Here is a 287,320-nt window from a genome sequence, read left to right as displayed (position 1 = left end):
ATTCTATGAAAATCCCTGTATAAGACAATAGGAACAGGACAGTTGGTATTTCTGGTTGGTTCACACCACTCTGCCCCAGGGCCCTCAAGCAGATCTGTTGCCGCTCACCCTGGAGTCCCCGGCTGCTCTCTGCACATCCAGAGCAGCCACTGAAGTGCAACAGCAGGAGGTGGAATCACGGTCCTGTGAGCTCCTGCTCTGCATTCCTGCTGGAAGGACGAGGCCCAAACATCTCCTGCTGTCCCACAAATGAGCAGAACAAGCTGCTGAGCAGGTTGAATGACTGTAAGCAAAACAAGTTCTCCCTCAACACGTTCAGTCGAGCCTCAGGGTCTTTCTGATGTCCTTGCCAACCTTCCCAGGCACCTCTGAGAGTCTCTGCCCTCCCCTTGACTTCTTGTACTTTCAGGAACAGGCAGCGCTGAGGGCCAGGCTGGGCAGACACAGCGTGTCCAAATGATGGAGATATTGATCCCTAGGGGATGCTGTGGAGTGATGGAAGAGGTTAATCCAGGCTCAGGATGCCAAGGGCCAGCAGAGCCTGGTGGAGCACGGCTTGGCAGAACCAACAGGGCACAGCTTTATCGCAGGCTCTTGTAAAGAAACGAGCAGTACGTTCTTGATTAGAGTTTATTATACAGGAAGAGAACAGGGATCAGATAAAGAGATCAGATAAAGCAGAGAACTTCAACAAGGCCAAGGGCAAGGTCCTGTGCCTGGGTCAGGGCAATCCCAGCACAAACCCAGCCCGTGCGGAGAACGGATTGGGAGCCACCCTGAGGAGAAGGAGTTGGGGTGTTGGGGGATGAGAAGCTCCATGTGAGGCGGCAACGTGTGCTCGCAGCCCAGAAACCAACCGTGTCCTGGGCTGCATCCACAGCAGTGGGACCAGCGGGGACGGAGGAGGAGATTCTGCCCCTCTGCTCTGCTCTGGTGAGACCCACCTGGAGCCCTGAGTCCAGTTCTGGAGACATGAGTGCAAGAAGGACATGGAGCTGTTGGAGTGAGACCAGAGGAGGCCACAGGGATGATCCAAAGGCTGGAGCACCTCCCATATGAGGACAGGCTGAGAGAGTTGGGGATGTTCAGCCTGGAGAAGAGAAGGCTGTAGAGACCTTAGAGCAGCTTACAGTGCTGAAAGGGGCTCCAGGAAAGCTGGGGAAGGGCTCTGGATCAAGGAGTGCAGGGATTGGATGAGGGGAATGGTTTTAAAATGAATGAGGGGCGATTTCAATGAGATCTTAGGAAGAAACGTCTTTCTGTGAGGCTGGGGAGGCCCTGGCCCACGTTGCCCAGAGCAGTGGTGGCTGCCCCATCCCTGGAGGTGTTCCAGGCCAGCTTGGATGGGGCTTGGAGCAACTGGATGCAGTGGAAGCATGGCAGGGGTGGAACTGGATGGGCTTTGAGGTCCCTTCTGGACCAAACCATTCTATGATTCTATTAAAAACAGCAAAGCCACGGTGAGCATCAGCTGGGAGGGGATGGTGACTGGTTCTGTGATCATGGTCCCCGTGAAGGAACCACTCCATAACCCTGTTACTCACTCTCATATTCTTCCAGACTCTCCTACTTCCCAAACCCTGCAGACAAGGTCTTGCTTCAGAAATTTCAGAAACTTTAGGGAAGATGGGAATAGGAGTCAGAAAAATGGGATGTGGCAATTGTACTTGAACAGGGCTCAAGCACCTGGACAGCACAGGGAATGTGGATTCATCGGGGTGTCTGCGCTCTCACCACCTCAGCTATTTAAAGAATCAGCAGAAAAATGTTAGAGAAAAACACCAAAAGGCAGCAAGAATGCAGAAGCCGAGACGATATAAAAAAAACACTGAACCACCTGAAATACAGAGTAAGCGCCAAAGGGTATGAGGTGACTCCTCACCCACTCCAAAATGTTGCTCTGGAGGAAGAGACTTCCCAAAACACACAGAGAAACTCTCCCACTGGTGCAAAACAGCAGAGAAGGAGGGGAAGATGCTAAGCGTTGGCTCTTCTTTTCTGCTCTCAGGAACAAGAAAGCCAAGATCTAGATGAAATAATGAGCGCTTCCCATAGGCTCATGTCTTCTGATTTTAAGGCACCCGGGAAAGCTGGAGGAACAAGTTCCTTGGAATAATGGTCGATGTCCAAATTCTGTGCATGAGACAGAGATCAGGTTGGGTGATCAAGTGCTCGATGTGGCTCCTTCCAGAAGAAAGATGCAGGCTTATATTCACTTAAAATACAGTAAAGCGTCCCCAAGCTGATGCTCTGAGACCACTTTCAACAAACCCAGCAGCAGAAACTAAGAACCATCCATAAGCAAATCACCTTCAGTCACCTTCACATGGAGGTGTTCCAGGCCAGGTTGGATGGGGTTGGAGCAACCGGATCCAGTGGGAGGTGTCCCTGCCCATGACACGGGGGTAGAACTGGATGGGCTTTGAAGCCCCTTCCAACCCCAAAAACACCTTCCACCTTTACAAACCCTCCTAACTGGGGAAAGACGGGCTTGGTTCACAGACCGTGCGTTCTGCTGCACTCGAAGCAACCCTGTGCAAGGGAATTGCTTTTAACTGCTCATCTTTGCTGCGGTAACACTGGCAGGGGGCAGGTTTTGCTACTGGAAATGTGTTCTCTCCCAGGGACTCCAACTCCTGGTTGTAAAGACGTCTTATAGAGAAGATATTGGCAGTGGCACACTTGTAGCCCATTGGCACACGCCTCTCTGGAGTAAGAAGGGTCATCGTCTACATCCAAATCCTTTCTCCGGGTAACAACAGTGGGGAAGCAAAGTCTTCTCTTACCCTCCGTAGCCTCCAGTGTATTTTTCCTTCCTAACAGATTTCCCTTTCCATTCACAGACAGTTTCTGCCTTATTCTCTTACCAGGCCCCGCACGCTTCTGTCCAAAACACACCCCGGCTGCTGGCTCAGCCCTGCAGGAGCGAGCTGCTTGGAGGTGTTTTATGGAACAAGTGGAGCGCCGGAATTATAGGTCTTTATTCTCACATTAATAAAAAGCGCCAAGGCAGACGCCAATGACCACAACCTGGCACCGCGATTTCTGGAGCGTCCTGCCCATAAACATAGGAAAGTGTTCAATTTTAACTGAGCAGCTGTCGATATTCAGAGTACAAAAGGCATTTCAATGGGCTTTAGATTAGAGATTAGGAAGAAATACTTGACGATGAGGGTGGGGAGGCCCTGGCCCAGGTTGCCCAGAGCAGTGGGGGCTGCCCCATCCCTGGAGGGGTTCCAGGCCAGGTTGGATGGGGCTTGGAGCCCCTGATCCAGTGGGAGGTGTCCCTGCCCATGGCAGGGGTGGAACTGGATGGGCTTTGAGGTCCTTTCTGACCCAAACCATTCCATGATTCTCCGACTGTCACCTCCAGACCAGTGGTCCCATTAATTTAACTCACTTGCTGGCTTCACAGACACGATGCAACCTCTGACCCGTGCGCTGCACCGGGTTGGATGGTGGTGTAATCCCGGGCCCGTGTTCCCATGGCATGGATAATGTGAGCTCAGGTTTAAATTACATCGCAGGAAAGGGGTTAAAGTTTAAATGACTGTTTTGTATATGAATTAACGTATGTAGCTTTGGCCAAAATATCTACCATTAATTTTTCCACCTATTTCAGGAGCAGTAAGATACACAAAGTAAAGTTTATTTTGGTACTTGGTATACTTCACTCTCATTAAAAATAAATTAATCAGCAAATTCCTACACAGCTCAGCCTTCTTTTATGTAAATACAGCCCAGCTGTAATGAATTACAAGGTGTTATTATCTCACACACACTGTATAATACTTCACACATAAGAGGTTTCTCTGCTTAGCTCAGCTTTCAACAAAAGCATCTTAAATAAACTGCAAGCAAGTTGTTTGGTCTGTAATGTTTTCACAGAGAAGGGATACACCTCACACAGAGAGGGTTTCTTTACATGACTCATTTTATAACAAGTTAAACTGAGGAAGTTCGCCTTGGAAAAAAATAACAGAATGCCTTTTTTATCCACAGAAAGCTCCCTATGAGTAAAAAAAAACCCTGCAAGCCAGTGTTTAGGAACCGACGTTCTCCATCCCACTGCTCCTTACGTGGGGAAGGGATGTCAGATATGAAGCGAGCAGCTTCAGGAGGAAAAACAGGCACAGCCAGCCACAGGCACACTTTCATCGGATTAAGGATTTACAAATTAAGGATTAATTTCACAAACTGAGGATTATCACCTTCGACCTTTGTTTAATAGTTTTATTAGGACTAAGTCCTGATATTACAGGGCTTAATCTTATCAAAAGCACAGAGAACACACATACATACATTCAGTTTTACCCAGACTGACATTTATTATTGACCAGGATTTGTGACAGGAGAGAAATGAAAACCGATTTTGTCCCTGACGTGGAAACAGGCTGGTGATCCACGCCCCTCGAGCCGCGGCGCACACACAATCCATCCACCCACGCAGCACACCTCAGCCTCGGCTGGTTTCATCCACAGAGCTCTTGCTCCCGTAACTACCGTGCTGGTGTAATTAGCCTGCACAGCCCTATAAAGTTAGGGCTGGGGTTGACAGCTCTTGTTCAAAAACCTCGAACCACTGCTTTGCGGGATGGTGGAGAGCACAGTCCTGCCACGTTAAGAGCCATGGACAGAAACAGAGATGCTCTTTTCATGGAGAAATTCTTAGACCACAACTCTAAAAAGAATATGGAAATATCAGCAAGGCAGACTGAAAACCCAAGTACTCTGAGGCAGCGTTGAGTGAGAGCTCAGCCACGGTTTGGCCTTTCTTCTCATTAAGGTGACCAGAGTCACAGAGGATTCCTGGGACTGTGCAGTACCCGTTGCATCCTCCTACTCTTGTGCAACAGAGCAGAGTTCCTAAAAAGGATTTTCACAGAAAACCCTTCACAATCTGTTAAAAGCAATTCTTAAAGCCACGAAAACAAAAATGGACCGTTCCATCTTGATATCAGGCTTTTAAAATACATCAATTTCTAATCTGCAGAGCTCAGATTTGCATCCACAGCCATTCTTGAGTAGAGGAACGCCGCTGTGTCTCTGTGTAGCAGCTCACAGAAAGAGGCAAAGGACAGAAATGCCTTCTGGAGAGAACTCTAAGCCACGGTGAAACACCTGGTCTCCTAAAGACAGAAGGCAGGTCTTTCCGTTTGTCAGCAAGGACCACTCAGCGCCATAGAAAGGACAGAGATTCTCAAACCAACTAGTGTTTATTTGCGGGTGAATATTCAGAAGAGTCCAATTTGCTACCGAGTCACCACGGATAGCGTGTCTAATTAAATATTTTCTTTTCAACAGCAGATTTTCCGTCCTGACCCCACAGCCTCAGCCCAGTTCAGTTCCAGGCATGCTTCCCGAGCTGATCTGACACACAGATAGCAATGTCGATGCTCTCAGAGTCCTTCGTCATTGTAAACGGGGGAAGGGGGTTTGAGGATGCTGCGGGCGTTGCTCTCCACGAGCGGCCGCCAGCTCACCTCGCCCGTCAGCAGCAGGTCCTCCCCGCTCAGCGTGTCCAGGTGCTGCACCTGCAACGACAGGACATTAGCACAAGTTCCTCAGGTGCTACGCAAGCCAGAAAGAAAGCAGAACAGGGAGATCTCAGCTTTGCCATTTGTTGTGTGACTAAAAAGTTTATGATGGCTTAAGTGTCAAGGGAAGGTTAGGAGATAAGGATCTGCAGATCCACTGGAGTTAACTGCGTAAGGTTGTCTACTAACACCTTAGTTCACCTTTCCTCGGAAAGTCTGGCAACAGGACAAAGAGCCACAGAAAGCTAACATGAGTAATTTTATCTTCCTGGCAGGTAATTCAGATGACACACTGCTACACATTATCTACACGGAGTGCACTCATGAAAGTGGTTTCACATAGACCAAGGCTTTTCACTACAGAAAAAAAAGCCTGGCCAGCAGGCAACACTTGAGATTTAAAATATAAAAGTGTATGAGCTGAGGAGATGAACACAGAATCATAGAACTATTGGTCAACAGTGGCTGAACATGAACCAGCAGTGGCCCAGGGGGCTAAGTAGGCAACTAGCCTCCTGGCTTGGATCAGCCATGGGGTGGCCAGCAGGAGCAGGGAAGAGATCGTGCCCCTGGGCTCAGTGCTGGTGAGGCTGCATCTCGAATCCTGAGTTCAGTTTTGGGCCCCTCAGTCCAGGAAAGACCTTGAGGGGCTGGAGCACATCCAGAGAAGGGAACAGAGCTGGGAAGGGTCTGGAGAACAGGAGTTGTGGGAGCGGCTGAGGGCCCTGGGGCTGTTGAGTCTGGAGAAGAGGAGGCTGAGGGGAGACCTCATCGCTCTCTGCAGCTCCTGGAAAGGAGGTTGGAGTGAGGAGGTTGAGTGATGAGGTCTCCCAGGATTCAAGGTGTGGCCTCACCAGTGCTGAGTACAGGGGGACAACCACTGAATATAAAAATCAGTTGTATTTAGGAGAAGAACTGAGTTACAGACTATGCAAGGAATACGAATAAATATTTAATAGTCTAAACCAGAGACTGAAGAGAAGTCGCACTGTAAGCTGTTGGGTACCTGTTTGCGCACATACTCTACGACTAATTCCAGATGCCGAGGGTCCTCACAGTTCCTGTTAAAAAGGTTTCTCCAAAGAGCTGCTGCCAGAACATGATCATCAGATAAGATTCCCTACAGGAAATACAAGGGGTGATTAAGAACTGCACGTGAAGAGAATCTGAACACAAGACAATCACATTATTTGGTAACGGACACTACTGGTGTCTCAAAGCCCATGGCTGCTGTGGACTGCACATATGAAAAGGCATCATCATTCTTTCCCAGAATGGAAAAACAACCTTGGCCTTCACATTTATTCACAGAGCAGCCTGTAACAAACATTCTGGCAAGCTGATTTGCAAAAGAATTGGGTCAGGGTATTCCTAATGCAGGAGCCAATAATCGCATGTCCGTGTTTGAAAATCTTTACCATAAAAATTGTGGCCTTAACAGAGAAGACGGCAGCAACTCGCAGAACTGCACAGAGCCCTTGACATTTGGAAAAGAAAAAGCTGAAGGAGGTTTAATACAATGTGGCAACAATGTAGTCAGGACTTCACTATTTTGCTTTCTTTTTCTATTTTCATTCTAAATGAACTCCTCAAGAATCATCTAGATCTTTCCAGTGAAGTGTATTATTAACTTTGGCTTAGTCAAGAAGTGCTTTTTGTCTAAATCCTCTCCCACTTTTATTGTCTTTTTGGATTATGTGGTGTTACCATCACAGTCTCGTAACTCCTGTTTCGTGCTTGTACATTTGCCAATGGCAAGAGAGGTCTTTAAAATATTCAGTTAAAAGTCAAACAGTCTTCGATTTAACTAGAGATTTTGTTTCCAAAAAAATACCATGAACAAAAAGGGAAAAGAAGAAGAAAACAAAGTGACAGACAGAGGCAGGCATATCCTGGCTATCCTTAAATCCAGATCAAGGCTTTGCATGCCTAACACCATTCCACAACTCTATGAAGTTTACAAGACACTAATAATGCAAACCATCATGCAAAAAATAACATCACCATGTGAACAGCAAGAGCATCTGAAGAGCGACACTCACTAGAACAAAAGAATAACTACTAAAATAGCTGATGTAATTGTATTTTCTTCCTGAAAGTCCTGCAGACACTTGCGCACTATGGCGCTTTTGACTCTTTATTGCAAACTTTCCATAAATACCCTCTCACGTAAAGTCCTTGTAAATATTCTCTATGCTTTCAAAGTGCAGTGGGATTCAGAGGGAGGAAATGATTTATTGATGGCGAAGCGGTGATGGTGAAGCAGTACAAAGAACACCTCTCCTTCACGGCACAGAATCATAAAATGGCTTGGGTTGGAAAGGACCTTAAAGATCATCCAGCTCCAACCCCTCTGCCATGGGCAGGGACACCTCCCACAGTTTAAATCAATACACTTTGTGCTTTCTTTTTTCTTAAAAACATTTTAATTCAAGGCATAAGATGAACACAATAGCTAAGAAATCTGCTTCCATAACGTAACATTTCTCTAAAGCTATGTACAGAAAGTGTTTCACCCATCTGGAGCATTCTGTGCTCGTGAATTAGATGGTCCAACATCCTTCTTACCTCATCATATCCAAATAGAGCTGCATAGAAGTTTTCTACCATACTTTTCATATCTTCCTTTAGGACAACAGAATTTATCTGAAAAATAAACCAGAAAACCATCTGTATTGGCTTGAAAGGGGAAGTGATGAGAAAATATTATCAGTTCCACTCCGAGTAGGCAATGGCAGCGCCTTAGCCCACATTTGGCTAAGTAACGGTGTTAGCACAGTCCAGCATTTTAGAACAACGTGCAATCCAGCTTTGTTAATTCTCTACACAAACGAAAGGCAGTGTTACTCAGAATGTATGAATGGCAGAAAAATCCTCAGCCAACAGCGCTGACACACGGCTACACGAGCGGAGAGAAAGAGCAGCTGGGGAGAGCGCAGGCAAGGTTGTCCTTTCAGTGGCAGCACAGGCTCGGATAATGAGGCTCCTCTGTGCGTTAACGACTAACCAGGGTTTCCAGACTGATTCATTCACACTGCTCTTTCAGAAACTCAATAGGTTTTTCAGTGCTTTTCCTAAACTGGACACAGTCAGTGCTAACGACAGAGGCATCATCCTCATCGCTGCTCCTTCCTTACTGCTCAACGCAGGCTCTCTCATCCAGGAATCACCTGAATTCTGTTTCTACGATGCCTATGACGCCTATTCTGTTTCTACAACCGTTTTTGACTAAGGTTCTTTCAGAGTTTGTGGTTGCCCAGCTGCTTCCCCCAATGTTGTAACTGTGACTCAGTCCAAGTCGCTTCAATATTTGCCGGTTTGGCCCAAGCCACCTGCTGGTGTCCAGAACTGACCCCATGTGAGCTCAAGTCAGATCCAAAAGAGATTAACTGATCCAGAGTGATGGCTGAAACACGGTGTGTGCACCTCCCTATTACAAATGGTAGGTTCCTTTCACCAGCAGTTTTAACTTCTATTTAGAAACCTATTTAATACATAGTTTCTCTCCCGAGTGCTAAGCTACACTTCAACTTGCAAAGCTGCTTCATGTATTGACTCTCATAAGAGACCGAAGAGATCATAGAATCATAGAATGATTTGGGTTGGAAGGGACCTTAAAGCCCATTCAGTTCCACCCCTGCCATGGGCAGAGACACCTCCCACTAGATCAGGGGCTCCAAGCCCCATCCAACCTCGCCTGGAACAGCTCCAGCCACCCCTGCTCTGGGCAACCTGGGCCAGGGCCTCCTCACCCTCACAGCAAAACATTTCTTCCTAAGATCTCATCTCAATCTCCCCTCTTTCAGCTGAAAACTGTTCCCCTTCATCCTATCCCTGCTCCCCCTGATCCAGAGCCCCTCCCCAGCTTTTCTGGAGCCCCTTTCAGCACTGGAAGCTGCTCTACGGTCTGTCTGGAGCCTTCTCTCCTCCAGGCTGCACAGCCCCAACTCTCTCAGCCTGCCCTCGTACAGGAGGTTCTCCAGCCTTCAGATCATCCTCGTGGCCTCCTCTGGACTCGCTCCAACAGCTCCATGTCATTCCTGAACACTAAGCATTCCTTTTCTACAGATCTCGCACAAAGGACAAGGACTCCTATTTTCATCGCTGCACTGGCAGAACAATTACGTACAAGACTGCATTTGGAGACAGGTTTTACAAAAAAAAGGAAATGCAACCAGGAACGGAGGGCAGGGCACCAGTTCTGCTGCGGAAGAAGCATCACTGGTGATGCACTGTTTATCACAGGACTAAGGGAAAGATGTGTAAACTCACATATCTAACATTTAATACTTAGGACAGCGTGAACCCCATCTCCTAAATGCTTCCTTCGTACCCTCAAGAGTGCTCACCTTGGTAATTATGCCACAGCTTTTCTACCAAAATATGAATTTGGTTTTGCCATGCCAGCAAATCTCCACTGCTCGTGTTCTTCGCTTAAACTACTATCTTTTTTCATCTGTTTATCTTTATAGAAATGCACATAGAACAAACACAAGGAAAATGCCTTTCATGTCAGTTACTCATATTTTCCCATTAATATAAACTATTAAAATCCATGCAGATATTTTACAGGCTCTCAAGATTCGCAGACTGGTTATTACTGAATGTTTAAAAAAAGAACTAAACATAAGAAATCAGAGGGTTAAATGATGACTGCAACTTCTGTAATGACTTAATTAAATTTTTATTGAGTACATAAACTATGATGTCATTTCTACCCAACCATGCTCAAACTTTCTATGCATGTCAGAGATCGTGGTTTTTCTCAATAGAACATACTTCTAAATAAGCTGCACTTCTGCAGCTCTAATAAGGGGGAGCAGGTCTCATGTAACACACTCAATAAATTATCCTTCCATTTTAAACAAACAAATTCCATGAGTTATTATATATTTGCCACGCACTTTTTATGACATAATAAAAATGTTACCTCAAGGATTACTTAACACATACTACAAATGTTACAGCAGGCAACTGCAAGGGGCAAAGAAAACAAATAGTCCCATTACAGAGACAAGTCCTGGACTATATATCCCTCGGGAAGCAGCTTTCTATACTAAAAACAAAGAGCAGCAGCTTTAAGTTAGCAAGAAATGGATTGATGAAGGAGATAACCAAGTTAAACAAATATAGCAATAAATACATCTTAAAAGACAAACAGTTTAAAATATAAAATATGACTTTGGGGATGGAGCAGTATCTTAGGCAATAAAACTACATTTAAAGGTATATTGCACTTGCTGAAGAACACAACTGGCACCGGCTAAGCACAAACACCGTAGGACAAGATCCTTCTTTATAAAACAAGAAAAATCAGTAAAGGCAAATCAACATTTTTTGGAAATGCTTCCTCTTAAGCTTGTTCTTACCACTGGCAAGTTTCATGATCTGGTTGGTCATGATTCTGCTGACTCTTTCACAGTTTGTTATTAAGAAGAAAAACTGCTGGACAATTCCAAGTGAGTAATTGCTAATAACAAGAAAGAAATCAGTAACATCTGGAGCTTTTCTAGGGACTCAGCCCCTCTGCCTTCTTCAGAACAACTGCTGCACAGCTGTCACTAGAATAAATTTATACAACTTTGCCTAAACTGACACAGAGAACTATCTTCAGCTGGAACAAAAATACATTTTTGGTGCACCTCTAACATTTACTAGGCCTTTAAAAAAAGAAATGTACAGCCTCCTACAGGTCACAACTCTTCACTAGAAGACTCCACAATCCCATGTTCTGTCTGCAAGGTGACCGCAGCGTACGACTACTGCACTGTCATTGCTACATCGCAGCAAGAATTCCGATCTTCAGCCTCAAAGGGTTCCATACCCATCACCCAAGAGCCAGCTGGGCAGGCTTATGGCCATATCAGACTACTTACAACTCAAGTCTCAGTTAAGGTTTTGTATATGACTAAATTTTCTAGGCAAGTAAGAGCCCACTGCTTCAGTGTGTATGCTGAATACGTGTGAAAAATCATACAATCATTGATTCATTTAAGGATTGAAAAGAGCTTCAAGATCATCAAGCCCAACCATAAACCTCACACTGTCAACTCCACCACTAAACCAGGTCCCTAAGCACCACAGTCACGTGTCTTTTAAATCTCTCCAGGGAAAGGGACTCAATTGCTTACCTGGGCAGCTTGTTCCAAAATATATTGGGTATGGACACAGCTTTTAAAGTTGAAGCTAATATGGACTAATCCTATAGCAATGTTTTTCACTGGATTGAGAGCTTGCTTTTGTAATGAGTCTCCTCCTCATCCCCACTTACCCCACTTTGGTTTATACTGCAGAGAAGTCTCGGCACACACAAAATGGAAAGGTGTCCCAGTGCGCTCTGCCAGCTCAGAGACACTCAACCAACACATCAGCCCAGAACCAGCACGAGGTATGGATCATCCCCCCAGAGCAGGGACACTGGATTGTGGACTGTTTCACCCAACAAGTGCATTCCTGTCAGACCACGCATAAATGCTCGCATGGACATAGCCATGATGTCCATGGGCTACACCATGTGAAAGCACTTTAACAGGAGTTTCTTTCTGTTACGGCTTTTGCCAGCACGTGTTGCACCCTGAAGCTACTTTAACACATTAATCCACCCATAGACTATAACGCCAGAAGGGACACTTCTAACTGCACCTTGTACGAGCGCTAAGCATTGAATTTCATGCAGCAATTCCTCTCTTTAGGCCATAAGTTATGGTTGAACTAGATTTTTTTATGAAGAGATTTCAGCCAGAAGAAATGATTAGATCATAGAACCTGACCCTCTGCATCTCACAGACCATTACATTTCACCAAGTTCCCTCTGTACTAAGCTCAGTAAGTTGTGTTTGGCTAAAGTCTATCACCCTCACAGTGGAACATGTGTATCTCATTTCAGATTCGAATTTTCTGGCGTAAGTTCCCACCTCTTCATTCTCATTATACCATTCCTGCTAGAATAAAAAGCCTCTTCTGTACAACATGTTTGCTCCTGTACCTGTCCGCAGCAGATGTGTCAACAGAGTCATCTCCTCAAACTCAGACGAGGCTCTGTGATGTTTACGCTAAGTGCACTGATCGACTACCTCATCACCACGCTCCGGGAGTGGTCAAAGTTATGACAGCAAAGTAGAGTTTTTTGCTGATACAGGAAAAACTAATTTACCTCTTGTGCAAAACATGTTACGTGGGTTTGAGTCCATTTCTGCTGTCATGACTGAGTCTGATCTGCGGACTTCTTTCAGTCACAGTGCCATCAACATCGGATGACTCCTACTGACACTTTTGATTACTGGAACATTCAGTATCGGCAGAAGTTCCTGAAGGAGGTATTGGACAAAGCTTTCATGATAAAATATGTCATACCTCAAACATTTAGGCTTTCTTATGCACCGTCTTTCAAGTTGTGTTTGGAAAGAATGACTTAGAATATAGAGTTATAAATAGCAAATAACCACATACAGGCATATATTTTATATATAAAGAATCCTAGAATGGTTTGAGTTGGAAGAGACCTCAAAGCCCATCCAGTTCCACGCCCCGTCATGGGCAGGGACACCTCCCACTGGATCCGGTTGCTCCAAGCTCCATCCAACCTGGCCTGGAACCCCTCCAGGGATGGGGCAGCCACCACTGCTCTGGGCAACCTGGGCCAGGGCCTCCCCACCCTCACAGCAAAACATTTCTTCCTGAGATCTCATCTCAATCTCCCCTCTTTCATCTTAAAACTGTTCCCCCTCATCCTATATATATGTGTGTGTGTGTATATATATATATATGTTCTGGGGAGACCTTATAGCAGCCTTTCAGTATTGAAAGGGGCTCTAGGAAAGCTGGGGAGGGGCTCTTGATCAGGGAGTGCAGGGACAGGACTTCAGAGAACAGTCTTGACAGACTTCTTCACTGTTCAGTGACAAACTACTTAAATACAGTATTAGCCAAGACAGTATCTAAATGGCAGATTGTATCAGAACCAGTTCCTGCCAAAACCTTCAATCCATATAACAATGTGTTAATGGAAAAGGTGAAGTGTTCCAGGCCAGGTTGCATGGGGCTTGGAGCAACTGGATCCAGCGGGAGGTGTCCCTGCCCATGGCACGGGTGGAACTGGATGAGCTTTCAGGTCCCTTCCAACCCAAACCATTCTGTGATTCTATGATTCTAAAAGACTTTTGTATGCTCTGCTACCTTCATAACAACCGCATCAATAACACTCCTTAGAGTTTGTTTATTCCAAATAGACTTAGAAAAGCAAGTTATACAACATTATCTACATATCTCAGCAAAACCAGATGGTCACCCTGAGCTGCAAAGGATCAGGAAAACGAGGAATGTTTCTATCTTGGAGTCTAATAATTTGGAAACTCTGCCATGGTAACAGTTAAAGCAGCAGAGTCGATCACAGTACAATCCCAGCTGTACTAAATATGTGGGGGCTTATTCTGAACTCGTTTTCTCTGTTGTGTGCAGCTGGCAGAGCTCACTGACAGCCCCTCCAGAGAAAGATCAGAGGTCAAATCGCTGTGAGCTCTGTTTTGTCGTGCTGATTCTCCGTAACGGAGAGCAGTTGTTGAGGGTTTTCCTGTAATGTCTCTTCTAAAAACCTAATTGCTAAAAGCCTAAAACCGATCACGAACAACTTTCTGAAGAGAATCAAGAATTCAGTCAGATAAACTGAAAGGAAGTCAGATAACCTAGTTTATGAGAGGCACTTGGAGAAAGCAGTGGTAAAGGTAAATGAATCATTAAGGCAAACATTCACCACAAGCAGTTACAGAGATCTTGTAAAAGGTGATCCCTCTAACGACCCAAACCCCAGCAACTGTTAGAAAGGGTCCTACTCAAGAAATGCTGCACTGGCTCAGACCGAGGGCCCACCTAACACAGTGTCTTGCCAAATATGCTGAGAAAAAAGACTACAAGCTGATATATGCTTTCTCCAAGTATTCTCCCAACTCATTTCAGCTCATGACAATTCTCAGCCCTTGATATCTGTTGATATAGTAACCTTCAAAAGGTCTCCATGCCAAGCGTCTTGTCAATTAAAGTCTCTGCATCCACAACGCGCTCAGTGAGAAGCGTCTGCTCCCTGTGACGAGAACCACCACCTCCCTTTGTCTCTTCCAAAACCAACTCCTGCTGGTTTCATCTGGGGGTTCAGTTCTTTCCCTGGATGAGGCAGTGGATACACAGTGCTCCATCATCTTCTCAGGGCACTCAGGATTCTGTGTCATTCCTATTCCATGAGATATGATCTGCCCATAGAAAAAGACTTCTGATAACTTAAAAAAAGTCACGAGCAACAAAATCCTTGGGATCACAAAGCATTCAACTAAACAAAATGTATTTGACAACTTTTAGTAGTGTGGCAGAGCCAGGGATGGTGTCACCCACTTGCAAAAGTATTTCAGCAGAATCAGAAAAGTACAGATCAGTAGAAAAGACAATAATAAATTAAAATAACCTTCACAGATAATTATGGTCAGTAATATGCAATGCTGATAAAGGTACTTATAGTAGAGGTTTAAAAAAAATCATTAGATTTAAACCATTTGAACATGTTTAGCAGCAACAACTCTGGAAGTAGCTTTTAAAGAGATTTTGTGGAGAAATCTCAAAAAAAAATCAGTTCAATAATTCAATAGTGAAGAAAAAGAGAAATAAATTCTAGGAATTACTATGAAAGGAATACAGAAGAAAAGAGGAACCCTGTTCTGCTATAAATCCATAGTGTGTCCACATACAAAACACTGCACAGATTTATTACCTTTGCATCTCAGAAGAGATCGAAAAGAAACAGAAAACACACAGAAAAGATTAAGGTGATCAGACATACATGGAAACACTACTTATATTCACAAACACACAAGAATGATGATGGGGAGGTAAAATCATAGAAGCATAGAATCCTAGAACGGGTTGGGTTGGAAGGGACCTCAGAGCCCATCCAGTTCCAACACACCTGCCATGGGCAGAAACACCTCCCACTGGATCTGGTTGCTCCAAGCCCCATCCAACCTGGCCTGGAACACCTCCAGGGATGGGGCAGCCACCACTGCTCTGGGCAACCTGTGCCAGGGCCTCCTCATCCTCACAGCACAACATTTCTTGCTCAGATCATATCTCAACCTCCCCTCTTGCAGCTCAAAACCCTTCCTCCTCATCCTGTCCCTGCACTCCCTGATCAAGAGCCACTTCCCAGTTTTCCTGGAGCCCCTTTCAGGACTGCAGCCTTCCCTTCTCTCCTCCAGGCTGAACAACCCCAACTCTCTCAGCCTGTCCTCATACAGGAGGTGCTCCAGCCCTCAGATCATCTCCGTGGCCTCCTCTGGACTCGCTCCAACAGCTCCATGTCCTTTCTATGCTTAGGACTCCAGAACTGGACACAGAGTTCCAGGTGTGTCTCACCAGAGCAGCGCAGAGGGGCAGAATCCCCTCTGGCCCTGCTGCTCACACTGCTTGTGAGCTGCTATGTTCACTGTTTCTCATAAAAAAGGTGTAGAAAAGGAGCTGATGAAATGGCCAAATAATACTTTCAAAGTAAAATAGCTCTTCTGCTGGTATTTCTCGTCCTGCCCGGACTTGCAGCAAGACAGCCACAGCTCGTTAGACACCCTGGATCCCAGTCATCAGGGCCCTTTGCTGACTCCATAGGAATGTCACCTGAAATATGCTGGTGCAATTAAAAACAATTGCTACCCTTACCATAGCTTTTAGTAACCCCATGGGATGAGGCTACATTTTATGCAGAAATGAGAGCAAGAATGATCCTGCTCATACCAAACAGACCATGCTCCTCCAGGGGAAAAAAATAATTAAAATCATTCTTTCTCCAAGAATTTTGGACCATGACAAGTTTCTATTGCAGAGGAGCAGCAAGTCACTCATCTCCTCTCCTGAAGAAATCTTTCTGCAAAAATAGAAGTTTATTTCTTTTCAAAACAGAGTGATGGGTGCTAGAGTCCATGCAATTAGTAAGCATTTAACAGGTCGAGCCCTTGATGCTAACACCTAGTACTGCTACAGCCTTTCTCCGGTGATGGAGGTCAGGACAAATGCAAATGCTCCTTCTTCCTATCCCACTTTCACAAGCATTTTCGTGGTGCCTGGCAGACTGGTTTACTTGTGTTTCCTCCGCCAGCCTTCCCCCTGCTTCCCACGGCAGCCCTCTTCCTACGTGACCTGTTTGACATTCGCCCATCAGTTCCACGTTTGGGTAAGAGTCTAATTTGAAGTCGCGCTGCTTTCACCTTCTACCAATATTCTCCACCTTCTGGTTTCAATCATAAGCTGAGAAAAACGCGATTTCCCCAAGCACTCCTCCTCCCCAGGGCTTCAAACACACGCATGCCACAGAATAGTTAACAGTTAAATATTTTCTTGCCAATATTTTAAGAGTGCAGAAGGTTCCAAATTGCTGGTAAAATAAACAATGCCAGACTGTGAAAACTCCTGCCTGCCATGCACTCTGATGTTAACAAGAGTTTCTTTATTACTGTAACCTTTCAGAAGCGAACAAAAATTATTTCTCTACCCTAGTTCTGCCCTCAAGTAAAAGGCAAAGAAGGAAAGCGAACCATGAAAAAGCAGCATGGTAAGACACTGAGTTTTCCATCTTGCTTCTTTATTTAATTCAGGCTCGATGCTGCTGTGAATAAATAAGCTTCCAAAAGATCCTAAAAGTGTGGGCAAAGATTTTAAGGAACAAAACATTTCCTTATGCACTGTTTCCTGAATAACACAGATAAAACCTGCCTATGGGCCATCTTCCACCCTCCAAGTACATAATAAAACAGGAAACACAAAAGGGGAAATTCAGGATGCTCTCAAGAAGACATGTTATTTTCAAGCTCCTGGATATGTAGCTCTGTCCACTGGGACTTTAGCCATGGACTTCTATCAATCACAGCATCTCTGTCACTTCCTCGCTGTTAAAAAATCACAGAAGCATAGAATTCTAGAATGGTTTGGGTCAGCAAAGACCTTAGAGACCATCCAGTTCCACCCCTCTGTCAGGGGCAGGGACACCTCCCACTGGGTCTGGTTGCTCCAAGCCCCATCCAACCTGGCCTGGAACAGCTTCAGCCACCACTGTTCTGGGCAACCTGGGCCAGGGCCTCCCCACCCTCACAGCAAAACATTTCTCCCCAAGATCTCATTGAAATCTCCCCTCTTTCAGCTGAAAACTGTTCCCCTTCATCCTATCCCTGCTCCCCCTGATCCAGAGCCCCTCCCCAGCTTTTCTGGAGCCCCTTTCAGCACTGGAAGCTGCTCTAAGGTCTCCCTGGAGCCTTCTTTTCTCCAGGCTGAACAGCCCCAACTCTCTCAGCCTGTCCTCATACAGGAGGTTCTCCAGCCCTCGGATCATCTCCGTGGCCTCCTCTGGACTCACTCCAACAGCTCCATGTCCTTCCTGTGCTCAGGACTCCAGAACTGAAGACAGGACTCCAGGTGAGGTCTCACAAGACCAGAGTAGCAGCATCTACAAAGAGCAGGAACTGCCAGCACTTTTAGCACGAACGAGAAATGACTCTACAGTTCAGGTGACACCTCCTAATGCCACTGGTCATTCACAGCCCTGCCAGCCGGCTGTCACCCATCAAATATACTTGCAGTTACGGAATCGGTCCCTTAGCCATCTGAAAAACAATCCAGGTCAGTATTGCTCACTTCACATATACTGAGACTGTACCGACCCCATCTTCCATCCATGATATCCACACCAGGAGCTGAATCTCCCTTTTCACTTGGAGTCATTCTTGTGGCCACAAGGCATTCTGACCAATTTGAAAATCAACATGATGTATGTTTTGGCAGCAAGAGAGATCTCTATATACAGATACACTGCTATTTTGGTGAAATCTTTCAACCTTTTGCATTATTTCTTCCCCTTTGAGCATGGAAACAACACTACTGAAGTTCTAACACAAGTGTAATGATAATTCACTGGTTTGTAACAACAGAGATCCAGCAAGTGCTGTGTATGACCAGAAATAAAAAAGGAAGAGACAAAAACCGAGGACAGACGAGGGAATAGAAAGAATCTGTTGAGATTCCCAAACCAGGATGGAATACACAGTGGTTTTCCCAGGCATGTACAAAAGCAGAATTTGCCATTGCTTATTCTAACGTAGTGAAGGCAACCAAGGAAGCAAGTAAGCATGACAAGAGAGCACTGGAATTATTGAATGGATTGCATTTGCACTTCCTTATCATTATCGTTTACTTTACTATGGGAGTTGCTAGCAAAGCAGTCAAAGATAAGAGCTTCATAGAGCTGACAATTTTGTAAATGGAGAGAAGTCAGAAAAGGAAGTAACATAATGAGTTCTAAAGGGAAAATACAGACATTTTCCATCGCCCTTCCTTAGCCAGGCTACAAGGCACTGCAGTGACAGCACTGTAACCATGAGGACACTGTGTCTGCAGCAGAATTCAAGAGTGGCCTTTGAAGGAGTGCGACAGTGAAAGGGGCACAGAACTGCTTGCAGGAGAAGCTGATCCAGACTGCCAGCCCACTCCTGGGACATCCTGCAGGCTCTGGAAGTGAAAAACACCTGGAGCGGAGACAGTCTGGAGATGTAATGCCACAGAGAGCAACCTGAAAGAGAGACGATCCCTGCAGCAGCTTTCAGAAGACAGAGGAGTGATGTCTAGCTCAGAGAGAGAAAAAGAGGAGGCAGGAGGATACTAGAGGAGGAAAGCAGTGATTATGGCAGATATGGAACTTAGGGTGAGAAAACGTCATTTCCCTGATTCCACCAGCATCTCTATGCTGTCAAAATAAAAACTCTGCAGTTGCGTTGAAAAGTAATTTCACTGCTCAACATTAGAATTCTGGGGACTACACTACATTCTGGAGAGCTTGAGAAGTCAGAGTTTGAGGGCAGCACTTAATGCCTACCAGCACTGCACAGTAAAATCGGGTTTGGCACGAGTCCCACTGGTGCCCAATGTGGGGGACAAGAGGGGTGTTTCTAGAAAAGGTGCTACAAGGCAGCTCCAGAGTACTTCTTGCAGGAACCAGAGGGAGGCACAAAATAGACCACGGGCACCTTACAGTAAAAGGATCCAACACATCTAGGAAATCTAAACTGATTTTCCCCATGCCAGTCTCTATAGAAAACTGGGGCAAGCCGTTTGAAAAGAACCCAGGCATATATTATACCTCGACTTTCACACCAACCATGCCTGGATTTCAGCCAGCCAGCTGCGTTAGTTCTGTGGGCACTAGTTGTAGGACAACTGTATTAAAAACAACATGAAAGAGAGACCCTGATTTCAGAACACCACGACATGGGAAAGCTAAATTTGCATTACCATGCGTGCTGTTTGTTCTAGACCTCATCACAGTCCAGATAGTTTCAAGGTAGCATTCCATACACAGGCATTTTCCTGCAAAGTGAAGTGATTAAGATCCCCAGCATCAAATTTAGTCATTTTACTCTGGCAGCAGCCCCTGATGCTATTATTCATTTGTGAAACAACAAAATACTGGAAACTTGATGTGAACTTTTGAGCTCCTTGAGAAAGGATCCTTGTGTCCCTGCCCATCACAGCAGGGTTGGAACTAGATGACCTTTAAGGTCCCTTCCAACTCAAACTATTCTAGGATTCTACGATCAAGAATTGATGAACTATTTCTTTTGTGATGTTACTAAAACACTCAGTTCAGTTAAATCACACCATACAACGCCTGGTATCCTAGTGAACAAAAGAAGCATCATCTGCCCCCCAACAACTTTGTACCTCACTACTTTGGCAAGTTTGTCTTTTTTTTTAAAAAAAAGCAAACACTAGAAACTGGTAAGATTTGATATTTTATGTTTTCTAAATAGTTATCAAAAAAACTCATAACATTTTTCTCCTTAAAAATGTCCCAGCAAAGCCACACATTTCAAAATCCACACAGACCAGTTGGAACTAACCCTTTTCCTCTTTTCTTTCCTAGTTTTAAAACTTTTTTTTCAACTACACTAAACACTATTCACTATCTCATACCTGAACCGATTTCCTCAAACAAAATCACTACCTGCTCTGTAACGTTTTCCTTCAGCACACCACATCTTGGCTCCCTCTCCACCGCAGCACCCGAATGCCCACGCTTTCTTCCATGACAATGTAGCATCTTCTGTGCATCCCAAATTGACCCCACAACTTCCCACTGGATTTCAGACAGGCCTGAAAAGGATTCCCTGAGTGTTCATGTATCGTAGCATCCCACTGCGGTGAATCAGCTGCAGTAGTTGCATTCATCCATGGATCAGGTTCTACTTTAAACTGCTACCAGTGTTATGCCCTTTCCTCCCATCTTCTGAAGCTACCCTAGAATCTCACTTGTCTCACTCTAAGCCTTCAGTTAGAACTGTCAAACTTTTCGTTCTCCACAGTAAGAATAACTTCAACTTAATATCAAGTTTAGGAAGTTCTGCGGCTACTGTAAGGTAAAATGGCACTTTTAATCACCTGAAGTCTTCTAATTATGAAGAGCACCGAGACAGAAAATGATGTTCAAGTTCACAGAGCTGAATTCTGCTCTTGGTTACAACGACGTGAACCATGTTATTGATTCTGATGGTGTCACTTCAGATGTACAACAGTGTAACTGAGAGTAAATCATGGGTCGCTGTGCAGAAACAGCTCCAGCTACAAGCAAAACAAAGGCTGGATTGTGCTATGCACAGCAGAGCCAATAAACAGATTCAAGAGACACCAAGGTGCGTTCCTGGAAAAAAGGGGGCAGGGGTCTAAGTGGTCTGGTGGGAAAACAGGAAAGTGAGATTAAGATAAATTAAACCAGCTTTGGCACGCTGGGCTGAGCACCCCTCCTGTTCCTATCTCTTCTGCACCTTTTAGAACAGGCATGGTCATAAAATGAATTGTTATCTTGCACTGAAAAAACCTCACTCATTTCAGTAGTGAAAATGCCACCGCAACACACAAGACTAACGCTGTTACTGCAAGCCAACAATAATTGACAAATATTTGAATAAAGCTGGGTGGATCTTCCTAAGGCAAGATGTGATTTGCACCCAGAAGTGTTAGCATGGGGATCCTGGAGGGGGACAGCGGGAAAGGGTGCTGGAGTTTTTTTGATGCGTGGTTTTGTGGGGTTTTTTTTGGGAGGGAGAGTATCTTTTTTTTTATTTAACCTTGTATCTGCTGTCCCATTATCAGCTGAAATCCTGTTCCAGGGAACTCCGGCATCTTCAAGTCCTTCTGATCAACTCAGCAGTTTTACCTAAGTTTACTAAAATGCACTTGAACTTATAACAACTACTTTTATATACACACAGTTACTGAAACACAATACCCAGGTCAGTAAGGTCAACCTTTGAGTTGCTAAAGACCTCTCTTAGAAGACAAATAGCAGCGATTTCTAGAGCTGACTGAGTTCCCCTTACAAACTGATGAGAGAGCTGCCAGCCTGCGTCGCATAAATCTGCCTGCTGCAAGCCACAAGGTGGAGATCTCTGGCAAAGTAGGACCAAAAGGAAGTCTTTTACCCAGCCTAATGTTACTATTAACACTTTGAGCCATTGCACCAAGCCAAATTTTCTGTTTGTTTTTAAAGTTTGATAGAAATGTCACTAGTGGAAAAATTAAGTCAAGAGTACTGGTTAGCCACAGGACTGGACACACCTGGCTGCAAACCCACCAAAAGCAACTGACTTCATTAGTGCTAGGGACAGCGGAGTAAAATTTATATCTGAAATATGCCTGCACCAGTAGAAATTGCTGAGGCCACAGGCTCTCCCTGTGTTTTTACAGCTGTGTCAAGTTTGGGTTTCTGAGTCTCGCCGACATTCAGGAGTGCTGAAGGAGCTCAGGCTAACAGGTCCCAAAACTTTGGAGCTGAGACTTAGATTTCAGCAATTTTAACAACCAGGTTTTGAAATAATACAAAATCCATTTGGAGTTGGAGCTGATGTAAATTAGTAGTTAAAATGTCTTAAAATCTATCACTTTCGGCTCCAATGAATTTATATATTTAAGAGCAGATGGCATATTTTAATAAACCATCAATACCAATTCAGGAATAAAGTATCCATTTTCTGCACCAAGGGCTGGAATTGTTGCTAGATATGGAAACGAGTTGAAGAACTGCGGCGATGTCTGTCAGCAAGTTAAACTAACCGCATCCAACTGGCAATTTCATACAGGTGCTCTGTCACGTATACCAAGCCAGGAACACACCAGTCAGAGCTAAATACTGAGCTTCAATACTTTGCATGAGAGAAAAAGCAGGGAAGAGAATTTTTTCACCTCCTAGGAGCTATGCATATGATAACTTAGTGCCCTAAATGTATTCGATAAAGTTTCTTTTTACTTAACTTCTGACATAGGCTCAGATTCTGAAATCTGAAAGCACCAGCAGAGGAAAACTAATTTTTTTTTTTTTACCTATTATTCTTATCATGATATACTTATTTTGTTTTGAACGTGGAATATACACATATTGTAGGACTAAATTACTTGAAAATAAGTAGCTCTTACACGTATTCCTCAATCAGCTCACACAGCCTTTGTCATCTTCATTTGAAAAGAACCACTAGGGATACATACATCAAGATTAATAAGTGGAATCTAATGCTTAAGGTTTCTGTCCTTTACTTGTTTGTTACTTACAACTCCTTGCAGTTGCTAAAGCTGAGATGTGAGAGAATTCAATCAGGGTAGACCTATGTGAAGGAGAGGAAGGTAGGTGAAGAGGAGTGAACAGACATGGAAGAAAAAGGAAGAGCCCATACAGGGACACAGGGGGAGTTGTATGTTAAGCTGGGATAACTGGCACTGAGGAATTCCAGAATCCCAGAATGGTTTGGGTAGGAAGGGACATTTAAGTCCATCCAGTTCCACCCTCTGCCATGGGCAGGGACACCTCCCACTGGATCCAGTTGCTCCAAGCCCCATCCAACCTTGCCTGGAACACCTCCAGGGACGGGGCAGCCACCACTGCTCTGGGCAACCTTTTCCACTGCCTCACAACCCTCAAAGTAACAAATTTCTTCCTAACATCTAATCTAAGCCTACCCTTCTCAAAGGAAGGAAAAATAAAGCAATGACAAGGAGTAAGGGAACGGCTCAGCTCTTCAAACATCAGTACAAAAATTATTTTCATCTAACACACAATAAATACTACCAGAAGAGACTAAAAAGTTCATTCATCTTGACAAAATAATGAACGGAAGATTAGGAATAGTTAAATAATGAAAGAAAAAAAAAAACTAAAAAATTATGGAAGCCCAATGCCTTCACAAAAGCTGTAGAGAAGAGAATAGTCCTGAGCTTCAAGTTTACAGTCTAGGAGAGTTCACTGCCTTCTTACACACCCTTAGGGCCTGGTCCAGTTTGCCTTTACCTCAAGAGTTCACGTTCTCTCACAAGGAGTCTCATTAAAATCAATGGGGCTCTGTGCAGCTGAACTGTATTAAATATACACACAGATGTAACTGTTTTTGAGATCAAGCCTTTAAATGTGTACATACTTCACTTAAGCATCAGCTATTGCCACATAAAAGCTACATTAACACTAAGTTAGTCAAAAGCGTATTACAGAAATCATATTATTGCAAACTAAGCACACTTGTTATTACACTGCATGATCATTATTACAAACAAAGATTGTGACATTTAAATTCAAGAATAAACACAAAAGATGCTTAACCTGCCAAGGCAGAGAATGAATGGCATTCAAACAACTTCAGATCTCCTTTCAGTTGCACCGTACAGCAGCCATATCACTATAACATGCATGTATTAACCCTGGAGGCTCCAGACTGGATGAAAACCTAAGGACGCTGCTGGGGAATTTTGGAGAGTGATGGAATAGTTTAGTTTGCAGAAATGGAAACCCTGTGCTTCCCTTTACAAAACGCTGACTGTAAGCACTACCTTTCCCCCCCAGTTTAAAGCTTACTGAAGAAAATCTCAAGAGTTCTGATTTGCACCATGCTTCCCTTTTGAGCTCTGTATGCCTATAAGGGCAGTGAACAGCGAGCTCTGCTCCTCTCTGCTGCTTCACACGCTGCAAGGAAGACTACAAGCTGGCATTTGAGGTTAGTTCCAACAAGGCAAAATGAAGGTCAAAAGGAACAGAGAAATAACTTCGCATAAGCAGCAAAGTCTCTGTGCACAGATGGGATCAAAACAACCCTGTAGAGATTGAAAGGACCTTTGAGAGGTGGGGGCTTCGGGGCTTTTTTTTCACTTTTCAAGAAGAGCAGCCTTAAATTACACGCAAAATGAAGATCCGAGCAGTTTTCAGTTCCTACAGAAAGCAGAACTAGCCACTGATACAACATGGAGAGCAATGGATAAGGAAAAAAGTGCCTAAGCTATTTCATTCAGCCTCCTTCTCTGGTACTACGATCTAGCTTGTCCAGGCTCACTCATGCTGCCTTATGGCATCTGACCAGGGAAGGGGAGATTCCCCTGTTGGAATTTATCTAAGTCCATTAATGTAGCAAGAAATTCTAAGATGCCTGAATTTAATTTAATCAAAAGAAGATTAAGAGGATGATTTGTATTTAAAAACAAGCTGTAACGTAGTAAAGCTTTGGAATTCCCAGTAACTAGGAAAAAAAGCCACGCTGATGGCATGACCAAAGTTACACCAGAACTCTAAAGCCACATGCAAAATAAAATATCAGAGAGAAACCTGTTGAAATCCTAACTCAAGGGGGTTGATTCCCTTGTTTGTCACCAGCAAGAACATCCTAGCAGGAACATCTCCCTTGGTTATGTGGCTGACAACCAAGACCTGACAATACGTCATTATTGCTATACGAAAACCATCACTTACTCTAAGTCTAACATATTTTAATCACAGACAAACCTCTGTTTAATCACTGAACAATTCTCTCCCTTTTCCACAGCACAGGAGATCTTTCCCAGCCCTATTCTCCCATGAGAAGTGCTCTGAACACAGGCACCCTCAACTGTATCGGGTCCCCTATCACTACTCTGATACTGTGGTTATGGAAATGATCTCCTCCTTCTGCGCTGCCTTCTCTGAAGGCTTTTACCAACACAGGGCTGGTGAAACCCATTTACAGACTTCAAGGACAGAAATGACCATTAAAACTACCACAACCTTCCTCAGAACAGGCCAAAAAGAGCCAACCTTGTTCTTCCTTCAAACTCACAAATGGAATATCTTTGCAGCCACTCTCTCCTTATAATGTTTCTTTCATGATAAAGACTCAAGAGTTGAAGATTCAAAAGTGAAATCATACAATCACTAGGTTGGAAAAAACCCATCAGACAATTGAGTCCAACCATTCCTATCAATCACTAAACCATGTCCCTCAGCACCTCATCCACCCGTCCCTTAAACCCCTCCAGGGAAGGTGACTCAACCCCCTCCCTGGGCAGCCTCTGCCAGGGACCAATGACCCTTTCCATGAAATTTTTTTTCCTAACGTTCAGCCTGAACCTCCCCTGGCAGAGCTTGAGGCCATTCCCTCTCTTCCTGTCCCCTGTCACTTGGGAGAAGAGCCCAGCACCCTACTCTCCACAACCTCCTTTCAGGTAGTTGTAGAGAGCAATGAGGTCTCCCCTCAGCCTTCTCTTCTCCAGGCTAAACAATCCCAGCTCTTTCAGCCGTTCCTCATAAGGCCTGTTCTCCAGCCCCTTCACCAGCTTAATAGTCATGTACAGGAACTTAAGATACAAACCTTGTGCCTGAACCTTCCTTTTACTCACCATCCTAGATGCAGAAAAAAATCAAAGCTCTGCTGGAGTGACTTAAGTTGTGGTTATACATTTGGCACCACTGATTTTCTCTGTACCTCACTGCTTATTCATGTCCACCTTGCCCACGCTGTTACAGCAGCATCCGTTTCTGCAATCCCAAGGCAAACCATGTGGCAAATTAATGACTTTAAGACAAACCAAGATCTTCAACCAGGCCGTGGTGCAGTTTCAGAAACAAGGTCAGTGGCTCAATAAAAGAAGCTGTACAGATGCAGAGATGAAAGGTCAGAAGCATGGGCTACATAGAAGGCCCAGCATAAAAAACCTGAGATCAATTCTACAGCTTGGGAACCAAGAATGGGAGGGAAAAGAGAGAGTGACGTGTGTCACCTATCACAGGGAGAAAAGGCTCAGCTCGACTGCTTCACTCGGTATGAGTGGAAGACAGACGTTTTCTTACCCTAAGCTGGAAAATGTCGGTGTGCAAGAGACAACAGTGAGTTCACATCGAGTTTCTTGTGAAACTGAAGAAATCCACAATGGTAACTTTTCAATTATTGACTGAGGCTTATGGTGAAAAGATCCCAAAGATCCAGTCAGTGCTCAAAGGAACTCACTTTTGGTTTTGGTAGAAGATCATAGAATGGTTTGGACTGGAAGGGACCATGAAGCCCATCCAGGCCAACCCACCCGCAGCAAGCAGGGACATCTTAAACTAAATGAGGTTGCTTAGAGCCCCATCCAACCTGACCTTGAATGTTCCCAGGGAAGGGGCATCTACCACCTCTCTGGGCAACCTGTGCCAGTGTTTCACAATCCTCAGTGAAAAAAATTTCTTCCTAAGATCTAATCTAAACTTCTCTTTTAGTCTAAAACCATTCCTCCTTGTCCTACCCTCAACTGCCTTTCAGAAAATGATCTGTGGAATTGCTTTGAGCATTGGTAGCACTGTGTGCAGCCATGTGTCAGCTCAGAGGGAACTATTGTGAAGGCGCGCGCAGTTGATTTTCTTAATTTGTTAAATAAAGAGAGTTACTGGCACAGTCTTGGGGTTTTTTTTTCTGCCAGACTGTGTATACCAGCTCAAGCTAACAAAGAAGTAAACAAGCAGCTACAAGGTTGATTCCTAGGCATTCTTCTAAGATACACAAAATTACAAAAGCATTGAAAGACGCAAATCCCATGATTCTCAACACCAGACATCACTTACCCCCATGACCTTACCACGCTGTTCAACGTCCTCCCACATGCAGTGAACTATATAGCGACACATGTATTTTCCGGTGCGACCCTCCTGCTTCATTCGTACCAGGCACATCCTGCAGGAACATAAACACCAAATTCATAGCTTCCAGTTTTACTTCCAATGTGAAGAGTAAATTTAATATATTTCAAGTCATTAAAGATTCTCCTTATAGTATGTGTTTAGTTTGTTTTTAGATAAACTATCACAAACTTTTCTATTCTGTGCTCCAGAACTGGATCTGCTGGATCTTGACCAATGCAGCTGCGGAACAGTGACAGTGGACTTTATTCTGGCTGACAGCACTATGATCTAGTTAAATAGTACTGCAACCTGAATTCCTCGGCCTTACGAACGTATCACCTTCAGAGCAGGAACAAATGCTTTTTTCCAGCCCCAGGCTCCATGCCAGCTGTAATTCAGCCTGGGGAACTAAAGTGCTGCGAGAGTCTGAATCAGCCAAGCTGTGGAAGCTTAAGCAAGTTACAGACTTCACCCAAATTCACATTAGCAATGCCCTAAATTATTTCAGCTACAGGGGTCTTGGGACACATGTCCAACCACTTGGCAAAATCCCTGACCCGCAGTACATGCTAGAACCCACAAGTTTGTAAGTGCATTGTGGGACCTTAATGAGAATACCGGCTTGAGTAGTTTTACATATTTTTTTAAGCATTAAAACCACCTGAACTTCATTGCTGCTGTTCTGCCTAAAAATAGATCACAGAATGGTTTGGGTTGGAAGGGACCATAAAGATCATTCAGTTGCAACCCCCCTGCCCTGGGCAGGGAACAAAATTTCATCAGAACAAAAACTTTATTTTGCCTCTTTCACACCATCCGTAACCAACACGAACTGAAATCCAGGTTAATCCCTCCCGAAGCTACGAGACCGGGCCCATCACCAGTCCCACCTCCCACCTCTCTCTCATCAGCTCTGCTCTGGTGTTCTGAGTCAGGAGTGCTTGTCCAGGACCGATTGAGCTACTGTAGAGGAGGTGATTCTCAAACACCAGCGCTGGCAGGCAGCACCGCTGTGCACAGAGACATTCAGAAACTGCTCAAGAGACGTTCTTCTCACAGCTTGAGTAAAGCAACAGAGCAAGAGCTACTGGAGGCCACACTGACGCAGTTTCATACTACCAGCAATGAATGCACCACAAGAGTTAAGAGGTAAAAATAATGACTTTACTTGTTCATTTCTTCAGTGGACATAAGACCTGTACCTCCCTACAGGCATTAAATGTATTTGATGATCTACGAATGCCAGCTCAGCAGAGGGAAGCACAATCACTTGAAGCTTGTCTGCTGAGCTGGCCTCTTAAAAGAACAGATGCTGATCTCAACAATGGATTCTGTCTTGTCTACTGATTAGTAAAGATATTTCTTAACCTGCAATGGAAGCAAAACTTATTGCCAGCAATGAGTCACAGAGACAAAACAAACTGAAGGTAGCAAAAACGGCATCAGACCTCCATTCATTTTTTCCGATACAGAACATTTAAGTCTCACAGAAAAGCCACTCAACTCCGACACCAAAATGGAAAGAAAAGCCTGCAGAGCAGAATCTGATTTCTTCATGCAGTTTCTGAAAAGGACACTGGCCATACAAGAGACAGCCTGGGCTCCAGCACAAGTGAGGTGGAACAGGGACAAAAGACTGGAGAGAGGGACTGGGGCACGATGGTCTTAGAGGTCTTTTCCAACCTCAATGACTCTATGACAAGTAGACCAATGGTCACCAGGTGGAGAGACTGAGAGTATAGGTTGGGTGGAGAAGAGGAAGGGCAGCAGTCAATGAAGGGAACGCTGGGAAGCCTGTGCCTATTTCTGTCTCAGGAAATGGCTGTGTATGGATTCCCAAGGGATACACTGCAGCAGTGACAACCTGGTATCCGTCCAATAGCACCAGTGCCAGCAAACAAATGCAATTAAGATGGTATAAAGAAATGAATCCTCATCTTGCTTACAGAAAGATGACAAACCCTTCTAAAACAATGGTCTATAACTCAGAGAACAGCTGTCCAGCTACCAGTCCTTCCACAAAACAAACCTACAAAGAGTTTAAAACTTCTGTCTTACCTCAACCTGTTTCAAAGCCTTTGTTCCTCTTGTACGTTTATATAATTGAGCTACATGAAAAAGTTAATCAGTAAGCCTTACTGCACTCAAAGTTTTTACACACTCTTAACAAGTCAAAGAGAAAAAGACTCAGTTTAAAAGACTAATTTAGGGCTAAAAAAAGCATTTTTATATGTCTTTTGCTGAATACGCAAGCTTGGGGCGGGGAGTAACAGTGGCTTGGCAAGAAAACCTCCTCCTGAGCATAAATACTGGTTCCTATCCAGCTTGCCTTCAGTGGTGGGGAAGCAGGAGGAGAGCACAGTGCACAGACCAACACCAACAATCAGTCACTGATGAGCAGGGTTGAAGTGGTGTTCCGAGTAAAACTTGCTACCCATGAAGCCTCAAAGGCGGCTCTGTGTTTGAACGCACAGTGCTGTCACAGAGCTGTTCTGCAGCGCCACAAGTGAGATCATGGAATTCTGCAGTTTATTTGAAAATTTGGCAGTTTGTTACTACACCTGCCATCTGGGGTTTAGAAGACACAGCCTCTTTAAAGGCTATAAACCCTCTAACTAGATCAACACAGCGTGAAACATTTTATCGCTCCACTACAGAATCTGCTCTGTAGTTTAGTCAAACATTGACTCATCTTCGTCGAACCATGAAAGCAAAATTATTCCAAACTCTCTTTAAAAAGCTGCCTACCTGACATCGGTTGGGTGGGGTGACCTATGCTGTATTTAAGTTATGTGAAAAGCTTATGTGAGAAGAAAATTACATGAAAGGATGCCTGAGCCTTTTCAGGCAGGAAAGCACCTGTAAGTCTTTTTCAGAGAGGAGCACCTATCGTTCAACTCACCTTAGATGAGGTGTGGCCATTTCCCACAACAGCCTCAGCTTTGGCTGCTGCTGTCAGCATTCCCACAGAGCCAAAAGACTGGCTGAAACACCAGGAGCAGCAGCTGACACGGCCCTGTCCAACGGGTGTGTGGTGGCTCAGTGCCACACAATCTGGGTGTGAGGATGCCCTTAGGACAGAGCCCACTCAGAGCTCTCAGGTCACTCATTCCTGCTTCCCAAGTTGCTCCAGAGCAACTATTTCTGGGGTGATGTTGTACTTGTTTGGAGAAATCACTCTGGCTTAATGAGACAAGTACCTACAGCGATTTCCCTCCCTGGAGGTGTTCCAGGCCAGGTTGGATGGGGCTTGGAGCAACCGGATCCAGTGGGAGGTGTCCCTGCCCATGGCAGGGGGTTGGACTGGATGAGCTTTGAGGTCCCTTCAAATCCAAACCATTCTAGGATTCTATGATTCTATGAAACTGATGCTGAGCGTCACAGGTTACACTTTCCTGTCAATGCAAAATCAGGATGTTGTGAAAAAAAGTGCGTTCTTCACAGACTCATGTTACTTACCCCTCTTTGTTTCCCCCCGAGACTTACAGTTTGGTTTTGAATATTTAATGCACTAGTTTTCCAAATATCAACATGAATGATCAGCTTATCCATTAAAAAAGCCTTTTTTTCCACAGAGAACAGTCAGACATAAATAAACTGCAAAACTCAGGGTCTTGATTCCACTGATTCCATTAACTGATTATAATTTCAATTGTATTGATAATTTATTCATTCTTTGGTGAAACAAGCTGCCCCATCTTTCAATACGCTGAGGGGGCAGGAAGAGAAGGGGAAAAAAAGAAGGCAAAGCAATAAGGAACCTATGCCTACGTGCAGCTATTTCAGTACAAACTTCCTTTCAGCCTTTGGATCGTGGAGTGTAAGCCCATGGACTTCGGTTTCCTGAAAGATCTGGCACTTCACAAAAATTACTGTAGTCCCTTGTGCATCCCCTGACCTTTATAGGTATGTAACATTAGCTGAAAACTTGATTTTTTTGGCTACTATTTTCCCAAATGAAAAAAGGAAAAAATTCACCATTTAAGGTGTTTAAGTAGTTTTCCACGCAGCCAAGCTGGCATTCACCAACCTGCCCGTACGTTTCAGAGGTGCAAGAATAAATGCCAACCCTATGATTTGTTAAATGCTTCTGACGAGCAGCAACTTCAATCACCACAAATTCTCCCAATTTAAACCACTTATACATAAATTCAAACTGTTCCTAAAACACCCAGGTAAGATTTTTTCCACGTAGGCTGAGCAAGGCTTTTAGAAAACCCATGGCACAGATCATTCCACAGCTGAAGATTTAGAGATGTAAAAGATGTTGCATTCTCTATGGGGTTTTTTTTGCACCTTAGTAGAAAACTGCTAAAATTCAGTAATTAGTAAACTGAATATAACCACTATAGATGGGATGCTGGAGCATGTCCAGAGAAGGACAACAAAACTGGTGAAGAGTTTAGAGCACAAGCCTTCATAGGAGCAGCTGAGGGCCCTGGGGCTGTTTGGTCTGGAGAAAAGGAGTCTGAGGGGAGACCTCATCACTCTCTGAAACTCCTGGAAAGGAGGTTGTGGTGAAGTGGGGGTTGGTCTCTTCTCCCTGGAAGCCAGCGACAGGGCAAGGGGAAGTGGCCTCAAGATGTGCAAGTGGAAATTTAGGTTGGATATTAGGATGAACTTCTTTACAGAGATTGTTGTCAAGCACTGGCAGAGGCTTTTAAACCCCTAGAGGGGTTTAAAAGATGGGTAGATGTCGTACTTGGGGACATGGTCTGGTGGCAGACTTAGCAGGGTTGGATCGATGGTTTGACTTGATGTTCTTAAAGGTCTTTTCCAACTGAAACCTACTTTTTCTCACATTACGGCACAGATCACACTGTTTCCTGAAAACAGTTTTATTACTATTTTACTTTTCACTTACCAGACATGCAGCTGGGCTACTAGAAACCAGGAATTCAAAGTATCAGGCATTTGGCACCCTTGACGAGAGGGGGAAAAACACAAAACCAAAACAAAACATTAATATGAATTTCATCACATTTTGCATCTAACAGATATTCACAACACCAAAATCTAAATAGATGTCAGTGATTTAATTTCTGGCCTGAACAGTACACACATATCAGAAGCAAACATAATTTACTGCCAACCTTGTGCTTAAACCCGAGAACGTGCATCCACAGGGCACTGCAGATTCCAGAAGTTATCATGTGTGAACTCACTTAGATAACATTTGAGGGGGGAAATTCCCACATGTACAATTAGACAAGCATGTAGCTTCTAGCTTAGGAAGTCCCAAAGCAGTAGAGAACAACAGGGAAGTATCAATGGATGCTTTGCTCTGTTCTTGTGCTCTTCTTTCAACATGTGCTGCAGCCTCTTGCCAGGGACAGGACACTGTGAATGGGGTCTTTGCTCCGATGCCGCTGTTCTGATTTACGACGTGGCTGTACAACCCACAGCACTCTCAACGCACCTTGCCTCTCCTTGTTCTATATCAAGATTAAAGCCACCAACAAACCACAGACACAATTTCTGTTTCCAGACTGAGCTCCACTCCACTGTCCAGAGATAGTTTGCCCACATGGACACTCACAGTATGGATCCACATATGCCATTAGGACATGAGGCTGGAGATTTAGGCTATGTGGCACAGAAACCATATTCTTCTACCTTGTGCTTGGAAAGTGTGGACCTGTGGGTTATGTGCACATCCTTCAGTTCTTGGCAATCCTAAAAACTCCTCTAAGGAAGCCACCTCTTCATGTTTCCCAGGGGAGTTTTTAAGAAGAACACCCAGTAAGAGGGGTCTGACACAGCCACCTTGGCCTACCGAGCACTTGGTCCCGTCTTCTGGACTGTTCACATCCAGCCACAAGACAGCCAGAGATTATTCAAAAATGGACTCTGCAGGCAGATGTGCCTCAAGGAAACAAACTGTTGAAACTTCGTGTTGAAAGAAACGGAATCCTTCCCAACTCCTGTACTTCTTGGCTCTCAAGAATTACCAAGGAGGTTCACATGGTCATGAAGCAATACTTTTCTCAGCCTCTTTCTTTTCATATGCCAACTATGGGCAGGCAACCACCAGAAGAACCAAGCAAATCCTCACTATTTCTTCCTCCTCAGAGAGAAGACTCCACCAGTATGAGGAGTCACCAAGCTCCAGCATCACTGCCCATACATCACCACTGCCACCTCTAATGCAGTAATAAAGACACTAACAGTCTATGTTTGCAGACTAAACACAGGTTTCCCGCACCCTTCTCCCTTTTGGGCTCTCTCATTCCTAATACATTAGTTCATGTGCCTAGAAATGACTACTTTGACCTAAAGACATGCCAAAGCACCTCTAACCAGGGCACGAGTACTCAATGCTTGCATTAATCAAACTATTTCAGTAAGCGAAGGTTCCCCAGATCAGATTCCGAGCAGAGCATTTAGTTCAACAGACAGAGGTTTCTGAAGTAGATGTTCCCATGCATCAGTCTCCCACCACAGAAATCACTCTTCAGCAGAAAGCAAAGCTCACACCTTTACTACTGGAAACACGGAAAGTTTTTAAAGACCTATTCAGAACCCAGGAGGGAAGAATTTTTTTTCTACAACTTTCCAAGTGTTGCACTTCTATTTTTATAATTCCTTTTTTAGCTTCTATATTAAGACTGTCTACATCATAAATTTAAAGGAGGGATGGCTCCTTTAAAGCAACAAGCTTGCCCTAAGATGTCAGCTTTATAAAAAGAATGTAACTCTAAAATCTGGGCTTTTGGAACATCTTATTCTGGGAAAATAACTGGGGAGAAGGATCCATCCCAGAATTACACAGATTACTCGTTCAGAATGGAGCCTGATACAGAAAACATCTCTGATGGTAAAGCTACCTATGAAATTAGAGTATCTGCTTTCAGTAAGGGATGGAATGCTCAGGATCATGAGAACATACTTCTTCCCCCAGTCATATTCTGCGTTTAAAATTCATCATGTAAGGGCTGCAGAACTTTAGTGCAGGATTTCTTTCAAGACAGATCACCTTAGCCACTACCATCATTTTGGGAAGGACACAGTGGGATAATATCCCCACATCCTGGAAAAAAACACGTGCACCAAGTCAACATTCCTCTGAGTGCAAAAGAGAGTGGCACATGCCTACACGGTGCTTGACGGGCTAAGAGAAATGGAAGAATCCAGAGTCCTGTAGGCAAGCTCCATCCCTTTTGAGCTTCCTGGCTGCCCCTCTAGGAGCCACCCGAGAGGCTGTTTTGATAGGGCCAGCTCTTTTACTGCTGCAGCTGCCTGACAGCAGAGCAATTAACAGTATGGAATCCTGGAATCCCAGAACAATTTCTGTTGGAAGGGACCTCAAAGCCCACTCAGTTCCAACCCCATGGGCAGGGACACCCTCCAATGCATGAGGTTGCTCAAAGCCTCATCAACTTGGCCTTGTATTAAGAGTTCAAGATGAACACAAGGTAACCCTACACTCTATGTTCATCAAACTTCAGCTGAGCTCTCAGTATCACCTTAAAGCTCTTTTGACTGTTCACGAACAAGGTTAGGCAGGAGATGCTCTCCTGACAGGCAGCTACCTCTTTTGTTTTGTTAGAACTATCGGAGCTGCACAAGCTTTGTCCACAGAAACACTGGCCCCAGCAATCTCTCCATTCCCTCTACTACCTCCCTGTTCTCCTTTGAACAAGAAATAGTCCTAAACCAGCTCCATTTTCTGCAAAAGCAGCACAGTCCAGACATTTGGGACGTAAGCTCTAAATAAGAGTTCCCCAAGTTTTGTCCAGGGATGATCCCAAAACAAAGAGACAACAGGATGGCAGATATAATAACATTAACCGCAGTATAATACTGGAGAGCCTCAATTAAAACACCTCCTTTATATCCTACAGTGGCCTCATGACTTGCATATCCACAGCACATATTTTGGAAACTGCTGCTCTAAGGTATCAAACAGAGAAATGAGGTTCAGAGGGCTCACACCACATAACAGTCTCAGCAATGCCTGTAGGTATCAGCAGAAGTGCACTGGTATAGCAAGGTAGCCTATACAACACGAAACGCGATCACCGTCCTCAACACCGTCCTCTCCAGCCTTTACAGTCCATGTCACCTGTCAGAGAACAACCTGACAAAATCCACACACCAATCCAAGTTCCGTAAGGTCGCACTGCAGTTGCTATCCCTGTCGCATCGCAAAAGCACATCCAGAAACACCAAAGAAGAGAAGGCTCTATGAAGAACTGTTTCTGATCACACAGGGTTAGGAGTCCAAAAATGGTTTTATATGTGCACGGATGTGCACTACCCACGGCCAGAAAAAGCTAACAAGCTCTCCAGACCAGAGGCCAGAGCTGACTCTAGGCAGGTCACCTGGACATCTCAACTCGGGATCATTTAGCTTAGAGAAGAGGGGGCTGAGGTGTGATCTCATTGCTCTCTGCAGCTCCCAGAAAGGAGGTTGTGGTGAGGTGGGTAATGGGCTCCACTCCCAAGTAACAGGAGACAGAAAGAGAGGAAATGACCTCAAGTTGTGCCAGGGGAGATTTAGATTGGATATTACAAAAAATGCCTTTGCAGACAGAGTGGTGAAGCACTGACAGAGGCTGCCCAGGGCAATGTCGGAGTCTTCATCCCTGGAGGGGTTCAAAAGCCATGTGGCTGTGGCACTTCAGGACATGGTTTGGCAGGCATGGTGGGGTTGGTTTGACAGCTAGACTGGATGAGCTTAGAGGTATGTCCAGACTTAATTATGCTACGATTCAACACCATGCAACCAGAGCAGAACTGCTCAGGACAGCAAAGCACACAGTCCTGGCTTAAGCCATGCCCGTCTGTATTTGAAAAAGGAGGAATTGGAACAGAAACAACAGCTTCTGACTGACCTCAGTTGATGAGGACATGATGAATTGAACTGGAAGTTGGATGTCTTGCTTTGTGCCATGTTCCCCTCCTCAACATCCACTTACGCCATGGTTGCTGTTCATCAGACCCTTCCACATGCCACTTGGATTCACGAATACAGTAAAACAATCAGGCAGTGAAAAAAAGGGCTGTTTTCGTGCAGTGACCTGAACAGTTCACCAGAAGAGGACACAATAATTGTCGAGTCCAGCACACATGCAGAGGAGCTGGAGAGGGGAGCCTTTCCCCTTTGGCCATTACTTCAACTCAGCTGCCCATGGAACCGCAGCCTAAAGCTTCTTCTTTGGCAAAATCAATCTGAAAGGTTCCTGCCCATCCCACACAGTCTGTGTTTTAGGGGAACTACTTTGTAAACACAGATCACACATCTGTTAAATTTTAGAGCTAATCCCCCAAACAACTGCAGCTGTAATTATATAGAAGTAACAGAAACTTCTTAAATGTGCTTTCATATGAATGAAATAATTTTTTTGGAACCAGAAGCACAGACCCAAACACTGCTAGGTTCTTCAATAACACCAAGGGGTGCATCGCCATCAATCTCAGCAGAACAAACTAGCTTGTTCCTTACTTAACAAGCGTATCGAGGCAATGCAAATACAGGTTTCTCTGGGTGTAAATTCAGAGATGGACAGGCTACAACTTGTCCCACACAGCAGAAAGACAAAAGGAGCAACAAGGACGTTCTGGAGAAAAAGAGCAAACTTGAAGGAAAGGCTGCCTGCTGTTCATGAGATGTTCAAAGTAAGTGGGAGTGCTGGAATTGCCTCTTTAAAACAGTAAGACAATATCAAGAATACAACTGAAGTCATTTTACTAAGTGTTCAGCCTGAAATCTGAGCTAGTATCTTTTTCACAGATGTGTTCTGAAATCCCTTTAAATTTCAACCTAGGGGAATATTTATAAATCTTTGTACAATTAACCTCTTGTGCAGAGATAGTGAAACACCAGTTAAAAATGGCAAAAAAACCTCTATTTGAGAGGCAAATATGACAAACAGAAGAGAAGTTATCTGAGAGATGCTGAGAGGGCACGCAGCTGGAGAGAGAGGTGTGCTCAGTAAAAATAAGGTTCTAATTTTTTGATCAGTAATGATGAATCCCACTGCTCACAGAGTTCTCACTCCTGCAACCGCCAAAACCACATCACAGTTCTGGAAAACCTTCTGAAACCCACTGGAAAATCCTGCAGCAGCAACGTCAGGTACCAAACCAGCCTCAATAAGCCCTGCACTAGATGAACACACAAAGATGTCCCTTCAGCCGATCTCTCAGGAGGCAGCAGCAGCAGCCCCAACCTGTGCTGGTGCATCATGAAGCCATGTGAGAGCACTTGGTAGCTCAGGAATTCAGGTGACAGGCCAGACCCAGGCCACCAGCTAAATGACACTGACAGAGAATTAATTCTGTAAGAATAAAATATCACTGAAGCTAAGTCTCAAAACCATTTCTTCCCTGTACACCTGCCAGATTTGACACTAATTAAAAGCAGCAAGAGTTTTTTCAGCTTGTTCCTAAAAAACTGTGTGCAACATGGAAAAGCCACCCCAATTCAAGCCAGTATTATTCCTCTACATTCAAAGGAGGGACTTGTGTCTCTGCTCAGGTTGGATTCTTTACCCAGTCAAGAAACATGTCCTGGTTTAATGCTGACACGGTTAGTAAAACAGAAAGTCTCTAAATTCTGACTAAACCTGCCCCAGCCACGAGGAAGAGACACAGAGGCAGGATCCAGTGATCTAACAGACCCTGTATCGCAGAAAAAGTCGTGTATCAGTGGACAGGGATGGTTCTTGCATCCCGGTCACACTGGACCTTCTCAAAACTGGTCATGGGACAGGGTAGGACACAATCTGACCACAGAAAAAGGGAAGATATCTGGATTCTTAGTTTACATTACTTATGGTAATAAAAAATACAAGTGGGGCTATTCTGGGTTTTACCTATCCCACCCTAGTTCTCTTTCTCCATTGCAGCAGGCAAAATGTAACAATCCCAGACTCTGAGTCTGCCTTGAACTCTTGCCAACTCAGAGCTTCAGGGAACGCTGTTGTACAGGCAGCTTCTAGTTGACTGTGCACTGTTAGGGCACGACAAGTTTTTTTTTTTGCTGTCATATTTATTGGTACACATATATCTAGACAGATTTTTCAGCACAAGTTCTCTTACCAGGGCAGGAGTCCAAACACCATCAAGTCCTTTACTTACTGTTAAAAAACTCCTCATAGTCAGTTTTCTCCACACAGCACGTGTACATGCGCAAAGCTGCAACCTTGATTTTCTGAAGAAAAAGAAGAGGCAATACTTAAAGTATTCATCAAAAGAGCTAGCAAGCACTACTGGTTTTATTAAACACATACACTATCATTTTCTGAAAAGACTTCTTTTGAGAAATGCAATCACTTGAGATTTTCAGGAGTGCATTAAACTATCGCATCTCCCAGGAGTGACACAAGTATCACAAAGCTTGCCTTGAGGAAAAAGAAAACGATTAAATGGCTTCTTGGCTACTCTTCCAAACCTAGTTTAATATAATATGGAAAAAGAAATGAAATGGCTCTCCTTACAGAGCCTCCGAAGTTCCCAATTCACAATTACTGCTTTCCTCCTACAACTTTAATTGATGTACATCACTCAAAGTATTTCGTATAATTTAAGTTTTAAATAATAAAGGAATTACATACTAAATGTCCTAAAACCAAAGAAGAGCTGTCAGCCGTTCCTGTTTATTAACATCAAAGGGAAAAAAAGAAAAAGCTGGAAACTCCAGAGCCTGCTCCCCTACCTAAGCCAGGAAGCAGCACTGGGTTCGTTGGTCTGGGGTTGTTTGGGTTTGTTATTTTCTTTCCAGTGCCCTAGAACTGGGACCAACCACCTCAGAGCCCTCAGTAACAGGGATGAGCACTAAACCTGTCAAATGTCACTTCAAACTACCTGAGTCACTATTTGTGTCTCACCAACCAAAGAAAAACAAGGCAGCTGCAACTCATCTGCTGGGGAAACACAGGAGCCATGACTTGTCTTATTCAAGAACCTCAGGCTTCTGTCAAAAATAAAGCAGATATCTAAACTTCTTGCAGTAAAATAATTCACACTGCTTGCTGGAGTTGTGAAGATTTCCTTTCTAAAGGAAATGCTGCCTGGCTGGGGAGCAGGGATCCCCCCCGTGGAAGCTGCTGCCCCAGCCCAGGCATTCCTAGCCATTAAAAACATATTGTAAAGAGCAGGCCCTGCAATCCAGTCCTTAAATAAGGCAGGTAACACAGGAGAAACTGCTGAAATTTAATCATGGAAGCTTTAGGGTATAGGAGAGGTGTAGGGGGAGGGAGAAGAAAATGAGAAAATGCAGAGAAATATTAAGAAGCCTCCCTAAAATCTCCTAGAGAGCACAGGCACGGCCAGGAATGAACTCGGGTCTCTGGGGCCCTAACCACAAAATAACTCTCTCCAAACCCAAATTCCCCAGCCAAAAGCAGGCGGTAAAGACTAGCAATTAAGGAGAACTCTGCATCAACACTTACAGCTAACAAGAATCTTTATTACAACAATATGTACACAGGCACGTGGGAGAGAAACTGCTCCCTTGTGAGATTTAGCATCACCTGATTAAAAGCAACTGATTTTAACCAAAGTACCTAACCCCCTTACGGGTCAGTTATCCGCTCCTTGTAGTTTCTCTCTGAGGAGTGAGGTGCAATCAGCAACAGTTTCAGATGGGTCTTGGAGGAGGCCCACTGACTTGCAGATATTCAAAGCACCTTATAGGTTTTAATTCCTGCACAGCTGGACCTTCCTTTAAGCCACCTTCTCCTCTCATTCCTTTATACCACATCCTAGTGCAGAGCAAAGAAATTATTAATTTCATCTCTTTTTCCTTCTGCATGAGGAACTGAAGGCATCTCTTACAGAACAGCTTTCATTTAGTCATCGAATCCTAGAATGGTTTTGGTCAGAAGGGACCTTACAGACCATTCAGTCCCATTCCTGCCATGGGCAGGAAAACCTCCCACTGCATCCAGTTGCTCCAAGCTCCATCCAAGCTGGCCTGGACCACCTCCAGGGATGGGGCAGCCACCACTGCTCTGGGCAACCTGGGCCAGGGCCTCCCCAACCTCACAGCAAAACATTTCTCACTAGGATCACATCTCAATTTCCCCTCTTGCAGCTTAAAACCCTTCCTCCTCATCCTCTCCCTGCACTTCCTGATCCAGAGCCCCTCCCCAGCTCTCCTGGAGCCTCTTTCAGTCCTGGAAGCTGCTCTAACATCTCTCCAGAGCCTTCTCTTCTCCAGGCTGAACAACCCCAGCTCTCTCAGCCTGTCCTCGTACAGGAGGTGCTCCAGCCCTTGGATAATCTCCGTGACCTCCTCTGGACTTGCCCAACAGATCCATGGCCTTCCTGTGCTGAGGACTCCAGAGCTGGACGGAGGGCCTTCAGTGAGGTCTCACAAGAGCAGAGCAGACAGTCAGAATCCTTTGCCTTGCCCTGCTGGTCACACAACTGCTTTATGAAAGGACTATTTAAAATATACGAAAGCTACTGTTAAACAGTGACTATAACGTATCTCACTACTGCCTGTTCGTGAGACTCTCCTGTCTGAAAGAGGTTCAGAGAAGAGCAACAAAAATCAAAACACGAAAGAGCCTCAATAACAGAAAGAAGTTAGATTAAACCTCCTCAATCCAGAGATGACTAAGACATTATGGAATATATGAGTGTAAAAGCATCAGAAAAAGGGAATGTATGCTCCAAGGAAAGAAGAATCACTGTTTTTTTAAGTAAAAAATTTAAAGGCACCAACTGATTACAAATGTACTTCTTCCCTCAGTGGGTACTCAAGCTATGCATCTCCCTGATATCAAATGCTACGGATGCTAAGAGCCTACAAGAGTTCAAAAAACAACTGGACACATTTATGGAAGAAAAATCCACCAACAAATGTAACAGAAGTCCTGAACCAGAAAGCTGTTGTGGGCTGCAAGAGCAGAGAAGAACCATTGTAAAATGCTTCTCCTGTAATTAAAATCCTTCTAGTAACTGCAAGTGGTTGTTACTAGAGACAAGATGGTGCCCTGTGTGGATGTTTGACTTGGATAGAAAGGTGGCTATTATGTTCTTTGGTGCACAAATGAAGTGAAAAATAAGATGTCTGAAGACATTCAAGAAGGATTAAGACTCTACAACCCAAGTACTATATCCCTACTTGTGCCAATAATGGCAAAGCACAGATCAAGGGAGGTTCAAGCTATGGATTAGTATTCCTCACATCACAGAACAGAAATTTACTCTGGTAACAATCAGATCTTTTCCACTAAGCACTGCTTCTATCACAAGAAAAAAGGGAATGATTTTTTGCTTGCTTTTTAGAACTCTGAATATACCAACCCCCCCCAGGAATTATGAAACGAAAGCCTTACCCATCGGCTGTACTTCAGTGGTCCTGTGAAACCCAGTGATTCTATTATCCTTGTGAACCTACCCACTTTCTCGTCAGGCGGCTGCAAGGAATCTTTTGCAGAAAAATGCTGTAAAAGTGAAATATCACATATTTCAGTCTTAATAATTAAAGCTTTGGTTAGAAAACCTACAAGTTTAAATGAGAATTTTAGAGGGTTTGTTTGCTTTCTTTGTTCAACAAAAATATAGATTTAGGGCTTCTCTGCAAAATACTGCAGTGTTTTTCTGCTGATGAAAGCAAACACTGCATAATTGTTTTGATAAAAGCATCCCATTGGAAGCTCAGACTCAAACAGCTTGAATGGAAACCTGCTGTCGAAAATATTGCTGCCAGCTTACTTCCCCATACAGTTTCTAGATGTGTGCCTTCACTTAGGTTTAAATCTTTTGCAGATAAATTATACGTTACATAAACCAATCCACTCCATCTTAAAACTAATGAGGCTGTAGAAAACCACTATTTCTACTGAAAAGCTCCCACAGATTATCATTCACCTTATAATTCACCTAAACAGCACTTGCAGAAAAACTGGATTGGGAAAGTATTGAGTCCCTGATGCTTTGCAGAGCCTGTAAACATGAATATAAATGTTCTATTCCACATTAACACCACACATGAAACACCATCAAACTGATAAGAAACCTTTGTGGCCTTCTTCCTCTACACACCCAGGCAACAGCAATCACCCACCACTAATTATTGCTTGTAGTCCAACAAATAACTTCTAACAAATGAAGTATGTAGTATAAACATTTTGTTACCAACAAATCACTAGACTTTTAACCCATCTAACCAATATCTAATGCACGTGAGTCTCTTCTGTATACTTGAGGAACACAGCCAAGCGCCAGTAGAATCTGAGAAAGCTCCCTGACCAAAGAAATGTTAAATTATGTCACTGGAATTTTACCCTAAATATTTCCTTGAAAGACACAAACACTTCAGCCAGGACACCATCTCCAACACCACCAGTGCAGGTACTGGGAGGAGCCCCAAGAGCAGAGGAACACAGCGCACACCCCACAGGTTGCTGGGATGAAGCTGCCCAGCCTCCCACAGTCATTCCTGCACCAGAGAACATATCAACGTCTTCACTTTTGAAAGCTATAACTGGATGCACCTTCAGCAGCCTGGCGTTTGAAACTATTTAACCTCCCAACACACAGACCTGTGGCACACAAGTTTCAGTTTAGTTATGTAAAAAAAAAAAAAAATCCCTTGTGCCCGTTTTAAATCCAACCCTGCCATTTCATTGGCTGCTCCCAATTTTCCTAGAAGAAGCCACAAACAACCATCTCCTATTCTCTTTTTCAGCATCTTCTATGACTTTCAAAGGCTGGAATCATACATAAAGCCATCAGTTCTCTCTTCTTAGATTAGGAGGGTTCTAAAATAGCCTTTTCCGATCCAGAAAGCTTTTCACATTTCTGATCATACAGGAATGCAGTTCAGGGCAGTGGTGGAGCACCCATGCCTGGAGGGGTTCAAAAAGTCTGTGGCAGTGGCACTTGGGGACAGGGTTTAGTAGGCACGGTGGGGTTGGGCTGATGGTTGGCCTTAAGAGATTTCTTCCAGCCTTAATGATTCTATGATTTATCCTGCCAATGCTAGGGCTGCATCCAAATGCAATTAAACAGCCCTATAGAAAAACAGATCTAGAAAACATACAGAGAAAAATTCATAAATATGTTTCATAAACCACTCAAACCAAGCTCATCAAGACACTGAAAGTGACATAAGCCCACCTCAGGCTGAATTTCCTGCTCAATACCTGAAATTCAGTGCTCAAAATAAGCAATCCTCCTAATTTTGATACCAAATATAAAAATGAAAGAGTTGGAGCACATTATTAATTCAAAATCAATTCCCTACCAGGAGCGCAGAGTCAAGTTCACATTTCAAAGATATATTTCTCTATTCGAAACAATTAGGTCGCAGCCCAAAAACCCACCTCAGACCTTATGTACACCGCCGTAAGCTGCTTCCTCTGGTCATAAATCCTGCCTGGTGTCTTACACCAAGGCTATTTCAACCAGGAAGTCTCCCAATTCATCTTTCAACCTTTGGATCCCTCCTCTATCCCTTTCCAATACATCAAAAGCACTTCTCTGACCTCTGCCTTGAAGATCTTCACGCCCAGCTTGTCAGCCCTACCCTTTTATCACCCACAGCTCTCTCTGATCTGCTCTGCAAACAACGTTTGTGCCACTGTACGAGGTGGCGGTGTGAGCAGGCACAGGGACACACCGTGTTTGAGAGACTGGGTTCTGCTCTTAGCCCTGGCCATGGCAAATTTTGCAAGCCCCTCTTGTATGCTTCAACCTCTTTGTCTGCAAAACATTTGGTTTACCCCACCAGCTGAAAAGTACTGGAAACTTTGCTAAAAAAGGGAAAACCACTCATTAAGAACTAGACACAAACTGCGGCCAGGGGTTCTTTTCTTCCACACATCTTGCTTTCTTTCATCTTGTCTATCCATGTCAAAGCAACCAATTTAGAATAGTTCTTATTATTTACCTCTAACTCCACACCAGCGAAACGCCATCAGGCAGACAGCAAACTGGGGCTGTTGCTTCTATGCAAGTTTTACCCATCAATCCCTAACTTTCGTTTTCCTTCTCTCCTTTTATTTCTGGTGCACACATTCCATTTCACCATTTTCTTCACATTGCCTTAACAAGAGCAGGAACAGGATATTTATTAGTTGAGAGGCACTGTTTCCCTTGGATTAAGGGCTAAACTAATCTTACGGAGATGATTTGTGCTCCATAAAGCTTCTAATCCAAGACAAAAGCAGTAATAGATGCAGAGGCCACAAATTAAGAACACAGTAGAGATGAACAGTAAATAAATTATTACACAATAATATGCCATTATTAGTAGATTGCATGATGATTTTCAGTGTTTAGCAGACAGCAAAACCGTTGTTACATGTTATTCCCAAGCTAAAGAATCAGGAACTCCCTTGTTACTTCTTATATATATAGGTAACTTCTGTGTTTCCCTCTTTAAAGGCAAGAAAGTAACATCTGCCCCCACTCCAATAACTGCTCTCCTTATCTTGGCTTCTTTCCTCATCAGAAAAAAGCCTCCAGGCTTGTCACTGGAGCCTTCACCCCCGAGAACCCCACGGTATCTGCACACTCCTATGCCAGTGCTTCATCTTCTGGGAAGGAACAGGGAGCACTTCGCAAATGACTGGACCCACCGCTCAGGCTGCACTATAACACTTTACAGAAAAGCTGAATCATCCCCTACATGTTTTGAGAAGCGCTTTGTTACCTGTGTCTGTACAACCCCCAGCACAACATGCCCTCTGATAATGATACATCCAACTCTTCTCACCTTTGTTGTATTGTGGAACCATCTGCTTTGCTGTGTAATGACTCCACTGGCTTTGATCAGCCCAGTGCAGGATTGAGACAGTTGGAACTGGCCAGCCTTGTGCCTCTAGTAAAAACGATAGAAGGAAAGAAAAAAAATTAAGAGATCATTGACCAGTAAACACTTAACTTGACACCAGTTACCCTTAGTTGGCTTCCAAGTCAATTACAGTTCAGTCTAATCCTAAAAAACTTTGTATCACAAAAAGCACACATTTATCATCAAAATTGTTACAAACAAAACAATTGTCCATGCTTAATGCTCCACACCAGTGGAGTGTTTCCCAGTGTTCTGTAAAGGTACTAATGGAACAGACTGGCAGAACACCCCACTCTCGAACACCACAGCCTATCTCCTTTGCTTCTTCTCACACACTACTACTTATGGGTTTTATCTTTTAATAAAGAATAATTATTTTTCCTGACCTTGGAGAGAAACAGAGTTTATGCTATTTCTATCTATACCTTTATAGTCCACTCAATTGTCTTCGTAGACTGGACTTGAGCAAAACAAATTACATGGTAGACGCTCTCACTACAATCACTACGACTTCACAGCACACAATTTGTATTACACAGTCACTGTACAACAAAGAAAACCACCAAGTTGGAGTGAGTGGCATCACCAGGTGAGAAGCTGCTTGCTGAACAGAACACCTATCACAGCCACCCAGCACCTCCAGATTAGCAGTGACTTCTTTACGGATAAATTCAGACAAAGCAAATGTACAAGTTTGTTCAGAGTACTCGTCCCAGAAGCCTTCTGAACCTACTTATGGCTCAGAGTAGCCCCGGTTTTATCAATCCACTTCAAAACTGCTCCCTTCCCTCTCTCCTCCCAACACCGTGTGCTACTTGACTTGGACCAGTGCTTCAATAGCACGGCAGTGTCACAAAAGTACAGGTGATTTTTCCAGGACTGGAAAGTCTTATCCAAGAAAAGACATCCAAGCCAAAGATCTTCCAGGTGAGTTTCTAGTTGTGTAAGTCACAGCTCTATGATACAAGTTGTAACATAAAGAAGGACAAAGAAGGGGCTTAAGCTCCTCTTGTTTCATTGTACACAAGAAGGGTACAACAAAAGATCACTTGGGTCCACTAACAGACTACCTTGCTGGAATGAAGAAAACTGTGTAATAGAGTTGGAGCTCACCTTTTTAGCAGGGAAAAGCTCTCAAGTTGCCTCGATGTTCCAGCAACACACAAACAGTGGAGACATCACTTTTGGAAGCCTCTTTATTACAAAACCATGGCTTTTTCTTACTAATTTAACCATATCCCACTTTTTACACACTTCAACATACTCTGATATCCTACCTGGAAAACACCATGGAGCATCCGCCTACACTGGCCTTGGACTGCAGTTGTCTGTAGTAACCCACTGCATGCTGCTATCCATTGGGTTATTCCAGTTTGGCAGCTCTGGAACAGAGAGATGAGCGATGAGGGGAAGGACCCCAACACCTGGAAACAGTTTAACTGTCCTCCTGCTTCCACAAGTTTTATACAGCAAACCTCAGACAGGATTCTCAGCTTGTGCTTGACAGAAGCGGAAATTTTGATTTTAAGGAAATCTTGCCTTCCAGCCCAAGCATGGAACCTGAGTTTGGTGGCAAAACCAGAAAGGAAACAGGGGGCTGTCTACATCAAAAAGCTACACCACAATTTTTACATCTACACCATAAATTCAAAAGCATTCTTCATTGAGTTATCTCTAACTCTCAGCTTTTATGCGTCTTTGCTTTACTTTACTCAGGCACAGCTAAGAATTTTATATTTCAAAAGCATCTATTGTCCCAGAAAATGTCAGTGACTACAATGATTTGCTCTGCTGAAAATGTCAGGTAACATGGAAAAGGAGTTTTCTTTGCACATCTCATTTTCAGCAATAATCAAATCAGAACAATTATTTGCCTTCTTCATACAAGTTCTACATTAACACGTACATTTTATTGCAATGCATATGTTTTTTTCTAATAAAAATAGCTTCACTTTCACTTGGCTACAAAGAAGATTAAGAGACTGAAGCATCCAGCATACGAGTAGAGGTTTAGCTTTGAGCAGAGACTCCAGGGAAATCTTACCCATTTGTATGAATCCCTGATGGGGGATCCTCTAAAAATAAATTTTCTGGCCAGGCTGAAAAGCCAAACCAGCTTGCTTTGCCATACAAATGCCAGAAGCAGCTGGGAGAGGAGGAGCTGCCCAGGGAGTGGGGAGCCCGAGACAAGTCCTTCACCTACTGCAAGCAGGTTCTCATAGTAAACTGCTCCCTAGGGCTGCAGCTCCATGGGCAGCTGAACCTACCAGGTGACTCAGTGCTGCTCTACCACTCTGCCTGCCTGGCCTCCCTTCCCTTTCTGCTCAGAATTGCCTCTTTAATGCATTAAAACTGCAGAAAGCTACTTTTTTGTTGCCATGGTTCTGCTCCTATAGCATTTGGAGCACAGGGGCCAAGAGAAATGCTGGAGGAGGCAATGGCAGGCCAACCATGCAGAGGTATGAGCATGAGAAAGAGAAGGAATGGGAGGAGCAGCAGGAACTCCAGCTCACCGCATTTTAGCGGCTCTCAGGCAGGTTTGCCTTCAGCTGCCTTCAGTGCTGAAAGGGCAGGGCTCACTGTGCCTGTCAAAACAACACCCTGAGACATCACTTCCAAAACTAAGGGGATTAATGTCAACGGAGGGCACTGCCCTCTGACTGAAGGCCTTTTACCTTGCTGAGGAATCTGTCTCCACCCAGCAGCACGGGACATCCCTGTATTTGTGTTGTGACAGATTATCAGACCCAGGCAGAGATTCCCTTTTCTAGATCACATGCTAAGGAGTGGGGCACTGCTGCAGACTTTAAAGGCTCATAGGAAGGAAAAAAGTACACAAACGTGTGAGAAAGAAGAGGGAATTGCATAATTGGTGTTCCACACTCACTTATACGAGGGAATCCAATCTCTTCCATTAAACACAGACATTAGAATCTTTGTATTAATATTCTGGTGGTTGAACAGCTCTGAACTCTTTGGATGTTTTAAGTAAAGACTTTTAAGCTCTTAGAAATCTTTCAGATGTTCTAAATGTCAGGCCGCAGGAGGCCAATGAAATCACCTGCTTGGACTTCTTTCCACCGGCATCCCAGATCCCTCTGCCTGCAGTTGGGCTTTTCCAAACTGTTCTGACTTACCGCCACTATCTGCTAAAACAGTTTTGCTTCACCAGATAATGTGTTCAGTGAAGGAGTTGTTCTGACGCTGGGCTGGATGTTGAATAATGCAGGGACCTGTGGATCTCTGTCAGGGTTATGCTGCGTTTCACTGTGTTCTTGTGCCTGCAGCTAGTTCGAGGGAGGAAGATTAGAACTACCTCTGCTTCTCTCTACTTGCTTAGCCTTCCTCCGTGGCTCAAAGCAATATTAAACACTGTTCTTAACAGCAAATCTTTGGTAAGATGGAGATGGAGGAGAAGGATTACGCTTTCCTGAAGCCTCCTCTGCACCATTAACCACAGAATCATTAAAGTTGGAAAAGACCTCTAAGCTCATCCAGTCCAATCATAAACATATCACTGCCAAGTCTATCACTAAACCTTGTCCCCAAGAACCACTTCCACATGGATTTTAAATCCCTCCAGGGATGAGGACTCCACCACTGCCCTGAGCAGCCTCTGCCAGCGCTTCACTGCTCGGTCAGTGAAGACGTTTTTCTCAATATGCACTTTAAATCTCTCCTGGCACAACCTGAGGCCGTTTTCTCTCATCCCATCCCTCGTTCCTTGGGAGCAGAGCCCAGCACCCACCTCCCCACAACCTCCTTCCAGGAGCTGCAGACAGCGATGAGGTCTCCCCTCAGCCTCCTCTTCTCCAGGCTAAGCAGCCCCAGGGCCCTCAGCCGCTCCCACAACCCCTGTTCTCCAGACCCTTCCCCAGCTCCGTTCCCTTCTCCAGCCCCTCAAGGTCTTTCCTGCAGTGAGGGGCCCAAAATTAACCCCAGGATTGGAGACCGAGCCCAGGGGGACGATCCCTTCCCTGCTCCTGCTGGCCACCCCATGGCTGATCCAAGCCAGGAGGCTGTTGCCACCCGCACCCCCGGCCGCTCGGAGCCCCCCGGCAGCCCGGCCCGGGCCCCGCAGCCCCGCGGGCATCGAGCGCGACCGCCCGGCGCCGCCACTCACCGCGGCCCGGCCCAGCGCCGCCATCGGCCCCAGCAGCTTCCGCCCGCGCGTGCGCGGCTCGGGGGCGGGGCCGGGGGACACGGGTTCGAGTCCCGGCTCCGGAGGAGTCGTGGGATGGAGGGGGATCTAAGAGCCCATGGAGTTCTACCCCTGCCACGGGCAGGGACACCTCCCACTGGATCCTGTTGCTCCAAGCCCCATCCAACCTGGCCTGGAACACCTCCAGGGATGGGGCAGCCACCCCTGCTCTGGGCAACCTGGGCCAGGGCCTCCCCACCCTCACAGGAAAACATTTCTCCCTAAGATCTCATCTCAATCTCCCCTCTTGCAGCTGAAAACCATTCCCCCTCATCCTATCCCTGCACTCCCTGATCCAGAGCCCCCTCACCAGCTTTCCTGGAGCCCCTTTCAGTCATGGAAGCTGCTCTGAGGTTTCCCTGGGGCCTTCTCATTCCCCGGCTGAACAGCCCCAACTCTCTCAGCCTGTCCTTCCTCCAGCCCTGCTGAGAAGCACTTGGGGTGAAAAGCTGGACATGAGCCGGCAACGTGCACTCACAGCCCAGAAACCAACCGTGTCCTGGGCTGCATCCACAGCAGTGGGACCAGCAGGGAGAGAGGGGGTTCTGCCCCTCTGCTCTGCTCTGGTGAGACCCACCTGGAGCCCTGAGTCCAGTTCTGGAGCACAAGAAGAACAGGGATCTTTTGGGGTGAGTCCAGAGGAGGCCATGGAGATGATCAGAGGGCTGGAGCACCTCTTAGGACAAGCTGAGAGCGTTGGGGTTGTTCAGCCTGGAGAAGAGAAGGCTCTGGGGAGACCTTAGAGCAGCTTCCAGCACTGAAAGGGGCTCCAAGGAAAGCTGGGGAGGGGCTCTGGATCAGGGAGTGCAGGGACAGGTTTAAACTAAAAGGGAGCCAATTGAGACCAGGTTTTATTTTTGCACCAAGGCTGGTGAGGCGCTGCCACAGATTGCTAGATAACTCGTGGCTGCCCCATTCCTAGAAACATCGAAGTCCAGGTTAGATGGGGTTCTGAGCAGCGTGGTGCAGGGGGAGGTGTCCCTTCTCACTGCAGGAGGGTTGGACCCAATGATGTTTAAAGGTCCCTTCCAACCCAAACCATTCTATGGTTCTGTGATTTCGCAGCAGCACTGCAAGGAGAAGGCGGCAGAGCCCTTCATGCTGATGTCATGCTGATGGCTCTGGAGCCAGCACCTTGCTGCCAGGAGCGATCCCACCTGTCCCTGTTGTGTATCCCCCAGTCTTTGCTTCTGCTGGCACCAGCTTTCACGAGGCTGCAGAGTGAACCTGAGCAGCAGCTCTAAGGATTGACACGAGCGGGCTTGTTTTGCCAGGTTGGTCTTAATCTGGATCACATCCACATCACCTCACAAATGCTGGTCCTGGTACACGAGAGGCTGGTGCAGATGTGAGCAAGAACAGCTGGGGAAGAGAGAGGGCTGCTCTTTCAGCAGCAGTGCTGGCTGAAAGGGCTTGGGGAACTATAATATTCTACCCTTCTCTTTTCCAGCATATTTACTGGGATGTCAGCTTCTCAAGAGGGCAGTAGCAGCTGTTTTAATGGCCCTGAAACTCCACAGTAGTCTGTAGAAATCTTTCAGATGTTCTTAAATGTCAGGCCAATGGAATCACCTGCTTGGACTTCTTTCCACAGGCATCCGAGACCCTTCTGCCTGCAGTCAGGCTTTTCTGAACTGCTCTCTGTAAAGAGTGATGAGGTAAGGGGATTCCAGTTTCCATATGAAGCTCCTTCCAATCTTTCGGTGTGAAAGTTTTCTCATACTTAGCATAAAGATGCTCAGTGTGAGCCCAGTTTGTTTCCCTTTGACATCATCTTCCTAAAGATATTGGTTAAAAAATTGAGTTTGGCTGAAAAATCAGCCCTGGGCTGATTAAGGGCTAAACTAATCTTATGGAGATGATTCATGCTCCATAAACTTCTATTCCAAGACAAAAGCCATAATAGATGCCACAAATTAAGAAAACAATACAGATGAACAGTTAATAAATTATTACACAATAATGTGCCATTATTAGTAGATTGCATGATGACTTTTTTAAAAGCAGAGTTTGGCTGAGAAATCAGCCCTGGGCTGTTTGCTGTGAGGAGGTTGTAGGGATGTGGAAGAACTCTTGGTTGGCTGTTGTGGAGATGAGACTTCATATCACAGCTCTGCAGGTTTTTTCTTATATAAGCTTTATCATATTACTTTTTTTTTTTCAGCTTGTTAATGGATTACACAGATTTCCTTGTAACAAAAGCAAATGAAACCATTTTGCTGGGGTTTTTTTAGGTAGCTTTTTGTAGTGCCATCAGGAATCAGAAGCACAAATGGGCATGTGGAGATATGCTGTCAAAAATACGAGGCATAATGCGGTAAGCCAGCAATCCAGGTCCTGTGTAGCCTCTGCTTATCTCTGCCCTGAAGAATGTGTGTGTCTTTCGGAGTGAACCATACAGGACTGAAGAGACAAAGGGGCTGCACCCAAGAATTCATCACAGTAAGAACTGCCTGGTCTGCCAAGATGGAGTCTCCGGGCTACATCTTTCCTAAATTCTTCATGTTTTGGACTTAGGGGACAGGCACCTCTCCTGGTGTTTTTTCCTTGGCACGTTCGCTCCTCTCCAGCAGCGATGATACTCTGTGCAGACCACTCTGCAGTCAGATGTTCTGTGTGTACCTCACCAGGAAACAGATTTTCTGTGTAGTTTTTAGGCTGGGTATTTCTATCCACATTCAAAACACCCTCTAGATACTGCACAGAGGTCCTTGGGCTGTTGCCGTCTTGAGATTCCATATGCATTTAACCTCTCCCCAGCTGGTTCAGTGGTTGTTACTACCATTCTATTTCTCTTCTGACTTCATTAACAAAGAATGATAAATAACTTTTAAACAAGGGCATTTAAAGATATTTGATTTCCTGTCCTCCTCCTTTCCTATCAGCCCATGGTTTTATTTCATAGAATGTGCTTTTTCCATTTGCGCACAGCAAAGCAGACAGATCAGGTTTATGTAGGCCTGTGGGTTTATATTTTACAACATAACTGTGCAGGTTAATGAACCATTTGGAAACATTCTAAATCTATGCAGTCCCGTAACAATATATTGTGGTTTTCACTTCTGAGTGACATGAAGAATCAAAATCAACTTGATGAGGCAATTGTTAGCCTGACATTCACTGGAGAGAGCTCCCTCTTTATGAAAAACAGACTCTGGATGAGGAGAAAAGCACAGATCTTTCAACTTCATCTTTCCTCTGCCCTGTCTAGAATTCCTCTTGAAGTGTGGATTTAAGATTGTATTGATTTTCCTTCTTAACCACCTGCTCCTCTTCTGCAGATGAGAAGTCCAAGGATATCCCGTTATGGTCCTGGGAAACAGGATCTCTCCATGTTACTCGGGACAAGCAGGGCTGGGGCACTCCAGGTTATAAGGGGGAGAATGGTCCATACAGGTATTCCAGGGAGCTCTGGAGATCACAATAAAGAGAAAGGCAATTGCAAAAACTCAGTTCAGGTCCAGCAGGTCTCATTAAATCTGGTTCAGGGCCAGTGCTGCAGGACTGCCAGCTGGCCCTGCAGCTATTGAAGTGCCTTTGCAGCACGCGTTCCTGGTGCTCCAGGTTCTGAAAGAGCCTTGTATGAACCAACCAGGGCAGGGCTGGCACCATATCCTGTCTGACGCACCCTTCTAAGACTTGAAGGCTCTCAGAGCCCTAGTCCTTGTGGAATCCCTCCTTCCAGAGCTTCCTTGGATGCCTCTGCGCTGCTCTTACCAGAACTGAGAGCCAGGAATGCAGTGAGGGGCCATCTGACCACAGGGGGAAACCCAGGTTCCATGGGATTTCTAGCTCTGGCCATGTGCTGAAGGAAAATGGCATCACTAAGGTTGCACAGGGAGTTTATAACGGATTTGTCATGCTTTGCTTTCAAAAAATCTTTCTCTTTTGCATACAGACACACTGAGACCAAGCCCACCCTTATGATGACAAGACAAGCTGAAAAAGGACTTTTAATGGCAGCTAAATCTATTTTTAGCAAATTAAAGATACTCGGTCCCTTTCCTAAGACTGAATCCTCAGTTTGGGGTGTCACTGTGTATATATTTACCACTGCTGTTTTCCAGGGGAAATGCTATTGAAAAATATGAAAATTACATTGTTTAGGTTTTTTGCAATCAAAGTACAATTCTTACAATGGTTTATGAACCTTGAAAGGTTTGGCAGGTATGGAGATTCCTTGGCTAGAAGTGCAGAGGGCTCCTTGCTCTGGGCCCAACGGGGTGGGAGGAAAAGCAGCCGTGGAGCAGAGCAGGCTCCTCGGGGCTGCACCTCACTGAGTTTGGCAAAGCCTGGCAAGCAGAACCTGAGCTCCATGACTGAACTGTTCAGGGGAAGTAGAAATAGGACCTGATTACTTTTTCCAGGCTTCTACATCCTCGTGGCTGGTGCTTCTGTTAGCTGTGATAAGCTCCCATTTGTTCCCTTGCCACCAGTGCTCCCTGTTTGCTGGGGCAAACCGGGACCGTTCCCCTCCCCAGCTGTCAAAGCCCAAGTGTGCTTTGGCACCCTGCCCCTGCGGAGCCTCAACGGCTTGAGCAGAGCGCTTCGGGAACAAGACATCCCAGTCCTGAAGCTGCCTCTCCTTCAGGAGCTTTTCTTCCCATCTGTGTGCTTTCTGAAGAAGAAAGTCTTTGCTGGTCAGAGAGGTTTTCCACTTGCGCCTCCTTCAGCTTTCCATTACCGCTGAGAGGGATACGGGTGCAGCGCTGTGCACTGTACTATATGCAGAGGTGTTCAGACTTAATTTATTCCCTTCTCCTGGATAAAGATTATTGCAGCTGTGTGTTTTGGAAAACTATCAATGAAGGGAGTTCAGCTCATACAACACACTTTCAATAGGGCACTGTACTCTATATTTCCAGGTTCTGTTTTAATTACACTTGAATATTACCTTGGAGGAAGCCGAAATCTGGAAAATGTTTTCTCATATACCATGTCTTAAACCTTCCTGACCTTCTGTTTTATACCAAGTACATTTATGCCTGTGATCAAAACCATAGAAAATGGGGCAGGGTTTGGCTATCTGGGATAATCTATCAGAGGCGTGCTGGCAGTTCCTCCTACAAATGTCCCCATCCTAGGATGGTTTGGGTTGGAAGGGACCTTAAACCCCATCCAGTTCTACCCCTGCCATGGGCAGGGACACCTCCTGCTGAATCTGGTTGCTCCAAGCCCCATCCAGCCTGGACTGGAACCCCTCCAGGGATGGGGCAGCCACCACTGCTCTGGGCAGCCTGGACCATCGCCTCCCCACCCTCACAGGAAAACATTTCTTCCCAAGATCTCATCTCCATCTCCCCTCTTTCAGTTTAAAACCATCCATTCCTGTCCTCTCCCTGCACTCCAGGGAGCTCCAGAGCTCCTCTCCAGCTTTCCCGGAACCCCTTTCAGCACTGGAAGCTGCTCAAAGGTCACCCCACAGCCTTCTCTTCTCCAGGCTGAACAACCCCAACTCTCTCAGCCTGTCCTGGTACAGGAGGTTCTCCAGTCCTTGGATCATCTCCGTGGTTTCCTCTGGACTCACTCACACGGATCCATGTCCTTCCTGTGCTGAGGGCTCTAGAACTGAACACAGGGTTCCAGGTGAGGTCTCACCAGAGCAGTGGAGAGCGAATATCTGTGATCAGCTGTCAGTAGTCTGTCCAGCTCTTGAAACCCAGCACTTCAACATTCAAGAAGTGCATGTTGCTGTCAACATCTTCTCTTACTTCATGATGAGTTCAGTCCTCCTGTAGGCACAAGAAGATGTGGAGCCCTCCAGCCTGGACACAGATCTGTTCTCCCAACTCTAGCACTGACAGGGCTCGTGATTTTTCACCTTGACTTCTCTCAATGCCTCACCCAAAAAAGCAAAGTAATTTTTACTTCATAATGAGTAACAGGAATTTTATAAATCTTGTCAAGCAGGAATGTTTTAGTGGGACTAAGCTGCTTTTTAACTCAGTGGTAAACAAGGATTTTTAAGAACTTATAAAATGGAAAATTTTTCACTACAAAGCAGTGATTATGGCAAAGCAGTGTTGGTCATAATAGAAGGGTGAGTTTGAACTCCTAATGTGATGCTGTAGCTGAGAGGGAAAGCTGAATCCTGGATTATAATGAAGGTCAAAATCCAGTAAAAGTACGGAGCTTCTAACGTCCGTGTGGCATTGATGAGACTGGGACTGCAACATTCGCTCAGTCATGGCATTGAAACTATAAAAAGTATCTGGAGAAGTGAGAGGCTGAAGAAAAAACAGAAGAAAAAGAAAAAAAATCTGGTAAGGAAGGTGCACAGTAAAAGCATAGCCAGGCTGATCTACCTCTTCCATAAAAAATAAAAGAAAAAACTCCATCACAGTCTGCATAGGTCAAACAATGCCCATGGGAGTCAGGTTTTTCATGGAGCAGACAAAGAAGCCAATTCACTGATTCAAAGTGGAAACTGGACAGTAAGTAGAAATAGCTGCTTATTGAAAAATGAAGTGCTAATATTCACAGAATTAGCTTTGAGCTGAATGTGGTGAGCTTTTTAAAACTTTCGGTCTTTAAATCAATCCTGGATCTCTCTTTCCAAATACATCATTCCCGGCTATTACACAGCGTCATTTAATTCCAAGGAACTTGAAAAACAGGCTTCCTTTAAAAAAAATTGGTGGGAAAAGAGAGACCACATCAGAAACTGATGCTTCTGTAACAGGACAGTGGCCAAAGGCAGATTCAGCGCAGAGGTCCGAAACGCTGGAGGGAAGAGATGCATCCAGAGGGACCTGGGCAGGCTGGAGAGTTAACCTCGTGGAGTTCAACAAGGCGAAGGGGAAGGTCCTGCGCCTGGGTCAGGGCAATCCCAAACACAAATACAGGCTGAGCGGGGAATGGATCGAGAGCAGCTCTGAGGAGAAGGACTTGGGTGCTGGGGGATGAGAAGCTCAATGTGAACCGGCAACGTGCACTCACAGACCAGAAACCAACCGTGTCCTGGGCTGCATCCAAAGCAGTAGGACCAGCAGGGAGGGAGGGGATTCTGCCCCTCTGCTCTGGTGAGACCCACCTGGAGCCCTGAGTCCAGTCCTGGAGTCCTGAGCACAGGAAGGACAGGGAGGTGTTAGAGAGAGTTTAGAGGAGACCATGATCATTTGAGGGCTGGAGCACATCCTATATGAGGACAGGCTGAGAGAGTTGGAGTTGTTCAGCCTGGAGAAGAGGAGGCTGCAGGGAGACCTTAGAGCAGCTTCCAGTGCTGAAAGGGGCTCCAGGAAAGCTCGGGAGGGGCTCTGGATCAGGGAGTGCAGGGATAGGATGAGGGGGAATGGTTTTCTACTGAAAGAGGGGAGATTGAGATGAGATCTTAGGAAGGAATGTTTTGCTGTGAGGGTGGGGAGGCACTTCCACGGGTTGCCCAGGGAGGCAGTAGATGCCCCATCCCTGGAAACATTCAAGGTCAGGTTGGATGTGGCTTGGAGCAACCTGACTGAGTTAAAGATGTCCCTGTTCCAGCAGGGGGGTTGGACTGGATGACCTGTAAATGTCCCTTCCAACCTAAAACATTCTAAGATTCTAAGCCACTAGCAGGAGAAGGACAGGCAAGCGGAAAGCAAGAATTACTCACACTGAGCCCTCAGAAAAAGGGTTTTTTTCCTAATAGGCATGTAGACACATCTGTTCCCACCAGCAGCACTGCCATCTGACCCATCTCTTGTTCCACTTGGGCGTACATTCATGCTACAGGTACTCCTGCATTCAGTGCATCTTGTTATTCAGTCTTTGACACAGTTCTCAGCCCCTGCCTCCCTCAAAAGCTACTTCTCTGCGTCCTTTCTCCCAAGCCACATTCCCTTGAGCATTTCTTTAGAACACCTCTTGTGGCACGGGCTTCTCCCTGCACTACCATGAGTCTTTTATCCTCCCTAGCTGGGTTCATGTAACCTGATCACTAACCAGATGAGTTAATGACTTCTTTGCCATCTGAAGTTCATGAGTCTTATTGCACCATTGTAGAAAAGAGAGCTCCTCTGAAGATACACAGCCCCTTCTCTAAGCCCATGGTGTTTCTCCTCCAACATTTCTGCAGAAAGATTAATGTTGGGAAGCCATTTGCACAAGCAAAATGGAATCATAGAATTATAGAATCATAGAATCACTAAGTTTGAAAAGACCTCTAGGATCATCAAGTCCAACCATTCCTATCAACCACCAAACCATGTCCCTGAGCACCTCATCTACCGATCTGTTAAACCCCTCCAGGGATGGTGACTCAATCACCTCCCTGGGCAGCCTCTGCCAGTGCCCAATGACCCCTTCCATGAAAAATTTATTTCTGATATCCATTCTGATCCTCCCCTGGTGGAGCTTGAGGCCATTCCCTCTCGTCCTGACACCTGTCACTTGGGAGAAGAGCCCAGCTCCCTCCTCTCCACAACCTCCTTTCAGGTAGTTGTAGAGAGCAATGAGGTCTCCCCTCAGCCTCCTCTTCTCCAGGCTAAACACCCCCAGCTCTCTCAGCCGTTCCTCATAAGGCCTGTTCTCCAGCCCCTTCACCAGCTTCGTTGCTCTTCTCTGGACTCGCTCCAGAGCCTCAACATCCTTCTTGTGGTGAGGGGCCCAGAACTGAACACAGGATTCGAGGAGCGGTCTCCCCAGTGCCGAGTCCAGAGGGAGAAGAACCTCCCTGGACCTGCTGGCCACGCTGTTTCTGATACGATCCAAGAAACCAGTGGGTCTGGTTTCCTGAGGAAAAGGCTGATTTCTGAGTTTATGCCACGATTAATGGCATCTTGTGAAAAGCAGGCAGTCGGTAACTGAACGTGCAGAAACAGAACCCTCTGATGGCAGCTCGATGGGCAGAGGCTGCTCATCTTGGATTCCTGGATGGCAAAGCCTCGCACAAGGTATTATAGCAAGGAGAGTCTTGGAGAAACACCAGTGAAAAGAGCGTTTTCTGTCCCCTAGCAGAGGCTTGGCCAATTAATAGCTATTATTATTAATGGAGTCATTTTTCTTGACAGCTGTGCCCTTTGAAATGACATCAGGGAAAATGGAATCCATTTGCGTTACTTCAGCTGGCCAAACCATTGGAGAAAGTTAGAACTAGGTCTGAAAAGAAACCCCAGCAAAACAGGGACATCAAGATGACAGACTAAACGGGCTATTCTGGTCGCTCAGCAAAGTGTATTTACCACACTGTGTTTTAAAAAATGGTAAGATTTCTTCATTTACTAAATTTGTCGAGAAGCAATGAAATCACACGCAATTTTATTTTTAAATATCATTTTACTACCCAACAGCAACAGTAAATTCATAAAATAACACGTGATTGACCAGGACTATGGAGCGAAAAAAAAATTGTTTGCTTTGTACATTCTTATTAGTCTTGGCTAAGATGTTATAAAAGCAGTATCTTTTAACACCTTTTATTATACAAGGGTCAAGGGGTTTTTATGTTTCTTAAAGAAAGCTTCAAATAGCCCACATAGCGGGTTACTGCATCTTTCATACGGCTGCTGTATAAACAAGGGCATTTTACACAGGAAATGACATAACCATGTAAAAGTGTACATGGAGTTTAGGCACATATTCAAACGCTAATGGGAATGCATTGTTTTAAATGGCATACTTTTATGTTTACCTATTGAGCTTAGGACCCATATTTTAGCCAAATACAACAAAAATTATCCACACATACCTGTCTTATAGTGTACTGTTTATTTGAAATTTGGACCTTCACAAAGACCCTCGTGGGACAGATAATGACCCTAGAAAGTAAATACAAATGAGGCATTCTCAGCGAGAGAGTGAGACCTGCCATCGTAAAGGTGGAAAGCTGAACTTTTAACCTGGATTGCTTTACAGCTCAGGTTTCTCTGCCTTTCTACCATCCAGTTGCTAATACCAGTTCACCCATGGGAAGAAAGCCGTAACAATCATGTAGGGTGTCTATCTTTGCACATTGTATAATGACCAGGCTAAAGAGAATAGGGCCAAACTTCTGCGATTTCCAAGTCCTCTGTTTCATTCCAGTTACTTTGCTGTGTGTCCTGTCCCTAAAACTCTGTTTTCAGGGAGGAACGAGAGTTGGGTGAAGTCCACCTGAGCTGTAATTTTGTGTGTATTGGTGATAATGAATGTTCATAATGGCCACTATTCCCATGTCTCAACATGAAACTCAATGTGAGCCAGCAGTGTGCTGACCTTATCCTGGGCTGCACCCAAAGCAGTGGGACCAGCAGGATGAGGGAGAGGATTCTGCTCCTCTGCTCTGCTCTAATGAGACTTCTCCTGGATTCTTGCATCCAGTTCTGGAGTCCTCAGCACAGGAAGGACATGGAGCTGTTGGAGTGAGTCCAGAGGAGGCCACAGAGATGATCCAAGGGCTGCGGCGCCTCCCATATCAGGACAGGCTGGGGATGTTCAGCTGGGAGATGAGAAGGCTGCAGGGGATCTCAGAGCAGCTTCCAGTGCTGAAAGGGGCTCCAGAAAAGCTGGGGAGGGGCTCTGGATCCGGGAGGGCAGGGATAGGATGAGGGGGAACAGTTTTCAGCTGAAAGAGGGGAGATTGAGATGAGATCTTAGGGAGAAATGTTTGGCTGTGAGGGTGGGGAGGCCCTGGCCCAGGTTGCCCAGAGCAGTGGTGGCTGCCCCATCCCTGGAGGTGTTCCAGGCCAGCTTGGATGGGGCTTGGAGCCCCTGATCCAGTGGGAGGTGTCCCTGCCCGTGGCAGGGGTGGAACTGGATGGGCTTTGAGGTCCCTTCCAACCCAAACCGTTCTGTGGTTCTATGGTTCTACGATCTTGGAAAGTGTCATTAAATATGTCAGATAGCTGCTAGTGCACATTTCCAGGTAAAGTCATGACATGATTTGCAGTGGTCCGGGCAGAGAAATTGGATGGCTTAGTGGAGTCTAGAAACAAAAAATGACAGCCTGGTGTGGGGCAGAGCAGTGAAAGAGGTCACTCCCTTCAACACTCCAGGTTTAAGTGATCATAACCATTCACTACTGTTGTAGTTTAGTTGTATCTTTAATGACAGAGACAGAAAATTGTGCCAGATGATCCCGATGGCTCAAACAACACACAGATAAAGCACCTAGAGGCTGACATACATTTCCACCACGGTGAAAGTCAGTAGACTACCGCATAATAAAGGAGTTTTGAACTGGAATTCCCTGAGTTAGCAAACAGTTTCAGTAATGTAAATGCAAAAGGATAGTCTGGACAACACGGCACTGGTTTATAACCTGTGTTATAAACAGAGGACATTCAATCTGAGAGATAAAAGTGGAAAAACTACCCTATTCCTGCCACCTACTCTCCCCACCATTATCAGCTCCTCACTTTTAGCTGGACCAAACTTGAGTAATGCCAGGACTATCCCCCACATCTGAGCTACCAGCTGAGCAAAGTGGATGTCACAATACCTCCTAACCTGAACATCTGGGCTGAAAATGCTTCTGTTTAGGCCAAACCAAACATCTGGCAGTTTTGTTGCAGTAATAATCCATTATAATTCCAACATTTTGATGTCTGTAGTTTCAAATCTGTTTAAACTGTTATTAAAGATCTATTAGTGGGGTTCTCTTCTCTTCTCTTCTCTTCTCTTCTCTTCTCTTCTCTTCTCTTCTCTTCTCTTCTCTTCTCTTCTCTTCTCTTCTCTTCTCTTCTCTTCTCTTCTCTTCTCTTCTCTTCTCTTCTCTTCTCTTCTCTTCTCTTCTCTTCTCTTCTCTTCTCTTCTCTTCTCTTCTCTTCTCTTCTCTTCTCTTCTCTTCTCTTCTCTTCTCTTCTCTTCTCTTCTCTTCTCTTCTCTTCTCTTCTCTTTCTGCTATAACTTATCAGAATTTTGGGTTTTAACCATTACCAAAGGGTGTTTTTAAAGACACGTCAGTATTTCTTTTGATTTTTCCTGAGTTCATACTGTTTGCTTTGGGATCACTGCAAGCTCTTAGCTTTATCTTTTCCATTTAGGTGCTGATACATGCTCAATTTAATTACCATTTAATTCTTTATCTTGTTTTATTTATGCATTGAGAAATTTAAACAAGGACAGGAAACAGGAAACTCAGGGAGACACCTACTAGGTTTTTAAAATGCTTTATCCTCACCAGCCTCACCGGGATCCTCAGGCTGGCCAACATGAAGTGTAGAGCAGTTTTTTCCAAACTATCATGCATTGTGTGTGACACCAATGTCGCCTTCCTCCAAAGCTGTCGCAGCATCTCACAAACCCAGCTGGAAGCGAAGCAACCTGCCCTTTGCAGGCGGTTATAAACCTAGGAGTCCACTTGTCTGTTCAGAAAGCTTCGATTTGCTTGAAGTGAATTTAAACAGGCAGCATTTGCTATTTTAAACTGATCCCCCTGAGCCACTGAGGAATGTGTGTATAAGGACAATAAGTGGCACGGCACGGCCATGCCCGTCATATGTGAGAGCTGAGATTTCACTGGGAATGTGCAAACAGGCATATGGGAAGCGTATTCCTTTACGCAAGGAAGAAAGGAGACAACCCTTTCTCCTGGTCCTCTAGCCAGCCTCCTCAGAAGGCAGCTGTGCTCAGTGCTAGACAAAGGAGCCTGAAAAGCTGCAAGCCAGTCACGCAGAAACCAGCCAGGAGCAAGAGAAGAACTGCTTGAACGGAATGGGCAAAGAAAGCCTCTCAGCTGTGGGCTTGCCAGGAGAACGGTTTCTCTCCTCCTGTAGCAATGTTAAATCATGTAGAAACAAGCTTGTAGTAAAGCTCAGAACAAAAGGCTTGTTGTTTTGATAGTTGTATGAGAATGGCTGATGATGAGCAGGACAGGAGACAGGTCCATTGGGTGAGGAGGAGCAGGACCTGGGAAGTGCAGACACTGGGAGTCTAGAAGGGAGGCAGAGGAGCCCTGAGGGCAGCCCTGACCCACAAAATAAACTCATAAGATGCCAGAAATTCTCATGTGTATGTTATGAAGTAGCTTCAAGTGCTCATCATTCTACATCTTCGTTAATCTTCTAGCAAGCTTAACCTCCTGTTGAGTACAGCATTCTGACCCACCTCGTTTTGTTGTTGCATGGACTGCTCCAGGTAGAAATCACGGCACTAAGCTATTAGGAAGGGATCACACGTAGACAGGCTCCTGCGGGACTCTTTCTGTACCGCTTTGCTGTAGGTTATGGTGGGTCACAGGTCTGCTCAGGGGAACACCATGTGTCTTGCAGCAAGGCCACTTAACCACGTATTTTAAGCTGGTTAAAGGCTCAGCCACCCACAGAGTGCAGCAGGAAGGGCAGAGCTTTTTGTCAGTGTTTCTCTATGGCTCTTGACAAGGAATTTAGAAAGGTTTGCCGCTAGAGCACATCCAGGGTGGAGTACTGACCAGGAGGAGCTCCAGAGCCATGTTCAGCTCCTGGAAACTCACAGCAGTGATGCTGGGCAGGGCAGAGGTCAGATCCAGGCAGGCATGTGACCTGATGGTTTAAACGGTGATGAAACAATATCAGACCTGAGCGTTTATATTTTATACTATTGCTAAGCTACTTCAGCAATTTCTGATGGTCCTTATGGTCTGTCCACCTATAGTTGAGCACCTGTTACCTAGTTCTACAGGTATAAACATACACAGCATAATCCCACAATAGATTTATAATCCATGTCTAGAACAGACAGAGGGGATACGCAAACACGCAGCCCTTGGAGGGGGGAATAAAAGGATACTAGACAGCTTTTGCTATCATAGAATCATAGAATAACCAGGTTGGAAGAGACCCACCGGATCATCGAGTCCAACCATTCCTATCATCTGCATAGCTCGTTTTTGCCCCAGATACATCAAGTGACAAAGTTCCTCACCAAATCAAACCATGCTTCCAAGCCTTTCTTCCAATGTTCCCACCGTTCCTCTCTGAGGCAGCAGAGTTCGACGCAAGCAAAATCCATGGATGTGTTTTGCACACGGCTGGTATTCTGCTGCACAGAAAAGTCCCTTTCTCTTGTATTTATTGTCCAGAAACACCAAAACCAATTTCTTAATAGCATTATAACGATGCAGGGTTGGACAGCTGGACACAATGCAGCACTGTGTCAATAATTTATTACATCTTATGCCATAATTGAACACTTTTAGTAGGAGCATTTGAGAACAACTTGGACCTTATACAGAGTAATATATCTTGCTACATAATAATGGAAAGGTGGATACTTAAGAAAGATGTGTAGATTGGAGGAAAACATACATGGAAGCAAATATCTCCTGCAGGACCTATCTCCATGTAAAACTTAAAACTAAATCAACATATTACATTTAATGACTCCTTTTTTAACATATGCATAGTTTCAAGAGCTAATCAGGAAGAAATCATATTACAGTGTAACTATTTACACCAGAACACAACCTTCTCTTCTAGACTTCAGAGCTCTCTTCTTACATTTCTTAATGGTCAGAGCACATGGGACTCGGACATAAATTCAGTCTCAAGAAAACTGTTCAAAGGATCAAACAGCTCATATTCACAGCTCACTGATACCATCTTTACCCACTGCCTTGAGGGTAAAAAATAGGTGATCTAGAAGTGTGGAGGTATAAACTTCTCTATCATGGACTTCAGTCAGAGCCAGTCTTGTGTTGCCGCTGCAAGGCCTTGTATCAGGCTGCATGACAGCATCCAAATGCTACTGAACTATGCCCACAGTGGAGAGACACGTAGAAGCACTGGGTTTATTGCTACATCCTTGTAAACATACTTTCCCTAGAGGTACGGAATCTAATTAACCTTGTTTGAGGAGAGGTTATGTTCAATAAGTCATACTGCCTTTCGTAACATATTCACATGAGCGACTGCTCTGCTACCTACAACCACAGGACTCCACCACCATGTCCTCATACTGCTTGTAGACCACGTTGTTTGCAGAGTCAATGAAAAGAATGCTGATAGGACTCAGCCTGGTTGGGACACAGCAAGTCGGGGGTGTCGATTCTGGGTCCATTGAGTTCATTAAAGTTTGGATAACTGCGTGGTTGGTGGGCTCCAGGTGGGATCGAAGGGGGAATTCACAAAGCCCTTCACAGTGATATGCTTCATACTCTAGAGGGGCTATTATCCAGTCATCCCAGCCCATATCCTTAAAATTCACGTGGAGGGCTTTTCTGCTGCACCTGGCCTTCAGATTCTTAGTGGGCCTCTTCCCTTGCCGTGTTGCTAGAGGAGCTCTTCTCTTCCGCCTCTGATTGAATAAGTACTCATAAACAGTTTTGTCATCTTGTCCGGATCTAGCTTTGATTTCATTGAAGAATAAGTCTCTTTTTTTTGTCCTCCCAAATACCAAGAAGAGAGCCTTTTCATTGACCTGTCTTCCTGTTCTATTAAATCCCACACTCCTGAGATCAACAGCTCTCCCCCTGTCAAAAGTTTCCAGTTCAAAACACAAGTTAACCAAGTTTTTGAAGTTCCTGAAAAGTTTCCAGATGTCAAACACTTCCCACTTTGGTGTATCTGTGATGCTGACAGTACGAGAGTCCAGGAGCGTTGCTGCTTGTCTGTTTGTAGAGCAACTAAATAATTTCACTTGGGAAGTTTTTCCCGGAGAATGAGACTTCCACGTATTAGAAGGCTTTTTCCTCAGTATTCGAAGCTCTGCTCCCAGCAAACCATCTTTTTCTAATGCGCTGATGTCAAAAATATATTTTTGTTTTCTTATAGTTGGCGCTCGCTCGTCTGAAAAAAAAGCACACACATATTTAATTATGTATCAAGCACAGATCAATATCAGTTATTCAGTTCTTAATGGTCTTCCTGAAGCTGGCTCATAAGGCTGGAAGTTTCCTTTATTAGCCCACCAAACAGAAAGGGCAGTTTTTGTCTAAAGGTTCAGTCCTGCGCAGGGACCCAGAAGAACTCAGTGACTGAACAGGAAAATGAGTTTCTGAGTTTGCCTTGTAGAAATTGCATTTTGTTCACCAGTGGGCTTTTTCTAGCTTCAATGTAGCAATTAGCCAATTGAAAACCAGTCCTTTTTCAAGGCTGAGCACTCACAGGGTCTATTTACCAGTTATACCCGACCTGAATTACTGAAGCAGAGCTTCAGTGCTGCCCAGGCCTCATGCTGGCTCCAAACATAAGCAAATTTACCCTTAGAAGATACAATAGTCAATTAATCCTTTAAACCCAACATCCCCAGGAACTGCCAGACACGTATTAACTTAACTCCACATGATTCACAATTTTTTCAAACTGGGCAGAAAAACACGCCTCCCTTCACCCCGACGTTACACGCTACGTTGGCTTGGCCAAGCTTGGGAGCAGCCCTGACAAGGAATATGGCTGAGCCAATGTTTTAGTGATGTTACATCAACAATGCCTTCCAGTGGCAAGCTGAGAACTCGAGCGCAGCACTCATGAGCTGTGTATCATGCCTTCCCAGAAGCCAAACTACTCATAATTAAATGGCAAACAGAGCCAGTCCTGGCTGAGTCTCCCATTGCTGTCACCTTATCAGCTGCAGCCTATGTTGCTTCTTAAGTTCATGATAAAACTCTTACTAACGTCACTGGAAGTAACATGGGGCTCTCCAACCAGAGCTGTAAGGGGAACAGCACTCCTTGGGAGCCTGGTTATTTCTTGTCTGAAAGAAAACACTAGTCCAAATTTCTAAAAAGGTCTGGAACTAGAATATGGAAGCACAAGATCTGGAGTCCCTGAAGTTAATTACTGGGTTTAGTCTGTGCTGAGCTGTGGGTTCTGCGGAGAGCGGGCTGATGGTACTTGAAACCATGAGCTCTGAGCCACTGCAGATACACCCACCCCACGCTGTAAGGACTCCTGGGTCTACAGTGTAGCTCTTGATGATTCTCCCTCAAACAAATCAGGCTGACCCTTTGACACTGAAACTTGTGGGTTTTTTTTTTCACAGAACAGCGCTGTTCTTAGCATACCGTGTGTTTTTAGACATACTTTACAATCAAACCTAACGTTAGCAGTTTCCACGAGCCAGTTATGGAAAGAAAATAAGACAAGAATGTAAAAGGGATTTAAAGACCTAAGCATGCAAAGACTGATTGATTTTCTACGATATGCACCTCACATTTTCTAGATGTTTTGTTTGGCTGCCACACAACCATCCAGTTCTGCTTCTAAATGCATTTTCCAAGATAAGGCAGAACTATATCTGCAGCAAAACTGTACAATTTAATCTACATTAAAAAGAACTACTGGGCTTTAACTAAGTATGAGTATTTTCTAATCCTCTCTCCACATATAAACACGCTGACATCTCTCTCTGTACACACACACACGCACACACGACTGAGCTCCTTTCTTACCTTGTCCTTTGTCTATAAAGCTGGTGATTGTATTGGCAAGTCCAGCTTCCAGTTTTACACTTCCATTAACACCTTTTCTTTCTGCATCGGAAAGAGTCCTGTACAAAGAGAGCATGTATTCATGTGGCGTTATAGGGGGTTGTCGGAACGTTTCCTTAGTTTCCCTCTGGGTTACAGGCTCTTTAGTCTTTTTGCTTTTGAAAGAATCAGTGTCAGTACTGCTTGTGCCAGTTTTTTTCAAAGCCACTTTGCTGCCAAGGTTTTGAACCTTAGGAGTCACCGTCCTTACTGCAGAAGGTCTGCTGGGGAGATGTCCTACCTTGCCCTCCGCGGCTGCTGTTCTTGAGAAAGCCTTCGATTCATCATTCTTGGCCAGTAGAGCTCCAGCCTGAGCAGCGCTGCTTTTAGTCCTTGCCTTTGAGGTCCCATGGCTTGCAGTCCTCAGAGTACCTGCCCTTGCTGAGGGGTTCCTCTCTTTTCCTTCTCCTTTTAAAAAACCTAGTTTAGATCCCAGATTACTCTGGCCTGCTTCAGAATTACTCAGTGCTCCAGGAACTAGATCCAGAGACAGCCAAGCCAAATGCCAAAGCAGTAAAGTGAGAAAATGCCGGATTTTCATCCTCTGGTCTTCCTCTGAATGCCACTAAAGAAAAAATCAGAAAAGGTTCCTCCAGTTTGGCAGAAGAAAACATGAAAGAAATTAAAAACCAAAGTCAGCAAAAAGGGTTTTCGTTTGAGATGAAAGCATTTCAAATCTCGTTGTTCAATCCTTGTATCCAGTCCCATAGTGGAAACGCTCGTGTACTGAGATGCGAGCTCCCCTGACTTCAGTGCGCGGCTATAAAGAACTTGTTCTTGAAAAGAGAAAGTTTACCACCTCGTTTTCTTCTGTAAAACTGACTGAAAACTTGAAGGAGTCCTGTTTAAATCCAAGGGTTTTTTTTTTTTTTTCCAAGAAGGAAGAATGGCGTAATGCTGCCTCTGTGTTAAAAGGTTTTTTTTAAAGTTTTGAATCCTTTCCAGTGAAAATATTTCACACACAGAGACCTGCAGGTGCTCAGAAATCTTTTACAAACCTGAACTCAGGAATTGGAAACGGAATTCCAACAAACCTATTTAATTACTCTCTGATGTCATGCTGTCTAAACTAATTTAACTGCGATATATTTCTTTAAAAAACTCTTCTTTACCCTTTTCATTAGCATGAGTCATACCCTGCCTCATGTGAAACAGCTCCACAGGCTCACAACTCCAGAGGAGGCTTTTCAAGTGGCAATACGACCTCTACCTTAGCCTTTGGTGAACTTCACGTTGAAACAGGACAAACTCAGACCTGTTACACACTCCACCAGACGCAGACGTTCAAATATTGAAGTATAATTCATTCAGCTCTTTTTTTCCAGAGTGTGGTTAACAGTGGCTTCACTTTGTCCTCCAGTGACTGAAGGGCTGAGCTGGTACCACGGGCGCTTGACAGGGTAAGGCTGAATTTTTCACAAACACGACACGGCTGTGCCCGCAGTCGGTGTATTTTGGCGTGTTTATGCTTTACAATAAACCATGCCAGCCCTGTTGGAGAACAGGTCCTGCGGGCGGGGATGCCAGCAGGCTGAGCGAGTGCGGGGCAGCAGTGCTCCCTGCAGGCAGCCGCCCTCCTCCTCCACCCCAGCCACCCAACCCCTCTCTGTCCTCCACTCCAAAATTGTAGATGCCAAATTCTCAAGATCAGCCAACCCCACCGCTACGAGAAGGCTGTCGTTAGAGACCAGCATTACAGTCGTGCCGAGGCTATCCTGCTGCTTTCAGCCGTGCAAAGACAGCGTGGGGCAACTATGTCTTTCATAAGCTGCAAAAAATGAACTGTTGTTGTTCTAAATGAGTCTTCGGGAAATGAGGCACTGGGCTGGATTGAACAGGGATTAATGGGACCAGTCTCTCATCCTGCGCTGACGCTAAGCCCAGTCCTCCTCCCTTGGTTGTTTTTATTTCTGAGGCGAGAAAAGAGGAAAAAGGTACAATTTTTAGCACGATCCGTGTGTGCTGTAGCCTTCCCCACCCTGACTAGGATGAGAAACATCAAGCTGCTTTCATAAATAACAACCTGCAGCCCTTTCTGCACAGGGAGCTCTCAGTGCTTTACTTTGTTTTGATGGAAGAACTGAAGGACAGAAGAGTTCAGTGATTTCAGAAATGTCACAAATAAGGTAGATCCCTCACCCTCCTGATTTTGACCTAGTGGCCCTTCCTCTGATCATAGAATCCTAGAATGGTTTGGGATGGAAGGGACCTCAAAGCCCATCCAGTTCCAACCCCTCTGCCCTGGGCAGGGACACCTCCCACTGGATCTGGTTGCTTAAAACCTCATCCAGCCTGGCCTGGAACACCTCCAGGGATGGGGCAGCCACCACTGCCCTGGGCAACCTTGGCCAGGGCCTCCCCACCCTCATCATGAAGAATTTCTTCCCAATGTCTAATCTAAATCTCCCTTCTTTCAGCTTAAAACTGACCCCCGCTTTCCCTAGCACTGCACTCCCTGATGTCAGTTGTAGTTTTGAATCTCCCCATCAAAACAAAGCAGCTTTTTGTTGAGTTACTTCTTACAAAATCATTCCCCAGCAGTCACTTCATGCCACCCCATGGCTCTCCCAACCATACCATCTTTTTACCCTTCCCACAATGCTCACCTTCCTGCTGGGCAGGAGGTGCTGTGCTGTGTCTGCTTCCACGCTATGGGGTATTGATTAGTTTGCCAATACACCACAGAACCAACTAAACATTGAATTCCCATTTTCCATCTATCCTGCTTATCATTTTCAAAACACTTGTAAGAATTTAATATCTTTAATAGTTCTATTGCTTTATCGCTCTTGGCTGAGATTTGCAAACAGATTTAAGATTACAAAGTATTTAAGAGACGAATGTGAAAGAGCAGGAGGAGACAATGTGATTACCCAGGTCTTGTCTCTTAGCAAACCAGGTTAAAACCACAATCAATTGTATGCTCAAATGATATTTACGTGTCTGAGATTAATAGATTTTAGCAGCAGCCGGCTTATTCCAGCTGGCTAAGCTCCAACTCAACTGGTATCTTCAACACACTGACAGAAACCCTCCCTCCGGTGCAGGCGTTGCATCAGATACAGGACACAGTGGGAAGAGATGTTCAAGGCCTTTACTTCTCACCACTGGCCAAGTTTATGAGCATCACTCAAGTGCCTTGGTTCGCGCAGCCCCCATGTCCTTTATTGGCCCATTCTATAAAGGCAGCTCCTCACAGTGTGTGTAGGGATTTGAAAAAGAAGGACTATCCAGGCACATGCTCCTTGGAAGTGCTTTGCCTCCTGTTCTCCAGATCCTAAGACTATGTCTATGTGAGCTGTGCCACCCTCTCAAACAGACAATTTCCAGTGCTCCACTCCCCTCTGGGTGAATATTCAACCTTATCTTCCCCGGCACATATTCCTGCCATTCCCTCCGGTCCTGTCCTTGGTCACCAGAGAGAAGAGCTCAGCACCTGCTCCTCCTCCTCTCCTTGTGAGGAAGCTGTAGACCACAATGAGGTCTGCCTTCAGTGTCCTCTTCTCCAGGCTGAACATTTCACAGTGTTGAAGAAGTGGCCATTCCTTGAGGATAAAAGGTCCATATTCCATGTAACAAAGAGGCAGACCCTGTAGCCACAGGATAGTGGCTTCTGTCCATACTCTAATGCTTGGGCAGACACCTGGTGTCCTCCTGAAGCACACCCCTTGTAATCACATTCCCATGTGGAGATCCCCCCATACACGCAGGCATTTGCTGTCACATCCCATTTGCTTATTAAAACTAATTAACATTCTGTTTCTGTGAGAATTTAGACCTCTGCACCATAGCTTTTTGGGGACTGATTTTTAAAAGGATGAAAAGATAATTTTAGGAAGGAACTTAACAGATCTGTGCTTTTAGAAAGGAAAGAATTACAGAAAACTTTGGAGATGGGTCCATCATAGATCTATTGGAGTGAGTCTAGAGGAGGCCATGGAGATGTTCCAAGAGCTGGAGCACCTCCTGTATGAGGACAGGCTGAGAGAGTTGGGGTTGTTCAGCCTGGAGAAGAGAATCATAGAATCATAGAATCACAGAATCATCGAATAGTTTAAGTTGGAAGGGACCTTAAAGACCATCCAGTTCCAACCCCCCTGCCATGGGCAGGGACACCTCCCACTAGCTGAGGCTGCCCAAGGCCTCATCCAGCCTGGCCTTGAACCCCTCCAGGGATGAGGCAGCCACAACTTCCCTGGGCAACCTGTTCCAGTGCTTCCCCATCCTCACCATGGACAAGTTCTTCCTTACGTCCAATCTAAATTTGCCCTCTCCAGTTTATACCCATTGACCCTAGTCCTATCACTACAAGCCTTTGTAAAATGTCCCTCCCCAGCTTTCTTGTAGCCCCTTTAGGTACTGGAAGATCACTATAAGGTCTCCCTGGGGCCTTCTCTTCTCCAGGCTGAACAACCCCAATGCTATCAGCCTGTCCTCATATGGGAGGTGCTCCAGCCCTCTGATCATCTTTGCAGCCTCCTCTGGACCCGTTCCAACAGTTCCATGTCCTCCTTATGTTGAGGATTCCAGAACTGGACACCATACTCCAAATGAGGTCTCACGAGAGGAATAGAGGGGCAGAATCACCTCCTTTGCCCTCCTGACCACACTTCTTTTGATGCAGCCCAGGATATGGTTTGGCCTTCTGGGCTGTGAGCGCACATTGCTGACTCATAGAATCATAGAATGACCAGGTTGGAAAAGACCTCCAGGATCATGGAGTCCAAGCCACTAAACCATGTCCCTGAGCACCTCGTCCACCTGTCTTTTAAATACCTTCAGGGATGGTGACTCAACCACCTCCCTGGGCAGCCTCTGCCAGTGCCCAATGACCCTTTCCGTGAAAAACTTCTTTCTGATATCCAGTCTGATCCTCCCCTGGTGGAGCTTGAGGCCATTCCTTCTCGTCCTGTCCCCTGTCACTTGGGAGAAGAGCCCAGCTCCCTCCTCTCCACAACCTCCTTTCAGGTAGTTGTAGAGAGCAATGAGGTCTCCCCTCAGCCTCCTCTTCTCCAGGCTAAACACCCCCAGCTCTCTCAGCCGTTCCTCACAAGGCCTGTTCTCCAGCCCCTTCACCAGCTTTGTTGCTCTTCTCTGGACTCGCTCCAGAGCCTCAACATCCTTCTTGTGGTGAGGGGCCCAGAACTGAACACAGGATTCGAGGAGCGGTCTCACCAGTGCCGAGTCCAGAGGGAGAAGAACCTCCCTGGACCTGCTGGCCACGCCGTTTCTGATCCAAGCCAAGATGCCATTGGCCTTCTTGGCCACCTGGGCCACTGCTGGCTCGTGTTCAGTTGCTGTCAACCAACACCCCCAGGTCCTTCTCCTCCAGGCAGCTTTCTAGACAGACTTCTCCTAGTCTGTAGCTGCTCAGGGTTGTTGTGCCCCAAGTGCAGGACCCGGCATTTGGCCTTGTTAAACCTCATGCCATTGGTCTCAGCCCAGCGGTCCAGCCTGTTCAGATCCCTTTGGAGCCTCCCTGCCCTCGGGCAAATCGACACTACCTCCCAGCTTAGTGTCATCCGCAAACTTCTTAAAGGTGCACTCGATGCCTTCATCCACATCATTGATAAAGAAGTTGAACAGGACTGGACCTATGTTGAGCTTCCCATCAACCAGCACCCCAAGCCCTTCTCCTCAGGGCTGCTCTCAATCACATCATCCTCCAGCATGTTTGAAACTGCGGATTGCCCCGATCCAGGTGCAGGCCCCTGCCCTTGGCCCTGTTGAACCTCATGAGGCTCTCACAGCCCCACTTCCCCAGCCTGCCCAGGTCCCTCTGGATGACATCCCGTCCCTCCACTGTGGCAACCACACCACTCAGCTCGGTGTCCTCTGCAAATTTGCTGAGGGTGCACTTGATCTTGATGTCTAAGTGATTGATGAAGATATTAAACAGCACCAGTCCCAGTACAGACCCTTGAAGGACACCACTTGTCACTCATCTCCATCGACCACTAGTCTTTGAATACAACCATCCAACCCATTTCTTATCCCCCAAATACTCCACCCATCAAACCCACACTTCTCCATATCTCTGCAGAGACCTCAGAGCGGCTTCCAGCGCTGAGAGGGGCTCCAGGAGAGCTGGGGAGGGGGCTCTGGCTCAGGAGCAGGGGGAGCGGTTCTGACCCGCACGGCGGGGGGGAGCCGGAGCCGAGCCTCGAACCAGCGACCTTCGGATGGGCGGGAGGGGAGGCCCCGCCCCCCCCGGAGCGCGCGCAGCCCCGGGCGGGCCGGGACATGGCGGGGCCGGCGGGGAGAGAGGTGAGGGGGGAGCCCGGGGGGAACCGGGGGGGGGACGGGGGAGCCCGGGGGGGGGGGACGGGGGAATCCAGAGGGATCCAGATCTGGGGAGGACTCGGAGGAGGGGGGCACGGAGCCGTGTGGGGCTGGGGGGATCCAGGAGGACCCAGAGCAGCAGGAGAGCCCAGAGGGGACACAGAACTGTGCGGGGCAGGGGGGATCCAGAGGGATCCAGGGGGATTCAAAGGGATCCAGAGCAGCAGGAGAGCCCGAAGGGGACGTGGAGCTGGGCGGGTGGCGGGGGAATCCAGGGGGATCCGGAGCTGGGGAGAACTCGGAGGGGAATGCGGAGTTGTGTGGGGCTGGGGGGATCCAGAGGGGACACAGCTGTGTGGGGCAGGGGGGATCCAAAGGGATCCAGAGCAGCAGGAGAGCCCAGAGGAGACACAGAGCTGTGTGGGGCAGGGGGAATCCAGGGGGATCCGAAGCTGGGGAGAACTCGGAGGGGAATAACAGAGTTGTGTGGGGTAGGGGAGATCCAGAGGGGTCCAAAGGGAACGGGAGCCGGGGAGAACTCAGAGGGAGACACAGCTGTGTGGGGTAGGAGGGGATCTAGGGGGTTCCGGGGCTGGGGAGAACTCGAAGAGGAATACGGAGTTGTATGGGGCTGGGGAGATCCGAAGGGATCCAAAGGGATAGGGAGCTGGGGAGAACTCAGAGGGGAATACGGAGTTGTGTGGGGCAGGGGAGATCCAGGGGGATGCAGAGCAGCAGCAGAGCCCAGAGGAGACACAACTGTGTGGGGCAGGGGGTACCCAAAGGGATCCAGAGCAACAGGAGAGCCCAGAGGAGACACAGAACTGTGTGGGGCAGGGGAGATCTGAAGGGATCCAAAGGGATCAGAAGCTGGGGAGAACTCGGAGGGGAATACAGAGTTGTGTGGGGCTGGGGAGGTCTGAAGGGATCCAAACAGATTGGGAGCTGGGGAGAACTCGGAAGGGGGCATGGAATTATGTGGGGCAGGGGGGATCCAGGGGGATCCAGAGCAGCAGGAGATCCCAGAGGGGTCACAGCTGTGTGGGGTGGGGTGGGGATCCAGAAGGATCTGAAGGAATACAGAACTGGGGAGAACTCAGAAGGGGGCACGGAGCTGCGCAGGGCAGGGGGGATCCGTAGGGTTCCAGAGCTAGAGAGACCCCAGACCAGACAGAGCGGTGCGGGGGGATCCAGAGGGATCCAAATGGAGGCAGAGCAGCAGAGGAGCCCAGAGGGGCCACAGAGCTGTGCGGGGCAGGGGGTATCCAAAGGGATCCAGAGCTGGACGGATCTCAGACCAGACACAGAGCAGAATGGGTGCAGGGGAATCCAAATGGATCCAAAGGGATCCGCAGTGATCCAAAGGGAGCCAGAGCAGCAGGAGAGCCCAAGGGGACACGGAGCAGTGCAGGTGTGGCGGGAGCAGCACTGGATTTAAGGTCCCTTCTGACCCAAGCCGTTCCGTGATTCCATGATCTTTCTCCTCGCTGTCACTGCATGAGGATGAGCAGGGAGCGCTGCGGATGAGAGGAACCCCATCTCTGGTTCTTTAATATTAGAATTGAAAGGGAAGTTTCCTTGTATCAGAACGCCTTCTTGTCGACTTTGGGCAGCGCTGTGAAACGCGCCGTGCTTGGGCTGCAAAGACTGATGCGGGAGGAGCTGACTGTTGGAGCTGCCCTCTCTCATCTTCCTTCTGTGTGTCCATCAGGTCCTGCAGTCCTGGGCTCGGTGTGGAGAGCTGGAGCAGCAGCTGGAAGCAGCAGGGATGAGTGTGCAGGTCACTGACTAAAGCTCGTGTCCGTAGCGTTTCTTAATGCTGGGCTGGAAGAAATGCTGTAAATTTGCCTGTTGGTGTCTGTCCAGTTGCTGTTCCCAGAGCAGCAGCTGTCCCACAAATGCCAGCCCAGAAAACCCTGTCAAGAGTGGTTTTAATTTTGTGGGAGAGGGCTTTACTGCTGCATTAACGTTTTGCCGTAGGTCTCAGGAGTGTTTTCTGCTGCCTGTTATGTTGTGTGTCTGTCTCTGAAAAAGGATTTGTTGAAACAGAGCGTTTTGGAAGGCAGGAATGCTGGTGTTCAACAGCGAGAGCTGTCTCTGTGCTCTCCTTTCTGCTTTGCGGCTAACATAAACCTAGGAAACGAAGGGTAGGAGACGAGGAGAGCGTTCTCAGGCTTGAGGGAGCATTGGCGGTCGTGAGCTGAGGGTACCCAGCTGAGAGAGCACAGTGGTGGGAGACTGAGGAGAGCTATTCCCACTGCGGGATTCTCCTCCCTTCCTCTTCTGTCCTGCACTTGGGGCACAACAACCCTATGCAGTGCTACAGACTGGGAGAAGTCTGTCTAGAAAGCTGCCTGGAGGAGAGGGACCTGGGTGTGTTGGTTGACAGCCGACTGAATATGAGCCAGCAGTGTGCCCAGGTGGCCAAGAAGGCCAATGGCATCTTGGCTTGTATCAGAAACGGCGTGACCAGCAGGTCCAGGGAGGTTATCCTCCCTCTGTACTCGGCACTGGTGAGACCGCTCCTCGAATACTGTGTTCAGTTCTGGGCCCCTCACCACAAGAAGGATGTTGAGGCTCTGGAGAGAGTCCAGAGAAGAGCAACAAAGCTGGTGAAAGGGCTGGAGAACAGGCCTTATGAGGAGCGGCTGAGAGAGCTGGGGTTGTTTAGCCTGGAGAAGAGGAGGCTGAGGGGTGACCTCATTGCTCTCTACAACTACTTGAAAGGACGTTGTAGAGAGGAGGGTGCTGGCCTCTTCTCCCAAGTGACAGGGGACAGGACAAGAGGGAATGGCTTCAAGCTCCGCCAGGGGAGGTTTAGGCTAGACGTTAGGAAAAAATTCTTTACAGAAAGGGTCATTGGGCACTGGAACAGGCTGCCCAGGGAGGTGGTTGATTCACCTTCCCTGGAGGTGTTTAAGGCACGGGTGGACGAGGTGCTGAGGGATATGGTTTAGTGTTTGGTAGGAACGGTTGGACTCGATGATCCGGTGGGTCTCTTCCAACCTGGTTATTCTGTGATTCTGTGATTCTGTGATTCTGTGATTCTTCGTAGCCTCGACGCTGTTAGGCCTTGAAGGAGCCACGAGCTCCTGGGATACCATCGAATGGAGGGGAAAGCGATGGATGCTAAGAGTAGTGAAGGGAATATAAGAATTTGACTATACATTTCCTTTCTTCTTAAGGGATCCCGTCCAGGGAAATGGGAAGCCATAGAAGACAGCAGCCTGGAGAAAGCACTGCTTCGTTTGGAAGAGGAACGGCGAAGGTACAAGGAAGAAGCATCCCCTCATGCCTGGTATCCCAGATCCTCATGGAAGCAAGGGAAAACCTGTCAGTGTTATCTCGTGTCCCTGGGGCAAGCAGTTGGGCAAGTTACTTCGAAAGGGAAAAGGCCCACCATCTGGTCTGCGGTGCAGGAAGAGCGTTGTGTGCTGAATGGCTCTGTTTGGGTGGTTTATTCCGGGTGACCTCCACAGGTCCGTTTCCAGCCCAAATTATTCTGTGGTTCGGTAGGTGAGCGCCTGAGGGCAATGCTAGAGAAAGGGGGTGCATTCAGTGCCCAGGCAGCACCGAGGGGGAGGTCACACCTTACCCGTGGGCATCATCGAAGCTGCAGAGGAAGGGGAAACTGAAATTGTAGGTGGAAATTGAAGACTTAGTGCAAGGAGAGGCCTTCACAGAGAGATCTTAGTTAATCCTAGAAAGCACTTCTACTGCCTGTCAGTTTGACAACAAAGTCAGTGTTGAGGGAGCTGGAAAATCACAAGGATGCTGCTTGTTGGCAGCAGTTGTTCAGGGTCCTCACTGCTGTTTCTCCCTTTCCAAGGTTTGAGGATCTGGCAGAAGTGAACGCTGTCCTGCAGGAGCACCTCAATAAAGCGAATGAGGTTAATTCTGCCCTTAAAGAAGATCTTGGAAAACTGATGGCGGATTGGATGAGGGCCCGAGAGGAGCTGGAATGGAAGGAAAGTGAGTGGCGCAGTGAACGGGAGGTAAGGATCGGCTCTGGGAGTGGCAGACGCGATGCCACTGTAGAATGAGACTGCGTTTTATTTCCAGCAGAGAGAACTTGCTGTATGAAGGCTGTGGCTGCACTGAGGATGTGTGGGTGTTGACAAGCAGAAGAGAGGGGTGTGGGATGGAGGAGCGGTGATGGAAGATGCCTGGACTGCTGTGACACCCTGCTTGGTCCTACAGGCCAATGCTCGCTGTGTCTGGGCACTGTAGGGTGGTCACACAGACTGGTCGTCTTTCTAATAGGCAGGCCTGCCTTACCAATAAGCAAATCTGACACTGATCTTGGAGGGTCTTGGTTTTGTCTTCCTCCGCCAAGCCTGTTAACACCTCTGCAAGGCAGTGATGAATCGCGATTGGTTTCCTTTGCTGAAATCTGCCCTTGCAGGAGAAGTGTGGGTGTTCCCTTCTCTGAGGTCAGGTGGTGGGTCTGCTGGAGGTGCTTCTGTGGCATCTCTTCAGCGGTCGATGCCCCAGCTGCAGTCGCTGTTAAAGGAGATCTGGTTATGACAGTTGTCCTCTTTTTGGGGGAGAGTTGCCGGGAAGCTGCGGAGCAGAAAAGGCCCTGGGGGTGCTGAGTGGCAGTGGCTGAACATGAGACAGCAGTGGCTCATGTGACCAAGAAGGCCAACAGCTCCTGGCTTGGATCAGCCATGGGGTGGCCAGAAGGAGCACGGAAGAGATCGTCCCCCTGTGCTTGGTGCTGGTGAGGACGCACCTCAAATCCTGAGCTCAGTTTTGAGCCCCTCACTGCAGGGAAGACCTTGAGGGGCTGGAGCACGTCTGGAGAAGGGAACACAGTTGGGAAGGGTCTGGAGAACAGGGATTATGGGAATGGCTGAGGGCCCTGGGGCTGTTTAGCCTGGGGAAGAGGAGGCTGAGGGGAGACCTCATTGCTCTCTGCAGCTCCTGGAAAGGAGGTTGTGGGGAGGTGGGTGCTGGGCTCTGATTCCAAGGAACAAGGGTGGGAGGAAATGGTCTCAAGTTGCGTCAGGGGAGGTTTTGATTGAATATTAGGAAAAATTTCCTTCTGGAAAAGATTGTCAAGCACTGGAACCGGCTGCCCAGGGCAGTGGTGGAGTCTCCGTCCCTAGGGGGGTTAAAAAGCCATGTGGCTGTAGCTGGGACATGGTTTAGCAGGCACAGTGGGGTTGACGGTTGGACTGGATGAGCTGAGACGTCTTTTCCAACCTTAATGATTCTGTGATACTGTGTTTATACGCACCCTATCTGAAAGACTCACACTGTGATGGCGAAGGCTGAACTGCATTTCTTTTTGTCTTTGCCTGTTCAGTTTTATAACAGCCAGTTCAGGGGTGAACAGAACCGTCTGCTCAGCCTGTGGCGCCAAGTGCTGACCTTCCGCCGCCGCTTCCTGGAGATGAAGACAGCCACTGACCGGTACGTAGGCGTTGAGGCTGGACCTCTCGCGGACTGAAACGTAGCTCCCCTTCACACCTGCCTTTTGAGCTTGATGTTCCTTTAGTTGTGGCTGAAGGTCCGATTTCTCCTTTGGTAGCCTGGAGTGATGCTGTTGAGCGCGCTTTAGGCTCTTTTCAGAATTTTTTTGTTTGCTGCTGGTTTTGGCTAAAGGCGAGGGGCTGGGGCAGGGAGAGGCCCTGAACCGGTGACTGACTGTGGTGATGCTTGGGCTCCCTCACGCAGGCCCAGGCCTGTGTGGAGACACTGGAAGAGACCCACAAAGCTATGCGTGCAGCAGGCAGAGAACTCACTTTAACAGAATGATTAAAGTCTCCCTTAAATCTCACTGGGTTCCTTTTTCCATGGCTCCTGATGGAAAGATCATTCATGAGTATATATATTATTTTTTTCTTCTCATTTCCAGGTTATTCTGTTCAGTTCATATCTGCTTATCCCTGTACCAACACTGTTGAGAGAAAGAACAGCTTCTCTACTCTGTTACTGCATTTCTCCAGTTTATTTCTTCAGTTTATATTATTCCAGTTTGTTATTTCTCAGTTTTATACCTCTTTTTATGATTATTTCCTTGTTCTTGGGCTCTGAGGTTGCCTTCTGCACAGACAAAAATAGTCTCGCTGTGATAGTGCATTGTTCTGATGTCAGCGTGCAATTCAGATGCTGGGTTGCTGTCAGCCATTTATCTTATTGGATTATGAGCCTTCTTTAACATGAGAATATACCTGATCTACTGTTTAATTCTTGTGTCACGTGTGCTTTTCTGTTACAACATTCTAGGCTTATTGTTACACCACCTTGCTGAAGTGTTTCTTATGTAGCTGTTGGTGGGAGCCTCTTGGTGGGCCAAGTGTTGATAATTATCGGTTGCTTAAGGCTGGCCCCTGGGTGTAAGAGCTGGGGACCTTGGTGAAATTCCTTACATCTATTAGTGATAATTAGAGTTTGTTAATATGATAGAACAGGAGCAAGAGTAATTGGAGGTCCTTGAAGTCTTTTGGTTGTGCCATACATTTCTTATCTCTGAGGATAAACCAGCAATTCCAGCAGCCCTTTCCTGCCAGCTTTACTGTTGCACCATTGTGTGCTCCAGAAGTGAGGCAGCTGATAAAGACAAAGGTGTGAACATCAACTCTTTCTTTCCTCTCCTCCAGAGATTTATCAGAGCTGAAGGCAGAGCAAATGAGACTTTTTGGATCTCTACTTGTGCACTGCTCCCGCCTGAACCATGCTGTGCAGCTCTGGGAGCCCCTCACTCGGGGGAGACGCCTCCTGAAGGATGAGGCCCAGCAGCAGGTGGGACAGGAAAGAAGCCAGAAGGCTCAGGAGCTGATGTGCTTAGAAGTGAAGGAAGACCCGGAGAAGAAGGAGCTTCAAGACAGGTAAAAGTATTTTAAAATTTGCTGTTAAAAACATTATCTTTTGTGGCTGCTTCTGAGATTCCCAGATGTTCACATTTGACACCCACTCTTCACAGCCTTCTGTCTGTCCCTGATCAGACTGTTGCCTTCAACAGGAAAAACTGACTGGCAGAAGCTGTGTTGAGCAAGACAAGGCTGGAGAAGAGATCAAGCATTACATTTGTCTTTGCCATTAACTGATTCTTGGTGAAAAACTGAGACCAATCCAGAGAGCTCTGTCTCTTGTTCAGCCCTTTTGCCACCCGGGGCTGTGCTGAAGGAGCTGGGAGGAATTTACCCAAGGGCCTTATAAGCAGTGTAGCACCTCTGTGCTGACAGTATCCAGAATCCCAAAATGGTGGGGTTGGAAGGGCCCTCTGGAGCTCACCCAGTCCACCTCCACTGCTAAAGCAGGTTGCACAGGAGCACGACCAGGTGGGTTTGGATCTCTCCAGAGAAGGAGACTCCACACCCTCCCTGGGCAGCTGGTTCCAGTGCTCCAGCACCCTCACAGGAAAGTTTTTCCTCGTGTTCAGGTTTCCTTGCAAGACTCTTCTCCTTGTGAGACTTGAGTGCAGATGGCCTTTGGGACAAGAAGTCCCATTTTGCAACATCAAGCATATTAACCTGTAGAGATGAACGCTGCTTTTACTGTGTTTTCTGGGTTGAACTTTCTCTGCTGGGCGTTTGGGAGCTGCTTAGCTCTTTAACAGGTGATGGTGTGCAGTGCTTTTGGAATGGCGTGTGGACCTTCTCTTCTCAGGGTGATGGAGCTCTCAGCCTTGCTTGTACAGTCTCAGAAGCAGAATGAGGAGAAGGAGAAGACCATGAAAATACTTAACGACACTCTGGAGATTCTAGTATGTGTTCCCTTAACCTGGGAGAGAGCCCAGTGTTTGCTTTCCTTAGCACAGCCTTAGCACAGAGCTGTGGCTTCCTCAAGGGAAGGCCTGGTAAAGATGTTAACTGTATGGGAACGTTTCCAGTGTATTCCTTCTGTGTTTGGCACACGTAGAGTCAGTCCAGGTGCCAGCAGAGCTGTGAACAACTTGGAGGGGTTGCACCAGTGCTGCTCTGCCTGTGGCTTTCATCTCTTGGGATCAAAGTTCCTTGGAATTGACAGCTTCATAGCAGCCTATAAAAACTGGCTGTTGGTCTTTCTCTTCTGAGTTTTAGCAGAGAAGGAATGGAATAGATATGGGAAGGAATATACTGGACTCACTAGGGCTGAGACTTCATGGCGTGATGGTGCCACTGAGGATGGGAGTGTTATGGAGGGGAGCAGCTCTTCCCTGCCCACCCTTTCCTTATTCTGTTCTCAGGAAGCAAGTCAGTTAGAGAGAGAATATGAAGCTTCCTTGACCAAAAGTGCCAAAGAAGAGAATCTTTTCCTCCAAAAGTTGATAAAAGATATAACTGAGGTGAGTACAAAGCTGGGACTGCACCTCTGTAAATTTGGTTTGAAAGTACTTGAGGAAGGCAGCAGACTAGCCCAGGGAACAGATATCTATGTTGGGTACTGTCTGTGTTACCTGCTACTGGATATTTAATTTTTGTACTGCTTTTCTGACATAAACCCTGTTCTAACTCCTGAGCCAGCTGTCCTGTGACCCTTCAGCTGAATCGCTAGAAGTTTCAGTACCTTTGTCTTCACTGTTCCACTGAGGTCTCTCTTGGACTGTGCATTCTGAGTTGGCTACTTGCCATTTATATTCCGCTGTTTCTTGGAGGAGTCTCCTACCCTCCTCGAGCAATGACTCTGCTGTTCTTCAGATTTTTATAAAGGTCACTGGCTCGATGCCCTTGCTAACTGCTCCTTCGCTCTGCCCTCACTGACCGCTACTATCTGCCCACAATTACAACTGGGCTAACTGTTCAGGGGTAACTTAGTCCTCATCTCCACTCTGTGGAGCGGGGTTTAATTATCAGATCTTTTACGCAGCCTCTGACAAAGTCAGTTCTTTCCCCTTATGCAATTACTTCTGTCCTTGTGTGCTACTGCTCAGAGTAATTATAAGCACTCGCTTTTTCATTGCTGTTTTCCAGTATTCATCAGCTTCCTTCTTCCCTGGTCGGTGTTCATGGTTCCTTTCACTGCTGTTCCCAGTGTTTTTCTGATGTTTGTGTATGTGGCTCTAAGAAGCCGAAGGAGACCAAAATAATTTCTGAGCACTTAAAGAAACTGAGCATTCAAGGAGCTTCCAGCCACTTCATACTTGTTTTTTCTTCTTTAAAGTAGTTGTATTTAGAAATCTCCAGAACACTTGTGGCCACAGGGGGAAACTTCTGTGATGACTGAAGAAATGAGAGAATTGATTTTTTAATGACTCTATGGTGAAGTCAGGGGGAAAGGAGAAATAGATAAAGAAAAGCAAGTATGAACAGGAAATAACAGCTTGATGTGGGCTTTCAGGCGGTGTTAGATGGCAGCGACAGCGCGGTCAGCATTATCTGCACTGACAGTTCCCAGTATGCAGAGTCTAGCAGCATCCTCTCTTGTCGAGGTTCCATTGATGCAGAACATGCCTTTGTGTTGGTGCAGGAAGCACTGGCGAGGAGGCGAGGAGCAACACAGGTGAGAATTTCTGCTTCTCTTCACCACTGACTACAGGCTCAGCTGCTAATGCCTCATTTAGCCTGAAACTCTTCCATTTACTTAGCCAGTTGAGCCAATTGCTTTCTAGTTTTCCCACTCCTGGTACCGTATTTTCTTGCCAGTCTCATCAGCCCTGTGCTCTGCTGCTTTTCTTTCCTTGATCTCCACCACCTCGTCACAGCTGTTGCTTTCAGCGAGCTGTCTCTGCTTGCTGCTTCTCCCAGCTATCTGGAGCCACCTTCTTTCCCTGCCTATTCCTTGCAGGCCCTTAAAGAAGAGCTTTCTGCCAGGCAGGACTCTATCAATTTCCTGCAGCGCCAGCACAGACAGCAGGAAGAGAAGTGCAGGAAGCTGCAGCAAAGGGTTGAGCAACTGGAGGAGGAATGCAAGACATCCTGCAGCCACCAGCAGCACCTCCAGTCTCTGGTAGAAGCTCTCAGAAGGTATTTCCTCTTTTTCTTATGTTCTAGGGGCAATCTGCTTCCAGTTTTGGTAGTTCAGAGGTGTTACAGGCAAGGGACTTGCCTGCCCTACTGTGTGTGTGTGCTTCTGGCACTTTAGCATCCTCCTGTCACTGCTTTTTCATGCTCTACTCTGAATCCTAAGGCTGTATTGGAGATTTAGAGCAGTAGTGTAAAGATGCTTCTCTTTCGAGATGCTGCTTCTCTGAATTCTGTTCTTTGTGTGCCCTTTGCTAGCTGCTGCCTCTCACTGAATGAGGGCAAATGCCTGCCTTCCTTTCTCTTTCGCTGTTCAGTTACCTTGTGGGGAGCACAGTAAAGAAATCTCCTCACAACTGCATCCTGGCGTGATGCAAATGGGATCCGTGACTCTTCAGGCCTCTTCATTCTTCTAACTGAGCCTTGTCTCTGCAGCGACTGTGCAAACCTTGAGAAAACCCAAGATGAGCTGCAGCAACAGCTTGAAGTAAAGGAGCAAGAAGCCTCGAGTCTGCGCCAAAGTAACACTGAGCTGCAACTGAGGGAAGATTCAGCCCAGGGGAAAAGGTTAGAGCAGCAAGAAGCAATGGAGAGAGTACGTTGCGACCAGGAGCTCCTGTGAGTGTTAAATGTTTCTCTAGGCAGAGGTGGATATTGATGGACTTCAAGAGGCCCACTGTAAAAGAATTAGTTTTGCATGCTCATAATTTCTAGCATAGAAAGGTGAAAGGAGCTTGTGAGCAAATCTGGCTGCCTGCTGACATACAGCATAGCTGCGTCCTCCACATACTTTCTTTGTGGGCCTTTAAAAATCGTTCCAGACATGACCAGGGTAGCTGATGACAGGCATAAGCTGAAACAAAAGAGGCTCAGACTGGATTTAAGGAGAACCAAATGTTGAACCGTGAAGGCACTCACACAGCAGAACAGGCTGCTCAGAGAGGTTTGTGCAGATTCTATCCCCGATGGTTTGGAAGACACAAATGGATAGAGCCCTCACCAACCAGGACTGTTCCCATAGCTTCCCCAGCTGCTTTGAGCTGAAGATTGGGCTGGAGGCCTCCTGGGGCCTCTGCCGGCCTGAATTATCCTCTGATCCTGTGATTATTGTAGTGGAATTCATACACATCTCCTCCTCACACAGATCACAGGCTCTTTCATTGTTTCATTGCTAAAGGCAACAGTAATTGTGGGAATATAAGTCTGGGCTTAAAAAGTCTTCCTGACCCAAGGAAGAACTTTGGAAAGTCTTGTGTCCAGTGTTTGGGAAAGGAGAGAGAACTACCAGGCCAGAAGCTGTTCTTCTGAGAATTCCTGCACTTTCTGGGAACGTTCTGTGATTTTTGGAAGTTTGCTTTACTTCTCAATGACGAGCGCTTCACTTCTATCAATGACAAAAGGTGGTGGAGCTCTGGCAGGGAATTCAAGCGTTCTTTAGGTGTCAACAGAAAGCTGTTGGAAATCATTCCAGCTGCGTTTTTGGGGACATACTCTGTGTGCTTCGCTTTGGAAAGGAGAATCTTTTACAAAAAGACTTGTTTGTCTTTCCCCTTCTTGTAGCCTGAAGGACTTAGGTGCACTTGAAGGAAAACATTCTTTACTGCAGAGTGAGTTGGTAGCTGCAAGGGAAGCGCTGGAGGAATCGCACCTTCAGAGGGATCTGCTGCAGCAAGAGAAACATGAGCTGACCGTGGCCCTGGAGAAGGTATGGTCACCACATTCCTAGGCAGCACTTGCGGGAGAGGGAGTTGTGACAACAAGGCCACCCTGGATGCTGTTTCTGGCAGCAGGAGACAGGGAGAATGTTCTCCTTCTGGGCAAATGATGATCGGAGCACATGGGCTCTTTGGTGCCTACAAGCTTCTGGGGAGCACTGCCCCAGGGGGATGTCAGAGGCACATGGGGGATGTGGAGTCAGTGCTTGAAGTCAGGGATTTTCCTGCCTTGGTTCTTCTGTCTCTGCAGGCAGAGCAGTCAGTGGCAGAGCTGACAGGAGCTCAGAACAAGCTGAATGCTGAAATAGGTGATCTACAAGCTGTGACAGCCAACATGAGCAGCATCAATGAAGCTCTTGCACTGGATAAAGTGCAGCTGAACAAGCTTCTGCTGCAGGTGAGCTGACTTGCCAAAGGTTTTGCTAGGCATTCATTTCCAGCCGCTGCTTCTTTTCCGAGCTCTTGACTTCTGACAGCGTGACCGACTGAATATGGAAATGTTCCTTTCTCTGTCCAAGCCAAACTTCTGCCTTCATAGTAAATCTGACTGTATTTTATCTCTTCTATGGTTGTAGCTGGAGCAAGAGAATGAAGTTCTGTTAGGGAAAGTGGATGAGATGGAGAGAGCAAAGATCTCTGACCAGGAGAAGCTGCAGTTGTGTGAAAGAACAAATGAAGATCTCTGCGCAGAGAAAGCCCACCTGGAGCAGCTGCTGAAGAAAGCAGAAGAGCAAGAGGAGGAACTGCGGGTAGAGCTGATGGGACTGGCAGAGAAGAAGGAAGAAACCCAAGCGAAACTCCATCAAGTGAGACCCAAACCCTTGTGCTTCTGGGTGTGCATTTGGCTGCAGGCTCAGTGGAGCTGGGCTGTTGGGTTCTGCATGATTTTTCGTCAAGGAGGCAGCTGGTAGTGCTGGAGGGCAGAAGGCTTTGTTTGCTGCTTGTGGGAAAGGTGTTAATGGCTTGCAGAGCTGTTCTGCAATTCTCTGATTTGTCCTCTGCTTCTACGGATGCTTTGAATACACCTGTCTGTGTTGGCCTCTGTTTTAGCTCTTGACAAGCAGCAGGGAGGTGATAGTATTTTTCATGAGTCTGAGCAGGGCTCCTGCTCTCCCATGGGGCAAAAGAAACAAACTCGGTAGCTCTGAAGTGAAGAACAGGGCTGCATCTTTCTGTTTGTGCTTTTTGTTGTGAGGTCTGAAATCCCATTCTGATGGGAAATCCCATTCTGATGGGATTTCAGTTGGCGCAGGGGCACGTGTGGAAAATGTGTTGGTTTTGCCTGACAGCCCTTGCGTGGGGTGCGTGCGTTTGTGCTGAGGGAGCCGTCTGCTGGCAGCCAGGAGGCCTTCCCCACGCATTCGGGTCAGCAGTGCTGGTGCCTTTTGGCAGCCCAGGGGGTTGGTGCATGCCCAGCAGATGCTCTTCCCGTTCCAAGCCCGGCCCAGGAGCTCTTTCTCCTCCGTCGGGGTCAGCAGCGGCCCTGGCACAGAACTCCAGGGACAGGACGCTCACTGCCCGCTGTCCCGCTCTCAGGTGTCCCGGCAGCAGGAGGCATCGAGCCGTGTGCTGGAGGAGCTGCGCCAGGAGTCCTCTCGCCAGGTGTGCACCCTGGCCATGGTGTCCAAGGAGAAGGAGTTGCTGCTGCAGGAGAAAGCTGCCCTCGAGGTGCGACTGGCAGCCGTGGAGCGGGACAGACAAGGCCTTTCCAAGCAGCTGGCAGAGGCCAGGTAAGGGCAGGGAGGAGCCCCGAGACAGGACATGATTGAATGTCTGTGATGCTACAGGTGGTGAGTGTCAGCTGAGGAGTTACTGCATCCTGCCTGCTTTGCAGGTGTTTTCACCTTCAGTGGACAGAAAATGGAAGAATCTGGAACAAACCCCCAAAGAGTATCCCCTGATTTGACTGTTATTATTGTGAGAGCTAAAGCTGACAAAGCTTTCCTGAGCCTTGGGCTCGTGGTTTTCCCCCCTTGTCCATTGCTGTGGGAAGCCCAAAGTGTTCAAATTCGGCTGGGCATTCTGTTCTGCTGGGACATAAGGAAAGCCTGGATGTTCCCTCGAAGGGGCCTGCATTGCTCTTTTAAACAGTAGAAATATGTTTCCTGTACACAGGTTTTCGTACAACCTGTTTTCCATACTCACATGCCGGGATCTCGATCGACTTCTTCTCTGTGAGTGTCAGAAGCAAGTAACTCATTTCTCTCCATGTTCACAACCTGTAGGTCAGGGAAGGAGAGCCTGGAATCCAGCCTGTTTGAGGCTCAGCAGCACTTATCTCGGCTGGAGATTGACAGGAGTCAGCTTGAAATCCAACTTCATGCAGTCACGCAGGCCAAAGAGGTGGTGCAGGGTGAGAGCTTCATGTGCTTTGTTCCTGGTGGTCCGCATGTGTAAAGAAGATTGTGTGGATATAACTGTCTGTCTGCAGTACTTCTGAGGAGTGGTGGAGCTGGAGGGATCCCTCCTACACTGCCTTAGGTCAGTAAATCAGAACTATTGTCTGTGTGGACTCTTATCTTGCCATTTGTGGTGTTTGCAGGGGAAGTGAAGTGCCTTCATTCAGAACTGGAAGCAGAGAGAGCTTTGCTGAGGCAGGAAAGGGAAAACATGGCGCAGCAGCTCTTACTGACAGAACAGCAGTATGACAACAGCCTCAGACTTCAGCAAACCGAGCATGAAGCGGAACTAAACAAGCTTCTGCAAGACCTGGTAGGAATGAGTTCGCTTCCGAATTCTTCAAGCAAGGTTGTGGGCTGGCTTTATAGTAGCTTGAGTGTGTGAGATGGCAGCAATTGTCTGTCATGGGTGGCACGTAGCTAGGCCAGGCAGCAGAGCCAGGAGCTCGTACTTGCAGACAGGTGAAGGTCCACAAGACATCCAAAGCAGTGGGACCAACTGGCTGGGGGAGGGGATTCAGCACCCTGCTTTGCTCTGTTGAGACCTCACCTTGAGTCCCACATCCAGTTCTGGAGTCCTCAGCACAGGAAGGACGTGGAGCTGTTGTGGAGCCCAGAGGAGGCCACGGAGATGATCCGAGGGCTGGAGCATCTGCTGTATGAGGACAGGCTGAGAGAGCTGGGGTGTTTAGCCTGGAGAAGAGAAGGCTCTGCGGAAACTTTAGACCAGGGGCTACAGGAGATCAGGGATAGGATGAGGGGGAACGGTTTTCAACTGAAAGAAAGGAGATTGAGATGAGATCTTAGGAAGAAATGTTTTCCTTTGAGGGTGGTGAGGCCGTGGCCCTGGTTGCCCAGAGAAGTTATAGGTGCTCCATCCCTGGCCAGGAGGTGTTCCAGGCCAGGTTGGATGGGGCTTGGAGCAAACAGATCCAGTGGGAATTGTCCCTGTCCGTGGCAGCAGGGTTGGAACTGGATGGGCTTTGAGGTCCTTTCCACCTCAAATCATTCTAGGATCCTGTGATTCTGTTCTACGGCAGCCCTGAAAGCAAAGAACCGGCTAAGCTCCAGAGATTAGCGACAGTAAGGACTGTTTACAACGGAGGCAGAGCAGAGTAGAGTAGAAAAGCAGAAAGTAGTGGCTGAATGCATATGATCTTGAGACGGAAGTAGGAAAAGGCTGTACCTGGTGGTAGGTCCCCATAACTTGCTCTCTTTGTTTACAGGACATCACAGAGAAGCTGCAGGCAGAGCTGCGGGAAAGTCAGAGTGAGATCAAGGCAGTGGAGAACAGACACAAGGAAGAAGTCAAAACCATCAAAGAGGAAATGAATGTCCTTCATCAGCAGAAGGATGCTCTACAAAACCAGGTGATTTGAGCAGCAGTAGATCCTCCAGGCATCAACCAGGTGGTCTCTCCCCTTCCTGCCTTTCTGTTGTGGAACAGGCTGATGGGATCATCCCCCTGACTGCCAGCAAAGCGGGGTCTCTATCTGGGCTGGGCTGGAGGAGACTTAGTGGTCAGCTGAACCTCAGCTGCTGCCCTGGACAGATGGGCCAGTCCTTCTGCCTGTTGGCCAGCAATCATCAGAATGGATTCCTGCTGGCCTCTTCGTGCTAGCCTGGTTTTTCTGGTGTCTTTTGGATAAATGTGGTGACGTGCTTAGGTTCTTTCCCTTTCATCCCAGGGTACGATGTGGCTGACAGGTACAAGCTGTAGTGTTTGACTGCTTTGTTATATTTGCCTTGAGGTGGAAGAGTTGACCTGTCAGCTAGCAGCCTTCGAAGAGTCCCAGCAAGTGGTTTGCCACAAAGCTCAGCAAGATCTGTGTGAGGCACAGGAGCTGTCAAGGCAGAAGACGCTGGAGGTTGTGCATCTCCAGAAGATCCTGGAGGAGAAGAGGAGTCAGTGGGAGGAGGCAGAAAATCGGAACAAGTTGCTGCAAGCGTGTCTACAGTCCTTGGAGGAGGAAAGGAGTCGATGGGAAGAGGTGAAGTGTCACAACATAGAGTTTCAGGCTTCGTTGAAGGTCCTTGAGAGTGAAAATGCCAGGTAAATGGAAGCCTGTGAGACTCTCCCTTCTGTTTAATGGATTTCTTCTTTCAGGTCTTTGCATATACAAGTGGCTCTGGCAGCATTGCCTAAAAAGCAGAGTTCTGACCTATCCATGCAGACGTTTCATTCTCTTGATGTTGTGTTTCATTTTCTTTTCTTTCAATTACAGTTTTTCTGAACACAGTGGCTTTTGGAGTAGTCCTTTCCTTAAAAGGAGGTGTTCTTTCGTTAGATCAGCAGTATTAATATTGTTAAATGAAACTTTCAGCCTTTTCAAACCTGAAATGCGCCAAAGAAGGCAGGATGAGTGGCAGGATAATGAGCCAGATAGATCCATCAGCTCCACCTTGGGCCCAGTGAACTTTACACGTCTGGGATCTGTATCGGTTTTCCATCCTGATACCTTTCTTGGCAGAAGCCATCTCAAACCCATGATTTCAAACTAAGCCAGATTCTCCTCTGAGTCCCCTGAGAAATGAGTGCTCTCTTGTTTCCTCTGTGAGGAATCCTACAGCTTCTGTAAGGATCTGAGTATTTCCTCCAAGCCTCCGTTGCCAGTTCTAGTATTGGCCTTCATTTCTTGAGCTGAGAGTTCTATGGGTGCTGGCAATCCTTAGGAACTCCCCAAAGATCACCTCCCTGTCAGTTGCTGCTATTCCTACCAGAACAAGTGAGGGGAAGAAGATATCTCTTAATTATCTACAGACTTCTCCCCTACAGTCTCATCAGCCCAAACCAAAGTCTTCCTCTTCCTCAATGTCTTCCTTTCCAGACCTTGTGATGCTTCTATTCCCACCCCATCTCACAATGCCATGGTATTTGGCCAGGAACTCGCCTTTCTCCTGTGGAAGGGGCACAAGTTCAGGTGTGGCCGCCAGCCTGGCGCAAGGCTGAACAAGCAGCCTCCTGGTTCAGACAAACCTCAGCAGACAAAGTGATTTTCTCTTGGTTGTGGGAGTCCTAAGGGTTTATTGAGTGTTGTACCATGTAGTGATGAGTTGCCTGCTCTCTCTTTCAGACTGTCTCACTCTCTGGAGGAGAAGGAACTAAACCTCAGAACCCTGGAAGAAAACAACCTTGCCCAGCAGAAGGAGGTGTTTCAGCTCCTTTCTGAGATTGAACAGGCCCAGCAGCAACATTCAGACGACAGAAGAGAAATTGAAGAGCTCAAGGAGCAGGTGACCTGTGCACTAGCATCGTCTCCTCCAGGGATGTGGAATAACCCCGTTAACTCGTAGGCCCAGCTTGTTTCCCCTCCCAACACCATACGCTCTTTCCTTTTCTGCTGAGACTTTGCACATTGAGATCAAGGCTGGATCTGCCTCTGTTTCCCCCATTCTTTCATAGTTCATGGCATTAAAGTTCATGGCATTAAATCTCTGATGAGAAACAGAAGGCTCCTTTGGAGCATCTCAGTGTCTTTACAAATTGTCCCCAGAAGGTGTTCCTCCCTCTGTCAGACACTGAGGGATCTGGTGACACAGAAGGGGTTGTTGCAGTTGCTGGAAGATGCTTCCGTCTCAGCAAGATGCATCTCTGCATTTCAGAGGTGCAGCACGAAGGATGCTGATTGTCTTCCTGTGTTCTCCAAAGTGTCCCCTGGGAGCTTGGCAACCTCGCCTTCCACACTGGGGTGCTTGATCTACCCCTCACCTTGCCAGCCCCCTACTCTCACCCACACCCCCAGAGCTTCATTCCTGAGCCTGGAAAGCAGGAAAGCCCTACAGCTGGACCATTCCTTTGAGGATGGGGAACCTTCTTTTGCCCCCTCAGCCTCTGGGTAGCTCTTTACAGCCTTTTTTCCTCCATTTGAATACTTAGCTTTGCACCTTCTGTTTCCGGTGTGGTTTTTGCTTGAGGTCATTCCTCCTTCTCCTCTTGCTGTGCTTCCTGCTCCTCTGCCTCGGTTGCAGTACTGTTGCTGAGGCTCCGTGCATCTGTGTTACAGACACAGGCGCTGCAGGAAGAAGTGCTGAAGAAGGAGGCTGGCCTAGCAACTCGAGAGAAGCAGCTGCTCCAGGATCTGGAGGAGTCCCGAGCAGGTGAACTGTTCTTGAGAGACACTGTGCGCACGCTGGAGGATCAGGTGTCTGAACTGCATTTGCAGCTTTGCAGCACAGAGAGCAGAGCAAAAGCCTTGGCTGCAGAGTGTGAGCAGGCGAAGAGCGCCCACTGCGAAGCCCAATCTCAGCTGGACCAACTGCGCTTGGTTCTCCACCGCGTGATCTGTGACAGCGGAGATTTAGTTCCTTGGAGTTCAGGCAAGTGTGGGAGCAGGGTTAACAAGTCTATAGAGCACATAACGGAGAGCAGAGGGAGGGAGGGGTGGTACTTTGTAATCCTGGTGTGACAGACTCATTGGTTCAGGGTGACTCAAGCATTGACAAGTCTTGAAATCCTGACATCCCTACAGGGAGCTGAGTCCGTGGTGTATGTGGAGAAATGACCAGCATCAAAATGAAATAGGGCCCAAGTCATATGTCAAGTCATAGGGCATGTGCATTCTTCCTTGGGGCAGAGCTGACATTAGTGGTCATCAAAAGAACGTTAGCCTGTGACACACGTCTTGCTGTGATGTGACCTCTAGGACTGTGTCAAAGGCACTGCCACCTTCCCCTGTGTATAAAGAGGCATTGTTTGTTGTAGACCCTTCAATTGAAGCTTGAAACAGAATGGCTTCTCTCTTCAGAGCAGGGTCATGTCTGGGACCAAACTGTTTCTCAGGCCGGGGACCCCCTTGCAGAGCTCACAGTGGACAGAGTGGCAGCGGCCCTACAAGACCTGCGTCAGCACGGGCAGCAGGCTCAGCAAGATCTGGTAACGTGGCTGCGGTGCCTCTAGAAACCCTGTCCCTGCGCTGGGCAGAACGGACAGGCAGAGGCACCAGAGGCAGAACGGCTGTGAAATCTTGTGGGCCTGGTTGGCTTGTGCCATGGGGAGAAAGGAGAGTCGGGATCTCGTGCCCAGTTCCAGCCAACTGCCCCTTCCTGCCTTGGCTGTTTCTGCCTTGGTGTTTGTGTGCAGTGGGAGGTGTCCCTGCCTGTAACAGGACCGTGGGACTGGATGGTCTTTAAAGTCCCTTCCAGCCCACCCCATTCCGTGATTCTATGATTCCGCCTCCCTGTCTCCGGCCAGCAGTGGCTCTGACACGTCTCTTCTTACCTCTTCCAGAACGGTGCAAGGAGAAAGATACAGGACTTGGAGCTGGAGCTGAGTGAGATGCAAGCTGAAAGAGACCATCTAAGTGCCCAGAATCAGGAGCTGCAGGAGCAGCTGGCCCAAAGCCAGGAAGGTATAGCTTCTGCTTTCCACCCCACTGACCCTATCCTGTCTCTCCAGTGGGGAGCTCTGACACCACACAGAGGAAAGGTGCGGTGCCTGCAGATGGGAAGAGGAGAGAAACAAGCATGAGAGCTACCACTGAACACTGCTTATAGCGAGAAATCCAGCGGCTGGCAGTGCATCTTGCTGCGCTGCTGGTGACAGAGGTGTAGAGGTGGTGCCTTTCGGGTTCCATCACTGCTATGTAGGCACAGCTTCATGCCTCACAGTGCCTTTCTTTGTGTGCTCGTTAAAAGCACCAGCTTGCAAAAAGCCTGATCTTTACTGACTTCCCTTTCTTCTTGCATGGTAGATTCACAGAGCATCCGTTCAATGTTAAGTTGCTGTATTATTGCATCCTTTCTCCTGCTGCTTTTCCTAGTTCTCTGGTTCCTAGTTCTTCTGCATCCTTCTTACCTGTTCCCTGGCTAGTGTTGATTTGGTGATTGAGCTCGCAACCATAGTAAACACCATTTCTTACTTCCTTGGCCACTTACTTCCAGCTTCACGCTGGAATGTGTTCACATTGGGTTTATCTCTAAACTCTTCTTCGCATGTTACTGGTCACCTCTTCCCCCAGTCTCCAGGCCCTCGCAGAGCCTCCAGGGCTGTTGGCCTCTCAAGATCGGAGCTGGAGAGGCATCCTTGTTCTTTCCCCTGTCATTGTTGTCCCACTTTCCAGATCAGAATGGCTTGTTCACCTCCTTGTCCTGTTTCCCTTGCCTCAGACTGCAGGAGCAGGGAATTGTGGACATTGCTTGTTGCCTCCTCCACAGCTGTTTCCTCATGTTCCCTCTCTGAGATGGGACGGCTTATCATTTGTCAGACTTTTTACAGGAGGCTTTTCCAGGCCTTGGATCATCTCTGTTTATGGAACAGCCATAGTTTTTACTGGAGCTGTTACATACGAGAACAGTTTCTGCTCCTTAAATTCTGCTGTTGGAATGATCCCGCCTGTCCTGCTGGTCAGTTTTTTCCCCCTTTAATCTCTGTTTGTTAGTTCAGTCTATCAGTTTAGCTTTTAGTTCCTGACTCTCTGCAGTCCTTCTTGCTTCAACTCTTGGTACTGATGTGAGCTCAGTTGTTCTTGCCTTGCTCTTGTCCTGGTGTCCCTGAACATTTCCTTTCTTTTTCCTGCTGGTGCACAAAGTGTTCCCCTGGCGTTCCTCTGGACAAATACCAAAGTGCTTCTTCAAGCACAACACTGACATCTGTTCTTTTCTCTTAACATCTCTTGGATCCTCTTGGTCACGCAGGAAGTGTCACAGTCAGTTTTTGTTTTGGCTGCTCCTTCCTTTTCCTGGAGGACTCTGGATCTGACTCTCGCCTACCGGCTCTGTCCTTGTTCCATCAATGTTGGTTCTGCTGCTTCTAGCACTGTGGGGGATGCACTGCCCTGCCCTCAGCCCTGGCCTTTCAACAAGCAGAAAAGCAAGCACCTTCTCCTGTTCTTCTCAACCTCACCACTTCCTTTCTTCTTCTTTTGTCTGCCTGGGTGTTTCCTTTATTTCTGTCTGCTGTGAAAGTCCTGTTGGCTTTGGGCCTGGAAGACACAGGCAGGCAGATAAGAAAATGATGTTTTCTCTGCAGGATGCAAATCAGTTTGGTTTTGCTTTGCTTTTCACCTTCTCCTTCACCTTTCTTGCTGCAGAGACACAGGTGCTGGAACGCAAGAAGAACTCTCTCCAAGTTGCCCTGCAGGAAGAGGCTGCTGCTCTAAAGGCGGAGGCTTGGACTCTACAGCAAGAGGTGGCATCTTTGGAAAGGGAGCTCGAGAACACTGAGAAGCAGAGAAAGGATGTCCTGGTGAGGCTGGCAGATGCTATGAAGGCGATTTCTTATGTATATTTTGGTCTTGTGTTCATAATTTTGAGAAGTAACTTTTCCCAGGGGAGAGCTGGTTCTGTGTGGGGTTGCAGAGGTTCAGCCAGATCTGAGAGGACACGGGGTACACAAATGCTGACCAAGTATCTCTTGTTTTCCCCTTCCTTCCACTCCTGATTCCTTGTTGCCCAGACCTTTGCTGTCCTGCCAGGCCATGAGGCTGAGTTAGCAGGGCCCTCACCTTGAGTGAGAGAGGAGAGTCCAGAAAGGAGAGATGGCTAAGGTGACCAATGTCACCGACTGTGTGGAAAGACCACAGACAACCACAAGAGCAGGAGAGTATTATTGATGCCAGTGCTTGGGGTTCGGTTTAACGTTTACAATTGTGTTCTGAACGCAGGTAGGCAAAGATGCTGTAGCCACATAAAACCCAGTTATGACTCAAGGTATTTATTTTCCTCAATTCTGAGCGTATCTGCCCTTGAAGCTTAAGGCAAAGAAATTTTCAAACTTGTCTCTATTGATGTGTGGTTTGGGCAATTTTTTGTGTCCAGATCCATATTAGATTTCTAAAGATCTGGATCTGGAAAAAGGGCTGAGAAGACAAAGTCTGCTGATAAGAGAAACTGCTTCACGTTGCCCGTCTGAGAGCAGACAGTGAGGAACAAGTAGAGAAATTGGAGACATGAAAGTGGTGATCCAGCTAAATCTGCATGGGAAACCTGTTCCTGATTTCAAACACAGAGTGACAGGCAGTCATCTGAGGGTTACGCCCTCAAGAGGGGCAGTGGGGCTCTAGAGGATGGTGTCAGGAAAATCCTACACGGTAGAGGTCAACTCTCCTTGCTTCCCAATAGAGAGAACATCATCGTGCCCCCGGCTAAACCCTGCTTAGCCTGGACTTTAAGTCTGGGCTGCTGCACTGGCAGCTCCTTCCCAGAAGAACCCGCTAGAGCCAGAAGAGGTTCAGAGAAGGGCAAAAAGAAAGGTGTGTCAGGCTGGGTGAGCTGGGAAAGATGCAGCCTAAAGGGTGGCGCAGGAAGGGTCTCCAGCATCCTGAGAGGCAGGGAGAGACGGGGAGCGATCGTTCCGTCTCTTCTGCAAGAGATGAACAAGAGCAGCTGATGAAGCCGGAGCCTCGCTGGTTGCAGATGCCCGGAGTGGTAAAGGTGCAGCGGCGCAGCCCCGTGGAGCGTGGAGCTCCTTGCCAAGGGTGCTGTGAGCACAGCTGGTGAGACGGGGGAGACTGAGAAAGATCTCCCAAGCGCTGGCCTTGAGGAGGTATCGGGTAGGTCTGCCCCACTCGTAGGCGTCCTGCCCTGGGAATGCCCTTACAGGCACCGTGACGCACAGGGCACCGGCCGGGGCGTTGCAGCCAGTGCAGCTGAGCTGACGGGATTGGTGATTCCCCACTTCTTTATTTACGATGCCTGCAGAAAGCAGTTCTGGACAGGGCTGATAAATACAGTGCAGCTCTCGCATCTCTTTGAGTGACAGTAGAAAATACACATCCAGCAGGGAAACCAACTGAATAGTTTGTGTTTTCTGCTAAAAGCTCAGGCTTCAGCCCTTTGTGCTGCTGGAGCAGGAGTTCAAACCTAGTATGAAACCCAAACATAGATGGAATGATTGGATCTCTTCCTCCCTGTTTTGCAGCACGAACGGGACAGCCTGCAGGCACTGAAAGAAAAGCTGCTCTGCGAGATAAACCTTCTTCAGGAATCGGCTGCAGCCTCTGAAACCCGAGCAAATGCAGCGACAGATACGAATCACTCCCTTGAACAAGAACTCCAGACCACACTGTCAATCTTAAAAATGAAACGTGAGGAAGTAGAAATGCAGCAGGAGAAACTCCAGATTCTACAGAAAGAGGCAGCAGAAGCAAAAGCTTTGCAGGAGACTCTCACTCATGTGACTGCTGTCCTGGCAGAGAGAGAGGGAGAAGTGAAGTTATACCAGGAACAGATGAGAATACTGGAAAAGCAGGAAGAAATGCACAAAACTACTCTTGATCAGGCTCTTAAGGATATAACAGAGAAAAAACAGAAGACAGAATCCCAGCAAGAACAGATACGGGAGCTGGAGAAGCAGCAAGAAAAACAAAGGATTGCTGTGAGTAAGATGAGCAAAGAGCTGGAGGAGAGAGACCAGGAGATCAGATCCCAACAAGAACAAATACGGGAGCTGGAGAAGCAGCAAGAAATGCAGAGGACCGTTGTGAGCAATATGAGCAGAAATCTGGAGGAGAGAGACCAGGAGATCAGGTCCCAGCAAAAACAGATACGGGAGCTGGAGATGCAGCGAGAAACACAGAGGTCTGCTGTGGTCAAGATGAGCAAAGAGCTGGAGGATAGGAACCAGGAGACAGAATCCCAGCAAGAACATATACAGGAGCTGGAGAAGCAGCAAGAAAAACAAAAGATTGCTGTGAGCAAGATGATCAAAGAGCTGGAAGAGAGGGACCAGGAGATCAGATCCCAACAAGAACAGATACGGGAGCTGGAGAAGCAGCAAGAAACTCAGAGGACTCTTGTGAACAAGATGAGCAAAGAGCTGGAAGAGAGGAACCAGGAGATTAAATTCCAGGAGGAGAAAATAATGATTTTAGAACAACACAGTACATCACAAGTAAGAAATCTGCTCATGGATCTTGACTGTATGAAAGGAGACTTGAAGGACAAAAACATGGAGCTTATGTCTCTGACTCAGCAGATCCAAGAACTGGAAAAGGAGAGAGAAGAGGTTCAATTTCTGCATGTGAGCCTTGAACACCTGAGGGTAGCTCTTAAGGACAGAGAGAGCGAGTGTGATTCTCAAAGGGATCAGTTAAGACTCTTCCAGCAGTACAAGGAGCGGCAAGAGGGCTGCCTGCAAGAGCTTCATGGTCAAGTAATAAAAATGACCCTTTCTTTATCTAAAAAAGATGAAGAGCTTGAGTTGCAACAAAAGCAAATCCAGGAAGCCAGAGAAGCCATGGAAACACAGCTAAGGAGTGTCTGTGACCAGCTGGAGCAGAGCTTAGAAACCCTAAAAGAAAAGGACAAGCTCCTCGACATCCAAGAGCAACAAAGAAGGAGCCATGAGGAAAAAACAGAAGAACAGATGAATGCCTTGCGGAGAGACTTAGAATGCATTGAGGTGATACTGAAAGAAAAGGATTTTGTCATTGAATCTCAGAAAGAAGCGATTGAGATCTTCCAGAAACAGGAACAAGAATCTGAACAGCAGAAAGAAATCCTGCAGCATCTTCAAGTGGCGCTAAAGGAACGAGAGCAAGAAATTGTATCCCTCGAAAAGCAACTTGAGGCATGCAAGGAAAAGGAAGAACAGCATGAAGCTGAGCAGACAAATGTTCAAGCAACCAAGCTGAGCCTGGAAGAAAGGGAAACCAAGATCGGGGTTCTGGAGGAGGCTCTGTCTAAGCTTCAACAGCAAAAGGAGGAGGCGGTGTTGCAGACCAAAGCCCTGCTGCAAAAACTGGAAGATGCTGAGTCTTCTCTGGAAGCTAGAGATCAAGAGACGGCATGTTTGCAAAGGCGTGTTCAGGACCTTCAAGAGCAGAAGGAATTACAAGGCAGGCAGGCCAAGAGTCTACAGCAGGATCTAGAAAAAATGAGGCAAAGGGTGAAGACAACCCATTTGGAGTTCCTCAGGCAGTCAGGGCAACTGAACGGGTTCCAGCGTCGTGAAGAGAGCGTGAGGGCAGCACTAACATCATGCCAGAAGCAAGTGCATCTGCTTGAAGAAGCAGTGAGGAAGAAAGATGAAGTCAATGAAACTCTTACGCAAAAACTCCAGTGCCAAGAAGAAGAACTGAAGAACTTGCAGAACCTCCAGCTTAGGCAAACCCAGAAGAATGATGAGGCTGAACACCAGAGAAAGCAAAAGAAGCTCCTGGAAGAAGCCTTGTCTGAGAAGGGAGAAGAGACCAAGACTCAAAGTGAGCAAAATGAGTTAGAAGAGGAAGTAAGAGCTCTTCGGGAAAACCTCCAGTGTGTTCAGCAGAGTCTGACAAAGAAGGATGAAGAGATCAAGTACCAGAGAGACAGACTTGGGTTCTTAGAGAAGACACTGACAGGGAGAGAAGAAGAGCTAGGGCAGCAGAGTGAACTCCTGAAACAACTAACATCAGCTTTGGAATGGAAAGATGGAGTGGAGACCCTAAAGACACAACTCCAGAGACTCCAGAAATGGGAGGAAGAGGAAGCAGCAGAAAAGAGGAAAGTTCTTCAGGAGGGAGGTGGCCTCTTGAAGAGGCAGGAGGAGCCCACCCAGCAGCTGGAAGAGGAGCAGAAAGCAAAGCGGGGAGAGTTGGAGGATGTAACTGCTAGTTTTAAGCAGAATGAAAGGAGAGAAAAATGGAAAGAGAAAGCACAAAACCTGACTCTTGCCCTCACCAAGAGTGAAATGGCCAATGGAACTCTGAGGGAGGAAATAGCCATCCTGCGGAGCAGAGTTTCAGAGACAGACAAGGACCGCTTTCACTTTCAGGTAGGCACTGGGACTGATCCTCAGTCAACTAAAATCACAGAATCCTAGAATGGTTCGGGTTGGAAGGGACCTCAGAGCCCATCCAGTTCCACCCCTGCCATGGGCAGGGACACCTCCCACTGGATCAGGGGCTCCAAGCCCCATCCAGCCTGGCCTGGAACACCTCCAGGGATGGGGCAGCCAGCACTGCTCTGGGCAACCTGGGCCAGGGCCTCCCCACTCTCACAGGAAAACATTTCTTTCTGAGATTTCATCTCAGTCTCTGTCAGCTGAAAACTGTTCCCCGTTGTCCTGTCCCTGCACTCCCTGATCCAGAGCCCCTCCCCAGCTTTCCTGGAACCCCTTTCAGGACTGGAAGCTGCTCTAAGGTCCCCCCATGAGCCTTCTCCAGGCTGAACAACCCCAACTCTCTCGGCCTGTCCTCGTACGGGAGGTTCTCCAGCCCTCAGATCATCTCTGTGGCCTCCTCTGGACTTGCTCCAACAGCTCCATGTCCTCCCTGTGAGGACTCCTGTAAAGAAATGGGAATATATTCTCCCATAAATACATGACCTGCTTGGCTAAAGAAGCCATTGACTGCAGCCAGAGGCTTGCCTGTCCATGTAGCTCCAGCCAGAGACATTCACCTGCTGGAATGTTTTCTATCGAGCCCAGAAATACTTTAAAGAATACAGTTACTGTTCATTGAATCAAGTCCAAAAGCTGGGGATGGATGATGGGGTCTCTCCTAGAGAAGAACATTGTCAGAAGAGACTGTGTTGTTTTAGCCTGTGGAAGGCCAAGAAGAAGGGAAAAGGGGATTTAGCGCTGTCCGTTCCTGAGTCCGTTCACTCTGCCTGATGCATTGATTCTGGCCCTGCTAACCTTGCTGTAACCTGTCTCCTCTCTGCATCCCCTCAGGCTCTTGCAGAACGTGAGCAGCTCTCCTGGCTCTCGGAGAAGAGAATCCTGTCGCAGCAGCTGGAGTGTCTGCAACGAGCAGTCACAAGGCTGGAAGATGAGAAGACGGAGCTGAAGCAGCACAATGCTGAGCTGTGCAGGACTCTTGAGCAGGTAAAACAGGCTGTCGCTGCCTCTGCCAAGCTTCGCGGTGCTCTGGACCACAGCACATCTCCACAGCCAGCACTGGGGAATCCTCTGCTTGTTGCCGTCCCTTTCGCTCCTTGTTTGTTGGCAGCTTTCTGTGACCCTTTCTTCTCTTCATCGTGCAGGTGGAACGTGAACGGAGGAGACTGAAGAGATATTTCAGGGATCAATCGCTGCCAGGTGCCTCCAGATTTTCTGTTTCCGACTCTGACCGGCACAACATGCCCCCGTCCAGACAGGTGAGAACACAACCTTAGGTGGTGGGAGGAGGCTCTGGCCGTACAGAGGAGCGATGGTGAATCCCTGTGGCAGCAGCCCCCGGCACAGGCCTCCTAGGAGGGAAAGACCTTGAGCTCGTCCAGAAAAGGGGAATGAAGCTGGAGAAGGAGCTGGAGAACAATCCTTGTCAGAGGTGGCTGAAGGTTGTGGGGTTGTTCAACCTGGAGAAAAGGAGGCTGAGGGGAGACATCATCACTGCCTACAACTGCCTGAAAGGAGGTTTTAGAGAGGTGGGTGTTGGTCTCTTTCCCAGGTGACAGGCAATAGGATGAGAGGGGATGGCCTCAGGCTGCTCCAGGGCAGGTTCAGATTGGACAGGGGGAAAAATTTCTTCACAGAAAGGATTCTTGGGGCCTGGCAGAGGCTGCCCAGGAAGATGGTGGAGTCCCCGTCCCTGGAAGTATTTAAAAGACGGGTGAATGAGGTGCTCAGGGATCTGGTTTAGTAGTGGATGGGTACGGTTGGACTCAATGATCACTAAGGTGTTTTTCAACCAAGCGATTCTATAATAGAAGCTGGATATAGATCATGGCTGTAGCTGAACTGTGAGACTAAAACCAAATCCTTGTATTTTCTTCACAGGCAGAGTCTCACACATGCTGCAGCCGTTTAGCTGAGTTACAGAACCAGGTGAGGAGCAGGAAAGCTCTCATTGAAAGCTGCTGTGGCTGAGGTGCAGGAGGGTTTTTCAGGCTTCCAAGCCCAGATTCCCAAAGGTGCCCTGGTTATTTTGGAGAGGAGCTCAGATCCATCCCTCTCTTCCCCAGCCTGTGCGTCTGGCTTGCTGTGAGGTCCCTTTGCTGTCTGCCTTTGCGTGTGCCTCTCCTCTGCTCCGGAGCAGCCAGAGGGCAATGTGCCAGGGAGGCTGTGGCTGCCCTGAACAAACCTCCCAGGGGGAAGAGCAGCTGGGTCTCTCCCGGGTCCCAAAAGCCCAGCAGGTGCAACCCTGTGTGGCCAGGAAACCACAGGGTCTGAGGATTCCCAAGGCCTAAGGAGGCCTTTAAGGTTCTGCTCCCTCGTGAAATGCTCTCAAGTTAGGAAAAAGGAGAGCTTCCTCTGTTCTCACGGGCTCACTGTCAAGTTTTTAAGGAGATCCTCACTGAACGGTTCTGATGAACCACGTGTAGCCAGCAGCCCATCCTGCTGCGAAGAGAGCTGGTGGAACCAAGGAGGCAGTAGCCCACACCTCTCTCTTGGAAAAGGGTTGAGTTTCTAAATCCTGCGGGAGCCTCTGTCTCTAACCCCAGGGAATGTCGTGGGGTTGGACGTCTGAATGGTCTGACAGAAAGGAGCCGGAGTTGTTGATCACCTGAGCTCAGTTCAGGGTGACTCTGGGGTCCTGTTCCTTCCCGTTCCCCAGGGACAAGGTGTTTGTCAGGGCTGGAGTTAGAGGGTGCATCTTCCCTGCCCGCCGGTGCCGTGGAGCTCCGGCTGGGCCTGGCAGCGCGGGGCTGGCTGAGCTCGGCCTTTTGCCTCTTGCAGGTGTCCCTTCTGCAGACGCAGCTGGCGCAGGAGCAGAAGCACAAGCAGGACTTCATTGAGCGCTGTACAAAGACCAGCCAGGAGCTGTCGGAGCTCCACCAGGAGCTGTCCTACTCCTTAGCGGCTGTGGTCAGGGACCCCGAGGCGGCTGTTCTGGAGGCGGAGACGCAGAGGCTGGACCGGTCTCTGACATCTCTGGATCAGTCTCCTGCGCAACAGCCGTTGCATTCAACACCCAGATCTGCCGGCAGCGCTGCCCTGAGGTAAGAGGAGCAGCGTGCGGCAAACGGGCTTGGAAGGTGCTGGGAGCCGTGCTGGGGGCTTGGCACAAGGTACGAGTCCAGAAGCAGCGGCGGGACAGGAGTGGTGCCGGCCTGTGTGAGTGGGGCCAGTCGTGGGCCTGACTTCTGCTCTGAGCTGCAATGGAACCAGTTTTTTAACTTCTTGGCTCAGTCTCCTCTAATCAACTCCGTTTCCTGAATGCTAACTACTTGTTACTGTCTCTACTGTCTCTAGACGTGGTAACGCTTACAGGTTACGATTATCCCCAAGCACCGTGCTGTTGCTGGGAAGAAATATTTCTATGTTTATCCCTGGGGACACTGAGGTTCCTCTCAAGTTGGCGCAATGAGGCAAAGGGGTAGAAAAGAGTCACAGCCACAGGGAGGAGCGGCCGGGACAGGGGACCCAAACCTGGCCAGTGGAGAATTCCATCCCATAAACCTCACACTTGGGATAGAACTGGGGGATCAGGAGCGTCAGGCCTCTTCTTCAATGCCGGGTGCCCAATCAGGATCTCATTGTCCTGCCTCCGATCCCAGATACCTGCGTTCCTGAATCAGCTCCCGCCTCCAGCAAGTCCAACCTGGGACCTTTCCCTGTGCCTGTGCTGCAGCAGCAGCAACGGCACCGTCAGTGAGGGGGGTGATATTTGTATATTTGTATATTTGTATATTTGTATATTTGTATATATATAATTATTTTCTTATTAATATTATTTTCCTTTTTAATGAAACAATAAGAATAAAGCTCGTTTAGTTTGCATTTTCATTTCCAACCCCCAAGACACTCATTTCCCTTTCCCTGAGGGCCAGTGGGATTGGGACACAACCACCGGCGCTTGGCTGCTGCCCGAGCTGGGAGCGGGGCTGAACCCACTCAAAACGTCTGTATGTGAAGAGCCTCAAGTGCTGAAACTCCCACACCAAATTCCTCGATAAGGAAGGATCTGGGTCCAAATGCACAGAACAAGACGAGACTGCAGGTTTGAGTAAAGGTCGGTGTGGTTTAATGATTCCTCAACTTAGAGCCGTCATCTTCATGGCCTCGTCTGGAATCGCTCCACCAGCTCCTGTGCTGGGGACTCCAGAACTGGCTGCAGGTGGGGTCTCACCAGAGCGGCAGAATCATCATTAAGGTTGGAAAAGGACTTGTCCCCAAGTGCCACGGCCACATGGTTTTTGAACCCCTCGGGGGCTGGGGACTCCCCCACTGCCCTGGGCAGCCAGTTCCAGTGCTTCACCACTCTGTCAGTGAAGACATTTTTCCTAATATCCAATCTAAACCTCCCCTGGTGCAAATTGAGGCTGTTTCCTCTCCAGTCCCTTGTTACCTGGGAGAAGAGACCAGCACCTTCAGCGATCAGGAACAAAGCCTTTGTTAGGATCCCGAAGATATGGTTATTTTCTTCTCTATTTACAGCTCTGCAGCCTAATTAACGGGAATCCTCCCCTCTCTCACCAGCCCAGCGCTACCTTAAAGGTTGGCTACAGAAAGTCGCTGCACCCCAAGGCTTGAGCTCCGAGTCGCAGCAGTTGTGACGTTTGTTCAGGACGGCTCAGGCGCCAGCAGAGGCTGGAACCAAAGGAGGCTTCGCCTAAACCAGCCCCGTGCTCCCACCCTGCCGGGGGCAGAGCCACCCACAGCCCCACCAGCGCTGGCACCGCCCTGGGCAACGTCCTCACAGAGCAAACAGTGAGGAAACAACGCAACGGTGCAGCCGAGCTCTATGTTTCCCATGGGATCCGTGCCTCGCGCTCTGCATTCTGGTTCCATTTTGGGTTTTGCCTTTTTTTTTTACACTTCAGCTAAAAATGAAATATCCTCATAGCCGTATGAACTTCATTCTATGAAGGGAACCCTAGGTGGAGGAGGAACTGCACAAGGAACACAAACCGGGCACCATCAAGTTGAGGAGGCCTGGTGGGACATCCCGGTGATCAATCTCAGTCATCTCTGAGAGGTCCCGGCGATCCAGAGGGGCTCCTGACAACAGGAAGAATGTAAACACAGCTTCTCCCTTTAAAGACTGGGACAACTACAGGGCTGGTCAGTCTCACCTCAGCTTTTTCCCCTCCCGTGACTCTGTCACCCCTAAAGAAAACACAAACTTGCACGGTCGTACCTCCGTCTTGTTAGCTCTGGAAAGATGGTAGAAGACATTCAAGGTGTTGATGCTGCAGAGCCTTTCTCCAGCTGTGGCTCCTGCGGAGCTGCCGGGAACGGGCCAGCAGCCTCTCCCCAGTCACAAAGCCGTCTCCTCATGAATTCCCAATGCGACCTACAACAGCAGAGGAGGTTTTGGGAAAGAAACGTTCCTGAAGAACTCTATGAAAAGGACAGGTTTGATTGGATTGTTGTAGGGAGGTGGGTGCTGGTCTCTTCTCCCAAGTGACAGGAAGAGAGGGAAGGATGTTGAGGCTCTGGAGCGAGACCAGAGAAGAGCAACAAAGCTGGTGAAGGGGCTGGAGAACAGGCCTTATGAGGAACGGCTGAGAGAGCTGGGGGTGTTTAGCCTGGAGAAGAGGAGGCTGAGGGGAGACCTCATTGCTCTCTACAACTACCTGAAAGGAGGTTGTGGAGAGGAGGGAGCTGGGCTCTTCTCCCAAGGGACAGGGGACAGGACGAGAGGGAATGGCCTCAAGCGCCACCAGGGGAGGTTCAGGCTGGACATTAGGAAAAAATTCTTCACAGAAAGGGTCATTGGGCACTGTCAGAGGCTGCCCAGGGAGGGGGTTGAGTCCCCTTCCCTGGAGGGGTTTAAGGGACGGGTGGATGAGGTGCTGAGGGGCATGGTTTAGTGATTGATAGGAAGGGTTGGACTCGATGATCCGGTGGGTCTCTTCCAACCTGGTTATTCTATGATTCTATGATTCTATGTCCTCAAGCTGCCCCAAGGCAGGTTCAGATTGGACAGCAGGAGGAATTTCTTCCCCACAAGGTTCTCAGGTGCTGGCAGTGGCTGCCCAGGGGGTGGTGGAGTCACCACTGCTGGTGGGATGTGAAAGACGGGTAGACAAAGCGCTCAGGGATCTGGTTTAGTGGTGGACAGGGACAGTTGGACTCAATCTCAAAGGTCTTTTCCAACCAAACGACTCTCTGATTCTATAACAGATCTGCACGCGGACGCTTGGCGATGCAGGAGGAACAACACTGAGACTGGCAGCTCTTTCAGGAGTTTTATAAAAGTATTTGACTGAGATACGGTTACAGTTACCTGAGTATCGGAAATTACAATGCAAGGAATCTCAACAATGAATTTCAGTACAGCTCTTTACAATCCAGTGCCGCTGATCCCAGTTTCTCTACGAGTTCACTAGAGCACATACACACACACAGTGATCCTGGAAGAAGTTAAGACACCACAGAAAGGGGGCTGGAGATACCAACCTAACGGAGCCAAGAGTGCAAAGCCAGGGCAGCGCGGCATAAAAATCCAAACAAAAAAAGCGAGTGGTTTTGGGTTTTTGTTTTACTTTTCTCAGAATTACAAAAAAGCTTTTTAAATTATTTTTAAACACAGCAGCTGGATTAAAAAACCCCAACGTCCATACGAGATCAGCTGAAGACGTGACACATTTCCTCTTGTGTACAGTAACGCTTCCCGAGCTGCCTGGGACAATAAGGCTTTGTTAATTCTTAATCAGCAGCTCAGTATTTCCTTGTCTCACATTATCCTCATAAGGCAGAATTCTAAATCAAAGTTATTGTAATACTTGAAATTTAGGGTCACTTGGCAGTTGCATAGGAACAGACATTTGTGACAGACCAGGGATTTCTGCAGCTCAGCTGCTAAACCAGTTGAAGACCAAGGTGACAAGTTAATCACATTCTGCTGAGAATCCTTGGAAGTCCAGTTCCCGATCACCGATTAGCTGGGACAGCGCAGGCTCTGGGCTCAGCCCCGTGGTTTTCACTGGATCCCCATAAAGAAGAGAAAAGGGCACCCGTGGCTTTTACATTACTTTTTTTTTTTTATTTCTACACAACATGCTATAAAAAATTAACAGGATTTGTTAGCATTCACAAACCTGTGAATGTCTTAACCTCTGCCTTCAGACATGATGCCAATTGAACGCAGTAAAGTTACTTTCAATTCATTGTATTTTGGCCAAATCTGATGTTTCACAGATTCTCCATCTATGTTTTCCAACCTGGTGCTTGGGATGTCCAGCCCCCTTTCCCCACCCTAATACAGCAGAAAAGACGTATAAACATGCCATTTAAATTAAAGAAAGAAAAATGGAATAAGTGGAATCCCGGACTGCAAAAATATACACAAGCATTTACCTTTTTCCTGAACTAAACATTTCAACCATAAAAATATCCAACAGCCACACCCTATAGAACTAGGGCTAAGGCTATTGCAATTATAGCTATTCTTTATTTTAAAAATATAGGGCTGAAAGCCTTTTGGGTGATATTTATACATTAACAACATTTCTAGGTTCCCTACATGAATCATAAAGCATTATGCAGAACACAGACTATTTTCCATAGCTTAATCTTGCATTATCTGGCTTAATTTAATCTCTCTGGTAAATATGTTAGATAACTACATTTCATTGTAAGAATTAATATAAACAGAAAATATTTATAAGGCCTTTTTCTCCGCACGAGCTATATTCTGTAATACATCCTTCAAGTGGTTTGAAGTTGGCAAATTTTCCTCCTAGCAAAACCCTGAAGTCAGGTTTGTTTTCGCCGTCACCGACACTGAAGAGAGGGGCGTTTCTGGAACACCTCTCAGCACACGCACGACACAAGAGCCCCTCGCTCCTCCAGTCCTGCCTTCCAGTAAGTGCGTATCACTGCGTGGGACCTGGAAAACTCCTCAAGTCAGTTAAAAACTGTAGTGTCTTGGGTCTTCTTGGGCCCGAATCAGTTTTTCCCTCTTACAGTTTAGACAGAAGGGACAGCAGGAAAGAAATATTCAAGACCAGAGGTTCAGCTTTAGCGTTTCCCACTGTCCTGTTTCAGCTCTGGAAGCCTGGTAAAACCAGCTCCCGTGCCAGAGCTCTGAGCTGTGGCTCTGGTTTCAGGGGTGCTACACGCTGTTTCGAGAGCTGCGCCTCCTGCTACAGCCAACAGCTCGTCACTGAGGTTTCCTTCCCTCCCTTCAGGCAGGGAAGGAGCTGACCATACCCAGAAAGTGCATTCAGTCTAAAGGAGCAGTAAAATGCAAAATGTTCTTGTAAACCAAAAGAGAACTGAATACAAACAGATCATCGAGGGAAGGAAAATATGTTATGAATCCAACAGGAGCTCGCTACAAGAGTTACTGTAAGCTTTACGCAGCTTAAGGTGAATTAGCTCAGAAACCTCCCCCCAAAACTTTAGTTTCAGTCTTTATAGAATAATTTACTGATGCTCTGGCTTTTCAAAAACCTGCAGTCTGTGTCCGAACTTTCTAACCCTCATGGCCTTTGCCAGGATCACACACCAGGTAATCAGCAAAAATGATAAGTATTATCATTTTCCAAATCCAGCTGTTTTGTACCTCTTGCTGAGAACCCAACAAAGCCTTCAGAGAAAACCAACTGGAACATAAGAATAACACTGAGAATAACGTCCATTAACACTTCTGGCAAGAAACATCAGTCTGCAAATGGGAATCTAAACGGAATCAGTGCAATTCCAGGTGGTCTTGTCTTTTACAAAACAAGTAAAGTACCACAGTGTTAATATGGATTTAAAAGTTAAATGTGTTGCGCAGAAAAAGATCACAACTCTGGTGAGGGCACACAGAAATGTTCCAACATCTTTGGGCGAGTGTCTATTTTGCTGAAATTAGCAGGATTAGGAAAAAAACAAAGCAAAGCTACGCTCTGGATTTGTGCCACAGTTTGACACCCCTTTAACAGCAGCTTGAGTCCAGCTGGTGTGTGAGCAGCATTCAGGGAGGGGAAAAACAGTCTGGCCACGCTTGAGTTAGAAAAAAGAGCTTAAAGCAATGAATCCGCTCACGGTAGGAGAGGATGGTTCCAAGCTGGCTCTGATAACGCTGCTGTAAAGAGGCTTACGATGCTGCTGCAGCACTGCAGCTACCAATGAACTTCCCAGTGCATCAGTAGCGAAAAATGCTACTAAAAAGGAAAGATAAAACTATTGTTAAAAATCCGTCAGTCATTAAGGACACATTCTAATTAATGAATGGTAAAACAAAGCAGAGCCCAAAGCTGTATTAAACCTCTACTTAGGTCATAATTCCTTTGTAGCCATATCTGATTGCTTGTTTGATTTCTGAAAGTGCTCAGTAGAAATCCAGAGTTAACGTGGATAAAACCTCAGGATAACATCCATTGACTTACACATTAGTACTGTTAAATAAATCCAAGACATGTCTACTTTACAATGAAGTGTGCAACAAGCAGAAGAAGTGAAGAACATACAATGTGTTGAGTTCACATTCTTCAAGGTGCAAATTTTAGCTACTCTTGCCCAAATCCTTCTGTTTCTTCAGTTGCAAACAACAGCTTTTCCTTCAACTGCTCGTAATTCTTATAGGGTGGAAGGTCTAAGCGATTGAAACTGAAAAGAAAGGAAAAACTTAAGTCCTGAAAAATAATTCAGCCATCACAAAGAAGTCCGTTATGAATACAGGTAACAATTATTAAACTGACATAAATTTATACATTTCTGAGAGCAAACATTAGAGTCTGAACAGCGAGGGTTACTCAGAAGTGCAGTGTACTTGGTGAGAAATCCCAATACCTTTTCCTAGCTGGTTAACAGGGGTCACTGTCCCCATTTGAAACGTTCAATCTGTGCGGCTTTACTACTCACTAAGACACCCAAGGAGCTGAGTACAAACTGCCTCTTCCTTATGGAAGAGGGAGTGCGAATGTGGCTGCTTTGGAGCGCAGTGATAACAGAAGATCAATCCCAACCTCTTTAGACAACAGTGTTTATTACTTTAATTTTTCAGCCATACACAAATCCATGGACTTTACAAGAGAACGCTCCATGCCACAAGATTTCTTCAGAAGTTCAGCTACTGTTCAACAACGAAGCTGTTTGCTTTCACAGCCTCAGCTGTTGAAGCACATCGCCCCTTCACTAACAGCTCCAAGCTGACTCCTGCCAGCAAACCCAGCACAGCGGTAACATTCCCATTTGTTCCGTACTCACCAGGTATGACTCCTGGGTAACCAGTTTTCCTTTCCAACTTTTTCAATACAAAATTTCTGAGGTCCATTGCTCCCTGTAACAAATTCAAATAAAGAAGGGATGGGTCTGGCTCCCATTGACAGCTACATTATAGTTGAGGGCTGAAAGGCTTAAAACTCCAGGCGAGGTTACCATCACCTGCACAGAACAGAGACATGTGTCTGTCTTAAAAGATCTCTGCCTGGGTCAGACTGTGCATGTGGGGAAACATCTGAAGTGAGTTTGAAACTCGGTAATAAAACAGGTGTAAACGCTGCCTCCATCTGTTTCCATCATAGCTGAAGTACACGCAGGGCTTATAAAACAGCACACAATATGGACATTTTTAATGCATTTTTTAAAGATATAACTTGGTTCTTTGAAAAAAATGATATAATGCAGTAGAGGGAATATCAATACCTACCCATGAGGTCAGCAAATCCTCCCACGGGTAATCTGCATGTTCCAGTGACAAACTGCAAGAGTCTCATTCTCTTCTCATTATCTATTTCTTTCACAAACTGAAAAACAGTTAAGGAAATAAGCATTTAGGTATAGATTTGATATTCAGATTTTCCCATCCTCATCACCCACAGATTCTCAAATCACATGGCTGCTAGGAACAGCTGGGTTAGCAGGAACAGTTTAGATGTACACGCTAGAGGTCTGCTCAGTGATCCTGGCTGGTGTTTATGAAGCTGTGGCTGTGCTCTGCTGCTCCTGCTGGTCTGAGAACAGAACAGAGGCTACGAACCTGCCAGAACCATATTATCTGCCTGCTGGTCCTGGTGTAGTGCCGGTAGATAGTGTGTCTCTGCCAGTCATTCAAATCGATTTCCTGCATTCCACACAGAAGCACCTTTAGGGGAGAGAAAGGGAAATAAACAAACAAGTACAAGCTATGGCTTTCCTTCTACGACTTCCCACACAGCCAACCAGAATATCAACTACACTCATACTTCGAAGCATCTGCAATGAGAGCATTCTCGGTTTTAATATTAAACTGTACCCAAAACTTCTCCAGCAAAGCATAAGGACTGCTCTTGAAGTGTATTTGGAGAGGCCACAAAACAGAAAGCATCTCTGTCATGATGCTAAATGCTTGCATTTAGACATTCTAGCAAGGAACAGTTTGTCATTGCCCAACCATACAATTCTCTGCCAGGAATAGGATGTTTTGGGTTTATGTTTCTATCTTTCTGAATGGAACAGATGTTTTAGAAAGTGTAATTCTGAGATTTCCAGACCAGCTAGAACCTGGTCCGTTCTACATGCAAATGCAATCATTCACTGCAATCCCTGGAAACATTCAAGATCAGGTTGGATGGAGCTCTGAGCAACCTGATCTCATTAAAGATGTCCCTGCTCCTGCAGGGGGTTGGACTGGATGACCTGTAAAGGTCCCTTCCAACCCAAACCATTCTATCATTCTATCACATGCTGCATATCTGGTTTTATCTCCCTTTATATCAGGTTACTCATTCTTTGAATACAGACAAACTGCTGAGGATTACAAAAACAATTCATTATGACATTTCTACTGGCAGAATCGCAGCCTTTAGAAATGCGTAAGGAGGCTGCAAAGAGGGAAGTAAAGGGAAACACACTCATCAAATAGTACTCCATATGGTTTCCCTCGCGTGGCCTATCAGACAGAGCTGTCGGCCTCAGGGAGTTCTGCTCTCCAGACAGAATGCCTGGAGCTCACGTGCAACATCCTGCATCCAGCAATAGCAAACAACCCTTTACCTCCAGTTCCTTAGCATCAAAGTACTGCAAATACTGCTGTGGCAGAATTTCATTGAAGCCTTCAAAGAAAGCCTGTGTCTGTTCCTCCACACCCCGGGAAAGCCTCCACTCTGCTACTAGCCTGTAAAAGAAGAGAGCGAAAAGTAGTTTATACGGCCTGTGCCAATCTGAGTTCCCATCTTTGTTACCCTATTTTGAGATGAATTGTAAGCTAAATTTAAAAAAATATGGCAAGTCTGGAAAGTTCTGGGGACAGAGCACTGGATAATTTCACTAATAACCTTTGCTATGTGTGAAGAATTTGATCTTTATTGAAGTTAAACCCTATGTTTCCAACCATTCTGCTATGGAAAGTACTTTAGATTCAAAGAGGAGGCAGCATCTATTCAACGATTACATCAATGAGAGCACAGCAGTCCCTAGGTGTGAAGAACAGAGTGATATTTGTCTAATATTCTCCCCAGAAATCTCTGTCATTGTCTATGAAAAGGTGCAAACGAGGTCAAGTTCCACTGGTGAAGAGAAGCAGGACTGCTAGCTTACCAAGAAATGACTATGTCCATTTGGAAAGTTCCATATTTGTTTCTATTAATCATGAAACTTTGCTCTGTGGCAGAAACTCCACTCTCCATTAATAAAAGGGTGAAAAGCAGGCAGGAGACCCGAAGAACCTGAACCCAGGGAGAAACAGAATTCAAGCCTAACCTGTCAGGAGAACTGGAGTCTAAAGCAGAGATGGCTATTTTCTGATTGCAATCCTAGAAACTTTGGGAACTTAAAGCAGGATCCAGAGTCAGACAAAAGAATATGAGTGAAATTGAAATCCAAGCTCTCCCTGGGTTCCTAGGAACTAGAAGAGAAAGGTTTTCTGCAGATCCTCCCTATTTTCAACCCCAATATTAATACTCTGCAAAATGCCAGTATGTTTCTTCTGCAAACACCAATATTTTGTGAATTGCTGAAGTATCTTCAGATTACTCAATATAATGATAACAAACCCACTCCCTTCTCCCTCACTCCTTCCCATAAAAGAAGCCTTCACAGAACACATAAGAAAGAAAGAAAGGAAAATTCTACTGTGATTCAGGTTATTTTGTGCCTGCAATGTGCAACTCTTCTTTTTTTGCTAGCACATCCTCTCAGTTGCATGTTGAAGTTAACACCTTAGAGCAGATCTTATTTATTGCTGTGTACTGAGGAAGAGGAAGATATTGCAGGACAAACGTCACTGTGCATATCTGTATTCCTTAATCACTCCCAGGCTCCTTCCTGCTTAACCTATTGCTTTAAAACATTCTGATGCTGCAAAGAGAATCCTTCATTTATGACAATACAGGTTATGGCATCATTCGTAACACGGCCCTAATACAAAGCCAAGACCCGTCTGTACTATAAGAGCAGATCAGATATAATTAGGAGCAATCCCGAGTATATTTGGAAAGTAAGAACTGTCACAAAAGCACGCCAACATTTTCTTAAGTTCTAAAGAAACCCTACATAAATGGCTGGGTAGTATATCAGCAGGCTATGACACAATATAATGCCAATAATAAAGACACACAATGATTTAATAAAATCCTGGACATCCACATTTGTTGCTGTAATGTTCTCCTAACCTCTAGGAAAAACATGGACCTTCTACTGCGATCTTTGGGAAAAGCAGATTGTAAAAACTTATTTCTACTGATATTCTTCTTTCAAATACAATATCCAAATGATTGCCCTTGTCGCCAACATCAGCAAGAACTCAGAGGCAGAATTTCCAGGATGGTTCAGATTACACAGCTGGGCAATCTTTTCCAGCTAGAACTCAGGAAAGAAAGTGGGAGAGAAAAGAGTACCGTAAAGTCTTCATTTTTCTTACCTAATGTATTCTTCTTTGTTTTCTTCTGTGACCAGAATGTTGCTACCATTTGGCTTCAAATCATGGCTTTTGATTTCACCTAGAATTTCTTTATCAACAGAGAAAAACATTTCCAAGCCACATTCTTCAATGTCATTCTCTCTGTAAGGAAAAATATCATTTTAAATAACCGTGTCAGGACCTGATACTCAGTAGAGGAGATGGGTATGAAGAAGCCTAAGAAAAAAAAAGGTTTGGAGCTAAGTAATCAACCCAAATCATTCTAGGATTCTATGAAGTAGTCAGTGACCTCTATGACAGGTCCCCATTTACTGCCTGCTTTGATGTCCAGCCTCTGCGCTCTTTTTTAGATCATTAAAAAGCACATGTGCACCAAAAGAACCATACACAGTAAACATAACAGTCCAGTAGCACTGAAAGAACCTGCAGTTATGGGATGTCATAAAGAAAACCCATTGCTTTCAAATGCAGAAAGCAGCCAGCTGATGTGCACTACACACACAAATGCAAAGATGCAAAAATGTCTACAGATAATGGCTTAAAATAATACTCTGCTACTCTAGACTTTCCAAAAAATATTAATGGATTGATGCCTCTCCTAAGGTAAACAGTGTTATAGAATCATAGAATAGTTAGGGTTGGAGGGGACCTTAAAGATCATCCAGCTCCACCCCCTCTGCCATGGGCAGGGACACCTCCCACTGGATCAGGGGCTCCAAGCTCCATCCAACCTGGCCTGGAACCTCCCCAGGGATGGGGCAGCCACCACTGCTCTGGGCAATCTGGGCCAGGGCCTCACCACTCTCATGGTGAAGAAATTCTTCCTTATATGTGCACCTCATTACAATTCAGTTACGAGATCATTCATCAGTAATAGCTTCCCCCCAGTTTAATGCAATTTTCTTCCCTACAATTTGTTTTTTTCACTATCGTACTTGCTTGGTCTCTAAAACTCAGTGAGTCACAGATGAGAAAAATATGCCCCTTCTTTTAAAAGAAACACACATATATTTTCTGACTACAAAACAGAATCCTGAAATCTTTTATTGCCTTTCAGGTATCAGTTTCATGGTATCTTTACTCAAATATCAACTACTTTTAAGTATTCCTAATGGAATTCTAGCTCACAGAACCTTTTAGCAACACATTAAGTACAAAACACACTGCTCTTTGAAAACCAAAGCAAAATTCCTACCTCAGTTTGTAAAGCTGCTCCCCCCCATCTCTGTTATTCAAGGTCATGGTTCCCAGAGTCACCACCACAGGAGATACCAATCTTGTCTCTTATATTTATTTCTGCTTTTTAAAAAGCAATCTAATACCTTTTATGAACTTCTCAACACATTTTTAAAAGTACTGTGGTTTCGTATCATTCTTAAGTAAATGTTTTAACCTCTGCAGTCACATAAAAAGGAATATTTTTTCTGCTAAATTGTTTTTACTAAAGCAGAAGCAAAAAAAAAATTAACATAATTTGTCTTTTTATCTTTCCCTTCTAATTCCTTTTTAAAAATAGGCTGTTGGGAAAGTGAATTGCCTGCAGTACTGAAACAAATGGTGCACATCAACCAGCATCCTGGGATCCTGCTATTATAAAGTACACAGTCACAATGCTTTAGATCTAAGTTGGTTTTTTTTAATGATATATTAAAATATTTTTAACAAGCAATTCCAAAACAATTATGGTCTAGAGACTCCAGACCCTTTTTACTTGCTGCTCTTTGGAGAGGAATCTGCAAAGGAGCAGCCAGGGAGGACTCAAAGAATACAGATGTTGAATAGACAGGTGCCTGTGCCATGTGTACATGGAAAGCTGTACGTAGAAATGATCTGGAGTCACTCAGCTTGGAGCAAAAAACCAAGGACAGCTAGAAAAACACATGAGCATTAACTTCTTTAAAGCATTCAATCCTCAATATTAACCTTTACATCAAATTTCAGGTATGACTGCAGAAGAATTATGTGGTAGTAAATAGAAGGCTACATTTGTTAACTTCATGTTATTGTAGCACTGAACTTTTTATGTTTTCTTACCAAACCAGGTACTAGAGAGAGAGAAAGCATTAGTGAGTGGATTTTTGCTGATTACTTTTAATCACTCATCTGAAAGCTTTCAGTGGAATTCACTGAAGTCTTTTTATTTGCAACAACATTCAAGACTGCCACATCTGTACGCTGAGCTAGAATAACTAAAAACAGCAGAAAGGGAATGTAAGAAGCTGTGCAGTATATTCAATGAACCAGAAAGCCTTTTGCACAATCAAATGATTATTTGTGTATCTAAATTACAGTAAAAAATCCAGTATTACTTTGCAATTGATATAATCTATTTTCCAGTGTGAGTGCTAGAAATAAGCTCACACCATCTTCCTGACATAAGTGGAAATCAAACACATTTTATTGCCATTTCAAGAATAAAATCAAGTCAAACTCACTTTACCCAGATGAGAGAGTTGTAAAACTCTGGGTCAACAGATTCTAAATCCTTGAGTCCTACTGGTTTGTTTAGGATACGTTTATAGAACGGCAGAGAGAAACCAGTGTCAATGAATTTCCCATGGAACAGAGCCTAAAGAACATAAAAACAAACAAAATAATGCAAAGGATGAGTGAATACTTTAATATGACAACATTCTCTACTCTGTACCAACGGAATATGACAGCCAAAGAATTAAAACAACCTAGAAGATCATGGCTGCTAATGTGGAATTAATTTATACCAACAGTAGTTATATCCAAATACCTGGTAATAGTTTCAACTCAAAATGAATTGCTAGTTATCCATCTGATGGAACAATATTTATTTACAGGAAAATTAGATCAGAGAATGACTTCCTAATTTTGAACTTACCATGGCAATGAATCTTCCAATAAATCGGAAGTATTTCAGGTGGTCTGGATTAATATAAGAGGCTGGGTTTATCTGTAAGCAGTAGTTATCTTTCCCTGCGTATTCAAACAGGCAATACATAGGGTTCAAAACTTCGTGTGACAACAGAAAGAACCATTCCCTGAAATCAAACAAACAATAAAAAGACATTTCAAAGTAAATTAAATTAGAATTGACTTTAGATAACTCATGTTGACTTAGGAAACTGTTGGCACATAGGTAGTCAATCTGACTTCTTTTCCAGAAAGTACATCTAGACCACACTAAAACCAAATAGAAACTAACACAAATTAGGTATCAATATGCACAGCTGTCAGAGGTCTGGAAAATTCCCACACTTATCTAAACAGCAGATTAAAAGCCTACCACCGATTTAAACTTTAGGAGTTAAGAGAATACAAATTAATACATGCACTTCTTGGTTACATTCCAGTAAAGACTTCTGGTTTGGCAGTAAATGTCTGTTCATTTTTCAATCAACTTCTACTTTGATATTAAGGGTTGTACCAAAGGCTAAACACAGTTCAGTAAATTGTGCATCTCGCTGATTTCTCAGACGATTACAGTAATTCCTAATGTGAACTGAAAATCATTTGATAGAGTTTTAAGATGCATACATTTTAAGGGAATTGCCTTCCTCAGATACTCTGAGGAAAGAGAAGGAATAAACTTCACTAATGTTTTCACAGCACTGCAGTGTAAATATCTACTCTGGAGAAGCCTTCATACCAGCAACTTGGAGGAAAAAGATATTATTTGCCATTTCAATATAGTTTACCTTGCAACACCTCCATAATCTAAGCCTTCTTCACCAGGGAAAATAACCCACAAACGTCTCCGTAGATCCTGAGGGCTGAAGCTCATTATCTTAGTAAAAGAAAAACAATCAATTCTTTTTAAGAAAACAGCTATAAGCACCAGCTAGACTTATTACTATTTTCTAGCAATTGCATTTAGCAACTCACACCATAAAATGAACTGTTAGCACATGAAGTACCTGCATACAGAATGTTCATAACATTTGAAGCATTACTGCAAACCTATTTCCACAGATTAAAAAGTAAACTATACAAAAAAGAAAGAATGAAATAAAACTCTAATTATTAAAGACTTGGGATACTCAGTCCCACAGCCTGTCTGTATATGTGCAATATAAATTCAGCCAGGAAAGAACAGGCCAAACAGTAAAGTTGGTGTTTGTTAAGTACCACACTGAATGGTATCCCAGGTACAAGTAATGGAGAGACATGATCAAGGACTCAAAGAAATAAATTAGAAACAAAACAATACTAAACATAACTTTGTATATTTTTTTCAATTTACAGCTTCTTCTCCTGAGGATGATCATCAAGATGTAGCTGGTTGACTGCTTAGTTTGTTCTTTAAAAGTTAGGAAGATTCATAGATTCTAAGTAACTTCACTATTTCAAGTTTTGGTTTTAGAGGCACCGAATTTAGGTCAAGATTTGCATTTTCAAATCTCTCCTACAGTAATCATCACAAAAAAATGTTATAACCCCAGAGATAACTGCAAATGATGAGTGACTAACAAGTACGCAAAATTAATTCAGGTTTTTGTGATTATGTCACCTAAATTATTGATAAGGCAGCTGTTTTCCTAAGTAAGCCTTGGTCTGCTGATGTGCACATAATCACATCATCTCCCTCTTGATTCTTGACAGGACAGTATAATTTCCTTACCTCTGTGGTTACTGTAAAAGGACCAAGTGCAATTTCAGCAACAGCTGGAGCTAACTTTCAGTTACAGGATTTATGTTGTCCCCTTTTAACCCCTCAGGCACCCCTGATCCGAAATGAAATGCAAGCCAACTGCACTACGTGTGGCTTCTGCTAGGCCAGTTTGCAGTAATTAGAAATGCACTCATCCTCATTTAATACATTTGTCTCCAAACAGACTATTCTATTTGTTCAAATTTCCTGCCTTGACACATCTGTGATAATTCCTACAAGAAATGAAGCCTGTAGACATACAGGAAGATAAAAAACTTCAGCTAGGGACAGAGGAAGCTGAAAGTTCCTGTTGTTTTACACAAGGTCTGCATTCTCTTAAGTTACTTTTAAGTCTGAAAAATATAGAAGTGGCCAAGAGGAATGAATATGAGTCAAGCGGAATTGTACTTCCAAGCCTGTTTCTATGTGCGTGTGGTCAGACTGACAAAGAGCTGCTTCTGGCTTCAATTTAACAAGCAATGGGAGTGATTTATTGCCATAACAAACATTCAAAAAGTAAAAGTAATATTCAAATGCACCCAAAAATGTTGCAGAGGAACAAACTGTAACCTCGGTTTAGGTCTGCAGACATTAACAAGAGTTCTGCTACTAATAACCTAAATAGAATTAGTAATTTTTGGTTTCTTTTAACCATTTCAGGACTCATTTAAAGACTCACAACATCCAAAGATCAACTTAATGTATTTTGCTACATGGTTCATGCTCATATAAAATACTGCTTGGAAAATGTGCCAACAAACACAACGTGGGAACTTCCTGAGAATGGGGAGTTGCTCTGCCACAGCGCTCCCCTCAAAATTAACTTGGAATTCAAAGAACTTTGAGGGGGGAAAAAAAAAAAATTAAAAATCACCTTCTCCGTTAGTCTTCAGAGCTGGAACTTCACATCATGATCTTTCAATATATAAGCATGAATGCAGCCTAACTATTAAACCAGTATTTTTTTGTTAGTCTCACTTAAAATAACATTAGCAAGATGTCAAAGGATTAATAATGACATGTGACATTAAATTCAGCTTTTCATGACCACTGCTAACAAGTTTTAATACAATACCTGCTGGAATGAGTCCTCGAACAATGTTTTTCTGCTCACTGTAATCTTTATGTGCTGGGGCATTGCCAGTTGCTGAAATTAAAGATTTCAGAGGTCAAGAGTACAATCATTTAGAGTTTCTCACATTGAATTGGGACTGTTTGTTGTGTACTGTTTAGGAGGTACCGTTGAATTTCATAGAATCATAGAATGGTTTCGGTTGGAAAAGACCTTTAAGATCATCGAGTCCAACCATTGATCCAGCCCTGCTAAGGCCACCACCAGACCGTGTCTCCAACAACATCTACTTATCTTTTAAACACCTCCAGGGATGGGGACTCAACCACCTGCCTGGGCAGCCTCTTCCAATACTTGACAATCCTTTCAGTAAAGAAATTCCTCTTAATATAGATCATAGATTCGCTAGGTTGGAAAAGACCTTTGAGCTCATCAGGTCCAACTGTTACTGTCCAGTGCTAAACCATGTCCCTGAGTACCTCATCTGCTCAACTTTTAAACCCCTCCAGGGATGGGGACTCCAGCCCCTCCCTGGGCAGCCTCTGCCAGCGCCCCAGAACCCTTTCGGTGAAGAAATTTTTCCTGCTGTCCAATCTGAACCTCCCTTGGCGCATCTTGAGGCCATTTCCCTGTGTCCTGCCACTGGCTACTAGGGAGAAGAGACCAATTCCACTAATCCATATAAAGGAAACCCAGAAATCACAGTATTTGAACTGTAATTTACTCCAAGAACAAAGTGGTTCCACTATTGATACCTATAGTGAGATACAGGTGCCTCCAGATTCTGTTTGGAATAGGTTCTGATACTATACTCTTACAAGACATTGGAAAACATTAAGATCAATAACATGCTGAGTCAGCGTGGCTTTCTACCCCAGAATTTAATAAATAAATAGAAAATTTAGGTTATTCTGTATAAAGTTCAAAGTGAAGCATTAAGACTGGTCTCTGCTATTTTTCAATGACAATTCATTGACTGTCAAAAACTGGAACATCTAAACCTAAGATTTTATTCTAAACACCAAATTACTTAATCTTTTAATATACACAGTTTAGAGGACCGAGCCTGACACACTGGAATTTGAGATTATATTAGGGCCCATTAATGTGCTGCACGGTATATTTAATGTTTAGACATGTGTGTTCCGAGTCAAGTGCCATACATTTTCTTCCAGAAGTATTTGAGCAGAAAGCAGATCTTGTATTAATTATAAAAATAATCTGCCTCCATATATCCCCTTATTAACAGTAGAAAGAAAACACTATTCCGAAACCCACCAAAAAAAAGTAGCTAAATTAATGCTTTCCTTTACTCTAAAAAGTGTTAAAGCCATAGCTTACTTGGCTTTAAAGTTTACATGAGTTTATACAAATCATGTATTTACTCCCTCTTAATCTGACTCACATTTAACCTTAAAGCAGTGTGATTACTTTTACTTGAAAGGCATTGAAGAGTTCATTTAAAATATGTCAGCAAAACCCAAAAATGCAAACAAATATTGCCGAGACAGGAATCCATACCTGGCACCAGAATCTGAAATAATGGACCTTTGCCTTGAAATCACGCACATAAGCGATCTGGGGTCCATTGTCTCTGGAACCAACAGGAGAAGCAAAATGAATTTCAGAGGTGTTTTTTTGCAATCTAAGTAAAAGCCTGCAGATGTGTTAGTTATAGAGTCAACTAAACCACGCAACTATATAATTGGAAAATTCTTATTCACATTTTTTGACTTTGGGGTGTAATTTTCTTTTTTTTTTTTAAATAAAAATCTTCCTTTGCCAACTCTGGGATGCATACACAGTACTTTTATAATAGTATCTGATTTTCGTACGTCAAAAAGATTTTAACACTAAAGATAGGATGGAATTTAAGTTGGGAGTTAAATTCTAGTGTTAACTCCATTCTGGTTCCTAAAAGCCAAAGAAAAAAACAGTTGAGTGTACTTTCAAAAAGCAAGACTAATAACTGAAGGAAAGGATCTGGTCATCACCAGAACTGATGAAGCTCCTCCATTACCCTCCAATCTTACTGACTATTTGGCAAGAAGGACTCTGAAGAATTTAAAATGCTGCCTTCTTCAGGGTCAGTCATCAGTGGAGGAACAAAACCAGAACATTAAAAGGGGTTACTGCATGTCAAACTTTCTGTAGACAAAACACACAAAGAGAAAAAACCCAAAATGTTCAAAAGTGATGCGTGCTAAACTTCACTTCGGGTATCTTTGTGTAAGGTTAAAAACACTTACAGAGCAGACTTGCCCGTGCGGGGATCTATATATGTAGTGGTTCTTCTATTGTGATCCACAAAATAAGGAATGCCATCCACAGTAAATCGCATTTCCCAGCCCTCTGGTAAGGGCTTCTCATTTAATTGACTATGGATACAAGAAAACAATATGGTAAGTGATCAACTTAATGTATTAAGTCAATTGAACGATATCAGAGACAGTAAAAATTTTGGCAGATCTAAAAAAACTAGAATCTTCCATTCAGTATTTATTCTGCCTTTTTTTTTTCCTGCCTCTTAAATTCTAAAATCATCTCTCAATTAGACCAAAATGATTGTTTAAATAAACACTAAAATTCCATCTTCTAACTACTCAGTTTTGACTTGAAAAGTGACACATTTTCACTACGTGGCTTTTGGTGGCTCTCTGGGGAATGAGCTTATCACTGTTGGCCAAGACTCCCCTGGCAATTTACTATTACTAAGTACTATTTTGACATGTTCCATTGTGAACCTTGCAATATTTTAATGGACTGCCTGAAGTTTGTGTAGGGCAGCCTGTGTTTCAGCTGTGGGCAGCAGTTCCTAGCTCTCAGTCTCACTACTTTGTTACGTTTTCATTCCAGACATGAAGCTGCAATGGATTTCTTACCCCTGACTCCTGGGATCTTCCCACTGAGTGATGCGCGTGTTGTGGTTGACAAAATACACTCTGCCATTGCTGTCCGTTCGCTTTTCTGAAAAGATGCGAAAGGGGAAAAATATCAAAATCTGTTTCATGCTCTGCTGAGACTACATCAAATAAATAAATAAAGAGATAATCACCAGACCTGCCACAGCCTCTACTGCCTGCAGGTTTCTCTGTACCCACTTTGACTCAACATCTTTTCACTTCCACTGACGTTATGCCCTGGGCTATTCACAAACAGGAACCTGTCTTAATCCTAAGGACTGCTGGCAGCCACAGGGAACTGCACCATCACCGTCCTCAGTGAAACACTGCCCTTCGTGGTGTGCGCAGGGAAGCTCTTTATATCTGAACTCTTACCCTGTGAAGTTCAGCTGTTTCTGCCTGCACCGCTTGTACCAACAATTCTGACCACAAGAGAGATTCTGGACATTGTAGCAACAATATAAACATCTGTGTGAAAGCAGGAGCTCATCACAGAGATTTACGTTCACCAGATCTACTGGCCTAGTGTTTGCACTCTTTAAATAGGTTTTCAAGTATTTTTGCAAGTTAAAAATTTATAAGGATTAAAATATTGATGAAGTTGAAATTGCTGCCTTAAATCCTTTACCATGCCATTTATTTTTCAATTGTAGGAAAAAACCATTTGGAAGAAAGAAAAATGTAAGCTGTTTTCTCCAGAGGAAATCCCAGCCGCTTGGATTAATGTGCCTTACCTTGCAAACAACAGAGAGTGAACACAAAGTGGGTGGCAGATTTATACACAAGTACCAAGAAAGTACAAGCGCTTGAAATTATGAGCAGGGAATTAAACATGATCAATGCAGTTTCCAGGAAAATGCATTTATATTTTGTCTCACATAGTTCAGTGTCAGCTGTCTTCAACTGTGAGCATATGATAAGCACCCCAGCTTGGTGGTCTTTAATATTCTGCACCTGTTTATGCGATTTTTACTTAGTGTTACATAAGAAATACAGAATATAGAATATAAATTATAGAACAGGCCGAAGTCTGACAACCACAGGTAAAAAACTTTTGTTTCCAAGAGAGTCTGGAAGTAGAGAGTTACACTGGCAGTAGAATACAACTCAATGTGGAAACTCTGTTTTGTTGTTTCCTGGGCAATGCCAGCTTAAGAATTGTCTTTGAAATGTTACATGTGTAATGCAAAAAGCATATATGCAGAGAACAACAACTGTAAGGCATGAAATTGCATCAATACAAGAAATAAAAATCCAAATAGTTCTGTCTGAAAAACAGATCAGCCAAAAACCCAGGTCTAACTCTGTCAAGTAACAGCTCGCTTTAGAATTACACAATTTGGACAACTTTGCCTGTGTATCATGAAACTTTAATAGTTATACCTGCTTGATAGCCACAGCAGACATCAGACATACATTTTTGTATCTCCCTCCAATTATATTAATTGTAAATTGTTAACCCTGTAAAGCACAAACACAAATTTTTTTCCAGGGAGAGGGGCAAGTCAAGAAGTGCTTAGTTTTCATTATAGAAAATAATTTTCAGAGCAACAAAACTCTCCAAGAATTGCCTAGGAGAGAGAATTTGGCAGGCTAGTTCAGAGGGGATTTGTAGTCTGATTTGGCAGGAACAGGATGGTGGGGGGGAATCCTGCCTAATGAAAGCTGTAAAAATGGGTAACAGTGTGAAAGATGCTACTATGATAGTTGAAGGGAGTAAATCAGGGTACTTTGAAACCACACATCCTTGTCAGGACTCTCTTTTAATTGCACATTTGATTAAATTTAATTTTAAAAGAGCTATAATCCAGATTTTAATTTTTAAAAACTAGCCTAGAATAGCTGTCAAAATAATTTGGCAGAAGTCTGCTTTAACGCTTCATCGCAATGCATTACAAAACACTTTCAAGTCCATCTTACCCCATCCATGTGGCAGAGGGCCAAGAGGATCAAACTCTTTGTTCTGTGTTGATGAAAAGTCCTGGTTCTGCAAGTCACACAAACAAATGGTGTGTTAACGACTTGTCATTCACATTCCAGATGTGCTACCATAACCATGGTGAATTACCAAAGTAAATGCATTTTTGTTAATGTTACATATAAGCACAGATGCCAATGATTTATTTTTCTCCATGGAGAAGGTTCTTTCTACAGCCCTTGGCATGCTTAAGTAACTACAGTGCCAAGAAAACAGTTATTCTATGCTCAGCACCCCTGCCTCCACAGAAGGAAAATTCGTACAGCAGCACCCAAAACAGCCAGAAAGCAAACCTCTTCATTCCTGCATTAGTACAGTTCTCCTTACTGCCATTTATGAGGTCCACTTTTATTCTCTACACACAGAACAAATTTAAAACCCCCACCACTCTTGACAGACAAATAGCATGAGTTGGAGTTGTCTAAAGCCTGCTATTCATGAATGGGAAACACTGGATTTAACATTCTGGAAGGGTTATTCTCAATTTTCCTGCTTTCCTAGCATTTGTTGTACATATTTCATTTTACCTGAAGCATAAATATATGTCCTGTAAGCTTGCTTCCCTTCCACGTCTTCGGCCAAACCAATACACGACACAACACAAACCACCTTAATACTAAGCTGTAGTTTGCTTTGAACCAGTGGCTTTTATCAGTATTGTACATAAATTTTATCAAAGAACAACACTTATATTCAGCTGAGAAAGAGAAAACATTATCGTGTATGTGCTGCCTGCAGTCATTGCAAGGTTGAGGTTACACAAAGATACTATATTATTGTAAAGAATAAACCATAACAAGGTCCAATATCTTTATGGGGAAAGTCACCCCCAAAGATGCTCAAACCCCGAATACGCACACCCTTTCAGTACACAGAAGAGAAACTTATGGGTTGAAAATGTGAAAATGGTTCCTCTTTTACTTAACCTTTATAGACATGATGACATTCCTTACCCCATATATAAATCGCTGGTTAAATTGCTGCATGGCCCCTTGAAGCTGACTCCGCTGAAGCTGCCACTGCTCGTAATTTCGGACAGACTCTAACGTCGGTCTCTGCCACGTCGTTGTTCTAGTGAAGTGGTCAACGTAATAAATTCTCCCCATGTTGTCAACTCGTCGTTCCCAGCTTTTAAACAAATTACAAGCAACAGTTTTCAACAGCAGAGAATTGCAAGGACTTGGAAGCAGCGTTGGGCAAGCAGGTGGTGTTTTGGATGTGGATATAAAGCAGGGGCTCATCAGCAGATTTTTTCCCCCCTTTTCCCCTCTGCTAAAACTATGTAAGACCTAAAATTGTGCGAGGAGAGGAATCTTCCCTTTGTTGCACACTGTACCAAGTCAGACTCATTCCATTTACTGCTGTTTCAGGAGCTACACGAATCACTGTCAATACTACACTGTCAGCTCTGCGTTTACCCTGCTCAACCCCACAGGACAGAAAACACCTGCTGGTTTCTCCTAAAAACAAAACAAACCCCCTGACAGTTTGGGCTGTGCACTGCAAGACTTTCTCATACTCTAATGTGGCAGAAAAGGAAAGTCTGGGCATCAGTTTTGGGTTGGTTTTTCCGGTTTGGTCTGGTTGTGGGTTGGTTGTTTTATCATGATTTTCAGTTCATATGAAATCAGTACAAAACTTGAGTGAGCCACTTGAGTACAAGTGAAGTAAAACAGAAGAGTTTTTACGCTTTGCTTCTATTTTTTAAAAACCAAGAAACACAGAATGTGTGTGAACACCCAGTCCACTCAGAGACTGACATCCCTGATGCTAACAGCTGGAAAAGTCTAATGCTCAATGATGGTTTAGAAGAGCAGCTGGGAACCCTGAGGTGGGATCAAAGGACTGCAAACACTAACCTCAGGATAAAGAAATCACCAAGGGCACCCTTGCTGACAGTGGCCTCAATCCCAAAATACTTTCTGAGGTCTCGGTTCTCTTTTACAGGTGGGGTGTCTACTGTCCTTCACCTAAATCCATTTCTCAGTAAAGATGCCCTTGCTCATCTCTGACATGAAGTTCTGATACTGTTACCTTCCGCTCCTTTCCACACTATGTGCTGTGGATTTTTGCAGAACTCCTTGGAGATGACCTGGAGCAACTGTTTGCAGTGGGTTCACACCTCTATTTACCACAGCTAGAAAGCAGGTTTGTCAACTAGCAGGCCAGCGGTTTCTGAAAAACCCAGACACATCCTAGGCAACCATATGATTTATCCTGGCTCACCTTGGAGGAAGAGGTTCTGGCCGATCCCACGTTGTTCTCTTTTCCACATGATCTACATAGTAGACTCGACCATGCTGGTCTACTCTTTGTTCCCAACTGAAAACAAAACAATATATACATCTTCCTCCAGATCAAAGTACCCCAAACACTCATCTACAGGATAAAGATAAGAAATGTGTGCTTCCACAACATGCTTATGTCTAAGTAAAATGCTTGAAACTAACACTTTGTTCACCAGATGCTAAAATGCTGTACAATACACAGTGGTGCAGTACTTATGTTAACTGTAATCCTGTGTCAACTAAAATACAAAAAACATTCTACATCACCACCTTCAGTTTCTGGGAAACCAAAGCTAAAATTCACGCTTACACGTACAATTTTAACAAGCAATGAAGCGAAGTTTCATATTCAATATGAGGTGTCTCAGTGACTTGTTAAACAGAATCATCTGTAGAGCATAATCCCCTTTTAGAGAAATATTAATTCAACATAAATCCTCAAAACACACAACCTTTGCGCAGTGCATATGTAGAGTTCATAAGGGCACTGGTCACATTTTCTGCGCATGCAGCATTCGGGATAGTGACCCACCCCTGTGCTTACATCAACTGTAATACTGTGGGGAAAAAAGCATGCTAATTTGACATTTCTGTTGAAATCGAAATGATAAAGCAACAACTGATGTTTTCAAGACTGCTTTTATATTCATAGGACAACTGTGAAATAAGTGAGGTCATTCAGATCTCTCCTTCCTTTTGGTTCAACTGCCAGCAAATTAAGGCAGGTATTTCACCAATCCCACTATTACATTGGGAAGATTTTGCTTTCCATCCCACAGAAAGTACAGAACTTTTAAAAAGTTAAGAATTAAAATGAGAGCTTTGAGGCAATGGATCTGGGGAATTCCACTTATGCCTGAAATACAACTGTGTGCCCACGCTGCTCCCAGGAGCCGAAGTTTTAAGTCTAAAACACACAAGATATGAGACAGATCATATACTGCAGCTTTTATTCTGCTTTCCTATACCAACATTTTACTCTCTGATTTCACTCTAAATTGAAGACAGCAAGCTGTCAGACTGTTTCCCTGGTATGGGGTAGTGAGCCCCTAGCCCAGGTTGCCCAGAGCAGTGGTGGCTGCCCCATCCCTAGGTGGGTTCCAGGCCAGGTTGGATGGGGCTTGGAGCAACTGGATCCAGTGGGAGGTGGCCCTGCCCACGGCAGAGGGTGAAACTGGATGGGCTTTAAGATCCCTTCCAACCCAAACCATTCCAGGAATCTCTGATTCTATGATATGAAAGATTAATTCTTTTCTTGCATAAACCATGGTTGAATGCCTACCAGACAAAACAGTTATGAAAACCTCCATATTAATACCCAGGTGGATGTTTGTTATATAGCAAAAGGCAGATGTTATCCATGTTTTGTTACACCTACTGTAAATACAATAAAGTAAAACCAGAAATGTCTGAACAAAAAAACCACCCAAACCCATGAAATTCATACCCAGGTGGCAGAGGGCCTTGACTGACTGTAGCGAGTGCCTGGGATGGAGGGCTGACCGGCTGGACTTGTCTGGACACTGGAGGTGTGGTGAGGGCAGCAGTCGCAGGAGCTGTTGTGGCTGGAGCTGTTGCCCCCTCTGGGCTTTGTTCCGCAGAGGCATTTGCAGCTGTACCTGCTGGGGAACTCGCACTGGCCCCGTCGTTCTCTGGGGAGGTGGATGAAGGCCCATTTGCAGTTGCTATGATGCCAGAGATATCAAAGACAGAAGAGAAAAAGCCTTTAACTGATATTTATCACCGATCTATTTTAGAAGTTCTAAGTCTCAGAAGTAAACATGCAAGAACTGCTGTCTCAAAGTGCACACATGCAGCCACATTTTACAGTTCACACAAAAACTGAAAAGCAATTCTGTCTTGCTTTGTAAAAATGGCTTAATCCAGGAACTGCCATCAACAGCACAGTTCTGATATAATACATTATATTTACCAAAGCTGTCTGCATTCTGTAAATACTAAACAATTCTAACCAAGAAACTAGTCTCTTGCATTGATGAGTTAATTATTTTCCATTGATTATTTGGAACAATAATTCAGATAGAAGAGATAATAAGCAGAAAATTTTCAAGAAGAGAGCTGATATTGCACGGAAAGAAATTATTGGAATGGGAGAGGAATACATACATTCTTTAAATGTTTGCAATTTTTCCTGAACAAACAAGCTGGGCTTCATTTCTAAGCTACATTGGATTAATCTCTGAAAGTAATTCCTGTAACGCAGTTTCCCATCCAGACTCAGCATATGCTATCTGTTGCAACAGTGAAAAGAATGCAGTGTACACGGATAACGGAGTTACCAGAAAAACATCAACTAACTTTTCAGGACTGCTTGTCTTAGAGTTATGTAGCTTTTAAATAACCAGATAAAAGAAAAAAAGCTCTGTCCATTTCAGAGCAAGAGAGTAATGGATGTTTAAGTGCTGCTGCTTTACAGAATTTAACTAGTACTTCAAAACCCAATATTATCAACTTGAGACAGTTCTGTGAGTCCTTCAGCAGATGCCATCTCAAACCTCACACTCAGTGGATGTCTTAGCGCAGCAGTTGCATTCACTTCCGCTCTTTAGGTGTCAGCTCTGCCAGCATCCCTGCAATCAGTACTCCAGCAGACAAGGCAGCAGGACATTTCTAGTAATAGGAACAATGACTAAACAACAAGTATGGAATGCAAGCTGAAAACTAGCCCTTCAGAAGTTATCAGCCAAAGAATTTACCATGAAAAAATGTAGTTAAAAATCAGCCTCACAAAGAGCTATGTTCAGCCAGCGTGTGGCTCTGGAATGAACGCCTGGCCCAAGGATACGCACCGGCGACTGAAGCGGGTCTGCGGGGAGTGGGTGGTGGGGGTCTGGAAGGCCTGGGTGGTCTAGCAGGTTTGCAATTTCCATTTGTGAGTAATGGAGAATCACTGCCATTAACAGTCTGGGTTTCACTGGGAGCAGCATCTTCACAGCTCTCAAGGCCATTGGAGTTTGTCCTTGGGCAAGATAAGACAGAAAGGAGAACTGTTTTAATACAGATGGATAACACTAAACTCCATGGGAGACACTGGGAGGGAGTAGTCCAGACCAGAGTAGATTCTTACATTCATAATAATGACAGACAACTCTACATCTGCACAAAGACAGAGTTTATCTCCTGAGGTATGCGAAACCCCAGCTGATGAAAAGGCTGTGGAACAGATGTATATACAACATCTGGTGCTGAAATGTCCCCTTTCCTTTCCCAACTTAATACACCCACCTTTAGGCCCATGCTCTGGATTCTGCTGCTTAGCTATTTCTGCTCATGAATTCCATTTGTCTCCAATGAAGCCGAGACCAGAGAAGAGCCTGGGTGCATTTGCTTAGGACACACAGAATGCTTTACATTCTTAGAAAACTTAATTACATGTACACCAATCTTTCCCCTAAACTCAGCTCTGGAAAGGGTTGGAGAATTTAGGACCAAGCTTTAAGGTTCTGACCAACAGCTACGCACATGAGCTTTTCAACTCTACCAGAATTAAGGCATTAAGCAGCAGTACTTGCCATCCTGTGCTGTTCACTGACCCCTAACAGTGTATTATTCTGAGTTATTTATAGCTCCTTAAACAGAGTTACAGGTGTCTACAGCTTTTTATTTTCAGGATATGTTGAGCAAAATAAAAAGACTCAGCTAAAATTCTAGTGGGCTGATAGATCACAGACCATCAGCATTAAGCCCACCAGGTACGCTTTCAGTCCAGTATCTCCAAAATAATGTTCCTTTAAATGTACACAAAATAAAAAAAACGTAGGTAAGCCTAATTAAATCACAAGTCAGAGGATCAAGTAGAATGGTGTATATTTGACCTCAATATCACGATCAAACACTTTTGCCCTATAGGGGGTGTGGTGCACGTAACTCATAACACACCAGCCCCAAAAGAAACGACTAGGAAAGTGTGTCCAAATCATCAGTGACCTGAGGTTTGTAAGAGACGCAGCCTGCATTTTCCTCAGTCTCAGAAAGCACACTACTGCTGTTTGAACATTAAACTCAAAAGCAAAACCTTTCATCTTCAGTGTATTTGACCAGCTGGCTTAAGGTATGGGGAGACCTCATCACTCTCTACAGCTACGTAATAGGAGGTTGTAGTGAGGTGGGGGTTGGTCTCTTTTCCCTGGTAACCAGTGACAGGACAAGGGAAAATGGCCTCAAGATGTGCCAGCAGAGATTTAGGTTGGATAGCAGGAGGAATTTCTTTACAGAAAGCGTTGTCAAGCATTGGAAGAGGCTGCCCAGGCAGGTGGTTGAGTCACCATCCCTGGAGGTGTTTAAAAGATGAACAGATGTACCTGGGGACACGGTCTGGTGATGGCTTTAGCGGGGCTGGATCAACGGTTGGACTCAATGATCTTAAAGGTCTTTTCCAACTGAAGCCATTCTGTGATACCATCTAACAATAACCACTGCTAAAGACATTCCAGATCATTTACAGGATCCTAAAACTGGACTTTTAACAAACACCAAAACACCCACTGGCTGGTACTAAAGCCCAATCAACTATTACTACTACTATTATTATGCTATTACACACTCAGGCATTTTGAAGACCCAAGCATGGAAACATTCTTCTAAGAGTTGAAAAGGAAACAGAACAGAAATAAACTTTCATGTGAAGACTTTAGACAACATAGCTGAGAGCTACGATCTATTAAAGAAATAGTGAAATTTGACTCAGCTGCTCCACATGTCATCCAAGACCAGTATGCATTGTACAGATCCTTAAAATACTTGTAGGCCTGGGAACTAATTAAAAGTGGTGTGGTGCTCATTGCAGGTTAATCTACCATCAAGTATGGTCACAATTTTATCCTACCAAGCAGGAGGGGGCATAATCCAATACTGACCTTAAAACACAGCAGCTGCTAGACAGCTTTTGGTATCTTCTTAAACCTAAATATAATTCTGATACCTCCACATTATAAAGTAAAGCAGCATAAGAATAACCAGTGCCATCTACTCACCAGTGAGATTTTTTTACGTATCTCTCTCTCTAAATTAGGTTAATCACTGGGAGAAGGATAAGGAACACAAAAAGATCACCCAGGCACGGAATGAAAACAGTTTAATATGTGAACACACAATAGTATGGTGTTTTTGTTCAGGGCATGCTCAGATCTGAACAGATACTGTTGCAGGCCACATTCTGAAATTTCAGTTCTGAAATTTTCATCTTTATAAAACATACAATTCCTCTTTCAAAACCGCAAATACTAAAAGGCAGTATAAAAAAAGGAGCAAAAAGTCTTACCGTGTATCATTCCTCACTCTGGAGCTATCGTTCTGTGTCGGACCTTAAATACCAGAAAGAGAAAGATTACAGAAGTAGAAGCAACATTCTGAATCATTTCCAAGAAAAGAACCAGCCTTTAATGTTCACATTTCTATCAAATGTGGTGATCATACACTATGTGCTGCTTACCTATTACTATATCTATTATTTAGATTAGACATTAGGAATAAATTCCTCATGATGAGGGTGGGGGAGTCCCTGGCCCAGGTTGCCCAGAGCAGTGGTGGCTGCCCCATCCCTGGAGATGTTCCAGGCCAGGTTGGATGGGGCTTGGAGCAACAGGATCCAGTGGGAGGTGTCCCTGCCCATGGCAAGGGGTGGGAACTGGATGGGCTTTAAGATCTCTTCCAACCCAAACCATTCCAGGATTCCATGATTCTTCTACTGTCAGATTTCAGAATGATATCCAGTTTGCATGTCTCCGTATGTGTGTGTGCATACTTCTTTTTTAAACCACTGCCATTGCCATATTTTCCCCTTGTGGAAGATGTAACAGGATATCATTTGACTGCATGAATATTCCCAAACACACACAGCTCAGTCACATCGTCTCCTGTCTTTTCAGCAGTATCAACCAGTGTTCTCCATTCTGTTCTCCAGCTGGCTTTCCATATCCTCTCCCTTTTCAACAATGAGAGGCAGAGCAGGAAGGGCAACAGCTTCTCTAAGATCTCCTCTCTGGCTGGTCAGCCAGCAGCTGCAGAGGGGCTGTGTCTTCTGGGGCTCTCCAGCCTGGACCCTTCCCTTTTTCTGAAAATTATTTAGCATAAAGGCATTCAAGCATGTACAAAAAATGGCTGCACTCCAAGAAAAATTATAGTAGCTCAGCCTTGGTTTGCAAATGCCTTGGAACTGCTTATTCACCTTGGAAATATTTACCTTCCATACCAGCATTCGCAATACCTGAATACGCAGCACAGGATTGCTCATTTGTGTACAAAGCACACGTACTTGATTTCCGTAGAATTAAACGTCACTAACCAAGAAATCAGTTGTCAGTTCTGATGGGAACTATACAGATCTATGCCAAACACAAGGATGTAGTCATGTAAAGGCCTTATGATATTGTGCTGATAGCGGCTTGTGCACGGAAGCAATTTTAAAGCCAGGAATCTTAACTTAAAAGGCTAATTGATAAACAACATATTCGCCTGTAAGTGCCTTCAGCCTGTGCGATAAGAACGTGTTAGATTACATTAAGATTTAATGCTTTCCTCATGTGCTCCAGTCCCCTAATTATCTAGGAGCCCTCTGCTGAGCTTCTCGCCTGGTGTGTCAACATCTGCCTTTACTGTTGAGTGCAAAACCCTATATAATACGCAATTCCACTACCTGCATGTATTTTCTACTCGCTCATACCTTTATCTCAGTAGGTGAATTTGAGGCAATGGAAAAAAGCACACGAGGAATGTAAGAATTGCATAGGAGGAAACTGTGTCACTTTGACTGGGTAATTCTATCAGCCCTGCTCTGTGAGCCCCGCACAGTCCCAGCGTTTGGCTTTTATTTACAAATGAGCCACCAGATCATGGGATTAAAAGCCATAAGAAATAACGGTTACAAAGCTAGTGTATTAATCAATTTTCCTGTTATGCTTAGACAGAAGTAAAGTTCTTTAAAACAAAAGCCCAGAAGCCTAAAAATGCTCTGTTGCCTGTCCTGCATCAATGGAATTGAAACCATTTCTTTTTTAGTGTAATTACACACTTTATATGTATTAAAGATTTTCAGTTAAAAATTATATCAGTTATCTGAAACTGAAGACACTGACTAAACAGAACAGTGGATCTCTCTCTGCAGCACTGCACAGGGAACAAAAATCTATGAAAATATTTATCCAATATTTATTTAATTTTAAGAAAAACAAATATAAACCCAGATCTCCCAGTGAGCAGAATACTTATTATAATGATGAGATCAAACTAACTTATTTTACATTCTTCTCTGTTTATGATGTTATTAACTATTCAGGTAAGCTCAAGGCTTTCATCAAAGTCTGGGATTGCAAGATATAAGTTAGCAAAGTTCAGAAAATAAAGATGCTTATCTTATATTCATCACAGTAAGGCTGAAAATCGTCACTGTGGAATACAGAATCATAGAATCGTTCAGTTGGAAAAAAATGTTGAGATCATTGAGCCCAACCGTTCCTGTCCACTACTAAAGCAGATCCCTGAGCACCTTGTCTGCCCATCTTTTCAACACTTCCAGGGATGGGGACTCAACCACTGTCCTGGGCAGCTGGTTCCAGCACCTGAGAACTCTTTTGGTGAAGAACTTTTTCCTATGTCTAATTTACGGATCAACCTCAAACAAAAATGCATAAGAATTCTGGTCTCTAAAACCAGGAAGCTACAGAAACTGTTGTTATTATTATTATTAAAACGGTGTGTTAAAGCTTCCAGAAAGAAAAAAAAAAAGCTCTGTATACTAGATGCATCCAGAGAGGCACATTTGAATTTGAAGTTACTTACTTCTGGTACTTGAGGTGTCACCATTTGTTAGGAGCTCAGGGTCCACCTGCATCCCATCTAGGCAGACAGACAAATCTCCCACCACTTCTGCTGGCTCTCTGTCACCAACAAGCTGCAATGTCACCACCACCTGCTCAACTGAGAAAGCACAGAGCAGAAAGGGAGTTTCTCTTACTACATGACAAAAAGTGCATTTTATTCAAGAAGCGAACCCAAACCCCAGAACCGCATCTCTGTCTCTCCGCAGTTCTTTAAGTTTTGTGTGGTAAAACTTATCTTCTCCAGATGTCAGCCAAAAGTGATTATTTCTACAAAAAGAGGAAAACTGGAGCCTAAGCTTGTCGCTGTCTAAAGAAAGGATTATCATTACAGTAGTGACTGAGTCCCACATTTCTCCTCACACTTCTAAAACAAACAAACACTTGTCCTCACAACCAGGAAATGCCATTCACCCTGTTCTCAATACAGAGCAGATATCAATTCTATCTACTAATTAAAATACTTCACATTTATCTAATGACAGAAAGAGTCACATTTAGAATGTGAAGATTTGGCATCATATCACCAGACCAAAGGTATTTTCAGGACAAAAAAACTGGTTTTCAGTGAAACAAAACTGCAAATAAACATTCTTGATGAAATGGTTGAAACAAATCCAGTGAGTTAAGAGGGGTATCCAGCACCGTATTGAACACAGTAGCCACTCAGGGTCCTCTTCACCCTGGTTGAGGACCGTAACACTCTGTGAGAAGTACACTGCTATCAAATGCTGCATTTGCAGTGCCCACAGCTGCAAGGCTGGAAGCAAACCCTTCGTTAGAGGATGGAACAGAGCTCTGAGAGCACAAAGCTACCCGCTGCAGCAGCACAAGCTCTGTACCGTGCATGGAAATCTGTATTTCCAGCTTCACACACACTGCCTAAAAGCTAAGATGCATGAAACAATACAACACATTAGTCCAATGCTATTTACAACAAAAATGACTTCACATTTTTCCTGGTCGAACACCAGGAACTTATCAGAGGTTTCATTTTTCAGCTATGTAAAAGGAAACTTTTCATTAATTAGGCTTTCACTCCTGCTCACACCAGCACAGTGCAAAACCCCGTAGTTTCAGTAAGACCATGTGTAACAAAATGAGTACACCAAAAAAGCAGAAGGAAACTCATAAAAGCAATCTGCATAAAAACACTGAAAGGGGCTCTGAAGGGCCATCTACAGAGTTGCACACAGCACTCATTAACAAAGCAATTCCTGATGAATTTTGCAGCATTCCAAGGTATTGTTCATCTCATACTTACGTTTCATACTGTTTGATTTCAAAGTCTCATGGATATCCAGAGCAGCACTTCCCAGAAGGACATCAGATTTTAATGTTTGATGGCTCCAGACTCGGAAGTTTAATTTACTGACGGGGGTCACAATTCTGAAAAAAAAATGTTGAGCACTGTGTAAAGACACTTGTTGGCAGGAAAAGCAAGCAAACTGGGCAATCTACTCTAACTGTCATTTAAAATTATTCAAAAACAAAGAGCTAACAGAGGTAACATCAAACCATTGTCACATTCTAGGATGCAGTCACGTTTGTATATCATGTAAACTACTCAAAGACCGAGTAGATTTTTCATTAGTACTATTTTAAGGGAAATATCTATAGGAAAATGTAATCAGGATTAGGAAAAAAAAAAAGATTGATTCTTGCAAGTTCTCATTTCATGAGAGTTCAGCATTTGCACAGCTTGATGTAAGAATTTTTCATGCAAAGAGGCAAGGTAGAAAATATGCTTTCTGAAGAAGGTATCAAAAAACCTTCAGACATCCCATAAAAAGAGAATTACTCAGAAATACTAAAAACTAGTTCTAATATTTTAGAAAATGACTGTTCCCCTACTCAGCTGGCACAGACTTACAGCATATTATGGCATTTGAAATGTCACATACATTAATACAGAAAACACTCCTTCATAAGCTCTGGGCCCTTTCCGTAGTGCATAATGCAACAGTTTGTAAACATATAATCCAGACATTTTGCTTCAGACCATATTTATCTTCATATCATGTAACACTGATCAAAGGGCTTAAAATAAAACCACAACCCTTAAGCCCACTGCCAATTGCATTAATTTAGCTCAAATAACTTAGTAAGCAAAATCATCAAACCTACACTGTGAGGTGCTGTTTCCATTTTGGACTGTTTGTATTGTTGCATTTTTCTGTCTTCTTTGATTGGCCATCTACTGTCACTTCCACATAAGGGCTAGGCCCAAACCACTTGTTTTTTTCTTTTAGTTTTGCTGAAATAACTGTTAAGAAAGAGAAAAATAATTATTTACTCAATAAGATTTCAATTGCAAATCATGCTTTTCTGTTGTGTGCTTCACTATTCAGGTACCAGGTCACTGATGCTTAACAATAACGTTCAAGAAAAAAACCCCGCATTACGTGAACAATAATGCTCTTGCATTCCAGGTCATTCTATGCAGCACTACAGCTCACCCAAATGCCTAAAACCTGCAACAGTGCTGCTATAACATCAGAAACTGCAGTTTGTAATAATGTGTAAGAGCCACAAACGTACTTGGGTGCTGAAAGTAGAAAATATCCTCTAGAGCATTCTCCTGCCAAGGGGATTCTGCAGTTTCTTACACTAGCTTGTTAAAAAGCTCAAGACGTGATCCATCTCTCTCATGGAGTCACGGAAAACTGTCATCACTTCTGGTGACAAGAACATCATTAAAATTAAGAACTTTGTGTTAAGTTTTCTGTATCAGAGAAAGCTTAAAGAAAAGCTAACTTGAGGCAAAGTCTACCTGCTGTTCTAGAAACAAAACCTGGCCACTCTGGAGCTTTAACTGGGGAATGTAGCTGTGTGGTTTGGGTTTTTGCTTCATCTGGGTTTTTTTTTGTGTAGGTTTTGTCTCAAAAATTCAACATTATAGACTGCAATGCTCCTGTCTTTCCAAACACTGTGCCTGTGTTGCCTCCATGTAGCCAAAGCAGCATGTGTGCACAAGAGTTTGCCCCTAACATTTGGCTCTCGGGTTGGAAGTATTCTCAGATGCCCTGGCAGTACTCACCTCACGAAACAGCACTTTAGAGATATTATCATTTCCAGTCGGCCAGTGAACTCTGCTCTGTTCTAACAAATAGCAACTTGGTCTCCTGTGGTTTTGTCACCCACCTCAGTTGCACTTCATCCTCAAAAAAAGATGACTAATACAAGTCCATATGGCTAATCTACCTCGATTCCCTTTATAGTCTGTGCTCCTTTAGAGATTTAGAGAAGTAGCTTAGTATAAACTGCTCTGAACTGCTCCCAACAGACTCTTTCTCTCTGCATTACAGAAATTACCTTCAGTTAGCTAACACTGATTTTCACAAACAGCTCCCCTTCCTTCTCCTGCCTCCTGTATTTCCACACCACTGCATCTCATGTCTCAGCACCCCCAGCTGTCTCAATGGCACCAAGACCTACCCTGAGGCCACACAAATCAGCTGTCTGTACCTATGTCCAGGATTCTTACCCAGACAGCCAAAAGTTCATTTAAAACTAACGAAGACAGCAAATGGAGGGTATGAGGAGGGGGGGCTGTTCACAGAAACGTCTACAACAAGCTATCGCCTGCTCACATAGGAACAGCTTGCTCACACGATGTGGCTGAGCTACAGAAATGAAGAATCATTCAAACACCTTCGTAGTCTCAACTCCAAACACTGAGACACTTCAACTTTGCTTTCTGTATGTGAGCCACAGGGCTCTAATGGATCAAGCCTTAGACAGCAATCACCATCTCAGTCCTTAACTCTGCTCTCCACAGCCATGTGGAAGATACGCCTCCTTCCAAATCCCCTTGATTTTTCTCTCCAAAATCAACCTGCAGGGACAAGATTTCTCTTGAAGTCCCACAGCTACTTGTGACCTCTGAGTGACAGCTAGAGCTGCTATCACTCGGCTTTGAACTCCTTTCTAGGCTAAAGCTTTCCCATCTATTTTTGACAATTCTTTTCACCCCCACAGTATCAACTTCATGAAACTTCTGCATAAACCCCACATTGAAGGTGCAGAATTTACCCTTCATGCTTCTAAAGATAGACCTGCACACAACCACAAATCTCCCATTTCCACGCTTCAGCTTTTACGCTTCAGTAAAATTTGTCAGAGAGCAAAAGTGAGGAGAAGTCAGTAACAAAGTTTCAAAGCCGCTCTGTTGGTGGGGCACTACAATAAGCCATGTAAACCCATTCCTGTGCAATCCACAGGTGCTCAATTGCAGTAACAGTTTCACTAACACTTCAGTAAAGCTCCTTTACAATGGTGGCCATAAAAATCATGCAACAAGGGAGAAGTAATAAGGCGAATCTAAAGAATAGCAATTCCAATTCACTTAACTTGAGGTGCAAAAAGATTGTTAAACGTGTTAGATTTGGTATTATGACAAGCATTAGGAGCTGGAAGCAGCACGACATTGCACTTCTACATTTTGAAGAGGACTGTTCTGTACAATTCAATTAACATTCAAAAAGACTTATTTCTTCTCTTTTTACAGAAAAAATGTATCATTTCAAAATGCATTTTAGCTAAAATCCCAAATAAAGCAGCTGTGTTTCTACCAAGTAACAACAGCATAACACCATCGATTTCATTGTGCGACTTCTCTTGGGATCTGTGCAACTCTAAACTTCCTGACATGGAACAGATCAGTAACTTCCGTTTAGCTGTGGGAAAACACTTTTACATTTCTAACCAGAAAAGGCTCACCAGTGATTTGAAGCTGTGATTTCATGGAAAGCCCACCAGATGCTCCTGACCTGGACCTGCTGCCAGCCATAATACGGTCTGGATTTTGAATCTGGATGAAGAGACAACAAAAACATTTCAGTACTCAGAAAGACAAAAATTAAATAATCTGGTTTTGACATACAGATATATTTTACTGCAAACAAGCCCACTTCACTTGTTTTCTTTCTAGTTCTCTTTCATTCCCCCAAAGTACAGAAAGCGGTTTACACAGGGCGTAGTCTCTACTCTTACATGATCTGTAAACATTAATATCTGAGGCAAAAGCAGCTTTTTGATTTTGTCCCTTCAGTTTGCTAACTGAAAGGGAACGATGTTCTTATTGCAAAGTTTGCTGTACTTATGTCTGAAAATACCTATTTTGATGTTATAAGTGCTGGGCAAGAAGTTCCTTCCCATGCCAAGCGCGACTTGTTTTGAAAAATAAGAAAAGCCACAATCCTCAAGCATCAGAAAAAAGACTGAAAATTCATTATTAAATTAAAAAGTGAATTACAAATTTAGACAAAACTGCTCACGTACATCTTTTGTTTTCACTTGGTCAGGTCAAATCTTAAGATGGGGCTGCAATTCTACAAAGCACTTCTCTAAAAGCAGAAATACATCACTTCGGAAAGAGAGAAAGCAAACCTCTGTTCACAGGTTGACCTTCCCTCCCTCCACACTCAGTCCTCACAGCTGTGCCAGCTGCATCCTCCCAGCACCAAAGCAAGCAGGTATTCCCACTGTCCTCTGAACTTAATTCCACTTGGTATTTAGTCAGGGTGAGGGTAGGGAGGAAGTGGACCATATGCATCGTATAGATTTGATGTAAGCGACAGAAATGAAACGCTGTGCTAATATATTGGGGAGACTCAGTCCCAGGTTGCCCAGAGCAGTGGTGGCTGCCCCATCCCTGGAGGTGTTCAAGGCCAGGCTGGATGGGGCTTGGAGCAACCGGATCCAGTGGGAGGTTCCCTGCCCATGGCAGGGGTGGAACTGGATGGGCTTTGAGGTCCCTTCTGACCCAAACCATTCTAGGAGCCTATGATTCTATATTTTAAAAGTATATCACTTTGGAAATACTCAAATATCTTTATCTCCTATTAATTTTTCAAAAATACATTTTCAGCTCAACATCCCTTCCCAACGAAAGTAGATATGTATCCACAAGTCCTATACGGCAGATTGTCCACTGGAAAGTGAATGGGTTACTGAAGACTCCAAGTTACAAGCTGGACACAACTTCCAGGCTGCTTACTGCATCCCTCTCAAGCCATGTTCCCTCCTTTGTGCCACGTCCTCATTGTTTTCCCTGGTCACAACCTACCGCAAAGCCATTCCTCCACCTGCGGGTCTGACCTCTCTCTCCTTGGGCTCAGGTGCCCTGGCCAAGGCGCTGGCTAATCCGGCACGGCAATCTCCCTGCCCACTGCCACACACCTTTGGTCAGGCACCAAATTGGAACCCAAATTGGAGCAAATACCATGTGCCAGTTCTCAGGTAATTTTCTGCACAGAACACGATTTCCAACAAGGACGGTAATGCATGAGCTGAAGCTGCTGCTGTCTGTGTCTTGAGTGTAAAAAGGCTGCACGTACTAATGTACCACTGGTAACAGCACAAGCAGCCTCAGTAAGTGCATGGCTTACCCTCTGCACACCATGCAAACAGCATTTGTACAAGGTGACTGGATTTGAATATTGCAACTTTCTTTTTAGAGGCTGCACCCAAAGCAGAAGTCTGTATGCAGTGACAATTACTGTGACACCACTGCTACACAGGTATTTCCAAGGTGGTAAAACGGGGAGTTCTTGCATTGGACAGCTTGCCGATGCCAGGTTTACCTACCAGAGAATATGACCCCACCGAAAAAGTACTAACAACTTGCTTAAATATTACAGTGTATAGCACTATCTGTAGAGTTCAGTGCTGTTAATTACCAGATTCCAGATGTGAATCACACAAACCTAAATCCTCCTGAAGCAAACAGTAGTTCAAATGTAGTCTACAACATTCAGAGGACAACTGTTAATCTTGATTCTGTGATTAGTTCTATCAAAACTCCTCAGGTATCCTTCGTGCTTTAAGAAGGCGGCTGAACAGTGTCCAGATCAATGCAGGCAGGCTGGAGAGCTTAAAGGAGTTCACATCTACAGAAGAGCTGCTATTTCCCACCTGGAGAAATAACCCTGCACATAGTACAATCACAATTACGGAAGGTGATAATTTTCACCTGAAGTCATACAGAGAGCACACAGAGCATACAACACTCATTCAGAAGCACACATTAAAGTTAACTTCATTTCTAATCCTGCAAAATACACTCATTAAAACAGTTTCATTAATATTTGAGTATTTTCATTGAGAATATGCAGAAAATTTCTAGCAGTTTAATCACATCTGAAACAACTGTCCTGAAAACACCCACCAAGTGAGCATGTCTGGAAAGTGTGTCCGTAGTGAGACACAGCTTTCCCCAAGAACTAGCTTAGGTAAAATTCCAAGAATGTATTGCTTCCAAATACTTCTAAACACAGAAATGACATCACACATTGTTTGGTTTTCTCAGCAACTATAAAATTTCTAATTATTTTTGATAAATAAAACTGAAGAGTCTTATTTTAATTGCACATTTGTCAAAATCCAGAGGCTCTGCCCTTCAAGCCGGCTCCATTGGTCCCCCAGGAAAAAGGAGGAGAGCTCCAGCAGAGGCATCAGCAGCAATTGACCCATGCCCTGCGTCTCCATAACCCTATTCCTCTTTTCACAGTTTCCAATACCTTGGCCCCAACGCCTCTCCTGCTCCCCTTACCTGCCGGCTGAGAAAGGCTCAGCAAGCAGAAGAGCTGGTTCCAAGCCAGGCATCCAGCCGGGATAATCATGGAACTCACACTGCAGCTTTTCTCTCAGCTGGGCACTAATTTAAGCCCCTTCCCTGCCGTGCAGGTGTAGACTCTCTGCAGGTTTCTCATAACTGACAGAAATTAAATCAACATTGATACCTCCGTCTCCATCAGTTTTCAGCTGGAACGGATCAGCAAGTAAGAAAGTTTACAGTGCAACACATGGGAAAAGGGGAAGAGGAGCGCAGAACAGGACTGGCAGGTGGAATTGCATACAGCTCATTTTCTTAGGAAACAGGGCTAAAATACATTAATTAGTTGAATAAAAATCCGTGATGATTAACTAACTACACTTCGAAGAAGAACAAAGAGATTGCAAAAGACAAGAATCCCACGCATCACACACATCCAGCAGATTTCTACATTTAAACTTAATTTGTAGCATTGAACTCCTCTGTGTTTGTGTAACAAATATATAAGTCTGTTTGGTAAGGAACTACTGCATCACAGCTATTTGTGATGGTAACGCCGTATACCATTTCAACTCAGCCTAGGGCCACTTCTAAATTTAATCACAAAATAAACAACATCCACTCTTCAATCATTATTAAAATATTTTCATTTAGTTTTATTCCAATAGAAACAATATTTAGATTCTTTGAAAAGCCAATGCCTTTATTTAAGACAAGCGGTTCTGTCAGTGGCTGGAGACGTCGACAGCCCATCAGCTGTGAACACCAACAAGCACTGCAGCCATGCAGACCTTCGGGCTCCTTGCCAGTGGAAGGCAGTGCAATGATTGCTTTCGAAGTCTGTTATAAGAATTTTATAAACAAAAATACAATGTGAGAAATCATTCTGAACTCTACTGTCTGCTTTATAAATCCACTGTAATGGAACACATACTTTAACAAGCTGAAACTCCCACTTCAAACCACTGGGAATGCAGGCTTAAGTGTTTTCTGTAGTAGAAAATTATGGACATCTTTGTAAATATTTAGGGATTTGCATTTGTTTTGGGTTTTTTTGGCTTTGTTGGGGTTTCTTTGTTCTGGTTTTGCTTTACAGCTCCTCTTGCCATTTTTTCCCCTCAGATGCTGCTACTCACTTCCAAGAAGCCTGCCAAAAGCTGAAGTTTACGAGCACTGGTTGAAAAGTTTCGAAGCTGTGACACAAAGCAAGGTAGCTTTTAGCTTTTTTTTTTTTTTAGTATGATCATTGGTTGGACTCGATGATCCGGTGGGTCTCTTCCAACCTGGTTATTCTATGATTCTATGTACATGTAATAGCCTTAGAAATGAAAATGACACTTTTATATGCAAATAATCTATATAACATATAATAATACAGAGTTCGTATCTTCTTTTTGTTAAAATAAACCATTCAAATGCTTGATTGAATTGCTCCAGTGGCTGCACACCTACCCCCACATAGCTTTGTTTGTTTTTCTAACATGCCACCACAATGTGTAGATGATTAGATAAATCACGCTCGGCTTCACCATCGCATACACCATTGTTTGTACTTGGGCAGGTTTGAGCAAACGTTGCTTGCAATAAACTCCCCTCACAGTAGGAAACTCTGTCCATGCATCCTTTTGGGATTCAGCTCTCTGAAATCCCCCCGTAACCAAAGTGCTTTCTCCAAAGCCAGGTGGCACAACCTGATGGCGTCAGGCCACGCTGCATCATCTCCAGTGGCATTTCAATCCAAGACAGCAAACTCTACGAACAGATGTGTTTGTGTGAGTAGCATGGAAGAGAGGAGCCATTCTAGAGGAGCACAGCCCAGGTGCTACAAACACCTTCAGAAAAGGGAAGGCAGAACGGGAGCATCCTCATTTCTTTTCCTTTTAGCAAATCACAAGAAGTGGGGAGACGAGGACCTCCAAGTGCTTCTTCACTAAAGCAAAGTAAGGGAAGAGGTGGGAAGGAGCATTTTGCCCCACAAAACCTGAGGGTACAAACGAAAGCAAAATACTATTGAAGGCTTGAGAGACCTTCAGAGGGTGACACCAATTCTGTTCAGCAATGGGATTCAGCTGCTGAAGAACTGACTGATGGAGGATGGTTATTTTCTTTCACATGGATTTGAAAGAAGACTCAACTAGGTCAGAATGAAACCCTGTGACTGTATACCACACACACAGAGCTTTGAAAATATGTTGGCACGGGCTCTTTATAATTTAAAAAAACACTGAAATAATTGCACATTGTTGCCTGCTGTAAGCTTGATGGTTGGTAATTAATTTTAAGAACAGGCTAAACTGCTCTTTACAGGTGTTCCAATTCACAGTGCATTTGCTGGTTCAATAATCCAGTAGAAACAATCACATCATGAAAAAGTTCTTTAATATACCCAGTAATTTTAACAACAGTTTGAGAAGCTCCCTGTAGCACAGGAATACAGACTTTTGGGAAATGGGTAAAATATAGGCCATTTTGTTTAAAAAACAGCATGCAAGATGCACCATCTCCCCTTCACAACAGTTAATATTTTATCCATAGGTAGGAGTTACAGATAATTAAGAGATCAGGCTGTGCATTCCAGAGAAAGCTCTTTACACCAATACTGCATTTTTCTGTGTGCAAGAAATTAAATACGAATGCTTCCTCTCCTTCCCCCAAACAGCAAAGCCCCTTTTTCACTTTAGGCATACATACTGTGGAAAAGTTATTTTCTCTTGCACGTTAGCTGTAATTGTGCAGTAAGCCTCAGCAGAGCCAGCGAGTTTGGCAACTTGGTTAGCAAACTTGCAGATACTTTAACTGTTCAAGTTTCATCTTAAAAAGTGGCTTGACAAAGTTGGTTTTATTTGTTTACATTTTATTTTTTTAGCCTCTAAAATAAGTTTTAAGGATATGGTCAGTTTTGCACAAACAAGTAAGCACACAGACAGACAGAAACTGCTGAGTAATCAACCAGGAAGAACCGAACAGACACATTATAGGAGTGTTGAGTACACAATGCAAAAGGAAGCAATTATGGGGTTTGCATCAAGGCATGTTTATATAAGGAATAGAAAGAAAGAGGCTTTAATAGTAGAATATTTCTTAGCTCCCTTGGCCATTACTGCATATGAGCAACACCACAGCTACTTACTGAAAACACAGTAAAATCCAAGCAGTCTTTGCCATAATATGCCTGCAGAAACGTAACATCCAGATAACTTGTTTTCTTGAACAGATGTGCATACTGGGCCCAAAACGAGACTTCAGGCTGAGTTATCGAGCTGCTGTTGCCCTGTCTCCACTGCTATCGGTGACCTCCCTCACCAGGCGTGAGCCGGCACCGATACGGATACAGCCCTTAGCGCTGCAGGTGCACCTCCCTTTGCTCGTACACACACAGTTTAACTGTTTACAAAGCCAGCACACACGCAGCTGTGCTGATAAGAACCAGCGAGAGGCAGACTCAAAGACAACACTTGGGCCAATTCAATACACCAGCTAAAAATATATTTGTGGGAAATAAAATTTAATCAGTTTGGGAAGTAACCCAAGTGACATGACCTTCAGAGGCTGCAGTGGGGGGAAAAGAAAGATACATGAACCATGAAAAACAGGAGAAGAGCTGCTCAGCTTCTGTCTTGTCCCTGCTACAGACTACTACCACCATCCCTGGAAATGTTTAAAAGATGAACAGACAAGGTGCTCAGGGATATGGTTTAGTAGTGTATAGGTATGGTTGGACTCGATCTCGAAGGTCTTTTCCAGCCAAGCGATTCTATGACTCTATGACTTTCTAATGACGAATCCTTATCATTGAAGTAGAAGCATCACTCATTTTATGGCCTTAAATACGTCTATTTTACATTTTTCCCCTAATTCATGTATACAACATATACACTCCATTGTACTTTTGGCTCAGCACAGGCATCACTTACTCCTTATGTCTGTTTACAAACTATCATTTCTACACCCTCCCAAAGCACAGTGGTGTATCAGAGTCAGGAGTCACATCTCTCTTAAATCCACAAGTCTAATTCTATTTTATAAGTGGCATTATCTGAATGCATTCTGGGAAACCACCATCTGGAATCTTTCTATTGTATGTTTTTCTGCTACAAGTAAGTACACCTTGTAGAGAACTGAAACGGAGATAAGATTGCTATGGACAAAGAAGGAATGGAAATGTGTATAAAAAGGAAAACACAGCAAAACAGAGGTTTAAAAGAAAGGCTTTAATTGGTAAGAATTGCAGCAATGAAACTGAGGACTGTGTGTGTCACTCTGACAAGACTACAGCAGAGATGAGTGGCCAGCAAAGAGCCTGTGCTTTCAAGAGGAGAGTGCCGACAGGGTTACGGTACATGGCATATGTCATTCCTCTTCCTGTTAGCCCAACAGGAAAACCTACTGCACCTATAGATACAGATATCCCAAACCAGGAAAAAACAGCTAGCACTAGCCTTCACTTACGGTTTATGGAGGCTGAAACAAGCCAGGTTCTAAAGCAAAGGATTGGTGTAAAACCAACTCGTGACTCCCAAAGGATATACAGTATCTGTCTATATAGTAGTTTGTCGTCATCAAAATAAACCCAAGTATGAGGGGCAGTTGACAGACAGCGCTAGTTCCAAGTTGCAGTGAGACACACTGGCTATACTACCTCAACACAAAACATCCTGGTGCTTCCAAGTACGTGACTCTGAGAGATAGAGTAAATGAAACATGTGAGAGAATGAGTGCATGTGGATAAGACTGCTTTGAGACCTTAAAATTATCACATCCCCTTCCTGTAATATCCCCACTGAGTTTTGTTACACTGATTTCCTGAGATCTCATACCCAACATGAATGACTATCAACCTGACACCATACCAATATCCTACAACAGGATAAGAGATGGTCCTGTCCTGTGTCACAAAGTTACAATAGCAAAGACTAAGGAACTGTAGACCAACAGCCTTAAACACATTCCCTAAAAACACTGACAATTATTTCCACAACACTGATCTTCAGCCCTGACTCCTTGTTTTTCCTACATTTCTAGTACTTCAAAAGAGAACTAAACATGGGAAACTATTCTAAAGCCAAAGTTTCTAGGTTGGAAAAGCTGCACAACGTCTACCCTGACTATCCAAACACAGAGACTGCCCAAGGAAAGACACAATAAAACTCTGGAAACGCTGCAGCCAGACAGCCATACATGTGCTCTAACTTCTAACTGAACACCAGGGATCACCAGTGTTCCTTATGCAAACTGCACAGATTAGAAAAACTGGTCTTTCAACTTCAACCTGCAGAGGAAAATGCTTCCCACAACCCTGCTTGCAATCTGAAGTAAATAGTCTCCAGGCCTCCCAACCAAGGCTTACATCAAAATCAGAGAATTCGTTCATTAGCATTTTTGTGCACAGAGCAGCCTGCGTGTGTGACCTGCACTGCAGGAGAAACATCAGAGATGACTTCTTTTTAATGGTATTTCTTCAGTATCAAAAGAATAGACACAATTACATGGAAAGAAACAGGAGCAACATGCAAAATTCAAGGAAGAGAACCCATGTAATTCACCAGTGGTTTCTCCTTTCCGTAGTACACCAGCTGTTCCCCAACCACAAGCTGTTCTTAGGCTAAAACTGTGGTGGGTGGGACAAAAGGCACAACATAGGTTCTGCTGCCAACTCTGATATTTGCCAGTGAGATCCTCCCTAACTAAAAGGATGTTGGCTTCCACTGACTTAAGAAATGCTCAAAGAGGAGCAGAAAAAAAAAGACAGCAGCTTACATCAACATCCTACGCCTTTTGCTTGATTCCAAACAGCCTGGCAAGAAAAGCCATTGCAGAGCTGCGCGAGATAATGAAAACCATTTGTGAAAACAAAGAGCTGGTCTATTTTTGTTTCTGCCACTTCCCTCTCACGGTACAATCCATTTCAAAGAGGACAACAATTCATATATGCAAACCACTGCGCTAAAACTGGTTCCCTGCTAGAACCTTAGAAATCAAGCAAAGCTTAAAATGGCTGGTTCTTAAATAGCACCGCTGGAAAACAAAAGACATGAAACGTGGCACCCACGTTACCCCACCGCAGCGAGAACTACAATAATACCAGGAAGATAAGAGGAGAAAACAATGAACCTGGCATCACTGTGAACATAAACACATTCTTCAACTGCTGGATTTACTTGTATTAACTGGACATTATCTGGATTAACTCCTGAATTTTACAAACCACTGCTTTTAGAAATGCTTTTGATCATTTAAACTCTTTTTAACACCTTTTGTAAAAAAAACAGTTGCCACACAACACTGAATTGACTCAGAGCTACATTTCACCTCAACACTTCGGTGAGGAAGCTTCAGTAGAAGTGCTCAACCAGAGCCACATTACAATCCGGGGACCAGAAGGAAAGGACGTACAAAAAAGAAAGGACGTGTCTGGCTCCTCACAAAGCCAGACAAACTGTTTTTCATTCACAAAACCAGATATTCAAGCTTCTTCCTTTGATGGCTGAAAGGGCCCAGGTGTTACCATGGGCTGACAATACAGTCGCAAAGTACAAGCCTGTTTATGTGGGTTTGTGCCCTTCTATCTATTTCATGATGGGCAAAACTCTTTTCCCAGGCCCCCTCCTCTGGACGCTGACCTAAGAGGTCAAGATTTTCAAATCGCTGGTGGTGGCCTTTTCTTGCTGCAGTAGCAAATCCTAAGGGTATTAGTACAGCACATTTTAACTTAACTTACCAAAGACAACAAATCAGATTAAGCCCCAAACCTGTCTCCATGGTAAGTGGCTGCATGGCATTTATGTGGCAAGGGTTTGGCAGCACGGGAGCAGCAGGGGTGGCCACTGTTAGGGGACACCAGGAGCTACGCCCACACTGGACAGAGCTGGCTCCAAAAGGGACCCACTGCTGGCCAAAGTGAAACCCAGCAGTGATGCTGGTAGCATCTCAGTAAGAACTTATTTCAGAAAAGGTAAAAAACACTGCACAGCAGAGAGGAGTGAGAAAATGAGAGAAACATCTCTGCGGACACCAAGGTCAGAGAAAGAACGGGAGGAGGAGGTGCTCCAGGTGTCAGAGCAGAGCTTTTCCTCCAGCCTGTTGTGAAGATCATGGTGAGGCAGACTGATCCCCGGCAGCCCATGGAGGACCACGGTGGAGCAGACACTCAACTGCAGCCTGCGGAGAGCCCCACACCAGAGCAGGCGGATGTGCCCTGAACGAAGTTCCAGCCTGCAGAGAGCACACAGGAGCAGGCTCCTGGCAGGGGCTGCAGTTCCTGGAGAGGAGGCCACCTGGGAGCAGGTTTGCTGGCAGGACCTCTGGTCCATGGGGAACCCACGCTGAAGCAGTCTGCTCCTTGAAGTCTGCACCCTGTGCAAGGGACCCCATGCGGGAGCAGTTTGTGAAGAACCACAGCCCAGGGGAAGGACCCACCTTGGAGAAGTTAATGCAGAACTGTCTCCCATGGGAGGGACCCCACACTGGAGCAGAGGGAGAGCCTGAGGAGGAAGGACTGGCAAACAGCGTTATGAACTGACTGCAATCTCCATTCCCCACTCCCCTGTGTCACTTGGGGGCAGGGGAGGAGGTAGAATATCCAGGAATCACATTTCTTTTCGGATGGTTTAAACAAAGTTCAGCTTCCAACATACAAATGAAACTCATGACTGAAACCTACCAGCTGACAGCATCATGGCTAGAGAGCTGCTGACCTGAAGAGACTCTAGAACTGCGGATGATGTACTGAATCAACTTCTCACAATGAGCAATATTCTTCTTTCTTAGGGAAAGAAGTACCTCCAAAAACCAAAGTTCCTCTGACCTTACACAATTCCTGCTATTAGGACCGTTACATTGATATTAAACATCTTTAACAAAAAGGCACTAAGTTCCAGAAAGCAGAACCCTCACATCTTGTAGAAATTAGCCTTCCCTCTTCATTCTTCTACTTCCTTGCACTGGAACCATGTCCTTTATGGAGTTTTGCAGAAATATAGGTTAAAAAAACCCCAATCTGTGCTGTAAGCTGAAGGGCAGTTACCAAGACAGAAGCCATGTAATCAACAATCAGGTACTTTTATATTTCACTTTTAAAACCCAACACTTTTATGTTTCTAGAAAGAAAGTAGCTAGGAAGCATAAACATTTTCCAGTGGTAACTTTGGAAGAGAATTTTCTCAAGGAAAAAGCAGACAGTGTGCCTAGATAGTTACACACGGTTGCTGTCAAACCATGCACTAACAGCGGATGGAGAACTTAAAGGCATCAGAGCTTTCTTTGAATTGCAGCTGTTTCACAAAATACCCTACAGCACACTGCCTCAGTTCCAGTTACCTAAGTGACATTGCACCCTATCTGTAGAAATGCATGCATTTCTTCTGTGATTTGGAGATTATGGTTATTAACACCACTCTAACTTTATCACAAAGGACAACTCTGAGCACAAAGGAGGACTGAAGAGAAGTTCAAGAGTTACAAAACACAAGAATTACTAAAAGCAGCAATATTTTCTGTTCTGGCTGACCTATAAAATCTCATCTACCCCCACAGTTATGTTTACTCTTCAGCTGAGGCAAAAAAGTTCCTGAAAAAAAAACCCAAAACCAGTCCTGAGCATCTCAGTCCAATACTCATATTGACGTTGCACCCGGTTATGTTAGACCTTACCATGAGAGCACGGAAAAGAAATCATCTGAAGAACTTTACCCAGAGTCTCTTCCTGCCTGTCACTATGGGAAGGAAAGAATTTATCCAGAGGCCTCTGCTTATCACTGTTTCAGCCACGTGACAGAGAGGTGAGCAGAGATGGTCACACAAATCCACAAGCCATAAGCTACTTATTCATGTTATTCAATTAATTTTTAATTAGGGCGACGAAATAATCCTAATGTCATCACCCAGAGCAAAAATATTAAGTTTAAATTGTAAGTTATTTTTTCCCCTGTAAGTAATTTTCTTACTTGTAATCTATTAACTGATGATTGCCTGGAAGAGGTATTTCCAATCACATCCCTTTTACTGAGCTTCTTACAGTTTTAACAGTGCCCCCCAAAATACAAGAAGTTCATAGAAGTAGTCAGGAAAAAAACACTTCCATACTTAAAACAAAGACATTCAAGAGTTAGAAGTTATTTCACATAAAACACATGAAAGATAACTTCAAAAGAAAAAAAAAAAAAACCATAGAAATCAAAATTTTGCCTGTTATGAAGGGTCCAGAAAATTAAGGACAGGGAGAGAAAGTAAACAGGAGTGCCTGACTTAAAGTCGTAGTACAAAGCCTCATGAAAAATTTCACACGGAATGAGAAGAGTTTGCTTGTTTTTACTCTTGGATGTTTCAGAACAGAGTCTAAACAACCGCCAGGCAGCACTTCTATCTTATCTCTCAGAACCTCCCTAGGGATATTTTTGTTCTCTCCTATGCAGTGCACTTTAAAATCTATCTAAACATGGTCTGAAAATAACACAAATTAAGATGTGTTACTGAAAGACCATACAAGGAAGCAAGGGTATCTTAAACGAGAACATGCTTCTATGAATTACTTTCTAATTTCCTCCCAAATGTTTTCTTTAAGAGACCCACACGATAATTCAGGCTGGAAGGGACCTCTGGAGGTCATCCTGTCCAACACCCTCCTGGAACAGGGCCAACTGCACAGTTAGACCAGGCTGCTCCATGCCTCAAAAACATTCAGTACACTAAACTAGTGCCGAGACATAAGTTGTAATGAAGGTATCTCAACAGATATGCAAGTCTCGAGCTATAATAACAGCAAAGTGAATGGCTTTGTGGTTTTACCCAAATGCATATCCATTTTCCTAACGCAGATATGTGTACAAATGTCTGACATTCTCATCACTCACATATCCCTGCTGCACTGCTGCTAAAACCTATCAAGAGAACCACAACATATTCAACACAAAAGTTAAAATACGTGGTTACCTAGAGATGCATTCCTTAGGAACTCCATCCCTCTTTGTATTTACAAAAGTATGGAGAAACAGAATGACTACAGTGAAAGAGGTGAACTCCAAACACAACTGCCTCTAAGCAGTCGCCTCCCAATCCAGTTCAATCACTAACCTGCTCTTGTTTCACGAGGAACTTCTCATAGTCAAGATCATTCACATTTTTCAGGCCTTCATGCAAACTATAAATCAAACTGCTTTACCAAACCACAGGGCATATATAATTGAATGATTAAAAACCCCGTTTTTCATGACAAGATTTATTTACACAACTTCATTCCTAGAAGTGCAGTAATTTTTCCAGGGTATGTTCGCACATTCGTTTCATAGAGCTCTCAACTGACAGACTGAGAGGAGCTTCTGAGCTGACTTCTGAAGCATTCTCCATCTCACTATTTTGCAAAAATAGTTCTGGGGTCAGTGAATGTAAGAGCTATTCCTTTAACACCTTAGGAAGTGTTTCCCCACATGTTTTATTAATAAGAATCCACATAAATGCTTCCTTTTCTATGAATCTAGATTTTTTGGGGGGTTGTTTCTTCTGTTTTCTTCTTTAAGACTTTTATTACTTCTTCATTCTCTACACTTGTTGATACTACATGCAGTCAAGGAAAATAAAAATAATTCCTTTCTAAAAGTTGTATTTAAAAAATATTCCCTTCTAACTTAATGCATTGCCTTACGGCTTCTAAACTTCACTTGCTGTTTTGACACAGACCCATTTTTCACCTCCTAAACTCTAATCCTTGTCAAAACTCCTTGCACACACCTTGCACAAACACTGTACTCCACATTGCTTTTTTGTTCTGGCACCTTTCAGAGTGGCAGCAGCCTATTTCTGGTGATGGCAGTCTCTGAACTCTGGCTGTACCTTCCTTCATCTGATTTGCTGTAGATACATCCATCAGCAAGCAGTGCAATGTAAAAGAAGCTGAGCTAGGAAGTAAGATAGATCTGCAGACCCAGTGCTGACATGGGATACATTTCTGGAGTCTCATGTTGGAACAGTTCTGCTCTGATCCCACAGCCCCACACCAGATGGATTGCAGCTTCCAGTTTAGTTTCACCCAGGAGCAATTCATAGAATTGCTTAGTTGGATAAGACCTTTGAGACTAAACCAAATCATACCTGTTCCCTACTAAACCAGATCCCTGAGCACCTCATCTATCTGTCCTTTAAACACTATAAGGAATGGGGACTCAAGCACTGTCCTGGGCAGGAGGTTCCAGTGCCCTATAACCCTTCCAGTGAAGCAATTTTTCCTGATGTCTAATCTAAACCTCCCACGGAGTGACTTGAGGCCATTTCCTCTTGTCCTTGTGCCTGTCACTTGGGAGAAGAGAGCAACATTCACCCGGCTACAACCTCCTTTCTGGGAGCTGCAGAGAGCAATGAGGTCTCCCCTCAGCCTCCCTTTCTCCAGGCTAAATAGCCTCAGTTCCCTCAGCTGTCTCTCATAAGGCTTGCTCTCCAGACCCTTTAATAGATTTGTTCCCCTCCTCTGGACATGCTCTAGCACCCAGATGTCTGTCTTTTAGTGAGGGACCCAAAACTGAACCCAGGATTTGAGGTGCAGCCTTCAGCTTCCTTGACCCAAGCTCATTTCACAAGTCAAATCAAAGTGCAGAACAAGCAGGGGATTAATTTCCAAAGAACAGACCTCATCCAAATTGAAACAGGTGAAACCCTGATGCAGATGCACTCCACTCCTTGTTTCCTCCCTGGCTGTGTGGAAAACCTCCACAGTTCTATGTTATATCCACTGATTCAAACTCCTTTTGCATTATTTCTGTTTTCTTTAATGCTGTGAATGTGGATATGAGTATTTCCATGTATGAGTTTGCTCAGTCACTTTGCTTCAAGACTTCCAGCTTGCACTCTAGTTTGACAGTTTCAGAGATTCTTTCACAGAGCATTTTGCTTTATAAAAAAATAAAATAGAAACCCCAAACATTCCCACTTTCTGTCACTGGGATAGACCTGCTTTTTCCTTTCTTCTGCACAAAATCTAGGTTAGAAAATTGCTTCTGCAAAACTACTAGAATGATATGACCACAGCAATTAAAATTAGGCAAACAATCAGGAACTTTTTAGATTAAGACTGCATTTAAAGCATATATCTATTGAAGTTGAACGATTATAATACTGCAGGTAAAAAAAAAGCTCTGTCCTAAAGCACAAAGTATTTGTGTCTTCTAACAGGGTAACAGCCTGCATTTCTCTGAGGTCTAAGCAATGAGCTGAACCACAGAACTATTTGTTTCCTGTGGAAAAAAGACCAGCAGCTGAGTGCTACTCTCTATGTAAATACAAACATTTCTTTTTACAAGAAGGATAAATTTCAAGAAGCATTCAGCATCAACAGAGATGTTGAAAAACTAAGTTTCTTTTCCCATTAATTCCAAGCACCAGAGAAAATCATTCCTCAAAACTACAATCTCTGCTAAATCTCTGTAGCCACATATGAGCTCAGTGGAGCCCACACTGTGCCATGTGAAAAAGAAAAGGTCACTTGGCTCCTGCAGGGACTTCTCACATTCCTGGGTACTGAAGAAAAGCAAATGTCACCCCTTTCTTCAAAAGAGCGAGAAGGATGATCCAAGAAACTACAGGCTGGTCAATCTCATCCCAGTCTCGGGGAAGGTCAGAAAGCAGATTTCATAGGAGCCATTTCCAAAGATAATCTGGACAAGAAGGTGATTTGGATCAGTCAGCATGGATTTACGAAGGGGAAATCAGTTCAACAGCTTTCTATGACAAGATGACTTCGTAGTTGAGAAGACAGTAGTCGATGCTGACTGTCTTTTGACTCTTCTCCTGTAACATCCTCATAGAGGAGATAAATCCCGGGCAGACAGAGGACTGTGGGAAGAACTGATAACCTGGCTGACTGGGAGGCTGGAAGGGTATGACCAGCAACGCAGAGCCAAGTTAGAGGCCAGTCATTAGTGCTGTTCCCCAGGGGTACTGCTTAACTACTTCATTTATGACCTGCACAATGGGACCAAGCTCACTCCCAGTGAACATTCTGACATGCCAACGCAACAAACGGTTCACAAAGGGAAGTGCAAAGTCTTGCACCTGGGGGGCAATTAACCCACACACCAGTAAAGGCTGGGGGCCACTTGGACAGAGAGCAACTCTGCAGAAAACAGCGGTCCTGTTGAACTCGCAGTGCTTCCCTGCAGCAAAAACAAGGGTCACCAACATCCTGGGCCACCTAATGAAAGGCATCACTAGCAGGACGAGGGAGGTGGTGCTTCCCCTCTACTCAACACTGGTGAGAGCACGTCTGGTGCTACCGTGTCTAGCTGCAGGCTCCCCAAATCCAGAATGACACAGACATACTGGAGTGACACCAGGAAAGAGGCAGAGAGGTAATAAAGTGATTGGAACATGACATACGGGAAGAGGCTTAGACAGCCAGAACTGTGAGGCCCAGAAAAAAGAATGCTCGGGAGGATCTTATCAGTGTAATAAATACCTGAAGGGGCCATAAGGGGTCAAAAAAGATGAAGCCAGACTCTTCCAGCAGTGCTCACTGGTGGGACAACAAGAAGTGGGCACAAATTAAAATACAGTGAATTCCACTTAAAACCAGGGGATTTAGCTACTTATTTTACTGTGAGGTGGTTGAATAGTGGAGAAGGTTGCCACGAGAGTTCAAGTTGCGCCCTCAGAGATATTCCAACCCCCACTGAACACCTTACTGACCGCTCTAAAGGGCCTTGCTTGAAGCAGATGGGACTAGAACAGACGGTGTTCAGAAGTCCTTTTGAACCCAAAACATTCTGTGATTCTTTAACTTCCCTACAACAACTTCAGTAATTCCTGTTGTACCTGTCCTGTTCTTCCTGTTGTTCTCTTTAGACCTCTGTCCTGCAGCAGATTTCTCTGCTAAAAAGATATTTATTGAGTTGGTTATGTTGATTCAGGTTTTTTCAACTCAAGGTTTCCTTTCAGTGCCCAGTTATTTATTACAGCTGCAGTTTTACTGGTTACCTGCTTCAGGTTAAGTAATCATCTTCAGTGTCATCTACTTTAATTTCTACAGCTTTTCCCAAGTCCTATATTAAAACTTGACGTACGAGTCTACACTAGGTATTTTTTCCTCACTTAAAATCTACTCCCATTTACCTGAGTGCTGCTCAAAGCAACACAGCTTGAGTTAGTCTCCTACCAGATGTCCAAGACTGTGCACACCAAAGCGTTACCTGGCTTCAATTAGGAACAATTGGGTAATATGAAACTGGAAAACATGCAAAAATCAAGGCCGAGTCTCAACAGCAAGAACGCTTCTATACACTTCATATGCAAACTGCTCTCCAGGCTTAGTTTAATTTTCCTCTGCCCTGATAAGAAACCTCACAGAACATTCACATATCACTGCCTGGGAACCTGTGGTATCACTCTGTTGTTTATATAACATCAGAGATGGGGAAGTCATTGAATATCATGGCTGATACTCTGTTTATTCAAAATGACATTTTATTTAGCTATTGGCAGGTGTCCAACTATTCATACCTTTAAGAATCTCCTTGACTTTAACTCACATGGTGATAACTTTCCAGAGCAAATCCGGATGCTTACCCATATGTTGTTCCATATCTCTCCCACACATCTATAAAGCCTCTGTCCCAATCTCTGCAGTACTTTCAATCAAACTAATTACTCCATCTTACATTAAAAATATCCCAAGAGTGACAAATTTCTCCTGGAGTGTCACTTAAAGGATGTTGATCCTCTAACAGTTTCTAAAAGTTTCTCCTACGTGTCTATATAAATGAAACCAAACCTCAGTGGGAAAGCATGGCAATGGAGTTTCACTTATGATACTAAAAGCAAACAAAAATGATGCTGCTACAAATCCCAGTGACATAAACAGCTACCTCAATCATGGAGGCATAATCTAGCTATGTAGCAAGCGGATAAATTCACATCAATGTGCTCTTCTACCGCTCAGCATTATGATTTTAACCTATCCACTGACTGTCACTCATGTCTCGGTTCCCAGTGCACACATTTAGAGCCCCTATCTCATTATTAGAGAAATATCCACACAGCAGCACAGTTCAGATTACAGTTTCATGTTATTTTCCAATTGAAGAGGCAGAAATCATTAACCTTCATGAGCAAATTTTGGAAATTGCAGAACTTAATTAGACGCTCATGAGAAGTGAGATAAATGGCGGATATTAGTAGATATGTTGGGGAAGCACATCCATATGACTGGTTGCTTTGTCATCTGGTGAAAAAAGAAAACTTAATGGTTTTGTATTACAGCTTTTTTTAACTGAATTTCCACAGCATTACTTTTGAAGTGTCAGTAACAAAAAAAATTTCTACATTGTAAACCCTCACAGTAAACTAAAAGACAAGGCCACCACCTTCTGTTTCACCACCCACCTTGCAGCTTTCACACAAGCCCCTTCAGAAGCAGCAATATATGCAGTTAAGAGGACAGCATCTACAGAGGATTTTGTAATCACCAGCCATTAGTTTTTCTCCTTGTTTACAGCTCAATGCTTGCTTCAACGCATTTCCCCATTCCTTTCTCAGCACTACATTTCATTACCAGTGGCTCAAACACACCTTTATTCAAATGAACCTGCATAAAGTTTTTAACTCTGAGGGGAACGGAAAAAAGAAAACAGAAAGTGTGACCATTGCATTACACTGTCACCTGTACTCACTATAAAGAATGACAGCTTCACCTACTAATGCAGTTGTTTTAAAGAATGATTTTTGAATGCGGCTTTTGAAAGGCTGCTGTTTACTAGCAGTTTAAAAACCCAGAACCCAACCCAGAACCTGTCACCTGGAAGCCTCAAATCTAGCAGATGTATTTTCCTAAAAAATAGTAAAGCTGCTGTCCTCATTAACCTAATCATCATTCTTTTATACGTACTGTACATAACTGCACAGCACACTGTTTTAAGTGTGTTTGACAGCACTGGTGAAGGTTCACACATGTACGGGGGCAAACCAATGAGGAGAGACCCAAAAACCTCCATTTATTTGCCCCCACAAACACAGATGAAAAGGGCTGAGCTATCAGGAGAAAGACACTGGCAAATGATATTGCCTGACAAAAGCAATCTTGCTAAACAGATTGTCCCTGTAGGGACTGAGCAATAAACCAAATCCAAACAGCCTGCGCAGCTTTGCAATTCAACCTGGCCAGGCTCATCAAAGAAACGATGAATCATTCTCTACCACCAGTGACAACCACAGATCCCAAATTTGCTGATTATTTGAAATGGCTTTAAAAACAGTCCTTTGTCACTTGCTGCTTGTGCTTGCTTGTAGATGCAAAATTAGATGGTACAAGACACAGCTCCTCTTGATTAACTTTGACTCAGCTGTAGCCAATGCACTGAAATTCTTAGTCAGCTGCTTACTGGGGTATGAACAGACATGCTTTGCCCCCTAAGAAAAATAAGCTGCTCCTCTGAAACATTACAAACATTCAAAGAAACTAAAACTAGAAATTGAGTATTTGAAACAAAATGAAGTCATATGCTTGTGTGCTAACTTCAATGCCAGCTGGAAACAGGTATGCATCTTTCCAACCTAAATTATGTATTACTAAAGTAAAGCACATGAATCCAAAAGACATAATGGAAACGAGTATTTCTGAAAAAAAAAAATAAAAATTTGAGATTATTTAAGCATACAGCGAGGCATGTGCCCTTTTTAAAACTGCAAACTGCTGTAAGCAAGATCTGGAGTTCCACAGGAATCAGCTTCATGTTTTCTAATTGCAACAGAAGTCCATTACCTGCTTCCTAGGAACCTTTTACAAGTGACCAGATGGCAACATGAAAGCATAGCCAGGAGTGGGTAACAACCCTCTCAAGCCTGCAAACCACAACTGCTTGCTACAGTCCAGCTCACGGCTCTCTGCAAAATAAAACAGACACCACAGGAAAAAGATGGCTTAGAACTGCACCACTATTTCAATATTCTCAGCACTTCCATTTAACTTGGGTTTTTGTGAGGCTAAACCATTTATCAGAAGACAAAGTAGACCTCTCTTCTGAAATCTTGGGTTACCCAAGGCTTCCAACTGTAGTAATAAATGAAACGCTTAAATGAAAGCTTCAGTCTTCACACCCTAGATCTTCACATGAAGAACTGACAATCGCATATTTAAACAAAAGTACAGGATTATCTGCTAACAGGACATTATTGTATCCCTCAGTTTCCAAGGAATCACCATACAGGGATGCAACTTAAGGGTCACAGGTCTGTGAAGAAGCTTAGAACCGTCTGCTACATTAAACCTGTCAGTGAGCCAGAGTGAGTGTTCAGTGAGAGTGTGGGCAGTACAGTGCAGCAGGTATCAGGGGAGCACAGGCGGCAAGCTCTGCTCTGGCAGCCACGAAGGAGCAGTGCCACCTTCCCTATCATGGTCCTCCCAGACACACAGTCCTTCCTTATCTCTGTGCCAGTTCTGGTGCTAAAGTGACACCCGCTGATCTGTTTAAATTCAGTAAATCTCCAGGGGGGGAAAAAAAGCCCAGGGCCCCTGAAAACTACCAAACAACTTTTTTTTTTTTAAATAATAGTATTTTTTTAAGTAAAAGTATTTCATACATGGATTGTAATTCACTTACTACACCATACACACATCCCTTAATGGCTTATCTGTCCATGCATGACGTGGGAAACCAAAAAAGTACTCGCGTACTGGAGTAACAGTAGAGACCCATGAGTTATAAACCTCTGTAACGACCTTAATCAGCAAAGCCTTCTGCCAGATCCTGAGGCTGAAGTTGTGTGAGGCGTTCTGACCACTGCTCTGTTAAATCTGGTTCAGATACTGTTTTGATTTAGTTTGTAATGCACAAGAACCTTACTACATTTGATTGTAAGTCATAAGGGCAGAAATACTAAATACAGAGTTTGCTATTTTAAAAATAGGAAGCAAAACTCCCCAAAAGCAAAGAAATCCCAGCTGCGGCTCAGGCTCTCCCATAATAGATCCTATCCCTATCATTACTGTCTACAAAGTCTCTCCCCTCGCAATTCCCACACCAGCCCACCCTTAACACGGAGTTTCATTTAGTCAGTATCTTCTACATTCAAAGGTACCATTCCCCAGGGAGCACTCAGCTTCCAAGTGATACACATTAATGGAAGCAATTCCACCTCTAATGGCACCATCAGGACAGTATTGTCTGGATCCAACATTCATAACCCAGATGCAAGCAAGACTTTTCTTAAGCGTTATGTTTTGCTTTAATAACCCAAATGTCATTGATGTCTTGTAGTTCTGAGGGCCTGATGAGGGGTGGAACAGAAGGGAAAGGAGGGAAGTATTGATATGCCACACCTCACATGGCACTGAGAACACCTAAATAAAGCACCATCAATGCCAATTGACAGGGCAGATCCCCTTGCCCAAATTATATTTCAGAACAGGGGTCTAAATACACTGATTCAATGCATGCACGAAAAGAAAAGCAATGAGAACACCACTGCCTTGTGACAGCTTATTCATTGACCTGAACTAGACTGGAATCAGGCAATGTTTAACAAATGTCGCATTGCTCTGGAAATTGGTCACTCAAATGTACAGCACACGTCACGACTGCAAAATGCTAAAAAAGATATACTGGTGTCTTATTGGTAAACTCAACTTAACAAGCACGAACAAGAGTATGTTAATTATCTGCAGCAGTACTGCCCATTGGTCTTCCTCAGTCTGTTTAGGTGCTCAAGGCTTCTACAAACCTTACAGATGGCCACTGTTTACTAAATAACACAATGTAAAACAATCCTGAGAGGCCAAGCTTCAGCTATTTAGTTTGGGTAGACACAGAAACTTTGTAAATGTCAAGTGAGACAGTCAGAGGGTTTTCCTAAGCCTTCAACACTTCCCTCTTACCATTTTACACATCATTCCCAGTCAGACAGCTGGAGAAAGAAGCTGCTTTGAAGCCTGCATCACCAATGACAACACATGCACTGGACTAAGCGCACACATTTAAGGACAGAAGCAGTCTTGTTATCCTTATAGAAAAAGTACGTCAGTGTCACATTGTTACTTTTTATCTTTTAAGCTCCTGTATTTCCTTTTTTCTCACTTCCTTCCTAGAGTGAAGCACTCTTGGTATGCAGAATCAGCTAACGGAGGTCTGAACTTGGAGAGATAAGAAAGGGTGCTCAACTTCAGGTAAAACCTAGCAAGAACACACAGCTCATCACTTCCACAGTGGTCAGCAGGCCTGGTTAAAGGTCAGACCAAACACATTATTGCGTTATAAACGTTTTTATATATTATTTATATATTGCCTCAGTTTATATCTAGCCTCTGAAATGATACATTTTCAGCAGTAGGAAATACATATACGTACAAGGCGCACACACTCATAGAGGCAAGCCCTATGAAAAGGAATTAATCAAAGTTATCAAAATAGGTCAATTAATTCAGACTCTGACAAGCCAAAGTAAGAAGACTTTAAGGTTGAGGAACCCTCATTAAGAATGAACTCACTCCATCTAGCTGCTTTACAAAAAAAACAACAGAAGGGCAGCTCAGGGCACCAGCAGAGCAAAAATGAAGGCACCAGAAAAGCACAAATGCAGTATTTGGAGTAACAGATCTTAATCCACTCACACGTTCATGAAACCAGCAGTGAAGAAATAAAAATTGGGGTGTCTGACTACTCTGTCAAGCCAGAGTAATGATTACTAATACGTAATTAAAAGCCACCTCACACTGAGGATAGGAGCAGGCCCTGGTGACGGACACCGACCAAAAGCCTGTTAACCACATCTCAGTTTGCACTCTTCAACTTGCTCAGCATCTTGCCCACCTTAGTTTTCTCCACTCTCCTGGCCGGGACAGAGCTAACCAGAGCAGTAACCACTTACAGTGGCTCGCTCTGGCAGAAGTTACATGACGACCATGTGAAACTGAACAGATCAAAGAGCTCATTTTATTTTTAATTAAATGAAGATGCTCCCAGTCACATATTTTATGGTCTTGATGGATATTTCACTGCAAATGGCCATCCATTGATAAATTAATGAATAAATCAGAACGAGGTTACAGATCTATCTTTACTATACCTTTTGCTATTCACAATCGCCTTAAAACTTAGCTGATCTTTTGTTTCCCTAGTCTTGAAACCTTCAGCTTCCGGATTCGGACCTACCCAACCCCAAACCCAAGATCTGCACATTTCAGGTAGGGAAAGCATCTCACTTTCATTTCTTGATTAGAAACAGAGTTCCAGAAAATGAAACTTCAACAACTCATCTGAAGAGAACAGGTCTTTTCTTGCTAAACAACAATACGACTTGAGTCTAAGCTCTGAACTTCAAAACTGATGATCGCAATGCAAACACCTAAGGAGTTCTGCTCATGACTGAAACAAAAGGCCTCTCCTAATAGCACCGTTTTGAATAGCTCAGGCAGGTGGGTGGAAGGCAGGCATTATCAGTTTCTAAATGGAAGAGCTGTAAGAAAACTTTTAAAAAAAGAACAGCACATTAACATCCTGCCAAATTTTAAAAAATTATTTTGAATAACCAGTGTAACAGGATCAAGTATCATGTTTCCTCAGAGGGGGGAAAATCTGCCCCAGATGTTTCACCAGGTTTGTTCTATGTCCCAGTATAGTAAAAGTAGAAATTCCAGGCATAACTTAAGAGGTGGTCATAAGAAACAGGGCTCTGGTTTCTTCAAAATGCTCCTTCCTGGTTTGTTACAATACTTCCATTTCTACCAAGTGTCATTTGCACTTCTTATGAAGAAAAAAATCAATCCTTCAACTGCATCAGCTCTATAATACCATAAGCAAAACCCGAACGCCAGTCACTAATCGAAAATGCTCAAGCCCTTATGGCTTTACTCTTCTGACAAGAAGGATAAAGAAAAACTACCTTTCCTCCTCCAAACTGTGGACAGAGAACTAGCTTAGTTAACAGTCGAACTAAGCCCAAGAAGGATTGCCTAAAACCTTTAAAAATACTCAATTTATGAGACAGTAAAAAGTAACTACCTAGAAAAACAGAACACTCCCAAGCTGGACTATAGTCATGGCTTGTCTCCTTCCTCTTCTGAGACGAGTACACACTTCAAAGTGCTTCTGTAGTTGGGCAAAGTACAGTTACAGTCAGCAAATGAGGCAAATTCTGTCCTCTAGGTTATACACGTGTATTCACTCTCCTCAGGTGTAAGGGCACAAAGCAGTTCCTCCAATTACATCCAAGCACAGCAGACTGGCAAAAATTAGCACATTACATGAACACAACTGGACAGCCAAATAGAAAGGCTTAAAAGCAAACAGCATCAGAGACAGCGCTCGCTGTCACCATCTCAAACGTTTTTTCTTCTGCTCTAACCCTACAGACTCTCTTCCTTGCTTTTAAGCAGAAATCACATTGGCTTTGCTGCAACACAAAAACCACTCCACTATGGATGAATACGTTTACCACTTTGCTTAAACAGCTTAAATTTACAAAAGGTGTTTGCTTAGATGCTATCAACAACCGATCCAAGTTGAAAATGCTGTTGAGAGCAACTTACCTGCTGCCTATGCTGTAAAATACAAGAAAATTAATTTATTTTATAAATCGCTTATGAAACATGCTTTTCAAGCAGTCCTAAGGCAAGCTTTTTAAGAAACAATGATTAATTTACACTCTACAAGAGAAACACCAAGGTACTTTACTACCTGTCTTCCTATTAGCTTATTTATTCTGTAGCTGACTGTCCAAAAGTATTTTGATACTTAGAAACAAAGAAACATCACAACTTAGTATTTCAGGTCTCTTTCACCACAGAAGACACAGAGGCAAGGAAAACTGAGGGGAGAAACCGAGGTGATACTGCTTAACTAATAAATTCATATAAATAGTCTTCTCTCAATCTCCCTTAAGCCCCAAAATAACTGTTTAATCTGTAAGAAGCTTTCAAAGTTAGCACTTGGAAGTCTCAGTTATTTTCCACTGCATCATCACCTTTCCCATGCACTGTATCAGTTTTGTTTTAAAAACAAGAAAATTCACTCTGGATCAGAACGGAACATATTATTCCAGTGACCACTGGAGGTGAGTGTTTTCAGTGTAGTGATTAAAACTGTCAGCCAAGCTACAGCTAAGAACGTGCCCCAGACCAAGTTCAGGTTTGAATGGCTGTAACAAAGAGCAATATAACTGTAATTAAATTAAAACCGCTTTGGACATTGGCTATAAGAAAAGAGAAAAGAATTGGAACTTGTTATTTTAAACAAGGTATTTTAAGCATTAAAATCCTCAGAGCTGAAGATAGCTTGCTGTTCATTTTTCATTCTTAAATATCTGTGCCTTTCTCCAGGTAAATACAAGCAAGCAACAGCTGGATCTGCTGTCATTCTCTCAGCACAGGCTGTCTCCTCACAAATACCAGTCCAGATTTCTCTCCTTTCCTCTCTGAAAAGGATGAGCAGCAGGGTAGCAGAGACCAAAAATGAGAAACTCGCCAAAATAAGCAATAATATATTGGGAAAAGGTGGTCTGAAATACTCCGGTTTCTGATTTCTTCAATTCCAACTCTGGAATTATAAGGAAGGATAAGTTTCGCTGAGGATATTTTCTAAAGCTTCAAGAGTAAAGGAAGCCACACAAGTGACAACAGATACCCAGACTCTACACCCACCCCTTTCTCTCGGTATCACACACAGATCTGAAGTTCTTCTGCAAATTAACGTTGCAAATTACAGCTCTTAAAAAAAGCTGAACTCTTGGATACCAAAGTCAGCTAGGTAAAGGCATCCTCAAACACTCCGTTCTGCTTTCAGCCGGGTACCGTTGCCACACAAGGTCACAGACACCCAGTTTGGAAGCAGGAGAGTTAACAGCCAGAGCTTGTCCGTGTTTCCAAAATAAAGCGGTGGCACCAGCTCTGCTGCCGCTGACAAGAGGGAACACAGCAGCTCAGTACAAACCTCCAGCGTGGCCAGGCTTTATGGCTGGGAAACAGCGCTTCGAGGCAGGGCTGGACCCAGACAAGAGAGTAGTGGCAAAGCCCGACAAGTGGCGCAGCAGCCGCCTCCCCCTGCACCCCCAGGCCAGCAGGACCACTCCTCAGCTGAGGAGATGGGATGGAGCTCCCAGGGGCCAGAGGTTTAGAGCCTGGAAAGGATGGCAGGGTCACAAAATCACAGCATCCCTGTGGTTCCCTCCCAACTCGCGGAATCACAGGGATCATCAAGTCCAAGTCGTGTCCCTGCACAGGACAAACCCAACATTCCCACCCTGGGGCTGAGAGCACTCGCCAAACGCTTCTGGAATACTGTCAGGCTGTGACTGCTTCCCTGGGAGCTGCTAAAGGGCTCCACCACCCCCCTGGGTGAAGAACCTTTTCCTCATGTCCAACCTAACCCTCCCTAGCACATCTCCTGCCCTTGGTCACCGGAGAGAAGAGCTCAGCACCCGCTCCTGCCTCCTCCCAAAGGGAGAAGGAAACCGCGATGGGGTCTCCTCTCAGCCTCCCTTCTCCAGGCTGCTCAGCCCCAGCCGCCTCAGCACCTCCTCACGCCCTTCCCCTCCCACCCCTCCCCAGCTCCGCGCTGGACGCTCCCCACTAGCTTTAGCCCCTTCCCCTCCCTCTCACAACCCCAGAGCGGGGCGGGGAGCCAAACCCGGGGCAGGGCCGGGGTCCCTCAGCCGCGGAGCCGCCGCCCCCGCGGGGAGCCCCGGAGGCGTGCGGCCCCTCCGGAGCTGAGCCACCGCCTGCCGCGCTCCAGGACCGGGTAGAGCAGCCAGACCGCCCCTAGAACCGCGCCCCCAGCCCGTCCCGTCCCGTCCGCGGTCGCTCACCGGGCGCGGCGGCGGAGCGGCTGCCCCGTCCCTCGGCCAAGATGGCAGCCGGCGCGAGCGCAACCGGAGGCAGCGACTTTGCAAAGTCGGGCGGGAGCTGCGCATGCGCCGAGGAGTGCGGAGGGGGGGCGCCCTCGGGGACTACAACTCCCGGCGTGCTCTACGCAGGCGCCGAGGGGAGCGGAGTAGGGAGTGGGGAACAAGCAGGCCGTGCGTTCTGCGCAGGCGCCGAGGCGCTGGGCGGGGCGAAGACTACAACTCCCGGCGTGCCCCGCGCCCCCCACCTGCGCGTGCGCTCGCTGCGGGGGTGTCTGGCGATGGCGGCGGGGGAGGCTTCGGGCCGTCCCCTCAGCGCCCCCGGCACCAGCCTGGGCCGGGCCCCTGCGGAGGGCGGTGTACGTCCAGGCGCATCGGGGGAGAGGTGTGCGTGTGAATATGTTGTGCTCGCAGCCCAGAAACCAACCGTGTCCTGGGCTGCGTCCGCAGCAGTGGGACCAGCAGGGAGAGAGGGGATTCTGCCCCTCTGCTCTGCTCTGGGGAGACCCACCTGGAGCCCCGAGTCCAGGGAGGACGTTGAGGTGTTGGAGTGAGTCCAGAGGAGGCCACAGAGATGATCCGAGGGCTGGAGCATCTGCCGTACAAAGACAGGCTGAGAGAGTTGAGGTTCTGCCTGGAGAAGAGAAGGCTGCAGGGAGACCTTAAAGCAGCTTCCAGTCCTGAAAGGGGCTCCAGGAAAGCTGGGGAGGGGCTCTGGATCAGGGAGTGCAGGGATGGGATGAGGGGAACAGTTTTCAGCTGAGAGAGGGGAGATTGAGATGAGATCTTGGGGAGAAATTCTTCACAATGAGGGTGGGGAGGCCCTGGCCCAGGTTGCCCAGAGCAGTGGTGGCTGCCCCATCCCTGGAGGGGTTCCAGGCCAGGTTGGATGGGGCTTGGAGCAACTGGATCCAGTGGGAGGTGTCCCTGGACAAGCAACTGGGACACAACTGGTAGCAGTGCCACACAAATAAAGTTTTGTAATTTTAACATATTCACTGCAGATACTTCAGCTTTTAATACTGCTTAACCTTTACATAAAACCTTTCTTGTTTCAAGTGTATTTTTTCATTACCAGAATGCCTATTGCATAAACAAATGCATAGAAATTACAATGCACCTCCTCTTTGGATAGGGAGGAGTAGAAGTTCAGTTTCCAGCTGCAGAAATCAGAAAAAAAGACTCCTTAATTTTCGAAGACTATAATTTCCTCACTTGTTTTTCAGGAAAATTATGTACTTTGCAAGCGTGAAGTTTAGCATTTTCTTACAGCTGGTTGGGATGTGAAAAATCCATCTTGTCTTCCCCGACTTTGCACATAAACTCGAATAAGAAAGGTCCTACAGCTACAATTAAGTCAGCACTTTTGTTAACGGGGCCTAAGCCAGAAAACAACTCGGATTGTTTTCCCCTAACAGAATAACCCACACATTTCAATGCCTATTAACCGTCTGCAGTTATGATTGACCGAGGTATAGACACACATAATTCCAAGCACAGGAATCGCTCTAATTCCAGCCCAGAACAGCACGTGCTGCTCCAACAGAGCCTGTGAGTGCTGAAATGTCAGCAGTGTGTGGCTTTGCTGGAAAAGCTTGTGTCCCTGGGAAGCAAGTTTGAACCTCAAGTCACAGCCCAACAGAAGAACCAAGCCAACTGAAGAGCTTGAATAAGTTTGGGTGTTTGTTTTTTTTTTTTCTCTAAAGCTGTTTTGTGCACTTTGAAGTCTTTATGTTCTTATACAGGTATTTCACTGTGTATACATGTGTTTACATTTCCATGTTTAAATCATCCATCCAAAGCAATAACAATAAAAAATTAGTTCTGCAAGCCCTACTTGACAGAAACTTCTCTCTCATGCATCAGGAAGGTGCTAGGACTGAAAGCTGTTGCTGCTTCTCACCTTGCCTCGGCAGTGCTTTCACAGATCCACCAGCCCTGGGGCCCCAGGCTGGCTTTGCTACAGAACACTTGCCTCACTCTTTGACGTTTTCAGCAGCTTCCCGCTCCCAAATTGAGGATGTCCGGTGATTGCTGGGCATAAACCTACATAAACAGCCCTCTCTCATCCACTGTTGCAGTAGAGATTCCTGTCCTGGCCGGACAGTAGAGCTCAGGCTGATTTCAGCTGGAGTTCCACGTCGGCATAGCTGCATTTCCCCGGCAGTGCTTTTGTTCTCTCTCCCAGCTGGTACTAAACATTGCAGGGTTTTTTGCACATTGCCTGTGGTTTGATTCCCAGATCTGTAGGACAGTGCACTTGGGGGTGCTGTGGCATTTACCCCAGCTGCCTGAATGAATTTTAACTTTAGTGTTGCACGAAGAAGCTGAATGATACCCCGGTGCACACACGTGTGATTCCTACTGAATTCAACAGAAGTGCCTATATCCCTAGAGCAGTGTGGCCACTTGCAGGCTCTGGTTTTGTCTTACTGGTTTTCAGGTTTCCAAAGCAAAGGCTGCTAAAGCAGATGTGAACTAATAACATTCTGTGTCTCTTTTCAAGGACACCACACGTATTGTCCTCTATGTTATCATTTTTAACTCCTTTTGTAACTGGCATTTCAGGAAAGTGATTGCTGTTCAACCCTAGCAGCCCTAATCCCTTTATTTTTCAGCTTCTGATGCCTCAAGTCAAGTTCTGCTGGCACTATCTGCTCTGAAAAATTCATGAGAGAGAATGCATTCCAGGTGCACAGACTACTGATCAATTTATACTTGCCAGGACAAGATGAACGTAGAGCCATCTTAACGTTCAGAGATTCTTTTCCTGTTAAAAATCACAGCCTGTGAGTGAAGTGGAACGACAAATAATGCCTTAACACCAGAACAGCATTGCAAGCACAGATGAATATAACTGGGTGGCAGAAAAGCTACGTAGCCAAGATTTTACATTTCTTTTCTTTGCTTATTTGAAGAAAGAAGACTACTTGATTATTTTCTTTTTCCCTATACTTTCTATAAATATAAGATACTTGGGCAGGATGGAATTTTCTTGCTACTCCCTGCCATGTCTTTCTTTTGACCAAGAAGAATCCAAACAGGTTAAAAAAGTTTGCTACAACTGTGCAGGATGATCTTGTACAAAGGCTTTTTAGGAAAGCTGTGGATACTTTACAGCTTTTCAGATTTCCTCAGTTTGATACAGGCACTGTTTCTGGGACTTAATTTCTGAGAGATAATATTTAATAACAACAATCATAATATTTTCTCCATTCTTTGCAGTGCAATCCAGATTTCAAGGTCACCAGGAAAGAGATTATTTCTTGTGGCAAAACACATGGAGCATTTGACAGGCTGAGAGAGTTGAGCTTGTTGAACCTGGAGAAGAGAAGGCTCCAAGGAGACTTTATAGAGACCTTCCAGTACCTGAAGGGGCTACAAGAAAGCTGAGGAGGGACTGTTCATAAAAGCTTATGGTGATAGGATGAGGGGGAATGGGTATAAACTGGAGAGGGGCTGATTTAGGCTTCATATAAGGAAGAATTTCTTCACCATGAGAGTGGTGAGGCCCTGGCCCAGGTTGCCCAGAGCAGTGGTGGCTGCCCCATCCCTGGAGGTGTTCAGGGCCAGATTGGATGGGGCTTGGAGCCCCTGATCCCATGGCAGGTGTCCCTGCCCATGGCAGGGGGTGGAACTGGATGGGCTTTGAGGTCCCTCCCAACCCAAACTATTCTATGATTCTGTGATTTATTATCAGCTGTGTTATTGTAAATAACAATATTCAAATCACTGATGGAGGCCCAGCAGTGTTGTTTCCAGAACCAGCACACGGAATACAAATAAATCAGAAAAAATCCAAAGAAACTTCTGGAGTCCTCTAGGTCCACCCACTGCTTGAACCAGGACCAACTTAGATAAAGTTGCATAGGGCCTTGTCCAGTTGAGAGATAAGTATCTTCAAAGCTGGAGATCCCACAGCTTTTTTGTGTCCTGGTTGAGTGTTTGATGACCTGCATAGTGATTTTTTGTTCTTTACATCTAACTGGAAATACATTTGTAGGAGCTTCTGCTTCTTGTCCTTCATCCTGTCCCTGCACACTTCAGCAAAGGGAATGCTCCATCTTCTTTATACCCTCCCATCGGACAGCTGGAGACAGCAGTAAGATCCCCCTTTGCCTTTTCTTCTTCAGGCTAGACAGAACCAGCTCTCTTAGCATCTCCTCACGCGTCCTGTGCTCTATCTTGGAAGTGCCCCTTTGGTGGACTGTGGTATGTCAGTGCCTGTCTGATGCCAGGGAGCTCAGACTGGACCCAGGACTAGCAGGTGGCTTCTTACCGCAGAGAGAAGGGCAAGGTTCCTGTATCTCACCGTAACGGCTGTGCTCTTGGTAACGCAGCCCTGGATGTGGTTACCTTTCTTTGTCACAGGACCTCTTGGTGGACTTCTATTCACCTTGTTTACCAGGACCCCTGCACCTCTTCCACCAAATTGCTTTCTAGGCAGTTGACCCCACGTCCTTCTGAATTTGGGTTACCTCCTCCCAGACACGATCTCTCTTTGACCACCCACATCTGTCTTTGTTGAGTTTCCTGAGGTTTTTCTTCACCTTCAATTAAGACCTTGGTTTGCTATATACGTCGACAGCATAAAGCTGGTCCTGCTGCTGGAGAGACCGCAGTGACCATCTCTCCAGCGAAGCAATTTTGATAGCGTGAATACTTCCCACTTTGGGCGAGACACAGCCCCAGACAAATATCACACAATGACTGCTGAACAGTCATCAGATGTCATCAGCATCCCTTGGCTGATGAGATCTTTAACAGTGGCTTAGCGCTTCTCTTTGACTTAAGGCTCTGGTGATTTATAAATAAAGGAATGCTTTGGGTTTCCATCATTTTTAATTACTGGATTTCAAAGCACGTTATAAGAAAACTATAAAGTAAATCTTCTTATAAGTAAGTCTTCTGGAGCTTTTTGTTAACTATTTTTGTAAATTATTGCAGCAAGTGTTTTATATTTTCAAGTCAGATTCATTGCCTTGACATTGTCATCCCTAAAAAGAGATTTTTTGTTGTGCTGCCTTGTTCTTGGAGTCTGTATTCACCATTTCACACATGGAGATAACAGTGCCATGTCAGAGTGTACCTAGTTCTAATTTACTTTTAAATCAGAATTTATTATTTTGACCTGGGATTTAAAAAAGTATCAATGGGAATAGATAAATTACTTCCTGTTATCTGGGGAAGGAATGAACGAAACCCTTAGGTTGGTGAGAAACTATTATTATTTCCAAGTAATCTAATTAAAGGGTAAAAGAAAGACGTGGCTATTTAATGAAGCACTTTATTACTCAATTGCTCTACAGTGCATAATCAGAGACCTGGGAGGGCGTGATTAGGTGTCCTGAGAACGGAAATGACACAACCGAGATATGTAGATGTTTTAAAGGAAGGACAAGATACTGGGAAGATTGTTTTTCTCTTCCCACGCAAAAGGCTGAACGTTATTTTTCCTGGGACTGAAGAACAAGACACCGTGGTGGGGGAGTTTCCAGAAGATGACCGATGCTGGGATAGGTGGAACACAGTGTATTTTTTACCTGATGGCTCTACCCAGCCCTTGGCTGCACAAAGACCTTGCGAGCAGCCTTCAGGTGCGTCAGCGTGGCAGGTGTGCAGGGTACCCACAGGCACCGCTTGGATCCCAGTTATGGCTTTGCTCTCTGGATGCTGTGTCGAGGGCTCTTAAAGGATGGGAACACATGCATATGCTCAGTATCAGTGTGAGCTGGACACCTGCCTCTGCCAGGTTCTTTGAGGAGAGTTTATGGAACGGAGATGCTAGTAGAGAGGAGCTTTCAGCTTGTTTAGACCCAGGTCTATTCCTGTTGCACCCCGATAACCTCCCTCATTTATACAGCTGTAAATTATCTATATCAGGAAGGCTGACTCATCCCCTGAGTGGTTTTCCTCCTTGCAGATTGCTCTGGCATAAATCAGCTTGCATTTCAGAGCAGAACAGATGCTGATCAAAAACTATGCAATGTCAAAACTAACACAAAGGGAGAAGTTACGGTTTAAATACCTGGGACTTGACACAAAGCCAAATAAAGCTAACTAAGTGGTTTCCATTATGAATTCTTTAGAAGCCTTTATCAGCTTCAGGCGGCTGTATCTTCTCTAGCTTATGTAGCCCCTTGTACCAGGACACCTCAATATCCTCCCCTAAAAAGAACAAACCCACCCAAGCCATCGGTCCTGATGAGTAAGAGGTCAAGATGTGCGTTTCATTAAGTCCAATTGAACGCTTCTGAACAAGAACTCTGAACCGGACCTCCGGTCCCGAACCACAAGGAATCTAACAGGCCCAGGCTTTGAATATCCCCTGCTGAGCAGTAATCTTACTCATTCACTCTATTTATTTCATCCAGCCTTTCCTAGGCTCAGTGTGCACTCAGTAACTGGGCAGCTGAGCTGCAACCTCCAGGTGAGTTAACAGCAAGGGGCAGGAAGGTTGCTGTACCAGTCCCATCGCATGCCATTAACATACCAGGGGCAGTGCTCATGATTTCCCAGACTGGATTAAGGGAGAATTTACTTGGTTAGACTTGCTCTACAAGGCTCAGGGCTTGGTCCTCACTTCAGGTTATGCTCATGTTTGCTACGACTGCGAGAGGGAGGAGAAGATGATGTTGTACTGACTTCTCACCAACCCAGAGCCTCAGGCTTACCGGGACTGAACCAGTCTCTTGTGTAACAGGCCGGCCCCAGGGCTCCTCTAAGAAATGAAACTTGGTGTTTTTTCTCTTGTTGGAGGCATGAGGAAAATAAGAGGCAAGAGGTAAAATTAGTCCAAACTTCACTTCACACCTATTTGGTTATTATCTTCTAGCTCTTGCTTCTGTTCATGCTCTTGCTGTGTGTACAGACAATGTCCTCACAAGTAAATAATTTCTAGTGTTCTTGCAACAAAAACACAGCCTCCTTTTAAGCCTTGGACTGCCCATACTCCTCCCTAAAGACACCAGGCTGACCGTACCAAACTTGTATTTAAACATTAGCAGTCGTCTTTCACAAGGCAGTCAAACCAAAGGCTCTCTATGCCCTCTGTTGGGCAGTTGATGATGTAAGGGCGATGCTGCCAGAAACACCGAGTCAGAACTTGGTAAAGTGCAGAAGTCTTTATTGAGGCAAGAGGAGGAGAGTTAGCTGTGGTAACTCGCAGCCCAGAAGGCCAACCGTATCCTGGGCTACATTAAAAGAAGTGTGGCCAGCAGGTTGAGGGAGGTGATTCTGCCTCTCTTTTCCTCTCTTGTGAGACCTTATCCAGAGTATTGTGTCCAGTTGTGGAATCCTCAGCATAAAAAGGATATGGAACTATTGGAATGGGTCCAGAGGAGGCTACAAAGATGATCTGAGGGCTGAGGCACCTCCCATACGAGGACAGGCTGATAGAGTTGGTGTTCTTCAGTGTGGAGAAGATTCCGAGATCTTATAGTGATCTTCCAGTGCCTGAAAGGGGCTACAAGAAAGATGGGGATGTTCTGTTCATAAAGGCTTGTGGTGATAGAATGAGGGGGAATGGGTATAAACTGGAGAGAGGTAGATTTAGGCTTGATATAAGGAAGAATTTCTTCACCATGAGAGTGGTGAGGCCCTGGCCCAGGTTGCCCAGGGAAGTGGTGGCTGCCCCATCCCTGGAGGTGTTCAAGGCCAGGTTGGATGGGGCCTTGGGCAGCCTTATCTAGTGGGAGGTGTCCCTGCCCATGGCAGGGGGCTTGGAGCTAGATGATCTTTAAGGTCTCTTCCAACCCAAGCTATTCTATGCATCTTTGATAAATCTCAAATGTGTTGATTTTAGTATCACTGGGGCAAATGGCATTGTCATCATCATGCTAATGCGCACTACAGTAATGCAAATGTAGCTGTGGATTGAGATATTTTTAACTGAACTGGATCCCCAGTGGTGTTATTCTGTACTGCCGCACAGGATGACAGCGGGAAGCTGTGCTGGGAAGGACTCTGCAAACACAGGAGGCAATATGTGTCTCAGGTTTTATGCTTGAGGCAGGTAGGGAGACCTGTGATGTGAGCTCTAACACGTTCATGAATACAGTACGTGTATCTCTATGCTAGCGGTAACAGCGCTACATTAAAAGCCAATTTTAGGCACGAACAACAAGGGCTGCAGTCCACATGGGACCCCTGCTAAGATAAATTAGCAGTGTGAGTCATCCAGAGCGCGTGTAAGGAGGCTGCTGTGACCTTCAGCTGCTGGCTGGGCCCTCACAAGTGGAAAGGCTACAGAGCAAAGCACTTTACTTAGAAGATGCCAGTGATGGCATCCCTCTTACAGCCTTCATTAGGCACCTTGTGACATTTACCATGATACAATCAAACTGGCTCATCAAATACCGTACCTGCCTAGTTGCACAGAATGGCTTGTGCTAGCTGGAACAGTTGTTATGCAACAATTTCTTCATCTGCATCCTTCACTATGAGGATTCATCCCTGGAGGTGTTCAAGGCCAGGTTGGGCACCCTGATCTGGTGGGAGGTGTCCCTGCCCATGGCAGGGGGTTTGGAACTGGATGATCTTTAAGGTCCCTTCCAACCCAAACTATTCTATGATTCTATGATTCTATGATTCTATGATTCTTCTTCACCCCCATCAAACCTCTATACAGGGTAAAACAACATTAGTTTCCTAATTCAGGGTGCTCCTGGACGCTGCCACCACATTGTAGCACTGCACAGGCAGAAATAAATTTATTTTTCAATGGGTTTGTGGGAATGTGAAATCATCTGCAGATTATTGGTTAAGGGTGAACAGATTACAATGTTGGTGTTCTCGTTGTTTGGGTACCACTTCGAGACACGCAAAGTTTGTTTTGTCAGAGTATTTGCCATTGTTCTGCATTTTCTAAGGTCAGTGATGTACTCTGGGGTTCAGCCCATGCTGCTTGGCAGAACATTGGCCCAGGAATAGGAATGAGCAGAGGACTCTTGTCCTGGACACCTAGGAAATGAGGATGCAATTAATGATCACTCATGCAAAGCCTGTCCAAAGGGACTGAGCCAGCACCACAAGGGGATGCTGTGCTACGGGTAGGGACAGAACCCAGTTCTGTATGTTCCCACAGCGCTGCATTCAGTGTCAGATCATTCTGGCCACTGTTTGATACCCAACTTCTAGATGTGGTGACAAATGAAGTCCTGTGAATGACACCCCCATTTTCTGTATGTTTCTAATCCATGCTCAGCACAGGTCCTCCCAGTGCACTGTCAAGAGAGAGTCCTGTTGAACAAATCACAGGCATCCTTTTTATAAAAAAAAAACCCAGATCAGATTGCACAAAATACTTCTTACAATTGATATAATATACAAATTGAGCCAGGCAAGCATACTGCTGCTGTATGGGTCACCTGTATTACACATTAGCTCAGACTGATGGTTTCTCCTACCCTTGAAATCCACAGTATTTCCCAGCCAAACTGGCGAACCCAATCTTTTTTGAAATATAGTTCTGAAGAAATGTCGTATTCTCATTATTTTAAAATGTTTCACAGCTTTTCCGTGACTGTGAGACGTTTACATTTGTAACTCAGAACTTCCCTACTTGAACTACCGCAGTAAATTAAACAGTCACAGGATGTATAACGTGAATAACATCCTGTTATTGTTTCATCTATGCCGTTAGGCAGCGAGGTTTTGTATCTTCTATACCTTTTCCTGTTCTTTCTTCTTCACTGCACCATTTTGTGCCTATATTGTGCCATCTGGTGTCCCAAATCCACCAGTGAAGGCGACAATGAAAGGACCAGGGTGTAGATGAGCAATCAAAGAACAAGGATGCATTAAGATCTGGTATAATTCAGTACTCTGAGGCTTTAATCTCCTAAACTGGAAGGTCAGGGCAAACCAAGCAGCTAGAACACCTTGCCTTTGAGCACTCCTTCTGCAGTTATAAAACTGAGAATATTTTGACAAGGGTAGGAGCACCTTCACGCCAGGTGGAGCTGATCTGTCTTTATTTAATGAACACTGTCTGCTGCCACCACCCACTCCTCGGTTTAGTTGTGGTCGGGGCTGGCTCCTTTCAGCCTTCCCAGGGAAGTAATGCCTTGAGCCAAAATTAGTGGGAATTCTATGCAACGATGTCTTTGCTCGTGATGTAACCCAGTGACTGACTTGGATGAGCCTGTCCTAGGGGAAGGGACATGTACTGTTTGAGGCACCTTCTGATTTACAGAACTGCTTGGTATGGTGTCAGCTGTGCCAGCACTCCATATATCAAGGGGCAATGCTGCCACTTGCAAGCGTGCTGCCTGGAGGGCTAAAGGTTTCTTACGGGGACTCCCATCTTCCTATGTGGACTCTTCACTGTAGGACTGGTTGCTGAAGATCAGCAGCAGCTCAAAAAACAAACACCAAACCTCCTTTACCGGGATTGCTGTGAGTTGGGGTGTCAGGACAGACTCTGTGCTGAGAATGATTTGAAACTGCAAAATAATTCAGTGAGAATTTATGAGTAAGTTCAGTTCTGGGCCCCTCACCACAAGAAGGATGTTGAGGCGAGTCCAGAGAAGAGCAACAAAGCTGGTGAAGGGGCTGGAGAACAGGCCTCATGAGGAACAGCTGAGAGAGCTGGGGGTGTTTAGCCTGGAGAAGAGGAGGCTGAGGGGAGACCTCATTGCTCTCTACAACTACCTGAAAGGAGGTTGTGGAGAGGAGGGAGCTGGGCTCTTCTCCCAAGTGACAGGGGACAGGACGAGAGGGAATGGCCTCAAGCTCCGCCAGGGGAGGTTCAGGCTGGACATCAGGAAAAAAATTTTTCACGGAAAGGGTCATTGGGCACTGTCAGAGGCTGCCCAGGGAGGGGGTTGAGTCACCTTCCCTGGAGGGGTTTAAGGGACGGGTGGACGAGGTGCTGAGGGACATGGTTTAGTGATTGATGGGAATGGTTGGACTCGATGATCCAGTGGGACCTTTCCAACCTACTGATTCTATGATTCTATGAAATCCTCACCTTTAAATATTTCACCGATAACAGATGAGGTGTAAAGCACCCTGGTTGCAAAGTTCACTTCAGTTTGTGATTAAGGCTTCTGAAAAACGTATTTCTGATGTGAGAAGAGGAGGGAACTTGCGTGTGACCCCAGACAAGGCTGAAGCAGGGCTCTGCCTCCTGTACGCGCAGCCGGCATTGGCTGTGGCCAGGGGCAGGGTAAACCTGGCAAACCACCACACCGCCTGTGGGGTGGAAAGAGAAACAGTCCCTGGCCAAGTCCAAGGTCCAGGTGGACAGAGCGACTCACAGGCCACACCTTGGCTCTGCCTGCTCTGCACTTCACCAGCTCGCTGCTTGGCTGAGCTGGACACTGCCCTCAGCCCTGAGCGAGGCAAGGGTCCGTGTGCCAAGAGCAGCTGCTCACGCTGACCAGCTCGTGGGATGCTTTGGAGAACCTCCCAGGACAGAATACTCCCCACCAGTGTCCAGGGAGGCTCCACAGCCACATCTGGTGCTGGGATCAGAACCTATCCTGGCTCTGCTCTAGCTCTTTGGGGCTCAAGGGCCTGTCCTGGCTCTGATCTGATTCCTTCTGCTCCTGTGGGGCTCCAGCCCTGTCCTGGCTCTGCCTCAACGCCCACTGTGCTCCCCAGGGGATCAGATCTGTCCTGGCTCCAGGGCTGCTACTGGTACCAGTGGGTGCCTGAGCCTCCCAGGGGTCCGGTCTGGGCTCCCAGTGCCTCCCAGTGTGCGGTTGTAATGGGACCCAGCCCAGCTCCCAGTGCCTCTGGACCCCGTTGCAGTGCTGGAACAGAACTCAACTTCACTCCCAGTGCCTGCAGACCCCTCTGCAATGCTGGAACAGGAGCCAGCCCAGGTCCCAGTGCATCCAGACCCCGTTGCAGGGCTGGAATGGGACCCAACTTAGATCCCAGTGCCACCAGACCCCAGTGCGGGGATGAAACGGGACCCAATCCCACCTCCAGTGCTTGTGAACCCCTCTGTGATGCTGGAAGGAGACCCAGCCCAGCTCCCAGTGCCTCCAGGCCCCAGTGCAGGGATGGAACTGGACCCAGACCCACTCCCAGTTCCTGCAGACCCCTCCACAATGCTAGAACGGGACCTGACCCAGTTCCCAGTGCCAGTCTGGAATGGGACCCAGCCCAGCTCCATGTTAGACTGGAAGGGGACCCATCCCAGCTCCCAGTACTTCCAGATCCAGTGTGGGATTGTAACTAGACCCAGCCCAGCTCCCAGTGCCTCCAGACCCCAGTGTGGGGAAGGAACTGGACCCAAACCCACTCCCAGTGCTTCCAGACCCCAGTGGGGGGTTGTAACGAGACCCAGCCCAGCTCCCAGTGTCTCCAGGCCCCAGGGTGGAGCTGGAATGGGACCCAATCCCACTCCCAGTGCCTGTGAACCCCTCGGTGATGCTAGAAGGGGACCCAGCCTAGGAGCCAGCGCCCCCCCCCCCCTCACACCGGGGGCTGGCGGCGCTGGGTCCCTCCCAGACATCCAAATCTCCTCCTCGGGGCTGGATCCAACCCTCCCCCGCACCCCAAGGCGGCTCCGCGCCGGCGCAGCTCCGCCCTCCCCCCCGTTCTCTCCCCGCCGCGATGTCGGACCGGCTGCCCTACAAAGTAGGTGAGTGAAGCCAACCGTGCCCTGGTCTCCATCCACAGCCGAGGGAGCGGCGGGGAGGGAGGGGGATTCTGCCCCTCTGCTCTGAGGAAACCCCACCTAGAGCCCTGCGTCCACTTCTGGGAGGACGTGGAGCTGTTTGAGCGAGTCCAGAGGAGGCCACGAGGATGATCCGAGGGCTGAAGCACCTCGTGTAGCAGGACAGGCTGAGAGAGTTGGGGTTGTTCAGCCTGGAGAAGACTCCAAGGAGGCCTTAGAGCAGCTTCCAAGACTGAAAGGGGCTCTAGGAAAGCTGGGGAGGGGCTCTGGATCAGGGAGTGCAGGGAAAGGACGAGGGGGAGCAGTTTTCAGCTGAAAGGGGTGAGATTTCAATGAGACCTTAGGAAGAAATCCTTTTAAAGGATGAGGTGTGTGTCCCTGAGTTGCCAGATAGACCAAAGGGGAGAGAACAGGTTGGAACTGAAGGTTTCTGCCATAACCTCCCACAGGTTTCCCTCACAAGGGAATGGTTGTGCTTGGTCTAGACCATTGCCCTGGAAAATCAGTGCTTTGGGGACTTAGTGCAGATGCTGTACTTCACTGTGCACCAGGCAATGTTCTTGAAAATGTCCTGTGCTCTCCCTGTGAGCCTTAAGGCTGCTAAAGCCTGAACTCTTTCTCCCTGCAGGTCAGCGTGTGGGGGGTGTGGTTACCGAAGGCTCATTGTGAAGAATTTCTTCCCAATGTCTAATCTAAATCTTCCCTCTTCCAAGTTAAAGCCATTCTCCATGCCCTTGTAAAAAGTCCCTCCCCAGCTTTCTTCAGAGCTTCAGCCTTCTCCTGGCTGAATAACCCCAACTCTCTCAGCCTGTGCTCAGAGCAGAGGTGCTCCAGCCCTCGGATCGTCTCCGTGGCCTCCTCTGGACCTTTTCCAGCAGTTTTATATCCTTGTGCTGGGCACAGGACTCCAGGAGCATGCATGAGGAGGAATGGATTTCATCTGCAAGAGTGGAGATTGAGCTGAGATCTTGGGAAGAAATGTCTTGCTGTGAGGGTGGGGAGGCCGTGGCCCAGGTTTCCCAGAGCAGTGGTGGCTGCCCCATCCCTGGAGGTGTTCCAGGCCAGGTTGGATGGGGCTTGGAGCAACTGGATCCAGTGGGAGGTGTCCCTGCCCATGGCAGGGGTGGAAGTGGATGGGCTTTAAGGTCCATTCGGCCTCAATCCATCCTGGAAGTCTCTCTTCAGTATTTTCTATGATTCTGTAAGGCTCAGATTCATAAATAACTTGCCCTGGAGGCTATGAATGTAAAATGCTCGAGGATATATTTTTAAGGAGCCCTGGCCAAACTGCCAAACCCTAAAGAGGACTGAGATCCAGATCTCTTTCTCTTGATGCAGTTGTTTCCATGGCCCTTCCATCACTGGGATCTGTTCAGTCCCTGCTGGGCTGAGGGCTGTGCAGCTCTCAGCTGCAGCATTGGCCACGGTCTCAGTGGCCTCGGGGCTCAGTTCTGGAGCCAAATGCAATTAGCCTGTTTGCATTAAATGCAGCAGTCTGACTTGGAGGGCCTGGTTTTCCTGAAGGCTTTGAACAGCCTGTGTTCATCAGGTAAGTGAAAGAAAAGTATCTGACCGTGTTCTCAGTGAAATGGTGAGCTTGTGAAATCCCCCCCAAAAGAGCTGGCTGACTAAGGGGGATGCTTGGTGTTGGCCAGCGCTGCAGAGAGGTGCAGCTCGACGTTAGCTCTCTGACCCAGGCCTTTTTAAGGCTGGAGTCTGATATTTGTGGTGAGTGCAGTATTTTCTACCCTGACCCAGCCCGTTGGAAGTCTTTCTTCAGTATTTGCTTAACTTTTCTACTCTAGATCCTTTTTACAAAGGCAGAAGTTGACTTGTGACTAAAGTAGTTCTGGTGCCTTGAGAAAAATCTGTGTGGATCCAGGGGGGTCGGAGCCTTGCAGCTCCAAAGAGGGGAGCTGGGCTGGGTTTAGCTCCTGCGGTGCATGGCAGGGAACATGCTGTGTGTGTCCTCATCTGAGGAAGCTGTCACTGTACAGGCAGCCCCCACCACATGCAAGTCTGAATGTGGAAGTAAATCTGTTGGAAGCGTCAGGCCCTTGGGCAGTATTTATAGGGCGGAGTGCTTAAAGCTGGGGTTCACTGAATTAATGGGCCCTCAGGACGTCTGCACACAGGATCGCAGTTGCTCATGGTTTTTTCACAGCTCCTGTTGAGTTTAGTCTAAAGTTGTTTGAAAGCCTGCGTGCCACAGTAAAAAAGCAGAGAGTAACTGGAATAGGGTCCATTTTTCCCCCTGCTCTGTCTCCCAGCTGTTCCTGGGTGTCCGGTTCAGCTGTTGCAGCCCATGCTTACCCACAAGTGTGTGAACAGACCGCACGGTCTCAGCTATGTACATCCTGACACCTGCCCTCCTTCTCTTGCAGCTGACATCAGCCTTGCAGACTGGGGTCGCAAGGCCATTGAGATTGCTGAGAATGAGATGCCGGGGCTGATGAAGATGCGGGAGATGTATGCCGCATCCAAACCGCTGAAGGGCGCCCGTATCGCTGGTTGCCTTCATATGACTGTGCAGACAGCAGTTCTCATCGAGACCCTGATTGCACTGGGAGCTGAGGTAAAGTGTCTCTGGGTTTCTCCTTCAGTGTGCTCTTTGGTAACGCTCTGCCTGGGGCTCTGCTGATGCTTTTATAACTACCTGAGGGGGTCCTGGCAAGTGGCTGTACTTCTGGGAAGAGATGGTGCTGCAGTCTCCAGGTGGATGCGCTTATGTCTTCTCTCCTTGTCACCAGTACTGCATGAACCTCTGGGATGTGGGATGCGTTTTCCCTCTGGACAAGCAGCAGCTTTATGAGTGCCTGTTTGTGGTGGGGCCATTGGCTTCAGCAGCTCCACCAGCTGTGTGTACGGTGCCCTGAGCAGGGGTGCCAAAAGCTGCTCCCACGCAGTCATGTTGTGTTCGGGCGTGCCGTGCTGTTGGTGGTAATGCTGGAGCTCTAGTGGTTGCCTCCAGCACAGATTAGCCTCAAGAACCACACCGTGCCCTGGTAAAGTCAGAGAAAACGAATGAAGCTTTCTGAGAGCTCGCGCTGGCCTTTGAGCTGTTCTGGAAAACAACAGGGACGCAGTGGGCTTCAGTGACCAAGGGCAGGGGGCTCCACTGACTCTGAATTTGTGTCACTATGGACTGGTTACCTCAGTCCATTTTAAAGACTTAGATATGTGATCCGTTTACCGTGTTGTGTCCTCTGCTTGGCTTGCTAAATGAAGTCCAAACGTCATAGCTGAGTGCTCTCTGTACATGGCTTGAGGAGAGCCAGGCATCTGAGCACTATCCACGTAGCTTGTGTGTAGCTTGCTGAGCAGAGAGCTGGCTGGAACTTGGTGATGGATTATGCTAAGTCTGTATATGATCTGAAATTCCTTCTCCTGAAGCTTAGCTGCCTGAACTCAGGCTGCCCAGAGGTGCCCTGTGTGGAGTCCCTCTCTGGGAATGGTTAAAAGAGTTGAGCAGTGTTACGTTGATCAAAATGCACTGGGAGAAGGGGCAGCAGCACTCTCTGGAGCAGCTAAGAAAAGGAGGGGCAGGTCTGGACAGCGTGCCAGGTCAGCCTGGGCAAGGTCCATGCTGCTGGGCAGGTGTTCTTCAGCTTGTTCAGCCCTGTTCCGTGGCTGCAAATGGTGCAGTGCTGAGACAGCTCTGATGTGGAGATACAGTCGTGGCTTGATTCCGGCTACTCTATCTGAGAAGCTCTTGTCCCTTTACAGGATTTAAAAGCAAGCAGTAGCCACTGATATTTGGGAAGGTCCTTGCTGTTCCTGTTGGTTGCTCTACCCCAGTACGGCCAGCCTAGGCAGAGCCGTGTGCTTACTTAAACACTGCCAAGCTGCTTTAGTCTGAGCACAACCCCAAGTCAGTTCTGGATGGGATTCACCCAAATCATTCAGGGAGGTGCCTGCAGAGGTTTGGTTCCTTTAAGCATAAGTTAGTTGTGCCTGTAAGATGTGCGTTGTTGCGTTAGCTCCTTTCTTGTCCTGATGTTAATTTAGGCTTTGACTGGAGTTGAGATTCAGCTCTGGTTCATCAGTTCTGCTGGAATTTTGATGCCTGGGAGGAAGGAGTGAAGCTCTGATGAAACCAGAGCCTACATAATAAGGACCTGGCTCACTGCAGCACAGTGATCATGGCTTGATTAACAAAGATGGAATAAATACTCTGTGCTTCAGAATACAAGTTCTACGACTGCAATAAAAATATGTCTCCTTCGTAACCAGTGTGTGATGTAAGTGTGTGGTTCTGAGCCCACCAGGTATGCCAGTTATTGTAGGGTCTGTGCCATGGTCACAAGCTGGTGCTACAGATCTGAGGATGCAGAGTTGAAGTCTTGTTTCAAGTGCTTGAAGAGTAAACAGTATACAGGTGTCCTCTATACTTTAAACTTCATGATGCCTCCTAATGTCGTCTGTACTGGTATGGAGGGAACATAGGAAAACCCAGGTGAGGAGGTACAGTGCTTTGGGTCATGAACTCTGTTTTTCTGAGCTCCTTCCAGGTGTGTTTTCACTGACAAGTACTGGTTGTGTAGGCTGAGGTGAGGTGCTTCCTACTGCAGCCCTTAGTCTGAAGTGTCAATTCTTGACAAAGTGGAATGAGAACCTGAAAACAGGCTGCGGCATTATGCCTTGATGCCCGATCTTCAAGGTCTGTTACGAATAATTGTGCAAATACCTGTCTGTCAGCCCTTTAGGGAGCAGTGTGAAAACTGCTGTGTGGCTCTGTGATGAGGTGGTTTCTATGCCTGCTGGGGAGCTGCAGGAGCTTATGCAGCTACTTTTACAATGCAACTCAGCAATGTGCTGTTGCTTTTCTAGGTGCCTGAGCTTAGTTATGAACTCTGTGTGGAAAACACTTAGCTCAGCTGGAAAAGCTTCCATGACTGGAGCAGAGAGTGGGAGTTGGGTGAGCATAATCTTGGAGAATGCCCGTTGATCGAGTGCAGTGTTTCAGCTGTATTTCTGGCTTTTCTGAGTGCCAGCAGGTGTGTTGCTGCATGTAACACTCATTATGTGGCTCTTCTGAAAAACTGAACTTCGTTGACCAAAACTTTCTAAACCCACCCTGCTGTGCACTCCCTGAAGATCTATAGCTGAATGTATGCGCTGGCTGCCTGGCAGAAGCTCTTGGTGGGTAAAGAGATGCCTGACTATGTGGCACAGCTAAAGCTCCATTACATTCTCTCCCAAAGTGACATTGTTTTCCCTGGCCTAGTGAGACACTTCATTTTCACCTTAACTTTGCAGAGCTACTGAGGAAGGCAGGAATCTGCACTAATACACCTTTGTACTCTTGCTGCCTTTGTAACTCCTGTGTCTGGAAGAGAGTGCCAGATATCTCAGAACTTTGTTCAGCAAACAAAACTTGGGTTGTTTTCCAGGTACAATGGTCAAGCTGCAATATTTTCTCCACTCAGGACCACGCTGCAGCTGCAATTGCAAAAGCTGGTGTCCCTGGTAAGTTTTCCATGTTTTAATTTGGCTTGGATGAGCAAGGATGTGCTGCCTGTTCTAGCAAAATGGAACTGCGTATGAATCAAGCTCTTCTGAACAAGCTTTGGGATAGAAATAACCCATCAAAAGCGATGATCATTATAAACCAGGACATTTAATTCAAGCTGCATTGCATCAGACTGTGCATAGCACTTCTGACAATGGCTGGTGTTAGGCTGTGAAAGAGCCTGGCTTTCTGTTACCAGCTTTAAGCCTGGTCATTAAGGTGATTGAATGGGCTGGGTAATTAAATGGATTGGTGTGTAGGTGTGTCTGGATGGAGGTATTTGGTGCTTTCCAGCAAGCTTGGTGCTAAACAGGGGATAGGATGTTAACTGCAGGTGCCTGGTTTCAGTGACAGGGTCAAGACTCAAGATATTTTTAGGCTAGAGCTGGGCCAGCTGCATTGCTGCCTCACATCTCTGAAGCCATTTATGAGGATGCTGCGATCCAGTTACTGTCATCTTCTAATAAAGAGCTATTCCTTGTGGATCAGTATGACTGCATTTAGCTGTCTGCTGTGTTACTCCGCTTAAGAACATACACTCCTTGTGCCTCTGTGCTGGGAACTGCATGGCCTGAGCCCAGATGTTGGCAGAGGCTAAATCTGATTTCTGGCGGCCCGGGTCTTTGTGAGGTGTCATTCATTTCTGCTACACTTAGCTTTCCCCAGCTGTGGTCCATTCTAAGGTAACAGAAGGAAGTGGTCGCTACATCAGTTGCAGGCATCCCCTTCTCTGCCTGCCTCTGGCATGGGATGTCAAAGCGCCAGGTGGGACTCTAGATCCCACGTTAGGATATTGCCTTCCTCGCAGCTCCTAAAATCCAAAAACTCAACAGAAGAACAGTTTGCAGGTGGAGTGTTTGTCCAAGTTGACCTCTGCCCATGGTATCGTTTTGGTTTTGTTAATACTGCACTTCACACAGTGAATTTAGGAGATCTTGGAGGAATGCTGGTTGTGTATGAGATACTGATGCTCATGGGGGGCCTGCAGGAGAGCTGGGTAGGGGCTTTTGATCAGGGAGTGCAAGGATAGGACAAGGGGGAATGGTTTGAAGCTGAAAGAGGGGAGATGGAGATGAGATCTTAAGGACTGTTTTGCTGTGAGACTGGGGAGACCCTGGCCCAGGTTGCCCAGAGCAGTGGTGGCTGCTCCATCCTTGGAGGTGTTCCAGGCCAGGCTGGATGGGGCTTGGAGCAACTGGATCCAGTGGGAGGTGTCCCTGCCCATGGCAGGATTGGAACTGGATTGGCTTTAAGGTTCCTTTCTGACCCAAACTGTTCTAAGATTTCTTCAGGAGGGGCAATCACATGGGGGGCTCCTCATGGCTCCAGAGTTAGTTTTCTGTGTAAAGAGAGAAAACATTACCATTTAGCTAAATATTGGGGTTTGTGAACCCTCTGTCCAGCAGAGGTTTGAATGGCTGAATGCCACTGAGGCTTGAGAAGCTGGTACAAATGTCCAGAAGAGCAAAAATACTACTAGATGGAACATGCTGTGGTGGTTGCAGCGTGTTGTTGCTGGTAAATGCACTTCTGTAGAAATATGCCCCAATGAGAGCAGACACCACAGAGCAGCTTGGATTTTAGCACTGTGCTAGAAACTAGAATTTAAGCTCAAAGTTGCTGAAGTGTTTGTAGTCTGCTGCTTAGCTCATGCTGCTTTTTTCTGATGTGCTAAAAAATGCTGTAGTTGTGTTTTCATTTGTCTGTATCTATATATCTCCTGGTTATTCCTGGTAGCATAGGATGTATTAGAGGGGCAAGTAGGGTGTTGTGGATGTGAGTCTGCTTTAGTTTGTATTGCCTTCTCCCTCTTAACACAGAAGAAGAATAAGAGCAGTGAAGTATCAAAATTTTGACCAAATATGTGGCCTGGAACAAAAGGCAAAGTGAATTCATTTCTGAGCTCTTTTTTTTTTCCCAATACAAATGTCTTTTCTGGCCTGCAGGCACAGATAATCATCTGTCTGTCTGCTCTGCTACTGAGAGCTGCTGCTGAAATCCTCCTTTGGCTGTTTTACCACATGCTGAGTAAGTAACTGGCTAATTGTGTGTGTTTGTTCTCATGTAGTGTTTGCCTGGAAAGGGGAGACGGATGAGGAATATTTGTGGTGCATTGAGCAGACCCTGTACTTCAAGGATGGGCAGCCCCTCAACATGATTTTGGATGATGGTGGAGACCTTACCAACCTTGTCCATACCAAATACCCACAGCTGTTGAAAGGTAACTTGGATTTTCTTCTGTCAGGCGCAATTCTGCTTGGGGGGCTGTTTAGGCAGTCTGTTTCTGTGGGAATTCCCTGCTTGTGTAAAAGGGCTGGGGGAGGAGAGGCAGGCATGTGCAAACATGCTGAGAATGAGTCTCTGAACGCTGCTTACAGTCCAAGACAAGAACCTCTCACCTCCAGGAGCTGTTTGCATCCCTGTGAGCTACAGGGACCTGTCATTCCCAGTCTCCATTACCTGAGAATGACTGGTGCAGCTATGGACTTGCCAGAGCTTCCTGAGAATGTGTTTAGAATTGCTTAGTGTCTGCTTGCAAGTAATATTTTTACACCAATGCTTTTTCTTCACCATCATCTTAGCACACCTCTGGATGAAGTCATGACAATCTGTAATCTTTCTTGGACAGAGAACAGTTCTCTATTTTATATAAACTACAAAGCATTAACTCATCTAGTTTGTGTCAGCAGAGATTCTGATGGAATCAAGGTTGGAACTTTTGTATTGTTTGTTGATTAGTACTTTGAGTGTAAGTTAGTAAAACTGAAAACAGATCAGTGTGGTGTAGCTAGTATGTATTTATGTAGAAAGGATCATCTGAAGGGAATTTGGCATGACCTGCAGTAGCATGCTGGTCTGTGCCTGGCAGGCAGACCTTGGAGCAGCCATCCTGCACTGAAAGGGGCTCTAGGAACGCTGGGGAGGGGCTCTGGATCAGGGAGGGCAGGGATAGGACGAGGGGGGATGGTTTTCAGCTGAGAGAGGAGAGATTGAGATGAGACCTTAGGAAGAAATTCTTCACAATGAGGGTGGGGAGGCCCTGGCCTAGGTTGCCCAGAGCAGTGGTGGCTGCTCCATCCCTGGAGGTGTTCCAGGCCAGGCTGGATGGGGCTTGGAGCAACCAGGTCCAGCGGGAGGTGACCCTGCCCAGGGCAGGGGGATTGGAAGTAGATGGGTTTTAAGGTCGCTTCTGACCCAAACCGTTCTGTGATCCTATGATTGTATGACAGATCCTCCTCAGCAATGCTGATGGTTGTTGACTCTGCTGCCGCAAGCTATGGATGCCCAGTGTTGCTGAAGGGCACGTTTGATCTGCGATCTGAAACAAATTGGATGGTGATACAAGGTGGAACCTAAACTGGCACAGTTGGGTGTTTGCTTGATGTTTGCTCTTGGTCCTTAGAGGTGAGGTTGCTGTAGGTTGCCTGCTGGATCAGCTGTCTTTGGACTCTAGTGCTGCTTTAAGAGGAAGCTTTGGGGAAGAGATGTGAAGGCAGTGGGGTGTGGATAGGGCTCTGTGAGGGGAGGAGTTTGGAACTGCTTCCCATCCATGTGCTCATGTGAGTAGGGGCACAAGGAATAGAGCTGTATCATCATCCATTATTTTTGTATCTTGAGGATAATAGAGGCTGATACATCCTAAGGGCTTGTGGGGATACTTGATGTCTTTGAGGAGAGGTAGGACAAGAGTAATGCTAGCAGATCATGCACAGTGTGTGGAAAGGTGGGATTGTAAGCACAGGAGACACTTTGGCACTCAGCACTGGAAAGTGCTGTTTGCCATTTAAAGACTGGGCAAGTTTTCTGGGCTAATTTCAGAGGGAATTGTCTGTCTTCAATGCTTCAGCTGCTTCTGATTTAAATAGAAGTTAGTTCAGTCCTAGTGTGCAGCTGACAGTTGAAAGTAAGGCTTGCTCAAGTCTGCTTGAGCTAGGAGATGTGTTAAATATCGTGTGGAAAGGCTCAGGAAGCTTCTCCTCTTCCTGACAGCAACTGCCGTTTTAAAGCAGAATGGCCTTTGTACTGTTGGCTCATTCCTCAGACCTAAACGCCCTTAAAATCAACATAAGTAAAGGTAGGAAGGGGAAAAGCTAGAACTGAACAAAAGAGAAAGTCCTGAACCCACGTAAGGGAGGTCTCTGATGTCTGTGCAGAAAACTGCTGTTGGGCTAGCATGGAAAAGATGGGATCACTTGCGATCCACGAATGCAGGGTTGCTCATTGATCAAGTAAGAAGCACAGGGCAGCACAGCAGGTCTGAGTTTTTAGCAAGGCTGTATTGGTTTAATTCTGCCTTTTCCTTGCTGTAGTCCCATCGTGGTACTCCAGTCACTGAAGTCGCTCAGGCAGTGAAATCCAGCGGTGTAGGCAGCACTTTTCCTGGAGCTGGAATGGAGCTTAGCCCAGCTGTTAGGTGTCACCTGGAGCAGCAGGCAGGCAGCCTTCAGGGGAGGGTTAATGCTGGTGTTTTAATGCAGTTTTAAAGAGAATCTGCCAAGCTTAGAAGTGTCAGCCTGGAGAGCTTTTAAAGGATGAGGTGTGTGTCCCTGAGTTGCCAGATAGACCAAAGGGGAGAGAACAGGTTGGAACTGAAGGTTTCTGCCATAACCTCCCACAGGTTTCCCTCACAAGGGAATGATTGTGCTTGGTCTAGACCATTGCCCTGGAAAATCAGTGCTTTGGGGACTTAGTGCAGATGCTGTACTTCACTGTGCACCAGGCAATGTTCTTGAAAATGTCCTGTGCTCTCCCTGTGAGCCTTAAGGCTGCTAAAGCCTGAACTCTTTCTCCCTGCAGGTCAGCATGTGGGGGGTGTGGTTACTGAAGACATTTCTTCCCAATGTCTAATCTAAATCTTGCCTCTTCCAAGTTAAAGCCATTCTCCATGCCCTTGTAAAAAGTCCCTCCCCAGGTTTCTTCAGAGCTTCAGCCTTCTCCTGGCTGAATAACCCCAACTCTCTCAGCCTGTGCTCAGAGCAGAGGTGCTCCAGCCCTCGGATCGTCTCCGTGGCCTCCTCTGGACCTTTTCCAGCAGTTTCATATCCTTGTGCTGGGCACAGGACTCCAGGAGCATGCATGAGGAGGAATGGATTTCATCTGCAAGATGGGAGATTGAGCTGAGTTCTTGGGAAGAAATGTTTTGCTGTGAGGGTGAGGAGACCCTGGGCCAGGTTTCCCAGAGCAGTGGTGGCTGCCCCATCCCTGGAGGTGTTTCAGGCCAGGCTGGATGGGGCTTGGAGCAACTGGATGCAGTGGGAGGTGTCCCTGCCCCCTCCCTTTTGCCCCCCTTTCCCCTTCCCCTCCCCTCCCTCTTGTCCTCCCCTCTTCCCCCCTTCCCTTCCCTTTTACCTACCCTTTTGCCCCCCTTTCCCTTCCCTTCCCCCCCCATTTCTTTCTCAGAGGTTTTACAACAAAATGCCTGTAAAATGATTTTGATTACAAGCATCTTTTCACTTTTATTCAGAAGTCAGCGTCAGAGGTCTCTTGCCTGGAGGGGCAATATCTTGTTTTCCTCAATCTCTGATGTGCAGAGACCTTGATATTCATTGTTTCCCTATTTTCTCTTGTGAATCTGAATTAGCTCCAATTGCCACATGGATCTCATTTTAGACATGTTGCTTGTCTTGGTGGTTTCAGCCTAATTTAGCAGAATTCCTCTCTTTTCCCTCAATAGAGCAATGAAATAATTGTCTTGCAGTGTGCCTCCAGCCCTTAAGGAACAGACGTAATTACTGTATCCTCTACAGTGGAAATTCAGCCAGATGGGATAGTTCACTTTTGGATTTATTCTGTTTGTCATCAATTGTGGACTTTTTTATGTAGACAGGTTTTCTAAGTGAACAAGGAGTTGCACAGTGCCGGAAACAGTGCCTGTTATTGAGACATTAGGAGCAGGAAGATCCAGAAGTCATGTGCAGTTGATGCCCTTTCTGAACTGGTGCTGTCAAAAGGTCCAGAAAGAGTCAAGACCCTCAAAGCAACATGTGTGTTCACAGCTTTGGCTTCTTGGTGTAATGTGGGGCCGGGTAACCCCACCCCAGTTCCTGCACTGTTGGGATCTTAGTCTGTTTTATGATGTTGATGTTTCTAGGTGGTCCTTTGTCTCTGGTCTCTGCTTCCTGGAGTGTTTTCAGAGAAGCATATATCTGAAATGATGCTTTTAGATAGTGCTAGTTATACCCACAAAAGCAAAGTTTCATGTAGCTGTATCCAGATGTAGGGGAGGTGTCGGCTGTTTAGTCAGAACTGAAGTTGAGTACAACTGAAGGACTGGGAATGGTGAAGTGTGCATTTGGTTTGTTTTTCAGTTGATCCAGGTGCTTTAGGTTTCAGTGGCGTTATCTGCTAGGTCATCTTCTCTTGAGCCACCTTGCAAGAATGGACTATGGTGCAAAAACATCACTGAGGCAAACATCTGGCCCTTTCTGCAGAAGAGTTTGTTGATAATTTTGTGAGAGAACAAATTAAAGTGGGGTCGTCCCTGATTCCCTTGTCTAGAGCCTGGTCTCTCCCATTTTTCCAAAGAATATTTTGTCCTGCTCTTTTAATTACCTTGTGGGGAAAGAAAGTGGTTTGATGTTTTAAACTACTGCCTGAGGATCCATATGAGGGTTCTTACCTCTTCCCTGCTTCCTGCAATGCGTTTGTTTACCTTAAGCTGCTGGAGGATGTTCCGAGCACCTGGATGTGTTGGCTCGCAGCGGTGTTAACTGCAGCTAAGGTGAATCCTTTTATTCTCCCCACAGGAATTAGGGGTATTTCAGAAGAGACAACCACTGGAGTCCACAACCTGTACAAGATGAAGGCCAATGGGACTCTGAAAGTGCCAGCTATCAACGTTAATGACTCTGTCACCAAGGTAATGCAGCTAGAGCCCTTCTGCAATGTTCTGCTGTCTGACCAGTTTGGTGTTGGGATGCTATCATTTCTGTTCAAGTATTCCTTCTCCTGCTGGTGCTGAACAGATTTCCACCATATCCTTGAAGTGACCCCATGATGTCTCAAGTAAGCATTGGTGTTGTTAATACCCTATTTTCAGAGCATCAAGGGCTTTTTTTTGTATATAAGGAAATGCATTCTTCTGTACTTTAATCATGTGAAAGCACTATTGGAAATCATGACTCCTGGGCTACAGTGAGCTCCCGTGGCCAGGGGCACATCCTCACTCTTGAGTGGCTTAAAACCTGTGGGTCGGTGGCCAGTACCAGCTGGAAAAGTGTGACTCACATGAGCTTGTGGCTGGTAAAGGTTGGTTCATCTAACATGGTATCTCTATGAGCAGCATAGAATTATAGAATGGTTTCAGTTGGAAAAGAGCTTTAAGATCTTTGAGTCCAACCATGGATCCAGCCCTGCTAAGGCTACCACCAGACCATGTCCCCAGGCATGACATCTACCTGTCTTTTAAACACCTTCAGGGGTGGTGACTCAACCACCACCTTGGGCTGCCTCTTCCAATGCTTGACAACCCTTTCTGTAAAGAAATTCCTCCTGCTATCCAACCTAAATCTCCCCTGGCACATCGTGAGGCCATTTCCCCTTGTCCTGTCACTGGTTACCAGGGAGAAGAGACCAACCCCCGCCTCACTACAACTTCCTATTGCATAGCTGTAGAGAGCGATGAGGTCTCCCTTCAGCCTCCTCTTCCTCTCCAGGCTAAACAGCATCAGGGCCCTCAGCTGCTCCCACAACCCCTGTTCTCCAGACCCTTCCCCAGCTTCGTTGCCTTCTCTGGACGCGCTCTAACCCCTCAATGTCCTTCTTGTACTGAGGGGCCCAAAAACAAGCCCAGGATTCAAGGTGTGGCCTCATCAGCACCTAATCCAGAGGAAGGATCACTTCTCTGGTCCTGCTGGCCTTGCTATTCCTGGTGCAAGCCAGGATGCCACTGGTTTTCTTGGCAAGTAGCTGGAAAGGGTAGGATGGGAGGTATTTATTCCTTGCTTAGCTATATTACCACTTCTGAGACAAATCCGGTGAACTGAGGGGGAATGGTGTTTAAAGGGTGCTGGTGCTTTTTGGATGCAGATGAATTATAGTGGGAGTTTCAGGCATACAAAGTTTATGCATCTGGATGTTTTTTTAAATGTAGTTGCTAAAGCTATTTCAAGTTACTGCATAAATGCTATTCTGCTGGGCACAGCAGCTCTCAGTGCTTGTTCTACCTGCAGCTTGCTATGTGAGGAGTACCTCCTCGCTGCTCACAAAGATGCATCTAGCACTTCTATTTCATAGATAGTGGGCCGGAATCCAGTTCATCTTGGAAGAAGCTTGTTTCTCTGCATCCTTTTCACCTAAATTATACTTCCTGCCTAATAACTACTAGTACTGTTGAGAGATTCAGAAAGGCAGATGTTTCTGAAAAAGTGGGTTTGGGTTGAGCTCACTTTTAGAGCCAGCCATGCTTATCTTCATGGAGTGTTTGGTATTTCTGTAATAAGAGGCTTGTACCAACCACAGTTGCAGACCTCCAGGGAGAACTGGTGAACATCTGTTTAAGGAACGTGGACCTGCCTCTATACACAAGAATTATTTGTGCTTTTTGCTTTTACTTGGTGAATTCAGGTTACCTCTAGCAAGCTATTAACATGTTGGAGCCCTGGTCAGTAGACACAACATATTTATGAAATGCTTCTCACCAGAGGTGTGCTGAAGCCTTTGTCTGGTGTCACTATAGACATTGAAATTGGATCATAGAATCCTAGAACGGTTTGGGTTGTAAGGGACCTTCAAGCCTCGTGCCATGGGCAGGGACATTTCCCACTAAACCAGGCTGCCCAAGGCTCCGTCCAGCCTTATCTTGAACGTCTCCAGGGATGGAGCATCCATGACTTCCCTGGGCAATGTGTGTCGGTGTCTCACCACCCTCATTGTGAAGAATTTCTTCCTAATGTCTAACCTAAATCTTCACTCCTCCAGTTAAAAATAAATAACCTGGTTTGATGCTTTTATTTAACTCCTTCCCATGCCTCACTCGGGTTGAAGTATTTAGCTCACTGTCAGACTTCCAGTTTGTAGTACTTACCCTTAAGTCCATTTTGCTTCTCTAAGGAATTCTTACAGAAGTGATTTTATTCTGAAACTGCTCGTTTTCCTTCTTCAGAGCAAGTTTGATAACCTTTATGGCTGCAGAGAGTCCCTCATCGATGGCATCAAACGTGCTACAGACGTCATGATTGCTGGGAAAGTAGCGGTTGTGGCAGGTTACGGCGATGTGGGCAAAGGCTGCGCTCAGGCCCTGCGGAGCTTTGGAGCCAGAGTCATCATCACCGAAATCGATCCCATCAACGCACTGCAGGCAGCCATGGAAGGTGAGAACTGAAGGAGATGCAGAAAGTAATGGATCTGGCAGGGGTCTTTCTGTGTCACTGTAGAGGCATAAAGGAGTTGGACAAGATAGTCTCAGTGGGTTTCAACCCTGTTCCTGTTGAGGGAGAAGTGACTCCAGTTGAACTGTAGGAACTTTTTCACAGAATCATAGAATCACCAGATTGGAAAAGACCCACCGGATCATTGAGTCCAACCATTCCTATCAAACACTAAACCCCTCAGCACCTTGTACATCCATCCCTTAAACACCTCCAGGGAAGGTGACACAACCCCCTCCCTGGGCAGCCTCTGCCAGTGCCCAATGACCCTTTCTGTGAAACATTTTTTCCTGATGTTCAGCCTAAACCTCCCCTGGTGGAGCTTGAGGCCATTCCCTCTTGTCCTGTCCCCTGTCACTTGGGAGAAGAGCCCAGCTCCTTCCTCTCTACAACCTCCTTTCAGGTAGTTGTAGAGAGCAATGAGGTCTCCCCTCAGCCTTCTCTTCTCCAGGCTAAACACCCCCAGCTCTCTCAGCCGTTCCTCATAAGGCCTGTTCTCCAGCCCCCTCATTTCCTTACAGTTAGGGGAGGTTATTAACACAGGCCTTGAAGATGTGTTTGGAGTTCAGAGATCATAGTTGGGTAAGGCCCCCATTTCACACTGCTGTAAGCCTGGTTTTGAATAGGTTCACTGTCTTCAAGCTGTGTCACCTTGCTGCTGAACTTCAGCACCAGGCCTTACCCTGAGCAGGGTTTTTTTGGAGAGCAGCTGCCTTCCCAGCTGTGCTCACAGCATGCTCCAGGAGCTGTGACCGTTCTCTTCTGTGGGTACCTCAGGTGACTATGCTGCTTGGGATCAGTTTGTCCCATCCCTATCCATACCCGACCAGAACCTGCAGGTGTTGTGGGTGCATTTCCCTTTGCAAACTTGGCCCCCTGAATCCAGTCTGAGTGCTCTGCCAGCTACTCCACCTATGGATCTAAGATGTTGAATGTATAGATCCACAGTTTGGAAATGGGTGAGGGATGGATATTTTTGTGCAATGTTGGTATTCAGTAAGACGAGTATGTCCACTGCCTTGCGTCCTCCATAGGTCAGTTGTTAGCGCAGACTTCTCTTATTTACTCTTTCTCCCTACTTTTCCACTTGTAATGTTGAAGCTCATTTCTTAATAAGGGGAATAACTTTTTCTCTTTTCAGGTTATGAAGTTACAACCATGGAGGAGGCCTGCAAAGAAGGCAACATCTTTGTTACCACCACTGGCTGCACAGACATTGTTCAGGGCAGGTATGGTCTAGCCACTTGCTTTCCTGAGAGCACACCTATATAGCTAAATGGTCATAACTTGATAGCGGTATGGTAGGGGTTAATGCACTGTCTCAGTTCTGGACAACAGCTTTTGGCATCAGTGCAGGGAGGAATCAGGGCTTTGGTCTTTGAGTTCTGTTGGATGTTGCCACATGGCACTTTTTCCTGTCTTACAGCATGTAATGAGGGACAAACAAAAGGTGTAACAGGATAGATAGACTTGTGGATAGTGGAAACATCAGGGCTAAGTTCTGTTAGGACAGATAAATGTGAGCAGAAGAGGAGGTAGATAAAAGCTGAAAGTGATTCCATCTTTTAACACGCATATCAGACTTGAAACTAGCCTGTTCTCAATAAACTACCCTGCTGTGGTTTTTTTATTGTGTCTTAGATCTCAATTTATAACCCTTCCACAGACTCATTCCTGTCTTTGATGTTGTGATTGTACGTGTTGTGGTGGAAGATGAAGTTAAGCGAGAGGAGATGAGCCCACTTGAAAGCCGTGAAGAAAACTATTCTTCTATGTAGGGGAGATTATCAGATGTTTCAATTTTGACCAATTGAACAAAATAGTTTTACTTTCCATACTGGGAACATATTTTCTCACCGGTGACCTCTTATATACTAGGGAAGTGTCCTTCACTAGAAGCCCTGGAGGTTTTCCCAGTAGACTTCACATGCCTGCAAGGGGGCCTACAATACTGGGGAGGGACTTTTTATAAGGGCATATAGTATTAGGACATGGAGGAATGGCTTTAAATTTGAAGGGGGAAGATTTAGATTAGAGATTAGGAAGAAATTCTTCACAATGAGGGTGGGGAGGCCCTGGCCCAGGTTGCCCAGAGCAGTGGTGGCTGTCCCATCCCTGGAGGTGTTCCAGGCCAGGTTGGATGGGGCTTGGAGCAACCGGATCCAGTGGGAGGTGTCCCTGCCCATGGCAGGAGGTTGGAACTGGATGGGCGTTACAGTCCTTTCCATCCCAAACCGTTCTATGATGTTATGGCTGTATCTTGTGAGAGTCAAATGCAGTCAGTGAACTAGGCACTTTTTATTTCTTAAGCAGAGCATCTTCTGTGGCTTAAGAAACATTTATTGTACATTAACTACCGATATAACTTTTTTTTGCAGGCACTTTGAGCAGATGAAGGATGACGCCATAGTGTGTAATATTGGCCATTTTGATGTGGAAGTTGATGCAAAGTGGCTGAATGAAAATGCAGTCGAGACAGTGAATGTTAAACCTCAGGTGAGACAGTGCTTGCATAAGTTGTCTTGACAGAAAGAAGCAATAGCTACTCAGTGTCTATTTCCAGAAAGGGGGATATTTCTCTTTGGGTACTTTGTGTTTCTTCCTTTCTTGGAAGCCAGTGTTGCTCTGGGCTGATCAGAATGGAGATTCTGCCCTGCTTTTCCCTCATTCACCTGGAAGAAGCTGCACATCACACTCTTTTGTTGGTGTTGGAGCAATTGGTTCCTGCCAGTGCCCAAGTGTACAACGAGGTGCATCTTTCCCCATGTCTTACTGCTTGCTGGACAAACAGGACCACTCCTTAAAGGTGGTTATATAGACAATTAATTACATCGAGCTAATTCCTTACAGGAGGTCAGCTTTGATGTTTGGGGCATGGTTGAGTAAGTATGGAAATGTGCTTTCTTTGATAGCCCCCAGCTGAAAGCAGTGCCATAACAGCTTTGAAAAACAAATGAGGTGGTGCAGGCAGAACAGTCTATTAGAGACGGGATGAAACTTCTTAAGAACAGAACCCCTAGGTTGCCTGCTGGCTGATTTGGATTCCCTCTCCGATTTGGAAGCTGCTTTGCACCACAACAGTCGCAACCACCCTGGCGCAGGGTGTCAGGATTAGAGCGAATTGCGAGGGAGTGTCTTCTGGGATTCTGTGAAGGTTTGGAAAACTCACACCTCTTTGTTTTAAAGCGTTGTATTTTACTCAGCAATTGAAGCCTCAGGAAAGCTTCTCTGGAGTGCTGCCAAACTCAGACTTCTCTCCCAGACTTGATGGCTTCATTTTAGAAACCTGTGTAGACCAAAAGTCTGTGCGTGGGCAGATAAGGCAAGATGTTTTATCCTTGCTCAGCTTGCATTCTTGCATGTATTTACTTCAAGCTATGGCTGTAGCTACACAGGAAAATAGGGATCTAAAAATTTCACCTCAGCTTTAAAGAGCAGAAGCAGAACTAGGCTAAATCAAAACCGTTTATTACCAGCACAGAGGGAGGACATTACCTAAAGCAAACCAGGCTTTGTCTGACTTGGCGTGGGACTTGGCTTGGAGTTTCAAAGCAGGAGGGTGCTTGCTGATAGCAGGATTATGGGGCAGGCTCTCTAATTTTTTAAAACACTATGACCAATCATGCACCTTGGTAAATCTCAATCTGCCCTTCCAGTTTTCATTACCCCCTGTGGCATGTTGGCCACCCACATCAAACTCTTACTAAGTAGTCATGAGAGCCTTTTGAGTATCCTGTTGCTGGTGGGACACTCAACTTCTGCTCAAGTAGGTATGAAGTTCATCCATTCAGGTCTCTTCTTGCCTATGACCTTAGCGAGGAGCTGACTTTGCTCAACAGCTCTTGTTCAAGAGGAGCCTGCAGACAGCTGCTTGCTTTCCGGTAGCTTGGATTTTAAAACTAAAAGGGGGACTGCTCAAAAACTAAGCATTGTTGAAAACTTAATTGGGTGCTCATATGGTGAGATACAAACTCCCTGTGTGTGGCCATTCACCATGGCTTTTAAAGCCCTTGTAAAAATTGTCGCTGGCAGAGGTAGCAGTCCCTTTTCCTGTGTTGCAGGAGCTGGTCTCTTACAGATGTAGTGGGTGCATGAGATTGCAGTCTAGTCCAAGGTATGAAAACTGTATCAAGTTTCTAGGTCAAAACAGAATATTACCTTTTCAGAAGGACTGAATTAGAGTCAAGGTCATCCATATTGTTTAATGTTGGAGATCCTCCTACTTGTAATACCTCTGATCTGTTCTGTAAACGGCTGCTGTCACACACAGTGTGTTCAGTGATGCAGAGACACCCGCTCACAGAGCAAAAGCAGTGGAAGCAGCTACCTGGGATGCTGTGAGTGCCACGAGTGTGTTTGCTTGAAAGTCATCAGCTGAAGCTTGTAAAAGATGTTGCTGACAGCCCTGAGTACCCATCTCTGTCCTAGCTTGGGGTCCAGATAGCTGAAGCTGAGAGGATTTATTGGCTAAATAATACTTTACTCTTGAGCTGTTCATGTGCTTTTCCTTACCCATCTGCTGCTCACCCCTGGAGATGGGATATATCTAGAGGTAAATCTGATCTTACCTGTCTGTTCCACATATTTGAAGCTTTACTGAAGTGAGGATGACCTGCATGACAAGGTAAGGAGGTACCTGTTGAGCAGGTGCTATGTGAACAGATTCTGCTGTGTCAAAGCTTTGTTATTCTTCACTTTCCCTCTCTGTGTCTGATGGCTGTGGTGGCTGGGCAGTTGAGCAGGAGTGGACATCATTAAATCTTACTCATTGCAAAAGGAAGAGAGTCAAATTGTGACTTTCCATATTCCATACTTTAAACAAATTAAAAGGCATCGAGTAGATGCCTTCCAGGACATGCGTTAACTTTGGGTTTAGAAACAAGCTCCCATGAGGTATCCTGCAGCTTCTGTCCCTCGCTACCTGCAGGGGAATATATCTGCATGTGATGGGACCTTCCCTCAGGGCAGCAATTACAGTAATTGATGGAATTCTTCTTACACTGAAATCTGGGGTGGAAATTATCACTCTGCAGTTAGGCCATTGCTGGTTTCTCAGTTTTGTTGCTTCAGTTCATTAAAGGGACACTGCTGTGGTCATCCTGAGGTCAGTCCTGTGTTAAAGGTGTGAGACCTTGCACTTGTCTTTAGAACAACATGGGTTTTTCACATTAGTGTTCTGGGTGAGGTATCCGAGGTTTTACAGTACCCGGTACTAACTCTAAATATTCCAATTTTCTCTAAGACCCAGCAGCTTTTTTCTGCATCCTGTAACAGGGAGGGAAAGCAGTGCAAGAGTAAAAATTTCTGCTCTCCGATGAAGACATCTGTTTCTTGATCAGAGGATTAATACCAGAGCTGAGGGCTCCTAGACTCCAGCTAGAGGTACGGAATGGTTGTGGAAGTGTCCAACATGGTAGTTGACAGTGCCATATGGTCTCCATTTACAAGTGGTGAGCTGGTGTAAGAAATGTCTAATGCTTGGGAAAGGAAAACATCTTATTGTGCGTTCTGGCTAATGTATTGCTTTCAAAGTACAGTTAAGGAGGAAACAGGGTTATTACTGCAAAGCTGGCAGGCTGGTTTGAATCGGGGTTTGCGCTGCCTCCTGGTATTGGAGACCGAGGTGTAGCACAAGCTCAGGTCTGGAAGGGAAGGAAAGGTTGGGGTGGGATCAATGACCTTTGGCTCCAAAAATAAATTATTGGTCTGTGAATATAAAGGAGATGAAGGGAGACCTCATTGCTCTCTCCAGCTGCCTAAAAGGAGGTTGTAGTGAGGTGAGGGTTAGTCTCTTCTCCCTGGTAACCAGTGACAGAACAAGGGAAATGGCCTCAAGATGTGCCAGGGGTGATTTAGGTTGGATAGCAGGAGGAATTTCTTTATAGAAAGGGTTGTCAAGCACTGGAAGATTCTGCCCAATGAGGTGGTCATCATCCCTGGAGGTGTTAAAGACAAGTGGATGTCATACTTGGAGATGTGCTCTAGTGGCAGACTTAGCAAGGCGGGGTCAATGGTTGGACTCTATTTAATCTTAAAGGTCATTTCCCACCAAAACCATTCTATTATTCTCTAATGTTAATATAAATAATATTCTAGCTGTTCTCAAGGTTTTTAGTGTTCCTATTTTCTGGCTGCTCTCTTTTTTGTTGCGTTACTTCCCTCCTATAATCTTTTGCTTGCCCATCGGGTGGTTTTTGAGTGGACTGAGCACTGTTGCTGGTGACCCATAATGGAGAATCAGCATCCTTAAGAACTATTGCAACAGCTCAGCCGAGAACATTCTTACAAACCCTACCTTGCTCTGCAGCTCTTGGACAGGAGAAGTTGAAGATGTCGTTTATGGCTTCTGTTTGAAGCGATTACTGTCTGCATGTGTTGTGCTGAAAACACCATCTGTTCTATGAACCCAAGGAGAGAACAGTGCTGCAATTGAAGCATGGTTGGGGAAGGCAGGTGGAGGCACAGACTTGCTCCGAGGGCAAAATACCTGTTCTAATAAAATGGTTTTTATTGGTTTATTTATTACATCTCTGCTAAGAATACCTGTGCAGAAGGTGGTATTTTTACAATTAAAGCTTCGCCTCTCATGGCTTTTAACTTACAGGCCAAAGCTGTGAGAATAAAGCTGCAAGTGATGCATGTTTTGCTTTGTATTAATTGTCATTTGAGACTTGAAGTATAAATACAGCTGTGGGGAAGGGACCCTTTTAGGTCTTCCACAGTTGCTGTGCTATGCCAGCGTAAGATAAATTCACTTGTCTACAGCATTAACCTTTGCCAAAGCTGGTCGCTGGTTATCTGAAGTCTTTCCAAAGGTGTGCTCTACTCCCACGTGCTTGGCACCACATGAGCAGTAAATACCAGTGGACAGTGAACTTCCTTGTGACGTATATCAGCATTTCATTCTGGGCTTTAATGCTGTAGCCTCTTACAGCGGTGAAGGCAGGGAGAGCAGGGCTGGTGGCTGGTGGAAAGGAGCAGCAGGGCTCACTTTAATGGCACAGGAGCCCAGTCTGGCCCAGACAGTTGAGGCACATATTAAGTACGTTATTTCCTGAGTTGCATTGGACTCTCACAGATGATGACCCATCTCCTGAGCCCATCTGGGACTTGATTCTCCGTGCAGAGTCTTGTTGTCTGCAGCATAGCTTGGGAAGTCACTGAGTGGAGGACCATGTATTTGGCCCCATGAGGTCAAAGGAGAGTACGCCAGAAGGTAGGACAGTGGATTATCGTGCTGTAAAGCATTGGCCTTAGGGAATTGAGAAGTGTTACAGGGGGGCAGTTTCAGCTGGCTGAGAACTCTAGCTCTTACACATGTTATATGCAAAGGCTCTGGACCATCGCATGCAGAGAAGTATCCTCTCCTGTCTGTCCACACCGGTTGTTAGGATGAGGTGTATATGAACTGCGTTTCACTGCTAGCATCGTGCTCCCCACCACAGCCATGTGGAGAAACCGGAAGAACTGGATAATTGGTTAAACATGAAGCAGATGCTGAGATTCATGTTGTTTGAAGTCCAGGATAGCTACAGGCTTTGCAAATGCTGGCAAGGAATGGAAGGAAGGTGTCTCAGTTGTAATCAGAGTGGTGCCAGGCCACTGCTGAATTGTTGATGAAGGAACAAAGCCCACTGAGCTTTGCATGGTTTAAAATGCTCTCTTTCCCCTGACGTAGCGCTGCTCTTGCATTTTCCCACCCAGGTGGATCGCTATACACTGAGGAATGGCCGTCACATTATCCTGCTCGCAGAGGGACGACTGGTCAATTTGGGCTGTGCCATGGGTCACCCCAGCTTTGTTATGAGCAACTCCTTCACCAACCAGGTGCTGGCCCAGATCGAGCTGTGGACCCACAGTGACAAGTACTCCGTTGGAGTCCATTTCCTGCCAAAGAAGGTGAGTTAGGAGAGCAGAAAGATCCAAGCTTGTAAGGAAGCCAACTTCAGAGGTGATCACTTATCTGTATCATTTGTGCTGGAGTTCATGTTCCTAGTGATTGTTGTTGCTGCAAGGAGCTTCTGTCCCTCAGTGAATGCTTGGTTTGGTCACACTGAGTCTGAAGTGGGTTGATGTTTCTGGCAGACCTGTTGTGCTGGAAAGCTGCCAGGTGGAAAAGGACCTGGGGTCTTGGTTGACAGTGGCTGAACATGAGCCAGCAGTGGCCCTGGTGGCCAAGAAGGCTAACAGCATCAGGAATACTGTGGCCAGCAGGACCAGGGAAGTGATCCTTCCTCTGGACTGGGTGCTGGTGAGACTGCACCTTGAAAACTGGGTTCAGTTTTGGACCCTTCAGTACTTGAAGGACCTGGAGGAGAACCTGTCTTGTCTAAACCTGCGCCTCTCCAGTTTATACCCATTGCCCCTAGTCTTATGATAGAAATATCCCATCACTTTTTGGCTCAAGCTGGGGCTCTTCCCAAAGATGCTAGGAAGCCCTGTGCTGCCCCAGGGTAGTCAGGGAGCTTCTCTCAAGCAACTTGTACCTTCTGCTGAATGTCAGCATTCACGGCAAGTTTTCACATGCCTATTCAGCAGCAAAGTCCAGTGGGGCGGAGCTGAAGCTGGAGTGAAACCAGGAATCGCTTTTTCTGTGGTTGATGGGGTCTGGGTCCCATTTGTACCTGATCACAATCTGATCCTAATCGCTTCACTAAATATTAATAACAGATTCTCTAGAGTTTCCCTTTAAACTTATCTCTGCATTCTTTGTTCTTGGAAAAATCTGGATCATGTCACAACTCTCAAATTCCTTTTATGAGACTAATCTGGTTTTAATTTTCCAAAACAAGCCTGAGAATTTGAGATGGTTATTTAAAGAGATGCTGGAGTTAAATCCAGCGTATCTCTGCATTCTTTGTTCTTGGAAAAATCTGGATCATGTCACAACTCTCAAATTCCTTTTATGAGACTAATCTGGTTTTAATTTTCCAAAACAAGGCTGAGAATTTGAGATGGTTATTTAAAGAGATGCTGGAGTTAAATCCCACTGCCTCTGGAATGCAACCAGGTGTGACACTAAATGTGAAAATGGTTTTCGTTTGGGAAGTAGAATGTGTGCGTTTGGGCTTAGTTATGAAGTGTTTGCTGAAGGATGTAAGCTTCCAAACCCATCCATTAGTGATCAAGCAAAACATACCAGAAATACAGTATAGAGTTGATTGCCAGGCTTACGCATCATCTTCAAAGGAGAAGTTTTGTTGACAGATCTCTTGAAAATGATAATCCAATGTTGCTAATAAAGTGTGGCTGCATCCTCTTCCTGAGTAATGATTTTTAGTAAGCATACTTGAGCTGGAAATGAGAAGGAACGCCCAGCCCAGTTTCTTAGAGGGGCACGTTAGTGGAGCATGTGGCAGTGATCTTTTCAGGTTCATGTACTGTGACAAAATGCTGTTTTTAACCTCTGTGCTCCAGATAGAATTTCAAAGAATAAAGCAGCTGCCTTGTCGGAATCAGCAAAAGATGGGCAGGAGAGCTATCTCTAATACTCTGGCCAGTATCTTTCCTTGAGCTCTGGGGTAGCTTTCAGGTCCAAATATAAAATGTAAGAATTGCCAAGTAACTAACATTGCACTTAATTTGCCTGCAAGGATATTGATTTCATGGTCAGCTATTACAAACATGCACACGCTTCTGCAGTGTGTGTTCCTGGAGAACATAGAATTATGGGATGGTTTGGGTTGGAAGGGATGTTAAATCTCATTCAGTTCCAATCCTCTGCCATGGGCGGAGACACCTCCCACTGGATACGATTTCTCCAAGCCCCATCCAACCCGACTTGGAACACCTCCAGGGATGGGGCAGCAACCACTTTTTGGGGCAACAAACTGTTTTATATGTGTTCTTGGTATCAAATCTGTCAATCCTTACTCTCAGCTATCTGATTTTTAAGGTAAAACCAGCTCAGCTCTCTTTCAAGTGGGTGTAATCTGTTTTAAACTTGCTTGAAACACACTTATCGGATCTGGTCAGCCAGATATGCATTCAGTTTTTAACACCTCATTTGTTTTTTTTTTTCTCCTGGCAGGATCTAAGCTTAAATTCTTGTTTCCTTTCTGAACATAGGCCTTCCAGTTACTTTTTCTTTCTTCTGTCATTTTCCCAACTCTTATGTAGCGTTTGGTGGCTTTCATAGTTCACTTTTACATTCTTCAACCGCTTAATCTTTCGTTTATGTTAATTTTGCTTTGTACATCTTTGGTTGTGTTGGCTCTTGAGATGCCCCACAGGAGGGGCACGAAGGTGATGAGGGCACTGGGAAACCTTCCATGTGAAGTGAGGCTGAGAGAACTGGGTGTGTTCACCCTTGGGAGGAGAAGACTTAGGGGAGACCTTATTACCAGTACCTAAAGGGTGTCTGCCAAGAGGATGGAGACTCCATCTTTACAAGGAGTCCTACGAAAAGAAAAGGGGGAATGGGTCTAAGTTGCTTCTAGGGAGATTCCATTTGGATTCCAGAAGAAAATTTTTCACTGTGAGAGCAGTTAAACACTGGAATAATCTCCCTAGGGAAGTCCTTTCTGTCTTCGGATATCCTTCATGGCTGTGCATCCCCCTCTGACTCTTCTGTACCGATCTCCTGTAGCACTGAACTGTCTTGAAACTTTACATGTTTCAATCCCTTGGGTTTGTGTGAATGCCTGACACCTCTGGGGCAAAGTATATCCATATTTTGAGCCTGTGTCCTACAGCCCATCTCGGCTTTATTCCTCATGGAGACTCGGCCAGCAGATATTGGTATTCTTGCTGAATTAGCTGTTCTGGAATGAATTTCTTAATACATATACCCCAAAGATGGGATATCTGGAAAGAAGCTGATTTTTGTTTTTGAATATTGGAACTAATCTGACATTATAAGGTGATGGTCTGGTATGTCCAGATGTCTTTGTAGTGGAAACGTGCCTGGAGCTTTGCTGTTCTACCGGACTGGGTATTCTTATCTCTGAATGGTTTGATCTCTGTTCTTCACTTGTTGGATGGATGTGAATGTGTAAATGAGATCAAAATGGGCTTGATTATATAGAAGTTGTCTATCTTACTGAAGCTTAGCTTCACTCCATCAAAAGCATGGGGTTTTCCCATCTGAATGCAGTTCTGTGCTCAAAACAAATGCCTCTGCGCTCAAGGAGGCAAAATACGTTGGCAGAAGAGCTGATTGTTTGTCTGTCGGTCTAAGTCCTTCTTGAGGCTGCTGTGGTTTTTCACATATTTGTTTCTTACCAGTAACCGTTACTTCCTGACCTAATAGGACTCTGTTTGGCTAATATTCTTCTCTCGATGCTTTGTTTTCCAGCTGGATGAAGCTGTGGCTGCTGCTCATCTGGATAAACTGTGTGTGAAGCTGACGAAGCTGAGTGACAAGCAGGCCAAATACCTCGGCTTATCCAGAGATGGGCCTTTCAAGCCAGACCACTATCGATACTGAGCAGGTGGCACTACCCAAAGACCAAAGTGCAGGGATACAACCTTCCAAAGCTCTTGTGTGTGCTGGGCTTCTGAGAACAAGCCCTTTGCCATTCTCTCAGTGTTGCAGAAGCCGACCCGTGACCAAGCAGCTTCAGGGCCTCATTTGTTAGTGAAAGAGGATCATTCTAACCCTTGGAATTAGAATTAGTTACTTAGATAATGTCATGGTGAAAAGGGTCCTATGCACCTTTTATTGACTCCTAATGTCCCAGTAAGGGGAGCAGGATAGAAGATTGTGAAATGAAAATGTGTAGTCTTGTCAATCGTGTGGCTGACAGCCTTTTTCAACAAATGAACCAGTAAGATGGGAAATGATTTCTACAGGGAGATGCTTTTTCCATGCCCTGCTCAAATTTGATGAATCCTTTTAGGAGGCTGGCAGTGTTGAGCTTCTCTCCCCAAAGGTGCCCCAGCTGAGGTGTGTGTTGGGAAGTAGGGAGGAGTGTAGGTTGCTCAGTCTCCTTCCTATGAAAACAACTTAATCTCCTACTAGGAGATTAGAGCTGGAGTGATTTTCTGGGTTAAGTTACTCTAACAGCTTTGGTCAGAACAATGACCCTTCTGTGCTTCTTCTGCCCCAACTCGAGGATTGACTTCTAGCAGCCTTCTAGTTTGTTGTGAAGGGCTGAGAAGCCCCTGAGGGGATGGTTCAGGGATCTTCTTCAATGCTGTGAAGATACCAGTGGTATAATTCTACCCCTGACTTGATTTTTCAGTTGTTATTTCTGCTGTATCTTGTTTGTCACTGACTCAAAGTGCTTTTATTAAAGATCTGACTGTGCCCTAACTTGTTTTGTGTAGTGAGATGCTTCGGATTTTGCCATGGATTTATTTATTTTTGTGTGATCCTTAAGCTACTGAAAATATTTAATGTATCTGTAGAGGTGTGACCACACCTGGAATCATGGGTTCAGTTTTGAGCCTCTTGCTGCAAGAAGGACGTTGTGCTGGAATGTGTCTGAGAAGAGCAATGAAGCTGGTGAAGGAGCTGGAGAACAAGCCTTGTGAGAGGCAGCTGAGGGCACTGGGGTTGTTTAGCCTGGAGAAAAGGAGGCTGAGAGGACACCTCATCACTGTCTACAGCTCCCTGAAAAAAGATCAAAGTGAGGTGGGTGCTGGTCTCATCTCCCAAGCAACAAGTGATAGGATGAGAGGAAGTGACCTCAAGTTGCACCAGGGGAGGTTTAGACTGGAAATTACTTCATGGAAAGAGTGGTCAAGCGCTGGAACTGGATGTCCAGGGAAGTGGTGGAGTCCCAGTCCCTGGAGGGATTTAAAAGCCAGGTGGCTGTGGTGCTTAGGGACATGGTTTAGTGGTAGACTTGGCAGTGTGATGTTTATGGTTTGACTTGATCTTAAAGGTCTTTTCCAAACTAAATGATTCCATTGTTCTATGAAATCACTCAGCCTTATTGCTTGCTTGCTTTTTATTGGCAAGTGTGCATCTTCTGTCCCTGGCAGTTTCACTGATTAATTTACAAGAAATTTTTTAGCTGTTTCTTATTTTTTTTTAATTTGCATGCAGTTAATTTGATGTGCAGTCTAGCCTGAGGTTGAGCATCTTGATTCCGTGAATATCGATTGTCAGTCCCACTGTGATTCCTCTTAAATGACTTCAACGGGAGCTAATAAACGAAGAACAGTAACAGTGGAGAGAGCCCAGCATTTGTTTGATTGAGGCTCATGAGTGCCCCCTCTGAAGTGCTGAAACCCCGTGCAGCAGCTCATCTGGCGTCCCGCGTCTGGCATGGTGAGTCCTACAGCAGGGACGGGTGTTTCTCACGTGTGACTGCACAGCACGTGTCACATCGATGGCTCTGACACGAATATAGAGACCACGGGCGGGGATGAGAGTGGGAAGTAGGAACAAATGCAGATTTCATAGCGGTGGTTCCTCTTAAAGATCATCTGAAGTTGTATGTTTTAGCTTATGGCGCTTTTTTGAAGCGTAGGACATGCACTCTATAACCTCAGTAGTTCTTCCAGTAGCACCGCGAGCCACTGGACAACTTTACACAACTATAGAAGCATCAATTACAATTAAATTTAATTTTATCCTTTTTCTCTGAAATCCCTAACCCTTCTGGAGTGCTGTGGTTTGCATGGCAACTTAGAAAACCAAAAACAAATGAAGGGCTGAAAGAATTAAAGTCTCATGGAAAAACACTTCTAGAGGTTAATGGGATGAAGGCAAGAAGGGTTTAAGGTTTGCAGCATCCTTCACAGCTGGATGGGGTCTGACATCCATTCTACTTGTCAAATTCCCTGAATAGCAGAGAGATTAAACTCTTCAGGATATATAGAAAGTTTTTACTCCTTGTTCCAGCTGTCAAGCCCAGCGGTGCTTTTCAGCAAACCTGTTACTTTTCTGTAGTGCTTTGCTTTTGGTTTCATCAACTGGGAAATGATTTCCATAAGGGAATATGACATGGGCCGTATTCAGAGGCAATGCACTCCTTTTCCCTGATAGAACAGGAGCATTTTAGAAGTAAACTAAACGGCATCTTAGTTGTAATGTTGCAGATATTGGAAGCACATTTACATGCTTGGTAACCAGGCTGACATCAGATTTTGTTTCAGCCAGTGCTTATTTTTCCAACCTAAATGATTCTTCCTTTTCCAACTTTATTGATTCTATGATCTTATGATTATTCTGGGTGTCTGCCTTGTGTTATTAATTTGATTTGTACACTCACAACAAACATTCAATGGTCCTGTCCGTCCCTTGTCCTCCCCACCCTGCCCAACTTGCTTCCTATGTGTATTTTGTTAAGAACTGGATACGACTTCCTTTTGACCCTTCTTGGCAGTGAAGGTCTTTGCCTGTGCTATTGTCTGACCTGTCACTGATATGCTGGTTTGTTGATTAAGAACAACATCTCTGACCAAGCCTTAGCACTTAGAAGCAAGCAGTAGTGATGGAGGGATGTAGAACAAGTTGATGAAGGGATATAAACCATTTGGTTTGCCCTTATACTGCTCCAAGTATTTGGTTCCCAAATGGAAAAGTCATTATGAAGTCAATCTCAGCTTATAGCAAGGAGATATTTTAAATCATAGAATCCTAGAATGGGTTGGGTTGGAAGGGACCTCAAAGCCCATCCAGTTCCACCCCCATGCCATGGGCAGGGACACCTCCCACTGGATCCGGTTGCTCCAAGCCCCATCCAACCTGGCCTGGAACCCCTCCAGGGATGGGGCAGCCACCACTGCTCTGGGCAACCTGGGCCAGGGCCTCCCCACCCTCACAGCAAAACATTTCTCCCTAAGATCTCATCTCAATCTCCCCTCTTGCAGCTCAAAACATCCTGTCCCTGCACTCCCTGATCCAGAGCCCCTCCCCAGCTTTCCTGGAGCCCCTTTCAGGACTGGAAGCTGCTCTAAGGTCTTCCTGCAGCCTTCTCTTCTCCCCCAGCTCTCTCAGCCTGTCCTCGGATGGGAGGTGCTCCAGCCCTTGGATCATCTCTGTGGCCTCCACTGGGCTCGCTCCGACAGCTCCATGTCCTTCCTGTGCTCGGGACTCCAGAACTGAACAGAGGACTCCAGGTGAGGTCTCACCAGAGCAGAGTAGAGAATCCCCTATCTCGCCCTGCTGTTCATAGTTCTTTGGATGCAGCCCAGAACACGATTGGCTTTGTGCGCTGTGAGCACACGTTGCTGGCTCATGTTGAGCTTCTCATCCCCCAGCACCCCAAGTCCTTCTCTTCAGAGCTGCTCTCAATCCATTCTCTGCCAAGCCTGCATTTGTGTTTGGGATTACCCAGACTCAGGTGCTCTTGGTCAAATACTACAACCTTCTAGCTTAAAGTGATCTTGCTCTACCTATTCCTGAGGCATTTTGGAGCGAGGGAGCTTTGGCTGTTGAGTTATTTTGTGTGCATCCCCTCCCATTTCCATTCTGGAAGTCTTAAAGGTTTGCTGTCTTTGCCAACTTGTCAAAAGACCATTATGGTATAAGGAAATTATATATATATATATAAAAAATATATATATATATTTTATATATAATTATATTATTAATATATATAATATATATAATTATATAATATAATTATATAATTAATATTATATAATATATAATATATATAATTATATTATTAACATATATAATATATATTATATATTATATATATAATTATATATATATTATATATATATAATATATATATTTTTTTTTCTTTTTTTAAATGCCCCATGTGCTTGTTATGGAACACGAGGAAGAGCGAGTCTGCATATTCTCACAGATGATTTCTGGCTACTACTGGTACAAGTTGTGTAATACTGTCATTAACCTGTTCGAGCAGAGTGAGAAGGAGCCTGTGCACCATTACAGATGACGTTTAACTAAGGAACCCACCAGAGATAGCAGGGAACCACAAGAGCTCTGTTAGCAGCTGAATCTACCTGTTGGTGAGAATGAGCAAGGAAGGTGTTTATTAAACTATATTAGAATCAATAGATGATTTCTGTTCTTCAAAGGGCCCTGAACCGGGTCACTAGAGAGGGTATATTTTTGTCTTTTCCTGCCTTTATATGTATTAAATGAATGCCAGATGTGAATTGTGTTATGACACTATTACAGCCATTTTAGGGCTCCCATATTTCATTTCAGGCCAGGATTTCACCTCAAAGGATTTCCCAGACAGGAATACATGTGCATGTGCTGTCCAGCAATCGCACTATTTTTTTTTATTTAATTGAAAAATCTTGTATAAATGGCTAGAGCCTCCTTTTTCTTCTGGGAGAGATGGGAGAGGGACTTAGCCATGTGTTGGCCATCTGCTTATCATCTGAGAAGTTTGCCAATAAAATCTTTTGTATTACCCCTGAAAGCAAGCTGCAGGCACTACAAGTTTCAGAAGGGCCCTTTGAGTGATTGATGCCTCTTTCAGGCAGCCCAGCGTGTCTCTGACCTCACGATGCTCCTCTAGATGGGGACGGTCTTCTAGATCTGTCCCATGTCACATCTACCAGCCTTGCATGGGTATTCCTGAGGTGCCTGTGATGGCACTGGGCTGTTCTGCTGATGCTGCTGAACTGGTTCTTTTGTGAAAGTCGGTTATCAGAGAGGGTGGGAGGGGGAAGAGGGGAGAGAAAATACTCATATCCCTCTTCTTAGCTCCTTCAAACGGAGCTGTGCAAGAAGCAGAAAACCATAGTATGGTTTGTGTTGGAAGGGACCTTACAGATCATCCAGTTCAACCCCTGCCACGGGCAGGGACACCTCCCACTGGATCAGGGGCTCCAAGCCCCATCCAACCTGGCCTGGAACCCCTCCAGGGATGGGGCAGCCACCCCTGCTCTGGGTAACCTGGGCCAGGGCCTCCCCACCCTCACAAGGAAAAAAAAAGTCTTCCTAATATCTAACCTAAATTTTTAATCTAAATCTCCCCTGTTTTGGCTTAAAACCAACCCCCTTGTCCTGTCCCTGCACACCCTGATAAAGGGCTAGTCCCCAGCTTTCCAGTAGAATCTGTGCTGATTCTGGAGGACCAGAAAAACCTAAACAGACATTTGGATGTCTTGGCCCCCAGATCAGGGTGATTAGCTGAGGAAGGGGAAGAAAAGTTCTTCTCCCTCTGGACTCGGCACTGGGGAGACCGCTCCTCGAATCCTGTGTTCAGTTCTGGGCCCCTCACCACAAGAAGGATGTTGAGGCTCTGGAGTGAGTCCAGAGAAGAGCAACGAAGCTGGTGAAGGGGCTGGAGAACAGGCCTTACGAGGAGCGGCTGAGAGAGCTGGGGGTGTTTAGCCTGGAGAAGAGGAGGCTGAGGGGAGACCTCATTGCTCTCTACAACTACCTGAAAGGAGGTTGTGGAGAGGAGGGAGCTGGGCTCTTCTCCCAAGTGACAGGGGACAGGATGAGAGGGAATGGCCTCAAGCTCTGCCAGGGGAGGTTCAGGCTGTATATTAGAAAAAAAATATTTCATGGAAAGGGTCACTGGGCACTGGCAGAGGCTGCCCAGGGAGGGGGTTGAGTCACCTTCCCTGGAGGGGTTTAAGGGACGGGTGGACAAGGTGCTGAGGGACATGGTTTAGTGATTGATGGGAATGGTTGGACTCGATGATCCGGTGGGTCTTTTCCAACCTGGTGATTCTGTGATTTCATTGTGAGGCTAATCTCAAAGGGACTTGATTGAATCTTACGTCACCTGCTGCAAAAGCAGCATCACAGACACTGTGGACTCATCTACAGAACTTTGGAAAAGTCTTCTACCTTCTATTATATCTTTCCTTCTGTGAGAAGATCCTAAAGACTGACATATGGGAAGTTAATAGTTTTCCTTCTGGGGTCTCCAAAACAGTTTCTTTGATTATCATAGCTTGGAAAACGATGAGGTGTTTACAGCTAGTTTGTTGTAGTTGTTAAGATATTAATTCTATAATTTGTTTTATCCATCAGGATAAACTTGGATTTTATGGTCTTTAAGTGTGAAAATAAGCAATCAAGTCAGGACTTTGGATGGGAAAACACAGTATCTGTTTTAAATTCACACAAGGTAGGCAATATTCGAAAAGCTAAGAGTGGTTTATTTGTACTTAATCCTACTAAGCTGTAATGAGGGTAGAATTTCCGTTAGTCTCTAGGAGAAAAATGACTCTGTCGGGAACCGTTCCAAGGTCTGTCTCTAAGCTTGAATTCCAACAAGTTTTTGGTAGCAACATTTTGCTGTGTGACAACTAACACTGAAACCTTCTATCTTGTCACCTGTATCTTTTATCATCTGGGTGCTGGAGACACTTCAGGCAAGTCCCTTGGGGAACTCTTCTATGTACAAATGACTCCTCAATATCTGTTCAAACTAGATACAGGAAGCAAGTGCCAAGTGTACATCTTTTACCGATTTCTGTATCCTATCAATACCTCATGCAAATGGCCTTTACCAGGAAAAGTGCATTCGCTAAGGCTAATAACAGTTTCAGAGTTCTTGGTTATAGGTATTCTTTGATGTGATAGATTAATTGATTAGAAACAAATCACAGCCTCTTTCTAGTCGATTCCAGTTACACAAAAGGCTTGTTAACAAATCAAATTTGTCAAAATGCACTGCATGGAAATGCTGTATTAGAAGTGTGTGCATGTATGTTCAAACACAAATCCCCTCTTTCTCATATGAGATGATCTTTCTTTTTCCTTCATTTCATATGTGCACCATCCCGGACTTTGCTGGTTCAGAGTCCATGTCTCTAGTTCCTCATTGTGGATCTACACAATTTCCATTCCTGCAGCGGGTGGCCACAAGCTGTGATTAACACCTTCATTAGTGATCTGGATGATGAGGTGGAGTGTGCCCTCAGCAAGTCTGCGTGTGACACAAAACTGCGAGGGGCGGCTGATACACCCGAGGGTTGTGCTGCATCCAGAGGGACCTTGGCAGGCTGGAGAACTGGGCTGATGGAACCTCATGAAGGTCAACACAGAGAAGTGCAAATTCCTGCACCTGGGCAGGAACAACCCCAGGCTCCAGTGTATGCTGGGACCCACCAACTGGAAGGCAGCTTTGCAGCAAAGAACTTCAGGCTCCTGATGACCAAGAAATTGAACGCAGGCCAGCAACGTGCCTTTGTGGCAAAGGTGGCAGTTGGTGACCTCGGCTGCATTTGGAGGTCCGTTGCCATCAGGTCAACATGATCCTTCCTCTCTGCTCAGCACTGGTAAGAAAACACATGGAGCACTGTGTCCTGTTTGGGATGCTCCCCAGTATGAGGCATGGACAGACTGGGGAGAGTCCAACATCAGAAAACAGGTTTTTTTGGTTTTTTTTTTTTTTTATGGGTGGGTTGGTGGAGCACCAGCACAGATTCCCCAGATATTTCTTGGAGATATTCAAAAGCTTTCTGTACATGGTCCTGGGCAGCCAGCTCTGGGTAGCTCACCTGAGCAGGAAGTTGGACCCGAGAACTTCCAGAGGTCTCTGCCAACCTCAACTGTTCTGTGATTCTGCAAAGGCAGAGTAGGAGCCGCTGTCTAGAGAAAAGCTGTTTGTTTGATCTCTCCTTCCTTCCCATCCCTTTCCTCCTGCTCTCCTCCACCCTGGTCAAACATAATCTTCCTGACTAGCTTGACATTCTTGAACGAAAATGATATTGTTTCCACATGAGAAGTCATTGTGTGATTATTGGTATGATTTAATAACAACCAAGGACAGATTCTTATAGTTACAAGAACATGATGGGAATCCATCTTTACATAGTAAAAGAAAAGGCCAAATGCCGTTTCCTTAGTCTACTGTAACATGTTCCTTCTCATATTTTTTCCATCATAACCAAACAGCTTACAGATTCCTGAGCCAGAATATTGCATTAAAAGACATACTTATGTACATTTAAAAGAATTCAAGCTTGCATCGTATATGACAGCTGATATATTTTATAAAAGATAAGGAGCACAGTGCTATCCTGTTGTCATTTGGGCTCTTAGACTAAATCTCTCATCTATAAAATGAACAAGCATCTGCTAACATCTGACTCTGACCTGAGTTTTGAGCTCTGGACTTTGGATTGATTATTAGAAGAAAAAAGTGTTTGTATGGCTTGACCCCTCCTTTAGAGTATCATCTGTATGACCTTTGCCAGCCTAGAAGGTTTGTGTAGCCCTCACCTGCACTTCAAAATAAATTAGTAAAGAAGATTCCTCTCAATTAGACTGGCACGGAGTATCAGAAAATTCAGGTTTGGAATTAGAAATTTCATGGTTAGAAAATACCTGATTGTGAAAGCAAAAGAACGTTGCCAGGGACATGGGTGCAGTTGTCTAACAACCAGGTTAGAGTGAACATGAGAGATGTGGTTTTAGCCCTGGAAGTGCATGTGGCTCCTGTGGTGACTGGCAATAGCACTGGGATGAAAGGAAAATACTAAAATCAAGAAAGGTCCACAGAAGAAAAAAAGAGTGTAAAGGTGTAGGGGAGAGGAACATTGTAGGTGCAGAACAGAGAAAATAAAAATCAGGTGTTGGAGTCTGGCAGATGAAGAGTTTTCAGTGTTGGTGATGGCTTCTGGGTCATCTGCCTCCTTGCTCTCCTGTGATCTACCACGTCTCTCCTGGCAGTTTATCCAAGAAGGGGTTTCCTCCTGTGCCATCTTGGATAACTCAAGATTAAGGCAAAGAGCTTCAAGAATAAGAGAAAGTTATCTTCTAGACACCTCTTTGCTGCTGCCTTGAGCTTCATCCATCCCTTCAGAGCTGTTCCTGAGCCTTTACGTGTTGACTGAGCACTCAATATTTTTTCCCTGCGATCACTGGTTGTGTGCATGGGGATTGCTCGTAGTAAGACTGGGCAAAGAAAGAGAGATTCATTGCTTGTGGTGGTTTCCTTTGAGGTGTACATGTGCGATACACATTCACATTTTGCTGATCTTTCGTTTCTTCCTTGAAGTCCTGGATGTGTGTTCTTGCTTTTAGGCTCTACAAGCGCTGTGGGCTTGGCAGCAGGAGAAGGGCTGAGGGCTCTATTGCTGTGGATACAACTAGGGGGAAAAATGTGATTTGTTTTTTAAGTCATAAGGCACAGATACATTTAGAGTTCAAATATAGATGTGTATTGTACACCCCAGAGATACTGGTTACTGCCTGATAACCCTTGAGGTGGATGGACTGATACTCAGCTGGGAATGATTAAAAGATTGCCTTATTGTTTTGAGTCTCTCTTTTCAGGTAGAGTAACCTACGGGAATTCTCGTCCTGAATTTTGCTGAATGTGTGAAATGGGAGTTAACCCTGAAACCTGCCTTTTCAGCATCATATTTTGGCTGTGGTGGAAGCTGGTGCTGTATTGTCTTTGTGGGCAAACCCCAGCATTGGCCCCTCAGAGGATCAACTAATTCTGGTTTAGTGTGGCTGTTTTTATGCCCATTGGTTCAGGTTTCGCAGTGCAGGTTGGACCATATTGTGGCCTGGTGCTGGGCTCTTCTCCCAAGTAACAAGTGATAGGACAAGAGGGAACAGCCTCAAGTGGCATCAGGGGAGGTTTAGGTTGGATATTAGGAAAAAATTCTTTACTGAAAGAGTGGTGAAGCATTGGAAGAGGCTGCCCAGGGCAGTGGTGGAGTCTCCATTCTTGGAGGGGTTCAAAAACTGTGTGGCACCTGGGGACAGGGTGTAGTAGGGTTGGGGTGATGGCTGGACTGGATGAGCTGAGGGGTCTTTTCCAACCTTGATGATTCTGTGGTTAATATAGAATCATAGAATCATAGAATAACCAGGTTGGAAGAGACCCACCGGATCATCGAATCCAACCATTCTTATCAAACACTAAACCATGCCCCTTAGGACCTTGTCCACCCGTGCCTTCAAATATGACCCTTCAAAAAAATCCCTCTAACCTCAAACAAACAAGAAAACCCCCAACCAATAAGAACCTAAAATTATTCCTAAAATGCAGGTCAATTTTGCTAAAAATGACTTGCTCACTGTTAATCTCCCTGGTTGACTGCTCTGTGAAGAAACATTCTGTTATGATAGCGCTAACCCCATGAGAAAAATAATTGTCCTTTTAATTTTAAGACAGACAAGTCCAAGCTGCCAGCTTCAAAGCTCTCTACTTTGGTTGCTATACACATGGGGAAGTTTGAAATGCACACTTGAGAAGGTAATGAAAGACAGAAGCCTTCTTGTGTTCCCAGTTTGGCTTAGCACTTTGGGTTTAGCATTAGACATTGGCAGATGGTCTGAAAAATTCGGCATTTGCATGAAGCACAGTAGTTACAACATGAATTCAAGTGTGGTTTGCAGGTTTTGAAGTTCGGCACGCAGTCAGCAGCTGGGGTGGGTCTGGGCTTTGGAGGGGTCTTCAGTTGCGCCTTTTTCTAGAAGAAAAAGCATGAAAATTCATGTAAACGTATGATGAGTATGGGTCAGGTGCAAAGGAAGTGAAGCATGGGAGCTTGGGATGACTGGGTGGTTGCTCGTAGTGGGACTTACAGAAGTAGCAGCAATTTAGAGAGGCGGGGGGGCTAGATCATGGGAAATGAGGGCCATGCAGGTGATCCGAGGGCTGGAGCACCTCCCTTCCAAGGACAGGCTGAGGGTTGGGGTTGTTGAGCCTGGAGAAGAGAAGGCTCCAGGGAGACCTTAGAGCAGCTTCCAGTACCAAAAGGGGCTCCAGGAAAGCTGGGGAGAGGCTCTGGATCAGGGAGTGCAGGGATAGGATGTGGGGGAATGTTTTTCAGCTGCAAGAGGAGAGATTGAGATGAGATCTTAGGAAGAAATGTTTTGCTGTGAGGGTGGGGAGGCCCTGGCCCATGCTGCCCAGAGCAGTGGTGGCTGCCCCATCCCTGGAGGTGTTCCAGGCCAGGTTGGATGGGGCTTGGAGCAACCAGATCCAGTGGGAGGTGTCCCTGTGATGGTCTAAATAATTTTATAAATACTTAAACAAGTTAAAGTACCTTTGTGTAAGAGAGGACTGCAAAAAGCAAAAGCAAAGACAAAACCAACAAGACCCTCAAACCCAAATAATAACCTCGAAATAACCTAAAACTGCATGTTTTTCTTTCTACCACTGATATTTTGCATCCATCTTTAGAGCTTCAAACTGCATGTAAATTATTTAAATTGGGGAATGGCTGTAAAAAACTTGCAAATGAATACACCAAGGAACACTATAGAACTAATAAATCATGCTAATTCAATAATATTTTTTGAATAGTCACCTACCTTGGAAGATTTCTTGTTCTCTGCCTCTTTCCTGCTGACTTTCTGGGATGTTCTCCTTAAATCTTCAAAGAGAAGAACACAACATGATATGAAATCAATCTTAGAGCATGCTATTTAAGTGAGATGCTTAATGCTATTTTTGTGCCAGAGGAGGTTGCTAATCTGCATTGTCACTTCATAGAATCATAGAATAACCAGGTTGGAAAGGACCCACTGGATCATCGAGTCCAACCATTCCCATCAATCACTAAACCATGTCCCTTAGGACCTCGTCCTCCCGTCCCTTAAACCCCTCCAGGGAAGGGGACTCAACCCCCTCCCTGGGCAGCCTCTGCCAGTGCCCAATGACCCTTTCTGTGAAGAATTTTTTCCTAATGTACAGCCTAAACCTCCCCTGGCAGAGCTTGAGGCCATTCCCTCTTGTCCTGTCCCCTGGCACTTGGGAGAAGAGCCCAGCTCCCTCCTCTCCACAACCTCCTTTCAGGTAGTTGTAGAGAGCAATGAGGTCTCCCCTCAGCCTCCTCTTCTCCAAGCTAAACAACCCCAGCTCCATCACTGCATGTTTTGCAGTGGAGAAACTCATCTCTAGGAGCCATCCGTGCTCAAACAGAGCATGTCTGATCTCACTGTTGGTTGTGCGAAGCAGTACAGCCCTGATGTTTGTAGTCTAGGAGGGCTTTTTTTACCCTTTCCTTGGTCAGATGTGAACTAGGAAGGTGATTTCAGAGAAATAACTCTTAGCCTAAAAGATGGGATACTTGTGCACTTTTGTCACATCAATAAAATTAGGTGAAACGTTTCAAATTCCATATTTTTTTCTGTTAAAAGGCAGTGTTACTTGCAAAGTTTGGAGAGAATTAACAGATTGACACTGTTTTTTCACAGGGTGGGGAGCTCCCTGATCCAGTGGAAGGTGTCCCTGCCCATGGCAGGGGTGGAACTGGGTGGGCTTTAAGGTCCCTTCCAATCCAAACCATTCTGTGATTCTATGAAAATGCAAGAAAACAAGGTAAGAAACTAACCTGTTTTAAGCAAAACTTCTACAAGCCTGTAGAAAGGAGCTAAACAAGAGAAGCTTTACTGGTTAGAGATCACTTGACACAGAGGTAAATTGAGATGATGTTAACACTTTAGGGAAGCGGTGATTTCTCTGCAAAAAAAACCCCAGATGCTAAAAAAAAAGCTATGTTCACTTTTTCTATTTGCACTAGACTTTCAAAGGAAGATTAATGCCCATATCAATGGAAAAACCCTTCAATATAAACAGACTTACAGCATGATAGAGCCTGAAGTGAAATCTGTAAAACTAAAATATATTGTCTGATTATTGTTGGGTTTTTTTCACTCTAACCTGTGCTTTGCCACCTTGCCATCCTTGGATGTTGTGGCTGCAACTCCACGTTCTGCAAGCACCTAAGGCATTTGTGTGAAACTGCAGTGAGCGGTCTAAATAATCCATATTAACCCACAATTGTATTTTCCACACATCTTGTTAGTTTGGCCCCGAAGGGCAGACTTTACTCACCTAGTATGGAGAGGGGTGGGAGATCTTGGAGGTTCATTTTGTTGCTCCTTGACAGGTTGCATTCTCTCTTCTCTTCAATTACCAGATGAGAATTGGCAGCTCTGAGCAAACTGCAGCAGAGCAACAGGCTTAGGAAGAGGTTCTTGCTTTCCATCCTGGGAAGGGAAAGTTCCATTGTCATGAAAAGCAAAGTCGGGCAGAGCCTGCGTGTAGAAGAGAGGCGAGGATAGGAATGTCAGCAATGGTTTTCTGTCGTGTTGTGCAGCTTTAGCGACTTACCTTTGAGAATTCCTGTTCCCAGCACTTTGCCTCTGATACCAAAATACCTAAGGCAATTCTCTGAGTGGAAAAATTCTATCTCAGATATAACCATATTCAAAAGTATTATTAGCAATAACATCTGCCAGCTCTCTGGGCACTCATGGGTGCATCCCATTGAAGCCCTTGGATTTGTGGGTGTCTTGTCTGCCTAAATGATCTCTAATCAGAACCTTCTTGACCAAGGGATGCTCTTCCTTTCTCCAGACTCTTTCCTCCAGGGTTTGGGAATCCTTGCAGTAAAGACTGAACCAATGCAGGCACTCAGTAACTCCCCCTCCTCTGCATCCTCAGCCACCAGGGCACCCATCTCATTCAGCAGGGGGCCCACGGTTTCTGTGGTCTTTGTTTTACTGCTGATGCATTTGAAGAAACCCTTCTTGTTCTGCAACTCTCTTTTTCTTCTTTTTTCCCCTCATTTTTTTTTCAAAAGGTTTATTTTCCCAGAAAGCTGTGAGTGCTCCACACTGAGTATTACAGAGTTGTTTCTATGTGACCAAAAGTAAAAGAGCTTCTGCTCTCACTTTTGTCCAACTCATTCTCATAATCAGACTTTTTTCCCAGAATATGTTGTTTTTAAAGTTGTGCTAGAAAACCTGGAAAAATAACAATAATTTTAAAACCTCATGAACTGTATTTCCTATTAATCAATTTAGAAATTAATAATGAAGAAATATCTATTTTTATTACACCCTGAGGTGGCTGCTCTGATCCCACAGCGAATTAGAGCCGTAACTCACGCAAGTTCTAAGAGACCCAGTGCTGCAAATCATTTATGGGCCTAAGGGTTTAATATGCAATTAGTAACTTCTCAGATGTAGCAAAGTCTGTGGGATTTGACTGTAGTTATGAAGAAACTTGAGCTTTGCTGAATGTGGCCTTGGAGGACCAGTGGCACTGGCCAACCTCTGCGTGATGCAGGGCACCTGGACAGGGTGTCACCATCCTCACCTCCTTTTCTTGTAGATTCTTAACACTGTTACAGTTTGAAGATGTTTTTTATTTCCATGTGCACCAGTTTTATGCTGTGTCAGAGTTATACAAGCCTTGTCCCAAAGGCACCACCAGTCTCCAGATTTATAGGTTGGTTTTTGTCAGTGAAAAGCTACTAGCAGCAGTAAAAAGAGGGAGTGAAACCAAATGTTTTGAGCAATTGATCTGGTTGTAATTACTTAATTACTAGAGAGTTAGAAGATGAAGAGTTTCTGCATTGTAAGAGCTTCAATCTGACCACTGCTGCTGAGTCCATGCTACATTTTATAGTCTCCCCTGACTCATTCTTCCTTGCGAGATGTTAAATATTGTGCCTTTAATTTCAGGTACTTTGGTTCATTTCTAAAATAGTCTGTTCTACAGGGTGTGCTCGTGTAGCAAATCAGTGCTGGACACATTGATGCTGCTTTTATTGCTGGTTATAGCTGTGAGGATTTGCACCCAGATCTATGAGGACTCTAGTAGGATTTGCAGGGGGCACATGGGCTGGATGCTTAGAGATTCAGACATTTGCATGAGCTACAACTGATTTTTGGCTCAGATATATCTGAGCTTGGAGTTTTACTGCAGATGGAATGGACCTAAGGGGAAGTGTGCGTTGCTATGTCTGTATTTCAAAGGATATGCAGCTGGTGTAGTTCAGAGCTAGTATGAAAGCTGAGCCCCAAGCTGGGTCATAGCTGTGACTTTGGATAGACCTACCCTTTCAATGAGTTGATTAAATTCTTGTAAGAGGAGATGAGAGGACTTTCTAATTTCATCACAAATTGCCTACTGGAGGAGAAAATATATCTTATTTAGCAGAAAATAAAAATGACAATATACAAAGGGAACAAGCCCTGCCATGAATATTTGTTGTGATGGTAAAATTGTGGACTTGAATATTCAGCTATTGTGCTTCAGTGAAGAACCAAGATGGCATGCGTAATTTCTGCGTAAAGGTACCACTGGCATATCGGTGACACATGTTGGCCCGTGACAGCTGAGAAAGCGCTGAACGGGAGAGGAAAGGCCTTTCTGGCATGGTCACTGATGGCTGCGAGGAGAAACAGTGGTTTCTGGACATGCCTTCCACACTGGGACGAGGTCATGTTATCCTGACTGTGGCACAGACAAATAATAACAGTTTGAGCCATTAAAATTTGCATCTACTTATGGGAAATCAATTTATTGTGCTTACGTGCCCTTTTGGAAATGAGGAAACTGAAAAGGAGAACGAGATCAATTGAATCGTTCTTGTCTTTATCTGGAAAATCCTGGCACCAGCAACTCAGACGTGGGGAACCATATGGGAGAAAGACATCAGAGCAGTCTTGAGGATCTACATGAGATCAATGAGAGATCTGGACTATCTCAACAAAGTGCTGGAAGGCGCAGCTTTCTTCATGGAAGAAGGGAATTCCATATGTGGCCTGTAGGTGGGAAATAAGGATAAAGACAAATGTCTGGAAGGTACATGTTAATGGATAAACTACCCATAGGAAAACAACACACACTCTAAGAATGAAATAATTCTGGACAAGCATGTAAGAAATAATGACTATTGTACATCCAGGATGGGAAACACTGTTCTGGAAATCAGTGACTCAAAAGGGTTTGGGAGTTGTGGTGCAAATGAGCTCACAGTGTAATGCCACTGTCAAAAGTTCTAATGAAGTTCTTGAATGAGTAAATAGGACCAACTGCAATAGGAGTGAGATTTATTTGAGATTATTATGGCTGTTTTCTGGAAGACACTCCAAGAAAACCACTTGGAAAGAGTTTGAATAAACCATAAAAATGATCAAAGGAATGGAAAAGCAAATCTAAAAAAAGCCCTCAGAGCTCAAACTCTTTAGTAGCAAAGAGAAACTGTGGAGCGTCTCAGTTCTTGATTGTACTTGGCAGAGTGTGAAGGGAGAGCGGAGTGACAGAAGGGTTTTCAAGCATGATGGCAATGGTATAATGAGATGAAGTTACTAGAGGTAGAAGCCTGGTCTATAAAATTCCCTAATTCTGGATTATTCTGGCTCACTAACAATGACGCTTTAGAACATCCCTCTATCCAGAGGCTGAAAAGATGTTTCTACTGCAGAAACATAAACCAGATTTTTTTTTTCCTTAAATAAGAATCACAAATTCTAAGCAAAATTGCTGGAAATTACATCCTTGTCTGTGGAATGTGCTAGCTAATGATTAGAAGTTCAGTTTTATTTATGATCTTACAAGTCTCTGTGTCAGGAGTGTGGCTGTTCACTTCAGAGAGGACATGCTAGGGACTAACTTCTCCCACATAATCTTAGAGACAAAAATGTTTTACAGTTATGACACTACTTTTCCTACCAACTTGACCTACCTCTCCACTCATTTAATTCCCAGTGTCTTGTTTTTTTTTTTTTTTTTAAATCCCAAGATCTCCCACACTTCTTTAGCCCTAGGAAAATAAATCATTCTGATCTCCAGAGTGTCAGGCTCTGAGTCAGATTTACTAAATCAACCCATTCCAGAAACTTAGAAAGCATATGCTGAAATAACAAGCTTTGAAATTCAGCATGTGGGTGATAAAAAGCTCAGGGTAAATCCCTAGATAATATCTATGTAGATATTTGGGGTTATACATGTGTATAATATGTAGTAACCGCAATATACTGATTTTTTTTCCATACATCATATGCCCTGAAATGCTAAGCAAATTGCTTTCAGACAAGCTGCCCAAAGTTGCTTCTCTGCCACTGTGTTTGAAAAACAGGAAATAAGGCTGCAGATTCTGCGTGGTTCAGGGCTCTGAAAGGTGCCTGTATGGATAATTTCTAACACATGGTTCTAACTGATGAAAGGAGGGAACTAGATTTGCTCAGCACAGAGCTTCATTTCGTTGTATCTCCTGTTACAGCCAATGATTCATCGTGAATGGTGGGATCGGTCACCGTTATCATTTCTCTTTTAAGCAAACGTATTACCAGCAACAAGGAACCAGTGTTGTTCCCCACTTCAGCTTTCCCAGAGGGGCTGCCCTAGGGAACTGCATCCGGACACTGGACCTGCAGCTGCCCCGGGCAGAGCTCCTGGGCTCAGGGTTGCTTTACACCAGTGCAAGAAATACCTCACTTATGGACATTTTGGAAAAGTAGGTGGTATAATCTAAGTAGTGCAGGAAGAATAGAAACAGGCTTATATGCATACACTTAATTTAGATATTTTTAACTGGAATGCTTCTATTGACAGGGTGAAAATATGCAGTCTGCTAAACAATTAAAATTATCATGCTGAATGGATTTGAAATGCTTAATTAAACACTATTACTGATGTGACAGTTTCCTAGGTATTTGTAGGTGAGAATGAGTCTCAGATTTTCTTTCATGGCATTGAGCATTCAAAACTGCAGAGAGAAGCAAATGGCAAAGGTGCAGTGAATGCTTCCTGAGCAAAGCACCGGTCAGCACTGCCTTCTGCTTCTTGTGACTCAAATTCCATGTACTTAATACAAATGAAATGAAATTTTAACCACCTAAGTTGAAGAACCATGAAAAGAAACAGTATGAGTTTAAGAACACGTTTCACAAGCAAGCCCTATTCAAGAAGCCATTGCATTTTCCTGTAAAATGTGCTGGTTTTAAGGAAAGTTATGACTTAAAAAATATAGAAAAAAAATGTAATATTTGTTCTATACGGTATGTATACCAGATGAGCATACGTGCTTCATTAGCAGGGTGTTAACTAGTTAAGGCTTTTAGGAAGTCTTTACTCTGCACCACACCAGGGGCTAATTCATGCATGTAGCTCTACTTAGGGGTCTGTTGGTGCACAGCAGATTAAATGGAACACTAAAGACACAAACCTATATTGAAGGCAGCAACATTGTTCAGTTTGCAGCGAACTCTTTTTTTCCCCATGTAGGAGAAAAATAACTTTTTTTTCCCCCAGTTAATGTCCCTGTCTGTGATCATTCATATTTTTGCATGTAGGCCAGCATGCTCATGAAAGCTTTCTGAGCCTCCTTGCAGGGAGAAATGATTATTTTTCTGTAAAGTGGGAGATGCATCAAGAAGTGCAGCTTTGATATTTTTGAAACCCAAACAAGAGCCATCTGCTTTGAAAGGAACCATCAAAACAAGCCCAAAACAACTACCAAAACCAAACCACATAATTCCACCCCGAACACTAACAAGTGTCACAAGACAAGAGACTGTGACTAAAACTGCCCAGAATGCAGACTGAGAGGTTTCAAACTATCAAAATACAATGTACGTGACTGTAAAGAGGGAGGATGCACAGGCAGGCGACTCTACAGTCAAATAACGTCTCTAAAGAACCCTTCCCATCTCAGTCAGAGGGTTTCTGATGTTAAGAAGGTAGCCCACAAGATATACAAAGGCACTTTAGAAGATGAAGAGCTCTCCTTTACTTTCATTACGTATTTGAAAGTCAAAAGAAAAAGAGAGCTGGAAAATGCACAAAGAGAAATAAAGTAAGACAAAAAGTAAATAAAAATATGGAGAGCAGTAAGAAATGAATCTGTTTCAGAACACAACAAATGTAACGAAATGAACAATTTTATTGTACATTTTCTAGTAGCTGCAGTCATGATAAAATTGGTCAAAGTGCTGTAGAAATTCAGGTTGGAAGAAAAATGCTGGTATTGCAATTGCCAATCATAAATTATCCCTGTATCTCATATCTTGGTAAATATGCAAAGCAACTGTTGCTTGCTAAACTTGCACACATAATATTATATATTAGTATTATGAATGGTGATGGAGGATTAGACATTTGAATGTATTTAGTTTTTGTGACATGCTGTAGAGGGAACCAACAGGGCAAATTAGAAGGAGAATTACAGTCTGAAGCTTGAAGGAATATATTGCCACTCTCTAAAGAAATAAAATCTGAAAGCTTAAAAACTTCTAGGAATTATATGTGTAACATATATAAAAAATGTCCAGGAAAAAAATATCTTATTCCAATATTATATAGTAATTTTATTTACCTCACTTGGATGGCAAAAAAAGGATGTAGCTAAAAACAGAAGCAGTGTAAAAATATTGCTTAGGAAATGTACTTTGTAAACATTAAGATCACTCAATAAAAGGATGCATAGAGGTAGTAAGATTAAAATAATTTCAGGAAAAATACTTAGGTCCAAGTAGTCTAAACTAAAACAAAATTTGCAACAAAAAATTGAAGAGCCAGATACATCAAACAGAGTCAAAACAAGTCATGGGCAAGACTGAAAAAGAAGTGTTTGAAGTCGAACAGAAAACTGGAGCAAATAAACACAGAAGGGCGAGAAAGTAAAATATGAAAGCAAAGAGAGTTTTAAAACCTTACTGCACCCCAGATCTGTGCGATAGATTCACAGAACTGATTCCAGCGCAAAGGAAGGCAAGTACTCCCTGTGCCGTGTAGCAGTAAATATGACCTTTTAAGCCCAAGGAGCGCGTTGGAAGGCGAATGACCTGTAGAAGAGGTTAAATGTTTTGGTCCTACCGGAGCAGAGAGCTGTTGTCCTGGTCATCAGGCTCTAATGAAAACCAACGCGGCTGGTCGCCTTTCTTCTGCTGATCTGCAGAGATTATAGGCGAAGCTTTGGAGTTGTGTGTCGTCCTGAGCAGCCTGCCTTTAAATATCACCTCCTCCCAAAAGCGATGCAGAAGCGTTTACCAAATTTTAGCTGACAAATCTCTAACGAGGGTGGACAGTCTATTCTTTTGTACTTGAATATCTGCTTTCTCTCAGTGCTTTTTTTTTTTTTTTTTTTTCCTTCTCTCTTTCACGATTCTGAAAAAAATCTGGTGGAAAGTTGACCCTCAGCCCCTCCTTTTTCTCCCCATTTGCAGACCATAGGGACCGTCTGGATCAGGCAGTTCAGGCGCAGACGCTTTCAGCTAGGATTTGCTGTCACTCCAATCGCAAAAGCTACAGAGCAGGGGAACAATGCAAAAGATCTGCTGATACAAAAAAGAATCCGTTGTGCTCTTTAGGCCTCATTACTGTGAGTTTCCATGTCTGGCTCCCTTGAAAGACCTTTACAAATCCTGGGCATGTGCACAAACAGCTCCTCAGCTGTTTCCGAAGCGTGAGGACGGCGGAGTTTTTAATTGATTAACTCCACTCCAACGAGATAGTTTTGTGCTTTGCCTAAAAGTAGGAACATGGTGGAGGAAAGACTTTCTTCTTCAGCTTGATAATTGCACGTACAAAAGTCAGCTGAGTTTATCAGCATGCGGCCACAATTATTCAAAAAACATGAAATTTCCCTTTATAATTTAAAGAATTGAATTCTTCATTTCAATATGGCATTCATACATTTTACTGGCTGTTTTATAGGTGGGTGCATCTCATGCAGGGCATGGAGGTTATTGTGTGCCGACTCGGTTTAGTTCCGTGCGAGGGGATTGACTGAAACAAGGAACGTTGAAGCGATGCAGCCGTGGACAAGCCAGCTTGTGTTTGTAGTGAGGGCACAAGAACTTTCAGGTTGGTGCAAACGACAAAGCATCAGTGGATTTTTATAAGCCAAATGATCAAATGTGATTTTAACAGCCCCAAGAGTGTTTGTACGAAAAAAGACAAGGGAACGGGGAAAGGCCCCGATAGGAAATAAAACTGCAGCCCCTCGTATTTCTCTGTGTGATTATCAAACGTGTTTAGTGTTCCTGCAGGATCTCATTAGGACTATTCTTGGGCTGGAAAAAAAATTGTCTTTTGGGAGATCTTTTTATTATTTTTTTCTCGGTGAGCCTCCCAAAATGTGGTAATTGAGGTGAGAAAGCCGATACCCAGGTAACGCAGGCTGGAACATCGGCAGGAACTGCAGGGCCACAGCATTTGCTGCTTTGGAGTTGGAACCGCTCCTCTCAACCCACTGAAAACTTTGTAAACATAAACAATTTAGATATTATCTATTTTGCCCCTTCTGGGTTAAGGCACTAACAGATTGTGAAGTTGCTTGTTTGGGTTTGTTTTGTTTTTTTGAGCGCTGTGTAGAGCCCAGTGTGCTTTTTGCCAGATTTGACACCGCAGACTGTTTCTTTAGAGTAAATTATCCTGCCTGCAGCCATTTATTTATGTGGATTAAAATCCTGTGCTCCGGTGCCTGTCCTGAATATCCACTGTGACCGATTCCCTAAGATATCCTTGTTTCTAGCAAGATTGTACATATATTCCATCAGTAGACCAATTTTATTTATTTATTTATTTATTTTTCCTTCATTAAAAACTCTTTTCTCCAGTTTTTGTACAGGGATTTTGCTTTTCTAGTGTCATAACTTCAGTTCTCCTCTTCCATCCAGAAACAGGACAACAAACAGACTGTGGTCATGCTCTTTGAAAAAGGATTTGAAACCGATGTGAATGGCAAGAGGGGGCAAAAAGCACATAATGATGCACTTCAAGTGTGTAGCTAATCTATTGAAGTGAGTGAAGTTATTAAAATACTTATAAAAGTGACCACAGGTTTGTATGTTTTCCTGATTCAAGGCCTATTTTTTTTTTTGCTTTTTGCAGAAATAGAAGACTAAATTCCAGATTTATAGGGAGATGACCACAAATCAGCTTTTCCCAGTAAGTCTTACATGATATATCCTATCGCTATGCAAACACAATGCTGAGTTGCACTACTACTCCGTAAACTGATAGCACTAATATAGGCTTTCAGCATCTATATTAAACCCCACCAGGGTGAAAAAGGGCTGTTAACACCTTTTTGCTTGAAACCGAATAACTCTATAAATCAAAGAACCCCTTCTGCATCCCAGATGCCTCTTTCTACAACAAAATTTGAAGAAATGAGTTTTTTTCCCTTCTCTATCCTGATGTCAATCGAAAATTTCTACGTGCCTTCAAAGAAGTAGTAATTAGGAATTTAATATTTACATCGTTATACAATAAAAGAGGTAATTAAGCTGCACAATTGTAATACACTTTTATTGTTCTGTGCTTTGCAAGCCAGCAGAAATGTGCCAGGACTCAGCCAGGGGATACACAGACAGTTATTTGTTAAACTTACACACACAGCGATGTGACTTGTACCATGGAAAATTGAGGTGCTTGGGACTACCCTACACGCAAAGGCCGTTTTGCTTGTAAACCTTTGAACATCTAACTGAAGGTTAGTTTCCCCATCGGATTTGAAATGTGTGTACATCACCCTGCCTAAAGTTTGTGACCTTAATTTAAGTAACTAAATTCAGTTTAAATGTTGCTCAGTTCAAGTCCAGAATGTTCTGACTTTATCTTTTATCCCACTTGAAATAAAAAAAATTAGTCAAAAAAATCAGTCAAAATTTCCCATTAAGGAAAATTTATTTCTCAGACACCGCTGTTATCTGAATTAAGGCCAAATTGTGCTCTTAGCTTCTATTCCAGCCCGAAGGCTTAGAATTTACATCTCATTATATTGTGGACATTTATGGGATTTAATTAATTTTCTCATTTAAAAAAGAAAGAAGTCCTAGGGATCTCTGCTGTGTTGCTTTGAACTGGGTCTCAGCTGTCGCTGCAGAGAATAGTGGAGGTTGTCTGAGCGGCTGGTTTGCATGCGCAGTACCAGCCACTGGAGCCTTGTGAACAATCTGAGGTGTATGTCCACTTGCGTGTCTTTCTCTTCTTTGTATTATCTCAGTGCTTAATTTTCTCCCCGTTTGGCTCATCATATATTCTGTGTAAGTTTATAAAAAAATAGGCATTTATTTTGCCTTTCCTTTTCCCCTTTATTTCTTCCTTCTTTCCATAGTTGGCACACCTTGGCTTTTCTTCCTTCTCTGCCGTACTAGCTCAGGAACTTACTGTTCTATGACATTCATTTTTCCATCCTTCCTATCTTCCTATTCTATCCTGCTGTTTCCCTTTCCTCTCTGATATATTTTCAGGCTCTTCTTTCTTCCTTTCTTTTTCTCCCTCTCTTTCTCCCTTTCTTTCTGTCTCTCTCTTTTTCTCTCTTTCTCTCTCTCTTTTTCTTTCTTTCTCTCTCTCTTTCTTTCTTTCTCTCTTTCTCTCTCTCTTTCTTTCTTTCTCTCTTTCTCTCTCTTTTTCCTTCTTTCTCTCTTTCTCTCTTTTTTTTCTTTCTCTCTCTATCTGCTGGTAGATGAGAAGCTCAACATGAGCCGTCAATGTGCACTCACAGTCCAGAAAGCCAACCTGTGTCCTGGGCCACATCCAGAGCAGTGGGACCAGCAGGGCCAGGGAGGGGATTCTCCGCTCTGCTCTGGTGAGACCCACCTGGAGTCCTGTGCCCAGTTCTGGAGTCCTCAGCACAGGGAGGACATGGAGCTATCAGAGCAAGTACAGAGGAGGCCACAGAGATGATCTAAGGGCTGGAGCGTTCAGGCAAGGATCAGCATGCATCCATTGCACATGAAAGAGAACCGGGTGATCAGGCCCAGTCAACACGGGTTCACAAAAGGCAGGTCTTGCCAGACTAACCTGATCGCCTCCTATGACAAAGTGACTCGGCTGCTGGATGAGGGAAAGGCTGTGGATGTATCTTCCTGGACTTCAGCAAAGTCTTTGACACAGTTTCTCACAGCGTTCTGCTTGGGAAACTGTCACGTCTGGCCTGGCCAGGCGCACACTCTCCTGGGTGGAAAACTGGTTGGCTGGCCGGGCCCAGAGAGTGGTGGGAAATGGTGTGAAATCCAGCTGGAGGCCAGTGACAAGTGGGGTTCCCCAGGGCTCAGTGCTCGGTCCAGCCCTGTTCAATGTCTTTATCAATGATCTGGATGAAGGCATCGAGTGCACCCTTAGCAAGTTTGCGGACGACACTAAGCTGGGTGGAAGTGTCGATCTGCTGGAGGGTCGGGAGGCTCTGCAAAGGGATCTGAACAGGCTGGACCGCTGGGCTGAGACCAATGGCAGGAGGTTTAACAAGGCCAAATGCCAGGTCCTGCACTTGGGGCACAACAACCCTATGCAGTGCTACAGACTAGGAGAAGTCTGGCTAGAAAGCTGCCTGGAGGAGAGGGACCTGGGGGTGTTGGTTGACAGTGACTGAACATGAGCCAGCAGTGTGCCCAGGTGGCCAAGAAGGCCAATGGCATCTTGGCTTGGATCAGAAACGGCGTGGCCAGCAGGTCCAGGGAGGTTCTTCTCCCTCTGTACTCGGCAGTGGCGAGACCGCTTCTCGAATCCTGTGTTCAGTTCTGGGCCCCTCACCACAAGAAGGATGTTGAGGCTCTGGAGCGAGTCCAGAGAAGAGCAACAAAGCTGGTGAAGGGGCTGGAGAACAGGCCTTATGAGGAACGGCTGAGAGAGCTGGGGGTGTTTAGCCTGGAGAAGAGGAGGCTGAGGGGAGACCTCATTGCTCTCTACAACTACCTGAAAGGACGTTGTAGAGAGGAGGGAGCTGGCCTCTTCTCCCAAGTGACAGGGGACAGGACAAGAGGGAATGGCCTCAAGCTCCGCCAGGGGAGGTTTAGGCTAGACGTTAGGAAAAAATTCTTTACAGAAAGGGTCATTGGGCACTGGCAGAGGCTGCCCAGGGAGGTGGTTGAGTCACCTTCCCTGGAGGTGTTTAAGGCACGGGTGGATGAGGTGCTGAGGGATATGGTTTAGTGTTTGATGGGAACGGTTGGACTCGATGATCCGGTGGGTCTCTTCCAACCTGGTTGTTCTGTGATTCTGTGATTCTGTGAAAGTCCATTGAATGTTTTGTGGATACGGATCTTATTTTTTAACTGCCTCATACTAGCTTATAATAGGATTTGATGTCTCTCATGGGTATGTGATACTCCTCTTGGCAATGTCTCTTTAAGTTCTGTTTGTGTGACAGAAAGCAGCCTGATCCATCCTTCTTTTGCTGTGTTTATGTGGTGCAAGACTGTAATGTTTCTAATTTATTTATTTTTCCTCAGTTGCAAATGCTTTTATCAGGAAACGATTGCTATTCTGAAAACCTTGGCATCTTGACTCAAGGTGTTTTTTCTAATATATGAATAAGAAAGAAGCCCAGCTTAAATAAAAGTTGCTGTCATTTACAAGACTGTCATTGGCTTTAGTAGGAAGGAGGTTCTTTGCCTCTGTGGTTTTTATATCGGCAGTTGATCTACACAAATTGGCTGGAAGGACAATGAGAAGTGACGGTTACAGAGTTCACGTGAACATGCTGCTCTCGTAAGAGGTGAGCCAAAATGTGTCTGAGCAGCAGTAAGGATGGGAAACCCTGCCTGAGCAAAAGCAAATTTCTGTGTTTCCGTACTACAAGATGCTTACAAGCTTGCTGAACTAATTTAAGTCAATGACATGTCTAATCAGACATTTTCTGATTAGAAACCTTGATATTTTTCACATACAATGAGATCTGGGAATGAAAATACTAAATAACTGCCAACTAACAAAAATCTTTTAATAGAATGAACATCAGAGAAGAAGTTTCCACTTCATATACCTGATATTTTTAAAAGGGAACAGATCACTACACACAAATAAATCCTTATCTACACATGAAAAAACGGGATACAATGAAGTGTCTAAGATATCAAGATAGGAAGAGATTTGAACATTATAATCAGACATGAAATAGCTCATTTGCAGAAGTGCCATCACCTCTCAGTGAGCTTTCTCATTCTCTTAAATATGAGGTTGTAGTTCCTCCTGAAAACAGATCGCTTAGTTAAACAGGTTATATCTGATCTAGGTCTTGCTTTTGTGTGGGAATAGATGTAACAAATATTTCAGAAATACCACTTGATGCACACCTGGCTTTGCAATTATCACTGGAAGGCAAATGACGATCATTATTATTTCAGTGTACACCTTTTGCTCTTAGTTCTGTGGGGCTGCGCTTCTAGGAAATTAGAGGATTTTCTGTAATAAGTAATGGAGAAGATGGGATATTTTATAATATGTATGTGTAGATGTGACATATGTGATGGGATATTACATTATACATACATAGAAGTGACATATGTGAGTGATGCAAGTGAAATCGACCCAATTTATGTTTTTGAGTGAAATATTGTGAATAGTTGCTTTGCATTTTGGTAAAACAATGCTATGTCTGTTCAGAAGAATGTCTTATCTCTAGGTTTGAGAGGTCTGGTATTTAATGGTTTATCCTCAAATCTGAGAAATCAAAGAACGCCGTTTCACTGGAAGCAATCAAAAGGAGTAAAACCCACATGCGCCTACAGATTCGTACTGGACATACTGCTGTGTTTATGCAACATAAAAACCTGCCAAACACATCTCCGCATTGTTGTTATTACCACAGCTTCTGTCATTCCTTTTCATTGCTAGGAAATTCAGAACATGGGCTCTTTCACTCTCATGATGACCTGAAGTCTTTCAGTCAGACTTGACCTTATTTCCTTATCTGTTGCCCTAACTTGCAGAACTTTGCAGCCAATGTGATACAGAATTTTGATTCACAATTTAAATGCTTTATTGCTCAGAAAAGGGGTACAGAGAGTAGGGTGATCATAGAACTGTTGGAGATGTGGAAACTTAAACATTGGAACAATACATGGCAAAGTATTGACTTAGAAACTTAATAAATCCATAACATCTTTTGAGATGTTTTTCTAATAACAGCAACCACTCATGGACAGTTGGTCCTAACCCTCTTTTTGTGTTTCTTTCCTACTTAATCAGAAAGAGATTTAACTGAAGGCTAAATATTTCACGTTTGTGTTATAAATTTCTCCGGCTTGCTCCTGCTTTTATGAAAGTGGAAGAAATAGGAAAGAAATAAGTAGTGAAACTTCAGGGGATGTGTCCTTAGTTAGAAGTTTCTTCACTTGCCTGGAGAATATAGACAGAAGGAGCAGAACACGTAGAGTGGAGCAGGAATAATGCAGGGAACAATGGAGACAATCAACTTAAAGGTGGCAGTCAGGCATCAATTACTGCCCGTAATATTTTCTAGGTATGTTAATTGTCACATCTGGTTCAGCTCTGCTCCTGTCCACAACAGGTTTTCAGGCCTTTAAATTGTAGATGGTTTTGGGAGAGGGATTTTCATTACTCTTTGAAGTCCCTGCTGTTTTTCTGATTGCTGCAAAACTAATTTGTGGTGCGTCGCTGTGCTGCAAAATGTTGCATCTGTGCACTACGTACATATATTCTACGTATGTAAAAAGTATTTGTGTATTTTACACTGAGTTCTTATATTCTTTACATGTTTACTTATAAGCTTTAATGCTAGTTGTGACCAATCCATGAAAGGAAAAACAGTATTTTAATTAAATAGCTGATCTACACTCTGAATTGATGGCTTTGTTGTATTCGTGTTAAACTTACAGCGCTTTTCACATGTTAGTTATTTACTGTGCTTTGCAGGATGTATCTAAGTGTTAGATATTGGTGTATTGGAACCTCCTAAATGAATTTAAATTGTTCTATTACATTTATCTTTTAACTAAGCATAGAAAAGGACTTTTAGTACCGCATAATATTCAATTAATATTCCCACCATTCTGTCTATTGCAACAACATTTTGTACCGGGCAGTAGCGTTAATCTGTGTTTTCGGTTAAACTGTTACAGTTTTAGTTACAAAGGAGCGTGGAAGAGAAGGAAAAAAAAATCCCTCACAAACCCAGTTTTATGATAAAATTTCTTTTTTCCCCCTTTATTCTTTTCTATCGTTTAAAACCGAAAGCTCGTAGAAATGAAAGTGATTGATCGAACAGCCCTACAAAAATCAACAGAGCTTGCAACCCTCCAACAAATGGAGCGAGCATTCTCAGAAACTCGCTAGAATTAATCTTAAAGCATAAAACTTCTTTAGCATTCGTGCGAGAGCCACAAAACTGCACATACGTGAAACCAAGCGTCACATTCAAACACCTATTTGTTAAATTCTTCAAACATTCAGAACTCGCACCTTCTTGTTTTCTCTACAAGGAAGGCGACAGACATCTGATCCTTGTTAACATCATCAGTGGGTTTACAGGTTTCACAATTATATGCACATCATAAAAAGTCTTGTATACATCTGGATATATACGATGTAGAATGTTTATAAATGAGGAGTTGCTGCTAGTGTAAGAGGGTGACAAAAAATTTGGAACCGGCTTAGAAAAACTCAATTTGACATCAAACGAAATCCCTCTTGAAACAGAAAAACTCAATTTGACATTAAACGAAATCCCTCTTGAAACAGAAAACAAGGTTTGACTCTCCACAACAAAGAAACTGCTTCTTTTTGCCCTACAATACAAAGAATTTGAGGCAAGTACGAGACAAAACTCTAAAAGCAGTGGATGTATGTTTCATATGAAAAGATATCTGTAAGTCTTAACTGTTTGATTTTTAAAGGCAATAAGCTGAAAAGCAGGAATAAAACACTCTCATGCCCGTAAAGAAGATCTGTAGAAATGGTAATTTTCATTTAATTAAAACTTTTTGTCTCCTCTTTTAATATATTCATTTTTTATTTCAGAAAAACTGGTGAGTAATTTTTACCCATCATGGTTCAACTGACCAGTGCTGCTATTTTTAAAGTAGATGTCATATATGTGTTTATAAATACCTATAAGCAAAGTGCTTAAACCATAGATTTCTCTAGCCCCTATATTTTCATTTCAGCCTGCTAAACAAATCTGTATCACACTTACAGTTCTCGCTGCAGCCTGATCTTCCTAAAGGATTTTGTTGTAATTTAGAAAAACAGTAAAACCCCAATAAGTTTATGAATAATTTATGAATAAAAGCAAAACATCCACTTAAATAACAAATCATTTACTCACCCCAGGCATGTAGCTGAGGAGAAAGTACTTCCAGATTTGAAAGTCATAGCTGAAGTGCTGTGCAGTGTTTGGCAGTTCTGGCTTTTGTCATTACAAGAAATTTCACTGTGGGTCAAGCAAAGCTAATCCTGACAAATCGTTTGATTTGTCTAGAGCTTCCCAGGTAACTCCGGGTTTAAGGGCTTTATATAGGTTTAGTTTTAAGAGAAATAAATTATTTTTAGAAAGTAAAGAAAAATAAATCACCAAAGAACAAGAAGTGACTGTAAGATCTGCTGTAGCTCAAAGGCATCCTGGCATTGCACTATCAGCCCAGGGGAGCAAGGAATAGCAGGAGAGCTCAATGCATTTTGTTTAGCTACATCAGAAATGCTCCTCCAAGCATATTTGTTACATACCTTTCTTATAGGCCTTTCTCTTTCTCTCTTTTTAGCATCTGGTTCTGCTTCCTTTTCAGAAAGGCTTCAATCTGTGAATTAAAGTGTTGAGAGGACCTGCTTATATGGAATATCCAAGACACTTTGGCAGGGGCCGTACTTCGAAAAGGTTATAATTTATTTTCCTCCCTCTCCAAAGCAATGTTGAACAGCACAGCTGATGCCAGTTCACACGGTCCTTGTACTTACGCAATAAAAGTGTATCCATCAGGTATGTAAGACGTAGGAGGCCCAGTGTGCTTTCCTATGGGAGCAAGGAAGAGATAAAAGAGTTTAGTTCTACTGTGTACAGCTGTATTTCTACAGCTGTGACCTGTTGGTTGCTCGTTTTGTGCCTTTGATATTGGCAGCAGTTAAATGTTGAAAGCCAAGACTAAAGACTATATTCTGTATCCTCTTGATAGCGAGTTACTTCCACAGACCCATCATAAATAGAAGCTTGTTACCTTCCCTTCTGGAAAGAAGCCACCGGAGCTACAGCCTCCAAAGCAATTCCTACTTCCCTGCTGGCCGAGGGTGACAGTCTGGTGAAGTCCTGCTCCTAAGAAACCTCCTTGACTGATGATCCTTCTGCCTCTGCTAACAAAGCCCAGGGTAGGTTCTCCTCTTGCATTCCCCTTTTTGCAGCTCTACCTTTCTCAAGTGCAAGGCTATGTATTTGAATGGAAATTTTTATTAAACACTTATGAGCCATGAGTAAGAATTGTGCAATATTAAAAACCTTCTTATCTTTGCCGAATGCAAAGCCGGTTGAGTTTTATTTTAGCTAGAGCCACCACAGCAGTACTGGGTTGAAAGCATTGCACATGGGGAGTTGGGCTGTTTTACAGTCCAGAAGGTACCACATGTAGGCTGGTGAGCAGGTCAGTCAATGCTAAGTACAGGGACTGCAACGACAAATGTAAGCAATCTATTCATTCAGGTTTTCTCACGAAGAAAATAAGAAAACCCTTAGCAAGTTTGTGGACGACACTAAGCTGGGTGGAAGTGTGGATCTGCTGGAGGGCAGGGAGATTCTGCAAAGGGATCTGAACAGGCTGGACCACTGGGCTGAGACCAATGGCGTGAGGTTTAACAAGGCCAAATGCCGGGTCCTGCACTTGGGGCACAACAAGAAGGCCAATGGCATCTTGGCTTGGATCAGAAACGGCGCGGCCAGCAGGTCCAGGGAGGTTCTTCTCCCTCTGGACTCGACACTGGTGAGACCGCTCCTCAAATCCTGTGTTCAGGTCTGGGCCCCTCACCACAAGAAGGATGTTGAGGATCTGGAGCGAGTCCAGAGAAGAACAACAAAGCTGGGGAAGGGGCTGGAGAACAGGCCTTATGAGGAATGGCTGAGAGAGCTGGGGGTGTTTAGCCTGGAGAAGAGGAGGCTGAGGGGAGACCTCATTGCTCTCTATAACTACCTGAAAGGAGGTTGTGGAGAGGAGGGAGCTGGGCTCTTCTCCCAAGTGACAGGGGACAGGACAAGAGGGGATGGCCTCAAGCTCTGCCAGGGGAGATTTAGGCTGGACATTAGGAAAAAAATTTTCACGGAAAGGGTCATTGGGCACTGGCAGAGGCTGCCAGGGAGGTGGTTGAGTCACCTTCCCTGGAGGGGTTTAAGGGATGGGTGGACGAGGTGCTAAGGGGCATGGTTTAGTGTTTGATAGGAATGGTTGGACTTGATGATCCGGTGGGTCTCTTCCAACCTGGTTATTCTATGATTCTATGATTCTATGATTCTATCATTCTATGAAAACAGAACAGCAACTCAAAGCAGATAAATGTTTAATGGTTGGAATGCTTGGACTTGATGATCCAGTGGGTCCTTTCCATCCAGGTGATTTTGTGATTCTATGATCTTAAAGAAGATGGTGAAATAATGGTCTTGGATATTAAGTGAGAAGAAATCTTTAGGGTCTTTTTCTTGAGATTTGGGGCTGTGAAGGTTCTTGAGTATACCATCTTCAACAGCTGGAAGTAAAGATTTCAGTAGATGAGAATATTCTCTCATATCTAGTTATACAATTGTTTTGAAGAACTTCTGTTGTAAGCTGTCAAGACAGAGAACCAAGAAAGTTTAATATGGAATCTACATTTTAACTAGGGGCAACCCCATAATTTATCTTCCTTTTCAGTATTACCCCTGCTTTTTGCCCTTGTTTCAGTTCATCTGATTTGCGTCAGGCTGAACGTAGCCAAACAGTTGGATAGCATGCAGCCTTTCCAGGACCAGCTGGAGCTTCCTCCCAGTTGCCTCAAACCACTGATTATTTCAGCTTCGTATGACAGTGATTACACAGGCAATCTGCCCTAGGGAATCTCGTTGTCTGTTAACTAAATGTGACTCTTAAGTTTTGTATTAGAAGAAAATCAAGCTGAGAAGGGCACTGACATGTTTTTGTCACTGAGGCTACTTTAATCAAGCCCTCCGTTTATTTTCTAGAAGCGTTTTAATTCTGATTGTGCAAGACGCAGTCTCTCCCCTCTCATTTTTCTGCCATCCTCTTTCACAAAACACAGTGATATTGCCTAATTTTTTATGTTAGCCTAGAAGTAATACTATTTAAGGTGGAGTAAAACAATTAATATTGAGGAATAAGTTCAAATGGAGTTGTCATTTTAAGCCATCAAGAAATTTTGACCTCAATGTACATTGTAGCTGGTGTAGAAACCCCTAATAATGCCAGTTTGAAAAGCTTTCTTGCAAATGGGCACGCATGCCAACTTTGAAAGAAGAAAAACCCAAGTTTGAAAGAAGGAAAAAAAAGTCTGTTTTCCCAGGATAGCCTATTTACTTCCACAACCCCATCAAAAGCTGCAAGGCTCTTGCCTTTGTGCTTGCTGGAAGACTAAATGGTAGCATCTTTATGGCCAGGATGCCCTGCATTGTCTATTCTTTTCGAACAGTTGTTTGTGTCGTATTTACTGGTTTTGCCTCATTTTCTTTTTAAATAGAGTGGGATCACTATGATAGAAAATTACAAGCTAATAAAACACACATCAGGAGTTTTGCTGAGAATTATGCGTTTCGTGAAAGCAGTCTATTGCAGAGGAAAATTAATTGCCTTGTCATTAAATATGTGCAGCAATTTGTTTCAGAACCCAATGCAGCTCCTCTTGGAGGCTGTATTTTTCTTCTCGGTGCTGTAGAGGAATTCAGATTTTTGTCTGAATAGTTTCTGCTTTCAGAATCCTCTGGTAGCACAGAATCATAAAACGCTTTGGGGTGGAAAGGACCTTTCGAGGTCATTCCATCCAACCCCTGCAGGTACAGGGACATCTTTAACTCGATCAGGTTGCTCAGAGCCCCATCCACCCTGACCCTGAGTGTTTCCAGGGATGGCGCCTCCACTGCCTTCCTGGGCAACCTGTGAAAGTGCCTCACCACCTTCAGTGTAATAAATTTCTTCTTTATCTCCAGTCTAAACCTACTCTCCCTTGTTTTAAAACCATTACTCCTTGTCTTATCAAGGTGTCTGTATTAGTTCAGTTGGATGCAAGACATTCAAAATGAGTTCTGCAGGGTAGAAGGCTTGTGTCTGGGTGGAGATAAAAGGCACTCCTTGAAACCTGGATGTTTGACAGGTATAAGTGTGTTTGTTGAATGCATACTCTAGAGTACTTAGTATCTAATGCAGGGTGTGATCATGGTATTGCATAGGAAAGCAGGTTAATACTTTATTCAGAGGGCCAGGCAGTTTCTAATGTTCTCCCTGCAGCTACACTGCCCCAGCCCTGCTCAGGGTTTCTTCCAGTGGGGAGCTGCTGGATGTTTTTTTTTTTAATTTTGTGCAAATTAAACACTTCCCAGCAGTGTCCCTGTCCCTGGTGGAGACTACGAATACAGCCAAAGTATGTGAACTTCTTTGAAATGGGAGAATTCGGTAATTTCTGTTTATTTTCTATCTGAATTTTGTGTTAGTGCACAAATACGGGACTCAGTGCGACTTTGTTAATGGCTGCTTAAATTAGGAGGCCATAATATGGAAAACTATGTATAGGCCAGCTAATATTCCTCACAGGTAGGGGATTTGCTCAATAGTTGAGTTTCTTCTTTATTACCTGCATTTTTTGCATGGGTCTGACCGTTGGCCGCCCCACACAAGCCTGATGGGGATGGGATATTTTATCTCCTGCCTCTCAGGCTGGACATTAGAAAAAATTTTTCATGGAAAGGGTCACTGGGCACTGGCAGAGGCTGCCCAGGGAGGGGGTTGAGTCATCTTCCCTGGAGGGGTTTAAGGGACGGGTGGATGAGGTGCTGAGGGACATGGGTTAGTGATTGATGGGAATGGCTGGACTTAAAAATCCAGTGGGTTTTTCCAACCTGGTGATTCTATGATTCTAATAGCATCACCACAGTCTTGCCTCAAAGTCATTGCTGTGAAGGTTGCCATGCTGGAGACACGAAATGAGCCTCATTTGAACCACGTGAAGTTCTCTTGCTTTGAACATAGTGAAAACAGCTAAGCCATAGGTACTACCCTCTTTACCTGGAGCTTTTAAAGCTATAAGTAGAAATGTTTAGTATTCAGTCAGAAGCTGCAGTATTTATGAATAGAATTAATGGAACTAAACGTCGATGTCAACAACAGAGCTAATCAGCTCACAATTCTTTTACTGTAGGAGGCAGAAAATGGTGCATTTAGAGTATCTTTTCCTAAAAGGAACATCTGATACAGGTTGGATGACTTACACCCTGGAAATGCCTGGTTTTCTCCGCTGCATTAAAAAAATGCGTTTGCAGATGTCTAGACTGATATGCAAATAAAAAAATGATATTGCACAGACTACTTGCAATGAATAATTCAAATAATTAAACTAATGCAGAATGCTTTGTTTTAACAGCAGATATTTTGGAAAACTTAAGTCAATGTAAGTTCATTAATGAGTCAGCAAAGAATCAGACTCATAGAAATTTTCTTTCAGACAGATGTTGAGCATAAGAAGATCATAGCATCTAGTTCTTTAAGACAACATCTACCAAATGATTCATTGTGTATGTGGGTATCTGTGCTTATGGGCTATGAAAATAATGAGACAAAATAACTCAGAATTTGGCTGTCTGACAATGTAGATAGGTCGGTGAAGTGCAGAAAAACTTCAAAGACTGAATCTCCAGGGACAGGACGAGTAGGTTTGTTGGGATACGTTTAGTAAGTGCTCAGAATGTGGCATTGACATCTTGGTTCTGGGGTCTTTCTAGGATCCAGAACAACATCTGCCCTGCTTTTTTAATCCTTAAAATGAAAACAGTGTTCAAGTCTTTGGACAAAGTTTTGAAAGGCTTCATTTATCAAGGTTTATTAAGGGTATGAGTGTGTGAAAAGAGCAATGGAGGGAAAACACTATCATCATTTTAAGCTGACTATCCATAGAAGCATCTGGCCTTGATATCCTCTTAGATCCAGGATGGATAGATCCTGGTGTCTGAAACCCTGCTGCAGGAAGTTCACATTCCCCCTCAGATGTTGCATAAAACTCTCCTTTCAGCTGACTTACAGAAGGGACGTAGCATCTCCTTATATCCCGTCAGTTTGAAATGGTACGGTCTTTGACTCTGAGGGGAGAGTTTCATGGCAAAAATCTGGTAGGTCTTTAAAAAATAATTCTTAGGCTAAGAACGCTCTTTGTTTTTGTACTTTGGTCCTTTGCAAGGAAGACAATGCTATATTGTTGTTCTCTTAATAAGTGACACATTTTTTTCTTGTTTATTCTTCCTTAAGGGCTCAATATGCTTAAATGTTGCAGTGTTTTATCTAGGTTGCCTCTCTTGCACGGTGTTGGGTGTAGGTTTTCTTAAGGATAGGAAAATTAAATAAGGCAAACATCGACTTACTATAAAGGCACATGCAGCTCAGTACCATTTCTGTGCTCAGAACAAAGATAATTTTTTATTTTTTTTAAAAGATCTAGAGGATGACCAGAAAAACATGAAGGTCTTAGGGGTTGCTTTCCTTTTCAGAACAATTCCACTGGTTGAATTGCACATAGAGCTTCTAGGTAGATAAATTCTTACTGTCTGGAAACTCAGGATAATTAGAAATGGAGTCGAAGCAAGTAAATTACCATACTCCTTATCTGACATGAGAGACAACTTGGCTCAGATTGCATGATTGTAAGTATAGAATGCAAATCTATCAGATTAGGTTCATTACATGTATAGCAGAGAGAGACATCCAAAGGTAGAGGTGTAGTGCAAGGTCTAAGCAGGAGGTGGAGGACAGAAGCAGAAACAAACATACTTGCTTGGAGCTGAATGAGAAAAGGAGAAAAATCCAGGGTAGAAGTAATCCTGCATGTTTGTAAGTAGTAGCTATTACTGATTTGGTCATAAACCGATGAGAAAAGGGAAAAGAAACAGTGTTTGAACTCTTCTTCATCTGCAGTCAAGAAATTCTCTTCTGCTCAGAAGCTGGTGATTTTATTTTCCTGAATACTGCCCTAACAAAATAAACCTCAATTTGATTCATGGTTGCAAAGCAATCATGGTTGATTATTAGTAGAGTAGTGGTCTTCCTAGTTTATTGTTCTCCTTTCTAATTGCAGTTATGATTGTAATGACTTCTGCTCAAGTCAGCCAGCCAAATTAAAAAATCAGTCCTCTGGTGACAGATAGCACTGCAGACAGCGTTTGGTTTCACTGGGAAAATAATGGAGACTGCTAGGGTTGGTCTGAAAAACGTTTTCCTGGCAAAAATGCTGTGGTATTCTTTTCTTTTCAGTGAGACGTTTTGTAGAAAAACAGAAATTATGATGAAATTTCTTTTTGAAGAACAAGATTGTAGTCCATTTCTTAACTTCTCTAGGAGACAACGCTCTGCTTTTGCATTTCAAGATTGCATTTCATTTCAAATTGTGCATTTCAATTTTGTCCAGCCAAAGGAGGTTTTTTGCTAACACAACATTATTTCTATAAGCTGGAAGAATTTGCTTCCTCCCTAGCTACAAAGTTCTTTGTTGGAAATCATGTTATTTCATGTGCTGCTGAATAAACCTTAAGTCATAAGTGTTTAAGACGTGTTGGGCTATAATGATTAGGTAGAATGCTGGGCTGAGCTGGACTCAGCAGTTAGACTGGGTCATTCCAGGGTATAACTTTTACTGAGTGCTTTAAACCACAAAATCCCCAAGTTCCCACCTTTACCCTGCTCGGAGTAATAGTTGATGCCTTTTCCCAAGGGACTGCAATTACTTTAGAAACCTGCAAACTACAGCTTGGAATAGATTTGGTTTTGTCTGCGTGCCCAGGATACACTAAATTGTTTTGAATTTGCCTTTTATGTGACTAAAACTCAGACAGAACAAAAGGCTGTTTGTAAGGTGCTAGTTTCTCTGGTAGCGAGGGCTCTGATACCAACTTCATCCGTTTCCTTCAGGAGTTCACTTGAAAAGGGAACCCTCTGGAAGTGGACTGCATTTCAGTATGTGTAAGAGATGGGTGTGTGGAAATTAAAATTGTAACTTTTGGTTACAAAAGTTCTGGGTTTGGTTTGTTTTTCCTCTAGAGTAATCTTGTGTTCTTTGATGAGTTTCATAGAATCATAAAATCATAGAATCACCAGGTTGGAAGAGACCCACCAGATCATCGAGTCCAACCCTTCCTATCAGTCACTAAACCATGTCCCTCAGCACCTCGTCCACATGTCCCTTAAACACCTCCAGGGAAGGTGACTCAACCCCCTCCCTGGGCAGCCTCTGCCAGTGCCCAATGACCCTTTCCGTGAAAAATTTTTTCCTAATGTTCAGCCTAAGCCTCCCCTGGCAGAGCTCGAGGCCATTCCCTCTCATCCTGTCCCCTGTCACCTGGGAGAAGAGGCCAAGTGGTTGCTTGCTGGTTAATTCAGTTGGCCCTGACAAACTCAAGTGTGCCTCAACTTTGGGCTTGACCTTGTCAATCAGCATGACAGCCCTTGTTGTAGATCTTAACTGGAGTTACTCTGAAGAGGTGATCCACAATTTTTATTTATTCTGTACAGGTTCTGTCAGGCTTCACTGCCTCTTCTCAGCTATTTTGTAACATCAGATTGTCAAACATTTAAGTCTTTAACATAAGTTCACACAAACTCTTCTTTCAGACCTTTGCTTTGGATTCAGCCCCAGCTTTAGAGGATGGATGGCACAGTCCCGGCTGCTTACAGGTATTTGTTTTCTTTTCTCATTAATTATTTGGCCAGTAATCAAGCAGCCAGAAAACACTATTCTATTGAGAATACTTGAATGCATTTGCAGATTTGTAGACTTGAACCGATTTAATGTATTTCAAGTGTAGACTGGAACTGAAGTTCTTCAGCTGTGCCAAAGATTGGACGTGTTTCTTATATGTTCACTAGTCACGTTCAGCTGACTGAAAGGAGAGCATATGCTGATCACTTGCTGAGCTTACACTGCTGAACATTAGGAGAAACACATATTTAAACAATTAAGATGCATAAACTTGATAGTGAAGGACTGGAGGGTAATAACATGGAACGCCGCTGAAATGTATTGGCAGAAAACACAAATATTCTCACTTCAAATCCTGTTTCTTACTGCTTTGTTTATTTCTTGGTGAACTGAATCAGACGCACATGCCCCACAGCCTTTTATGAGTAATTTATTTTTGTATTGCTCTCTGGTGTTTAGAATAAAAAATGTGGTTTTCATAATCATGTAGCATAAATGGAGTGACAGTTGTGTAGTTGAGTGTTCAGCTTATTGGTAGCTGTTTCTCAAATCTCAAACAGTTAGTTTTTCCTGTCTAGGTTTCATACTGAGAAAAGAGGAACCAATTCCTTTGCTGTGGTGACGTTTGTCACTCTGGGCTATGGCCAAGTTATAGTTCCAGCTGGCTAACTCATGACTTGCTGGAGTACAAGATATTAAATCTACCCCCTAGAAATAAAGTGCTTTTTTGAATAAAGGACATTTTATTGTCTTTTTGAAATCCTTTAGATGACTCAGCAACATATATTTTTTAGTTTTTCATAATTTCTTTAGGAAATAATGCTGGGAATATTAGTGGTGAATGCAGTGTATGAAGAAATAAAATATTACTGAGTAGAAGATGATTCCAGAAAACTAGAATGAATACTTGAAAGGCTTAGTAACTTGTAATTCCAGGAATGGGAGTTACATATTTAAACTATAATGTTATATGTTTAGGGAGGAATATAACAATTATTTATCACTGGGGATTGCTAAAACAGAAACACCTGTGGTACGTGGGGATCACTAGTTTTTCTGCTTTCCTTACTCATTCTTTCATTTGTGGCAAAATGTTCCTTTAGTTAATTTTCTTCAACTTCTTCCTTTTGGTTTTTCTCTTAGGCTAGACTTCAAGGAACACCAAGCCACCATAACCTGGTATGGACACTTCATCATTCTTCTAGACCCCAACAGCTTGTTCCCCTTCCTTGTGCCACGGGCTCAAGATGGTCTCACTTGGCTGCACCAGAGCTTCTACCAAGGTGAGGGAGGAGGGCAGATTAGAGGCAAAAATTAGGAGCTTGGGTGGGAAAAACTTACTCCTGTGGAAGTGTTGCTGTGCATGCCTTCAAGCCTCATGTTCTTACCTCCTACTCTGTATTTTCTCTCTTTCATATGTATCTGAAAAAGATGAATGGAAAGAGAGAAAATGGGGAAAAGGAGAGATGAGAAGAAGAGGAATGAGAGAAGGGAACCTGCTGTCTGGTGAAGGTAGTTTAAGATATCGACCTTGCCGGCCAACATTAGGATGTGCCTGGCTGTGAGGTAGTTCTGGGAAAGCCCTCAGACCTACATTAATAGGAATCATAGAATCCTAGAATGGTTTGGGTTGGAAGGGACTTTAAAGCCCATTCCCTGTCATCCATCCATGCCTGCACTCCCTGGTAAAAACTCCCCCCCAGCTTTCCTCTAGGACACCTTTAAAACAACTCTTTCTGCTTCTGCAGGCTTTGGCTATCAAAATACATCAGCAGTGGTGCACAGGATTGCTGCTTTTGCTAGAAATATTGAGGTTTGTGGTTTTTCCTGCTTCTTGTTGCAAAAGGTAATTTAAATGACCACAGACCAGTACTCAAACGTCTGGAGCCTCTAGGCAATGTTCAGCCAGATGAAGGTCCATCATGGACACAGAGATCTTGATATAAACGTGCTAATATAACCTTTATGCAGGGAGAGAAAGAAGCCTGCAAATTCCTATTTTGGCTTAAGTTTGTTACCTTGGCAAGAACACAGATCTTTTTCAAACACAAACCTTTTATTTTAAATGAAAAAAACAAACAAAGAGGGAGGCCAGAAGTGCCATGCAGTGAAGCTGTCAGCAGAGATCTGAGGAAGATGCCTGTGCAGTGTAGGCTGTACAATACTTCAATTTTAAGAAGCAGAGCTTAAAAAAAATAAATCAACAAGCAAAATTAGTGTAGCAATCTAATTTACTAACTAACTATATGTTTCTATGTCAGTGTGTTTGTCCTACAGGAGTCCCCTCTTTCAGCTCTCTCTCTAGGTGGAGCTTATAACATGGTTTGTGAAGCTGATAAAAATATGTTTTCAGTTTGTTCTGGTCATAGTTATTCTGATTATGAAATTTATTTTACACTCATGTTGTCCTGGACTTTGTGCCTTTGAAGTCGCTGAGCTTTATAACTTTGGTATCAAGGAGACCAAGCTGTACCAAAGACTCTTAGAGGAAATTAGAGAAAGAAACTCTCTCTCACTCTGCTCTGCGGACTGTGAAGGCTGCAGAGCTCTGTGCTGACAGTGGGATGTGCCCAGCACCGCTCTGCCCTCAGGTGTGCACGCAGCCCAGGCTGCTCTGCCCCAACTGCCTCCGAACGAATCACAGGTGCCCTCTGCCTTCTCCTTTGTGCTTGAAGAACACCATGCTACGTCCAAATAGGATGGTGTTTCCAAGAGCTTTCCTGGCTTTCTCCCCTCTTGCTCTGCACATTCTTTCCTACTTCAAGGCAAAATGAACATATTCAGAAGAACTGAAACTTGTAATGGTGGGTATCAGGTGGTGAGAAGTGAGGACTGAACATGTACCGCGGTAGGACAAGGTCTCTGTCCAGGTTTAGCTGGGATAGGATCGGTTTTCTCATTAACCAGGAGGATAATCTGGAAGTGACACAGTGCAGGGGAATCAGATTTTATAGTATCTGTGCAAGGAGACTATCCTTTGAAAACTGTATTCAGTAGTGTGACTACTGGGAAACCAGTGCTGTTTCTGTCATCCCTTCTTCATTGGCACACGTAGATGCAAATAAGCAAACCCTGAAATCTTTTCATGTTTTCCAGTAGCTTCTGCACTGCCAATTCCCTGTTAATGAGGATCAGCAAAGGTAATACAATTCTTGAAGAATCCTGTCTTAAAAGCAGAAAGATTTTCTGATGTGTTTGTGATGTCTTGGCTTTTCAGAAGTATGCTTGGAGGAGGCTCATCAGACAGGTTGAAATGAAATACTGGCAGCTGAAATGTGTGGGACTTGCCCAAGCACCACTGATGGGGGCTCTGCGAGCCACGCTGCTGCAAATGAATGCTCACTGCTCAAGCCTAATGAATAGCTGCTACTACCTGCTGCTGGAAGTATTGTTCCCTTCCTAAACTCATGTTGTACAGGTACTAAGATTTAGTTCAGGTTTGCATCTGTTTAAAAGCTTAAGGTCTGTCAGCGTCACCCATAGGACAGACACTCATTCTGAAGATCAGCCTGATGCAGTGGAAGGTGTCCTTGCCCATGGCAGGGGAGTTGGAGATGGGTGGTCTTCAAACCTTCTAACCTAAACCATTCTAGGATTCTATGAATTTTCATTTTCCTTTGACTCCAGCAGTGCACACGGAGTGACTGTTTACGTATTATCATAGTTGCCTAGTGCAGTGAGAGGTGTGGGAACCGTGTATGGTATGGGAATGGAGCAGAAAGCTGCCCTGTTTGGCCTTCTCATCCTAATCCACGTTCATTGCGCTCTCTGGTAACTCATACTTCGATCTTAAAAAGATAATGTAACCATCATTTGCTCACTGTTCCTTAATCCCGGCTTCACAGGCACTTTGCTGGCACCAGCCCAATTGTTTGTCAAGGAGAAGTGGTATAAACCACCGTGGGAGTTTGGGGGTTTGTTTGGTTTGAGGTGTTGTTTTTTTCCCCTCTTAAGCTGAAGTATGAAATAAATTTTGTGTCATTTACAAAAATAAGCTTGCTGAGGGAAAATTTCTCTTCATTCCACATGGAGACATCTCTGGCGCTGACTAGTATGTGCTGAAATTCTCACAATCAAGAGAACTGGATATTGAGTCAAAATCAAACTTCATAATGAAAGTGCAAGAGATGTGTCAAAAGGGAGCCCTTCATGATATCCTGCTCTAGACATTTCCAAATTTCTTTCTGCTGTGGCACAAATCACTTCTCTTGAAGCACCCTGTTCTGTGATTGTGGTCACTTGAGGTGTACCTGTTGAGTGGTCCTTGACTGGTGGCCACGGCAGGGATTCCGCTTACCTTGAGAACAGTCTAAGACAAAATATAGTGCAATACAGTGGCTTGGTTGTTGCTATCTCTTAGTTCCTCAAAGCCTGAGTGTGTTTGGTGCTTGTAGAAACAGAAGGAAACTCTGCACATCTACAAAAGACTTTTAGCTAGAATGTTTGAAGCTTTGTTCCTGAGCAGTTCATGCATCTTGTATTTGAAGGGAGGAGAGACCCCGCAGATGCACAAGTGGGGTCATATTCTAGTTGCCTGAGTTGAACTTTATCTGGTTTCCTAGAGCTATTGGGCTCCTGAATAGGCCCAATATGACCTAAAGTTTTTGTGGTGTGCTAGCTCTGCACGAAGTGGAATTCAGAACACAGATGAGAGCTGAGGTTCAGTCTTCCACTTTAGATTTTGCAGGCTTGCAAACATGCCCACAGGAAAGTTGGAGAGGAGCTTTTCTTTTAAAGACGTGACATTTGGTTCACCATGTGGTCATACAAAATATGGCACAGAGCACTGGGCAGAACGGGCTAAGCCTGCAGGGAGTACAGCAGTTGAATGTGTGGGCAATCAACATTTGTACAGCTTTGTAGGACACAAATTCCTTGGCCTGCACTCAGATAAGAATAACACTGCGTTGTTCTATCTTATTGTAATGGTTCCTTTAAGAACACCAAATTAGTTTCTACTCAAGACTGCTGAGTACAAGCTAAAGCAAAACATCCCTGGCACGCACCGCTGACAAACCCTTGGGAAGCTTGGTGCCTCTCTCAGGCAAGCTAATGTATTATCTCATGCTACAAATGTTATGTCTTCATATTTGATTTCTATATATCTATAGAAGCATGGCAGCACTTTCATTCCCTCACCTCTTCTCTTTCACTGACTCACATTGATCCTGCATTTGAATGAATCTTTATCACAAATTCCCTTTTTCTACCATGAAGAAAATTAAGGGCTCAGTAAATTATTTGTATTTTCTTGTTGTATCTCCAGTTGAGAAAGTCAGCTGCATTCAGCAGCATTTGAAGCTTACAAGTTGAAGAGCTCCTCCCCAAGGGAATATTTTACAATATTTACAACACAGAGGAATCAGCATTTTGTTGCAGTGAAGTTCTTTGCAGGAATTGGGGAGCTTCTGTTAACTCCACAGTCCAGGTCTGATGTTAAAGAACTTGTGTTCTCAAGGTGGAAGCACTTGAGATCTTAACAGCTGTCTTAACATATTGAGGTTGGATCCGAGGTTGAAATGTTACTGGAACAACATTTTCCTGGAGTACACAACTTCAGGAATTGTCTTCGCCGTTGGGTTGGGATAACTTAGGAATAATACACTCGCTCTTTGTTTTGCAGCTTTGTCTGGACTAAAGAGTTTTATTCTTTTTCTCTTCTCCACATGCTTTGGGAACTAGTAATATTTGTTTAGATCCCTTTGCATATCTCTCACCTTCTTTCCTGCGCTCAGCTAGCTCTGTACTGGCCTCTATCAGGAGCAGGGTCTGAGACAGCAGCAAAGAGAAGAAAAACTCCTTATGCAGAATACAACTCCCAGCCCTTCTCCTACAAAATCTGAAATTCATAAAGCAACATGAGTAACTTATTTAAAATATTTCCTTTTCCACATGGCAAATGAGCTCATTACCATGGCATCCATGAGTACAAAAATGATAATTTGTGGAACAGTTTTCAAAAGCCAGAAACTTAAATCTCGATGAGTTCAATATTTTCCATGCTGGGGTTCATGATCAAAGTGGCCATTTTTAGTTTTATGCCAGGGTGACTTTTTTTTTCCCAGTCTCTAGCCAGCAAGCATTAAACAGGTAACAGAAATATAAAAGACTACCATTAAAGCCTTTACTATTTTAACTTCATTATTTTAACTACCACAGTTTTATATATATTTTTTGTAAGTGGTTATAGCTTTTTCACCCGCTCTTCTATCAATTAAATAATGTTTAATATCATTAAGTAACTATGAATGATTAAATCACTATACTATCAATTTAATTATGTGTATGCTTGCACAATATGGAAGTAGAAACATGGTCTCGAGATTATTGGTTTCTTATTTAGCTTGATTTGTTTTGATACAGGGGTCAAAAGATCTTTTTGAAGCCTGCTAGCATGTTCATGCTTGATCATTAAGTGCACAAATAATAAAGAAACAAGACCTCTAGATTTTAGGTGCTGTTGAGCACCTCTATGTGCATGGGTGCAAGACAGAATTATAGACAGTCAATGCCCCTGAAAATCAAGTCTTTAAGATAGCGTAGACCTGCAGATAGAGACAATTAACCTTCCCTTATGTAAGCTTTGAGCCTGTGTGGAGATGTCACCTTTGTAGCTGCTGGATACAGGACTTCCTCTAAAGGCAAGGTGTTGTTTGGTACCTTTTCTTAGCCTGAGTTATCTTTTTTTCATGGTGTGTCTTCACAACGATGGCATCTCTTTCTCCTAAAGTGGCAACATATACTTCTGGTGTTAATATGTCGCTTTTAGCTCCCTGCTTTGGAAAAACATTCCAAGGTCTCTCCCCAGAATCACACCCCCCAACCTGGGAAACGTTTCATCCTTGAACAGCTCTGATTTTATTTAAATAAAATATTTTGCATGTAATATTTTATTTAAATAGAAGCAGCACCTACAGTGCCACACACTGAATCATGATTAGTCTTTGCTGAAAGCCAGATTACAAAGTATCAGAAGACTTAAAAAATAACGGATTATTTTCTTCTAAATTCCAAGACTTTAGTATACGTTTATGTCTTGGTTTCAGGCCTTTCTTTTCCACTGCTGGGTGAGAAGGAAAGCAGTCTGTGACTTTGGCGTTCTGGTTGTGCTCTTGACCTGATCATTTCGTTTCTGTTTTATCTCTGCCTCATCTGAGCTAGCAGAAAGAGACAAGAAAATCTCCCCAGATGCTTGACTTATGGCATTGAAATGCCCAGAGCTTCGAGATTAAAACCAGACAATTTGGAGTGGGGGAGAGGTAAAAGCTGTGGTTGCTTCTATGGAGAGGAAAAGTTACGGGAATAAGAACAGACATCTGCAGTGGTGACCTTAATATAATTATCCATCGGCAAGAGGTGATACTGTAAGAGAAAAACAGCTCCAAAGTCACAATGAAATCATAGGGGGGTTGTATGTTTTCAAGATGTGAGCAGATTTTTTAGAAACTACTCTTGCCTCTGTAGGCTCTACAATCATTGTGGCAATTGGAAGGCAAACGAGCATTGTAACACAGTCACTAATTAAGCTAAAACCTCGGTTTTCACTGAGAGTTAGATATCCTTGGACCCCCCTCCCCACCCAAGCCTGCAAGCTCTAAGTGCAATATTCTGTTGGCTGTAGCACCACGTGCAAGGCTTCTCCCTGGGATATCTGCATCAACATTAATCAATTATGACTGTGACATCCATCAGGTCTGTGGAGCTAAAGTCTGAGAGAAGGGAAAGGCTCAAAAAAGAGAGCAATTGCACGTGAAAGATTTGTATGACTGTGATTTAACTCATAGTTCTTTCTATTCCCTTCTTGTTAGGAAGTCCGATTATTTTTATTTTATTTATTTAACTGGAAAAAACGGTGGGGAAGACACACACCAAGTTTAGCTTTTCCTTGTGAAAACAGAAAATGTGGAATATGTTCTGTCACTGGTAATAACATTTTCTATTTGACTTGGTCCTAATGTTCATAAATGTTTCATTTCAAGTACTTTAGGAAAAGCAAAGGAAGAAAAAGATTCTTCCTCATTACCTTGCTGGGGCCGGAATAAGAGAAGGAAGGGATGGTGACTGTACTTGCTCTCAGCCAAACAGGCAGAATTTCTTATTGCAAGGCAGACTTTTTAAAAATTCCTAGCCAGCTAAATCTATTTTATAATCATGTGTTTACCAAATTTAAAGAGAAATGAGTATTCTCTTTAATGCACCGATCACAGGAGGATTTGGAGTATTTCCTGAAAGGAAAACCAGCATCAAGGCTATTACTGTGGCTGTGCCCCCTATCTTGTGAAAAAAAGCAATTTGCTGGCTTATTCCAAATACTTAAATAGCTGGTTTTGGCTTCTACCTTACCGACATGATGAAGTTACTTGAGGGCCATTGTTTCAAAGTACCCCAAATTAAAAATGTCTTTTTGATTCTTATAGCTCTTCTGCTACTCTTCTGCCCACTGACTTGGTGTTTATGGCTCCCCCAGCTCACAAAAATCTTCAGTTTTTATTACTTACCACTCCCAATTGCAAGATGCTTTTCTTTTGTGTGCTTACCAGCACGTCTTCTTTTTCTTCTGCTCTGATTTCGTGTTCTGCTGTTCTTCTTTAATTCTGTTTTAAAACCAGCTAAGATGGAATTGTTATAGCATGTGGTAATATCTCAAATAGACCTATTTTATTCTGTTTGTAATGAAGAGTTCTGAAGAATAGAGTCTCCAGGCATTCGGCTTTTCAGCTGCACTGAAAACCAGGAGAAGAAAAATATTGTGTCAATTATACATCGACCAGAAAATGCTACCTTGATAAAATCCCAAATATATCAATTGTAATGAGCTTTCTAGAAAATACTAGCAGGTTTTAATGACTTCTTACCTGCTTTTTTGATGTCCTCTTGCCTTGGCTTTGTGCTCTTTTTTGAATAATGACCACAAATGCTTGGCTACTTTTTAATTGCTGGTGGTTCTGTGGGTTCCTCCTCCCTCCAAAATGTGGCTTTCAGGGAAAATGTCTTTTTGCTAGAATACATCTGTATAGAAAACAACTTTTCAGTGTTGATCTGGTGCAATGAAAGGGGCCCACAAGAAAGCTGGGGAGGGACTATTCACAAAGGTACATAGTGATAGGATGAGGGACAATGGCTTTGAACTGGAGAGGGGCAGATTTAGACTAGACATAAGGAAGAATTTCTTCATGATGAGAGCGTTGAGGCACAGGAGCAGGTTTCACAGGGAATTTGTGGCTGCCCCACCATTGGAGGTGTTCAAGGCCAGGTTAGATGGGGCCTCAGGCAGCCTGATCTAGTGGGATGTCCCTGTAAAACTTGATTTCTGATTACAGAAACACATGTGACATCTGAAATTCCTAGTGAGGTCCAATTCTTTTATTTTGCACTGGTGGTTGCGGGTAAGAAAACAAGAAGTCAGTTAAGCGAGATGGTGGATATCTGTCTATTTTTATTGTATCTGGGTCAAAAGATATTGATTTTGCTTCTTAAGTTTTTTTTTTCTCTTTTTTGGGAAGTTGAATAAGAAAGTGTTAGCTTGGGTGCAGCCTGCATATTTTCTCCTCGTGGTTACTGATAAGCGATCCAAGCAGACCACAGCTAATCAAATTTCACTGTTAAAACTAATAACAACTTGCAAGGACTTTTTTACAAAGTATCTATAAAAACTGCATGTAGGGGTCTGATCTAGTGAAGACAAGGCAATTATGCAAGAACTGTTTCTCTGTACTCTGTGTAAGTGCGAAGTAAAGCGTGTACCTGCAGTAGTGTTTTAGATTTTTGAAGATCTCCTTATAGACCCCATTTCTCAGACTTGGGTTTCTGTTGCAGAAACCAGGTTTGTCCCAGATGGAACCATACCCAAAGATGCACTCTAGGAACTTTAAGGAACTCACACTCCAGCTCAAAGCACCAGGTTAGAGGAGGATTGAAGTAAAACCTCTGCCAAGTGCGTATTGTGGATGCTGGCTTCTCGAGTGTTGACTGCATTGCTCCATGTATCTGCTGCTATTGAGCTGCTTTACAATCCGTAGCTGTTGCAGCTCTACTAAGAGCTTCCACCTATGCTTTATCATCTGGTCTTGCTGTATTTGAGCTCATCTCGAAGCAATATCACAAGGTGATACATTAACATCGCTCTGAAACTGAATAGGCTATTGGTAGAGCTGTGCATGGGATTGTCATTCACGTGAATGTCTAATTTCTTTAATTCAAGCAAGATTTCCTGATGCTTTTTCCCTGGAAACAATTGTAATTATGTAAAAAGGCCCCTTAAATATATTTTCCTTGTTTCCGTTAACACTTCTTAAAAGCTCTGATATTTTAATGTGCCCCTAAGTTCTCTGAATGACCATATGTATTCTTCTCCCATTGTCTGTGTTTCATTTACGAAATCTTTCCACATTACTTAATTAATTTAATTAAAATTAAATTTAAATAATTTAATTTGGAAAAGACACTTAAGATCATCAATTCAACCCTTAATCTAGTATTACCAAGTCCACTACTAAACCATGTGCCTAAATGCCACATCTACTCATCTTCTAAATCACTCCAGGGACAGAGGCTCCACTACTTCCCTGGGCAGCTGGTTCCAGTGCTTCACCACCCTTTCAGTAAAGAAATCTTTCCTAATATACAGTCTAAACCTCCCCGGCACAACTTGAGGCCATTTCCTTTCATCCTTTGTCACCTGGGAGAAGAGCCCAGCACCCACCTCACCACAACCTCCTTTCAGGAGCTGCAGAGAGCGATGAGGTCTCCCCTCAGCCTCCTCTTCTCCAGCCTCCCTCTGAGTGAATAAGTGCTTCCTCATGTCCAGTCTGAACTTCCTTTGATGCAGCTTTGAACCATTCCCATGCATCCTATCCCTGGATCCCAGGGTCATATCAGCACCTCCCTCTCCACGTCCTCTCGTCAGGAAGCTGTAGAGAGTAACAAGGTCTCCCCTCAGTCTCCTTTTTCTCCAAACTAGGTGAACACAGAGTCCTCAGCTCCTCTGGCATTCCAGCCCCTCAGCAGCTCTGTTGCTCTCATCTGGACACATTCAAGGGCCCTCACGTCATTCTTATATAGTGGAGTCCAGCCCTGCACACAGCACTCAAGGTGAGGCTGCACCAACTTGTCTTCCTATGCTCAATTCTTCTGGCTATACGTGGGACCTTTTGCCATGGAAACATGTAGTGATCTCATGGTAAGACGGTTGGCAGTTGTGACTCTGCTGTCTCCTCTTCTTCCCTGTCACTGAAGCCCTTTCTGAAGTTTCTTTCCCAGAGCAGGATTCTGTGTCTGTAAGGATAACTCATTTCTTTGCTCTTACCTGCAGTCCCTCACACTTTGCCGTGCTGCTGTTCACACTGTTTGCCTGTGCTCAGCTTTCTAAGACCTCCTTGGATGGATCTTTCTAAGATCCAGATCGTCTTGTATCATTTCGTTCTCCTCTGTCCCTCTCCATTTATCACAATTTACAGTTTCACAGTTCATTCATTCAAAAATAAAACAAACCCACCCAATGAGGAACAAGTTTTACGAGGAGCGGCTGAGAGAGCTGGGGGTGTTTAGCCTGGAGAAGAGGAGGCTGAGGGGAGACCTCATTGCTCTCTACAACTACCTGAAAGGAGGTTGTGGAGAGGAGGGAGCTGGGCTCTTCTCCCAAGTGACAGGGGACAGGATGAGAGCGAATGGCCTCAAGCTCCACCAGGGGAGGTTTAGGCTGAACATTAGGAAAAAATATTTCATGGAAAAGGTCATTGGGCACTGGCAGAGGCTGCCCAGGGAGGGGGTTGAGTCACCTTCCCTGGAGGGGTTTAAGGGACGGGTGAACAAGGTGCTGAGGGACATGGGTTAGTGATTGATGGGAATGGTTGGACTCGCTGACCCAGTGGGTCTCTTCCAACCTGGTTATTCTATGATTCTATGATTCAATATGGCTGGTATTATAATGCTCCTTTTCTAACTGCATTTGATTCTAATTTCATTATTGGTCATTTTAAACCTGTTTAGTGTGCCACTTTTGGGTTTGCATGGTTCTAGTTTCTTAATCACTATTTTGGTGCCATGGTGAATTCCCATATGAACATTGACTGTATTACATTGGCACTATTGCTGTAATAATAATCTCTTACATAAATCATTACACATATATTTACACATGGTTTTATATATTACAATACATATAGAATTACGTATATTTAACAATAACCTTACATATATGATCTTACAATCACCAGATGGCAAAATACTTTGAAAAGAGAAATCAGCATCTTTACAAATGGGAGAAGGAGACAGAGTGGTGAAGTGACCTACGTGTGGAAATGATTCTATGATTCTATTCTGTGATTCTGTTGGAGGAGGCTGAGGGGAGACCTCATCGCTCTCTGCAGCTCCCGGAAAGGAGGTTGTAGCGAGGTGGGTGCTGGGCTCTGCTCCCAAGGAACAAGGGACTGGATGAGAGGAAATGGCCTCAAGTTGTGCCAGAGGAAGTTTCGATTGGATATTAGGAAAAATTTCTTCCCTTAAAGAGTAGTAAGGCATTGAAAACAGCTGTCCAGGGCAGGGGTGGAGTCTCCATCCATGGAGAGGTTCAAAACCCATGTGGCCATGGCACTTCAGGACATGGTTTAGCAGGCACGGTGGGGTTGGGCTGACAGTTGGACTGGATGAGCTGAGAGCCTTTTTCCAACCTTGTGATTCTATGATTCTATGATCCTATGAAATGTAATGATAGAAGCAGGCAAGATCTGCTTATTTGCAACCACTTTCCATGCAGTTACTGGTTTTAACTATGAGTTTTATGAACAGCAACTTTGTAAACGCAGATGTAATTAATTAGTGTGAATCTCAAAGTTGCCTGAATGTTTTCCTCTAGAGAACAAAGCAGTTTGTGTGTTTAAAGTTTGTTGAATTAACAATTCAGTCCCTCCTGAGGCTTTGATAGAGGAGAATGTTGGCTTCATTCTAGCTACAAGTGACAGGCTGAGGAGAAAGACAGAAACAAGTAAATTTTGTTCATTTTCTCTTGCAATCCAGTGGGGTTATGAGTTTTTGTTTGCAAGACGTGCGGTGGCTGTGCCAGATGAGAGCGTAACAATGCTGCAGTTTGAACAGACAGGGAAAACACATCCATCCATCCAGCTAAAGAGTGGCTACAATTTGCAGCTGTGCAGGCTGGTTTCAAATGAAGAGAAATGAAAACTCCATGTGGCTCAGTCCCCAATATTCAGACATAAAGTTGGATGAATCCCTCTATTTCTGGGAGATCTTGAGCTTTAACACTCAGAATATGGCAGGGTCCCGAGCATGCACCTAGTGCTGGGCTTCAGCTGAAAGCAAGCAGGATCCGAGAAATCATCAGGAATAAGGGTGGAAAAGAAGAATGCTGCTGGAATTTTAGACATTTGTTCTTATTTCAACCATTTCAATTTTTCTTCATCTTTGTGTTTTGTTTTTTTGGTTTTTTTTTTCTAATAGCTCAGGGAAAACTTCTGATTTTTTTCTCTTTCCCTCAAGCAAGGAGAAATGTAGAGAATTGCAGTGAGCCTGGCTTAGCAGTCAGAAAAGCAATGGTAAAAACTTAGTTTGTTTAGATACATATAGGCATTTTCAGTAAGTTTCCCTGCTATCAGGGGATCCATTTGCATAGGTGGCTGATCAGAGCTTTTGTACCAGTTCCATATTTTAGTAAGAAATGTTTTGCTGTGAGGGTGGGGAGGCCCTGGCCCAGGTTGCCCAGAGCAGTGGTGGCTGCCCCATCCCTGGAGGGGTTCCAGGCCAGGTTGGATGGGGCTTGGAGCAACTGGATCCAGTGGGAGGTGTCCCTGCCCACGGCAGAGGGTTGGAACTGGATGGGCTTTGAGGTCCCTTCTGACCTTGTGTCCGAATATTCATATGTGACCTCTATTATATGCCATGGATCTGTAGAACTCTATTCTACTCTTATTGGTAATGCCATGCTAGCAGAAGATTGTTTACAGTCAAAACAAATACGGGATGCACTGTATCATAGGAAACACTGCAGCAACAGAGACTTTAGCATGGAAAGAACGCTAAGGAAGCAGTTGGCTATAAAACCCCTTTTGTTTTCAGAATTAAAATGTGGTGTGCATGGAACAAATTTGGCTGCCTTTGGTAAACACTGTAGTTGTAACAATTTAAATGAACGGTGAAAGATGAAGATGAGAGCGAGTGTTGCTACCAGTGCCAAGACCTATCCAGAAAAGGTTCTCTCATTCATCTTTCTGAGAACTTATAGGTGTTGTGTCTACCAACAGCCATTGGGTTTAATATTTCAAAGCTACATCAGACTGCAAATCTCTTTTCCCCTCGGCTTACAGGCATTCATCAGGGAGTGCTGCCTGAGGACAGAGGCTTTTTAGTGTTTATTGCTTTTAGAAGATTTTTCTCCATTGAAAACAATGGGACATGATATTTTATCAGCACCTTCTGCTCTGCGGTGAAGTTGGTGATTTTTAATAGCCAGCCCGCAATGCACTGTTGGCTGGACCATGTCTTCTGGGACATCTCTAAAGACATTTGGGAGTCTCTAGAGGTTGAGTCCTGCCCCTGTGCTGCCACACTGAACCTGAGCTGTGCGGAAATGCTGTGTCAGGCTGACAGTTCTCAGGAAGGAGATGTCTCCAGCAGACCCAGACCATGCCACCACCACAGCAATGGGCACAGCTCACAGACCGGAGCAAATGGTCTTTCTAGCTGTGCCTTGGCTGCAGAATCAGAACCTGAGCTTTTCAAATGAAAAGTCTTATGCATTCAGGTATCTGAATAGAATAATCTCAGTTATGAATAGCCTGAACATTTGCACTGTTCTATCTCACAGTTTTATCTTACGTTTATCACCAACATCCGCTGATGCCTCGGAACACAAGATGTGAATGTGTTTACCCAAAACACAAGGCTGGGAATGCTAGAGCCTCACATCAAAAATGCTTACAGGGAAGGAAGCACTGAAAAAGGTTGTATTGGAACCATACAGAAGTGAAGAACTGACTTCTGGAACCGCAGAAGTAAGCAGGGCACAGATGAAACCAGGGATGTCATCTGCCCAGCGGTCAGTAAGAATGTTTATTTTTAAATGACATGAAACACAGATCAGAGGCTGATAATGTCATGGTTGAGTACTGCTCTTGCTTGATATTGTCCCCGCTGGGCATGCCAGAAGATGATGAGTGTGCAATTCTTTATGCATTTCTATGACTCAATCTACTGCAGCTATTGAGAACAACTTGCAGAAGTTCCACTTGTATGTATGTCATGTACATGCCACGCCACTGATACAAATATTAGCACTCATTTATTCTACATAACTAAATGTTTATCTTTTTTAAAAATGCTATTAAAAAATTCAATACCCCTCTGTCATGGCATGGACTGGTATTTACAGGTAAAATAAGCACCTGCTAAGAGAATGTCTAACAAATGCTTTTCTCACAGCCATTTGTTCTGCTTCCAGGCTAGAAAAAGCTATTTCCATAAAAAAACCATCCTGGATCTGAGAACATTACATGAAAGGCTTTTCTTAAGAACTGCCATAATAGGTAAAACTGTAATTCTATCAAGTTAAAAAAAGACCTTTTCTACTTTGGAACTCAACAATGTCCTGTGCCAAGGAGATCAACAAGTTATTTACATATTTTGAGTACTTTTTACTAAATCAGTTGTCTGAAAATAGAGTTGAATTCAATGAATATTGACCAGTTGTTTCCTCTCTGCACTGCTGACTGTTTTACAGGTCCTTTGCATACACCTTCTTCTGTCATCTCTTCTGAGAACCAATGCTACATTGATTTCTTTGGATGGCAAGTGTTTCCTCAGCTCTGCTCACCTTTTTTTACCTCCGTTGGACTAAACTGAAGAGAAGCAAGACCATGATGCACGTTGAGATTACAGGCAACCTCTAAAAGTTGTGTGCAAAAAATTAGAAGAAAGGTTCTGATGTGACCATCTAGGAACTCATCAGACACCACAGCTGTCAATGTGCCCAAGAGCTACTTCAAAATGAGCTGGGAGCAAAGCAGAGGACAAGTGCAGGTATTTTTAACATTTTTTGGTTACATATTCTCCTTTATGCATAATGTACTTATTATACATAATGTTCTTGTTCTGTTATCAGTTACCAGTGCATCTTCTCCATTTTAATGAGTGACAAACCTTCAAATCATTAGTCTTGGAAGTTTTATTAGTGGACAAAACTTGGTTTGTGCTTGGCACCTTGATGGGCCTGAAGAAGTTGTCTTTCCTTCCCAACAGGAGATGCAGGAAGACCCTGTAACTTCAGTTACCATCGCAAGCAGGGCTCTGTAAACAGGTTTGTAACAAACTCTTATTGCAAGAACATGTGTCTGAAATTATGAGAAAATTGAATTGTTGTAGGCATTCAAGATAAATTTGTAATTCCTATTTAACATCAAAATAGAAAACTAAATGTTTTCAATGTATTTGTACCACAAATCCTTTCCTAGAATTATATGAAGTACATGTTTTACATATCAGTGGCAAAAATAATCATCAACATATGATTATTTATATTTTAGCTAAAAGAATACACCTGGGTATCCTTTTCTGCTGCCTGAACACTTCAGTGCTTTTGTTTAAGGTACACAAAGTGTGAAAGAGTTGAGCACTTTGTTAAGGAAGTGTTGAAAGGCAACTGTTTTTGTAACAGCATGATATTTTGGCGTTGCCATCTCATTTCTTTTTTGCCAAGCCTGCCAAGTGAATTTTGTCTCCACAGAATAAAATTGAATGAAACCGGATAGTTTGTGAAAGCCTTGCCACAATACTGCCCTCTACTTCCTTCCCTGAAACTTTAGACTGGGAGGTTTTAATGGTGTATTAAAATGGAAGCACAGTTATAAATATCCACTGGGTGTGCAGATTCTTAGATCTCACAGTTAGATTTGCAGATCTATAAAAACTCAAAAATTTGTTTTTACAGAATCATAGAATGATTTGGGCTGGAAGGGACCTCAAAGCCCATCCAGTTCCAACCCTGCCATGGGCAGGGACACCTCCCACTGGATCAGGGGCTCCAAGCCCCATCCAACCTGGCCTGGAACACCTCCAGGAATGAGGCAGCCGCCACTGCTCTGGGCAGCCTGGGCCTCCCCAAACTCACAGCAAAACATTTCTTCCTAAGGTCTCATCTCCCCTCTTTCTGCTGAAAAGTGTTCCCTCTTGTCCTATCCCTGCCCTCCCTGATCAAGAGCCCCTCCCCAGCCTTCCTGTAGTCCCTTTCAAACTGGAAGGCTGCTCTGAGGTCTCCCTGGAGCCTTTTAATTTCATAGAATCATAGAATCAGTAGGTTGGAAAGGTCCCACTGGATCATCGAGTCCAACCATTCCCATCAATCACTAAACCATGTCCCTCAGCACCTCATCCACCTGTCCCTTAAACCCCTCCAGGGAAGGTGACTCAACCCCCTCCCTGGGCAGCCTCTGCCAGTGATCAATGACCCTTTCTGTGGAAAAATTTTTTCCTAATGTACAGCCTGAACCTCCCCTGGTGGAGCTTGAGGCCATTCCCTCTCGTCCTGTCCCCTGTCACTTGGGAGAAGAGCCCAGCTCCCTCCTCCCACAACCTCCTTTCAGGTAGTTGTAGAGAGCAATGAGGTCTCCTCTCAGCCTCCTCTTCTCCAGGCTAAACACCCCCAGCTCTCTCAGCTGCTCCTTGTAAGGCCTGTCTCCAAATTTCAATTAATTTCAATTTTCAATTAATGTAGTAATGATTTCTTAGATAAAATAGCACTAAAATAGTGTCCAACATGGATTAGAATAGGATTTGCTCACTGGGCTGTGCTACCAAAACTCTAACCTCACTTCTTATACATTAATCTGAAACAAGAGCAAAAGCCCAGCCATGAGGCCAAATATTTGCCTTGACAGATGGGGTGGGGATGGGGACAGAGACTGGGATGGGGAGTTGGGCGGGTAGGGGAGAATCGGGATGGGCTTCTGGCTACAAAAAGCCTGGAAAGGCGTTGATTTTGGTTGTAAGGCAGACAAGCCCAGATCCTGGAGACATATTTTTCCTTGTTTAAACTGCAAAATAATTTTCAATAATTTAAAAAAATTGCAAATGCATTATATTATAATTATTATGAAGAAAATTACTGGTTTACATGCTGTACAACATATTACTGAAGGCAATTACCCCATCTGGAGTGTGTAAAGTCAAGCACGTGTGTTAGTTTTCACAAGACATGGACTACAATTTACCCCTTAGATTCCTGGAGTGGTGCTTCCACATGGCAAACTCTGTTGAGACGTCCTTCACACCCCAAACTCTCTGGGGAGGGTTCTCCTGACTGCAGGTAGAAGTCAAGTGTGTTCAGGGTTTGATCTCTCAGAAAATGGGATTTAGAAGGTTCCAAATATGGTAACAAGCTGTTACACCACATGGGCTGTTGAAATACCAAAGCAGGGCTGTAAGAGAGATGATTACAGTAAACATGTAAGGATTTCATTGTCAGGTTATTAAAAAACAATGTGTAAGATTGTTTCTGAGTTAGATACGTTAAAAGTTCCCTTTTTTGATATAGAAGTGAGAATCCTGCTGTAACATTGGGAAAACCTACCCCTGGAAGTTTGTGAATCTAGGCATTTTAAACACATATTTTTATTTTTGATCGAGGAGCTGAGACAGCTTTGTCTGTCAGCCAGGTGTTTGTTTCTTGTAATATCTAGAAAAGCCAATATTGCCAATCAGGCAAGTACGATTTTAGCCACAAGATCTTTTGTTGCAAGATGTATTATTCAAAACACATAAATATTTTTCTTCTTTCATGAATCTGTTTAATGTTTCAAGTTTGGCTAGATTTTCTAAAAGGAATGAATCCAAAAATTACTGAGTGCTTTCAACAGTCTCACAAGACTCGGGTAGCTTTTATGCACACAGAACGCAGAAGTGTAAGAGAACTTCAACTGTCACACTGAGGAAAACCATACGCTTTAGCTGTAGCTTGCATTTCTTCAGCATGAAGAATGTTGAAATGCGCTCTGCAAATTTGATTTCACTTATCAAAGGCAAATATGGCATGCAAAACTCTAAGATAATCATGCAAAACTTACCTTGCATTTTGGATATTGAAAGCAAGAATGAATAAGAAAGAAAAGTATTATTTATATGGGAGTCAGGAAAAAAGAACCTATGCTTATCCAGAGACAATAAACCAACTCAATAGTCTCCCCTTGAAATAGAAAATCGGGTTAAATAGCACTTTAATTATGGTTTAAAAGCTTTACAGCAAATATTTAAAATCACAGAATCATAGAATAGTTTGGGTTGGAAGGGACCTTAAATCCCATCCAGTTCCAACCTCCCTGCCAAGGGCAGGGACACCTCCCACTGGATCTGGTTGCTCCAAGCCCCATCCAACCTGACCTTGAACACCTCCAGGAATGGGGCAGCCACCACTTCTCGGGGTAACCTGTTCTAGGGCCTCCCCACCCTCATCGTGAAGAAATTTCTCCTCATGTCTAGTCTAACTCTGCCCTTCTCCAGTTTATCCCCGTTCCCCCTCATCCTATCACCACAAGCCTTCGTAAACAGTCCCTCCCCAGCTTTCTTGCAGCCCCTTCAGGTACTGGAAGGTCACTATAAGATCTCCTCGGAGCCTTCTCTCCTCCAGGCTGAACAAGCCCAACTCCAGTGCTTGGATCATCCTTGTAGCCCTTCTCTAGACCCGCTGCAAAATCAGGATGTTAAAAGTGGCATAGTAAGTTCAAAATTAATTTTTCCATTTTAGTAGCTCAACACTTTCTGTAAAATCTGCAGGTGGTGCATCTCTGTCACAGTGCTTGTAAAGTCATTAGAAATAACAGTATGCATCAAGCTTGCTCTAAGTACATTTTTCAACTCAAACATTTATATCTATTTTCTTTGTACATTATTACAGCTTTAAAGATAAAGAGAACTATAATCATAGTCTTCATTATGATTGCACTTGCTGGGTTTGGATTTTTGTAAATCATCTTCTGGAACCAGACACTGTGATCACTCAATAATATCAGCACCGAGCTCCACACCAATGTGAGATGGAGAACTGGAGTCGGTAGGGTTTGCATCAGACATTTGTGGCATTTATAGAAAAACTCTTATAACACCGTCAGTGGATTGTTTTCCCCCAAATATTAAACATATCTGTCAGTATGGACATGTGCTTTTATCTCTTTGTAGATACTTTCAATACATTGAGAAAGCAAAGTTGCCAGGCAGTTGTCAAGAGGAATTTCTGAAGAGCTTCATAAATGTGCATAATGTCATTACTACAGTTCTCTGCCCAGGAGAAGCAAAACGTTTATTAGCAGAGGGCTTTAAGGAAGTTCAGCTTGTAAAACAAAGTAAGTTTTGAAAAAGAGCTGTATTTTCTCATCTCTTGACACATTCTACATTTATTTAGGAAATAAATAAAACTGATCTATTGCATATTGGAAACACTTCAATCTTAAGCCATGTATGATGAATTTGTCAAATTGCCTCCCCAGCACCCTTACAAAACAGTGAGTTAAAGAGTAACTGTAAACAGTGGTAAGAAAACCAGTTGGTTTTGTGTTTTACTACTTTGGTAGTTTAAGCAATGCCATAAATCCAAGAGTCATGGAAAATTATTCCTTGTATTTTAAAGATGTAAAACATAGTGCATGTCATACTGGGTACTTTTAAATGTGAATAATAAAAACGTAACTGAGAACAATTCAAAGGGTCATGAATCAGTACTATGAAAAAGGCAATACACTACTAAAAAAGCAGCACGTAGTTTAAATTCAAAGCTATTGAGCATCAAAGCAGCATCAGCCTGAGTTTTGCGTGTCTTTGTGTGCATCTCACAGATATTTATTTCTCCTATTACTTGAGTTACTGATGAAAATCACACACAAATGTGATACATTAATAATCTAAAACAAGTGAGATTGTGCTAGTTGGAAAAATAGTCTACAGCAGATGAGTTCTTTGCAAACAGGCAACGTACTATTGAGATACCCATCTCCACACCTAAAAAAAAGCTCTTCAAAATATTATTTAGAAGTACTGGTGAGATTTTTTTTATACAAAAAGTGATTCCCAAGCTTTGAAAGGAAAAGCCCTTAATGTTTTCAGCACCAGTTCCAGACCTCAGATGATTTCTGGCACCTTTACAGATGGGTCCACCTTATGAAACCTGTTTTCCTGCCTGCAAAAGAAGCTTATTGTGATAAGTAAATGACTGATACTAATAGCAACTCATGAAAAAGATCAGTTAGCCATTAAAATAGCCAGTTTTAACCTGTAATGTTGCCTTCAGAAATATGATACACGTGAATTGGATATCTTTTAATCACACAGTAACCACAAACCTTCCTCAAAAGCCTTCTGTACATTTCCAGCTGAAAAGGAAATAATAAAAAACAGTGAGTAGCCGAGAGATGACATCTTCCTCCACAACGTGTAGAATCCCTAAATGATTTTGAGAGAAAGAGGCAGGAACTGCAAAGGAAAGGGGTAGGATTAGTTAAATGCCCGAGAAGTGGACTCAAGGAGCTCTGTCCTACCTGAGCAGAGAGCAGCTCTAATCCTTCATCCTGAAGGCTCCAAATTCTCTCCAGCGCAACTGGAACAGCCGTTGCCTGCAAAAATCTATAGCCTCTTGGGTAAGAAATCTGGCACCATCTTCCAAAAAAAGACACGTGTACATAAAAAGGGGGGACAAGGGGAGGGAAACAACCACAAAACAATGAGTACACAAAATTTTATTGCCTCCACCACAAATCCACTAGTTTTTCCATCCTCTGTCTACAAGGCATTTATAGCTGCCTTCACAATGGAACTAATCTGAAAAGGAAACACACCAGTGTGTAATCATCTTAATGTTTTTCCTTCTCCAGATGCAGTCATTGATCGCAGCGTAGTTAAGGATGTCTTTCCTGCTTCTAATTTGTGGTGAAATTCATAGGTCATCTTAATTCATTTTTGGTCCCTTGAAAATCCAGGTACAGATAAGTCTTTACCAAAGAAATCCAGATTTTCTGCTAACTGGGGATAACTAACTTCTACAGGCCTTCTCTTCCAGCTCTTCAGCTTGAGCTTAAGGATGGTGTGGGTTTGCCATTTTCCAGCCATTCGCAGCTGGCCACCACTCTGTACCCAGATTGTATCCAGATGGTCCGAGTTAAGCTTGCTCTAACACAGTCTTGGCCAAAGAATAAGAGAAATGTTATGGTTTCGGGCTATTTGCATCCATTTTAAATAAGCTCTTGGAATTTTAAGCTGGAAGAAGACCAATCCTTTAGCAAATATTTCTCACTGGTATCTATAAAGGCCCTCTGCAACGGGACTTGCTCGGCTTTCTTCTCTTCGCATTTGATTGCACAGCTCTTGATGCAAATGTTCAATATTAATGTGATTTCTTAAGCACATCAGGACTTTTTTCTTCCTCGTTATGTCATGTGAAAGGAGCCACCCTTGAAATGTGTATGTGCAGTCCCTTCTGCCTTGCCTTATCTTGGGGAGAAGTCTTTGCAAATTCTTACCTATCTGATGTGGGACAGTTATAAACCAAGGGAAGGAAAGCAGGTAAATAATAGCAGAACAATTATAGGCAATTTGGTTTTCCCCTGTGTAAACAAAATAATGTGGAGTAGGCTGGAATGCAAGCTGTAATTTATATCTGTTTGTGGATCTCAACATTAGGTTTGATGACTACAATCATTGTTACGGCTTAATGACCAGAGAGGACCTGGAGTACCTCATACATGGACCTAGATGGAGATGGAAAATTTGTAGCAAAAGAAACAAATGATGCCTGAAAAAAAACCCAAAACAAACCAGAAGGAATTCTCCTCACTTTTTTTTCTGATGCATTTTTCACGAAGTCACCAGTAAACTAAGGACGCTGTGTAACTCATAGACCAGTTTTGCCTTTTGGGACAAGTTTTCTCTCACCTTACTATACTTCAGATAAAAAGCATAAAACTACTCTTCCATTTCAGAACATTGCTGCTCTTCTAAGATTTGCACTTCTAGTTAAATAAATCTTATAAAAAATAGAAAAAAATATTTAGTTTACGCGTAAGTCATCATGCATACGACTCCTGAGCCAAATAAGAAGAAAATACAAGGGAAATCAAAGACAGTATCTCCTTTGATTTGACACAGAATCTCATTTGTTATTTTTAAAACTTGATTTTTACCTGCTCTGGGTTTTGGTTTTTTTTTTCACGCATCTTGTATAAAGCTTCAGTGAAGGTGGAATGAAATTAGAAGCAACGCTGATGCCAGTTAGGACTGAACCTTTCTGATTCTCCCTGCAGCACTGGAAGACCTGGAAGCTGTTGAAGCTGAGAAGAGCAGCATCGCGACCACCAGAGCTGCCAGGGCTTCCCCAGCCTGTGGGGATGAGGATGGGCTCTAACGCTGCAGCCCCAGTTGTCACTGATGGTTCCCAGTCAGTAAAATGAATGAACCATCCCTCCCTGTTGTGGGGCTAAACTGTCCTGAAAAGTATCTGCAGGTTCAGATGAGAATGGTGAGAGCTAACATTTTCTTCTGAGAAGAAAAGTTGGGGCTTTCTAGCAATGTGTGAGAAAGAGATGGGGAGTGCTGACAAGAATATAACCAGACTTGGTAAGTCCCAGTTAGCAACGGAGGTTATGCCTCCTCCTAGCTTTGGTGCTGTGGACGTTAACTCTCATATCCCGATGTCTTGGGGTTGGCTGGACCTCTGTTTTTTAACCCTTTTGTAGCAAGGGGTTGTAACTGTGGCTGGGAAAAGTACAAACAAAGAATCATAGGATGCTTTGGGTCAAAAGGGATCTTTAAAGTTCATCCAGTTCCACTTCCCTGCCATGGGCAGGGACACCTCCCACTGGATCAGGAGCTCCAAGCCCCATCTGACCTGGCCTTGAACACCTCCAGGGATGAGGCAGCCACCACTGCTCTGGGCAACCTGGGCCAGGGCCTCCCCACCCTCACAGCAAAACATTTCTTCCTAAGATCTCATCTTAATTCCCCCTTTTTCAGGTTAAAATCATTGTCCCTCATCCTATCCCTGCATTCTGACCTTCCTCAGTTTTCCTGTAGGCCCTAAGTGCACCGATAAGTGTTAACGGTCCTGACCAGGCTCACCTGGGAATCCCTCCCACATGCCCTGCCCATGGTTCCTGGTGCCCCTTTTAAGCTCAAGCCTGGGGGTTCAGTCTGTCTTTGAGCTATTGTGTAGGACTTCTGGCCTCCTGGATTGACCTTCGATGTATGCAGTAGACAGCTACTCTCCTAGATGGACATTCTTGGAAGTATGTCCTATTCCCTGAATGTCATAATTTTTTTTTTTTTTTTTTAGGTGCATGTCATGGCTCTTCTGTTTCCTGCTGAACTCTCTGAATATGCTCTGGACCTGGTTCATTGCTCTCCTTGTCCTGGACTGCCGATAGGTGCTGTTACTACTCTGTTTAGACCCCGTGGGGCTGTGCCTTGCTGGTGAGGGCATGGCTCGTACAGGGGTCACCCTTGGCTGCTGCCTTGTTCCCCTTCTGGGGAAACACCCTTCTTGTTGTTTCCTGATGTGTCCTGTAGCAAAATGCTCATTTTGGAGTCCAATTAATCATTGCTAGCTACACATTCCCATGTTGTTAACAGGCCGTCTTTTGGCTTGTGTTTGAACAAAGCAAGAGCCCGTAACAGCTTGGAATGGGAAAAGTATCGGGATGGGAAACAGAAAAGCAAGGATAAAATAGATATTTTCTGAACAGTCACTCGCTCTAGCCTTGAGAGAGTGTTGCTGTGATATGGAATGAAATTTTAGGATGGCAGCCATCACAAAAGACGGCTCAGATGTTCTGAATTTCGATTATTCTGAAGTTCATTCTTTCTAAACCGTGCTTGGTTCATCTTCAGTTCATGATGATACTGTAGCAGAGCAAGGATTCAAACTGAATGTCTCCTCAAATATTATTGCAGAGGTCAGAAACGGCAATTTCTGAAAAATGGAAGGTATCTAAAGGGATTATATGGGCATACCTTATCAACAACACTGAAAACTCAATTTGCCCATTCAGTTCTCAGGCCATACACCTGTTACTTTATGGAAAGACTTAATTTTTCTAATATTTTTGCTTTCTTCTTGTGTGTGGGACTTTTAAGGCTTAAAAATCCCCCACACAAGAAGAAAGCAAAAGTGAATGAAAAGAGAAACAATATTCAGACCCAATCTAGAGAGCAGAATTGCAGGCCAGGGAGAGAGCATGCTAAATAAGCACATAGTGAGTTCTCCAGACAAATAATGGTCACTTGGTCTGACTTCAAAGTTATGAAGGGAAGAGTTGTGATAATTAAAAACCAGTAGGATAAAATGCACCCTAAATATTAGACAAATAAAGTCTTTCCATAAAGTAACAGTTTTGACAGTGAAATCAGAGTCACAGGTTGGAAAAGACTGTTAAAATCAAGCCCAATGCTTAATGTAACACTGTCAACTTCACTAAATCGTGTCCCAACCACCGCATCCACAGTTTTAAATCCCTCCAGGGATGGGGACTCAACCACTGCCCTGAGCAGTCAATTCCAGTGCTTCACCGCTCTGTCAGTGAAGGCATTTTTCCTAGCATTCAATCTAAACCTTCTCTCCTGCAACTTGAGGCTGTTTCCTCTTGTCCCGTCCCTTGTTCCTTGGGAGCAGAGCCCAGCACTCACCTCCCCACAACCTCCTTTCCAGGAGCTGCAGAGAGCGATGAGGTCTCCCCTCAGCCTCCTCTTCTCCAGGCTAAACAGTGCCGGGGCCCTCGGCTGCTCCCACGAGCTCTGTTTTCCAGACCCTTCTTCAGCTCCGTTCCTTTCTCTGGATGTCCTTCAGCCCCTCAAGGTCTTTCCTGGAGTGAGTGGCCCAAATCTGAACCAGGATTTGAGGTGTGCAGCCTCACCAGCACTGAGCACAGGGAGGCAATCCCTTCCCTGCTCCTGCTGGCCACCCCATGGCTGATCCAAGCCAGGAGGCTGTTGACCCTCTTGCTCACCTGGGCCACTGCTGGCTCATGTTCAGATGCTATTGACCAGCACCACCACCAAGTCCCTTTGCCCCAGGCCGCTTTCCAGCCACTCTTCCCAAAGTCTGGAGAGTTACATGTGGTTGTGGTGACCCAAGTGCAGGATTCAACACTGAACCTTGTTGAACCCCATCCTGCTGGCCTTGGCCCATAGATCCAGCCTGTCTAGGTCACTCTGCAGAGCCTTCCTGCCCTTGAGCAGATCAACACTCCTGCACAACTTGGTGTCATCTGCAAACTGACTGAGGGAACACTCCATCCCTTTGTCCAGATCATGAATAACGATATTAAACAGACTGTCCCCAACACTGGTCCCTGGGGAACACCACTTGTGACTGGCTGCCAACTGGGTTTAATTCCCTTCACTATAACTCCATCCAGCTAGTTTTTTACCCAGCGAAAAGTGTGCTCACACAAGCCATGAACAGCCACTTCTTCCAGGAGAAAGCTGTGCGGAAAGTCAAAGGCTTTACTAAATTCTAGGTAGACAACATGCACAGGGTTTCCCTCATCCACTAAGTGGGTCACCTTCTCATAGAAGGAGGTCAAGCAGGATCTGCCTTTCATAAACCCATATGACTGGGCCTGATCCCCTGGTTATCCTGTAAGTGCCGTGTGATGGCATTAAACATGATCTGCTCCATAACTTCTCCCTGGCATTGAGGTCAGACTGACAGACCTGTAGTTCCCCAGATCCTCCTCCTGGCCCTTCTTGTAGACTGGTGTTGCAACTGCTGGCCTCCAGTCAACCAGGACCCTCCTGAGTTAGCCAGGACTGCTGATAAATGATGGAGAGTGCCTTGATGAGCTTCTTCCTGATGCTACGAATGTCACTCACCAGCCTCAATCTGTCAGTGACATTCACTCCTGCTGTGGTGCCTTTCAAAGAACAAGCCACATTTGGAAGTCATTAATAACTTCTGTTCCACATGCCAGTAACTCAAAACCAGATTAGGACTTTTGCTTATGAACCCTTGTGTTCCTACAATTATGTAAGGGAGGCAAATACAAAATGTCTTTGTTAGGCTTGTTTTCCTCAGTTTGGCAAATTTTAAAAGCCATAGAAGTTTTCTGGGAGAAAACCAATGACAATCTGTCTCCACTTAACTCACTGCAAATGTTATTTCAAATAACCTTGACTGTATACAAACAATTCCTTTGTGTGCAATGCAAATCTGAGAAGTGTTGTTTTTCATCTTTAGCTTTTCAGTGATACAGTTAAAAAGAAACTGCAGAATTAGAGGACTCTGCTAAGGACTCTATGTTTCCTTTACCAGGAAATCTTATGAAAACAAGAGACTCTTCCAGAACATTATTTTGATCGTTTGCATTTTAGAGATCATGAGCATGTCAACACAGTAGTACTGTTTTCCTTGACAAAGGTTATTTCGACATATAAGTTCATTTGGTGTGGTTTTGTTTTGCTTATACTGTGGGATTCATAACAGTAATCTGGAAATTCAGTTAAGGAAGAAGATTTAAATGACTTCCAGTTGCCTTTCGACGATTGTAGCTGATGCAGGAATGAGGACTTGAGATATATCTGGGCAACCTGCAGCAGTTTACCCCTCCATGTCCTTCCTGTAGTGGAGACCAAACTAGAACCCAGGGTTCAAAATGCAGCCTCACCAGCACCGAGCACAGGGAGACAATCCCTTCCCTGCTCCTGCTGGCCACCCCATGGCTGATCCAAGCCACGAGGCTGGTGGCCTCCCTGCCCACCTGGGCCACTGTCAGCCAGCACCTCCGGGTCCTTTTTTGCCCGGCAGCTTTCCAGCGATTCTTCCCCAAACCTTGGGGCTGTTGTGACCCAAGCGGTGTTTGTGAATGCTCTTTCGAATTGCATCAGATACCAAAGTTGTATTAGGTTTGATAATGGGAACACTTTTATTTGCATGTCTTAGATTTCTAGAGCCTGCAGAAGCCTGGGTTGTCCTGAACTGTAGGAGAGCAGCTATGTACAGACCTGGCTGCTTGTGGGAACTGCACCTAGACCAGCTCCTCCCTGCAGCAGTGCAGTGTCTATAGGTATCCGTGTCTTTCCTCCAATCTCTGCACTGGCATCAGCTTTTGTTCTTCTGACACTCCCACACTGAGCTATGAGAATTCCTCAGGGGTCTGCAGTTGCTCTGTGCTACTACAGTTCCACCAGCTTAGCAAGTCTATATGTAGCTCTTCAGCATAGCTTACTTGCTGATCTCCAAAGTTCTGATGCATCTTCATTTTCTACCTGTAAGCGGATTGGCTGCAGTACTTACAGTGGAAAACATCTAATCCTTGTGTTTTAGCATAGGGTTTTTCAGGATAACTTTGATGTTACCAGATTGGGATGAAAGGAATATAAATGCACCTGATCTTAGGGATTATGGTGGCATGTAAGCACATCAGTCTGCCATGTGCAGAGGGGCAGGGACGTTGTAGATCCTCTCTTGCTGGCCAAAGGAGCATTTGTAGGCAATCCAGGTCTGAACACCCAACTCATGGAAAGCCTGCTTTGGGAAACCAAAAGTCCAGTGCAATGCTAAGTGCCTATACAGAACCCAGACAGACCATCACAAAAGCTCAGGGGCTTTTATAATTACAGGGCTGGAGCACCTCCCATACAAGGACAGGCTGAGAGAGTTTGGCTTGTTCAGTCTGGAGAAGAGAAGGCTCCGAGGAGAACTTACAGTGACCTTCCAGTACCTGAAAAGGGCTACAAGAAAGCTGGGGAGGGACTGTTTACAAAGGCATGGAGTGAGAACTAGGGGCAATGGGTCTAAACTGGAGAGAGGAAGATTTAGACTAGACATAAGGAGGAATTTCTTCACTATAAGGGTGATGAGGCTCTGGCCCAGGTTGCCCAGGGAATTTGTGGCTGTGCCATCCTTGGAGGTGTTCAAGTCCAAGTTGGATGGGGCTTTGAGCAACCTGATCTAGTGGGAGGTGTCCCTGCCCATGGCAGTGGGTTGGAACTGGATGATCTTTAAGGTCCCTTCCAATTCAACAGAGGAGAACTTGGGGGTGCTAGTCGATGAGAAGTTTGACATGAGCTGGCAATGTGCACTCGGAGCCCAGAAGGCCAAATGTATCCTGGGTTTCATCAAAAGAGGCATGGCCAGCAGGTCAAGGGAGGTGATCCTGCCCCTCTATTCCTCTCTTGTAAGACCTCATCTGGAGTATTGTGTCCAGTTCTGGAATCCTCAACATAAGAAGGAGATGGAACTGTTGGAACGGGTCCAGAGGAGGCTACAAGGACGATCCAAGGGCTGGAGCACCTCCCATACAAGGGCTACAAGAAAGCTGGGGAGGGACTGTTCACAAAGGCTTGGGGTGATAGGACGAGCAGGAATGGGTATAAACTGGAGAGGGGCAGATTTAGGCTTGACATAAGGAAGAATTTCTTCAATATGAGAGTGGTGAGGCCCTGGAACAGGTTGACCAGAGAAGTTGTGGCTGCCCCGTCCCTGGAGGTGTTCAAGGCCAGGTTGGATGGGGCTTGGAGCCCCTGACCCAGTGGGAGGTGTCCCTGCCCACGGCAGGGATGGAACTGGATGAGCTTTAAGGACCCTTCAAATCCAAACTATTCTATGATTCAATGATTCAATGATTCTACTTAATGTGGAGCAGTAATAATCAATTTCTTAAATAGGGACCAGGAATCAATGGCCACGTGACTGTTCTGCAGGAAAAATCTGGCAGCAGGGCCCACAGATGCTGTGGGTTCAGATCCAGCTTGTGAACTACTGCACTGATTGCTCTCAAGCTGTCTCTGTGCCCACGGTGTTGTGCCACAATGGAAAGACAGACATCACACCAGAACGTGTGAGCAGCTGAGTGGCGTAAAACAAACGTGGAATAGACCTTCCCCTCCATACAGTGACTCACACCTTTGCTGCAGTGAAACCCCAATGCTGGGCACCAAAAGGAGAGAAGTAGGGTTCATGAAAACATGCAGGAGAGATTAGTAAGAATTCTTTATAAATGTGAACCTGGGACTTGAAGAGCTGCACTCCCATCTTTGGGGAACTGGAAACATTTGGATTAATGCATCCTGGAGCAGTGGTTATTATAGGGTTAATGTAAAAGCTGAAAGGGTTAGAAGAAGCAGAAATGTGAAAAAACCAGATAGCTGATGTTCTCCAGTATATCAAAATGTCAGTGCTCAAACTTACAGAGAAGAGGTAAACTACTGCTGAACTGATCCCTAAACAATTAAAAGCTTTGGCTCAGCAGTTAAGTCCTTTAAGCAAAAACGTATGTGTAGGATCCTCTGTTAGGTGAGGAAGGCAGCTTAACTGTGAGTGACCCTGAGACCTGCCAAGGTAATGACCCAGTGCTGGTAAAACCAGAATGAAATGCAGCTCCTAAAGTAGTAAGCAGTCGGTGAGTTTCAAAAACAAGGTGAAAAGAGAAGAAATAATTTAAAAAAACATCTAGAAGAGCAGAAGTCCAATGAAAACACCAACACATTTGGGGTTGAAAGGTTTTGTTCGTGGCTTTTTAAATAGAAGCCAGGCAGGCTCCAAATTATAACCAGGCAAGATTTTAAAACTACTGTAGTTGATGGCCTGACCCCAGGAATGTGTCCATGTGTCTAGCCTTAGGGCGTGTAGGTGTGGGAATGGGATGGGATGTGTTAGAAGCTCTGGAGCAGGCAGGAATTGGCTGTGAAATAATTAATTCAGCTAAAAAAAAAACTAAAAAAAGAAGAGATAATTGTAATGAAAAGGAATGGCCTTTGCTACTGTAACTCCCTGACAAATTTGCCCGGGGAAGGACAGAAACGGAGGGACAGAATAACGTAACCTTTTAGAGAAATAGAATCATAGAATCACAGAATCATAGAATAACCGGGTTGGAAGAGACCCACTGGATCATCGAGTCCAACCATTCCTATCAAACACTAAACCACGTCCCTCAGCACCTCGTCCACACCCCTAAACCCCTCCAGGGAAGGTGACTCAACCCCCTCCCTGGGCAGCCTCTGCCAGTGCCCAATGACCCTTTCTGTGAAAAAATTTTTCCTAATGTCCAGCCTAAACCTCCCCTGGTGGAGCTTGAGGCCATTCCCTCTTGTCCTGTCCCCTGTCACTTGGGAGAACGTTTAGAACTCTACGATAAGGTCTTCAGAAGAGCAAATAGTCCTGTCAACCTCATCCAAGAAAGGATCGTAATTTAAAACAGAGGACCTAAACTGCACTAGACCCTATACAAACCTTGATTTAAATGGCTTACATTCCATTTAGCTTGGTGAATTATCACAGGGTGACTTGTAAAGCTATGTACATAATTTTCTTATTTCCTCCCTCTTCTCGATTTCAAGTACATAAAAGTAGAGGTGCATTTGCTAGATTTCAGATTATTTTTGTTTTGTTCCTGTCAGGCACCTCAGGCAAGAAATTCTTCTTAGATAAGATCTCAAGAAAAGATGGCAAAAATGCTATCCAGTCAGTATCTTGTTTCTAATCAAAGCAAACCAAGCCATACTGGCCAGAACTGCAATCAACAGCCACAAAGCCTAAATAGTGACAGCCCTACCGAGCCCCACAGTGACCATGGGTGGTTGCTCCCATACCACCCACCAATGGTGCCATCCTGTGATACCAAAGTCTGTCCTCCCCCTAGACCCACGTTAGAGTGTGATAAGCGGTTATTTCTGCCACAGTCCTTTAGAGGGGGTTTAGGAGATTGAATCTGCCCAGGCTCCATCCTGGTTGAGGCACATGGGAAGCAGGACCAGCGCAGTTGACTGGCAGTGCCAAGACATTTCCATTAAACCTCAGTAAGCCAAGAGTGCACTGGTTCAGTTTTAGATGTTGCTTTTTCAGATTTGTGGTAGGGCCATAAATCAGGCAGCAAGTACCAAACTGGAAATAGAAATGTCATATTCATTCACATCTCGAGTGGCTGAGGCAGAGAAGGGATCAGGTGGCAGACTTGGAAAATCAAGTGTGGAGATGGGGAAATCAGCAGGATATTAGAGGAGATGATAAACCTTTGTAGATGAATATCCTTCCCCTTGCCTTTGATTCTAAGGTCCCAGAAATGTTCTCTCTTCCCTTTCCTGGCCAAGGATTCATTAGATTCCCTAATCTGCTAGGTTTTACACCAATTACAGAAAAAATGTGTCTGCTCTTTCCTTATCTTTGATTTTCTTTCTATTTTCCAGCCCCATATTTCTTTCTTTGTTTCTGCTTCCATCCCCTCTCACTAGATTTTGTCTCTATTTCTCTTTCCTGTCCAGATTTGGATTTAAAAACTCTGCACTGATATAATAGGGCAATAGCGGTGTGCAGATATAATCTATCAGTGCAGGTTGTCGTAGACCCTCTGCCTTCCCCAAGTTCTTGTGACTGGGATGCACCAGATGATTTACCAAGATCAGTTATTTTTCAGATATGATAGTTGTGATCACTGAAACGTTTTGCTGTACTTCCATTCCATACTACAGCTGAAGATGTTTCAAGGTGCTGTAACCCAGCAAATAAGAATGAGCTGTACTGCAGGTTTATTGCTGGTCAGTTAATACCGAAGCTATGATCCACTCTGTTCTGGTTTAAGCTAAAGTAGAACCCGTTTTCTAACTTCAGCTGAGTCTTGTCTGAGTAACTTCATTTTCTGAAATCTAACAGCATGTTTTTCAGACAGGGATTCTCTCTAGAAGTGACTCAGGGCACTGGGATGCAGAAAATATCTTATACTTGGAAACCAAGGCTGTCCTCGAGCTGGTGCAATGTCGTAAGTGAAAGAGGATAAAGGGTGGCACCTGCAGGGAGGACACGACACGGGACACCAGACTGACCAACAGAGGATTCCATCGCATATAAGTCACACTCAAGACAAAATCAAGGGATCAGTAGGGTCAAATCTCTCTTCTTCACTGGCCAATATCCACTGAGAACTTTGCCTGTCTCTTTGCTGCTGATCCCAGACCTGTGAATTCCTGAATCCAGCTCCTGAGCCCAGCTCTTCCCTGCTATGCACCTACTTCCCTGTGCCTGCTCTGCAGCATATGTAGTGATTTACAGGCATTGTGGGCTAGGGGGGAGGAAATTTTGTATATTTGCATAATTTTATTATTTTCTTATTAGTAGTATTTTCATTATTATTAATGAATGGGCAGCCTGACCTAGTGGGAGGTGCCCCCATGGCAGGGGGGTTGGAACTGGATGATCTTTAAGGTCCCTTCCAACACAAACTATTCTATGATTCTATGATTATTATTGTTGTTGATGATGTTTCATTAAAGCCGTTTCAGATTTAGTTTCCAACCTGTACGTCTTTTTACTTCCATTTCCCTCTCCCTGTCAAGGGGGAAGATAAATGTGAGCCCAGCTGCTGGTTTTTAGTGAAATTGGCTGGGCCTGGTCTAACCCGGGACACCCTCCTGTACTTTCCCCCATGGACTGCAAGAACACACAGTCAAGCAGTTGGAAGGTTCAGCCTCCTCCAGGCCCTGCCACTTGCATTGGAAAGATCAGCTAGGAGAGATGTTGCCTCATAAAATATTTTATAAATATGGAGGTAACGTTACTATATCCCTTCAGAAAATGCGTAAGGTATATAACATGCTAACTTAGCTCCTTGCACAAAAAACCCCACTTTTTCTTTCATTCTCATGAAGTGCAAGGTTTCAAGATTTCAATTTTCATTTTCTGACATGGTTTGTTGGGGTAAACGCTTACATTTCTTTGAACACAAAGTATTTTTAGCCATAAATATTTTTTTTTTTTGCAGATGACTATTTCCATGAAGTCTTAATAAATAAAGCTTTGTTTAGGATTGCATGGAAAGAAATCACCTGGCCAGAATTGCAGAGAACAGAATGTAATTAAAGGAGGAATGAAAATTGAAGCTATTTATCTTTGGCTCAACTCAAAAATCAAGTTTCCTATTTGAGAGAGTACTGTCAATGCATTGGAATTCTTTCTTTGTTATAGAAATGTCATGTGGACTTTTTCAGACTCTTACAAAGTTTATCCTTTAGAAGAAAGAAAAAACAACAAACACATCACTGCCTGAAGAAGCATTAACTTTTCCAATCTCTCATTACAAAGGGAAGACATCTTTCTTCAAATTCAAACAAATGATTTGAGCATGTTTTTGATCATAAGAAAAAAATATTGTCCAGAAATGGAATACTTTTCTGTGATTTTTGCAAAGAAGACACCCAAACTTTATAGCTCCCAATGGCATCTGAAACTGTGAGATGGGCAATAGAATCATAGAATCACCAGGTTGGAAGAGACCCACCGGGTCATCGAGTCCAACCATTCCCATCAATCACTAAACCATGTCCCTCAGCACCTCGTCCACCTGTCCCTTAAATCCCTCCAGGGAAGGTGACTCAACCCCCTCCCTGGGCAGCCTCTGCCAGTGCCCAATGACCCTTTCCATGAAAAATTTTTTCCTGATGTCCAGCCTAAACCTCCCCTGGCGGAGCTTGAGGCCATTCCCTCTCATCCTGTCCCCTGTCACTTGGGAGAAGAGCCCAGCTCCCTCCTCTCCACAACCTCCTTTCAGGTAGCTGGAGAGAGCAATGAGGTCTCCTCTCAGCCTCCTCTTCTCCAGGCTCAACACCCCCAGCTCTCTCAGCCGTTCCTGTCACCTGTTTCCTGTTACCTCTGATCAATGGTGCTATTCCACTTGCATACAAGAATATTGGCAGAGAAGGGGTACTGTGCTGTTGATTCATGTTTGTTTGCTTCCTCCTTGATAAACAAGTAGAAACTTTTTGACTTCCATGTTTGTAAAAATCTCGAGGTGATGAAGTTGTTTTCAGCCTGGAGTGTCAGCCCTGGGCTTTGGAGAGGCATTGACAAGCATCTGAAAACCAGCAATAAGCGGCACAGAACTTTGTGAGGAATAGCAGGATAATCCCAAGAATGGAGTTTTGCATGAGTGCTTGCAGATGTGATAAATAACATAAAATAGCTCTTCTGTCTTGAAGTTACCCGCCTCACCACCTCCTTGTGTTCTCCACAGATCTGTCATTCCTGTTTCCAGCTTCCTTTCATTATATTTACAGTTTCCTTAAGTGTGCTGTGTTCCATCTCCAAGATCCTTCTTCTGAAGTCTTCCTTTTGAAGGCAAAGGCATTTTTGGCGAAGAGAACCGATGCTGTGCATTCGGGCCAGATGTGATGTCTTGTTCCACCTTCTACCCTACAACTAGAAGGTGTCACATCACCTTCGTTCCTGTCCTTCAAAACAAAGCTGGGGCTATCACTGTGACCTGGGAGGTACTTGATCCTCTCCAGTGATGTGGATTATCATAAAAAAAAAATTCATATCGTTTTAAACTATGCAAAAGTAAACGGAGGAGCAAGAATGTTTAAAGCACAAACTAAGAGGAAAAAATGTAAGGGGAAAAAAGTCAGGCATGTGAAAAATGGCTGAGGAAGGCATCACCTAGATTCATCTAGGAAAGCTCTTTGTTGAGTAAAGAAGTGGTATTCCTCCTAAACTCAGCCACCTTTTGGGGCTCCTTGTCTGGATAGCAAAGAGCAGCACTTTCATTTCAAATGCCATCCAGCACTACCAAGAGATCCACACAACTGGCCTGAAAAGGAATGGTCTTTCAAAGCCTTTTGGTGCCACCTTACCCCCATTTTATGCATGTTTTGCCTGTTGATCATTAAGATAAACACCTGGATTTCCATGGAGGTGAACTGCTGGGGCTGAGGATGCCGCACAACTCCGGGCAGTCTTGCACCGCACTGTTCCCAGGATCGGTTTGACGTGTGATGTCCTTTGTACTCAAAGCTGCACAGACTTGTGCCCTAATGTGGGAATGTTTTTAGTAGAACTATTAAGTACAAGCTGGGAATTTATTTGCTACGCAGTCCAGCGCAGTGGTGGCTGCCCCATCCCTGGAGGTGTTCCAGGCCAGGTTGGATGGGGCTTGAGCAAGTGGATCCAGTGGGAGGTGTCCCTGTGGATGGCAGGGGGATTGGAACTGGATGGGCTTTAAGGTCGCTTCCAAGTCAAACCATTCCATGACTCTATGCTCACGAAGAACAGTATTGTGATTTTTGATACAATATTTGGGCTTTCTTTCTGGATGATGTAGTTGTTTGAAATGCAGCAAATTGGAGGAGAGATTTGGGAAAGCAAGTTATTGTTTCCCTAATCAGTTTGTAGCTGCATCTAAGCATGCTGCTCTCACAATCCATGGTCAAGCTCTGAAGCTCTGGCCAATGTGGCTGCACTGACCCATTGCACTGTGCACCACAGACATTACACTCATGTTTTTTGGTTTCTAGCAAGCTGCAAGGCACTTCCTTGCACCTGCTCTGAATGTAATCCTAACTCATTTGGACAGTCTCCAAAAGAAAGTCAATAGCAAAGTTTGTTTCAGGAATCCAAATCCAACATCTCAATCGCAGGCCTTTGTGAAAATCAGCTGTTCTTTAATAAATAAAATGTAAAGTTTGCATACTGCCAGGATGATGTATCAGCCATGTGGCTTGGCAGCTACAGGTATATGAATTTAGCTCTTGGGGCATGAGTTGTTGCTTCCAGGATTTGTTCTACTGCCTTCAGTGCAATCTTGTCACGTCAGGCCACAAAGGTTTGTCCAGTTCCATTCAATTAAGAAAAACTGTGAGTGCAGGTGCAGAACCTGCACCTGGATCAGGGCAATCCCAACCACAGGTACAGGCTGGGTGGAGAATGGACTGAGAGCAGCCCTGAGAAGGACTTGGGGTGCTGGGGGATAAGTAGCTCCACACGAGCTGGCAATGGGTGCTCACAGCTCAGAAACAAACCGTGCCCTGGGCTGCACCTGAAGCTGTGGGACCAGCAAGGCAAGGGCAGGGATTCTGCCTCTCTGCCCTGGTGAGACCCCACCTGGAGCCCCACGTTCTGGAACCTTCATCATGGAAAGGACACGGATCTGTTGAAATGGGTCCAGAGGAGGCCAGGAAGATGATCTGAGGGCTGGAGCATCTCCCATACCAGGACAGGCTGAGAGAGGTGGGGTTGTTCAGCCTGGAGAAAAGAAGGCTCCAGTGCTGAAAGGGGCTCCAGCAACAAAGCTGGTGAGGGGGCTGGAGAACAGGCCTTATGAGGAACGGCTGAGAGAGCTGGGGGTGTTTAGCCTGGAGAAGAGGAGGCTGAGGGGAGACCTCATTGCTCTCTACAACTACCTGAAAGGAGGTTGTGGAGAGGAGGGAGCTGGGCTCTTCTCCCAAGTGACAGGGGACAGGATGAGAGGGAATGGCCTCAAGCTCTGCCAGGGGAGGTTCAGGCTGGACATTAGGAAAAACATTTTCACGGAAAGGGTCATTGGGCACTGGCAGAGGCTGCCCAGGGAGGGGGTTGAGTCACCTTCCCTGGAGGGGTTTAAGGGATGGGTGGATGAGGTGCTGAGGGACATGGTTTAGTGATTGATGGGAATGGTTGGACTCGTTGATCCGGTGGGTCTCTTCCAACCTGGTGATTCTATGAATCTCCAGGCATGTTTCAGCTGCCGTGTCTGTGTCTTCATATGACTACAGATCAAGATCAGGGTGTTCAGACAGAAAATATTGTTTTCTCTCTTGGAGCTTGGGCTCCTGGTTTCTGCTTTCTTTCTCACTTAGCTCAATATAAACAGAAGTATTCAATACCAAGGCAGATGTTTACATGTTAGGCATTTCATGGCTTTTTTACCATGAAACACTTGTGAGAAACCTCAAATGGAGCCCAAGGTTTTCCAAACAGCCGCACAGTGAGGGTTCAGGTGCTACCAACACCTGTAGGTGTAGGTAAGCAACACCCGTAGGTGTGTAGGAAAAGGGCTGCCTGGTTCCCCTTTCCACCTCACGTTTCTTTTCTGGACCTGCCTCCTACGTTCAAACACCGACAGAACTGGGAACTAATTTTATTTAGTTTTGTCATTGTAGTTCAAAGATAAAAGCCATTAGATGGGTGACCAGAAACCCTGGGCTATCTAGGGCCTTAGCCTTTCTCTTTCTGAAGTCACTAACAAGGCTGTGTCCTCCTCTGGTCCAGTTCCTATGAGGATGCTGCTAATTATCTTCCTGCCTGCCTTCCTCCCTCCCGCCCCACTTCTGCCTTTCTTATTATATTTTCTTTGTGATTGGTAAGTTGTTTTCTGCTAGGCTTGTTGCTCTAATACAGAGTGTTTTCTCAGCAGCTCTGTTGGGCACATGTCCATTGTCTGCAGAATCGGAAGAGGGAAGCACCAGTCAGGAGGGGAGGTAAACACGGCTTCTGCAGGGAAACACGCCTGGGGCTGAAGGACTGTGTGATGAGGACCAGGGGCCAGCAGCTGGGGACTGGGGCCGGGGAATGGGGACTGGGGAGCAGGGACTGGGGACTGGGGTACAGGGGCTGGGGGACTGGGACTGAGGGGCAGGCATTGGGAGCCAGGGGCTGGGGACTTAGGAAATGGGGTTTTGTCTGACATGAGATGCAGCCTGGACTCCAGTGCGTGTGCTGCAGGCAACCAACCTCGCCTATCTCAACGATAAATCTTGGTACGACCCGTTATTTTGTTAATCTCTGCATGGAGAGCATTGCATTGTTTGAGCTCGCTGCTAACTGCACAAACAGCTGAGCACGCTGCCTGAAAAGCTCGGTCCTGTGCAGCAAGGAGGATGATGCCTGCTGGATATTTGGCAGTCAGTGTGCCAGGGGATTTGCCGGCGCTTCAGGGGATCAAGTGGAGGGGAGAGAAAATCCATTTCCTGACTCACAGGTGATTTGGGATTGGATATGGGAAAGGTGCAGAGGATAACCCGGTCTGGGAAGAAAATGGTACAAGCGTGAGTGACAATTACCTTAATGACTTTTACTCTTCCCTGAAGATATAGCCAAAAGCCATCACCCAAAGGAACACAACCATGGAGAAGTGGCAAACAACCTGCCAGGAGCTCAAAGAGATGTCCTGAGTGCTAGAAGCAGACCCTGTTTAAGACCAGCACCTTCTCTCCTGTAAAACACTTTCAATAAGCCCTTCAGACCTATAGGCTTTAGGACCAAGCCCCTCCAGGACTACAGCTGGGAGAAACACCAGAAGGCACTTACTGGAGGATGATGGGCACGAATGCCCATGAAATGTGCCTTAACATGATTGCTCTGAGCAGAAAAGGGTGTAAATGCGTCCATGGGTGATGGGAGCGTGGCATTCGGGGAAAGAGATGTTATATAAAATTGCACTCAGCCTGAATGATGCTGGGCTGTGGGCCAGGAGAAGCTTCAAAAATAGGCATTTTGGCCAAGTGCTGGATCCCTTTGGGAAAAGCTTTCACCACTGTATGGATAGACTGATCAACATGCCACCTGGCTTTTCCAAACCACGTGTTGTAAAAGTAAGCCCACAGGAAGGGTTTGAAATCCTCTTCTCCGCTTTCCAGCTACTCCCTATCTGCCAAGCCAGAACTGTCCCCACCCCTGTCCCTATCAGGTGGGTTTGCAGCTGTGAAGCAGATACTTTGCTGTCCTCCCCCAGACTCTGATTAAGTCCTGCAGGATTCCTCTGTGTGACGCCTCCTCACATGGGTTCTGTTTGTCCAGGCTGCTTTTTGCATATGATTACTTTCTTCTCCAGACCTACTCCACCCATTCTCTGGGCATCTCCAAGAGCACAGGCATGTTTGTCCCAGATTTCCATCCAGGATTCTTCTTGCTGTTCTGTCTCCCAAGTGAATGTCTGAAATACAAGGACGCCTCTGGGTTTCTTTTTTTTGAGGGGGTGGAAACAGGGCTACAAGTGAAAAGCAGTAGTTAAAGCCCAGCCGTTAAAACAATTATTCCACAGCAATCTTTAGATTAGGCAATTTAAAATGAAATTACTGAGAACAGAATTCAGTGCAATGCAGAGGCTCAGTAAAAACTGTCATGCAACTTAAAGCAAAATCTACTTTAGAGCTTAATATTCACCTAAGCCTTAAATTGTGCCTGGGCTTACAACATCACCGTGGAAGAGTGAACTTTATACAGAAAGAGATGTTTGGCCAGAACCTAGCAGTGGCCAGGATGAAATCCTTCCTTTAATAACTATTTAAAATAGGTGTCTGATGACTTCAGGTTTGGGCACTGTAGGTAAGTATGGCACAGACTGCTCTTGAGCAAGGCTTAGAATTTGTTAAGGCAAATTCACAAAGTCTTCTGGGGGCAGGGTGGGGGGGTGGATGTCTATGGGAAAACATGCTCGCAGACTCCACAAGTGTATTTCACATGACTGTGATTTTCAAGATGCCATCAACCCAACTCAGGTTTGCATTTGAAGTTTATTCATCCCAGACTGTGATTGCCTGTTGCTTTCAGTCTATAACTTGGGTAGCTGCGTAATAATTCTGGTGCACTCAAGTTTCTGAGCTTTGAGTACCTGAATTTCAGTTAGTGATGTTAAAATTCTGCTTGATATGCAGCATCACAGGCATCTTTCTTAATGTGTCCTCACTGTTGCTTACCAACAAAATCAGGGAAAAAAAGAAACCTTTTTGCCCGTGTGTTTCTGCAAACTCATTAACCCAGACTGTGCTTTCCTCATCAAAATTCATGTAGGATTTCTTTCCCCAAGTATCACATCAAAGATACTCATTCCAGCTGTTCTTGGTCAACTGTTGTCATTGGTAACAACTAATTAACAACTAATGTAGCTCTTAAGTTTCTGGAACTTATTTAATTCACAAAGAAAGCAAAGAAGAAAACAGAACAGGAAAGTCCTTCATCTTGAATAGCCTTTCAGCAGATAAGCAGGAAAAAATCAGTATAAGGTCATCTCCCAGGCACACCTTTGACGTTGCGATGTCTGCAGCCAAGAGGTTCAAAGACAGCAGTTATGGTTTCTATCTATCTGAAGATCAGGCTGTAACTCCAGCACAGCACTTCCAGCAGCTCCCACTAGCTTTTTCTCTGCCTTTTTCCAAATATTGTGCATTATGTATGTGCACAACATTATGTTTAGTGTATTAATTAGGCAGCTAAATTGGAGGAAATATCTGAATTTTTGATCACCGAGTATCTCGGGGTATTTGCCACCAAGAATACACGGTCCCCAAGTGTTACTAACAGAGAAAATGGTGAATCTTATTCTAGAATGTATTGACAGATATGCTATGGGTGAGGACACAGCGATATTCCACAGGCCTGTGGATTGTCACAGCAACCTTCCAGCTGAAGGGGCTACAACAAAGCAGGGGAGGGACTGTTGACAAAGGCTTGTAGTGATAGGACTAGGGGCAATGGGTATGAACTGGAGAGGGGCAGGTTTAGACTAGACATGAGGAGGAATTTCTTCACGATGAGGGTGAGGAGGCCCTGGCCCAGGTTGCCCAGAGAAGCTGTGGCTGCCCCATCCCTGGAGGTGTCCCAGGCCAGGCTGGATGGGGCTTGGAGCCCCTGATCCAGTGGGAGGTGTCCCTGCCCATGGCAGGGGTGGAACAGGATGGGCTTTGAGGTCCCTTCCAACCCAAAGTATTCTATGATTCTATGATTGTCACACAGAGAAAAGTTAATGCCTGTGTCCTCAGGGTACACTACAACAGACACTGGATTAAGTCACAGCAAGGAAGATGAAATATTTTTGTCAGACCAGTGAAGAGGCTGCAGAGAGAATCTGTCCATGGTTGGATTTTAAGAAAAGCTTAGACAAATGTAATTGGGCGTGATCCAAAAATGTGGTTATTGTGTCAGGTCTGGGAGAGCTCAGGGAAGCGAGGCAGGTGCTGGTTGTGGGGAGGCCAAGGCAGGCACAGCCGTTAGCAATCTGTGTGCTCTGTTTCAGTGTGAACGGTCTCATGTTGAAGGGGATGTTGAAGAAAATGCTTGCAGCAAAAGAAGGAAGAAGAATTTAGTGGGAGACCACATTCGGTGTCACAGCAACACCACATGTCTCTGCTCAGCTTAACAACAGCACTGAATCTCAGCTGCCTGCAAACCTGGAGAGCCCTGGTATCCCTGCAAAATCACGGCAAGTGACAGAGACACAAATGCTGCAAACATCCAGGGGAACATGGCAGTATTGAAGTGAAAAAGAAAAGTAACCTTTTGAAGTTGGATTTCGGAGGTTTAACAGAAAAAATACTAAGAAAATAACTGGTCATACTGAGAAAAGCTAAACTTGATCTTGTCGTGGTGCCTACAATGTCTCCAAACTGATGGCTTTAAATACAGAGTGTGCGGGGCATCCTCATTTTCAACTGAGGCAACTGAGAAAGGCAGACCCAGGACAGTAAAGATAGACAGTCTTTTCTTGTAGGTGATTAAAAAGAGTTAAACAATGCAGTGTGCATAATCTTTCAGTAATGTAAGAAGAATAGTACACATTTGCACCATGTATTGCGAAGCTGTGGGACTGCAAGAATGCAAATGATGTGGAAATATTAAAATGTAAACCATCCTGGAGCTGTGTTTGAGCTGATGGCTCTGGCTGCTTTAAATTGTGCATGGAATGGATGACCTTTTACTTTCAAAGAGCTGCTGGGAGGCAGAATTTTAACACATGCTTTATGGTAAGTATTCTGTTGTGTATTAGTGTCATATTCTTCTATTTGCTAGAATGAGGGAAATTGAATGAAGGAGGTCCTGGGTTGTTAAACCTGTAAAAGAGCAGGCTCAGGGAGATCATAGACATAGAATAGTTTGGGTTGGAATCAACCTTAAAGTTCCAATCCCTCTGCCAGAGGCAGGGACACCTCCCACTGGGCCAGGCTGCCCAAGGCCTCATCCAACTTGGCCTTGAACACCTCCAGGGATGGGGCAGCCACAGCTTCAGGAAAAAATTTTTCACAGAAAGGGTCATTGGGCACGGGCAGAGGCTGCCCAGAAAGGTGGTTGAGTCACCTTCCCTGGAGGGGTTTAAAGGAAAGGTGGATGAGGTGCTGAGGGGCATGGTTTAGTGATTGATGGGAATGGTTGGACTTGATGATCCAGTGGGTCTTTTCCAACCTAGTGATTCTGTGATTCTCTGGTCAACCTGGGCCAGGGCCTCACCACTGTCATTGCGAAAAAGTTCCTCCTTATGTCTAGCCTAAATCTGCCCTTCTACAGCTTAAAGCCACTCCCCCTTGTCCTATCACTCCAAGCCTTTGTAAAAAGTTCCTCCACAGCTTTCTTGTAGCCCCTTCAGGTACTGGAAGGTCTCTATAAGGTCTCCTTGGAACCGTCTCTTCTCCAGGCTGAACAACCCTAACTCTCTCAGCATGTCCTCATACAAGAGGTGCTCCAGCCCTTTCATCATCTTTGTAGTCTCCTCTGGATGCATTCCTACAGCTCCATCTCCTTCTTATGTTAAGGATTCCAGAACTGAACACAGGAGTCCAGATGAGGTCTCACAAGAGAGGAAGAAAGGGCCAGAATCACTTCCCTTGACCTGCTGACCATGCTGCTTTTGATGCAACCCAGGATACAGTTGGCCTTCTGGGCTGCGAGTGCACATTGCTGGCTCATGTCGAGCACCCCAAGTCCTTCTCTGCAGGGCAGCTATCAATATTATCCCCCATCCTCTGCTGAAATTGGGGATTGCCCCAACCAAGGTGCGGGACCTTGCCCTTGGTCTTGCTGAACCTCATGAGTATCTCACAGCCCCACTTCTCCAGCCTGTCCGGCTCCCTCTGGATGACATCCCACCCCTCCACTGTGGCAACTGCACCACTCAGCTCGGTGTCATCTGCAAACTTGCTGAGGCAGGGAGTCTCTGCAAACAGATATATAGGAGGTTGGTTATCCGAGGAATAAGGGAAGCCGTCCCCAAGGGACAGAATTTTGAAAAAGCTTTTGAAAGCAAACAGCAAAAAGAGGAGCCACCTACAGACTGGTTGGAGAGGCTAAGGAAAGATATGCAGCAATACTCAGGAACAGACCCTGGGAGTGATGCAGAGCAGAAATTGTTAAAAGTGAATTTTGTGATAAAGGCTTGGCCAGATATAAAGAAGTTGGAAAAACTGGAGGGTTGGCATGATCGAGATTTGGATGAATTATTACGGCAAGCTCAGAAAGTGTATGTCAGGAGGGATGATGAAAAGCAGAAGGCAAAAGCTAAGTTGATGGTAGTGACTGTTGAGTTAAGAAAGAGACAGTCTGAAGTGGAGAAAAAGAAGGAAAGGTTATCTGATCAAGGTCGAGTGCCCCATTATAAATCAAGGTATGGGGGGGGCCAGGACCACACCAGGGCGAAGAGAAGCCTCTCCCGGCTGGACAGGAGGCCCCAGGCAGTGTTATTACTGCGGGAGGGAAGGACGTTTCAAGAGGGGGTGCCCAGCGCAACAAAGAGAAAACAGAGCATTCCAAAGGATGGTGCGGGATGATCATTTTCAAGACTAGGGGTGTCAGGCGCTCTATTTTCTGGGGTCTAACCATCATATTGAGCCCTTGATAAATTTAAAATTAGGACCCCAGAAAGAAGAATACGTATTTTTAGTAGACTCAGGAGCGGAAAGGACAAGTGTTATAAAGATCCCACAAGGATGTGAAACAGGAAGACTTACAACTAATACAGTTGGAATAAAAGGGGAAGGATTCCCAGTTCCCATTGTAGAACAAGTAACGGTCCAAGGAAATGACAGAGAAGTTATGGCTCATTTAGTAGTGGTACCAGAGGCAGGAGTGAATTTGCTAGGGAGAGACTTGCAAATTTCATTAGGGGTTGGGGTAGTCCCACAGGATAATAGAATGGTAGTTCGATTGTTCAAATTAACAATTCAAGATGAGAAAGAGATAGACCCAATAGTTCGGGTTGTGGAGGGAAACAGGGGAGGGTTAAATATACCCCCTTTGAAGGTGGAATTAAGGAAGGAAAGTCAGCCTGTGTGTGTAAAGCAATACCCCATATCAGTAGAAGGGAGAAAGGGACTCCAGCCTGTAATTGAAGGGCTACTGAAGGATGGCCTCTTGGAGCCATGTATGTCCTGTTATAATACCCCTATCTTACCAGTCAGAAAGAAAGATGGAAATTGGAGATTAGTACAGGATTTAAGGGAATGAAACAAGATAATGCAAGCTCGTCACCGGTGATGCCCAATCCTTACACATTGTTAAGTAAAATTCCCTACGACCATTAATGGTTCAGTGTAGTAGATCTTAAAGATGCCTTTTGGACTTGCCCTTTGGCATTAGAAAGCCAAGATCTATTTGCTTTTGAATGGGAGGATCCCACGACAGGGAGAAAGCAACAGTTTCGCTGGACTACTCTGCCCCAAGGATTCACAGAATCACCCAACCTTTTCGGACAGGTCTTGGAAGAAGTCCTTGAGGAAATTACCCTTTCTCCCAGAATCAAACTGCTCCAGTATGTAGATGATCTGTTAGTATCAGGGGAAAACGAAACAGAACTTCGATTTGCCACCATTCAGCTATTAAACTTTCTAGGGAAAAAGGGTCTTCGAGTAACAAAAACTAAGTTAGAGTTTGTAGAAAAGGAAGTAAGATACTTGAGGCATCTGATTAGTGAAGGGAAGAGGAGAATAAATCCGGAATGAATATTTGCCATTATAGCACTTACCTTTCCAAAGAGCAAAAAGGAGATAAGAAAGTTTTTAGGTTTGCTGGGGTATTGCAGACTATGGATTGAAAATTTTAGTCAACACGTTAAGTTTTTATATGAGAAATTACAGGAGGAGACTGAAAGGTACGAGTGGACACAGGAGGAGCAACAGCAATTTAAAGAGTTAAAACAAAAATTAATGCAGGCACCAGTACTTTCCCTCTCCTCTTTGGAAAAGCCATTTCATTTATATGTAAATGTCAAGAATGGGATTGCTTATGGTGTGTTAGCCCAGATAAGGCAGGGCAAAAGCGACCGGTGGCCTACCTGTCCAAATTACTAGATCCAGTTTCACGAGGCTGGCCAACTTGTTTACAGGCAGTAGCGGCCACAGCCTTGCTGGTAGAAGAAAGTAGAAAGCTGACCTTTGGAGGAGCACTAATTGTGTC

The 287,320-nt window shown here is 44.7% G+C and overlaps 6 protein-coding genes across 8 annotated transcripts; 2 read left to right on the top strand and 4 right to left on the bottom strand.

The window, feature by feature from the left end:
• Positions 1-4,303: 4,303 nt before the first annotated feature.
• UQCC1 (ubiquinol-cytochrome c reductase complex assembly factor 1) lies at positions 4,304-49,424 on the bottom strand. The gene is made up of 10 exons (XM_069871778.1): positions 49,371-49,424; positions 46,525-46,629; positions 45,170-45,274; positions 41,784-41,891; positions 38,575-38,647; positions 32,354-32,411; positions 27,433-27,541; positions 8,106-8,183; positions 6,544-6,657; positions 4,304-5,534 (listed from the first exon to the last, which is right to left on the bottom strand). The coding sequence occupies exons 1-10, from the start codon at positions 49,392-49,394 to the stop codon at positions 5,400-5,402; spliced, it is 909 nt and encodes a 302-aa protein (XP_069727879.1). The 5' UTR covers positions 49,395-49,424; the 3' UTR covers positions 4,304-5,399.
• Positions 49,425-63,504: 14,080 nt separating this feature from the next.
• On the bottom strand, positions 63,505-68,243 carry GDF5 (growth differentiation factor 5). The gene is made up of 2 exons (XM_069871680.1): positions 66,712-68,243; positions 63,505-65,107 (listed from the first exon to the last, which is right to left on the bottom strand). The coding sequence occupies exons 1-2, from the start codon at positions 67,328-67,330 to the stop codon at positions 64,239-64,241; spliced, it is 1,488 nt and encodes a 495-aa protein (XP_069727781.1). The 5' UTR covers positions 67,331-68,243; the 3' UTR covers positions 63,505-64,238.
• Positions 68,244-74,824: 6,581 nt separating this feature from the next.
• CEP250 (centrosomal protein 250) lies at positions 74,825-102,629 on the top strand. The gene is made up of 29 exons (XM_069871702.1): positions 74,825-74,851; positions 76,257-76,339; positions 76,901-77,066; positions 78,383-78,489; positions 79,680-79,907; positions 80,689-80,785; positions 81,248-81,346; positions 82,339-82,500; positions 82,786-82,964; positions 83,397-83,579; positions 84,522-84,666; positions 84,927-85,073; positions 85,252-85,482; positions 86,213-86,406; positions 86,902-87,029; positions 87,219-87,388; positions 88,302-88,445; positions 88,827-89,128; positions 90,150-90,309; positions 91,080-91,392; positions 91,821-91,948; positions 92,303-92,423; positions 94,104-94,258; positions 95,933-98,767; positions 99,668-99,820; positions 99,979-100,092; positions 100,715-100,762; positions 101,615-101,877; positions 102,436-102,629. Exons 1-29 carry the CDS (start codon positions 74,840-74,842, stop codon positions 102,449-102,451), a joined length of 7,083 nt encoding a protein of 2,360 aa, XP_069727803.1. The 5' UTR covers positions 74,825-74,839; the 3' UTR covers positions 102,452-102,629.
• A 2,429-nt stretch (positions 102,630-105,058) lies between these two features.
• Positions 105,059-164,784, bottom strand: ITCH (itchy E3 ubiquitin protein ligase). Of its 2 annotated transcripts, none has more exons than XM_069871739.1 (24): positions 164,680-164,784; positions 138,075-138,165; positions 135,480-135,618; positions 134,617-134,741; positions 133,315-133,452; positions 130,799-130,841; positions 128,328-128,497; positions 126,965-127,202; positions 125,456-125,551; positions 124,183-124,357; positions 123,172-123,238; positions 121,231-121,315; positions 120,598-120,726; positions 119,870-119,942; positions 118,352-118,423; positions 116,324-116,412; positions 115,507-115,666; positions 115,091-115,224; positions 112,656-112,796; positions 110,792-110,912; positions 109,797-109,901; positions 109,467-109,563; positions 109,025-109,097; positions 105,059-108,424 (listed from the first exon to the last, which is right to left on the bottom strand). In XM_069871739.1, exons 1-24 carry the CDS (start codon positions 164,782-164,784, stop codon positions 108,325-108,327), a joined length of 2,766 nt encoding a protein of 921 aa, XP_069727840.1. In that variant the 3' UTR covers positions 105,059-108,324. The 2 variants fall into 2 exon arrangements, with proteins under 2 accessions (XP_069727840.1, XP_069727841.1); XM_069871740.1 differs by lacking the exon at positions 164,680-164,784 and adding an exon at positions 144,041-144,108.
• Positions 164,785-177,260: 12,476 nt separating this feature from the next.
• AHCY (adenosylhomocysteinase) lies at positions 177,261-204,485 on the top strand. Its single transcript, XM_069871768.1, has 10 exons — positions 177,261-177,313; positions 179,734-179,924; positions 182,743-182,818; positions 184,930-185,082; positions 189,608-189,720; positions 191,965-192,172; positions 193,371-193,458; positions 194,608-194,725; positions 199,934-200,128; positions 203,526-204,485. Exons 1-10 carry the CDS (start codon positions 177,286-177,288, stop codon positions 203,655-203,657), a joined length of 1,302 nt encoding a protein of 433 aa, XP_069727869.1. The 5' UTR covers positions 177,261-177,285; the 3' UTR covers positions 203,658-204,485.
• A 9,700-nt stretch (positions 204,486-214,185) lies between these two features.
• On the bottom strand, positions 214,186-223,870 carry ASIP (agouti signaling protein). 2 transcript variants are annotated; one of them, XM_069871793.1, is made up of 4 exons: positions 223,657-223,870; positions 216,880-217,034; positions 215,355-215,416; positions 214,186-214,507 (listed from the first exon to the last, which is right to left on the bottom strand). In XM_069871793.1, the coding sequence occupies exons 2-4, from the start codon at positions 217,031-217,033 to the stop codon at positions 214,331-214,333; spliced, it is 393 nt and encodes a 130-aa protein (XP_069727894.1). In that variant the 5' UTR covers position 217,034; positions 223,657-223,870; the 3' UTR covers positions 214,186-214,330. The 2 variants fall into 2 exon arrangements, with proteins under 2 accessions (XP_069727894.1, XP_069727895.1); XM_069871794.1 differs by lacking the exon at positions 223,657-223,870 and adding an exon at positions 217,159-217,286.
• Between the last annotated feature and the right edge of the window lie 63,450 nt (positions 223,871-287,320).

This window comes from Phaenicophaeus curvirostris, chromosome 18 (genome assembly GCF_032191515.1).
Source record: "Phaenicophaeus curvirostris isolate KB17595 chromosome 18, BPBGC_Pcur_1.0, whole genome shotgun sequence".
NCBI classification, from domain to species: Eukaryota; Metazoa; Chordata; class Aves; order Cuculiformes; family Cuculidae; genus Phaenicophaeus; species Phaenicophaeus curvirostris.
This window is presented reverse-complemented; position numbering and strand designations above follow the sequence as displayed.

Coding starts and splice junctions, on each gene's coding strand:
- UQCC1 (XM_069871778.1), bottom strand. CDS start 49,394: ATGGCGGCGCTGGGCCGGGCCGCG. Junction 46,630..49,370: donor CGGCGCTGGGCCGGGCCGCG/GTGAGTGGCGGC, acceptor TCTCTGTTCCAG/AGCTGCCAAACTGGAATAAC. Junction 8,184..27,432: donor AGCGTGGTAAGGTCATGGGG/GTAAGTGATGTC, acceptor TTTATTTTTCAG/ATAAATTCTGTTGTCCTAAA.
- GDF5 (XM_069871680.1), bottom strand. CDS start 67,330: ATGAAAATCCGGCATTTTCTCACTTTACTGCTTTGGCATTTGGCTTGG. Junction 65,108..66,711: donor CTTTATAGACAAAGGACAAG/GTAAGAAAGGAG, acceptor CTTTTTTTTCAG/ACGAGCGAGCGCCAACTATA.
- CEP250 (XM_069871702.1), top strand. Junction 83,580..84,521: donor CGTTGCGACCAGGAGCTCCT/GTGAGTGTTAAA, acceptor CCCTTCTTGTAG/CCTGAAGGACTTAGGTGCAC. Junction 91,949..92,302: donor AGCAGGCTCAGCAAGATCTG/GTAACGTGGCTG, acceptor TACCTCTTCCAG/AACGGTGCAAGGAGAAAGAT.
- ITCH (XM_069871739.1), bottom strand. CDS start 164,784: ATGCGCAGCTCCCGCCCGACTTTGCAAAGTCGCTGCCTCCGGTTGCGC. Junction 134,742..135,479: donor TGGAAACAGCACCTCACAGT/GTAGGTTTGATG, acceptor TTTTTTTTTCAG/AATTGTGACCCCCGTCAGTA. Junction 118,424..119,869: donor ATTTCAGATTCTGGTGCCAG/GTATGGATTCCT, acceptor CTTTAATTTCAG/CAACTGGCAATGCCCCAGCA.
- AHCY (XM_069871768.1), top strand. CDS start 177,286: ATGTCGGACCGGCTGCCCTACAAAGTAG. Junction 193,459..194,607: donor ACAGACATTGTTCAGGGCAG/GTATGGTCTAGC, acceptor TTTTTTTTGCAG/GCACTTTGAGCAGATGAAGG. Junction 200,129..203,525: donor TCCATTTCCTGCCAAAGAAG/GTGAGTTAGGAG, acceptor TTTGTTTTCCAG/CTGGATGAAGCTGTGGCTGC.
- ASIP (XM_069871793.1), bottom strand. CDS start 217,033: ATGGAAAGCAAGAACCTCTTCCTAAGCCTGTTGCTCTGCTGCAGTTTG. Junction 215,417..216,879: donor CCCACCCCTCTCCATACTAG/GTGAGTAAAGTC, acceptor TTCTCTTTGAAG/ATTTAAGGAGAACATCCCAG. Junction 214,508..215,354: donor AGAACAAGAAATCTTCCAAG/GTAGGTGACTAT, acceptor TTTTTCTTCTAG/AAAAAGGCGCAACTGAAGAC.